The sequence below is a fragment of the Agelaius tricolor genome, unplaced genomic scaffold (assembly GCF_023055355.1).
Source record: "Agelaius tricolor isolate 1412-34295 unplaced genomic scaffold, bAgeTri1.0.p SCAF_5, whole genome shotgun sequence".
Classification (NCBI taxonomy): domain Eukaryota; kingdom Metazoa; phylum Chordata; class Aves; order Passeriformes; family Icteridae; genus Agelaius; species Agelaius tricolor.
The window spans coordinates 44,351,215-44,629,631 of record NW_027269265.1 but is presented as its reverse complement, the minus strand read 5'-3'; the positions used below and the strand labels follow the sequence as shown (position 1 = coordinate 44,629,631).

At 40.3% G+C, this 278,417-nt stretch overlaps 3 protein-coding genes across 10 annotated transcripts; all 3 read left to right on the top strand.

Moving 5' to 3' along the window:
- Nucleotides 1-34,835: 34,835 nt before the first annotated feature.
- On the top strand, nt 34,836-165,461 carry LRP5 (LDL receptor related protein 5). The gene is made up of 23 exons (XM_071427633.1): nt 34,836-34,992; nt 65,803-66,199; nt 80,090-80,287; nt 83,820-84,016; nt 85,702-85,833; nt 100,568-100,964; nt 101,450-101,621; nt 132,604-132,820; nt 134,282-134,571; nt 136,557-136,783; nt 137,100-137,284; nt 137,716-138,039; nt 138,844-139,046; nt 139,345-139,556; nt 141,411-141,601; nt 144,496-144,705; nt 146,831-146,956; nt 149,879-150,115; nt 150,658-150,768; nt 153,415-153,651; nt 154,909-155,048; nt 157,918-158,015; nt 158,525-165,461. Exons 1-23 carry the CDS (start codon nt 34,902-34,904, stop codon nt 158,784-158,786), a joined length of 4,854 nt encoding a protein of 1,617 aa, XP_071283734.1. The 5' UTR covers nt 34,836-34,901; the 3' UTR covers nt 158,787-165,461.
- A 17,854-nt stretch (nt 165,462-183,315) lies between these two features.
- On the top strand, nt 183,316-234,144 carry PPP6R3 (protein phosphatase 6 regulatory subunit 3). 8 transcript variants are annotated; one of them, XM_071427627.1, is made up of 25 exons: nt 183,341-183,472; nt 197,120-197,291; nt 204,972-205,204; nt 206,198-206,384; nt 207,198-207,335; nt 207,866-207,931; nt 208,792-208,904; nt 209,373-209,486; nt 210,159-210,288; nt 211,363-211,515; nt 213,400-213,549; nt 214,036-214,100; nt 216,584-216,699; nt 217,083-217,168; nt 218,371-218,457; nt 220,049-220,146; nt 222,092-222,146; nt 222,813-222,943; nt 223,576-223,694; nt 225,021-225,174; nt 226,248-226,354; nt 227,282-227,432; nt 230,238-230,255; nt 230,580-230,702; nt 232,673-234,144. In XM_071427627.1, the coding sequence occupies exons 3-25, from the start codon at nt 204,978-204,980 to the stop codon at nt 232,722-232,724; spliced, it is 2,640 nt and encodes an 879-aa protein (XP_071283728.1). In that variant the 5' UTR covers nt 183,341-183,472; nt 197,120-197,291; nt 204,972-204,977; the 3' UTR covers nt 232,725-234,144. The 8 variants fall into 8 exon arrangements, 6 of the variants coding, with proteins under 6 accessions (XP_071283727.1, XP_071283728.1, XP_071283730.1 ...); XM_071427626.1 differs by lacking the exon at nt 197,120-197,291 and having other exon boundaries at nt 183,316-183,472; XR_011679288.1 differs by lacking the exons at nt 183,341-183,472; nt 197,120-197,291 and adding an exon at nt 231,763-231,884.
- A 25,630-nt stretch (nt 234,145-259,774) lies between these two features.
- GAL (galanin and GMAP prepropeptide) lies at nt 259,775-267,523 on the top strand. Its single transcript, XM_071427632.1, has 6 exons — nt 259,775-259,914; nt 260,048-260,128; nt 260,765-260,819; nt 261,844-261,930; nt 265,047-265,124; nt 267,213-267,523. The coding sequence occupies exons 2-6, from the start codon at nt 260,048-260,050 to the stop codon at nt 267,263-267,265; spliced, it is 354 nt and encodes a 117-aa protein (XP_071283733.1). The 5' UTR covers nt 259,775-259,914; the 3' UTR covers nt 267,266-267,523.
- The last annotated feature ends 10,894 nt before the right edge of the window (nt 267,524-278,417 follow it).

Here is a 278,417-nt window from a genome sequence, read left to right as displayed (position 1 = left end):
TCAACTTTGCTGTGTTGTGTCTAGCTACTTGTAAGCCTTGAAGAAGGAGAGCAGTGGGACAGTGGAAGGTGGGGTGCATGTGCAGTTTTCTAAAGGGCTCTTCTGTAGTGGTGACTTGATCTACAAATCTAAAGCTATTAGGATTTCTTCCCTTCTGGCTCTTTGCTGCTGCTGATCTCCAGCTCAAACATCCACTTGGTTGTTTCTACCTCCACACTGTTGTTTCTCTCTGGGTTAAAATCATCCTCCTGGAATGGCTTCCCTTGTTTTGCTTTTGAGGCCCATCTACTGCATTTCATGGTGTACTGTTGAAGTACTTAATAGTATCTTAAGGGAGAAAAATGCAACATCGTTGGAAGCTTGCTTGTAGAATTCACAATATAACCATAGATAGGGTCCTGCAGGTTATCTCGAACACATCTGCCAAGAACAACATTCTGCTGCTGTGAAGCATATCTGATCCAAATTGGGATTCAACCTACTGTATGGCCTAAAACAGGAACATCCTGGAATTAAATTTAGATTAGATTAATTCTAAATGCCACCTCCCTTTTGTTTAATTACCTGTACAAGAAGGACGTTGCTCTAGACAGTAGAGAAGAAAGGAAATAATGGAGTATTAAAACATTTAAAGGAATAGTAGGAAAGAAGAACTTTGCAATTGCAAATATGGGTTTGCAGTATGCCATGTAGTGTCCAGAGAATTAAAGAGCATTTGCAGAACTCTTTAGCAGGACCTTAAAAACAGCTTTTGCATGTAGTTGGAAAATGCTCAGGAAGGTCTGGAAATGGAGGTATCATGGAGCTGGTTTCTCTGGATTTGTCTGGTGGCTGCTTATTTTTGGCATCAAAAAAGGAAACCTGAGCCCTTCTCTGCTGAAGCATTTCTGAGGGCTTTTTCCACTGTGGGCTCTCTGGTATGCAGTAAAGGCAAGTGTCCTTAGTACAGCTGGGTGAGAGTTAATTTTCCTTTAAGTAACTGGTACAGTGCCAACATTTGGATTTAGTATGACAAAAACATTGACAATACTCTTGATATTTTAGTTGTTGCAAGCCAGGGGCTGCTTGGTACTCAGTTGCCAGCTGGGATTAAGCTGTGACAGCAAGTTCAGATTGCGACATCTCCCTGATCAGGGCAACTCCAGCTGCCTCCTTTCCATGGCCTCTGAGTCTCATGAAACTTAATTTCCTTTGTTGTGCTTGGCTGAAGTTGGCCCGTGGGTTCAAAAGCAAATGCTTTCATCTTGCACGAAGTATGGGCTCGTAAGATTGTGTTTTTCTAGAAGAAAACAGGCTGAAGAACAGCAGAGCCTAGAGCTGTATTGATTCCTGTCTGCTGGAAGGACTAGGTAGCTCAGGGTTAGGGATTACTTTGACTTTTTGGGCGTGCTGGATAGCTGGTTATAGTAGGGAAAGCTGCTTTTTGCTCTACAGCTTTTGGGGTCGATGTCCTTGTAGTCTCACGTCCTCGGATCTTGCCTTTCTGTGCTGCTGCTGGGCTGGGTGATGTGTTTAGAAGCAGCCCTGCCTTGGCTGAGAAATGCCAGCAGGTTGTGCTGCGGGGCTCCACAAGAGCTTGTCGTTCAGCCTCCCTCTGGCAGGGAAACCCCAAAAGAGCTGGGAAAAAGTCTCTGCCTGATCCGGGGCTTCCTGGTTAGCCCTGGGTGATGTTCAGCTTGTGCTTTGGCTGGAGTTGTGTTTGTATTACGATGTTTGAAGGAGAGGTTCAGCAGGCATGCAGAACTTGCCCAGCATCCTGCTGGTCCAAATTAAATGGGCTAAAGCTGTTTGGACTGGATTATACCATCTGTTTGAAAAAGCAAACAGCTTGTCTTCACAAAAAGTGGCTAAATTATTTTAACTCTTTCAAGCCGGGACAGGTGAAACCAATTACACTGTTTTTGAGGGTCATGGACTTATGCAACTTGTTCCTATTCTTTACTGCAGATCATATAGCCAAAGCTTGTAAGGGTGAATACTGTTACATCTTCCACGTAACTCTTCTAACATTGAGGAAAGGAAAAGAAAGGAGGAGGTATTTATTCATCTGGAAAAAGCTCACATTTAGAAGTGACTATCATGGTTAGTTAAAACAAAAACAACAATCAAGATTTAACCACATTCTTAAGTTTAAATTAATCTCTGCTCTCAAATGTTGAGATAACAGTCACTGCTGCAGATTACAAAGTGGGAATTTTCAAAAGTACCTATGTTGTGATTTCTCACAAGTGCTGCACCCACTGTAGGCATTTTCCTGAGCAACTTTGCTCATCCTTGGTCACTGCAGTTAAACTGAACTCAGCAGCTGACTCATGACCAACATGGGCTGTACCGTGGGGCACAAGTTCCCCTGCAAAACTAAAACCTTTTACTGCAGTAGAGGAGTAGGGATGTGCACAGTGGCTGCCAGCTTGTCCTGCACCCTTGTGGCAGTGACAAGACTATCCTTAGTCTGGTGTGGTGCCTTGTGTGATCCAGGTGATGCCAGGGAGCAGATGAGCAGGGAGCAGAAAAGAGAGTTTGCTCAGGGAGGAAGCTTTGCTGATGTTGGTGCACAGGCAGTACTGTTAGGGAGCAGCTGAAATCCTTGCTGATAACTTTTATCAGAACTAGGTGAAGCTTGTTATGTCAGGAGGTGCTAATATGGTTGTTCAAGGGACAGGGGTAAATGGAAGCAACTTTGGATGAACTGAGGACTTCTGATCAGCTCAGCTATGGGCACTTGCTGCTGGTAGAAGACAGCTCTGGGCTGATTCCTCCAGCATGCATCCTGGTGAATATTCCCACCAGTGAGAGAGCAGCAGCAGTGCTGGGTGAGCTACAGCCAGTGCCTACAAGCTCCAGGCAAAAAGCTGTCTGATCTGCAGGAAAAAAGCCAGCTGTCCTATCTCATTCTCCTGATTGCTGGGTCAAAGTGTACTACAGAGATGTTGTAAGAGCTCAAGGCAAGTTGTTTTCAGCTTTTTTTCCCCCAATTTATTGACTTATACATATTCCTACATATCTTCAGTATTTAGACTGAAGTAGTATTGGGCTAAAGATCTTCAGAACACCATGAGCTTCCCTGCTAATGGCACCCTGGAGTGGGTCAATTTTCAATGGAGCTTTCCTTAGCTGGAATTTAAGTCCTCAGCATCTCACAGAGGGTCAGGCAGATTCCTGTGGTCCAAAACTGCCTTGGGAATTTTTGTGGAAAGTTTTATACTTTTCATCCTACTTCAGTCTGCAAGGAGAAGTAGAGAGACTCTTCTGCAGGAAAGAGCAATCTCCTACACCAGCAGTTTGTGACATGCAGTGAGCACCCATTTGGAAAGAAATGAACACAGCCTCCATGGCTCTCCCAAATCACACAGTCCTGGGGCCTGTTTATAGCCAAACATAAAACTTTTTCAAAAGATGATCTCACCTGTTGAAAATCACATCCATGTGAATCAGAGCAGGAAGGGAGGCAGTGGCTGAAAGGGATGGAGGGCTCCATGTGGGCAGCAGATGCACGTGGCTTGCAGGAGGACAACCCATGTGGTTTTTTCCAGCTGTGAGCCGTGGTTCTGCCATCAGTGTGTGTGAGGCTTGGTAGAGTGTACTTTTTGTTGAATGTTTGCAGTTTTGTTTGACAGCGGGAAATGCTGGAAAATGTTAGTGAGAGCTGTCAAAGCCTGTAATCATCTCTCAAGGGGAAGAGTAGCACCCCTACAGGAGTTTAAATCTGTACAGACCTTATGTAGCATAGGAAAAATCCTGTCAATGAAAGGATGACCTGAGAACTCTTCTGTGGAGAAGTAATGAATGATGTGAGCTGGAGAGATCTGTGTGCATGCTAAAGGTGAAGGAAGATCAGATCAGGCATTTCCATGAAGAACAGTCCTTCCATAACTGGACTATTATTCTTCATGCTTCTGGGTGTACATGATTGCTGGTCAGATAAAAGCAAAATATACCTTTGAATGCATTTGTACAGAACTGTCTGCAGAGGGAATTAAAAGCCAGAACGGAAACATTCCTTGAGGTACGTAATATTTGTGCTCAAGTCTTGTGCTCAAGATATTTGTGCCTCCCCATTGAGTTGCTGGCTGACAACACTGGGCTGAGTAGATCCAGAGTCACAGAGCCATTTCTGGCCCCAGGACTGGGCAAAGGTTTGCTACATCACCATGTCCTTCTCTTAACTTAGCTTTATTCTGATGCCTGTCAGTAAGGAGAGAGCCCTGCAGCAGTGAGGTGGGGTTGCCTCGTGTCCCCACTATGGTGTGTGGATGCCCATTGTGTCTGCTCTTTCCCACCCTCCATGTGTGTGTTCATGTGGGCATGTCTTGGTCTAGGAATTGTCCCACAACAGCTTTGAAGTATATATTCTTCACCTATTGCCAACAGAGATTTCATGGCTCTTTTCAAAGGATAGTGCAAGATCTCTCCTGCTTTAAAAAAATGTATAGTCTGAGATGTCTCCCCCACATCTCTGAATCTGGCTCCAGCCCTGAGCTGTGAGGTTTCATATTCCTTCATGTCTTGTCATTTCCTGCCAAAAATGACCAGCAAGGTGCCAGAGGGAGGCTAATTCTTATTCTGAGATTTATTACACTACAAATTCTTTAGCACTGCTAATTAAGTCTAAGCTCCACTTATCAAATGGCCATGTACCTTTTTGCAGGACTGCCATGTGGTATCTGTTCTCTCTCCATGGCTTTCCTGGGCATTCCAGTGGGTTGAGGAGGCCATAATGTGGATGAAACTAATAATAAACCTGCACTAGAAGCAGCTGCATTGTGGAGGAACTTTAAACCCCAAAGCAAAGCAGACAGGGACAGTTTTAACTGCAACGTGCTCTTTAATTGAAACCTGGGCTGGAGCTGACCTGCCTGCCTTGTGATACTGTGTGGGCTGGGTGGGGATGCAGCTTGTGTTGTTAACCTACTGCTACAATATTTACACAGATAAATTTAGCATTTGACATTGAGAAAATGATTTTCTGCACAACCTTTCAGCTTGGGCCACCTATGTACTCTGGGAGAGAGGAGATTGCATGAGTGCTTTTGCATGGGTCCTTTTGCAAGTTTCCCATGCTCCTGACAGGTAAACTGGGTAGGAGTCAGCAGTGCCTCTGGGGATGGTGCATTTTAAATCACTTTACCTTGTCTTTTGCTCATCCCCCAGCTAGAACAGCCTTGTTGAAGGATTTTTTCCAGTGCAGGTCCATCTGGTTGGGTGCTTATGTAGGCATCACAAGAGACCCTTACCATTAGCAGCTGATTTTGAATTGCACTGCTGGAGCTCAGCAAGGGTGTGGGACAGAGAGAATGACCTGTGCTGCAAGCTGAGGTGGGGCTGAGGTGCCAAGGCAGGTCAGTGGAAGGCTGAGATGGACAAGTTTGTGTTTTTGGGGGTTTTTTTGCAAGGTTTCCAATGTCCTGCCCAATACATTTTATCTACAGCTGTCACTTACTGGGAAGTGCTGCAGCATCACCTTTTTGAGCCAGCAAACCTCAGAGAGAAAGGGTGTCTTCAGAAAAAGGCCCTGCCAGTAAGGTCTGTGGGCTGATTTGCTGAAGCAGCTCAGGCAAATGAAGACTGGGTGCTGATTTCATTGGGACCTCCTGAGGTGCCTCCTCATTCATTGGATCTGGACCACAAGCTAAAGCAGGAGGTTTCTGAAGCACAGCTGCTGCTCAGCCCCCAGCAGGGGTGAGCAGTAGCTGCCCTACCCAAGCACAGCTGGTTTGTGTTACTGGGGCCTGATAACAACTTCCTCTTCCCTATGTGTGTGCTGGTGGCCTGGCACTGGTGGGAGGAACAGAGCTGCTGGCTGTCCTTGGCACTGCTTTCTGGGGATCTGTGTGCAGGCAGCAGAAGGGTAGTCACTGGTATTTTAGCTTGGGTCACTGGTATTTTTCCTTTGGTGTCAGGGGAGGCTTCCTCTGTTGACTCAGAAGAGATGGGGCCAGGAGAACTGAAAATAAGGTGATGGGTGGCTGTTCTTTCTCTGTGGCTCTCCTAGCTTTATTCACCAGAATCAGGGAGGGCAGAAAAAGGGAGTGTTCAGGAAGCTGTGTGGAACAAGCTGTGTCCAAGTAGTGAACAGAAGGAAGAGGAGACAGGTCCTCAAAGTTTTGTGTCAAACCCCCCATCTGCTGAATTTTGGCTGCCTGCTCAGGAAGAGCAGTCCTTGCCTGGACAGGCTGATGAAGAGCACCAGGTTCCCTTGCTTGTGAGACTGGCTGGAGATGTGGGCCTGGACAGCTGGCAAAGCAGCAGCTGTGGGATTGGTGAGAGCATGGAGGGGTGAGTGGCTGTACCTTGTTCCTCCCAGATACAGGTGTCTGAAAATGAGCAATGTGAATTCCAGTGACAAGAGCCAGCCTTGCTGCTCATGCTCTGAAACCCCTTACTGGTGGGGCCTGTCCTCCATCCTTCTGTGGCTGTCACACAAAGCCCAGAGGTATTTTACATCTGGGGACAAAGGAGTAAGAGATGCTTCCTTAATGTTGCACTTCCCAGATTAGCTGGCACAGAATTGTGCTACAAAGCATTTACCCTTCAAGTACATAAAAAGAAGAAAAGCTGACCAGCCCCTCCCATACAATATGGGGTTTATAATTTGATGTTTAATTATTTAAAATATTTTAGCCATGCTCCCCATTGCATTAGGCTGGAAGCATACATAAATTGAGATGTTGCATGGCTTAAAGGGCTCATCACCTGTATAGGCTAGACAGCTTTGGGGTACAACAGAGAGGGAATGTGGAGAAGTGGCAGCTGACTTAGGGAGGCACAGGGGGAGAGTGGTGAAGTCAAGAGAAGTGACTGGGCCCCTCATGTCCATTTTCCTGCTTCCCACCCCATCCCTGACAATACAGCCTCTCCTTTTTAACACAAGAAGGATCTGTGGTAAGGGGGAAAGGAACCAGAAGTTGTCCTGCTTCAGAGGTAGTGTCAGTCTGGCATTGCAGCTTTCCACAAGGCACTGGCTCCCTGTCAGAGATGTCAACCCCAAACAAAGCTGTTCAGGATGTTTGCTCAGTGTGCTGTGCCACAGCAGTCTGTGTTGGCTGTAAAGCTCAACAGACCACTCAGGGTGGCTTGGAAGAGAAGCAAACTGCCTGCCAGGAAACACACCTTTATTTATTTAAACCTTTATTTATTGCCAGGCCAGGAGAAAATGTGTACAAGTTTTGCTTTGTAAGAAACAATGGATACCTCACATTGCAGGAGGGAAAACATGGTACCAAGGCTCAGTATGCCTCGAAAGGACAAGAGATGGTCTGCTGAGTAAAAGGACCTAAAACCCGTGGATTTTCATAAAGATGTTTCTAACCTTTCCAGGAGTGGGGGCAGCCATTGCAAAACCAGGGGACTTTGTGGTCTGATATGCCCTCTCCTTCTGCTAGCAGGATAAGAGCCTTGTGTTGAACCTGTGCCTTCATGCTGCTGCTCTGTCAGCTGCAGGCCCTTTTTGGAGCTGTCACCTCATCAGGTGTTTGTTCCCAGGTGTTGCTGCCTCATCTGCAGTGCCCTGATTCAGCTGGTTTTGCTGCTCTAGTCTGTACTGAATTAACAGCAGGATTTTTTGGAGGTAGGTGGTGATTGCTTTTCTAGTTTTTCAAACCAAAATCAGGAACAATTCTTCCAGCATCATCTTCCCCTCTTCAGGAGTTGGATGCAATATTTCCTTCAAATCACCTTTCTTTGACCTCAAGAACAGGCTTGGAAAAATAGAGACTCCTTTCTAGCATTCAAGGGTCATGACCTCTATCACCATTGCTGCTATTGAGTGGTTATTGCCTAAGACACTCATCTCTGGATTTGTTCCTGGATTTTAAGTAGCAGATTCTGGGTAAGTTAGCTCAGTAGGCATTGATGTGATTCAGCTAATTTGAGATGTGTTTTTACTGGAAAACTAACGAGTGCATGTGTGAGCCAACTTTAAGGTTCCCTTTTCTTGGTGAAGTGAGTGATTGCTCAAGACAAGGTGACAGAATATTTATTTTAACTTTTAAATCATAGCAACAGTTGCATTTTCCCCCGCCTACTCCTGTCTTAAAACTAAAAAACAGCTGAACCAAACTTTCCAAAAAGTTTTCTGGCAGAAACAGGAAGGGCAAAATTCCACCTGAAAAGGTTGAAATTGCTTATAACTGAAAAGAGCCACTTGGGAATAGAAGTGAGAGCTGTCCATATGCGCTTCTCTTCTAATATTAACAGTAATGAGAGACCTAGGTGGTCAAGGAGCATTTTATAGGTGCTTCAGCTTACCTGAGAAGATGCCAAAAATCTGTCACGTTGACAGGCCTTGTCAGTATAAGAGAGCACAACAGCTCTTCAGAAATGGAGAAAAAATGTTTTCTGATGAAAATTGAATTAAGTAAAAGGAACTGTAATTATTGCAGCTGGAATATGGCCTGGCCAGTAAGATTTTTAAAACTTTGCTTGCTGTGAGCTCTGTCAAAAGTGGTCTATTCTCTACTTTGCATTTCACACAGGAAAGAAACCTCTGAGAGCAAAGATTAGCTGGCACTGTGCAAAGGTACAGAGTTCAACCTGGGAAGGGAATCATCAAGTAAAATTCAAATGCCACCTTTGGCAGTGCAAGGTATTTTATTGGCAGCTGTTTATTCAAGTGTTGACTCAGCCTAGCTTTTGAGATCTAACAAGATTGAGACCCCTAAGGGCTTATGGCCATGGGCATTAATAAGGCAATCTAATTAAGAGATAATTAAGTCACATTTATTAAATTCCTAATTAAGCAGCCAACTGTAAATTTGTTAAGTAAGGAATGCTCAGTTGGGATTATTCCCTTTCCACACCCTAGCAAAAGGTTAAAATGGAGGGAAAAGAACTCCAAAAAAAAAATCCTCCCCCTTCTGAAATGTGATTTATAGTTTAGGTGTGGTGCTTGTGGAGGAAGCAAAGACTACACATCTCTGCCCTGCTGAAGTAGAAGAGCATTTCCAGAAAGATTCCCTCCTCCTAGCAGTGATAGCACAGTGGGAATGGATGTATCTGCATAGGTGCTGCTCCTTGGGAAGAAGAGAAATGCAAATCTGAAGATGGGATCTCTGTTTGCCTCCCTGGGTGTTGGGTTAAGCTCAGCTCTACTGTGAACTCATGGCCTCAAGTCTTAACTAAGACCACAACCAGTCCTGAACTTCTCTAGGATATGGTATCTGATGAGGAAAAAAAAAAGATGAAGAGAAATAAAAGATTTTTCTATTCCCGCTTCACAGAGAGAAAAATAGGATATAAGAAGAACTGATGACATACCTAAGATGACTTAGGGAGACCATAATTGAACACTCAACTAAAGGCCTCTGAGCAACCTCCCTTAAACAGCAGGTGCTGCCTCTGTACTGCAAGGCCTGGCTTATCCTCTATATGTGACAGTTCTCTGCTCTAACTTTCCACTCACTTCAGCTCTTCTCTCCAGGAATTCCAAGCAGGCCGGTTTTTCTCTGCTTAAACTCAACGACAACAAAAAAAGCCAGCTAAATGGGTATTTACAGACTTGGGAATCCAGAAGAAAAATGTGCCAGTATTATCTCAGGTCTTTTGTTTGCTGGTGCAGAGAAGAGGATGACGGGAGAGGACTCCAGCAGTGCCCATGAACCTTGCACAGAGCTGGCGAGGGCGCAGTGATTGCGCCGGGTTTGGCCACACCTTGGGGAGTGGATGCGAGGCAGCAGCGTTTGGCCCCGGGCTCTGGGGCAGACTTCTAGGTGGAGCCTCATAATCTTCCTTTCCTGCTCCTCCTAGCTACTGACAGCAGTCCTGGGAGCTCTTCTGGGTTACTGATTCACCTCCTGAACTGTGCTGCTTTCCTGAAGGCTCTTTTGGACCATAGCACTAAGATAAATGTCTTGTCACAAGGTTTAGCTCCCTCTCTCTAGTTTATATTTGAAGGGATGGACACACTCATAGCTGTAGACAGCTGGTGTGTTTGGACTGAATATAGGCATCTCTGAGATGTAGTTTCTCTTGTTTTTCTGTCTGGTTCAGTCTCCTCAGTTTTCCAGAAGATGCTGGAAATGACAAAAATGCTGATGGACTTACAGGAATGGTTAATAGTGTAGGGCACTGGCACATGCCCAGGTTTACCAACTGCTAAACTGTGGCTCAGTTTAACTGCCAAACTGGCAGTAAATTCCAGTTTCAAGCTATTTAAACACCTGGCCTGAGAGTTGTTTCTTTCAGCAGTCAGAGTGAGGAATATGAGATTTCCAGATCAAATGAGGATTATTTTCCTTTCTTGCACACACCATAGCTGAAGATCATATCCCAGGCTGGCATTGATCAAAATAGTGACTGAAGGATAAAAGTGTTAGGCATTTAAGCACGCAGCAATAACCAGTTTATGAATGGTTTTGTCCCTTCTGCCTTTCCTGGTGCCTCTGTCCTTGCCTCCTACTGTGCTGTCATTCCTCAGTCTATAACAGGACCTATAGCTGTAATGATATTTTCAGGCAGAGCTGAGTCTGCTTCTTGCTGTCCTGAGTCCAATAAACTATAGTCATCAAGTTTCAGGCTTGCCTAATTTTGAGAGGCCCCTTGCTTCTCACAGCTGGGGTTTAGGGACAGCAGTAACCTCAAGGTGCTCCAGGGCTCTCAAACCCCTAACAGCCCATAGCAGAGAGCCAGTGCTGTGGATGGGCTTGTGTAAAGCAGGTTGAGCTCACAAATGTAGGGGTTTGGATAGTTTCCAGGTAGTTTTATAATTTTTCAGTGTCTTTTGCCCTTCACCATTACAGATAATACAGGCCAAAGAGAACTGGCCATGCTGCTTTTCTTCACCTTCCCCAGCTTGGGCAGTCCCAAAGAAGATCTAGGTTACAGGGTGAGTGGTGAAGATGATGGTTCAACTCAATGACTTTAAAGGTCTTTTCCAAATGGAACAATTCTATCACTTAATGATTAAATCCTGAGGATGGAGCAGAAGCACCATGGTGTGGACACAGTTTATGCTGCTTCATCAGCTGCATCTAGTCCAGCTCTGGATTCACCTTCAGACCTTCTCTAAGGAAAGCAGGTCTGGTCAGATAGCTTGGGTGAGGGACAGAACACGGAATTAGGGACTGAGACAACAAGGTAGATGAAGGCAGACAAGGAGGATGTGTTCTTCTGTCCTGTCCTTTTCCCCTTTCAAGTAGCTGGACCATCACTCAGAGCAGTATTTTCCTGGCAAAACTGACAGATCATTTTGCTCTCCTCTGTTGAGCTAGGTCCATGGTTTTCTAGGAAGGGATGGTCTTGGGCAGCAGGCAGGGCTGTCTTTGAAACACCAGGAACGCTACCCAACACTGAAGCCTTCTTTCATATGAACTTGAATTTGCTGATGTGAACTTGCAGAAGCTGAGGGATTCTTGTCACTTTTGTAGATTTATACTCACAAACACACACTAAGAACACATTCTGCCCCACCCTTCCTTTTTGTTTTCTTTCTGTAAGCTTTGCTTTCTCCATATGAATTCTGGTTTCTAATAATACTCTTTCTGGTTATTAAGACTCCTTTTCTCTACACCCTTCCTCCTGCCTCTTTCATAGCCTAAGCCAAAAATATTTGTCTACCACAAGTGATCAATGCCAGATTTGTTGTGTGGGCAGGATTAACAGTGAGGGATAACAAAATAGAGGCAAATTGATGCTTCACTAAAAATAGACCTGCTGCAGAAGGTAGAAACTGTTTCCTCATGTTGAAGCTAAAGGATAATTAATAGAGCAATTGGGACAAATTTGGGAAATGATTCTTGGTGAACCACATCCTTCCTGCACTCGGTAGAGGAGGCAGAGGATGACACAGATTTGAAGCAAGCCCAGCAGCGCTGAGAGGGTCGGTGTTGGCAGCCATTAATAACTAAAGATGCCTGTTGTTTGCCTTTGCTCTAAGTGGCTAGAGCACTGCTGACCACGACAGTGCTGGCAATTTTTGGCATCCTCCTTTCTGGATGAGCCAGCATCTATGTGGATCTCAGCCTCAAGTGGAGATGGCAGAGTGTGCAGAGAGGGACTGTGACAAAGTTTCTTTCTTGTTTGCATGCTTGTCTGTTTTACATTCTGGATCAAGCCCTGAGACTTAATCCAGCTATTGAATTGCACAAAATTTAATCTCTTGTCCTGTAAATCATGTTCTCTCCTGTAAACCATCTGACCAAAATGATGTTTTCATCCTTTTATTACAACAGGTTATGGCAGCCAATTCCCAAGGCAGCACCTGTTATTTAATTATAGCTAATAGATTATTACCTGCAAGCACCACTGTTGCCATCATCTGGAAGAAACCTGGGCCAGAAATGAGACATGTCTGATGTTGGGAAACTGGAGGTGGCTGGAGGACAGGGAGAATGTCCACATAAGTCTGGTGCTTTTTTCCTTGAAGGCAATTTGCAGTGAGAGCAAGAGAGAAATGATGATATAAAAAGTCCTAGGATGAAGTTAAAAATGTGCACTCATTTGCTAATCAGGTTACTGCATCAGGATATGGCATCTGGGCCCCCAAAATAGGACCAACCTGCTGGAGTGGGTCCAGAGGAGGGCCACAAAAATGACCAGAGGGCTGGAGCACCTCTCCTGTGAGGGAAGGCTGAGAGACTTGGGGTTGTTGAGCCTGGAGAAGAGAAGGCTCCAGGGAGACCTTATTGAGGCCTTTCAATATTTAAAGGGGGCTTATAAGAGAGATGGGGACAGACTGTTTAGTAAGGCCTGTTGCAATAGGACAAGGAGTAGTGCTTTTAAGATAAATGAGAGGGTAGGTTTAAATTAGATATTAGGAAAAAATTCTTTAAAGGTGGTGAGACACTGGAGGAGGTTGCTCAAAGAAGGCCTGTTCAAGGCCAGGCTGGATGTGGCTTTGAGCAACCTGGTGTAGTGGAAGGTGTCCCTGTACATGACAGAGGTGCTCAATCTAGATGATTAAGGCCCACCCAAACCATTCTAAGATATTAGTATGTGATAACTTGTGTTTATTATATCCTTGTCAGTGGTAATGGCAAGCCCTCTATTTTGAAAAGTAGGTTCATCTAAACTATTGTCATATCACCCCTAATCTTCCATTTAACAGCTTAGAGGAAAGCTGGATCCCGCTGGAGCTGGTAGGTGAACTAATCACTACTTGAATAATTGATTTCCTATAATTCCAGTGGTGCCCACTGGTGATGAATTAGGCAGAGGACTTGTAACAAGGGTAGTAGTTGAGTGTCTGTAAATGCAGTGGCTCTCCTGGGTGGGCAGAAGCAAGGAGCACAGGTTGTGCCCTGAGCAGGGAGGAGGCCAGCAGGACTCAGCTGTGACACTGCCCCAGGATCTGTTTTGCCAAACAAACATGATGTGAGCTGGCCAGCCTAGCACATGTGCTAGACAGATGATCAGCCTACACACAACCCTCAACCAGCAGCAAAGCAATATTTCTTGCCTGGTGGGCATGAAACAGGGGAGGTGAAGGACTTTTAATTCAGAAAGTATCACAGTGAACACTGGACATATATTACTGGAAAAAGAATTGTATCAGTTCTGCTCTTATCAGAGCAGCTTATCATCATTAGTGCAGATTTCCCTCCTCTGCTACTGCTGACTGTTTATCAAATGGGGTATAGCAGCTCTTTTGAACATTCTCACAAGGCTTTAGAAATGCCTTGTGATAAAATGTAACATTTTCTAAGGGCAGCTCTGATTCCCCTTGTGTGTTGCCTCATCTATACTTCTCATTTTAAGTCTTTGCTAATTTCAATCTTGGCATCTTGAATCCATGGGAGTCCTAGACATGTAGGCTGGAAAAGACATGATAAATCATGCAATTCTGCCTATGAGCAGAGGTGGGATCAACAAATGTGGACCACCCTGTAGACCTTATCAAGACATCTTGACAATGATTTGTTTACACCTGTTCCTGAAGATCCAATATGAAGAGGATTCTGCATCTGTTTCTACTATAATGCTTAACTAACTTTACAATTACTTAAATTATTAATTAAAATTAAGAAATTGTATTGAAATGATTAAGTCCTGCTTTTTATAAATGTAGCCTTTTATATTCTTCTTCAGGCAGAGAACAACTTGAACAATGTAATTTAGTTTTAAAAGTTTGTAGTTAAAGTGTTTTACCATATAGTCCTAATTTTCTTCCTATGAGGCAAAACAAGTGTGTTGGTTTGAACTTTTTTCTTGGTCATAATTCCTCAGCTATCGATATTGTTCGTTTTCCTTTAACTAGGTCACATTTTGAGTGAGAGAGACTTGAGAGAGGTTAAAACTCTGCTAAGGTAGAGATCCATAATTGTAGAAAGACCCTTTAATACCAACTCACACAAAACAGTGGTAGGTGTCTCATATGTCCAGTAATAAATAGGGAAAATTTAAAAATTGGGATATGCTTCCTCCATAAGGCACACTCAGCTTTCAGCAATCAGTGGTTTAGAAACTTCCTGAACTGGAGGTTGCATTTCTGTCACCACATTTAATAGACCCTGATGGGCTAATTCAATTGACTGGAAAAGAGATTAGACAAATTTTATGGTTAATCTTCAAAGCATCTGGTGACACTGAGTTCCTCAATTTACGTGCTATCCACACGAAAAACATATTTCCCACAGCTTGTCTCAGATGTGTTTGCCTGGCAGCTTAACCACTGCTCCCACCCCTTTTATTCCCCATCAGCTCTTGCATTCTGAGAAATAGCAAGTGTCCTCCATATCATGCATGTTTGCATAGACCTGTGGCAGCAGTGGCTTTTTTCTAGAAACAACAGTATATGACTGCTGAAATCCTAGAATAAAATGGGCCTTCTCTAGAGAAACTATGACAATTGGTCAGCACTCCTGGCTCTCATCTCACAAGGTATGCAACCAAAAGTTTGCTTTGGTGTTGTCCACTTCTGCTTGGAGCTGTTCTGAATCTTTCTTTGTTGTAACAGAAGCAGCAGCCTGTCTTCACTAAGGGCCTAAACAGACTCATTTCATCTGTGGCAGGGAATGAGAGCACACTCGTGGACAGTGACTGCACATTCCTGTCACATGGGCCATGAACCTGGAGAAGTTATTACCACCTCTACCTCTTTCATTCATTTTGTTTCATAGTTCTACAAGAGAAAGTAAATATTAAATGCTGGTCCCTGGCCAAATTAGTCTGCCAGTTCTTCACCTTAATATTCCATCCAGCTAAACAAAGATGATCACCTAAGGATCAAAGCTTTCATCTGAAAATTTAAGGATGAGTAGATGTGCTGGGAAATATGACCCATAACATATTAAAACAATAAAATTGGAAATGTTTGATTTCTTCAGAGCTTAAAGAGGAGGTAATGCAAAAATTTGGTTTTTAGTAGTGCATTGTAAATCACTTAAATCCTTCTTTGCAGGGTCTCACAGCAGCCAGTGACTCCTTGGCATATGGGCTGCTGGGCTCCAGCATGTGGCTGGGAGTTGGATGATGATCTGTCTCAGCCATGGTGTCCCTGTGCTATGGTGTGTCACCAGAGGAAGATGGAGGGAAATTTTCTTGGTGGATCTCCTTTGGGCTCTCCTGCTTGTCAGCAAACTTTCCAAGCCACTGCTGGAAAAGGGATTGCCCCTGCATGCTGCTCCAAGCATGGAGGGGTTCTGCTGCAGGTATTGTGTGTGTGTATTTGGACATTTCAAGTTCTAAAACTAGATGACCTAAAACTCTTCCAGCTCCACAAAGTCCTCAGCAAAGGTTACCGTAATCTCTTGCCTCTCTTTCAAGCATGACCTGAAGTAATGGCTTTGGGTGTGACCATATAACCTCTAGCACTTCTTAAAAGGGAGTTTTTGCATGTCAACAAAGCAGCATGGCTGCTGGTGAGAGAAATGTAACCTCTTCTCTTTTCCCTTTTTCCTCCTGATAATAGTGGGCCTTTCCTGTTCTTTATGTGTGTTTTATCATTCACTCTTGCATGTATTTAATACATGCACTTTTCCAAAACAGCAGAATGGCAAGACCTGGGCCAAGTGTTAGCAGGGGTGGCTCTGCAGGATTGTGGCTGGACTGAAGTGACCTGCAGGTTTAACACTGCTCTGGAAGACTGAAGCATTACAGTGTTCTGTGCCAGGACAAGTCCTGCTTCATGGACTGCTTTTGGAAAAGCACAGTAAATCCATGTTATGGAGTTTTATGAGGTTTTAGGAAAGAGGTTGCCCATTTTTTAATGCTTGAGGGTAATGAAAGATCAAAAAGATCAAGGGGCATCTTATGATTACAGTTTGAAATCGCCAAAGCTGTTGTTTTTTTCCCCTCATCTTTACTTTCCTTGACCTAAAACTTCTTGACCTTGATCTAAAACTTCTTTCCTGCACAGAAGTGTCCCACACACTTTCCTCCCAAAGAGATCCACCCTGATTGTTCTGCTTCAGTAATGTTACAGGTCTGATTCAGTAAAAAAAGGAATTGCTGTACAGATGTGTCTATAGATAACATGAAAATGTTTTCCTTCTCTTCCTTTTCCTACTAATTCTCCCTAGCTTACTCAGGAAAATTGTGAGGAATCTTCCAGAGAGTGCAGCTGGGTGCTGGAGCTGGTAAGTGTAGAAATCATACAGTGGCCCTGCATCTATACTAAAGGGTAATAAAGTTGTGTGTAAGACAGGAAATCCTAGACCAAATATTGGCAACCACATCCTATGTAGATTTTGCCGAGATTGGCTTTGATTGCCAACTGGTGGCCAGAAGCTGTCTGTGATTCAGTTCTTCCCTAAGGCCACCCACCTGGTGGCTCAGAGGCACTGGAGCAGCCACACTGGTTGTGGCCACAGCAATGCTCCAGCCAAAGGTCAAGTGAGCATCTCCTGCCAGCACAGAATGGGCCGATTCCTTCTTTTCGGTAGATTTGTATTAGGTAAGAAATTAGGAACGCTGTGTGTGCTGTGGCACTAAAGAGTCAGGTGTATTGATCTACCTCTTTCTGCTGGAAGAGTGCAGATATCAGGGTTTGCCAGTAGTTTCTGAAAATCTGTTGTGAGGGTGGGTAGGAGTAAGCGTTTCCAAACCACCCCTCTGGGGACTTCTGCTAACAGACTCATCAATTCACTGTAGTCAATTGGCCAAGGACCCCACTGGGAGGTGGCATTTGAGATGGTGGTGGATGTGGCTGGGATTCTCCTGCTTAACAAAAATAAAGCTGCAGGCATGAGCTCTAGAGAGTCCCATGAAGGCTGGTGTTTGCTACTAATGGCCTCCAGGTACTCTGGTGAGATGGAGCTTCCTGGGATATCTGAGTGATTTTCAGATCACCTGGAGCAAGGAGGAGGTGGCAGGGGAGTGATCTCTCTGTAGTACCTGATCTATCATGCTGCCTCTGTAGCAAAGTAGCTGGACTGAGAAGGAGAGCCAGGTAGGAGTTAAAGAGCAGGAAACCTTGCTTTTTGGCAGTCAGGCTGACAGAAGACTTTCCTTTCTAAGGCTCCAGAATTCCAGTGTTATAGAAATTGTTGCCTGAAGATAGCTTGAAGGAGGACAAGCCTTGTGATGGTAGTCTTAATACATCCTGGCTATTCAAGAAATAATGGTCTTCAGGGTCTGATGGGAGAAGAGGCTGCTTTTTGACCTTCCTCTGCTTGGCTTTGATTTCAGACTTTCCCTCGCTTGTTTGTATAACATTGGAGCAAACTTTGATAACTTAAATTGCTGACCTGGAGCTCAAACACTGGCAAAAAAGGTCAGGAAAGAAAGTACAGTGCTACTGCTTTCCCCTGGCTGGTGACCACTCCTTCTCCTTATCACTGAGGCCATTGGTAGCTCAGATTGCCCTTGTTCTTGTAACAAAGGTGCTGGGTAGGAGGAGAACTGAGCAGCAAAAGGCAGTCAAGACCTCAGTAGCAATTTGCAGGAGCATGTATTAAAGCTCAGGCCAGGCTCAGGGGTGAGCACAGCCTGCATAAGAATCCTTCTCTGCAAAAGCCTGCACAGAGTGTGCCAATATACATCCCTGTGCTCCCCTCACCATTTCCAGACTGCAGTCTGTGACTGGTGGAGTGGGACCCTGCTCATGGGAGGCTTCCACTACCCTCCATCACCGCCTCTCCTTGGCAGTGACTGAGAAGAGCTGGAGGGGAGGAAGAGGAGCAGAATGATGGTGTGGGTACCAGTCATCATCTGTGGAAAGATGCCCCATTGGGTATCCTAGGACCTGTCTGGAACCCCTGTGTGGCAGCTGAGGGCTGTGTGGGTCTCCATCTAGTTCACTCAGAGACCACTGTGTGGTCACTCAGAGCCACTTCATTACAACAGCACACATTGACAGGCACTGCTCGTGCCTGAGCTCATCCTGTACGTCTTGGCTATGTCAGTGGCTGGCATAAAATGGCTCTTTCCTCTTGTGAGTTGCAAGAGTTACAGATGACCACTCAGTGGGGTTTGTAGAGTTGTTCAGGTCCTTGCATGTTTGTCCTCAGGCTTTTCAGAGTGCAATCTACAAAAATCAATTTAATTGCTTTTGTGTGTGCAAAGGCCAAGTTCAAGACCTGGCTCTTTGCTGTCAAAACAAAGGGATAAAATGTTCTTTGGTTCACAGTACGGCCCCTACCCCTTTTCTTTGTATTGAAACCTAGGCTGAATTACCCAGACTGCTTCTCTTTGCAGAACTGGGCCTGAAATATCCCAGGTCCAGGCTTCCCCTCTGAATTTTGCCATACTTGTTTCTGGGAAAAGCTGTCAGAAAACAGAATGCAAAGTAAAAGGCAGGAGAGGGGAGGTGTTTACCACCTGCAAGTTTTTTAACAGGGGTCCACCTGCTGAGAAGGTCCAGTGCAGGTCAGAAGGATTCTTGTTGTGTCACAGTGATTTTCGTATCCCTACTTCAAACCACCCTCTGCAGTCTTTTTCAGAGAAGGGAAAATGTCCTACTCTGCTCCACAGAAGCTACTTATAGCAATGTTCATGGTGCTGGAGAGCTGTCAGCTTCGCTAAGTGGTGAGGCAGGGGGGAAGCAGATACTTGAGATAAGAATAGTAAGTGAAATCTTAAATTTGACAGGCTTGTCAAGGAGGAAATTACAGCTTGGAGGAGGAAAAGTGGTTGTGTTTTGAATTTTCTGTAGTAAATATAAAGTCTGGGGGTTTTGGCGGTGAGGAGGCAGTTCCACCAGGAATGTGTAAAGCTTTGTTTTGGACATGCCTGCCACAGCTGTTTTTCATTATAAGAGAGCAAGAGGAGGACTTGGTGACAAGGAAACCTTGTTTACTATGGTAGAGCTGGTGTAGAAGATGCAGAAAAGTAGGTGGAGATGAATTTGGAGGGAGCCTGGAGGACACTGGAAATCTCTTAAGTCCAGGTGGCAACTGAATGAATTTGGCATAAGGTTACCCTTTCTTCCTCATCTCCACTGAAATAACAACTTGCTGACCTCACCTGGCAGTAACTGCAGTGCAGTTCCCAGCTGTGCCAGGGGCTGGGCACTTGTTTTTCATGGGCTGTGTTTAAGAATGTGATGCTTGCTTTTAAAATTTTATTCTAAATTCTGCTCTCAGGCCAGCTTGAACTTGTGCTGTGGAAGAAGTGCTAGTATTTATGGCTGCTTTGCTGGGTTTCCATGAAGATTTCTGCCAGAGGGAGTGGAGGGTAAAAGGGCAGGTGGGATGTGCAGGAGAGCTTGTGAGTCTGATCTAGAAACGTGCCAGCACACAGGCACACACTATCACCTGCTGCTCACAGGAGGCAGAGGTGTGAATCAATGTCTGCAGGGCCAGGCAAGAGGCTGCAGTCAAAGCATGAGCAGGGCAGCCACATCTCAGCCCCTCCTGCTGGGCTCTGCACTGCTCTGCGTAAGCTGTGCTGCTCATTCCCTGCTCTTCCATGTGGAGTATCAGCTTCTCTTTCTGCAGGATGTGTTCATGTGAACTGAATGCAATTTGCAATGAAAACAGAACAGAGATTCACCTTCATCCTCTTCTTTCCTCCCTCCAGAGTACTGAGAGGGTTTGGTCCTGTACCAGTAATATCAGTAATGAGTTTGGCAAAGGGAAGGTCTGGGGCACCAGAAATAACAGTATTGCAGTCACAGGATGCTCTGGTCTCACTTCTGAGGAAAACTCTCAGTGCATTCTCCTAATGTTGGAACAAAGCTGCCCAGCAGGACTGACACTAAGACATTCTCTAACTGTGCTGAGCATTTCCTCCTGGATGGGACCTCTTGGATGAGCTCCTGTGCAGCTGCTTCACTGGATTTCAGTAGTGACCCAGATGTGAGCCATCCTCACCTCAGCAGGCCTGGGCTGCTTTGGCTGTTGGAAGGACCTTCCCCAGGGGAAAAGGGGACACTTCCCTGTGCCCAAGTGGAGTGGGGTCAGCTATCCTGATGTTGCAAATGCAAAGCAGCTGGCTCACATTTCTCAAGTGTGACCCCCAGGACAAATCTGTCCATACTTAGTGCACTCAGATGTTTAAGATACATTAATCTTTATTTTGATGCTTCTCTGACTGCCAGTCTAATTTAAATACCTGCTCTCAAGAAGTGGATGCTGAAGCACTTCTGAACTTTGCTTGTTTAACTCGTAGCTAGTGGCTTGTAAGAGATTTAGCTTGTACCTGCTTGGGTGGGTGTCAGAATGAATCTGCTCTCCTATGGATCAGCTGGAGCCTTCATTGCCTAGTAAGAGAGAAGACCTGATTTGAAAAGTGGACATGGGAGTCCAGGAAAGGGTCTTGACCACTAGGATTCTCTGGTGTCTAAGAAGAGTTTAGGTCCTGCCTCTCCCTTCCTCTTTATGGGAATACAAGGCAGCTATTTCTATGAACTTGTGCAAATTTGGTATCTTTGAGCCCTCACTTCTTCTGTCAAGAATGACAAAGAGTTTTAAAATATTTCAGGAGGGAAAAGAAAATTATGGGTAGCAGACAGGCACAGGTTGAGCCCTGTCATGTAAATTGAACATACAGTTCTGTTTCTGAGCACTTATGGCCATTTGAGAGGGCCATGATGTTCCTAGGATTCTTTGGGTAAGATATCAGGATATTCCACTTTTCCTAATTGTCCTTCTATTTAGACAGAAGGGGAGAATGACTTTTGCCACTTCTTAAAGTGATACTCTTAGCAATGATAATATCCCAACATACAGGGGTACCATGTTATTGAAAGTTCTTTGCTCCCACCTCTTCCAGAGTGGATTGTGCCCACCATTTCTAAGCTCTGCCAAAATCCCTTTGGATACTAATTGTTGCAGAGTAAATAAAGGAGAGTTCCTAGTGCAGACAGCAGGGAAATAAGGTCAGAGCCAAAAGCTGTTCTGCTCCCTGTGGGCACACTGGTGTGATAATGGGGAGCAGGGTAGCCAGTGGATAAGCCAGGTCAGTGCCAGAAAACCAGCCTGATGACCCCCTCTCCTACCAGGGTCTGGTGTTGGATCCTTGTGGTGCTATCATGGTGTCAAGAGCCTGGGTCAGGGGAGCCATGGAGCCAAAGTAAATATTTTAGCAAAGGCTGATGAGCACAGACTGCCTCTGTAACATCACAGGCTTCTCAGAAATTTGAGTGCTAAGACCTTTAGCTTTTTTCATTTCTGCCATAACAAAAAAGTTTGCTCAGGTGACCTCTTTCTTTCCTCTCTCTTTTCCCTCATCCCTTTTCTTTCAATCTTTCTTTTTTTTCCCCTTAGCTCCCAAATCATCATTATTGATTACTTACAAGGGCTAAAAATAAAGGTGAGAAATGGGAACAAGTTTTCTTGTTTCCTTTACTTTTTACATTCAGTTTCACTTTGGGCTGGAGCACAAGGTAAGCAAGGGCTTTGTGTCCTTGCCCTTGCAGTCAGTGCAGAGGATATGCCAGCCACGGTGGCAGAGGGGAAGGTGGTGATAAAGCACAGCTCAAGTGAGCCTGGATGTTGCTTCTCTAGATCTCTCTTGCTTTTGGCTCCTCAGTCTGCAAGACTTGCAAAGAAGAGTAGGTCTGGGCTCTGCTTCCCAGCCAGCTGAAATGCCACAGGATGTGGCTTCTCGTCTTTGCCTCTCTACTCCTTTGGGAACAAAACCTTCATGTTCCAAGTACAGGCACTTCAGAGAGGAGGCACAGGCAGATTTCCCCATGCTTGCCTCTCTGTTTTCCCCCTTTGACAAAGCAGCACTGCACTGGGTTCTTTCCACAGCTTCTTGCTTAAGTTAACTGCCACAGATTTACCCATCACTTGCCTTCTTTCCTTCTTTTCATTAAAAATTATTCACAGACTAAGACATACCTTTTAGTTCAAACCCCAGGAGTCCTTGTATTTTATAGTAAGTAGACACATGGTCATATTTCAGCCTGCAGTTTTTAGGGGTCTGGAAACAAACATTTGGCTTTTCTCACTGCCAAGCTGCTTAATAACCTGTTATAGCCTACACCTACTAATGCTCTCAGACATTTTGACCCTTTATAGATGCTTTTTTCCCTGGCAGGCCTTCTTGAGTTGATTTTTAAAATTTTTTATTTTAGGCTTAGCAGATAAAGAGTGCAAGGTCTTTTTTTGCAAGTAGCCACTTGAAACTTTCCACTTCAGCTTGTTATTGTGCAATTGCTAAGAATCTTATTTCCTGTTGTGTTTTTCTCTTTATTGCCATTTGGTTTTGGGTCCTTCCTGAGTTATGGTGTCTTCTCACAATAGCAGCAGACGTCAGCATGGCTTTTCTAGTGGCACAGGCTGTATAGAACAAAGCAGTATTGCCCACTGTGCCCATTCCTATGAGCTGGCAGTGCATCATGAAATTCCTTTAGTGCACAAAAGGTAAAGACAGGCTGATTTTCATGAGAGGAACTGATGGAACCTCTGTGTAGCTGTTGTGCAGTGGGCTTTACTGGTAAAATTGAGTGCATTTCAGAGATTGCAGCAAGATAATTCCTACCCTTTTATGGGTGGGCAAACCAAAGCATATATAAAAGTTATTCAGCAGATCAGGTGCTGAACTGAGAATACAACCAGAAAAGAACTCCCCAGCCTCTCAGACCTGTGGCTTCTCCTTTCCCTGAGTGGAGAGGATTCATGCACAAGCATAATTAAAAATGCCAAAAAACTATGCCTTGACTAGGCTATTTCACAGCAACTAATGTTGACATCTGTTGATTTCTTTCCAAGGCTCACACAGCAAATTGAGAGAAAATAGAAAGGATTGGAATGTAATATTATTTCTCATCTAAACCCCAGGCCCCCATCTTACTGTGTTTTGATGCCTGTGCTTGAGCAGGGAGGGTAGGTTATTCTTTTCCCCTTTACAGCAGCTAATACTGTTCTCACCTCTCCTCTCAGCCCTCCTTCCTTTAGGCTGCCAGTACTGCTGAACACTGCAGCTACTGATGCAGTTTTTGCAATGAATACCCCAGTTCCTCTGTAATATTTTCATCCAGACCATATTTTTCCTTGTTTATTTTTGCCAAGGTCATATGAAACACTGTTAAAGCCCTCAGCAGAGTCAGGCTTTTTGTGCTTGCCTGGTCTCTCTACAAGGTCTTTGTCATAGAAAGAAACACACTTCATTGGATCTGTTCATGTCAGATGAGGGTGGTATTTTAACCACCTCCCAAATACTGGGTAGATGCTCCCACATGGTTTGTCAGTTTTGTTTTCTCTGAGTTGAAGTTTAACAAAGCAACCCATAATTCTGACTCCTCCCTTTCCCCTTTTCTAAGATGGTCATTGTCTTTACAATTCTTCTGGAAGCATCCTGGTCCTGCACAAGCTGTCAGGTGCCGTGTCTGATGGCTCTGAGGGCTTTTCTAAATTCTTCTGGATTTAATCCAACTAAAAGTTATATAGCTTATCTATTTTGATAAATATGATCTTTATTAACTCTAACCTGAGGTTAAATATTACTGATATTGCTGGTATTAATTTTGTTGACTGCCTGATCTGTAGTGGTTTTTTAATAGACACTGAAGCAAAAGAAACAACATTAAACACTTGGTTGCTTAGTAGTTTAATAAGAGCTTGCAATGCCTCTGAATAGATCTGTTTATCACTTGTTTTCCTTTTACTAATATTTTACAAATGCAAGCTTTAACATGTTTTTTTTCTCTGTTAGTTGTATGTTACTTTCTGCCATGGTCTCTCAGATTTTCATCTCTGTACATCTGTACCATCATTGCTTGTAATTTTTACTGCTTTTTCCAGAATCTACATGCTTCCTCTCTGTGGAGGAGGTCGCTGAAGAACCATAAGATTTAGTCTCTTTGTCCATGCCATTTATGCATTATGGAAGTTTGTGATTTAGATGTGCTTTGTTTAAGGACTGGAGGCTCCTATGAACTTTTTACCTCACAGGAGCTGAATAGTTTTCATTTGATTTTGTATTCAACAACTTATTTTGCTCTTCCCACTTTTTCTTGTCCTAAGACTCTGAGACTTTATAGTTTCCTCCTTCTCTGCCAATTTCCTTCCTTGCTTTTCTGTTTCACTGCATTTCACTACTGTCAGCATCAAATACTCCTCTCAGTGATTTCAGAGATTTTGCATCTACAGTATTTCTTCTTGTATATGGCTGAACAACCTGTGGAGCAGCCTGTGCTCTTGTGTCAGCTCATTCCTTGCTTCCCCTGATTACAACAGGTAACCACTGTCATGTTTCAGTTTGGCTAAAGTTTCATAATTTGGTTTCTAAATTGTTTTCTTATGGCCTGAATTCACCCCAACCTCCTCTGCCCTCTCTGTCAGATCTTATTCCAATTTGCCAGCCACACTGAGGAGTTAAAATGCTTGTTTTACAAAATCCCTCAGGGAAGAGGGCAGCAAAGAAAACTCACAAATGGTGGATGTGTGTGTGGTGGAGGGTTGTGAAAATCAGTATAGCAAAGTTAGCTTCAAGGCTAGCCTATTTCTGAAGTGAAGTCAGTAAATTGAAGACAGAGCTGATAGAAGTTTCTTCTGAAGACCCCATTTTGCCCTTGAGTGAAAAGGATGAAGACATTGACTCAGTCACATCCTCCTTGCCAGCAGAGTGTTTTGCAGCATTGGCTGAAACAATTGTTTTCATCTCATAGAAGTCCAACAAGTAATGAAACTTTAATCCTTCTGTTTCCTAAGCAGAACATCATGTGTTCTTTATTTTAATTGGATTGAGGCCATGCTGATACTTCATTAGTACAACTATGAGCCTTACATAAATTCTTGTGCGTAAGTTCTGATCTCCTGAATGGTATTTCAGCTTCATGTTCCTGTGCCTGTGTGTGCCTACTGTATTGTTCTGTCAAAAATCCTACCTAATGTGTGTTTGTGTTAGGCAAATACTGTATTTTTGACATGTACTTTTATTATCAGATGAAGATGGGTGGAGGAAAACCATAAGGTCCAGAATGTTCCCAGTATCTGATCATAGAATTATTTGGGTTGAATAGGACTTTTTAAAGATGATAAAGTGCAATGCTCCTGCATTGAGAAGGGGCATCTTCATTGACATCAGGTTGTTTTGAGCCCTAAAAGGATCTGTTTGTTCCGTGATCTTCCCAGGCACAGAGGTGAGGCTGACAGTTCAGAAGGATCTCCCTTTCTACCTTTTTTTAAGATGGGTGCAATGTTTCCCTTTTTCACCTGGGACTTCAAGTGACTGCCATGACTTTTCAAATACCATGGGGAGGGGCTTGACAACCACATCCACCAGGTCCCCTTGGGACTTTGGGATGCATCTTGTCAGGCCCATAGACTTAGGCATGTTTCAGCTGGTTCTTCAGGTGGTCTCAAACCTGATCCTCTCTCACAGTGCAAGGGACTTTGCTCCCTCAGTCCCTGCCTTGCCTCACTCAAGAGGTGTGGGAAGAGTGATGAGGCAAAAAATGGAGCACCTTGTCTGTTGTTCCCAGTTTGCCAGTCATGTTCATCAGACATAGCACATTATTTTGACTCTTTTCTGGCAGATATACCTGTGGAAGCCCTTCTTAGTATTCTTTGGGTACCTTCCCAAGTTCAGCTCCATCCACACCTTGGCTTTGCTGACCCCATCTCTGAAATAAACAGGGCAGGAGACTTTTTCTCCTTTTAATACCTTTATTAAAAGTGATCAGCTCAAGATAGGGAAATTCGATGGATCTGCAGTCTCCGTTGCCTCTCCCAGAGTGACTCGGAGGAGCAGGATATGCCCAGATTTGTCTACAAGGACAGAGCTGGGGGTCCAGTCCTTGCAAGAACTTTGGTCCATGACATCAATCCCGATTCTCCCTCCCTTTCCACCTCCATGTCTTGGTTTAAGATGGTTTCTGTGCTCAGGGCGAGGGGCAACAATGGTTTTCAGCATTTCTGCAGGCTCAGCATTCTGTTCCTCATGTCTAGGCATCACCCTAATTTCTTAATTCTGCATTGGCTCGTTGTTTTTAGGGTTTTTTTCAGTAAGTTTGACACTTCCCATGGCATGCTGGTCCTGAAGTTATTTTGCATCTTCTGATGGCCCCCCCTCCCACGTCTTGTCCCTTCCCCTCACTGTCTGGGCAGAAGAGCCATTGCCTTAGCCCTAGCCAGGGCCTTTATTGATACAAAAAGAACCATTAACTTCAACGACTTATGATGATCCTAACAAACAGGTAGCACTTTAGCAGCAACACTGGCCTGACTAGTTTTTGTAACCTTGTTCTCACAAAAAAATTGGCAGTAATAAAAAAATTATTACAAGCTGCATCCGAAGCAGCGAGGGAGGGAGTGATTGTGCCTCTCTGCTCTGCTCTGCTGTGGTGAGACCCCAGCTGCAGCCGTGTCCAGCTCTGGGCTCCCCAGGACGGACAGGACAGCAGCCTGATAGAGCGACGCCAGGGATGGAGCACCTGTCCTATGAGGAAAGGCTGAGACAATTGGGGTTTTTCAACCTGGAGAAGAGAAGGCTCTGAACTGACCTAATTCTGGTATTCCAGTACCTGAGGGGAGCCTACAGGAAAGATGGAGAGGGATTTTTATGAGAGCACATAGTAACAGGACAAGGGGGAATGGCTCCAAACTAAAAGAGAGTAGGCTTAGTTTAGATACTAGGAAAAAAAATTACTGTGAGGGTGGTGAGGCACTGGAACAGGTTGTCCAGAGGAGCTGTGGATGCCCCATCCCTGTCAGTGTTCAAGGGCAGGCTGGACAGGGCTCTGAGCAACCTGGTCTGGTGGAAGGTGTTCTTGCCCATAGCAATGGGGGTGGTAGTAACTCTTCTTTAAGGTCCCTTCCAACCCACATCATCCTATGATTCTGTATACTTTCAGTTGTTAGAAACTGCTGACCAGGTACTGTTCAAGAGAATGTTAAATGCAATGAATTTTCATGTGTATTGACATCTAGGAGCACATAGATCTTGTAGGAAACTTTATCAGGTTATTTTTTCCCCTCTAGCCTGCAACTTTCCCCCACAGGTCACTTTTCTCTTTTTTTTTTTCCCTTAACTTCTACTTTTGCCTGGTTTGGCAGGCACCAGGAGGATGCAGTGTAATCCCAGGAAAAACTGCTCTCAGTGCTGTCAGGGAGCAGATGGCAGGTAGAACTGATGTAACTGCATTCAAGGCTGGTTTCGACACCCACCATTTTAATATCTAAGTAGTCATGGCACTGAGCCATATCATAAGGACCTTTCCCACTGCATACAGTGGAAAGATTTCTATCTTGCTGGGACAGAGCAAGTCTTGCCTGGCATCTTAACCACCCACAAAAATTAGTCAGATGGTAACTAGTTGAGTATGGCTTTACCCCTACTTTACAAGATTTTTTGTGCTTCAAGAAGTAAAAGAGCAGCTTTCAAAAGTAAAAGAAACTTCCAATGCTGAAAATGTCAAAAAGCCTACCTCAGTCCATGACCTTGTCAATAATCTATTTCAGGGAGCACATCACCACCAGGTTGTTCTGATACTCTTTCTACATCTTCTAGTCCTACTTGGTTGATGACTTTAATGGTGGAAGTGAGCTTTGTCACTGAAGGTATGACTGAGTGTGACAGTCATGCATTCCTGTCATGCACTGCTATTTTACATGTGTGGATCAACCTCAGCTGGTTGGGGTGTAAAGTGAGACAGAACCTGGCAGATATATGAATACAAATTGTGTTTATTCTTCCTTCAAAAAAACTCTTGTTGCTCTCCTCAGTACCCAGATACTTGCTTAGTGCAGATATGTTTGGAGCAGTGCAGGGGCATGCAAATATGCTACCCCAAATGGCATAAATTTTCCATGACCCATTCAGCATCTGTTCTTGTATTCTCAAGGTTTTGCCTGATGCCCACTGCATTTGGAGAAAGCTCCTCGTGCTACCCTTTTTCCTGTGCTGTGGTGAGACTCCACCTGGGGTACTGCCTCCAGCTCTGGGCTCCCAGGCACAGGAGAGGCTGTTGGACCTGCTGGAGTGGCTCCAGAGGAGGGCTGCAAAAATTACTAAAGGGCTGAAGCACCTCTGGTGTGAGGAAAGGCTGAGAGAATTGGAGTTGTTCAACCTGGAGAAGAAAGACTGTGGGGACCTTGTTATAGTCTTTGTATGTTATTAAAGGGGTCTTCTAAGACAGATGGGGCCAGACTGTTTAGCAAGGCCTGTTGCAATAGGACAAGGGGTAAAGGTTTTAAGCTAACAGAGGATAGATTCTGACTAGTTATAAGCATCCTGATTTCAGCTGGCATAGAGTTCATTTTCTTCCTAGTAGCTGGTACAGTGCTGTGTTTTGGATTTATTATGAGAACAGTGTGATTCCACTGATATTTTAGTTACTGTTAAATAGTGTGACTCTAACCCAAGGACTTGCTGGTTTCCCATGCTCTTCCAGTGAGGAAGTGCACAAGAAAGGAGGGAGCATGGCCAGGACAGCTGATCCAAACTGGCTGTCAAAGGGATGTTTCATATCTTAGAATGTCAGGCTCAGTATAGAAACTGGGAGAAGTTGGCCTGGAGCCACCAATCACTGCTGGAGGATGGGCTGGGCATTGGTCAGCAGGTGATGAGCAGTAGTATTGTGCTTCACCTGTGTTTCTTGGGGTTTACTCCTCTCCTTTTCATTGCTATTATTAGTGTTGTTACTGTTATTATAATTGTTATTATTGTTATGTTTTGTTTTAATTCACTTATTAAACTGTTCTTATCTCAGTCCATGAGTTTTGTTTGTTTTCTGATTCTCTTCCCCACAGGGTGGTGGGAGGGAATGAGTTAGCAGCTGCATGATACTGGTCTCAGGTTGGGGTTAAACCACCACACTATAAGAAAGAAATGTTTTATATTGAGAGTAATAAAACATTGGGACAGAGAGGTGGTAGATACCCAATCCCTGGAACATTCAAGGTCAGGTTGTACAGGGCTCTGAGCAGCCTGGTTTACTTGAAGGTATCCCTGATTGTTGCAGAGGTATTGGACCTAGATAATTTTAAAAAGATCCCTTCCAACCCAAACAATTCTATGATTAATTTAGGGGTTTTTTTGGTGTTTCTTCAATATTTATCTGTGATGACTTCTTTAATTTTTGCTATTGCTTTTGCTACAGAAATATTGATGTTGCTTGTAATAAAAGATAGTCCTTCACAACTTTGCCTTTACAGGGCAAAGAAGAGGACTCCTACTGTGGGACACTGAAGATGGTCATCTTCTCTCTCCCCTGCAATCAATTTCCATGTCCCTCACAATATTTCCTCTTTCTGATACAGAACTTTGATGACTAATAGTTAATTTTGCAAGCAGCCTCACAAATGTTGCTGTCATAGAGGTTTTAAAAAAACTTTAGCTCATACAGTGCAGGGAAATGCAGTGACTGCTGTTCTGGTAGCTGTAGCAGGGAGTGTAGTTGTAACCAGAAAAACATTCAGAGTCCAAGAATCACCACCAAAAAAACCCACTGAACTATTTTTATGTTTTCAGAACTTTTTATGGTGACATGTTCCTCAGGCAGTGTCAGGCCCTCTGTTCCTGACATTGCCAGCCAGCAGGAGGTTTTGGGAACAGGCTCTTTACACTCACTGTCTCACTTAAATGTTCTTTAAGTTAGATAGCAATGGGGCCTCTATCAGACTTTTTTTTAATATTAGTTTTCCTCTTGCAAACCTATGTGAGCCATCTTTCTCCTTAAACTCACATTTGCCAGGAAGCCTCTGTCCTGTAGCACTCTGCTCCCTTGGCTTGCAGTGTCTTCTGATTTCCCTGTGTTTGAGTTACTGGCATGTGTGTCCCATTTATCACTCTTGGAGCAGAAACTGCTGGCAGATGGGCCCTGGGTATTGCAGAAAATCTCAAGCAGTGGCAAATGCTAAGAGATTGCCATTCTCTGTCTTGTTCTTTCCATGGTCCCACATAAGTTTACTTGCAGCACTGTCTTCCCTTAAAAAAAATGCCATAACTATTTGAAAAAAAAAACTTTTTTTTTTTTTTTTTTGGTTGATCTCCCAGTCCTGTTTGTGACTCCTTAACTGACCTTGCTGGGGTCACCACACTGGAAACACTGGGGATGCAATTCAGGTGTGGCACTGGAGCCCTCTCTGTGCAGGAAAGTTTTCCAGCTTACATGCACTATAAGGTAAGATAATAATGTGCCTAATGCTCTCCAGTTACAGCTATAATGCACCTGTGCTCTTTCACATGGCTGCCTGAAAAATGTAGTTTTTTTCAATATTTAACCTTTCACTGTGGATCCTAAGATTTTCAAGCTTTTTCAATCCTAAAGATTTTCCAACAAGCATAAAAAAGTTCTGTATAGAGATTTTAAATGCTATAAAGTTTGACTTCCTTTTCATAATTTCTTTTAGGACTGCCTTACAAGGGCCTTACAATGCACAGGCTGAAAGAGCATTGATTTTAATCTGTCTGCATGGCACACTGTGGTGGTTTAACTGTTAGTTCATGTCAGAGTTGATCTGGAGAGGGGGAAGAAAACTCACACAAAGTTAGGTTGCTGAAATATTTCAGGGAATAATTAGTTTGAAAAAATTAGGCTACCACAAATTGGTAGCCAATTGAAAAAATTGTCCTACCACAGTGCCAAGGAAACTGCATGATACAAACAAAGTTATAATTTTTCTTACTGTCATTTTCTTTATGGATAAGAAGTTGGTGATGGTGACACTTTCCATCCCTTTCAGTCAACTTAATGAGTGGCAGTGCAGTGATTTAGGTTTAAATGTAAATTATTATTTGGCACCTAAAAACCCACCCTTTCCAACACCTAAATGCCCCAAGCAGGTTCAGAACCAAACCCAGTCCTTACCAAGACTACTTCAGATTTCTGCTCAGGAGGGGTAATCTTAACTACAGCTGAATGCATACATATGTTTTTCTCAATGTGTCTATTTTTTGGAGAAGATGAGGGAACCTGTATCCAGATAATACTTTCTGCTATAATTTCTGACTTGTTCTAGATTACCTGTAAACTTTTCTCTTCTGATACAGGGTGATATAGAATAGAGGTCACTACACACAATTTCTAACTGGAAGCTGGGAGTGAAAGGGTGAAGGAGTGTATTTGAGACGTGGGTAGAGGAAAATTATTTTGTCATATGGCCTTGGAAGTAAAGAAGAAAAATATTTTGATGATGTCTTTGTATTTTACTGATCACTTTACCTTTCACTTGCAAAGCATGAAAGAGCAGCCTCAGTCTATCTGAGTTAATCTTGACTAAACTGCACTGCCCCAGAGGAATAAAGATGTGTGTCTTGGTACTGATATTCACCATGAAATAAACCTGGGTGTCAGTTGTAAAACAGTAGATTCACTTTAGGGCCTTCTGCAGTTGTCATTAAATGTTAGCTCCACAGGAGCTCAGACAGCTCTGGCAGCTGGGCGAGGAGGATACTGTAAACTGGGGTAGGAAGAAGAAATCCAGGAGGAGTAAACATGCAGAAACATCTGGAGCATTTCAGTCAAACCAAGTTTCCCAGCTGTGGTGGGATGGCTACATTATCCTGGTGCTTAGACACAGCTCTTTGTTTTCCCTCCTTTGTCTCTGTGTGTCCTTCTTTTCCCCACCAGGAATGGCAATGGAATAATGCAGGAACTGACCTGCATTTACACCTTGGCAGGGGAGGGCTGGGCTCCCAGTCTGGATTTCCTCCCTTTCCTGCTTCCTACAATTGGGCTCCAAACTTGCTGCAGTTGCTGTCAAACTGTAAACAGAAATTATGAAAGTTAGGAAAACTATTCCCTCTGCTCCTTTTATTGTAGGAAGAGAAACCAAGGAAATGTTAGACTGTGACTTGCCCTGAATCACACAAGAAATATTAGATTAAATGGGGCATTGGCTTTTTTGTTTTTGCATTCTTGGACTCTGTGAGATGCAGCAGTATGAAAAGAGATCCCTCTTTCTTCAATTAAAATAAAGGATAGAATTATGCTTGTGCTAACCTGATACGTGTTTTTTGTTTGTTTATTTTCACACTGGTTTTTAATTTCTTGCAAAAATATGTACATTAGACATTTTGGGAATGTCACAGTTTTGCCTCCCCTAGTTTTGCTTGAAGGATTTTTGCAGGGCTGGAAAACAGATGGAAGACAGCTTGCTCAGCTCATGACTTCAGATTTGCACAACTTTAGCTTCCTCCAAATTCCTCTTACAATATATTATCTAAATTTAAGATGGCATCTTCTGAGTTGGAGAAAGACTGTGTCCCTGGCTGCTACTGCATTTGCCATCACTTTAGATTAGTGTTTTTAATGTTTTTTTAGCAGATGTGTTGTGGTCAAAGCCCTAAAGGTGTGTTCTGGTAAGATTCTCTTCCCCAGTTGCCTGCCTCCATGGCCTGATCTCTCTTCTCATTTTGTTTTAGACTGTGAGTCAGTCTATTACCCAATCTGTTCACATGCTGCTATCTCTCCCTTTTGGTATAAACTGCTGCCATTCCTAGCTTGACCATGCAGTTCGACAGGGTCAGATAGGGGGGTAATCAACTCTTGGATGGAGCAGGGATAGCAGCAGGATATTACATCCTAGTATGGGACCTCAGGACCCAAGTTACCAAGTGCTGGGAGCAACTGCAGGCTGAAAGAGAACTTGCTGCTGCCCTCCAGGAGCCTGTGGGCAGACTCACCCCCTCCACATGGCTTGGCAGTGGCATTGGAACAATGGATAGGTCATCTCAGCAGCTGATCCCTGATCTTGTAAGGGCCAGGGCCAGGAAGGGCAGGGATCCCTATTGCTCTGGTGCTGTTGAGGCCATCACAGGACAGCCTGGCTCTCCCTCCAGGCACACAAACCAGTTTTGTATATGGACCCCAAGCTGATTAGGGTTTGGGATGGGAACCCCACTGTTCCCCACTGCCTGCTTCATGTGTCCTTTCTCTGCCTCTAACTTCAGTTAACTGCACTTACTGTGATGCCAGGACTGCTGGGTAATTTCCACAATGCAGGAGATTAGACCCATCGAAAGTAAAGTCCAATCACTGTCTTCAACAAAGAAATCTTTCTTCCAGTTACTTGTCTGGTCTTGGGCAATTTCTTTAAGCAGATGCAAAACAAAACCCTCATTCAGTTGGTGTTCACACAAAGTTTTTCCATTAATGATTTATAGAAGCCTAGATTTGGGTTCCAGTTTATTACAGATCTACCACCAAAGACCAACTTCTGCTTTTCCTGCCTTTAAGGAAGTTGAGATTTTCTAGGTTTTAAATGCCACCTAAACTGAGCCCTCTTTAAAATACATGTTCTCTATATGTTAAACCAGAAGCAAGAGAGAGAATACAACCTTTTCTTCCCCCTTTATAGGTGATCTTTAATGTCAGCAATATAAGTCTTTTGTAACCCCGTGAATTTTAAAAGTGCTTTCTGAGCTAAGTTGAATATTGTTGACTTTAGAAACAAACCAAATCAAAACACTCGGGCTTTTCCCTTGCAAGGGAGGTCTGCAATGGAGTAACCAACAGGACTTTAACTAATTCTTGAATATTTGATCCTGGTATTTGGGTTGGGTGGGGGTCCATGGGACACCAAGAACAAATCTCAGCTGCTGCTCTAGCACCTACAGCAAGGCAGATAAATTAGTGTGTGGCAACGGGTCAACCTGGAAGTCCCTAATCTCTGAAATGTAATGAAACGATTAAAATGTGACATCCATTTGCTAAGTGCTTGCTTGTGATTTATGGCTCCTGCTCTGACACTTGCAAAAACTGTTTAAAGGGGATGCTGGGCGGACTCTTGTGATTTCCACCTCTATACAAGGCCATCCAGCAATCCTTTTTCTTATTGTCAAATCAGTGTCAGCACAAGGACACTGATGCCCAAAAATGGACACTTAAATGAAAATTCTGGACTTATGCCGTTTGGTTTTATCCCTGTGAGAGAGACGGGGGCAGTATCTGGCCTGTGAAAGGTGCGGGATGTCTCAGTGTGAGCCGGGTGCTTCTCAGCCCTCTGCACCTGGCCCCGGCACAAACCAAGCCCCATGTCACAGTGCAGTTTCTGCCTCTTTCCTGGTGGTAATGTGTTTATAGGAGCAGGTGGCACGCTTAACAGGGAGAGGGGGAAAGGCAACAAAAGACTATTGTAGAATGCGTTTTTCTTTGAAAACTAGTGTTTTGTGACTTAATAAAATGTTTGTTTTGGTGGGAGGAGAAAGGCAAGAACGAACCTCCATTCGGGAAGAAAACAACCACTCTTTCCTGGAGACAGAAAAAGGGGCGGGCGTCCCCGCTGTTAACTTCCAAATCCACCAGCGAAAGGTTGCTTTTTGCACACGCAGCGAGCCATCTTCTCCAGCCTTCCCGGCTGGCTCTGGAGTGATTGCTGCCGCAGGAAGGAGTTAACAAGATAAAGCAGCAAGCCCCGGAGCCGCACCTCCTCCCCGCGCGGTCAGGTGTTCCCACGCGTGGGACGCGCCGCGGCGGGACGGTGCGCCCCCGCCCGCTCCCGGGATGCGGTGCGAGCCGGGATCCTCCATCCCAGCCCCCTCCCTGCCGCCGGCCTGAGGAGGAGGAGGAGGAGGAGGGTCGGCTCCAGCGCCTCCCCCCTTCCCCGCCTCCCTCCTCGCCGAGCGCAGCGCCCCGAGCATGGAGCCTGCCTGAGACGCTCCGTGCGCTCCGGCAGCTGCTGCGGCGGCACAACATGGAGGCGGCGGCGGCCGCGCCGCTCCCGCTGCTGCTGCTGCGGCTCCTCGCCGCCTCGGTGCTGCGCTGCGAGCCGGGCTCGGCCGGGGGTAAGCTCCTCGGGGCGTCGCGGGGCCCGGGCGGGCGGGGAGGCGAGCGCCGCTGTCCCTTTTGTTGTCGGACTTGGGCAAACTTTCCCCCGCGCTCCGCCGGGAGTGCGGCGGGGAGGGGCGGGAGCGGGGCCAGGCTCCCGCGGAGGCGCAGGACGCGCACATGGACGAGACGGGCCGGGAGGAGGACGGGAGGCTGCCTCCGCCGGCTCCCCCCCAAAACTCTTGCTCCTCGCCTCGCTTTCCTGCAGAAAGGGTGCGCAGGAAAAGGAGGCCTCTCCTCTCTGTTCCCTCGGGACATATCCCGCTTGGGGGCGAGGCGGTTTTCCCTCAGGGGTGGCTCAGGTAAACGCGCACAGTTGCAAAAAGAGAGACAAAAGTCGCCCACCCCCCTCGCCCCCCCCACTCCCGTCCTTCCGCGGTCCCGGGCAGGGATTTCTGTGGAGTTTGGAGGGGTCGGTGTCGGGTGTCGCTCAAACTCTTGGCCGGGCCGGGAAGGGGGTGGGGGGAAGGCGAGTTTGTTGTGCGTGCCCTGTATTTCCCCCCTCGCCCCGGCTCCTCCCGGTGTGAGGCTGCGGGCGGGCGAGGGTCCGGCCCGGCCCGGCCCGGCCCCGCGGGCGATGCCGGAGCTGCTGTCCGGATGCCCCGTCCCGGGCACGGAGCCTGCCCTCCGCTTTCCCGTGGCCGTCCCGTTTCTAAGTGAGTGTGCCGATCCTTCTAAATCACAAATAGACAGAGGGGGTGCAGTGTCTGCAGCATCCGTGGGGAGCGGGACGGTGTCCGTTCCTCCTGCGTGCGGCTTCGCTCCTGACTTTGTCTCGCCCGAGACGGGGAGTTCGGGCTGCATATGCAAGACTTCTGAGTTTTTGCTGCTGCATGTGGTCTGCCTGGATACATCACCCCGGTGCTTGAGCAAGCCGAAGCTTGGTTGTTGCGATTTCCTGGTAGTTTAGAAAACTCGGCAGTGTGGCCAAGGCTGTCAGAACATCACCTCAGGGCCTCTTTTTATTAGGCCACCCACCTTTTCAAACCTCCTGTAATTATTAGAACTGTCATTTAGAGCAAGAGAGCAGACCATATTCTGCTGGCATTATCATTCTGTATTTTTAATTGGAGCTCTGTGTGGGTGTGTATTATGTATTGCTTATTCTGTCTGGATTATATCAAAAAGATACCCTTCATATCGCAGGGTCCACCTTCTCCATACACGCTGCCACAGTCTTTTGAAAATGTTTCTGAAAACCTGAAATGTGATTTGTTCCTTTCTGAACACTTATGTTTGTGTATAGATGTTCACTTTCCTGTTTGACTGATTGAAGCTAATGTAGCTTTTGGGGGGTGGAGGGTGGAAACTGACTTCTAGGGTTCTTACATGAAGGCTCCTTAAAGGATTTCCTTACATTTACTTAACAGGCTCTAATAGAAAAATCTCTTTTTAAAAAAGAGATAACTTTGCATTTGGAATTCTTAAGAAAGTAAGAGTTCATGACAAAACTAAGGAATAAGTTCTAACTTGGAGTTTGGTTTTCTTTCACCTCGTTTGAGAGACTGATTAATTTAATATAGAGTATGTTTGATATGAGCAGTCATCTTCCTTAACATGCATGGAAGAACTGGGCTACAAATGCACAGTTTTTAATAATTAGTCAAGGAGTCTTAGTTACAGATCTTAATGACATTGCCTTTGTTCTGCCTACTTATTAGGAAGGTTTTGTTGTGTTGATCCGGACAGTACTTTTAAGGACAGTTCATCTGTCCTTTTAGAAGGAGCATGGATGTACTATGAGAGGCTCTCCATGGATTTAATTCCCTCTCTGAGAATCCCTACTCTGTAAGGAGATGCCTGACTTTTAGCTATTAAAAGTATTTTGATGTGCTTATCTTACAAATATGTAAATGCATCTCTGCATGATTGGGGATCTGCTGGGAGCTTCTGCAGCGCCACAGCTTCACTGAAGTTTGGCATGTTGTAATAGATCTTGAATACTTTGGCTGTGAAATAATTTTGTTCTAGAGGTCTGAGTTCTTGCTCTGTATGTGGTGGTGTCAGGAGTGGTTTTATTTATGTGGCTTGAAATAATGATAAACCTGTTTCAGATATGGCTTGTACTTGACTCATTTCACTGTGAAAAGACAAAATGATCGTTGCATTTGGTCCTTCCTTGAAGGGAAGAATTTCTTGCTCATGCAAAGTATTTAATGCTTTTTCATTTTTGTGAAAATACCATAAGTTATGGATTCTTACTATTGCACAGTGGGTATTTCATGTGGGGGTCTTAAAATGTCCAAGTAAGTTGAGCTAATTCTTGCTTAAGAGCTATCTCAAGCCAAAATTATTTTTACTTAAACTCAAAAATGCTTGCTTAAGTGTGTCTTGTCATGCACATGAATTTCCCCAAATAGTGAGATTGTATCTTAGTTTTCTTTAATGTAACAACTATTTGCCTGATACCGACAAACACAGGATACAGAAAGGTGAGGAGAGAAGTGTGACACAGGGAAGTGTGGTGGTTACAAATACTTGAAACTAGGGATGCAGGACAAAATAAAAAATGCATTTGAGCACAACCAACCCTAAAATGACTTTTAATCCATACTGTTTACATGAGATAACCTATAGCTAGTGAAACCTGTTGCTGTGGTTAAATGTAGAAGGTAGCAGGAAAAATCACTTACTAATTTTATGACAGGGAAATGTGCTGTGTAGGAGTCCTCAAGTGCATTTCAGTGCCATTTCAGTCAGTCTGTCATTGATTTAGGGGGCTAGTTACTATTTTCCTAATAACTCTTGCTAGCGTGATGTGAGGGTCTGTCACAAATTATGGTCATAAATCCTCTTGAAATAGTGAGGAAATAATGAAAGTTCAGGCTGACTGTGAAGTTCAGGTTCATGCTTTCAAAGCACTGAGTCTTCTTTCTCCAGGGAAAGTTAAATAGGTTTAACTGTCTTTAGGTATGGTATGTGAACTACTTTGTTACTATTTCATTTTAAATTAAATTATTTAGATTTATTTTAAAGCACACAGAGATGCTTTAAAATCACTCCTACTATAGATGCCTGAAATAGGTAGATCAGCATGACACACAAGGTCAGTACTTAGAGGAGCATGAATGTATTTCATTAATACCCCAGTGTAAGTTCCACCCTTCCCTCTTGCTGCTTTAGCTTAAGAATTTTTACTTTAGTTGTTTATAATGTAGTTGTTGGTAAAACAGGCTATGGGTTTTGTTCCAGCTGTAAATTTTCTCAGTCCTGCATGTTTCTGGAATAAGGCAAGCCAAGGTAACTTTTTAGCAAACAGAGATTGTTTCTGGGAACTTGTTATCCTTTAGTGTTCGGGTAGGATTTGGCAGCGTAACAAGAAATAAAGGTTACAAAACCTCTCCTGGAATATAGACACACCTGACTTACTATATAAGACTGTCTACTGTAACTCTGCTTCTAGTTAAAAATTAACCAGCCCTGTACATTTCAAAGCATTTCTCTCTCTTTTTTGTCAAAACAGAAGTAAATTGCACTTGGTGAATTTCAATTGGTGGTGCTCAGAAACAGCTATAATAACAAGGTTTAGTTTCATGTTTTATCAGTATTTCTTGTGAGCTTACTGCATTGTATGAAAGCAGCCTGACATCTTGAGACTAAGGGCAATAATTAGGTTTAAATTCCTTCTTAGGCTGAAGAGAAATAAAGCTACCTACAATACCATCTTTCTAAGAAATCCTATTATTTTTTTCCTTATGTGTGTAACCTAAAGGCTATTAAACAGTCAAAATGTTTGGCTTTTATAAGTTCAGAAGTTCTCTTGGGAGCTGGCTGGAAAAAACCCCACAGCACTGAGAACCCTTGAAAGACATGGATGTCATTTTCTGCTCAAGACCTCTATGGGCAGCTCAAATAAGTACCAACCTGAGCTTCAGGGGAGGAATGACAGTAGAACAGTTATCCCCACAAGTTTGTGTGGCACGGGCCAGCAACAATGCAGCTCTAGTGTGTGCAGTGGAAAACAGCATTTTCCTTAGATTTTGAGGCATGTGGATTGTTCTTTTGTTTTGGTATTCTTTCTGACAGGACATGTCTAACAGCACTGCAAGCTCACTTAGGACAGGAGCAAAGAATTAAGATGATGGCTAGGCATGCTGGCTAGGCAAACCCATGTGCTGTTTGGACACTGAAGTCTTTCTGAAGGAGGCAAAGATGTGCCATCTCCTCATAGCTCACATCTGGGACTTCTAAACTGGAAAAAGTAGTTCTGGTGAGTCCTGCTCCTTAAGTTAGGCTATGGAAAAGCTCATGATAGAGTCAAAGGATATTTTTAGCAATTCTTGAGATTTTGTGTGGTAAAACAGTTGTGGTGAGAACAGGAAAGAAAATGGGAACTATGTCCCACAAAGTATTGTTCAGTACAGTTGTTTGTTTGGAGCTTATGGGCCAACAATTCTTCTGGTTTCTTCTCTCTCAGAAAAATTGGAATGTGGAACTTAGCAGTGTCTCATCTTTGTGGTTTCTGTTTACTAAAGATTGAAACTATCTGTTAAGCCACCCAATTTGACTGAGAAGCTCCAAAGAGTGTAAGGAATGGGTGATGGGCTGGTAAGGATGTTGAGGGTCTATGTAATAAACAAGATTTTTAATTTTGCTCTTCTTTCCTTTATTCTTGCTTGACTCACACTTCGGCTGCCAGCACAGACAGATGTAAGGTGTCATTTTGTATTGATGTTAAATCCATGGGTAACTTTTGCAAGGATGCCAATAAATTGACACATGCTTGATTTAAATTGGTGTATTTGCTCTAGATGATAAAAGTGTTAAAGCAATTGAAACTGCTTTCAAACCAATAAATAATTTGTGGTGTGTTAGATTAACTTAATGGAAATAGCCTACTGGGAAAAGAGCTTTCTTGACTGTAAATCAGCTACAGAATTGTCTTCATTTCACAGTATGAAGGCTTTTTGCTATTGCAATAAACAGCACTGACAGCAGATGAAGTAGTAAGTTCTTGGTGAGATTGTCAGTGGTCTGAGAAGCTCAAATGTTGGCATGTGTGTTTAAAATGGGCCTGGTCAATAATAAAATAATTGTTGAATTCTGTTTGGCACTTTTACTTTTTGAAATGCTGTATGTATTTTTGGCTAATCCTGAATGATCTGTGGGGATGGCATCTGTTATTTATCATTATACATAAGGAAACTGAGCTTCCCCACTTAAAGTTCACTTACTTTAAACAGTAACAAAAGTTGTCTTTGTGGCAGGCAGAATTTTTGAACTCTGGTCTTCCTGTTGAGACTATAGATGTAAACCAGGTAATTGTTCAATAAATCAAGTGTGGTGTTCCTGAGCTGTCATGAAAGGTGATGCAACTGGAGAAATGAAGTTGTACGTGTGTTAGGGTGTAACTCTCCCCTCTATTATGGAAAGTAGAAAGATGGGAAGTGTATTTCTGATTTTTATTTGGTTACACAAAGGTCCTGATTTTCAAGTTTTTCTCATGAATTCTTGTTGAAGGGCCTGTGGTGTTCTGTGAAAGTGCAGTGTTTTTAATTTGGTAGTTCTGTCCTTACAGGGACCTGTTGGCTTGAGTTTTGTCTGAGAGGGAGAGAAATGACTGAGTTATTTATCTTGACACCTCTTCATGTGGCTTAGAATTTGATAACATTTTGTAATGGTGATTCCAGAGGTTCTCTCTCACCCTTTCTTTAAATGCCATGACTGTACATTTTGTTTGTATCACCATGTTGCATTAAATGTGATGCTTTATACATTTTTCAATACAGGTTTTTGGAAGTGACTTGTTGCACATTATTGCTAAGATGATAAATTAACCCTGGGGGATTCTTGATCCTCAGCCTTCAAGAATTAGACTGGAGGTAGGAGAGGGCAGTCAGTAGAGACAGAAGCCTGACCCCCCTTTCTGTGGTGTTTTCAAGAGTAAAGCAAGGCCAGAGAGTGTGAGTGTTGTCTGCTTTGTGTTTCTGCACCTCTGGGCAGATGAGAAGTAGCAGTGGATTGAATGAACCTGCCAGTGAACTTTGGGCTTTGGGAATCAAATACTGTTACTATAATGTGATTTTGCAGATGTTCTTTTTCTTTTCTGCTGTTCAGGGCTGGTTTTAACTAAATTTTAAAAAAAAGGAGTAGAGAATCTGGGAAGACTCAGACGATGAAAGTGTACAGTGCTGCTATAATCTATCAGTTGTTGATACATCATTTGAGAACTTCTCTGGAATTCTGTATGTATTTATGGCTTAAGCCATATACTCCAGGAGTTGAATTAGGCACAGATTATGCTTACCAGCAGTAATACACTTAAATTCTGGTCAATAACTTCAGCATGCCTTCTGTGGAAATTGTGATTTCAGTTTCACGGATGCTTTTTCCATTCCTTGTACTATTTTTCGTTAATTTTGTACAAAGACATTATTTTCTGTTCTTCCAGATTGAACTTGTGCTAGCTGGGCTTAAGAAGGGGAAAAATATTTAGAACACAAGAAATCTAATTAAATGGTGTGATTTGGTTGATTTTTTTTCTTTGTTATTACACAACATCATGCTGTGGTGATCTTTGCCTGTCTTTGCCTAGCATATGGCTATCAAGAAAGTCAAGTTGCTTCCTTTTGGCCTTGCTGTAGGAGATGAAATTCTTTTTTAGTGGACTTTCTACGATCAGAAACTGATGAGAATTACCTTGTTTGTCCACAGTATGTGCTCCTGAAGCAAACAGCTGGGTTGTGCATGGGCTGGGTGAAGATTTCATAGGGATCCCACCATGACACATCTCTGAGGACTTTCTGGCTTATGCCACCTGTACCTTGATTTCTTGTAGTTGGGATTTTTTTCCTTGTTTCTCAGACTTCCTAAATAACACATCCTTTAAATCTGTTCCTTGAGGTAAGACTGAAGGGTATTTTTTGTGACATTGAGTGAGTGGTCTGCCAGCTGCCTTATTGTTCTGAGGTTTTGCTGTTCCTTGCACCCAGTGGGCTGCTTGGGGACTTTGTCATGTTGTTTTCCTTCAGCCCATCATTTCTAGGGTGTTGTGAAAGCTGTGGCATGTTCCTGTGTAACCAGACTTTGTCTGCAGAGGCTGTTGAGTGTTGAAATCTGTGTGTCAAGTTTAAGAAAGTCTTCTAAGCTGATTTCTCTAGTTTTAGTTCCAGAAGTGGAGCAGAAATGATACTCAAGGCAATGTGAAAGGTCTTATGTCTTTACTGTAATTACTATTGTTCAAGGTTTATTTTCAAATAACTAATAAGGGACAGTTTCTACAAGTTTTTTGTGCAGATACAAAAATAAGATTTTTGGGGCAAAAAGTGATTGCTTTAGAAGGACAATTGCAAAGCCATGGTATTTGGAAATGTTTCTGCTGCATATTTGTTTTCACAATACTGTTTTTAGTTCTGTGGTGGTTTGACCTTGTCTGGATGCCAGGTGTTCACCAATGCTGCTCTGTCTCTCCCCTTTTTGACTGGACAGGGGAGAGAAAGTTTAACAAAAGGCTCACGGGTGGAGGTAAAGACAGGCAGAGATCACTCACCAATTACTGTCATGGGCAAAACAAACTCAGCTTGGGGAAATTAGTTCAATTTATTGCCCATCAAATCAGAGTAGGATAATGAGAAGTAAAACAAAATCTTAAAAATACCTATCCCCCACTCCTCCTTTCCTCCCTGGCTTATTTAATTTTATTCCTGATTTTTTCCCTCCTCCCTGCCAGCAGTGCAGGGGGACAGGGGAAGGGGCTGCAGTCAGTTCACCACATGTTGTTATCTACACAATAACTTGTTTTTCCTTGTTGATTTCCCTGGGGACACTCCCACCATCACCCATGGACCTTGGCCAGCAGTGGGTCCATGCTGGAGCTGCCTGGCATTCGCTCCATGGGACATGGGGGCAAACTTCCAGCAGCTTCTCACAGAAAGCACCCCTGTAGCCCCTTCTACCACCAAAACATTGCCACACCAACCCAGTACAGGCTCAGTCACTTAGACCAGAGTCTTGCTGATGCCAGGAAAATATATTCTGAAACAGAGCTATCTTTTTATCTGTGTTACATTTCATTATAGAGGAAGAGAAAAAGAGAGAGTTGAGAGAGTTTGCCTCTTGGATAACAAGCTGTCTCTGGTGATGACAGTGAATGACCCAAAGAAGAAAAGGAATGGGAGGTTATGAGATTTATTCTCTGTAGTATAACTAGGCAATGTCTATATAACATACTTGGTATTCTTTCTTAGCACTTGAAGCTACTACAAAAGTCAGTATGCTGTTTCTTGAACTTCTCAAAGCAGCAGAACTTAAAAACCAAACCCCTAATCCTTTGTTTTATAGAAGGTGTCACCTTGGGACACTGAATCATAAATTACCCAGTGTTAGGTGTGTATTGGTCCCTACTTACATTGTGCATATTGTTCCAAGAGCTTTGGAGGCTTTGTGTAACTAGTTATTTCAAATAAAGGGTCACTGACGTATTGTGTCCCTTTTAAGGAATTTTACTCATGGCCACCAAGTTTCCTATTTTCTCTTCCTATTTTCTTTTGCTTTTGTTTTCAGTTGTTGAAAACTTTCTGGTTTTAGAAGAAGCTCAGAGAAGAGTTGTCTGCCTTATAGGAATGAATTTCGACATTAAAAATATATATAAATGATACAAATAGTTTTACTTTTGCTTTAGATTTTTTCCCTGATTGCTTCCCCTGCTTAAAATTCAGCAACCTGAAGTATGAGGTGTTAAAGCATCTGGGTTTTTTTCCAAAGGGAAAATGTTTTAACCTCAGAAATCTGTATTGCTGACTTACCTGGATGTGTCTATCTCAAAAGATATAAAAGCAAATTAAACTGCTGAGTTATTTATGCTCCCAAGTGAGAGCTAAGAGGATGAAAATGCACATGGGTGGCATTTTCCATTTAGAAAGTCTGCCCAGATGTGGATGATTAAAAAAAACTCTATACATTATCTGCATCTTCAAAAGCTGAATAAAAGAAATAGGTAGTCAGGGGGAATTTTGTTCTGTCTGGGTTTTAACAGTGTGTTTTTTACTGTCTGAATGTGGTAGACCATTACTTATGTTCTAAATCTCCAGTTTGCAGGTGTTCAGTGATAGAAAGGGCATACTCAGTTACACATCTGGACTTACTTAGGCGAGCTACATAGTGAGAGTAGGGAGAGTGTGGCTAATGCAGGCACAATTATTGTGAAGCCTCAATATATTGGAATCGAATCACTTGCAGTCCTTCCCAGCCCCTAAAAATGAATTTGGATTTTCATCTCATCTGACCTATCTTCAACAGCCCTCCCATCCTGAGCCACAAAACCCTCGACTCAGTGTCAGCTGTGGCTTTGGAACCTGCACAGGAGGAGAAGGTTTTCTGTGATGCTGTTGAAAAGGTGCATTTTTCAATGGCAAAAGCACCTTTTTGTTCCTTCTGTTAGTCTCCTTATGGCTACTAACAGAAGGAACCATCCTCCAAAGAGTGAGGAAATATTCCTTGAGGCTTTTTGAATGGAGTAACTGAATTCTTAAGGGTTCTCCTAACTTAGTTTCTGTGAACATTGTAGCTAATGGTGAAATTTGGAGAAATGCACAGAGACCAGCAGAAATGTGAGTGTTGGATATACTTGCAGTGAATAAACCATGATCTGCAGGTGTTCAGTGAGAGTCACAGACAGCTCAAGTGAGCTCTGTAGCTTGTGTGTAGCTACCAGACCATTCAGTTCTCCTGGAGCAGAGACAGAGTTGCTCCTAGTTCAGAAAAATGCTGACCTAAGCAGAAGTAATCTTCTGCGAGGTCCTGGCTAGTTTATGGTGAATTGTTTACACAGGGAAGGGTGTGAGACTCTGGGGGGACAGGGTGGTGGTGGTAGGGAGGTTTTCCTCTATGTGTGAGCATGTATGCAATAAGTATCTATGTTCTCACATGCTTACACATCTGGTTAACCAGTTTCTCCTGCTTTCATTCTAATGGCTGTGTTATTGAATAACCTTCTGTTTCTGAAAAAAAATCTCCATAAGTCAGAAAACCACAACCATACTTTTTGTGTAAACTTGAATGCCTGATATTAGCTGTTGATACAGAATTTTACAGAGGAGAGTTTCACAGTTGGCAAGTATGGGACTGGAATTCAGTTTTGGTGGTGTTACCAAAGCATGCCTTGAAGTCTCTGAACTCTCAGCATTTTGAGAACAGGTGACAGTGATACAGAAATATTCTCTGAGTGCATCTTGGAGTGGTTTACGCAAGAAGCACCTCAGAGCCATCTTCTCCTGTGCATTTGGTTTTTAAATAACCATCTAGGAGTGAACCTGCTTTGTTTGACTCCATTGCATTGTTCTCCTAATGGCTGTTGTTCCATTAGAACGGAATGAAGCCTCAAACTAACAGGATGATAGGTACGGTATTCCTTAAAAGGCAGGGCAGTGATTATTTATTAATCAAAATTTTATGCCTGATCAGTGTTCTGCACCTAAATATTTGACCTTGCATAACTACTTCCCTTCCCTTTTGCAGTCTTTACAATTTCTGCATGCAGTATCACTTTCCTATATTGGTAGTATTTCTTCTTAACTTGAAAGCTCTTCTAGGCAGAGACCTTGTATATTGCTTTTAAAACTTTCACCTGCTTTCTTTGTGTTGTTCCCCCCTCTCCCCCAACTGTGTGAAGAACCAAGGCTGCTTAAGGCTGAAATATCTGTAGGTGGGCAATCTTTATTATCCAGTGGTCAAGAGAGCTCTTGGGAACTTGTTAGGTTACTTCCATAAGTAGGATGATGAGGCAGTATCATTGAATGAAAGGCAGAAAACCAAACCCTAAGCAAAACAAAAAAGCAGCCCCAAACCACCCTTCTATTTCTGGCAGTTTGGAAAAGCTGCCTGCTCTCCCTTTAGCATGTGGCTCCACTAACACTGTCTGCCCATGACAGAATTGGTAAAACTGGAGAAGCTGTAGCTGAGTGTGTGTTTGAGGATTGCTGCTTTTCACTCAGTCTAGGGCACAATGGAGAGAAGATGAGCATGTGGAAATACTTTGCTTGTGACCTCCATTGATGTTATATCTCAACTTGCATGGTCCAAATTAAGGTTTTCATTGTTACCTGCAAAAGATGTAAGTGATCTAGGATTCATTTTACTTGGGTGTTAATCACCTTGACACATCTGGTCCTTCACCATCCTGTGACAGTAATTAGTTCATGGAAAAGAACTCTGGTTGCTGATTCCCAGGTTGTGGAACTCCTGGCATGTGGAGATGGAGCACATCTGGTGCTGGTCCTCAGAGGCAGAACACAGCCAGCCCAGAGCTTATTGCATGTGGGGAATGATGCAAGTGACTTGTTTTCTCTGAACAATGGCTATGGGATCTTTGTGAGTGTTGGCCTCTTGCCTGTTGGGTGTTTTGGTTTTGTTGCTTTTTTTTTTTTTCCTCAGGAAGTCTGTGTGCAATGAGGGAGGATGTGGAGTGCTGTAAGGTCTTGATACAGCTGACTTGGTCCTCCAAGCAGTCTTTGCTTCTTGACAATGGTGCTCTTATATATGCAAAATGTCTGCTTCTGCCACTGTAGAAAACACTTGGTAGAGACAGGTACAGGGGTCCTGTCTTTTGTGCTTTCTGACTCTTGGGTTTCTATGCAGTCAGTGTTGCAGTGTTGCCATAGCAAAAGGTTTTCTTTCTAAAGGAGATGTACTCAAGTGTTCAACTTTGAGGAACTTACTTGGGGCCTGTAGGAATCTCCTTCCTTGTACAGATGATAAGGCTTTTGTAGGGTAACAAAACTCACTTTGTTTGAGGTAGAATATGAATTCAAAATCTAACAGCTATTCCACAATTACTTCCCCTGGGGTGCTCGTATTTTGGAATGGTTTCCCCTCCAAGATTAGTTCTGGAATACTTTATTATGGTCTTATATTCGTCTTGGTCTTGGAACTCATTTCACACTGTGTGGATTGAGAGTGTGTTACAGGCTCGTGTTACTGAATCTCAGCATCTGCTGGTCACATCTTGATGGGAACTGTTTCATTATCATGGTTGTTTATAACATGTCACATTTCCATTCACGTGTTGATAGCCTCTTAGGACCCTTTTGTCCACAAATGGTGGTTTGTGATGGGGGAAGCCTTCCAAGAATCTGTGGGAGCACTGGGTCACATGGCAGGAGTGTCCTTCAGACACATTTGGCCCTTGATTGGCAATGAGGCAGAGGTGGGTGGGAGGACTTGTTTGAATGGACAAGAGGAAAAATGTTCATTTGCTTGGGAAGCCACGGTGTAGGACAGGTACACTCAACTTGCGTGTACTAGTATGGGGTAGGAATTTGTTTGGTTACTTGTAAATTCTGCTGTTCTATTTTTTAATTACTGTTAAATTCTCCAGGTGTTCAGATCCCCGACCATTAGTTGTGAGGAAGCTGCTTTACATATTCTTTCCTGCTTATTTTGAATCTGTAGCAGCAGGTTTGTTTAGTTTTTTGTTTTGTGGGTTGGTGGTTTTTGGGGTTTATTTTTGGGTTGGGTGTTTTTTGGTTTTTTTTTTTTTGTTTTTGTTTTTTGGGGTTTTTTTGTTTTTGTTTTGGTTTTTGGGTTTTTTTTACTCATTTAAATTTTATGAATAAAATCTGTTGGAAACTAAAATGACTTCAGGTGTCTCTCTGCTGATGCACAAGTGCCATTGCTGTTGCAAACCACTGTGTTGGCAGGAAGTGATGAGTGGGTCAGTAAAGATTCACAGCATTGAGGGACGATGTTCCATTGCTAATGAAAAGCTTTTGCTTGTTTTCTCAAGTCTTGGGCATCAACTGGAGATTGTGAGGAGGTTGCAGGGATAAAAATATAACTTGTCAGCTGCTGTGCTCTGAATTACAGCTGCATGCAGTGCTTTCTCCTGTGCAACTTGTCTTCTGCTATATTGTGAGGCAGAAGCAGTACACCAAATTCTACAAAAACCTCTGATTTTCTCCAGGAACTAATACTGATTTTTTTTTTCTTCTTAATTCGAAGTGTTTTATATGCAAGAATAGAGCAGTCAAGCACAGTGGGAAATGTTTAAATGTTATGTGCACACACTTAAAACTGCAAAAAGAAATTTTAGCACCAGTTTGTTATTCTAAAGTCTGAATTAATGTTGGCTGTTTATAAAAGGGAATGGACTTCACAGGGTTATTTTCGTATTTAATCTTCAGCAGGACACTGGGAACAGATTACTGTGAGTATTTGAGTAACTTGTGTTTGTTCAGTGTGCTTGGCAACATTTCTTTTAATGAAAGTTTAGCTTTTAAGCGATTCAAATTCAATTCCAAAACTTTGGCCTTCACCAGGAAGGTAAGATGACTGGGAAGAAAAATCAGTGTGGGGTTTTTTTGCTTGGTTGGTTTTTTTTGTTCGGGTTTTTTTGGGGGGGATTTTTTTTGCAGTTATTGATGTGTACGATGTCAGTTGTAAGATCTCTCTTGTGTATGTGGCCAGAAGTGTCTGTGTTTTATTATCTTTATTCAGAAAGACTTTGAAACATGGAATGTTAATTTATTCAAAGCCTTGTCATAAACATTGCTTAATCCTGAGAGGAGAATTTTTGCTGGGATGATCCCAAAACACTGACAAATAGATGAGTGTACAGCAGATAGGCAGGCAGAGAATGCTTTCTCCCATGTTTGGCTGAGCATGTGCCGAGTGGATGGTCACACTCTGCTGGATCCTACAGATCTCCCAACTTCATCTCCACCTGTTGCACTGGCCAAGCAGTAATGGTTTCAAAATTCTTCCCAGTGTCTGAAATGGCACAAAACTTCCTAGTTTTGACAGCTGCAAGTTCATGTAAAAAAAAAAAAAAAAAGATTTCCTGAAACTTGTCTATTGGCTACTTCAAAGCACATCTCTCTATATCTTTGTCAGATTGGCACTACCAGAAAAGACCTGAATTTGATTTATTTGCAGTTTATTCTTTAGGTTTTACTTAATTTTTTTACTCTTCCCCAGAGGCTTATTTGACACAGAACTCAACAACTGATTCCCTTACTGCTTCTAAATCCTGGAGAATGGTTGTGTGGGGTTTTTTCCCCCTCTAATACAATATATGGCACAGATCATGCAAGTGAAGTTCCAACAATGGAATGCCGTTCAGTGAAGTTACCAATTTTATATATTTTAGAGCCTACTGGGAACTTTTGGTAACTGATGGTGTTACACAAAGCCAGAATGAGCTTTTTGGCAACACCTGGTGTAGATAAGGACAAGGCTGTGTTTCAAATGGAGTGTTTTGCCCAGTGGTTTCAGTTGAAGCAGCATTCTGCTTCAGTTCTGTGCTCCTTCTAGTGACAGCACAAAAATGTGTGGCCATGTAGTAAACGAGGCCTGAAAGTAACCTGCTTGGTTATCTCCTGTTTTGTGGGATACCTTATTCTTACTCATTGTTTTAATTATCATTTTACTGTTTTAACTTCCTTCTGTTCTTCCAACACCAATCTCCCCCCTCCGTCAAACACATTATTAATAAATCCCTGCATCAGAGAGGAGAAAGAGGGAGACTGATCAATGACATAGGCTAAAATGGGACTTAAATCAAATTTTCTCTAGTCTAATAAAACTGTGATACTGAAAGATCAAGGATTTGATGGGTCTAACATATCCAGCTTTGAAGGAAGGATGATGCCACATGTTTCTATGCAATTCATATGTTGCACAGCCTGTGACGTTGGGGATGTTGGGGGTTCTTTTCTAAATAAAAAAAAAAAAAATCTAAGCTCTGTGTGTTATTTTTGCAAGTCTTTAATTGTTTGTGCTGCACCTCATTAGTGACAAGAATAGCATATTGGAAAATCTTCTGAGCAATAAAGAAACGGAGCATGTGTTCGCATTTATAGTGTGATGTGATGTGAAGGAGGGTTAATTGTATGGATTAACTGTTCTCTGGAGTAGATAGATGTTTCCTCCTTTGATGTTGTGGTGTCCTTGGACAATTAATGCATGAGCTGAAATTTTTGGTTTGAAAATTTCGGCTCAAGTAGCCTTTAGAAATGTTTGGTGTCATTTGATGTCAAGTCTTATTATCGCATTAGCATATATATATATGTGTGTGTGTGTGTGTGTGTGTATGTGTGTGTATATCTATATAAAAATGTCCTCTGCACTGTGAGGTTTTATAAAGGAAACAACTTAATGCTATAATCAGTGGAAAACATTCTTGAGGGGTTTTAGATGCCCTAACTTCCTCCAAGTAAAACTTAAGAAAGCTGATGTTTCTCACATGTTGATAACAACATTGGGGAAATAAAGCATCTTCTCATTACAGAGCTTCTTGATGCACAACAGTGAATTGGTGATAATGACTTGTAGTTACTGGCCCCTGGGTGGCTTTTATAAAGTAAGTTGTTGTTTTAATCTCCTTGCTGCAGAGATGATAACATGTATTGCACAGTACTGCTCTACATTGCAAGTACTGGTCACAGCAAAGGAGACACAAACTTCTGAATTGTCCTCAAAAGTGAGTTACTTCCTTCACCCACGTGAAGTCTGTTGATATCAAGTGTGACCCATGATAATTAATAGAAGACTGACATAAGTAGAGAGTTCTGGATTTTAGAGAGTTCTCCCTTTTTAAAGGAGAAAAAGTTTTAATTTTCATTTGCATCTTAGTTCATCTCTGTACCTGATAAGCTTGATAAAAGACTTTCCTATTTCCACTTGGTGCTACTATTGTTGCAATATTACAGTATTTTCTGTAAGGACAAGGTGATGGCTGCCTTAACTCTGAGCAATCATTTAGTTACAGGAGCTGCCTAAGTTTAGTATAGAAGCAAAGGGCTTTTGTCAACTGTGCTTCGAGTTAGTGTTTGTTTGGTGTGGCTTGGGGTGGTGTTGTTGGTAGGTGCTTTTTTTGAGGAGAAAGCAGTTTTTCATAACAAGTGAATGCTTTTGTGGTCTAGTTCACATCTAGTTTTTAGAGAAGGTAAGTTTTTCCTCTAGTTTAACAATACTCTGGCTGTTCAGCCTTCTCTTTCAGACAGTTCATCAAAGGTTAATTGAATATGTTGTCTGCATTCACCTTTCTTGCATTTTACAAATGAAATTTAAGGTGTCTTCTGTTTGCTTTTGAAACTATTCACATAAGTCTTACATTTGGGGCATAATATATTTTCAAACAAATGTTCCATCTTCATCAGTATGTAGGAAAATAAGTCCTTCCCTTTGCATGTAAATCTGTGGGTTAAATTTGGTTTATAAACCCCTATTGTATTATAAGAGGGCAGATGTTTGTTTTGTGTTTAGTCATTGTCATTCATACCTGGAGGGAGTTACTTAAATGCAAATGCTCATTTCTTGCATACATTTCGTGTTTGTTAACAAACAGTCTGCTGTGCAGTCTTGGTTATAAAAAGTTAAAATGCAGTTGGTACTTGACAGTGTGCTGGTGCCTGACATTTCTGGATTGGAAACATGATTTTAGGCTGTGGGTCACACATAGCTTTTTGTATTAATAGTTGTATTTTGTGGTGTTTTTAATAAGTAAAAGGATATGCATTTGTCTAATAGGGAGGATGGGATCCAAGACATTTTAACTCCAAAACAGTCTGCAACAGCTGGACATAGAAGAGATGCAAAACTGGTTGTAATAAGCTCACTGTACTAAAAGGCTTTCATCAGACAGAGGACAAATGGCACTGCTCCTTAGTCCAGCTGTGAGTGTGTTCAGTGCTGGGCAGAGCATTGCAGTGGTGAGTGTGTTACTTGCGCTCTGCCTCCCAGTCTGCTGTCTGAAGGACTGCAGTATTTGCTAGTTTTTCTCAACTGTTGTGTGTGGTTGAAATAGTTGTTTGGAATACCATTCTCTGAAATGCCCTGGATGTTTTCAAGAGAGAAACGTTCCTGCTGTGAAAGTCCTGGGTCATGTCTTCACTGCTGAAACAGGTGTTGTTACTACACTGATACTGCAATCTTGATGGGAAATTCCTGATAGAGTCAGTGCAATTCTGTGCAGCTTATGAAATCTTGGGTGAGGAGTGAGATAATGCTGCTGACTTTCTACTTGATGTAAAATTTCCAGTTCTCCTCAGGCACCTTTACATTAAAATAGCTATCTCAATGGAAAATTTGCATCTTCCTCTTTAGCAATGAAGGCACAGCCAAGCAGTGCAAATGAAGGGTGGAGAAAGGCAATACGGTGCATGAAACAGAATGGTCAGATCACTCATGGCCATACATTGCTGGAGTTAGTTTTGTTATAGAATAAACAAATGCATTTTGTTCTGCCCTCCATGATACTGCTTCCTTGTGTAATGCTAACAGGCTTTTGCCCTTCCTTCTACAGAAATCCTGTTGCTGTTTATCAGAAATTCTGTTTCTTATTTGCAGTACACCTTGTCTAGCTGCAAAGGAATTGGAGATTTGGGGTGGCTGAGATCATTCCTAAACCATTCATCGTAGTAAAATCTATGCCTTTTTTACAAAAAGGATTGCAAGGTAGCTTGAGGTATGAGAAAATATAAGTTACTCTGCCTGGAAGAAAACCATGGGCTATAGTTCTACTGTGGTCCTGATCACACTGGGCTCTTGCCTTGGATCTGCTGTGGACTGCATGACCCTTAATCCTGGTCCTCTCTGGGTTTCTTTTCATTCTTTGCCTTGTGTTTCTAGACAGCAGGTTTGTCAGCTGTGACAGTCCTTCCCAGTGTGTCCACATGGAGTCCTTCAGGGTGCAAATAACAATTCTGGCTTGTAGGTGTCTCCCTAGTATGAATGACCACAGTTCATGTTGTGTAAAATTTCTTACTGCCTTTTTTCCCCAACCTTGTTTCTCTGCATGGACAAATTTTACTTTCCTCTGATCCCCCCTTTCCCCCCTTTATAATGAATTTCAGGTTTTATTAGACATTCATTTCCTTTCTTGTTTGGAGAAGGCAGATATGTGTTGGGTTAAAACAATAATTGGGCTTGGCTGTTTATACAGGTGGGGAAATCATGTAGAAGGAAAAGGAAGAATTAAGTCTTGAAATGACCTGGGAAGAAAACCGTGATTTTTTTTCCTTTTTATTTCTTAGCTCTTTTGCAGTTAACCTGCTGTCAAAGCTGAGGTGCACCACCATGCTTTTCTAGTACCTCTCCTACTTTGTGTTTCTGTAATATGAGACCATTCAACAACATTGTGGCAGCTTCCCTTGCCTATGCAGTGCAGACAGTTAATTTCTTATGCCACTAAGATGTTATTGAGACTCGCATGAAAATTTCAAGAGACAAATAAGGCTAACTTCAAAAATAGGTTATAATTTGTTGTAGCTCTACATGGAAATATTTAAAAATCTTTAGCTTGGGAGGTTGTTCATGGCTAGGTTTATGCCTAAAGCATAGCAGACGTGTGCATACCAATGTATTCTTTTTTTATAAGCACAAAACCTCTTCTAAAGCTCCTTCCCCTGAGCACTGTATGGACAAGACACAGCAGCACAAGAGAAGGTGCTCTGCAGGTCTGTCTGCTAGATTCTGTCTGCAGCTGAGCTGGGCAAAGAAGTTGCCTTATTGCTTTTTATAAAAATCTATATGCCTTTTGAAACTGAGATCCTTTTGACAGGATCAGCTCAAGGAAAGCAACTGTGTGTGCAGTCAAATGGGCAGATTTCAGGGCACCAAAACATCTGTGGTGAGGTGGGAGCCTGGGGGATGGGGAGTAACATGCCACTGGAGAGGGGCAGGAGTGGATGGCCAATTCCATCAGACAGCAGAACAAAACCCTTCTGACCCAGCCCAATGCAAAGGGCGTATTTAAATCAAGATCCCTCCTAACACAGTGTAGCTGCAGTTTGATTTGCACAGTTTCTGCTTTTTTGCAGTTTTACAGCTTTCTCTTTGAGCACCATGCCAGCATTTCTTTAATATTGTTTTTAGTCTCTTTTTTGGCTTCCTCATCCTTGATTATACATCACAGTATCAATAGTTGCATGTCACACAATTCTGCAGACACCAAGGAGAGTGACCAGTTGATAACCTTAAGATGATACAGAGCAGTACTTAGATGTAAAAACAACAAAACAAAAATGTTAAACAGCTCCTGTGTAACTTACCTTTTAAAGCCCCAAATTTCCATTGCCTCTCAGGTTTTCTTAATTTTTAAATAATTATCTAGACTCAAAACCTTTTCCAAAATCCAAATGAAGCATCCTGGAGCTGAACTCTAAAACGTGTTTCCTGTCTTGCTCATACAAACGACGAGTCTATAAATTTAGGTACAGAACTAATGCAATCTGCTTTCTTTTGAATATTATCAACACTTCTCCAAATGTGGAGACTCTTTTATTCTGGAGGATTTGAGCTGACAACTGTATTTTCTGGAAATGTCCTTAAATTCTACACTGTGGAGAGACAAATAACATAGATGATTATTTTATGTTTCTTCAACTAAGCTACCAGAAGATCTTTTTTTGTAGTTCCATCAGTACAAACACTTCACAAAGCTTGCATGACAAATGCTGACCTTAAAAAGATAAAAGGAGCCATAAGGAATTGATTTGGTTGCATCAATGTTCTTGGCTAAAGCAGAGTCATCTTCTGCAAGGAGTGATCTGCAAAGCTTGGAACAGGTTGTTCTGTTTATTTGCTGCCTTTGAGGTGGTCAGTTAGGTATTACCAGTGATATAAGTACAAGCACAAGGTTACAGATTTCATTGTCTGAAATAACCTTTTCCACCTCATCCTCTTTTTTTCCTCCTTCCTAACAAGCTCTTACAAAGCCTAAATCTTGAATATTTAACTGGAACGTAGTCTGCACAAAAAACAGAAGTTGTGTCTACAACTTGGCACTAAAAACTTCTCTTAACTTTACACCCTCTAAAGCTCAGTATCATGTAGCAGGTTCCATATAACAAGGTGGTTTTATTTGGGAATATTCTTAACTGTTAGAAGAAAACCATGACAAATTGTGGAACCTACATTTGAGACTTGACTGCATTTTTGTTCCAATGAGTAACATTTGTCAGCAGCTGAATCCAGCACATGCTATTTCTGAGTCTCTTTTTCTGCAATTTGCAAATACAGTACATATTGTACCTTTGGTGGAAATAGAAATAAAATATCTTTTTTTTTCAGCTTTCTAAAGATTTGTGTTTTTTGGAGTTAACACAACATCTGGAACTGGAACTAAAAATTGGAAACAATTCAGATCAGAAACAAGCATACCTTTGTCAAGCCTGTATTTGTTTAAGTCCTGGATAAAATTTGCAAGCCAAATTTTCCAAATTATGTAGAACCACTATTTTATCCATTAAAAGTTTGGAACCCTCATCACTGTGTAATCTACTATTATTGGCCAGACAGCTGTCTGCCAAACCAAGGAGGAATACCGAAAAAGAAAAAACAACAGAAAAGGACCTTGCTCCCATTGACATCCAGAATCTAAAAAGGGGACACTGCAGGGTTTTTTTCCATTCATGGATTGACCTGAACTGTTGTTCCCAGAAAAAGTCATGTTTAGATGTTCAAGGAAGTCACCCTCTTGTCTGCATTCTTCTAAACCAGTTTATGCAGAAGTAGGACAAATCTTCAGTTTCCTCTGCAGTTTTAAAATTGTGGAGCATATCATGGGGGTGGGGGGAAATCCACGCCTATTGCATTTAGAATAACAACAGGAAAATTGTTGCCATGTACTCTGCATCACAGAATGTGAAACATCCGAGTATATTTTTTTCCTGTCACATCCCCCAACCCTATTTTTAAGCACTGCCTTCGGCACTTACCCATTTTGGCAAAGCCCAACAGCAGTATCGTGTAAGAGACTACTTCAGTGCCACTTCTGCTTATTCTAAAATCAGAAAATACCAGAAATCTCAATGGACAGGCTGTATCCCACTTTTGTGGGTACAAGCAGAGTGCCATATCAATTCTCACACAGAAAACTGTTGTGAGTCCTGTGTGGAATATGGTGAACATTGTTATGGAATTGGGAGCTATTGTTGGTGAAGCTAATGGTATTAGGCAAAATGCAGGTTTGTACTTTAAAGAATCCTTAATCAAAATGTGAAACCTCACTGACAGAACAGTGACCCTGCTGTTGAAGTGAATGTGCCTGTGATAAGAATCTCTCTTTCTATGGTGATATCTTGTTAGTGATCTGCTGAGTGATTTGCCTCAGAACGTGGTTGTCAGACTTCTGAACTGAGCTTCTGGCAGAGGTAGAGCCACTGTTTCATGAGAAACAGTATAAAGCAATACTTCTCTTCCTTAAGTGCGAGTAATTTGTCATTAAATTGGTATGGTTACCCATACCATTAGTTTTCTTGGCCCAGGGTTATAAACTGTAAATGCTTACAGCATCTTCCACTCTTAGGGGCCTCAGCACACAGAGCATAGCTTTGTACAGCTGGAGGAGTGAACATCCAGGGCAGTAGTCTGTGATGGCTCTGCAGACGTTGCTTGGTACATCTTGAAATAGCAGGTGGTGTGTGGGAACTGTGACAGCCTTCCTTGTGTCACACTGTTCTTAATTTAACCCTGAGGAGGGCTGGAGGCTGGCTGTGGTGCCAGTGGATCACCGTGTGTGTGCGATGGGTTTCTGCTTCCCCCTTCCTCTGTTTCGACACCATGTTGGACTCAAACATCCCAATGCAAACCTGTGAAGTGCTGCTGCCTACCTGTTCTTAGAGAAGGGAAGTTTTCACCTTTCCTGTAGAGTTTACTGTCTTCATTTAGAGTGGGATTTTTGGTGTACCTTGGGCCCTTTGACCGTCATCATTGAAGTTTGATGGAAATTGTCAGTTTAAACTCCCTTGGATTTCAGTGCAGGTTCCAATCTCCAGCCAGCACCAAACTCAGAAGCTGACTTGTAAGATTGGAGAAGGCTTAGTTTAGCAGCCATTTTCAAAGTACCAGTTTCCAGGGCTTGTTGGTGGTATCTGTCTGAAGCCAATTCCCTAATCCCCAGGAGATGGTATATTTGTATTTAAGCTGTCATGTGCGTTGTGGTTCTTGAATAGCAAATTGCAGCAGAAGCCTCAGAAGAACAAACAAGTGGTTGTGAACAGCATGCTGCTTTTGGGAAAATCTCATGTATATTTTAACCTCTGTTAAAAGCTCAGGTGAGAACTTTCCTGAGGTCAGGAAGATGTGGGGGTTCTGACTGCAGAGATTTTATCTGCTTAACATTAGCTAGTCGGGATTGCATGAGGCTGCAATCCTCAAAACTGTTTGGCTGAACACCAGTTGTGCATTGCACAGAGAGAGATTGCCAAGAACCCGTTTTGTAATAATGTTTAGAAATTTCCTCTAACAATACAGACCAAATAAAAATTGCTTTATGATCTAGTGAATCATATTCTTCTCTAAATGTTTAAAGTGCTTGCAAGTCTTATCTGATGAGTATCTCATTGTAAGTTGATGTGTCCCCAAATCACAGCTGATATTTTAGGTTTTGTTTAGTTTTTCAGTGGATCTTTAAATATGTTCTGTATGCTGCTTGGTGGTCCTTGTAGTGTTGTCAGCTCACATGGGCTTGGCTGTCGTCCTTTCCAGCTGCTAAAGCTGTGCTAGAAGATGAAATATGCTGTCCTATGTAACCAATGTCAGTATTTGCTACAGCAGTACTAAGGGCAGACTAAGAGAGCCATTGCCTGGTGCACCAGGAGAGGCATTTGTGTGGTGTGCTCAATGGGTGGTCTTGGGAAAAGAGAGAGAGTTTGAGAAACCCTCCTTCAAAATGATGTGTCCACATCATAAAAGTGGTCTTGAACACATGTAGCTTGCTTCCAGGATCTGCAGAGATGCAAGTGCACTGAATTGCGCACACTAAATCCACTAACTTGGCTTTTTTGACATGTGAGTTTTTTTTACTTGAAGTAGGTGATATAACAGGACAGAAGAATAATTAATAAATTCAGAGCATGTTGTTGGATATTTTAAAAATATTTAATTGCCACCCAGCTAAGAAGAACAAATCCTAAATTTCATAATTTGTGTAGAACACCTTTGATGGACTTCTTCAGAGCATGCCCTTCAGGGACATACTTTGGCATCTCTTGACCAAGGGAAATGAACTAATTTCGGCCAGTGGAAATGAAATGGTATATAATCAGTGCTATATTTTGTTGTTACTGCTAACATTATTATTTAAAAATTAGGCTGCCAAACAAAACCAGTGGTCTGAAGTAACTCTCATCCTCCTAAAACCCTGTCATTATTGTGTGTGTGGGAACCCTATGCAATGTGAAAAATATAACAAGATCTTCAAAGACTTGCTGTTTGTTTATTTAAAAAATAAAACAAAAGTAGCTCAAAGTTTATTTAACAATATTTTAACATTACTATTTGATAAAGCTACTAAATTCATCTCTTTTGGGAGGGCAACAGAAAGAGTAATGTGAGTTACTAGGAAGTTCAGAACTATTTTGTGTAAAACCTGGCATAAACACAATCAATCCCAGACCCCCTTAATAAAGATTTTCGGGGAAGCAGTATAGGGAGTGCAGTCCACTGAGCTACTTTTAATTTTATTTAAAATTTTTTTTTTAAATTAGTTTTTGATTTAAAGACACATAAAAGAAACTGCTTTCTTAAGGCAGGAATTAACTGTACAAAAACAATACCTAAGGAATGGTTATCCAACTGCTGTTAAAATTCACCTTTTGCAAGCAATTTTGTGGCTTCTGTAGTGTGCTCCAGTATCTTCAGAGCATGTTCCTCTCTGCATTGTGTCTGCATTCTCTTCCCCATCAATGAAAGCCACAAAAGCCTAACCTGATCTAGTTCCTTCAGTGTGTCCTTTCTCCACTGGCAGGGAAAAACTGAACTTCAGCCTATTGTAAAAGTGTTTGCTGTTGGTCTGTTTTACTATATTTTTATCTCACAGCTTTCCCAGCTCCTCTTCTTGATGAGAACAAGCTTCATATGTTTTCTAAACCCACTTAAACCTTTTTTATATACTTTCTGTGGACCCTTTCCAGCTTGCTGCTGCTAAACCACATGTTCTTTAAACTTGCGTAATTTATTTACATAACCCACTTCCAAATATGTTTGTGACTAAAGCCATGTAACTTCTTGTAGGTACATTAGTGAATGAACAGCCCTGCTTCTGCCTTAGCCTCATAGCAAACAGATGAGCACTGAGATCCTGTCTGTCTTGTGGTATTCAAGATAATACTTGGCATATATAAACAAAACTTGTACCAAATATGTTTTATAATATGGGATATTAGCATGGACTGGATTACTGTGCACTGTTGTATGCCTGGTGTGACCATGTGAATAATTTAAAATACAGGCTGGTAAAGAGGAAAGTACTGGCTGTACACAACGTGTGTAAATGTGTGATATTCTTAGTGGTCTCATCCTGAGTTTCAGACCTTGATCCTGAGTAAAATCAGATAAAATGGAAATGAATCCTCATTACTTGATAACCAGAACACCTCATGGCTTGGAAAGCAAAATTCCTGTCAAATGGATTGAACAGGAAGGGTTAGAAGAATGGGATGTAATTTGGAGAGGGAGTGTATTTTCATCTTCAAGTAGTGCTATAAAGCAGCCATCACTGAGAGGATCAGCTCACAGAGAGAAGTCTTAGTCATTCAGGAATGAAAAGCTGAGTGCATCACTAAGCCTTTTGTTGGAATATCTTCAAGTGCCTTACTTTAGCATGAGTGGCTTCACTGCAGCCCTTTGAGATAATTAATAGCAGAAGGAAGGGTATGTTTGTAGCAGAAGGAATGAGTTTTACAAATTGTTGGACTGAAATTCCTGTTCAAGTTCTTTGCTAAAGGGGAAGAAATGTGTGGGAGTGAAACCAAAGAGTTTTTTTTAGTCTTGTGCCCTAAAACTGCTACCACCTACCTCTGTGTTAGAACAAGAATATTCTTTAATTTAGTTACTACACTGGGAATTCACTTTATTTTCAATAATGTGTTTTGAGGATGACAGCCATAGCCCTGTGTTCTTCAGAGGACTCTACCTGGCAAGCTGAAACTTGGGTTGAGTATGTGCAGTTAGGACAGGAAGATCAACACTCAGTCTTATCTTCTGATGTTGATGATTTCCCAGCACAGGAAGGACATTGACCTGCTGCAGAGTCCAGAGGAGGGCACCAAGATGATTAGAGGGATGGAGGACCACTCCTACAAGGACAGGCAGTGAGAATTGGGGTTGTTCAACATGGAGAAAAGAAGGTATTGAATTGACCTAGCTGTACCTGAAGGGGCCTACAAGCAGGATGGAGAGAGACTTTTTGTGAGAACATGTAGTGATGGAATAAAGAGGAATGGCTTCAAACTGAAAGAGAGCGGGCTTAGATTGGATATTAAGCAGGAATTTCTTTACTGTGAGGGTGGTGAGACCTGGAGCAGGTTGCCCAGAGAAGCTGTGGGTGCCCCATCCCTGTGTTCAAGGCCAGGCTGGATGAGGCTTTGAGAGACCTATTCAAAGGTCACCCTGCCCATGGCAGGGGGAGTTGAAAATAGCTGATCTTTAAGGTCCCTTCCAACCCAGACCATTCTGTGATTCTATGACATCCAAGGTCTAAGCCTCCATATGCTCCAGAGAGTTAGAGCTGGACAAGAGGGATCACTTTCTGTTGTAGAAGTGGTTTCTCCAATTAATTTATGGCTTAGGACCCTACTTACACAATCTTGTTTCTGCACAGCAGCTATTTTTAAGTGTAGAGAGCTGATGCACGCTAATTCCATATCCTGCCTAAGAGTTTCCATAACGTGGTGCAGCCTTGGGTGCAAAAGTTTTGACATGTTTGTTTTCTACCATCTTGCATGCCTGTGGTAGGGGTGTGTGGGGTTTTTTTGCTCTTTGGTAATAAATGTTTTTGTGGTTTGGGACATTGACTGCTGCAAGAATTATGTTATTCTCTCTGTCCAGCCATACAGATGGCTTAACCACAGAGATCTCCATTGCAATTGTCCTGTTAAGGTTTGAAATAATATTTAAAATATAAGTTGGTGCACATGCTGTAATTTTGGATGGCTATTTTCGCTTGTATGCTTATTAAAATGAGACCCTTGTTTTGTGTTGTGTGCCAGGTTCCCAAGATCCTCAGTTGCTTTTCTTAAAATCACAGTTAAACCTTTCCATGAACTTCAGCCTAGTTAACCAGTTTAAGAGCTGGTAAGTTAGGCTTTTCTCCTGTGCTATACATAGGATTTGTGTTTGTTCTGTGCTTCTGGTGCTTTCAAGGGTAGAAATGATGCATGTGCCTCAGTATTCTCATGTCTTCCTATTTTGGCTTTAAGGGGAAGGGGACAAAATGTGGGCATGTCAACAAGTATGAAGCAGTAGTATAAATAAACTTTTTAAAGCTGTTGCTCAACTTCTCTTGGAAGTGTTGCAGCTTTGCAAAAAACCAACAACTGATGACAAATACACTGTTGATTATCATTCATGATCATCTTAGTCTTAATATGTATGTTGAGCCCTGTCAAACTGGTTTTTAGAAAGCTATTACTGAAACTAATAGTAAAGACCACGTAGTGCATTTTTTAGTTGTTTGTTCCATATCAGTTTACTGATGCTAACAGGTACCCCTGAAGCACTTAGTAAAATTCAAATGCTCTAAAAGGGCACAATTAAAACAATGGAAGTTGATGACTGAATTCAGAAACTGATACTGTTTGTGGTGGTGAACGAAATAAATTATACAAAAGCGTACAAATCCTCCAGCCTTAAGTTATGTCTGCACAAAACAACTTTCCTGATGCAGGTGAAACAGTTAAAATTTAGTAAATGGCCACAGACAAGGAATGAGCATTTGAAGGATCAAAGGCAAAGCTGGAAATTGAACCCTTGCTTGATTCCTACCCTGCCTGATGAGGAGTGTTTCCTTTTCTGCAGTTAATGGACTGATGAGAAGCTCTGTTTTCACACAGTTGTACAATAGGCTTCTCTGTAGATAGCTCACTGCATTGTCAAGTCAAGGGTGTTTTCTACTTAGCAGAAAACCACAGGAAAATTGGTGGGTTTTTGCACAGAAATAATATGTCTTTCTAGAATGAAGTGGTTTTGATCAAGTACTGCACGATCCAAGTAAGATTGTAGAATTGCTGCAAGAAGAAATTCTGTAACTTTGTGTAGTTCAGGCTCTTATCTCTTTAGAGTTTATTTGAAAAATTGTTATATTTCAGGGTTTTTTTTGTTTTGTCCAAAGACTGTGAACTGCAGCTATGTACAGACATTTTAAATATTTCCTATTATGGAAAAAAATATGAACTGTTCTAATTTTACTGAAAAAGAATACTTTTTTTGTGACTACATTAAAATGTCGTTTCAATTGGGTGGTAATAGACTGGATATAAACAGTTTATCCTCCACATTCAGCATGCATCCTTTCACTGTTTATTCTTCTATTTTTGCAGAAGAGAAATGGTGTTTCCCTTTTCAAGCAATTTGCAGTTGTCAAGAGTATTGCTGATCAAAATAGAGCGTAACACTCAGTGTTCCTTTGAGTCTCTTAACCTTCTAAACATGGAGTACCTTCTCAAGGAAGGGATAATTCCTCCTGTGAAACAAATAAGCTCATTAGAAGGTTAATGGTAGTCAGTTACTGCTGCTTTTTTTGGGTCTCCCCCATCCCTCAGAAACTCCTGTTAACTTGCTTTCCAGTTTGCTTTGCCTTGTCAAGAGTTGTGCAGTAAAGAATTAAATGCATCAAGGGTAAGGGTGTTCTGTGGACCATCAAGCCTAGTTCAGGACTGAGAAGGTAGCATGATTTAGAAGGAGATTGGTCTCCATATTCTTGAAATGAAGTTTTGATTCTCCCTTCATGTGGGATTCAAAATAAACTTGTACCATCTATGGGTGGGATGATCTTGAATCTCTAGCATGGTTTATTGATGGCACAGCAAATCAAGTGTTTTGTCAGTGCCATTTTTTTATGCTTTTTGAGCTTTGTTTCTCATTCTCATGCCTTAAAAACTCTGTTGGTTGTCATTTTGTAGAGTATGAATATATCTTTTGAATTGCTAAATTGTTGAGTTTAGTAATTTTATGAAATGAAATGCTATGTGTCTGTCTTTTTAGAAACACATTTGATGTCTTAGCTGCCTCTTTCAGATTTACTGGGAAAGTTGAGAATTTGAAAAGTTCTGTGAACTTTTCTTGGGACATCTTGGAAATTATATTTCCAAGCTGCAAAGTTACTAGAAGCTGCAGTGTTACTAGAACTAACTTTGCCTGCTCATGAGCCATCACATTCTGATCTGAAGTGATAAATACAAGACAGTGAAAGCAGAGCATTTAAGTACTTTTCTGGCTTTTGCTTTATTTTTTTTATTTATATGAGGGACAATGGCTTTCTTCAGCAGCATGTCAGGCAAGAATTACTGTAGAGAAACAAATCACTAGTTTTTGTGGGAGTTTTTGTATTTTTTTTGTTTGTTTGCTTGTTTGTTTATTTTTCCAACCAGTATTGCTCTAAAAGGGCTCTGTAACCATTTAAAAAATAAAATGAATTTTTAAAATATTAAATATAATAAAAATATAAATAATAATATATTTAATAAAATTTATTAAAATAGGCTAGTGGGGAGGAGCAGGGAAGTGAATATAGTTTTCAGAATCAGAGTTCTGCCTTCTCTTTTTGTCTTTCCCAAGGGAAGTGGGCTACTTACTTGTTCTTTAAGGGGCTCAAGCCTGGCCATTTTCAATAATCAATCAGTTTACAGGAGTGTATAGTGCAGTGAAATTCTGAGACAGTTGCAAGCAGGGCAGTGTGATTTCCCTGCTGGGTGCTCATGGCCAACACAATGTGGCTGCACCTCAATCAGGACATCTCTGAAGGACAGAAGTGACAGAGAACACAGCAGTTAATGCCTTATCTGCCTGCTGCTGCCCCACTGAGTACATCAGCGGGGAAGAAATCTGTTGAAAGGGATGGGGAGCTGGGATAATGTTGATACTGATTGGATTAGACATTTTTCATGTCTGATCTTTAGTTAAGAAGCTGTTGAGTTCCTCTGCTGTTGATTGGACTTGATATTTCAGGTTCGTTTTTCCTTTGTAGTAACATTAATAATGCCTTTAGCATGGAAATGTCTGGATGAAAATCCATCTATTCAGATTCCTCTAAAAATGTTTTTGGGACAATATTTAAAAAAAAAAACTCTACATAGGCTTTCTACAGCTTTGATATTTGACTGGATGTGGGGCTGGTTTTGTGAGGCAGTGTGCATAACTTGAGAAGGTGTCTGCCCCAAAGAATTTGTGACTTAGAGCCTCTAACATGAAACTCCCCAAGTGCTCAAATGGTTTGATGCACTTAAAACAGATGTGGCTATGGGGAACCAATGAGCTGCAGAGAAGAAAACAAGCACTTGGTACTTCAGACTTTTCTTGTCTGTTTGTAATAACTAACCTGTTGGATTTTCCTGATACTATTCCTAGTGTTTTTAAAGATGATTGGGAGAACGACTTGGCAAGCCAGCAAAATTAAATAGGAGGAATACTGAGACATCATTTCTTAACAAGTAATTCTTCTCAAGCTGTATAAACTTTCTTGAGTTAAATATTGTAGAGAAAAAAGATACTATATCTTCAGTAAAACATTAATGATAACAATTGGCTCTCCTTGCTGTCCAAGATGCTCACTGGAACCACCAGGTGATGTAAATTAAATCAGCATACTCTTCTTTCAAAAGGAAAATAAAACAATCACTTTCCTGGCTTAGGAGGGAAAAAAAAGACCATTGAGAATAATAGTAAAAACTCTGAATTTTTATGCATGTTTTTGAGTTTATCTGAAGTTGAGTTGTATATTCTGACTGCAGTCCTTGGCCTGCACATAAATACGTTAGCTGTTGTCAGGATGTGCAGAGGCACACACTCATGTAGCCAGAGCCAGAATTCATGAGACTGGCAATAGCATCTGACAGGGCTGCCAGCATTGCAGACCTGCAATTCAGACACTGTCATCTTTTTTAAAAAGTGCAGGAGAAATTGAATCTGAAAGAGAATATCAAGAAGTAACTCTAACACATTACATACAGTAACATGAATTTAAAACTGAAGGTATTTATATGACAGGCCTGAACCACAGGAGATATAATATATGCTGCTCTATTCTGTGTGTTGTTACTTGAGTAGCAAGTGATTGAACCTGTGCTGACTGTGCATTGGAGGCAGCATGTTGGATGCAGGGGTTGCCTGTGAAGCTGGGAGGAAGCAGGTGACTGGTGTAGAGCTCCAGCAGCCACTGCTTGAGTTAGAAAAATTGGGGTGAGATTGGGGAAGCTGGGAAACGTTTGTCCTTTTGCTCTTGCTGCTTCTTTCTAACAGCAGTCTTCACAAACACCCCCAAGCCATGCCATAGTCTGCCTTCAAACTCTGTCTTCAATTTCTCTTGCTGTGGTGCAGGAGAGAAGACAGGAGTTCTGAAACTCTGTCACAGTTTTTGCTGTTTGGGAGGGCGCTTGGTAGGAGCGTTTCATGGTGGTGTGTTTAGTGCTGTTGGCTTTCAGCCTGCTGCTAAAGGCCTCAGAGCTTGCTTTCTGTGTGTTGTTACTAATTCAACTGGTTGAACCAAGCTTTTAAACCATGAACACTTAATTTGTTCTAATTTGTCTGTTGTTAGAACAACAGACAGAAGATGTTGTTGAAGGTATCGTTGAAAGGTCTTGATGTGAACTCCTAACTATGTGGAAGATGCTTCTCACACCCCCTAGATAAAGAATTGGACCTGTTCTTCCATCTCTCTTTGACACCCCTGTCTGACATAGGGAAGGAGGAGGTTTTTAGATACGGTGGCACTTCCGTACTCCCTGCCCTGCCGGTCTGGGAGAAGAAATCCTCCAGCGCCACATCCATAGCCAGCTCTCAAACATCTGTAGGTGCCTGCAATGCTAACGTGTTTCCATGTTTTCCCTCTGTAGCGTCTCCCTTTCTGCTGTTTGCCAACCGGCGGGACGTCCGGCTGGTGGATGCCGGGGGCACGAAGCTGGAGTCCACCGTGGTGGTCAGCGGCCTAGAGGATGCTGCTGCCGTCGACTTCCAGTATTCACAAGGCATCGTTTTCTGGACAGATGTGAGTGAAGAAGCCATCAAGCAAACTTACATTAACCAAACTGGGAATGTGGTGCAGAATGTCATCATTTCTGGTCTGGTTTCTCCGGACGGCCTGGCGTGTGATTGGATTGGGAAAAAGCTTTATTGGACGGATTCAGAGACCAATAGGATAGAAGTAGCTAATCTCAATGGAACATCTAGAAAAGTCCTCTTCTGGCAAGACCTTGATCAGCCCAGGGCAATAGCTTTGGATCCGGCTCATGGGTAAATATCAATTTGGCTTAAATGCTTAAATGGATACTGTGGTGATTTATGTTGAGTTTTTACTTCTGAAAAGAAAAGGAACACATAGCCTTTTGTTTCACTTAACTTCTTCCTGAGGTATTTTTCTCAAGATCTGTAACTGAACATATGTTTGAGCTTAAATATTTTGTGGCAGGAGATGGCAGCCCAGACCTTGAGCCAAAAAGAAAAATACAGCTGGTTCTTAGGTGCCAAGCCAAATATTCAACCAGTATAATTACCTGGCTTATCCCATTGCACTTTGGAAAAGTAATTAATTTTCCAAGCATTTTATTGTTATTATTTTCTCAGTGATCTTGTTTAGTAAGTTAACTTTGATTTTATATGTGATGTCTATTTAATGTAGACAGCAACATGTGCAAGTCTGCATGCATTGAAACAGGAATTCTCACTTGCTGTGCTCTGGTAAGAAAATCAGGATATTTTTAAGTGATGATGTTAAATAATAATGTTTGTGCCAGCAAGGGAAAGAATCCACGTGAAACTGTGGATTCTCAATGCTATGAAAAAGACCATGTTGAGAAGTAGTAAGAGTGCAGGCTGCATGTCTCAGTTCTTAAAAATACTTGTGTATGTGCATGGTTCCTCCCTCTTCAGTCTTCCCCAGGGTTTCACATGTGCTGTTTGCTCTCCCTGTGCACAAGCAGTGCTGGTGTCCTTTGGGCCTGGCATTTATTGCAGTGATGACTGAAGATTTGCTGTGCTAGATGGACCCTCATAAAATGAGGAAAGAGAACTCAAGTGCAAGAACTCAATTTCTCTTGTGTGCAGGGATCCATACAAGTGGGCTGGTTTGCCACTGATCTGCTGCCATTTTCACAATACTTTTTCAGAGACCACTTTTATCTTCCTCTAGGGTCTACATAGGTAGGTTTCTCATCTGTAGGAAAATCAGGTATTAACTGATATATATTTTCACTGAGTCTGTCCTCAGACAATGATGCTGAGTTAATGCAAGGGCTTAGTATAAACCATAAAAATAAAGTATTTGGTGGTTTATCCTGCTCTGGAAGATGGACAGTTTCTTGAGAACCTACCTGCTTCAAGTGTGTGAGCAGTGAAGATGGAAACTAGGCATCAGAGGGCAGCTGAAGATCACAGGTCAGCACCTTCCATGCCACACACTGGAACTGTGGTTGTTTTTGCCGTGTTTCCTGCGTAAGATTTTCCAGATGAATGTGAGGTGTTACAGGTACATTTATGATTAATACATAAAGGGCATACAAAGGCTAAATGAAACTGTGTGTACCCAAAGAAACAAAATCCTCAGTTTTGTTGACAGGTCAAATGCTGGAGCTGCCTGTATCCTTCAGATAATGGCTGGAAAGGTACAGCCATTACCAGTGGAAGGGAAAGTGGAGTGACTTTGTTGGGCCAAAGGACTTTTCCAGAGGGGCCCCTATCCTCCTAATCCTGCCTTCCTTACAGATGCCTTTAGGTGAAAGGAATTCTCCCCACAGCAAATTGTTGTATAGAGGGGTTTTAAATAAATTAACAGGAGTCCTCTTGTACCCTTACAGCAAGTAATCTATGCAGAATTAATTAAGATTGATAAATTAGATATTGAGTTCAGTAGTGTATTTAAAGAGAGGATATGATGTTAAATTGAGTATTTCATGGTGAGGTGGATTACAGAGAGTGGTATGGCACTTTGCATGAAATACCAGTGCCAAGTTTACTTCTCCTAAGTGGATGCAGTTCCTTGCCTTTGGACTGATTCTTTAAGTGTTGAATCAAAGACAGGTTTGCCTGAAAAACTAGTATATTGAACTTAAAAGAAAATTTAAAAAATCAGGCATCATATATATTTGTGGAATAAAACATGCAGGTTTGCTTTTACAACCACTTCATTTCACCTGGTAGCTCTGAAATATTTCCTAGGTGCATCTGTGAAATAGTGATCATGACATTTGATTTTGGCACAGCAGGCTCTGGGGTTGAGCTCACATGTGTTCCATTTTCCAGGTATTCTCTGGGGAAGACAAGTGGGTGACAGTAGGAGAAAAGAACCATTTAGTATTTTATTTGTTAGAGTTTTTATTTGTCTTTTTGTTAAAAGTTCTCAAAATCAGGTGGCTAATACTGTTCCTACAACTGTCAGAACAGTATTAGATCAGAGCACCTGAGTAAGTTTGTGGGGTTTTTTCCTGGATCATGACATGTGATGCAGGGTTGTTAAAACTGGTTGAAGCAATCTGTCAGTGGTTAGTCATTTGCTTTCATTTTGGAAGAATTTCCATTCTGTAGATGTGATTTTATCCTTTTAGCAGTTTCTGCTTGAGAAGTGGGGTGGGAAGCTTAGAAAATGAGGAAGAAAACTTCATTAGTCAACTTTGGTTTCCAGAGGCAAAATGGGACAAATTAGCAGTTTGCAAATGCTTAGCTGATACTATTAGTACCCAAACATGGGTTTGTCTAGAATGCTCCAAGTCAAACAAATCTAATCTCTCTTGAGATAATAACATTTTGTTGGGCAGAATGGTGACATCTTCTCTTGTCTTTTAGCCTTAGTAAGGCTGTTGTGCAGAGGTGGATGGAGGACTGTGTGTTGGGGTGTTTGCAGTGGGGTGTTAGCCCAGAGTGGTGTTTGCCTAATAAGTAGATTTTATTCCATTTTGAGTGTGATTCTTCAAGACGTAGACTAGTTTGAGAGAATAGAGAAGAACATATTGAAAATACAGTCATCATCTCTCAGGAACACCAGAAGTGTAATGGCCAAGCCTTAGGAGAGGGATGGGAGAGGGGCTAAGTTGACTTCTGGAGTTTCCTTTTGAAACCTGTTTTTCTGTGATTTCCAATTGACATTCAGGAGTATGATTTTTCAGATGTTCTGATGAGCTTTCTAAGTAGTAAGTCAGATGTTGTGGTGATTTTTAAAGAGAGCTGCATCTTTTGCACATTCAGCCTATCTTCCTTTTTTAAAGTGATTATCTCATGGTTTTACTGAGAGAGATTCCTCTCCCCTAACAATCATTCAGTGCATTCCTAAAATTTCATTTTTAAGGCACTCTGTGGGACACTTAAATCTTATCTGTGGGTCTCTCTTCTTCCCAGAGCTAGTGAAAATCATTCATTGTACAGGGTCTTCTGATACTCTGAAAGAGTATCATAATTCACAAGAGTTGGCTTAATATGTAATGTCATTCTTTCCCATACACATTGAAATTTCCTTGCTGAACTCACTGTATATTCTAGGAATTAAAGGAAGCAGACTATGTGGCAATCCTGTTACTCTTCCCTGACATGAAGGATAAACTAAGAAGACAGAGGACAGTACAAAACATTTTTCTATAAATTTGCTGATGCTTTGTTTTGAACATTTAGATCCCAGTCCTGCTGTAGGGTGTGTTAATCTGAATTTATATAATGGAGGACATTAGGCTAAATTCTTGGTATTGTTTGTAGAACATTAGCATTTATGTAAATTCTTGATAGGTAGACCACTGGTGGGGGATTCAGTAGTGTTGGTGTTATTAACTTTGAGTTTGATGCTGCTGCATAAGTATGTACATGTTTTCAGGATAACAGCTTCTAACAAATCTGAATTTATTGTATGTAAAGATTTTACTCAAGCCCAGCTAAAAGAGGTAGCTCAAATTCCCTGCAATGCCATGCAAAAAACTTAAGTGTCATGAACATTGTCTGAAGAAGGAGGAATGTATTTGAGAAACAAATTTTTATCATGTGTCATGGCAAGCAAACTTCACTTTCCTGAAAAGAAGTCTTCAAAAGCGTGCATGAATGAGTAGCCAAAACAAATTAATTAATTCTCAGTCCAGTAGTGAAGGTCTTAGATCAGAACACCCTAGAATGTGTGTTGACAAGGGTCATTAAATCTATGACATAAAAATCTCAGTGTTTGCTACCTTTTCCATTTTACACAGGGCTCTGAATCTGAGGGTCTGAGGCATATCCATAATCCTCATATCTGATTTTTACTAAGTGCTTAATGAAGAAGTTCGTTCACATTATGAAAGTCTACAATGTGCTAGAGATATTTACTTTGGTTAATATAAATCTTGAATTTGTTATTACTTGTGTGATGACTTCTGAATTGCCTTTGGAGTGAGCTTACTGTCCAGGTCCAGGCTGTATTTTCTGTAGCTTGCCTTGCTCAGCAGACAGTAATGCTTAAGAAATTTCTGCCCCCACTGTTTGCTGAAAGCAAAAAGAATTAAATGAAACATCTGTGAAATGTTTGTGAAATCATTATTTTAGGGAAAGATAAAAATTGCTTGCCTCAAGAAAAGGTGTGCTGTCTTGTGGGTTTTTTGGTGTGGGTATAACCACAGTCATCACTTGGTGTAGTCACTGGGGTTGTTGAATTTGCCATACCTGAGCTGGCCTGCTGACCCTGGTGGGATCTGTAGGAATGGTGCTTGTGAAAGAGGAGAATAGGGACCTTTGAACTGGTTTGACTGAAGAAAAGCTGCAAACTGCTGTCTACATTTCCTCCCTCATTTTAATTCTTAAAAAGTCTTCCATGGCATGGTGTGAGGCTGTTGGGCAGAGTCAGTGCTGGTGCCAGTGGACTACGCCAGAAGCTGCCTTCATTTATGGAGCAATCTTCTCCTTTTGGAAGAGCAAAGCTTCGGGGGAAGGAAATAAGATACAAATTAGAATGCAGCAATAAGAAAAAAATTACTGAGTACTAAAAATAAATCATCTCTTTTGGCATTCTGCAGAATGGCTATTAGTTCAGAGATTAAAACAAGCCTAATCATGTCTGAACAGCATTAAGGGATTGTATGCCATAGCCTGGCTTAGCCATTGCCTCAGGTTGCTCATGGCAAATTAGCCAAAATCTGCAAGCAGTGGCTGTCATTGACCTAAAGTATATTTGGCACCAAAGAAAGGATTAGATGGTAAATGCACCAAATGGGATACTAAAAAATGGATATAGAAGGAACAGCTATCACCATTAGAAAGCTTTCAGTTCAGAGTCTAAAACTAAAAGCCTCAGACATGCCTAGTTGTTAATCCAGTATTTTCTCAGTGTCACAGCAAGTCCAGGAACAAGACCTGGAGCTGGTCTAACTCACAACTGTGTTTATGTCAGCACTTCAAACTGCACTGGTGTTTGCTGATGGTTCAGCAGGACCTTGGTCCCACACAGCAGCGTGGCAGGTACTAAAGGTTAAGCATGTTGGCCTGCTGGGTTGGAATTATTGGGATCTGTATGAGCTGCAGTCGACTGAGGCTTCTGATACAAATAAGGGTGAATGATGACATCTTTTAAGCAGTGTATATTCTGGTCTTAATCTCCTTTGGAATAGTTGAGAGGAGAGGGAATACTGAAGAAAAACTTGTGACTGTTGCAAGTGGTGGAGAAGAAAAGCATCAACATCCTCTGAGTAAAGAAAGCTGTGCTTTTTAGAAACCCTAACTTGTGGTTGCTTGGTTAAAATGCAGAAGATGCCCGGGTTTTGAGTGAAACGTGCTTATTGCTGCCTGAAAGCTAGAGATTACTTTATATCCTGTGTGCTTCTAGTTAGTAATTAATTGCAAGTATAAAATTATTTTGAAGCTTTTGGTTAGTTTTTTGAAACTCTGTAATATATGAGTAGCATGATTATTATCTTAAAATGAAAGAAAAGTACTCAACTGTAAAATTGGTTCACAGTCATATCCAGTATCTTGGTATGGCAATAATTTCTGGGACTTGGAAAGCTTTTGATATGTGTCTCCAAATAGCTGCAAATAGTCTCATGCATAAGAAACTTGAGGTTTTTGTGGGAATTGTTATTTACTCTAATTTTCAGATGATTGTCCTTGATGGTGACAGCCTTGCTTTAAATAGTTCATTAGTCTCTTCTGCTTATTTCTCCCCTTTCCTGCTCATAGATATGACTATTGTTCAAAGATCTTTTGCTTCATTTGAGAGCAGACCTCCCTGTTCAGAGATGATGGAAAAAAAGTAATTTACTTCTCTCCTACTCCCCAAAATTGCATGGGAAAGAGGTGGAAATGTGTAGACTTCCTTAAAAACCCCACTGAACTCCCTCCCTTATTTGCACTCTTCTTTTGCTGCAGTTTCTGTGACTCCTCCTATCCTGAGTCCTGGACACTGATACTTCTTTGCCCTGTACACATTTAGTCTTATTACGTTTGGGAATTGTATTCTTCTCTTCTAAATTTCTACACCATTTCTTGAGGGAACAGAAGGAACAACAGGATGGCTTTAGTTGTCACAGTGCCAGGGTGTGTTGCAGTGGTTTCTTGGGTGAAGTCAGGAATGCACTGGCACCAGAGAGGTGATGGAAGCTCTTTGATGAGATGATGTCATTGGGTGCATTTTATAGCTGCATAATGTGGAGATCATGGCATATAAAACATGTTGGTCTGGATGCACCGGCACTATTCTGTCATGAATGAGTTGCTTTGGTTTAACTCAAAACATGTTTCTAATTTTTTTTTTTTTCATGTAAAATTAAGCATTAGTATGAGCTGAAGTAAGAATTTTTCCACTCAATCTGCTGAGGGTGTTCTCAGGGTTTGTTTATTACTGTGTTTGAAATTACAAGGGTGCAAATGAACATGCTTAAGTTCCCTGCCTTGACAAATTCCTGTCTTTAGTTGGTGTGTATCTTTCCCTAAACATTGAGTTAAAGTGTATCAGCACAGAGAAACATAAAATGCCTTGGTTTGAGCTGAACATTTGAGCAGTTGTGAGATGGGTGGGTTAGAGAGCCACTAGCACCTGACTTACACAGTTGGATTACTGTGGTTCAGTACATTTGCTGCAACCCATCTTCCATTAAGTCAGTCTAATGTGTAGATATAATTTTTTTTTACTGTCCTAATAGGTTTTAATTCAGTGTTTCCTTATGAAGAGAGAAAGAAATCTAGGTTTAACTTCAGGTACATGTAGTTGAGTAATGACTGGGTCTAGCTCACAAGCTGATGGAGAGTTCAGCAGTTCATTCTGCACTTTTTCATGTGAGGATACTGAATTTTGAGTGTCTGCAATGTGTCTTAAAATGGGTTGAATGTATTGAGATTTGGACTATTTTTCCCATTCCTAAAGTAAATCACATTTTGTGAAAGAAGGGGACCTGGGCTCAGTGGACTGCCTGTGAGACAGCCCTTGCTGTCAAGAAAGCCAAGAGCACTCCTGGGCTTCATCAGGAGTGCTGCCATCAGATCAGGAACCTCCCTCTCTACTCAGGGCTGGTGAAAGGACCCTTGAGGTGCTGTGCCCAGTTCTGGCTCCTCAGCGGGAGAGAGACATGGACACGCTGCTGTGAGCTGATCAGAGCGCCCCAGAGATCATGAAGGACACCTTGCCAGTGTGTGTTTTCAAAGAATAAATCAGAATAAAAGACATGGTAGGAAAACTGTAGTGGGGAAGGCTGGTTCTCAAGGGTTTTGTTTGCTTTGTACACATTTTTTGAATATAATGTGATTAGTTGTAATGATTACCTGCTATGGCATATTTTTGGGTTTGATGTAATGATTTTGTCGAGGACATCCAGGTCTCAAAATTCAGTGCTTGAAAAAAAGAAAAGAAAACAAAAAGGTAATTTCAAAAAAAAAAAAAAGTAATTTGCAGCTTAATGCTATGTGAGGTAGACATTCTTTTCTTCTGTAAACAGTTGGGGATATTTAATTTCACAGTGGAGTTTTTGTAGCTTTAAAGGTGGGATGGGGGAAGTAAGTTTTAAATGTGCAGGAATCTAAACTTCATAGCAATTTCCTGTAAACTCCTGTTTTATGCCATGGGCTTGTATAAGTTCAAGAGCATTGTTGAAATTGGAGAAGTTTGTACTGATTTATATCATTTGTGCAACTGGCCCCTTTTGTGTAAGCAGGTTATGTAAGGTTTGGCAGCTGTACTGCATTTTGGGAGATGGAAAAAGTGTTTGGGCAACGTTGGCTGCTTTTTATTATGTCTGTGATACCTTCCAGCTCAGATGGCTGATTGGCTGCTCTTGGAGGGCACAGCCCCGATTTCTAATCTTTGTAAAAATGATGACAAGAGACATGAAGCACTGGGAAATAAGAAATAACCTGCAGCTTTAAGACTGAGGGGAAATATGGTCTTCATTCTGGTTTTTCTCCTGCACCTGGAATTTTAAAATGAGTTAAGCAGGGGAAAGAAAACAAACCAACCAACCAAACAAAAAAATCACCCAAAAACAAAGCCAACAAAAAACCCCACTGGGGTGCAGTTTGCCAACTTCAAAATCTGTTTGTTTTTGCAGGGTGGTTTTCAGTCCCATTCTTCTGATAGGAGGGAAGCACCATTTAAGCCCTGAATTCAATGTGGTAGTTTATATGCCAAAACCCAGGGCCTTTTTGGCTGCAGTTGAATTGCATTTAATTAAGTTCTGACTAGAAAGCTTGATTGTGAAGCTTGAAGCTTACATATAGAGCTTACATGTTTGTAATATATGTAACATGTTACATGTATGTGCTTACATAGAGCAGTAACTGAATTTTATGTACTCTCTTGGGTCTGGTGCTTCTCTCTACTGGACTGGATGGACTCTTGGTGGCTGTGTGTTCATAAGAAACTGTACATTTACACCATGGTTTTGATGGAGCTTTGGCTTCTGCTCTGCTTTGTTCCAGCTCCTTTCTTTGGTGTAGCAAAGTGGTGCAGCAGATCAGTTTAGGGACAGAATTGGTGCAAGTGCTGTGAAATTATCATTTGATGTTAGTCTCTTTTCGCCCTGCCTCTCCTTCCTTTCTGCCTTGGAAGTCTGGAGTTAAGGTTTAAAGCCAGTGAGGGGGGGGAGAAACTTAATCATCTCTGAAGAAGTAAATAAAGTAACTCATAAGTCTGTCCAAGGTCTGCTTTTTGTTTAGCACCTTCTGTAGTGCAGCTTGGTTACTTTTTTTAAAAGGGTATTGATTTGCAATAGCTGCTTAGCAGTGAATTTTGCTCACAAGGGCTTTTTTTTCTCTCATTAGCTCTTTAGGAATTCATGTTTTCATTTTCTTTGACAGCCTCAGTGCTGTTAGACTTTTGTTGACCTGTTGCCATGCAAGGAGGATATAAAACTCCTCAGATGCCAGTCCTAAAATGTGATCGATCTAATGTGTACAAAGATACTGGATTTGATATTTTTAGTTTCTTACAATTGTTATGGCGTGCCCTGGCCCAGGGCTATTTAAAACTCTGGAATTTACATTTGAAAACACCACCACCACCAAGAAAATCAACCAAACAAACAAAAAAACCCCAAAAAACCAAAAAACTACCCAAATGCTTGCCTTAGGCTCTTCATTGTTATTCAGCGTGCATCTTTTCAGCTGGCTTCAAAAACTGGGAGGTGTAATAGCACAGGTAGTGCCAGACTGAGATCCTTTGCTTAGTCTACTTATTTTTCTGAAATGTTATTTGGGGTAAATACTGGGTTTCTTTTTTAAATGGTGAAATGAGAATGATAGGGATTGTTAATATACTGGACACCTGGAAAATAGATTCTATTTGAGAAGCAAAAAACCCCAGTCCTGAACCATCATTTGTCCCAGAAACATTGATGATGTCTTGACTGTTTGAAGGTGATTGTTTTTTATTGAGGTCAATAAGAGATGTGGACTCTTGAGCATTCTTTAACAAATAAATTCAGGAAAGCTTTCCCCCAGAAATAATGTGTTAGTTATTACTCCAGGCTCCTGAATTAAGGTTAATTTAAATCAGGATGAATCAAAATCAGTTCCGACGTATAAACTGTCAAAGCATGCAGATTGATCCCTTCTCTGAGATGCCACTTGGAGCTTTTTGGCATATTCTTCCCCTGCCCATAAAGCTCCAACCAAAAGTGTCTGCTTTTGTGTAAGAATTGATCCTGTAGACTGGAGGCATTTGGAAGATGGAAGCTGTAAGGCCTAATTATTATTCAGGACATTACTAAAATCTTTAATTTCCCCGCTGTTTTTCCTGTATTCCTCTTTCTCTGATGAACCAGCTATTGCAAGCAGATTTCAATGCTTTTGACAGGAGACTAATACTTTTAATCAGATCCATGGGTTATTTCAAGGATACTTAGCCTTTGTCTTTTTCTTCATCACAAATCATACCCAGGAAGCTTTCCCCCACCCCAAAAATTTCTCTTATTACTGTTCTAGTTAAGTTTGCTGGTTTAGCTAAGCTTGTGTCATTCTTTCCATAATAACCATGGATGTTTCTTTTCTTTAGGATTTATAACTTGTGCAAAAAAAATTCTGTCTTCAGGTTACTCTGTATTCCAGCCAGAACACTGTATTTTTACCTTCGTTTGAACTAGCTTTGTCACTCAAAATAGAGGAGGGCAAAAAAAGGAAACCTTGACATTTTGTGCATTCTTGAAAATCCCTTACAGGCATGCAGTTAGAACATGACATTTATGGCTTGTTATAGTCTCATGTCCAGTGCTGTGTTGTGCCTTGTGCTGCCAAAAAAAAGTCAAAAGAGCCTAGATGTTAGGCTAGAGAAAGGTGGAAGAGGAGGGATGGAAAGGGCTGCCCTAGCTAATTGCAGACTCAAAGGAGAGTAACTTGCCATGGGGGAGGTGATGAGAAATGCCTCTTGCTCTGGGCAAGCTTCACTGGCTGGTTGCTGCCGTTCTTTGCTCCTTCTGTTTAAGCACCACTGCTGCAGAAACATTGGTAAGATTGATTATTTGCTAAGGTAACTGAAAGGTTTTGAGTTTTCTCATTTTTTTCCTTGTAGAATGCTAATGTCAACACCAGGGGTGGGCACCAAGGAAGAAGTGCTTCATTTGGCAGTGGTATGGTTTTAAAGGGGCTCACTTAGACCACAGAAGATCAGTCCTGCTGTAGGAACAGCTTCTTACATTGATTGTGCTGAGAGATCCCCAAACCAGAGCAAATTTCCTAGAATTCATGGCAATTCAGCACCTGCAGCCTGATGAAAGGATGGAAACCTCTTTGAAAAAGATGCAAAAATTGTATTTGCCTTACCATGGCTTGGTGTGTGCTCCTGTGATGGACCATGGGATTCTGTGGAGCACATAGAGGGAAGGAAACCTTTACCTCTTTAGGTGTTCAGTATACTCTGAAAAGTTCACTGAGAAGATCAGTGAACTTTTGAGGGGTTGCAGAGACAGCCTGTTGTCAGGACAAGGTGGTGACAGGGTGTGTTGCTTTAGAAAAGTCCACCTGAGAGAGAAGTGCTTTGAAGGAAGGCTGCCTGCATTCCAGATTGTTCTCCATGTTGTCCAAGTGCATCTTCATCCTGCTGACCCTTCCTTTGTGGTGCAGCTACTTTGCTAATACCACACAGTATTAAACCTTTGAGTAACATTGAGCTTGGTGCCTGCTAGTGAGCTGAAATGTAGAGATGCAATTTTCCTGTGACAAGTTTGTGTGTGAATTTGAAAGTACTAGTTTTGTACAGCGGTCTCTGTGAGGCCACAGGTAAACACACATCACCTATGAAATTAAATGACACTATTTTTTGGGAAGAGGCTCTTGAGTTGGAGCTCCTTTAATATCATAGAAAAGCCATGAGGGCCCTTTGGTTTACAGATTTTTTTTTTTCCTTCATCTGAATGCATTGAGAGTGCAGGCTGAAATTTTAATGCAAGGCCTGAGGACAGGAATTTTGTTCCATGATAATTTAGGGGATCTGTTTTCATTCTTTTAACCTGCTTTGAGGGTTTAATAGGACTTTACTAGTTTTGTCTCCTTTAGTTTTTCTTTTAGGTAACTTTCATGGGATTTTTCATTTTGGTCTAAGCTCCTTTTTAGTCTGCGCTTACACATTTCAATAGCCACGTGATATGGCCCAAAATCACTTCTAATAGCCACATTTTTCTTCATTCAACAGTCTATCTTTTGTCTGTCTTTATTCCTGTAGAGTTGGATGCAGGTGGTGCAAGGAGAGCAGGATCAGATGAGCTGGATCAGACAACTGATTTGACCTGACCAAAAATGAGTATTTGGCCGTATCAGTTTCACAATGTGATTCAGCAGCTGGTTGTGCAGACAGGTTTTTTAAGTCTGCTTTTCTCTGTCTTTAGTTGTTTGTCAATAGCTGCTTCCCCACACAGTCCGAGTTGCCACAAATTACAGCCTGACTTGTTAAGGAAAACCAAAATGAGTGGCAATTTACATGCATAGGTTGTCCTCTGAACTGGGGCAGCTCTCAGCTACTGCTGCTGCTTTTTCAGGAGCTGTCAGTCTGTCCTGGTTGCTGGAGCTGAGGAAGCTTTGGGAAGGCATCTGGGGACATGACTGTGCCTCGGCCACTCTAATGTGAGCTATCTCAGAGACCTGCGGAGTCTCCTCCATGGAAGCCTTTTATTTCACCTAGAAAACTTGTTTGACCTCACACTCAGGTGTATGTGTATTGTGATACAAGTGATCAATGTCCATCTGTCTGTCTATTTCTGCATGGTTATTATATTATTATATTCCCCTCTTTAGTGGGGTAAACCGCTCATTATTATATATGCTGCTGTGTAGGTGCTGTGACTGCCCTGGAACTGGAGATCTGCCTAAATTGGGGTGGAGGATGGACATGGAGATCAGAGCATTTTAAGGTTAAGTGTGTTGTGAGGGACATTTGCTGGTGATAGAACTGCCTGTTCCTCCTTTGCTGAATGGATGGCCCAGCTGCAGGTAAAGCAGCTCTTGAGCCTCTGCAGTTTGCAGGGGGGAGAGCAAGATCCCCCTGCAGAGGAACATGACAGCAATTACAAATGTAATCATCCCTGAAGTGTGGACAGGATTCTCTCTCATAAAATAAAGCATAAAGTGTTTTCACAATCCACATTCATTTACTTCCTTAGTGGCTCCTACTGTGATTGCACAGTGAGTGCTGTCTTCTCAGGAGAGCTAAGAGAGATAAGCCAGGTTATGAAACATCTGGCCAAGCATTGTGCAGGACTGAATAGATGTCTCTTTACCATGCTTTTCTGGAGCTCCAGTGTTAGGAGGACTTAGCTGAGATGCAGCTCAGTGCTCTTGCCCAGCTGGTGCCCATCTGGAGCTCCTGTTGATCTAATACTGCGCAGGGAACCTGGGGAGGTGATGGGTCCAGTGCACAGATCCCTGGTTATGTTTGAGAGCTCCCTCAGGGCAAAGGCTTCCTCACACAGAGCCATGGCCCAAAAGGCTGTCATGGCATTGGGAAGGCAGTGTGTTTCTCTGAGCCCCCTGAGGCAGCTGTGTTGTGTTTGCATGTGGAACTTGCAGGCTGCATATGTGGTGCTGGGTAATGTTTACCAGCTGTGAACTGGCTGTCCTCTTCTCACCAGACCATTTCTCTTGTAACTGTACAATCTCAGCTTTTTATGCAGATGTTGTGTGATTTGCCATACTTTGATCTGGTCCTTTCCAATTGGTATGTGCTGTTAATCTATTGTGAGTCTATTCAGGCTACTTACATTACCCATAGGTGGAGTGATAGGGAAACTGGGACATGGATGGGAATGGGGAAAAAAAACCTCCAAAAATTTAATGTCTTTCTAAGTCTTTATGGATTTGTGATTTATTTTTTGACAGAAACAAATTTCAGGACACTTGATTTTATTCTTTTTTTTTCTGTATGGATTTGCAAAAGGAGATGAAGCTGTGGTCATTGCAATATAGGATATTAACTTGTAGTAACTGACCACACAAGGATGATACTCAGTTGTAAATGCTTATAACAATCAGGTAATGCTGAGCATTGGTAAATACACAGAGGCAAAACTTGTGAGATGGTTTCATGAAGGACTTACTTTGTGCCCTGTGGGCCTGGGGTTTGATTTGCTTTAATAAGTGTGTAAAAGTTTTGGGAGTAAACACTGGTGTCTATACCCTGCTGTATGTAATGTACCATTGTACCATTACAGGCTTTGCAAAGAGCTGCTGTCCCTGCATGTCCTGTGGCCTCACTGTGTGTGTCTCTTTCAGATACATGTACTGGACTGACTGGGGTGAGACGCCCCGAATAGAGCGGGCAGGAATGGACAGCAGCATGCGCAAGATCATTGTTGATTCCGACATTTACTGGCCAAACGGACTCACGATAGATCTCGACGAGCAGAAACTTTACTGGGCTGATGCAAAACTGAGTTTCATTCATAGGGCAAATCTGGATGGTTCCTTTAGGTAAGCTCCCTTTGGTCTATAATAAGGTGTAAGTAATTTCTCACTTTCTGTGTTCATTTTGAAATGAGACTTTTTTTCCCCAGTAATCTCGAATAATGCAAATACCTACCTATTTTTTTTAAAATGCAGTTCTTAATAGCCTTGCAAAAAATAACCTCACATACTATAAAACTGGTTTTAAGAGTAAGAGTGTTTGTATCAGTATTTCACTATAGACTGTTCACAGCCTTCTTGTACAGCAGGATTCTTCTTTTTTAGGCTCTTACTTGTCTTGAAAATAGTTGGAGATGCTTATTCTTGACCCTAGACAATATAACATTTACCTTGTGACTGGGATTTTACAGTATTGTTTTGGGTTTTTTTTACCAACAAGAAATACACATTGAGACGTGCTGGTCCATGGCCCCATCCAGAGATGTCCTTTATGTCATGGCTATTAATTAAGCAATTTTTGCATTGTTTCAAACAACAAGCAGTTAGGAAGCAGATTTCCTAAAGTTTGCTGGAAAGCACAGGGTGGAATTTTTTTGATGGCTGCTGTCCAAGTGTGCTGTTAAGTTTTGGCTTCTGTAGACATGGAGAAATGACACTTCAGGCAGGGCAGACTTAGGCATTTGAGATTGCATCTTCAATTCTGTGCAGTGCTCAGTGGGCAGGGTATGTTGGTTCTGAAGGGTGAGTGTCACATGCAGTAAAATGTCCTGCCAGAGTAATCTCTGCACTGTCATCTGGCTTTGGTCTTCAGGTAGTTTTAAATGACATTTTCATGATTTCGTAACATTTTAAATGCCTGTGTCAATAAAATTGTTTTGCCTTGGTGAAAAGTTGGAGGAGCTCTATTTTACGCATTTCTGTGTAACAGAATAATATGCCTTCCCCACAAAAATTTTCCATGGTGTTTTTCATTTTTTTTTACTGAGTTGCATTCTATGCCTGATTTTCACAGTCATAAAAGAGCAATAGCAATATTGACATCCTTTATAAAACACTCTCAAGTTCCTTTGAGAGCACTGTGTAAGAGCTGGATAATGGTGGCATTGTAGTAAGTGACAAGTATTGACTGACAGTCCAGAGTGGAGACAGGGAAAAGCCCTTTGTGGAAGGCAGGGGTAGCTCCAGCTCTGGCTGAAGGTTCCTAGACAGGAGGAAAGATTTTCATATGATTTAGCATAAGTATGTTTCTCTGATCTGGGGGCAAGTGGCAGAGTTTGAGGTTTCCAGGCTGTTTCTGGGGTTTTCATGCACATACGAATTGTACAGACTTCACTTGCATGTGTGTGTAAATGTTGAAGTTGTAATTGGCAAGTAAAATCTATTCTGCTCATTTTAAGGTAGAGAAAAGCCACCTGAAAGGGAGCAAGACTTTGAATGCACTAATTCCAGCAATCTATCCAAATTACTTTGTGATAGATCAATGCCCCACCTCCCAAACAGATTTCTGTTGGACCATAAATCAAATAGTGTTTTAGGAAATAATAATGTATTTTGCATTAAGAAAAAATTGGTTCTCTTTCATATTTTACTCAGGTGCTAGAGCATGTAAATGCACACTTGAGGTCAGAATAGCCCTGTACAGGGTGCATTCTGGAGGTTCCTGATGTCTGACTGCATGTGAACTGTTAGGTATTGTCCAGCATAATAACTCTGAAAGTGTTATGGATATTGATAAAATGCCATGAAGATTGATCTTAATCATAACTCCTTTTAAATGAAATTTTTATTTATTCCCTTTTCTTTTCCACTGATCAGTGCTGAAACAGATGTCTGTGAAGCTGGGACTCTTGGATTCTGGTGTTAAGGTGCATTTTAGTAAGGGCTCAAACTAGATGGTAACTTCTGAAGTTGTTTCTGTTCCTTAAACATGGGGCAACTTTCACTCATCCATGACAGTAAAGAAATCTGTGATGTTTCAAATGCTTCCACCCCTCCCATCCCAGAATCCATTCAGGATTACCTCAAAATCTAAATAAAAAGGAAATTTGCATTCCATGTGGTGGATTAATGTTACTGGAGCAATCTGCCTCCTAGCAAGCTTCAATTTGCATCCACATTTTCTGGAACTATTTCAAGGGATGTAATTACAGGAGAAAGGGAGACTTGATATCTAAGAATGATGGAAATAGGGGCAATACATAGTGGAAAGCAGCTGTTATGATATTAGGATACAGCCACTGCTGTTACTAGTGAAGAGGAAAGAGCAGTGGTGAGACTGGAAAGAGAAAGTGAAATTAGTATTTGTATTTATTCTGTTGTGTTTTATGGTAAGAAGTAGTGGTAATTAGAGAGAATTTTTAGAGTAGTTTCAATTTTATCTCAAGAAGAGAAATATTATTAATAATTTTGTTTTCTCATGTATATGCTGGTACTTTTGTCCACGTCTCAGTCTGTTTTAAACTTGTCCATGTCTGAATATATATCAAGAATTTTTGGGGTGTTTTTTATTCCCTTCTACCCTGGAAAATGCAGATAATTACCTGTGCTGCTGAAAATGAAACAGAGTCCTTTCCCTGCCAAATGTTAGCTGGTTTTTGTTTATCTTTAAACATCTTCAGTGGAAAAAAAAAGAATGCAGATTTAATAGAGGTATAAGAAAATTAAGTTCCTTATTTTCCTTCAGAATGACACTGAGACTTCAGCTTTCTCAAAGTCATATGATGAAAAATTTTGAATAATGCTTTGCTGTGTCACAACACTGGTTTGAAAGGTGTGTGCATACCTTTGTGTATACATAAAATGGTTTGTGAAAACTGAGTACGGGTAGGTTTGACCGAGGAATTGTCAAGCATCTTTTCTCTGACTTAATAAATATCTTCAAAACTACTATATCTAAATTTATTGCGACTGGTATAAATTTTGGGATCCTGTGAAAACATGTTAGAAATGTCATGTGTTTTGTGGCTTCCAGTTCAGCTAATTCTTGGAGGTGTGGCTGTATGTCATTGAAAAACCACCTCAAATGTTTCAGATTTGTATTAATTATAAATATTTAGTTTTAGGAAAAATATAACTGACCTTTGCTCTACATTAAAAATTAATCTGAAAAATACTTCCTTCTGCTGCAAATTTAAGAAGGGGGTCATTTAATGAGACTCATAGGTCATTTCTGCCTTTTTCTCCTAGAAGAAAAGACTGAGTGAAAACTGAAGTTCTGGGCAAAGATGTCATACTGCTATAATCAGAGGAGCACTCTTTGGGCATAAGTTTCCTTGGAAAGTCACTTGTGTTTGGGTATTTGCGCAGCTCCTGAAGTTAAGGAACTTAAGGGGTCAGTGTAGAGCCTGAATCAGATACTTTGATGTTCTGAAACCCAATATATTTGTGTCCTTATTGCTATGAAGGGGTAAAACTTTATTTGACATTTTTCAGACTGCTTGTCACTTTTATCACCAGGTGAATCTCTTGATTCACCCTGTGAATTTGTTGAAAGACGACAGTTCCTATGTGAATTTCTACAGAGCCAAATTTTTTCATGTGTGTGTGGTAACAAGTGGAAGCAATCCATTTTTTAATCCTTACTTTTTCTCCCAAAAAGGCAAAAAGTTGTTGAGGGTAGCCTCACTCACCCCTTTGCCCTGACGCTGTCTGGGGACACTCTGTACTGGACGGACTGGCAGACGCGCTCCATCCACGCCTGCAACAAACGGACGGGAGAGAAGAGGAGGGAGATCCTGTCTGCCCTCTACTCACCCATGGACATCCAGGTCCTGAGCCCCGACCGACAGCCCTACTGTACGTCCTGCTTGCCCCCAAACCCCTGCTTGGCTGCTGCCTCTCTGGCAGGGAAAATGTCAATCAGCAAAGTGGTCAGTGTGGAGTTTCAAAGTTCTGCACGCTTGGCAAGGGGTTGGTTGCTAAAGGTAGAAGTGCTTGAATCCTGTGCCTTGCTTTGAGTATTCCGACCCTAATTGGTGTGAACTCACTCGCTGCCCCAGTTGGTAGCAAAATCCAGTGCAGTATTCAGTGACTTGTTTTGGTTTGGAATATTTGAACAAGGATGATACCAACTTACCTGACATTTTTTTAATGCCATTGCTTTAAAGACATCTGTAAGAAATGCTTATTATTACCTTTTTTAATAAGTAAAATTGCCACAAATTATATAATGTTCATGTTGTACTTATAAGTGCCATTTTTGCAGTCCAAACTTGATCATGGTTATCTTCAGTACATATCAAATAGTTTGTGCACATCTTAGCATGGAAGGGTTTTAGTTTTGAGCTTTCATGTAGACACACATGTGCCTCTATTTTTCTATACATTCTCTGGTGCTACTTCAAAGGAAGTAGAGTATTGAAAATTGAGTAGAGCTGCATGTATTTTGTATGTTCACGTGATTCCATGTGGCAGCTGGTTTTGGAGGTTTTGAGTTTTTTTAGGATTGTGAGAATGGGACTTAAAATCAGTGTTGTGAAATGTATAGAATTGAGTAGCTCTGGGAAGAATCAAGTCTTGTCCAGAGGAAATACTCTTGCCATTTGGACTGGCTTCTTTCTGTATGCCAGCTGTAAAATCTGCTTCCCTCAAGATAATATTTGTTATTCCAATCAAGTTAATAGGATGTGAGTAAACAGGCCTGAAAGTAAGCAAAAGGAGTTTGGAGATCATCCTGGGGATGGAACATGTGCAAGTTTTCCTTGAGGTTGCTGGGTATGCACAGCACCCTGGTCTATCTCACAGCTCCAGATAAGAGTTTGTCCGTGCTGAATTCTTGTCATTGCTTTTAGCTCCAGGAATGTCCCAGCCTTGGGTCATAGTATTTGAGTCAGTCACAAAGAAAATAGAGCACGCAGAGAAAGAGCATATGCTGAAAATAGCTCAGATGCCATTGATTGACTTCATTAAGATCAGGCTTGGATTCCTTCCGTGCCTTTTTTTTTTTTTTTTTGGTCTGTGAGTGTCAGTGGAAGTAACAAAAGTCAAATTAGCCAGACATTTTGTGCTTTTATATTAGATTCAATCAGATGGTGATTGAAACTACAGTTTTGCAGAAATCTTGAAAAAGCTGCAAGTATTTTTTATAAGGGGCAATATTTATCCATAATTACCTATTAATATGGTTTCATGTCTTGCTGCCATTTTTTTCCCCATTAAAGGAGGAAGGAGTGGTCAGTTGTCATATGTCCATCCTTGTCCTGTACATGCAACAGTAGGAATTTGTAATGTAGGAATTGTACAATTCTTGTTTTCTTTCATGGAACTGATTGTCCCATCAGTTGCATACATCTCAATTTAGGTGCCCCTAGAGTTAAGATGCTGGGGAGGGGGGAAATCAAGCATTTCATATTGTGATTGCTCTGTTTTTTAGCACTAAAGCTTAGGCCAGTCATTTGGGATCTGTAATTTCTTCCTCAAGGAGAAAACAGAGCTTATGGGCTTCTAGAAAACTTAGACTAAATCTCCTTTGTTTCTTGAAGTTCACACTCCATGTGAAGAAAACAACGGTGGTTGCTCCCATCTGTGCCTGCTGTCTCCAAGGGACCCCTTCTACAGCTGTGCCTGTCCCACTGGTGTGCAGCTGGAAGATGATGGCAGGACGTGCAAAGCAGGTAGGAACTTGGCTTTTTTCTACAGTCACAGTATTGGTGTGCCTTGGATTCACTGCTTCAGAGCTGATCCTTGAAGAATTGAGTTGAGAGGAGCTGCCTGATAAACTGAAATGTCATTTTGCATACAGACCTCCCACTAAGATACCAAAGACAGTGGTTTTTATGAACTAAAGTAATCCCTTGTAGTATAAATCAGAGAATTTTGCCTGTGTTTAGGGTTGACAGTTCTCTGTAGGAATGAAGTAGTATGTGGAACTCATTGCTGAAGGATTTTATTAGAAGTAATTAATGTAGGAGATCTTTCCATTTGGACAGTGGAGAAACTTCTGCTCCCTCCCATTCATCCTCCAGAACAGGTCTGTGATAAAGCAGTGGTGGCTGAGTTGTTAACTGAGAAAATACTGTTCTAGGTGATGGCCCTGAGAAGTAGGAGAGGGTTGTGTATCACCAATAAAAGTTGTTTAGAGAATAACAGCTGGAGTATACCTTTTAATTAGACAGTGTAACTAGATGCATATTTTGTATCCACAGGTTGAATGAGCCTTGTGGTATACTTTGAAAATCTTGGTTTTTTCACTGATTGATAAGTCTTTTTTAAAGATGCATCTTAGAAAAGCAGGCAACTAACACTGATACGGTGAGAGAACACTAGGAGGGAAGGTTTTGGAGAGTGTTCTGCTGACTCTGCTGCCTGTCTCCAGTGTGCTTTTGAGTCTAGTCAAATAATATAATCATTTTCTGATGTGGCTTGATTCCTCTGTGTACTAGAGCATGCATAAGATGCCTTTCTTTTGTGAACCAGAAGCACAGTTTAAACACTGAATCTCCAGGGTTTAAGGGCCGGTTTTATTAGCTCATCCTACTCTATTTGAAAGGCTTATAAGGTAGTTTTGCAGCTGCTAAGAGACTTTTCCCTTTACTCCTTCCAGCTTTGGAAAGTTTCCCTTTCACAGCTTTTAAAAACCCCTCACTGAAAGCTCAGGACAACCTTTTAGACGTTCATATTGACCTCATGTTTCTGGCAGTGGGAATGAAGGTCAGCCTGCTTTTGGCATTTTGGCAGATAGCACAAGCAGGACCAACTGCTTATACTGTGCTTTCACCTTTCCGTTGTCAGGCCAGACAGTCTGCCAAGGGTTTTCTGTCAAAGGAGGGCAAAAAAGTGGGATGAGAACAGGAAATCTGGTTTTGCATAAGAATGTAGCTTTTTCGTTCAGTTTTATGGATTATTTCTTTCCCAAGCTCCACATCTTTTGTTGCCCTGTCTGCCTTATGCCAACATCCATGTGCTTCTCTTTCCCATCTTGCTAATTAACTCCTTGGTTGCAAGGAGCTGACTTTTTGTTCTCCACACGAGCCCTTTGTAGTGGTGTTGTAGCAGGAGCTGCAGACCCACGGGTGTTGACCACATCTTCACTTTGTTCCTCTTGGCTTGGGCAGAGGTGCAAAAGTGCAGAGTCACTTGGGCATATGAGCTGCTTTGATTTCAGGCTGCTAAGTGGATCTCACAAAAGCTGCTGGGGGTTTATCTGCAGAAGGGAAAAGCGTTCTGTTCTCAAAATCCCTGTCCACATGAGGAGTTTACTGGTGCAAATGTAACTATAGAATGTTATTTCTGTATATATCTGTCAGAAAGAATTCTTGAGCAGAAAAGCCCTGGGGTTCTTAGGTGATTTTAGCTCTCTTGAATATTGAAGTAAACGTACATTGGTAATGTTCAGATGAGAGCACTCTGTAGCTCTTTACAAATGGTAAAGGGCCTAGGTAATTAACAAAAAGTATGAATTCAAGGACAGGCTGTACCAGTATTTGTCTTGTTGAGTTACATCTGTATATAATGAAACTCTGAAACTGGATTTTTATGCTTTGACTAAACTAATCATTGATATGCTGGAACCTTAAGTATTGTGCCTGTGTTGAAATATAGTTCATTTTCCTGTTGTTTTATACTTTTGGTGTTCGTTCTTGCTTTCTCTCTGGTTCTAAAGAGTTGCTCTGAATAAATTTTTAAAAATTGCCTTTACAGTAAATATCCATCACTAATAATGGATGATAGATAGATACACTCAATGCCAGTTGCTATGTTCTCCTCTGGGAACGTGTCTGTCTTTTGTGGAGGTAAATAGGTAAATTTATTGTTTTGCAGACCCGTGGTGCTAGGTCTGTTTTCCTCTGTTGGCTTGAAAATGTTCTGCACTACCTTGGAGTTCCCATATCAACAAGCAAGGGAGTTATAACTTTGGAAAGTAAATCAGATGCTCCTGACCACATACTCCTAGCAAAGTGAACATTCAAGCTCTGGTCTTTGAAATTACTTAGGAGGTTGTGTTGGACCACCATGGTCTTGTTGGATGTGTCAAATACATGGTTTTTGATGGGTGTCTGAACCTAATCTTGCTGGCATAGAAGGTAATGAAGTCACAGTTTGTAAAGGCTGTCAGAGTCTGATGGTTCTGGTTGTGCTTGTGGAGAGTGGCCTAGTCAGTAGGAGCTGGTAACACCTTGTAACTTTCAAGAATAACAGACTAGTGAAATTTCATGTCTCCAAATGGAGCTTCAGTTCTCAGACTAGGTATATGTCTTGATCTGTGTTTTGTTTGGTTGTTTGTTTGTTTTGTTAATTTGTTTGAAAGCCTTTCCTAAGCTAACTTGAGCAGTTGCCTGAATATTTGAGAAAGGAACCAAAATTTGGTTGCAGGCATTTAGAAGGGTTGTGTAATTCTACCAGCAAATAGGCCAGTTAAAAGCAGAGCAAAAGACGGGAAGTTTCACAAGCCTGGGGACCTTCTTTTAGTAATTTTGCTGATTTAGGACCATCCTGAATTTTTTCTTGCTTTCATTGCTTAAGGATCACATTTATTTTCTTTATGAACAGAATTATTTTGATTGATGAGTCTTCTGTTTGCGTGCAATGTCTCCTTTCAATAAGCTGTTCTTTCTCCTCTCCTGGGGTTCCCTTCCTAGGATTTAGTGAGTTCTGTGGGTCAGTGGTAGTTTGTAGTGTTGTGAGAAAGACAGATGTATTGATGGCTGTCTTGTCTCCAGCACTAAATTATTTGCTCCATTTTTACCTGGAAGATACTTCAGGTGATACCTGCCACCTCTTTTGAGCAGATAGACTTTCCTCATGCTTCTCATTGTGCACAGCAAATGACATCAATTTATCTGTTTATCACTCCAGCTCTGGTGCACCTTTGGTGTAACTTGTACCACTTGAAGTGAATGTTTCCAGATAAAATGGAGCTGGATCTTTGCACCCTATTCTGCCTTTGTGGAGCAGGTTTGTTTTCCTTTGCTGGGCAAAGCTGCAGTCTCAGGATATTGGATTTTTTCCCTCTGCTTTTTCCTTCCTTCTGTGGCTTGACCATGTGGTTCAGGTCAGTCACATTCAGGGAAGTTCAGATGTTTTTTGTGTATCTTGCCAGTTGTGATTAAACCCTGATCCCAGTCTCCTGTACAGCAGCTATGTGTCTGCATCCTTCCAAGACTGAGCTGGTTTTTGTAAACAGCATTCAGCAGCATGTTTCACTTATGTTTCTGGGAAATATATAATTTCTTTCTGCTGTGTTCAGTATCACTGGCATACAGCTATCACTGCAGGCCTTCTAAAGGAATGCCAAAACCCTCATCTTTTTTCTAAGTGGATATATTTCCTGTAAGCAGTCACTTGACTTCCTGAATTTCCTCTGCCTGTCAGTGTTGCATTCCCAAAGGTTCTTATTCTCATTGCACATAATTTTCTGATATCATAGTACCAAGTTAGTCAAAGTACGTGAACTAGAAGTAGTTGGATAGCATTTTAAAACCTATTATCCAGGGCTGATACCTGCAAAATATTTTCAATATTCCACACCTCACTCTCAAAAGTCTTTACTAGCTTGGCTCTCTGGCTATGAAGCTGTAATAGGTAGGATAAACTGGGACTTCAGCTAATGTTCTTTTTTATTCTATTTTTTTAACTTCATCAAGGACACTCAGAGCTACACAATGTCAGAATTAGTCCAGATTCATGCAGCTTCTGGAAGCTTCTGGACCCCTAGTTTTAAAAAAAAATATTTTTCAGGATTTTGTTTTATTTCTCATTAAATATGTAGTGCTTGCTGCAGTATATAGATAAAATATTTCAGTAAATCCTACAGAATTTTACTTTACTCATTATCCAAATTCATTGCAGCAATTTCACATGGCCTGAATATCATTAATTCTTGATCCATTTTACATATTTAAATTCCTCTCTAACCAAATTTAAATCTCTATTAAGAGGAATCCTTTTTTACTTGCTTCCACATAAAAACACAAACCAAAACAAGTCAAGCCTTTCTGTGACACTGGAATCTCTTTCTTGGAGATTTAATTTTACTCTGATTTATTGCTTTTCCATTTGTGTTGGGAAAGGTCACGATTCTGTTGCCTTTCTTGTGTTTGAAAGCAATGTGAGAGGCCTCTTGGTAAGAAGGCATAAGGGAGGTTGAGGTGTAGATGTATCTGCATGCCATGCAAAGAGTAGATGACAAATGCAACATCCAAGTTTGCCACAGTTTTGGAGGAATGCTTTTGATATTTTGCACAAAGAATTTTGCACAAAGAAGCGATGCCTGGAAGAAAGGGCAATGCTAAGTAAAGTATGTTCCTTTAATACCCTGGGCATTGGCTCAGTATAGATCTAAGCCAGGGCATGTCTGGATGATGTTCTTGATCACAGGGTTTAGTTTTAGGTGGTCCTGCAAAGAGCAAGGAGTTGGACTCAATAGTTAAGAAATACAACTTGAGATATTCTGTGATTCTAAGTAGACCAAGCAAAACTGTCTCCAGGAAGGGCTATAAAAGCATAAATGATCCTTTGCCATAGCTGAAGACAAAGAATTTGGCTGCAAAAGCAACCATATCCAAATGGTACTTCAGCTTCTGTTCACACTGATGTTTTTACTGAACTCAGAAAAAGTGAATGTCCATGTGCTGGGGCACAGATTTGTGAGCTGATGCTACCAGTGCAATGCTTGGTAATGAATTGCTCCTATAAGGGGCCTTTCCTAAAAGCTGTACAAAAAATATATTAGGGATAAATACCCACAATTGCATCAATTCTTGCTAGTGGCTTGCCTTAATGCTGAGGTAGTTGGCAGGTTTCACAGTGAGACAGGTACCTGAATTCACAATTATCTTAGTGGCTTCTTTACCACAGCAAATCTACCCTTATAGAAAAAGGGGTTTGCACTGCTTGAGATGTGGAAATTAAACTCTTGCTATGCATGAGCATGAGCATTCCTTAAAGCCAGCATGAGAACTGCTGCTGTATATTGAGCTTTAAGCATAATGTGAGTCAAATCAAAAAGGCCCCCACAGTATTTTCCAGTTTGATAACTGTAAAAGAAAATACTTGCTTCAGGTGTTTGAAGTCAGCTACCCTTTTCTTTCCTGGATCCTGTTGTTGAGGCAGTTGATCAGGGTTGGCTGCCATTCCCCGTGTCTTATTTCTCTTTGCCATTCTGCACGTTGTGAAATAGAAAACTGTTTTTGGAACCTGCTGGCTAATACTGCATAATATGTACAGTGGTTTTTTAATGTGCAGAAGACAGAAGAATATTGAAGGAAGAAATGCTAAGGCACTTTCTTCTCATCTCCTGTGCATTTCTGGTGCACATCATATGTTTTAAAAGTTTTGTCTGCGGTTCCTTGGTGAGCAATCAGGAATTTATTACAGCAACTAAGCCTCCAAGCAAGACAAGCTGGCAGACAAATACCTTCATGATGAAGTACTTACTTCATGCCATTTAACCACCAGAGAAGGTTTCTTTGCCAGCATGTCTTCTTGATTAATAAGAGGAACACTATGGATTAATCCAGACTTTCTGATGAAGTAGATCTACCATTAATTTGAGAGAAATAGCCTTTTTTAAGAAAGAGAAGGGTCGGGGAGGTACTTAGGATAACTGCTGTAGAATCAGTTCTTTCAAATACCTGATAAAACTCCTGCTGACATTGTGTGAGTAACTGTCTGGAGTATTCTAGCACTTAAAAGATGCTGGAAGAGAAACCTCGTGTATCAGTAGATAAATTTTGATTGCATTCTATCATTGGTTTGGAGCTGTATTGGGAAGCAGCACTCATGTCCTAATTTTTTTGTCATGAGATACAAAGGCAAAAAGAAAACTGTATTTTACCTTATTGCCTAGACTGGTTATCTGTCTCTCCCTGTTGACAACTCTGTGATTGAAATGCAGCTGTGGAAAACCATTGGCTTTTGGTTGAAGGTGCTTTGATTTCTTAGGTGTCTTCTGCCCTGTGCCTGGTGTTTGACTACTGTAGGGAAACATTATCCAGAAGATGGATGACTTTTTCTTCACTCCTTCTCTCCCTATTGCGCTCCCAAAGGTGTATTGTAATTCCTGTGCTTATCCAGGAATTGTTGAAATTGCAAGTTTGTAATTAAAAACTGTTCAGTAATGGGTTCCTGAGAGTTTGGGAAATATAGAGGGAAATCTACCTCTTCTCATTCCACTCCATTTAGTGAGTGAGTTTTTTCCCTTTCATTCATGTGTAGATCTTTGTTTTGAGTCTGTTTTCCCTCCCCTTGCTTTATTTAGTGTGTTATGTTGATGAGTTTATTTGATTTATATTAAAAGATTACATTCTTTTCTATTCATAGCAACTTTTATGTTTCTGAATGGGGACCACTTTGTGTAGCAACAAAATGAAATAGCCTCATATGGAAATGGCCTTATTTATAATTTCACTGGATAAAGGCCATTAGAAACATGCCATAAGGAACAAACCTGGAGAGAGTGAGGAGCATTCTTGAAGGTCTGCCACATCATCTTCTAGTTCTGTTGTTGGTGGTTTTCCTGGGCTATGGTGAATGAAACTTTCTTTTCAAGCTTTGCTGGTGCATGTTTCAAATTGATGACTACTCTCCAGGACTCTGAAACACTGTCTAGTTAAAACTTATTTTTGTGGTTAGGGGATTTTTTGTTTTGGTTTTGGTCTTGTTTTTTTTATTTTTTTTTCTTTTTGGTGTGTGCCTATAAAGGAAATAGCGAACCTCTCCCTTTTCAGCTCTGTTGAGTCTCTGGATTGAATCTGGTTTTATGCTGCAAAAGAACCACACCCTGGGTCTGCACTGAAAGGGTTTATATGTAAACTTTGTTATCTTGCATTCTCTTTGTGCTGGGAACATACACAGGCAAAGTCACCAAGACCCAGTGATAACTGCCTAAGCTGCTGTGGCTTGACTGCTTCTTCCAGCACTGGGTGGCTGTCTCTGTTTTACTGCATCAATGTGAGATTGAGACTCTCCCTAGATTTGCAAACCCTAATTTGCAGCTGTTTGTATCTTTTTTGTCTGTTTTGTTTTGCTGTTTTGCTTTTTCCTTGATTGTGTCAGTTTAGAATTGAATTTTCTGGGCCTCCATCAGCCTTGGCACATAGTAAATAATGCTTAAATTTCAAAGCATTGCACAGTTTTCAGTCTCAGAGGGCTCGTGGGGTGTAAATATTTATTTCTGTTTGTGTGAAGGATGACAACAGTGCAAAGAAAATTAATCTGTTCAAAGTCTCTTGCTGAATGGGAAACATCTGCAATTAGAAGTCAATAGAAGTGGGATTGTAGAAAACCTACTGTATTTTTGTTCATTTTTAAAATATATTAATTATGTATATTGTTGGGTTGTAATGAATTTTTGATTCTTGTCTCTGTGCATTTGAGGTGTTTCTGCCAAAGCTCTGTTCAACAGAAACTAGGTGGTAAAATGGATGTCAGTTCCAAAGTCAGTGATTCCCTGCTCTGAGCCAGTGGAATTGTGTATCTCCAGCAGAGAGCAGGTACACATAAACTTTAAAACCTTGCTTTGTGAGGAAACACCACAATCCAGAGCCTACCCTTTTTCTAGCAGTAGGGATTTTTGGCAGACTTTTTCTTGGCCCGTCCTTCTTCCTATGGCTTGCAGTGAGCTGTTATTAAGAACTCTGTGCCCAGGGATGTTAATTTTTCTTTTGTTAATAAAGAGTAGAAGCTGGGAGTGTGATATCCATAAGGTAACAGATTTACCACTTAACATTTCCAACTTTCTCTTCTCTATTTTTAAAGCACACAGAGAATATACAGACCCCAGGGCAGAGTAAGACTTAGTTGTTTAAGTGCTTTGAGTTCTTTGGATGAAAGCTGAGTGTAATGGCAGCTTCTTTGCTTGGTACAGCAGTAGCCAGATGGCTGTGCTGACCTTTGATTCTGGGGCTAATACCAATGCATTTATGACTTATATTAATGCTGTTTTGAGTAAATCTTCCTAAGAGTTGTCTACTCCTCTGTCAGTAACTTCTCAAACCTTTGTGCTCACAAGTATAGTACTGGGCATGTAAAACTGAATGTGTGTCACAGAAACTCCATTCTAAACTAGAACAGGGTAACTGTGATTTCTGTCTTGCAACAGCTTTTCCTGGAAGGAACATTACTTTTGTCCTAGTCAGCTGCTTTGTGCTAATGATCTTATCAGCTGTGCAGTTTAACTAATATTCCATTTGTGGGATTTCATTTTGGTGGCTGTGTGAATGTGTCAAAACTCTGATTTGTAGGTGTTTTTCCTGGTTCAGGCAAAGTTAGAAGTCTGCTGCTATGATAGTGGAAGAAACAGGAGACAATAGCTTTTCCCTGTACCATGCAGACAGAAATGATGTAATTTATGAGTTACGTAAGTGCTCTGGTATTTCCGTTCTTTGTCACAATTGTTAGTTTTCCTTATGCTTACTTACCTTTCAATTAAATCAAGTCCTGTCTGAATGTGGCCACTCAAAACATTCTTTCAAAGAAACCTTTCCTGTTTCTATTTTGCTGGTTGCACACTCCCACTGCATGCAGTCCTTGGTTTTAAATTGCATGTGCAATGTCCAGTTGGAGAGGACCTGGGCAGCCTTTCCCAGCCCACCCCTGTCACACAGTAAGAAGAAGCAGTCCTGTCTTCCTCTCAGAATGAAAGATAAATAAAAGCCTGGACTGGAATGCACAGTGCTGTTCATGTTGCAACTGGCTCTAGTAAGGTAACCACGGAGAAGGTATAAAAAGATTTTCCATTTATTTCTAGGTATTGCTAAAGTTTCTTTCAACTCCTTAAATATTACTGTTTTCTGAGGAGGTTGAGGAGCAAGAAGGGGATTTTACAGAGTTTTGTTGATTTATATCCAGTCAGTTTCATTACATCATTTTTCTTTTGGTGTGAAGAGTGGCTAGTGTTAAACCCTTGTGCAAGGTGTCGTAGTTGTTTTGAATATTGAAAAGATTATTAAACATCATGGCAGTGTTACCAGTATTCATATGCTCCATGTTTTCTCCCAAAACCATACTCTGGCCCCCTTTTGCCATACACTGGAAGTTTGCTAGATAATTCACTGTATTGCAGCAACCAACAAAATCCCTTGCTGTTTTGATAAATCTATTTTGTTTATCAAGAGTGCTGAGGTAGCTGTGCTCAATCAGCTTGTAAGGGAGTTGCCTGCAGTCAAAGTACTTCTAACACACTCTTTTCAGAAAGCACTTAGCATTTTGTTCTTTGGAGCAGAGCTAAAACCTTTCCTGTTTTTAGAGTGTATCTGATTTTTCTCCCCACAAGTCTAGAGATTTCCAGAGTTGTTTGTAATGAGACTGAGTCTGTACATGCAGGTGCATGCTCATGCATATACATAAAACTGGGGGATGAGTCCTACAATAGGTCATTGTTCTAGCCTAATTAGCAGACAGACAAATGGGAAAGGAATAGCGTGGCCTTTTCTGGCAAAGATTAACAGAGGCAGCCACTGCAGTCCACATGTTTAGGTTGGGTGAATAAATTGGAGCATTTGTTACTGTGTTATAGATGTCTTGTTACTTGTCAAACGTGAAGTGGGCCAAGGGAAGAATAAAAAAGGGTCTTGTCAAGCTGGTGAGATGGCCTGTTTTGCTGCTGTCAGCTCTGATTGCAGTTAGTTTTGCAAATAGAATACAGTTGCCATTTCCAGCAGTGAAGCATGAATTTTTAATATAAGGGGCACAAACCAACTAAATCAAAGCAAGAGTGATATCCTAGCATAGATATTCAAAATACCGATTTCTGTGTATGGGAGGAAAGCACCTTGTGTAAGTGCCAAAAAATAACGTCTCCTAACCTGTTTCTGTAGGGTTTATTAATTGCAAATAGAGTTTAGAGTCTTCTTATTTGTTTTTTGGGGTTTTTTTTGTAAACTCAGATGTTGTTCTGATGCCCCATCCCTGGAAGAGTTCAAGGCCAGGTTGGGTGGGATTCTGAGCAACCTGATCCTAGTGGGTGGCATCCCTGCCTCTGACAGAGGGGTTGGAGGTAGATGATCTTCAAGGTCCCTTCCAACCCAAACCTTTCTGTGATTGTATGTCAACCAGAACAGCTCATCAGCTCTTATGGTAGTTAGATCTACTAAACATTTCTCTTGAAGGTCTGCAGAAAGCTTGAGCTGAATAGAGAAAAATAAGCAGTTCAAAATTTAAACCAGTTGAAAAAGTAAAACAATTCGAGTATGGGTATTTTAAAATGTTTTCTGAATGGAAGATTTAGATTGATCTAGTTCCTCCTGGTTTTCTCTTTATGGTTTGCATAGAGAACTTCTCATAAACTTCTGCTGAAGTGTTTGGTTGCTGCAATTGTGATGTTGGAATAACTTGCATTTCCCCCTCCAAAAAGGCTTTTGTTCATTCTGTGGTGTTATAAATGATCATGTTGTAACAGTTAGCAGTTCTGTTGGGAATCTCTTGATCGTGTGGTTAGAGAAGTGACTGCAGTGAGAGAGGTTCTGAAGATGAAGTTAATTAAATGTATGTTACAGCACTTTAGCACTAGGTAAATAGCTGGCTGTAATGTGTTAAGCAGATTCTAGGGTATCTGGGATAACACTGGGCAAGTCACAGCACAACACTTCTGCAGCCTTGAAAACATTCCTACCAACATCAATAATCAAAATACCTCCATGATACAGATAAAACTAATGAGCCAGACAAGCGTGTTTGTCCAGGTTTTTAGAGAGAACCAGTGTCAAGTTCTCACCTCTTGGTGTTGTGCTCAGAGCCTGCTGCCAGCTCTTTCTCTCTAGCAGAAATTTGTTAATGGAGTCAAATACAGTTATAACCAACTGTAATTTTAAACTGTGTTGTAATAAAAGACAGGATTTTTTGCACCTATCAAAAATTACCTCTGATAACAATCTATTACAGGCTTTCAAGTGGGGGTGTAACTTCGTGATACATGCTGTGGTAACATTTTCTCTGTTCTTGTGTATTTTATTGTTCAAGGATGTAGGTGCATGTCTGTCAAGAGTCTTTTTGTGTAATATTTCACTTCATTTTAAGCATCCCTACAGAATTAACCAGGTAGTTCATTCCCCTTATTATTTCTTTTCCCCCACAAGCCTCAGTTAAAGGTATGTTAGAAAATAGAAGAAATTACCAAGAGATATCTCATTCAACTACCAACAAAATGTCTCAGTTGTCAGCTGAAGATTTTCTTTTTGTTCGCTAGATCAGTACGGAGAAGTTTTCTTCTTCCTGTTTATTTTTAGCCGTATATGTCCATGGGACAGAACTGAGGTTGGGACTGTATCTGCAGTAGTGTTTGCTTGGAGAGAAAGTCACAGCAGCTGGACATGTCCGAAACAAATTGTTTCTCTTGATTTGCAAGAAGATTCTAGTCATGTAGTTGATTCAAGGTGGCTGGGCTGTCCTGTTCCTGGTCAAAATAATACTTTGAGTGCAAATAAGTACATGGTCTTTTGCAGAGGTGAACCTATCACAGAGCTGGAGATAAATCTGAGTCTTAATTATTGCTGCTGTGAGGAAGTGAAGGCTGTTTTGGTACCACTTGTGAGTTTTAGGGGGTGTTAACTGTGTCTTTCAGCCTGTTGTCTAGTCAGCATTTCTAGACACAATCTGTGCCTTAGACTGATGGTTGCTTCCTCTGAACTTGTTTACAGTGAACCAAGGTGACCCTGCAATCCCTTGTGTGAAGAGGCAAAACATATGCATTTGATTCTTATCTGTTTGTTCCCATGCAATGAGGCTTGTAATGTTGGTTATCCTAGAAATACATGTAATATTGGTAATTGCTGTGTTATCACTTGCTAGGCATGTATTTGATGGTCCTCTGCTTCACAGTACTTGTAACTTCAGTATTAAGGTTATGATTGCAGACACATTGATATAGTAGAAATTCAAAGGTTAAGGTGGATATAAACTTGAGTGTATGAACAGCTGCCATGCTGTTCCTTGAGTATTAGCCACCTCTCTTGGACCCCTCTTCCCTCTAGGGCATGTTCCCAGGAGATTGTTTCAAGAAGATGCCTGAAGAGATCAGTTATCTCTTCAGGACCTTACTCAGGACCCCGTTTCTTTGCAAGATCCTGTGCTGCACCATGTCATGGTCACTGCAGCCAAGGCTGCCCCCCACATTCACATCCCAGCCAGTTCTTTGTTGTTAGTTAGTACAAGGTCCAGCAGCACATCTTTCCTCAGTGGCCTCTCCACCACCTGTGTTAGAAAGTTGACATCAGTGCTCTGCAGGAGCCTCGTGCTCTGTGTGTGCTCAGCTCACCCAGCAGAGATGGGAATGGCTGGAGCCACCCATAAGAACCAGGGTGTGTGACTGTGAAGTCTTTTACAGTTGTCTGTAAAAGACTTCATCCACTTGCTCCCCTTGATCTGGTGTCCTGTAACAAACACCCCCAGCAGCGTCACCCTGCCTGCTCTGCTCTTTAATCCTAACCCAGAAATTCTTGACTCGCTCATCATCCTCCCCGAGACAGAGGGCCATGTGTTCCAGGTGTTCTCTTAAATAAAGAGCAACTCCAACATCTCAACTGGTTTTTAAATGTATAATTGAAAACCCTTCTGTGTCTGTACAACACTTAGATGACCAGATACATCACCCTTTCCATGTTGAGTTCTGAGGCATGAATTTTTACTTAACTTGCACTAAACAGTTTTTTTTTTGACTCCCATAATGAAATATTTCAGAAGTCTAGAAGCTAGACATAAAACTTTGTTACATGAGGTATTTGGCTCTGCTGTGGTTGCTGTGTTTCTCTTGCTTTGCTGTCATGAATGCATGGGCTTTCATTCCTCCCTTTTCTCCAGGGGGTTTTTCAGCTTTGAGTTGTTGTTCCTCTCTTCTGCCTAAGCCTTCCCTCAAAGTGATGCTGTCCTTACCAGACCCTGTCAGCTGATGCTGACTGGGAGAAGCATTCTTGCTGGAGCCCCTCACTGTGCCAGCACAGGTGTTTGTGGAGCTCTGCAGGTCTGGTTGTTAACTCGGGCTGATGGCTTCATTTCTACTGAGTTAGTTTTTGTTTGGACCAGCTCTTTGGCGTGGTTTGCAGCACACAGCCATGGTACAAGGCCATGCTGTGCTTGCATGTGAGGCTGGGTGATACAGAAGTGAGAACAAGCAGCCCGTGCCAAGGAGGAGAGCAGCACTGCTTCATCCAAGAGTTATGATGGCTTGAGGTAGTTTGAGGTGCTTAAATGATATTAAAATACTGCTCTTTTAGATCCTTTCTGTCATTATGCACTTGTGCCCTGAGCACTATTTCTTTTCAGAGCTTCTGAGATGATATGTGGAGGCTAAACTCTGATTTCCAAACTCAAATCCAGCACCCATAGTGAATGTAAATTTGGTTGTGTTGTACAATAGAGTCAACTTCTGTGTCTTCAGAACTACATAAGCATTTCTAGGTGTGAAATATTTCAGAAGAATGTTCTCATGAGCATTTGAATTTCTGTTATTCTTAGATATTGTCCCCATGATGGCCATTTTCATTCAACCTCAGCTGTTGGGGGAAACTGGAAATTGCCACCTCCTAGTGGTGTTTGCTGGTCTGGATGAAATACAACAAATGATTTTTATTTAGGTTTCCAGTTTTGGAGTATTGCTAAACAATAAAATTTCCATGTCAGTTTTCAAAATACCCAGCATAAACTTGCTAACAAAGCAGGAAAAACCTCACATACTTCTCTTTTTGTACTGAAGCATGCATGGGTGTATGTGGGGAAACTTTATTAAGCAACTGCACATTTGCTGTCTGTCTCCTTTTTTGCATTAATAAAAGAAGCTGCCACTTCTTTTATTATAATAAAAGAAGATGCCATTTGTCCTTGAAATGTACTCCAAGTTGTTGTCTGGCACCCTTTCCACAAGCAGGAAAACTTTTCAGTGGGGAGAAAGAATGGGGGAGAGAAAAGAGCAACAACCCTATTGCCTTAGAATTGTTTTGCGTCATCTGTGGCCAAATGATAAATACTTGCTGTGGTTGTGACTTGTTTTCTTGTTGGACTGTCTGAAGTGAACCATTAATGGAATTTGTTTACAAAATACTCCAGTCTTCTATTAGCCCCTGTCATTTACTGCATAGGGCATGTGTGAAAACTTGTCTAGTGCACTGATAGAGCTAGTGAGACATTTGGCTGAGCAAGTCTCTATAATGTGATGAAATATTTGGACCTGCAGCCACCAAATTCTATTTTTTTTAGATTCTAGAGACAGATTGCTATGGTCTGTATTAGTTTAGAAGGCTGGGAGAAGTTGCCATGTAAAATACAAGCAAGTCTATATTTTCATGAAAGCTTGATGTCCTTATTTAAGGAAATCTCTTCTTGTTGCAGCGACAGTAGCAGTTCAGAGCCTGCTGTGCTCCAGTGAAATCTTCACATCAGTAGCTATGCAAATGATGCCATGAATGCTTTTCTCCTCAGGTGCTGAGGAAGTCTTGCTGCTCGCCAGAAGAACTGACTTGAGGAGGATTTCCCTGGACATGCCGGATTTCACGGACATTATTCTGCAGATAGACAACATCAGACATGCAATTGCCATTGACTATGACCCTGTGGAAGGCTACATCTACTGGACTGATGATGATGTCCGGGCAATTCGTCGGGCCTACCTCGATGGCACTGGAGCCCAGACTCTGGTGACCACGGAGATCAACCATCCAGATGGGATTGCTGTGGACTGGGTGGCCAGGAACCTGTACTGGACTGATACTGGCACAGACCGCATCGAGGTGACGCGGCTGAATGGGACATCCAGGAAGATTCTTATCTCAGAAAACCTGGATGAGCCTCGAGCCATAGTGCTCAATCCTGTAATGGGGTAAGTCTGGTGTTTAGTGAGAGCCCTGTGGTTGGTCTTGGGATCCAGCTCACAGTCTCCTGAAAGTGAAAACGTGCAGATTGCAGGATGATGACTGTGCCGCTTGCCAGATATTCAGGAAATGACTGGTTTTCCCTTGATTCATCCCTTTAATAACTGTGTACTTAAAAGGTGGCTTCTAAATATAGTGTTCCTCAATGAACGTATACATTGGGTGTTTGGTTGAATTTTCTGTTCTCTGCACCTTCAGTGTTATCCTAACTATGAAGGAATTGGGCCACTGCATAGTCTCAGTAGTTTAATTTATTTACTGCTCAAACTTTATATTGTCTTCACTGATTACTGTTTAAGCTGGATTGTTTGCTGCTGCTGGGGAAGCAAAAAGCAAATTCTTTCAAAAGTGACACAGACCTTAACTCTTGTCTTGCTGTTGCACGCATTAATTGTTTCCTTTTTTTTTTATTTTTTTTTAAATTTATTTACAGCTACATGTATTGGACAGACTGGGGTGAAAGTCCAAAGATAGAATGTGCTTATTTGGATGGCTCAGAAAGGCGAGTTCTGGTGAATACTTCTCTTGGGTGGCCTAATGGCTTGGCACTGGACCTTGAGAAAAACAAGCTTTATTGGGGAGATGCAAAAACAGATAAAATTGAGGTGAGTAACAGAGCCATACTTGGGTGCATTTGTAGAAAACAAGTGCAGTTCTCATACGCAGCTTTGTCTTGGGTACATTTACCCATTTTTGGAGGAGTCTGCTGTTTCATTAATATTAAAATTGTACTTAGCATGACAACACATATTTGAGAAGAAAGGAAGTACATTCATGTGGTTGAGAAAATTTCTGCAAGAAATGGTATGTTTGTTATGCCTACATTGCTCCAAGTGTAATTTAATTGCTTGAAATCTCAGGTTTTACCTGAGGCTTTTGCAACAAATTGAGACACTCAGGTAAAATTTGTTTAAAAGATGTTTTGGCTTGTCTATGGTGCTTGGAACTGCTATCTAAAATTGCTGGATGCAAAAGACAGTGCAAGGTTTGTGTACAGGAGCCAGTGGGTATGGAGGCCCTGGAAAGCCATATTTCAGGATTTTAATGATTATGTGATGTCCAGATTTGTGGACAAGAGGTAAATTTTAATGTACCTACTGCTTTGAAAACAATATAGGCAGTCTGTGCCTGAATTTGAGGAGGGCAATTTCTACCTTGGTCATAACCTGTGAAATCAACTGAGTTTTAATGTTGTTTGGGGTAGTAGCATATGCACCATTTTTTGATAAACAATTTAGATAAATAGACTTTGAGGAATGACTGCTTTCTAAAGATTTTTCCAACAGGAAGAGAGGAAACTAGACTGTCTGCTAGCTCCAGAAATTTAACTCAGTGTTTGGCAGTAGCTAATACTGGGTTTGATGACTACCAGAGAGATCCTGTCTCCCCTTACCTTTCAGCTTGCAGGACAGGGAACACTCCAGATGCCACCTTTCATAGCTGGGGCTGCCTTGTGTTTCATGGGGTTAAGCAATCTGTTCAGCCTGTCTTACTTCACTGTCAGGCAGCAAATGCAGCAATCCTGTTTGGTTTGACATCAAAGTCTAGGAAAACCAGAGAAACCAATGTAAGGGCTTTTTATTCACTCTGTTTTTCTTTCATGCTACTCTACTGGCCCTAATACACATGAAACCTCACTGTATGTCATTTGAGGTGGGGCATTTCCAGTTTCACTTGCTGCTGCAGTCATTCAGCAAAAACTCATTTTCCCTTGATTGTGTTTTGTTGCCAAGAACATGCCATTTTAGTAGCAGCCACTGCTACTATTTAATTTATTTACTGCTCAAACTTTATATTGGTTTCACTGATTACTGTTTAAGCTGGCTTGTTTGCTGCTGCAAACAGTGATTTGTTCTGTATATATGTATCTTGCATCCACAGCATGTCAGAAACAAAAATCAGCTGACTTCAAGTCAAGGATACATATTTATATTTTATACTGTAGTTGACCCAGCTGGTTATTGGGATTTCTCTTTTTTCCCAATAGACACCTAAAACTAACTTGAAGCATGTTACTGGATAAATTTGGTTTCTGTTATCACCTAACACCAGCATAAAAGGGATGGTAGATAGTAAGCTCTAACTTATTTTGTCATTAGGTCATTAGGTAGCAAAAGAAAAAAAAAAGCTGATGATGTTTTGGGTGCTTTACTCTTGCTACACTTCAGGGAAGGAGTTCTTGCTTCAACTTAAATGATGTTCAGATTAATGCTGAGTGCTCCTGAAGAAGGAAGTCTTCAACCCAATATTTTGCCCCTACACAGTTCAGAAAGTTGCACTCTGTATCTGCATTGTACTGCAGAAAGCAAAGAAGGTGCTGCCTTGTCCGTGCTGAAGATGGGATCCCAAATTGCTGTTAGATGGTAATTGAGAATTGCTTTCATCACATGGCATGCCTTCAACTGCTTTCTACATAGAGCAAAACAAGAGAGTGAATATAGCTTGTGCATATCAGTGTGTGTCTCTGCTTGGCATTCTGCTCTGGCTTCTGGTATTCTAGATCTGCAGGGAGTCATCTTACTCTCACTGGGAAGGCCTGTTTGAATGTAGAGTTCTTAAACAGTGAATGAACTTTGTACAGCTTGGAAATTTGATAGGCTGGAGGCATCTGTCCTGTTTTTCCTGGATCTCAGGTCTGAAATGCCCTGTGAAGGTCCCTGGGTGGGTGGGTTGGTTTTAGGGGTGGTTTTGTTCAGTTCTGGTAACACACTGTGACATTACTTTTGGGTGCACTCTCCCTCAGTTGGAAAATAATCTCTGCAGAGCTGTTGAGGGTACACCAAGCATCACCCAGTACCAGGAGACTGTGTTTTATTTGTGCATGGAGAACCTCACAGGGTGAAAACAGCAGTTACCCTTTCCTGTCAAAGCCCTTTGCTAACCTTCCCATCTGCAGCATTCAACTGCCACACAAAGGGCCCAGTCACTTTGCAAGCAGTTTGCATCCTGGAGAAACCACTTGGCAAGGCTTATCAAAATTTTGTGTGACAGGAGCCTACAGGGCTTTCGCTGCAAATTTGGCACCCTGTGGTAACACTGTTCCCAGGTTTTATTTTTTTAAATTACTTTGACAAAGAGTATGGCAAATAGAAAATAGATAGCAAATTTTGAGTCGTGTCTGTCAAAATCATGTGTTTGTCCACACAGCTTCAGCTACAAGTGAAGGGCATGGATTAATCCAACTGAACTTTGGATTTTACTGACAGAGAAAAGTTACTTTCCAGGAACAAACAGCAGATTAATAAGGATTACAGGATTCCAGCAGAGAGAGAAGCAAAGGCCCACGTGTATAGTTTCCTAATTCTTCTTTTAAAAAATTTAAGGCAAGCCAGGTTTTCCCATGTATTATTTCTTCAGTATTTGCTTAAAGTGCCTAAGGTATAGTTGCATAATGAGCAATTATGAAATTTTCAGCTGCCTGTCATTATGCATGCATTTTAGTTGAGCTTGTGCAATATTCTTGGAATAAGCATTCAGCAGACTGTCCCTTCTGGCAGCTTCCCCTCGTTACCCTCTTCCCTTTCCCCTCTGTTGACAAATGTCCTTCGTTTGCTTTTTTTTTGTGGGAGATCCATAATCACATAACTATGACATACCCAATAACATATCACATACACTAAGGCTGTACAAGTTTATAGGGTGCTTTAAGTGTAAGTCAGCACTAGATGATGATCATGGAGCTCACTGGAATTTCTTTCCCAGGTGCAGTTGTGTGGGCTGCCCTTGAGTTTTCAGGAAACAAGCTTTATAATTAGTGTGTTGTTGATCACATTCTGCTTAAATAATGTAAAAGGCTATTTGGAACAATTTGCAACTTAAATATAGGAGTGGGATTTGTAGAAGTCAGTTGTACTGGGAGAAAAAATAATAATTAAACTAACTTAAAGTTGCTTTTTCTAAACAAGTCCAAGTATACTTCACATATTACACTTAATTTTCCAGTTATTTGACCTAAAAGATGCAGTATTTAGTTTATACATGAAACATTTTCTCATAACTGATTCATTTTTCAGCAAAGGATTTAAAAAAAACTATGCAGTGTAATAAACTACTTGGAAGATATTCTGTACCGGTTTACGGAAACAGGCAAATCTTACAGGGAGAACAACTAATTTAAACTTATTGCCACATGCTAATTAGCTGTAAAAATCTCAAAGCATTGTTTTTCTATAAATATAAATGCATTTCAGAAGACCTAGTTTATACTTATATTAATGTAAATAATTCCCACAGTGCATAATTCTATTAATATATGAGAACAGAAAAGTTAAGTAGATCTAGAAATAAGGAATGCAGAATCCCCTCAATTGAAAGAAGAGAGCTACAATTTTAGATCAGTCTGAATAGGCAGGTGGGTTAATACAATTATTTTGATTTATAATGGTGAGGGAGCCTTAATTTCAGTGGGGTTTTTGAAACTTTTCAGAGACATTAATTTCAATTTAAAACTGTAGCAAAGAAATTTTATGAATTGAAGCTTACGCTGTGGTCCTTAGATGAATGAGATATATATCTCCTATACTTTTTACTACATCCTGTATTTTTTACTTCTGATAAATTGGTAAATTACATGCTTTCCAGCTGCAAGTGCTACATATGTGAAGTGATCTGCAGCACATGATGTTGACATACAATGTGTTAATGTTGAATTACACATGTCAGAATTGGGCTGGCAAACCTCGTGCTCATCCCTGCAGTTCACAGAGCTCTGTTCAGCTCTGTATTCCTGCAGCTCCTTTGGATGCTGCCACTTCTGGTTTTTCTGTTTGCAGTGCACTGCTCTTCTGACTGGCATTAAGCTCTGCTGTTGGAGGAGTGACATGTGTGCACGTGTGTGGCTGTTGGGTATGTTTTTTTTGTTGGGGATTGTCTGTGTGGTTTGTTAGCATTATATACCTCTGTGTTTTTATTAATCTGAAGTAGCTGTCAGGCCTCTGTATTGCTCTGCCTTTAGCTTGAGGAACCAGCAAGCATGAATGCTGCTGTAGCTGGATGGGGATTTTTTTGTTTTGCCTGAAGGGAGCTGCTCAGCAAACTTCTGAGTCACATGAGAGCTCTGTTTGTAGCAGTGTCCAAATACCTGCTGTATAACCAACTATCTTTTAAGCTTCTGGAGGGGTATAGTCTGTACTGGTGAGCTTGACACCAGATTTAGACCAGGAGCCACATAGCCATTGTAGAAAGGATAGGAGGAGTCATTTGGAGGGAGGACTACCTTAAAATGTTGTTACAGGGTTCTTTTTTTACTGAAAGAGTGATAAAGTACTGGAATTGTCTGCCCGAGGAGGTGGTAGAGTCACCATCTCTGGATGTGTTTAAAAAAAGACTGGATGTGGCACTTGGTGCCATGGGTTAGTTGAGGTGTTAGGGCATGGGATGGACTCTATGATGTTGAAGGTCTTTTCCAACCTAGTGATTCTATGAATTCTGTGACAGTTTGATAACACTGATGATCAGTTATGTTTGCTTTTCCCAGAGGGACTATGCTTGGATGGAACACAGACTTTCAGGGAGGGAAGAGAGCTGTATCTTTGATTAAAACAAATTCTATTTCTACAAAATTATGTACAGCCTCACAGGGGTGTGCACTTGTAGGAAGAAGAAGGAAACCTGGCAGCCATGGGAAGAGGATCTTTATTCTCTCTTGTTTAAGAATACCCACTCTCTCATCTGTCTGTTGGCTGTGTTCTGCTTGCAGATTTGGGGTCAGGAGTAAGCACCTCAGTTCTGACTCCCAGGGATGTCTCAACTTCCTCTGCAATGAAGAATTTTCTGCTCATGTGCATTTGGAATGATCTTGACTAATTTGCTTTCATAGAAATGATGTTGGAGTTTGTCCAGCCTTATAGACACCAGTCTGTAGTGTGGAACAGAGTGTTGAGATGACACACAATGATCTGTAATGCTCAGCAGGTCAGACTGGTGAGTGACTTCAGATCTTAATGGCTTTTAGTGAATTGAAACTCTTCTGAGTCTGTTACATGTTTCTAAACCCTGAACTATGCTTCAGGATTTCCTAATGTGATACGACCTCTTTCTGGAGCACAGAAGTAAAGCCAGCCTCTATCTGCCAACAAACAATGCACATATCCTCTTCAGGAGCACAGAGCCTTCCAGCTCCACTCTTCTGATGATGGCCTGGACTCAATTAGTCTGGTCTTTATCACCTTTTGGCTGAAATGCAGCAGCCCAGTAGACAGGGTGTGGGGGCTTCAGTCCTCAAGGTATGTACCATGTCTCCTTGGCAGCATGAGGTGCCATGAGCACATTCTTAATTCTTTAAGCTGACATTTCCCAGATAACTAACTACAAATCAAATTCAAGATGCCAGTTCTTTTCTTCACAACCTAGGCCATACATATGGAAAAGGCAGCTACGTGTCTGAAGTGAAGACTGTTGTCTGGGCTACTGTTGAGCATAAATGGGTTTTCCATGATAAAGGCAAATCTTTTCTGTAGTAAAGAGAATTTTTCTTAGAGGTTGTGCTGAGATGCTGGATTAGCCTTCTCTCTTTCCCCCTTCCCCAATTTTCAGGAACTGAAAAACATCAAGGAGTTCTGTTTCTGTGTTCCAAGCACAAGGTTCATATTAGTTGACCTTGCCTTCAGCATCATAAATAACCAGAAATTCTCATCTGTAAAGAAGTAGAGCAAAACCAGCCTTGCAGCAAAACCCCATTGTGTAGAAGCAGTTGCAGCAGGGACTTGTCCCACCTAGATGATACAGGAGATAATGTGGCCTGTGTTAGTCATGTCACTTAATGCACTAGTAGAAAACTCTTAAATAATGTTTGGGTTGAATGAGATCCCTCCATAGGATGGTTTTGATCAGACATTCTCTTAAACTTTTATATGCCCCGCTTGATACTGTATCAAATAGCTTCAAAGTGAAAAAAATACACAGTTTAAATACCCCTTGGAGTCTTTCCACACTCAAATTTCTACCAGTATGAACTTACATTAATCTATAACAATTTGTGATTTATTAGAGCTACTGTTTTATTGCCATAAAACCCTCTAAATCTTGTGTAATTGTCCAGGAACCCTTTTGTTTTGTACTATTCTTTTAAAGGGACAACTTAAAAAAGAAGCGACTGACAGGCAGCTTCTAAATTTGGTCTTTGTGGAGTGCTCAGAAATTACTTCTGTATGTGCAGCTTTTGCCATATTTATCAAGAGGAAATCCTGAGGATGTATTAAACTACAAAGTTGAAGAATTATTTGAGTTGTACATGTTTGGGGCTCTCCTTTCTCCCTGAAGAATTATTTTAGGCTATCTGATTCCAAATCACCCTTTTCCTCTTGCTAGGGAGAGAATTCTGCTTTACTTCCACTGCTGGGATCAGCTTCCTGTATTTAAAAGAGGGATTTTGTGTGTAGCAGTACAAAGGCTTCTGTACCTATGAAGTGTGGAAATGAGCCCCCCTTTAAAAGAGCCTGATGTATATTCTAGCACAGAACAAGTATGTGTTTTTCCAGTTGCTGAGAAAAAGTTGGCTCCTATGGGAGTTGGAGTAACTTTGAGTTTGTCAGACTAGCAGGTAGGATAGTTGAGAGAGGTTTTAACTTGGTAACCTTCTTGAAGTTTCTGGCTATATTGCCAATAGCTATGAGTGATTTCCTTTAAATACTGCCACCTTTTATGGTTTCATTTTCCTACTTTCTTCTGTATTTTCCCAAGAAAAATGCTGAATTTGCCATAGAGCTTACCTCTAACCTAGAGGGAAGGTGGTTTTTGCTGCCCAGGAGTTGTGATCTCATGAATAATGTCTTATACCAGTTTTGGAAGAGACTTGTTTCTCTGATGTTTTGGAGATAGTTGTGCCAAAATGCCATAGTTTGGGAATTAACTTTTCACTGGGAAAAAATTCTTTCCCCTGCTCTAGTTTGAGCCCTTTCTTGGTGTTTAGCAACCTTAGGTGTAAACTTCCTAAATGAAGAGTACAGAAATATTTTTGCCGCAAACACAAATTCCAGCCTCCTATTTCAGCTTTGTTGGGTCCTTTTTTTAAGGCCATCTGCATTAGTGATGGTATTTCACAACACCACAGAACATCATATTGGAATGTTCCAGGTGGATTGTCTTGAGCAACGCTGGGAGGGCAGGTGATGGTACCACAGGTGCCTGTCAGCACAAATTTCTGCAGTTTTTGCTTGTGAAACACATGAAATGTGGATGCTGTAAAAAACAGGAAACTTGGTGTGCTGGGCTGGCCTGGTGAGGTTCCCATGCTGCTGAGGAGCTCCCACTACAAATAAAGGTGTGGAACTTGCTTTTCATGCCACATCTTATTAGTGAAATTTTGAAAGCTGTCAGTGCCATTTTTAGACTCATATCATCCAGGGCTAACAAGAGAGAAATCTAACAGACACACATGACAGCCACCAGCAGCCTACCCTGGTTCTCCCAAGGTTGTCTGCAGTGGTGGGAAATTTTTCTGATAAATGTCAGTAGTGTGGATGAGACCAAAGGTTTTTGTGTCTATTTATCCTTTCTAAAAATTCTTCAGTGCACTGATGGGATAGCAGTCACTCAAAGGAAGACTTCCTTTGCTTGGCTTGATTGACCAGAGTCATTCTGTGGGAAAGGATGCTAACTTATTCTAAACTGGAGGTGACCCTGGCCTTTTTGTGAGCAATGAAGACATAATAGAGGCCCAGTTAGGGTTCAGCGGAACCCCCACAGCCATCTGCACACTTCATTGGCAGAAGTGGCTTTCACTTGAACTTGCATTTGACAAGTGTTTTCTGTCTCTTTCTCATTCAGAAGGGTCCTTCAAAGCCAAGTAATTGAAATGCTTTCACCCCTCACTCCTTTTTCTCCTTCCCCCAGACTTGCTTAAATTGCAGGGCAACTGGCATTCAGTGTTAAATGAGTAAAAATGCATCCACTTCCAAAGCTCCCACCTTCTTTCCTTTCCCATAAGGAAGTTTCTAAATAAAAACCCACCCTCTTTTCTACATTCTCCAGCACCACCTTCATAAAGGAAGAGTTGGGAGAAAAAAATGTTTCTGTTGCAAGACATGTACCGTTTTTCTCCCTCCCTCCTTTTTTTTTTTCCCCTGTGGGTTTGTTGTTTTTTGTTTTTTTTTTCCTCATCAGGCTGGACTTTTTGAAATGAAACACAAATCAGGTCTCTGGAATAAAAGGTTGTGAGTATGCCTTGTGGCATTTGGAATGAGGCTATTCACTGCCTGAATGACTATAAATAGAAAGCAAGGAGCTGCATATTTCTCAGTTCAGACTCCCTGCAAAGAAGCGCCCTTCCCAGTTAAAGGGTGACTTTTTGAAAGAAGCCTTGTTCCTTGAGCTGAATTGAATTGCTCCAGGAATTCTTCTCCTTGCAGCTTGCATAAAAGGCGTTAATCTCTAATTTATTTCTCCTTTTAAAAGGCAGCGTACTCCATCATAAATGTATATTCTTAGCCATGTTGCCAGATATGCCTGTCATGTCTGTACAGAGTTGCATGTAAAAAAATTCTGAGTGCAGAACATTGTTCTGGGCAATTTTTGTGCCTGAAAGCCTTCTTTTTGGCTCTGGGCCAGCTGTCGGCTCCCTTTTTATCTGGTATTCATTCTTTAGTGAGAAGGCTAAATTAGCAGCACTCAGGTTTTTGTGGCTTTTTTTTTTTTTAAGGGATCGAGGAACAGAATGGGAATTGTGATTGATTTTTATAATAAAAGATTTGATTCTCCCCACACACTTGTGATGTTGCCGATGGTAAGAGCTCCAATGGGTTACTGTTGCAGTTCTGCAGACAATTTGTTTGGCTGATTTGGCTGTTCAAAAATGCTGATAAATCTCCCGTGTTGTGCAGTTATGTAAATGTAGTGCAATCATTTTTCTTCTGCCTCCCCTTTTCAGAAGGACTGTAGTATTGAAGAAAGACACATAGTAGATGGCAGGAAAATGTTTGACAGGTTTGTGAGTTGGCAGTGTTAAAGATCCTAGCGCTCAAGCTGTTGGATTGGCTTTTTTTCTCTTTTTCACCCCTTTTTCCCCCCCTCTTTTTTTTTTCTTTTTCTCCTCTCCTTTTTTCTTCCACCCTTTCCCCCTTTTTTTTTTCTCCTAACACAGTGGTGTTTTGTGTGGTGTTATTTTGAAAGCTGCTTCTTATTTTCTCCTCAGACCTTTTGTTTCACATTTTTTTCTACTTTGAAAAACTAGCAAGGGCAGCCTTTTTCATAGTCTTCTTTTCCCTGTTCATAGTTTTTAAAGAATGGGCCTATAGATTCTTTGCATTGCTCTTTCCATTACTTATGGAAACCTAGCTGTGTGAGTGGTTTTTCTCTTCCTTTGTTTAACAGAGGAATTAAAAGGTTGACAAATACCTTGTTTTTTTAAAGCCCAGCCTGTGCATGGTTTCCAGTGGTTTTTGCATTAGTGCTAATGTAAAAATGAGAGGAACAGCAGACAGGAAATAAGGGGAGCAGTATGTCAGTGCTGTTCACATTTCTGGTAGAAGAGAGGAAAAACAGAAAAAGAAATGTGCTCTTCAGCAAGACCAGGAAAGTTTTTAAGCAGTTGCCAATCAGACTGAGGAGATAAGAGATTCTATCATATTTAATTTCTTTGAAGTTTTCTAAAGTGTAAATTTCTTAGCTTGAAACAGATGGTCAATGTCAATTGATTTTTTTCATAGCTGGACAAATGAATAACAAACTTTGCAGAGAAATACAGTCAAGTTGGTATATTCCTTCTCTTGATTCCAGCTATTAGGACATCTTGATCCTTGGCATTTCATTATAGTCATTTTACCTTTATAAATCCCCTTGAGCAGAGCTCTTAGTTTAGAAAGACAAGTGATTGGTCAGGTTTTATTTTGCCAGTTATTCATCTAAGTTGCCTTTGAGTTCTTCACTTGACTTAAAGTTACTTTCCAGATAAAAAAGACATGCATTTTTTCCTAGATCAGATATTACACTGTTTTATTTTTAATTATGTTGCCCACTAGTTCATGGTTATATGAAATTTTGGATCATGTGTTTTTAAATTTATTGGTAAGATTATTTTATGTGTTAAAAAGTAAAGCATCATGATTTGTAAAATGGGTGGCAAGGACAGAGTGCATTTTTCTCCTAGTTATGGATCTAGTTTTCTTCCTTGTTAAAATCTCGAACTTTTTTGACAAATTTAAGGCAAGAAGAAACTTTCCAGGAAGGACATCATTAGAACCTAGGTAGTCACTTCTAATGTAAAACTGGCCACCTTTTTGTCAAATATATTAATATTTTAGTCTTATTTTGAAAACCCCAATGCTGTCACCTAGCAGGTGAAGCACTGGAGAGGCCCTAGTCACAAAAGCTGTGTCCTTGGAGAGAAATCAGGTGAGATCTGTCTCTAGGAAAGTAGAAGTGGCTTTTGTTCCTCCTCCCTACCAGGCTGGTTCCAGCAGTGTGGCTGTGGGCCCAGCTACCCTGCTGCCACCTTCCATTCCTGTAGCCTGTCCATCTGTTAAAGGCCCCAGCAGTTAACACAGTTCTGCATGGGCAAAATCCCCACTCAAACCCCATGCCTCTTGAGAACATCTCAGAATGGATCTTTGTTTTATCAGATAATCAGAAGCCTCAATTTCACCAGTGTTTGTGATGAAAGATCTGGTTTGGTTTCAGGTCTTGCTTCCCATAGCAGTTAGAAGGGTTTTACAAATTGTGCTCCAACCATGTGGATGGTCAGTCCTCTAATTCACCTTCTGGTCCTCTCTGCTCTCATATGTGAATGTTTCTTAACCCAGAAACCATGGCTGTTTGTCTCAACCAAATTCTCTGCTACCTGTGAACAATAAAAGTGATGTAATTGCCTTTTCCCGTGAGGTAAGATATACATAAAAATAAAAATGTTTCTTTTATTTTAACAGTGTTTTTACTGAATCCATTTGTGTTCCTTTGGTTTTGTCTTTGCTTTACTTTTCTTCAGTCTGAAGGTAGCAGTATTGTTATCTCTCATGGCTCCAGCTGTGTCCTTTAGGAGTCAGAAGGTTTCTGTGTCTTTTGTGTAACCAAGACGACCTATTCACCACCACGACCTGGCCACATCTGGAGGCAGGACACTGTTGTCTGAGGTGATACAGAAAATCCTTTCTTAAGGGATGTTTGATGTGCCTTGTATGTGTATGCAGCCTCAGAAGGATCTGGGGTCAGGAAGGAATATTCCCTGTCATTTGCGGTCCTGCCTGATGAATGGTCCTGTTCCTGCTAGCACGGTGTAGAAGTGGGAGCTGTGCCTCTGTGTGGCAGTGTAGGTGTCATCACTTTACCTGTGGTATGTAGTGCCACTAGAGGGACCTCAGTGCGGAGCAGTGGATGAATTTACCTGGACCCCATGTTCTTAAATGGTTTTGAGATGGACATCTGTGAACCATTGGATGAATTGGTGATTTGGCAGGTGTCAGGTTTTTTTGCTGGAAGGGAAAGCAGTTGTGTTTCTTTTTTGAAAAGCAGTTCTGTGGTTTGCACTGATAAATGGTCTTGTCATGAGGCAGCATAGGATAATCTACGTATACCTTGTTCTAACTTTCTGTTATAACCCTTTCTGAACACTTGAGTTTCTGGTGCAGGTTCATCCTCACTGGCAATAATAGAACTACCCAACTCTGTTGTCAGACCAGAATATTAATGGATGGCATATTATTAAATCAAATCAGTAAAAATGCTTTAAAGAGAAGCTGCAACCAGCAGCTGAATGTAGAGCCAGTACTCCCTGCATGTAGCAACATGAACCAGGAGCTGGACTGAAAGCACAAAAATGTGTATTTGATAAAATGCAAGTGAAATGTTTGTCATGAGCATTAAAAAGAGAATTGTTTGGGTTTGTTTGCACAGCTACCACAAAAATAACGTCAACTTAAGCAAATTTTCAACACCCAGCTTGTCACTGCCTGGACAGCTTGTGTAGAAACCACTGCAGCTGGGAAATCTCGTGCCTGTGAATTTATGGTTAGATTGGAAGTTACTCTCAAATGCTGTGCTGTGCTTTGGAAATTTCTGCTAGTCCAAACTAGAAAAAAAGTACAAGAAATGTACATTGCCTTGCAGAATTACTACTTAAAAACGGAAAGACCAGCCTAAGGTGTGACATTACCTTAGTGATTCAGAAATGTTGGGCACAGAAGAATGAGCAATTAATGCCAGATTCCCTGGGGAATCTTGGAGGTGACAGAGGTCAGAAACAGAACTTGATGAAGATTCTCCCAGAGGAGTAATTACAAGACTCCTGGGTTTGGGGTTTGGTTTTGTTGGTTTTTTTCTTACAGGCTGGTTGTGTTTAGTAGAGGTTTAATAAGGTCCAGGCTTGGATTTGTTCCCCTAGGAAGGGACTGTATTTTGCAGCAACTTTGTAGAGCATCTTGTGAGGCAGTGAAACATAAGTACTTCCCATTTAGAGAAGGACTAAAGTTCTCACCACCCAGTTCTACAAAGTAGAAGAGTTCTTGTGAAGGGCAGTGATGTTCCCTGCTTGACTTCGCAGTTTATTAAATTGAGACATTAAGTGAACTGCTGGGAGATGGTCAGATTTGGGTCTCGGGGCAGGTTAGGAGTGTGGAAGAAGTCATGTCCCTCAGCCCGTGCAAGGGCCAGGAAGGGCATTTGCTCAGAGCACTTGTGTTATCCTGAGAGCACCATCACTCCTCCTTCCTTCAGTGGAGATGTTCCTCTGCTGGTGGGTGTTTCTGGCAGAGCTGCGCTGGGGAAATCTTCCAGCATAAAGTAGATCCCCAGGGGACAAAAGTAGGTGGTACTTGTACTGACTTGCTGCAAGACCTTTGGCTGAGTGTTTCAGCATCTTGTGCCCCTGCAGTGGAAGAAGGTTAGTGTTTTCCAGCTTGTTAAAGCCTTACTAATTTAAGGTTTATGAAATGCTACATAACTGCAAACTTACTGTTGCCAGCAGATGAGATTTAAGGCGTCTTTGCAGAGTGCCACAGCCTCTCCTTTGGGCTCTACTCTTTCTTCTGTATGGTTTGACTTATGTTTTTAATGTTCTGATCTTGTGAATCCACCTTAGAGGATCCAGCAGCAGACCAAATGTCAAAATTCTTCTCAGTAGAAGCATTTGCCTTTTGCTTCTTGCATGGCCCTACAGGCAAGAAAAGCAGCATTGTGTTCTCCTTGTCTTTGACATTGTGCAGTCATGCCATTATGGAATGTGGGTCTGTGGGCTTTGTATGGTGCTTATGCATGAGCAGGGTTTCGTTTTGGTGTGAACCTAACACCCTTGGGACAGTTCTGCCCTGTCTGTCACCTGTTTGCTCCCAGTGTGGAGACAGTTCACAGGGAGGGGGAATCCCATGTGTTCCACAGAACCAGTGCACCTGATGTCATCCCTGTGTGGTCAAGAGCTTCTCATCCATGGTTTTTGTTGTCTTCTACTTCTGAGATCTACAAGACAGCTGTCCTTTTTTTTCTTCCCTTCATTTTCATGGTTATCAGTTACCTGTTGATTTTGCTACAATGTATGAAAATCAGTGCTGGCTGTCACCATTTTTAAGAAGACAGTAAAGGTCATATCAGTCTGTGCCGTCATTATCTATTTCCTGGCTTTTGAAAGTTTGGATTTGTGACTGCAATAAAGCACCCAGTAGCACAGGACAGCTTTGTCAGTGCAAAATTCAAGTTGGTTTTGTTGGTGGATATCCCATCTTGACAAAGGAGTTGAAAACACATAACAAATGATTCTGAAAAGAATGAAAGATTGCCAGTGAGTTTTGGGAAGGGGAAGATGGCTGAGGTCAAAGCTAATTTGCTGCTATAGATTGATAATAAAACACAAATCATTTAGTGATGGAGCAGCAGACAGACTTCTTAAACATGTCTTATCTCCAAAGTGGAGTGGGATACTTGTGCTATGAGTTAATTTCTTTTTCTCCAGATTAAACTTGGTACAAATGCACATTTTTCTGTGCCAAAACAAGCCTTTTTACAGGAAGATGAGGAGGCCCTTTGCATCTGTACACTGTTGGCATCTGACAGGTTTGTGTCAGCACATGAGACTCCAACAGTTTGTTCCAGTAACATCTGGGTCCTTGCTCATCTTTGAGTTCTTGAGTCACAAATCCATTGGTGAATCAACTTGAGAACCACTGTCTTTTTCAGCCTTGGTGAATTAAAGTAAATTGGCTCGAGCTTTTCCATTAGAGACCCCAGCAAAGAGTGAAATGAAATTCATTTCAATAAGTTCTCAGATATCTTCTGCTTTGGAGAGGTGAGCACTAGACAAGCCAGAAGCATCTCGCTTGTCAACTTCTCACCCTGGTATCTTTCCAAATAAGTGGGTTAAAGTTTTCACCCTAGCTTTTTGCAATTACTTTTGTGTCCATGTTGCAGCTCCTTTTGACAGCTCCTTAGAGAAGCAATGGAGTAGGCAGTGCCAGCTGTTCACAGTCAGGGGGTAAAAAAGAGTCTCATGTGTTGAATATGGAGTTGGAACTCCAACTCAGGCATTAAGATACAGGCAGTGGAAGGTCATGGGAAGTCTCCTATCTATGATCAAACCAGCTTTCAGCTTCCTTTTTGAGGGGAATTTTCTCTAAATATCTAATAGTCTACTACATAACAGCTGCATAGTCCAAGCATTTCCAAAACTTGAAATATTTTTTGTGTGGAAATGGCCAATTCTTTTCTAAAAAGAATTGGGGTTGGATGTACTGAACAAATTCACCGCAGGTAGTCTTTGAGTAAATTAGTTTATTTTTTACTCAAAATTGACATGAAATTGGCAAATATAAATACTGTGATCCAAGTCAGGAAACTGTGTTATCCTTAATATAAACAAACAAACCAACCTTCCCTATATCCAGAGAAACTTCTCAGACGATAAGCCATCAAGTCTAAATACAGTCCCAGATTTAAACAGGAAACTGATATTTTTGTAGTCACAGTGGCTGCCTCCTCCCATGTCCTCGTGCTCAAAACTCCCAAACATTTCCAATAGATGTGTAGAATGCTTGTTAAAAATGCTGTTCTTTTAAGTCAACTTGGTATCTAGGGGTAAATTTTCATAATTTTGGTCTGTTTTGATGCTCTGTCTTGCTTTCAGCCATGTTTAATAAAACCAGGGGAAGAGGTTCTCCATGAGTCTGTACCTCTACTGACACACAGGGTTCTCTGTGCATCCCTGTGACCCATCCTTGCTACTAGTGAGCTGGGGACTCAGGCTCAGACATGGCCTTGAGCCATTTTCTCTAGCAGGTAAAATATGTTTTCTGTGTTCAGCTGAAGCAGTGCCAGGCACACAGGTCTGGGGGGTGTCTGTCTGTCCTTACCCTGTGCTCCAGAGAGGCGCTGTGCCACTTCACCACGGTCACTTGGGTGGTGGGAGAATGATTCAGATGAATCCTGTCACCCAACAGTGCTCTGAGGTTTTGTTCAGGTGGTGTTTGCAGTCCCTAAATAAAGGAGCAATTGCAGGAGCTTCCTCAGTGAGTGATTAGAATGTGCTGCTCACTGGGCAGAGGAAAAGGCTTTCTCACACACCCATGAGAGCAGGGCACAGTTCTGGCACCCAGGGGCATCCAGGTTCTCCATGTGTTGTCCATGAGCCTCTTCCTCCCATAGTTCTGCAGTGTATCTGACTGTGGGTGCTGAGAGGTTGTAAAAGTGCCTTTTCTACCAGATCTGGAGTGTTGTCACACCATTGCTCTCTCTCCCCTCTACTTTCACCCTCATAACTTCTTTCCACCAGAATATTTTAAGTAACTAAACTGGTAAAAACTTAGCATTGAATAAATATGAAGAGATAAAGCTATACCCCAAGCAGATCTGCTCTGAAAAGGAAGTTCTAGAGAGTCCACAAAGTATTCTGAAAAGGTCTTCTCCCCTTGTAAATGGTGTAATTTTAAAAGATTCTCATGTCAAAAGTAAATGGTTAAATGACACTAAGAGGAATTAGTGAAGCTGAAATGATAAAAGCCCCTGCAGCTGGGAAGCAAAACTCAGTTTAGCAAGACAGATTTATTTTCCAGGCTTTTGTACAGTGAGACCTGGTACACAGTTATGCTTAAATTTACATGGCAATAAGCTGTGTCAGAAACTTCATTTAGTGGTGAGTTTGTTTTTATTTTCCAGAACAGTTATCTCTATTTTGGGTACTAAGTAATTGACCCTGGTGACTTGCACTGAGCTATCATTTTTCTATACTGTGGAGATGCAGTTTCATTTTTGCCTCTGGCATAAATGCCTAATTTCAAGATTAAATAATTGCAATAATTTGTACGTTGATTTTGAGCTTCTGAAGGGAGGAAATAGTAGTGCTGCAGTTTTGTGGTCTCAGCATTCAGAATAAGGAGTAACAGGAGCCATACATAGTCGCTTGGTTAAATATTTTGTATTCCTTTTAAAAACATGTTCAGCCGGCCTTTCCCTTCAACTTTATCCTTTCTACCCTCTTATCCACCGTCTGTCAAGGATGTAAAACTTACATCCTTATTTTTGGTAGTTCCTGTGTGGTTTTTTAAAAATGTGTGCGTGGCAGTGTCAATCTGGAGGCAGCAGTGGCTCCTGTGACTTCACTAATGCTGCATTAACCACAGCTCCATGTGAGCTAGAGCAGTGTGTGGTGCTGTCCTGAACGTTTTCTTGCATGCCAGCGTGGGGATAACTGATAGCTTTCTGTACAAAGTGTTTGGATCCGTGGATGGAAAGAACTGAGAGAGAGGCTAAGCACTGTAGTTTGTGACTGGAAAATTGACCTCTAGTTAGCCTCCCCCTTCTTCTAAGTATACACTGTGTTTTGTTTGATAGTGGAAATCTAATCCTTTGGGAAGCACAAATTCCTATAACAGCTCTGATATGTATAAATAAACCCATATTCCTGATTACAAACAACATCAAAGCAATCACAGTATGGATTAAAATACACAACCCACCCTCCTCCATACTAATATGCAGCAATGCAGAGTTCAAATGAAGCCATTAGCAGTATCTCCAAGTATTTGGCAAAAGCAACCGCACTTGTGTAGCTACGGGCGATGAAAGTCCCTACTACAAAAAGGGAGGGACAGGGGGAGTAGCCTGCATTGATCTAATTAGTCAATGGAGCACAAAGAATGTAAAATCTCATTATATATCACCAGGAAAATTTGGCTTGAGAAGTAAAGAATATGAAACTGATTTGTCCATGGGTGGGTTATTTGTGTCTTTGAATCTTCCAACAGGAAACAGGATTTCTGAGAACATCTTAGAAACACGCACATGCACATACATGCACACACAGAGAAATATATACATATATATATATATCTGTGTGTATATCCGTATGGATACATAGGCACAGACATAGAGCCAGATCCTGAAACTTCTCAGCCCTTACCCAAGGTATGTTTTCATGAGACAGTTCCTGATAGGGAGAAATTGAAGATTTTTTTTCTTTTTTTTTTCTTTTTTTTTTTTTTAATTTGTATTGCTGATGCCAGTCCCAGCCTGAAAGCACAGTGTGTAGGTGTTCCAGTGTTACTATACCCAGACCTGGGGTTTGTCCCATTGCCCCAGGCAGTGCAGCTCTCATGCATGTAACAGATCTTCTTCCTAAAAATCTACTTAAAAATGGGGACTTAAAATGGCTTTTTGTAGCTTGTTTTTTGCCTTATCGTTGAAGCCTTTCAGGGATTTGTGTTACATTTTTGGAATTTCTCTGAAACCCAGAGTAACTTAAAACATTTATATTTCAATTTAGGCCAAGTTTCTGTCCCAGTCAGTGTCTCCCAAGAGCTGAAGATACAAGTTAAGTGCCAAATAAAAATGACAACACATCCCCCACCACCACCAAAAATTTTTTAAATGGCAAAAACAACCCCAAAACCCCTCAAGCCTAGTACAATACACAAGCAGCCACCCACAAAGCCCCAAAGCTAAATAGCTAAATAGACAAAACAAAAGAGGAGAGGAAGAGACAAGCACTGAAATGAAGAGACTAGTTCAGTCTTGCAGGTGGCCAGTAGCAGGAACAAAGGAAGAAGTCATCCTACTTCTTCCTCACAGAGTAAAACAGAAGGTTTATGAGTCTCCAGAAGTTTGTAGAATCAGGAAGGATGGCATTTGGAGAAAATGAGTGTTAACACTGCAGGTGCAATTAGTGATTTGACTCTTGATTGCTTATTTTTTAATAAATATTTAATGTTGGCTGTGTTCCAGCTGCATTCTGCTCTGCCCCAGCCAGACTAGTAGGCTCATTTTTGTTGGCCACTTTTGCATCTGTCCACCCTGGTTCTGCTTTGATCCTTTCCCTTGAGCTCTGCTGTGACAAAAGCTCCCTACCTAACTCATCTTCTCCTCTGGTTGAGGTTGTAATGTGGGTTGTGGTCATATCAGCAGTGACTTGATGAAGAGGAGAAAGATCCTGTGACCCTCAGCAGTCAGGGTGAGCACAGTCAGATCCCACAGTTCTGACTGGGTGCTGCGTGGAGTCAACTGGCAAAAAGATCGTCCTTTCTCCCCAAAACAAGCAGCACATATCTGCTGGTCCCTCTCAGACACTGCAAACCCTCCAGGGCCCATCCTGAGCTATTTCTGAGCAGTGAACACATGTGCCATGTTCAAATAGAGTCTAAAACCAGCAAAACTTTATGTTGAAGTCCAGATCTGCACAAAGAAAAAATGTTCATCTCCACTGCTGACAGTGGCATTGAACTACCCAGGGGTTGTTGATGCTTCACAGCTGCTTGGAGAATTCTCTGCTTGGTGGGGAAGGACACAGAGCAGCTCCAGTGCAAGGTATTTTCTCTTTTCTGGAACTAAATCTCTGGTTGCCATTGCCCTGTGCCTGTCCACAGAACATTTGTTTCTGAGCATACAAGTCTGTTTCCTCTTTCCAAAAGTCAGGTGATTGGAATTAACTCTCAGAGTTGAAAGAGTGCTGGTTTTTCAGTCTGTGTCAGAGTAGAAGTCTGTTAGGTGGTTTTTGGTTTGCAGCTCCCCATTGCCATTGGTCTGTCAGCAATGGTGAAGGTACTGGGAGTGCCTCAGTGGGAGATACTGCACAAGGGAAACTGATGAATTGGTATGTAGAAATTAATTATTTTCACCATGTTATAAATATATAAAAATAAAACATGAGCAGACTGAAAAACAGATGTGCAGGTGGACATCCAAGGACCAGGTTTTTGATGAGACAAGTCTCATCCCTGAAACAGACCCTTTCATTCTGTGCTTTCCATAAAGCCAGGAGTGCTGTGCAAGGTGTAAGATTAAAAGGATACCTGGAGCTAAAGCAGGAATGCTGAGCCCTTTTTGGAATAGGACTAGAATGCTTCACAAGTGTGGGGTTCTGCCATTTGAACCAAAGTCTAAACCTAACTTCAGAAAAGAAGTTGAATATTTGTGTCCATTTGCAAGCCTGTAAACTTGGTGGCATTTATAATGAAAATAAAAACCATTGGCAATTACTGAGGTTGCTAAATGAGAAATTACTTAAATACAATGCAGGGTTGGCAGAGGGCTGTGGTAAAGGGTAGAGGGGGTTTCTCCACAACCCAATCATGTTTTAGCTGGTACTGGGAGCTTAATACCTAGACCCCTGCAGGTGCCACGTTTTCAAGACCTTGACCTCTGCCGTTGTTCTCTGGAGCTTGACTTGACCCTTGAGTAAGAGGCTGGAGGGAATGGTTTATACTCATGAACTATGAATGCAGCACAGTGTCTCATTCTGAGTATCTGCTGTGCTCTTGCAGCAGACTTCTTAAATGAAAAGGCAGAAGGTAGCTAAAATAGGCTGTCTAGCCTTTTTATGAGCTGCTTTGTTTTAAAGTTGGCTGTAGGAGTGAGTGGAATATTAGCTGTGGTATGTTGAGGTAGACTGCATCTTGACCACACCACTGAAAAAGTGTGCTCGAATACTTAATACAGTTTGCGAAGAGAAGACAGTGACTGCAACACCAAAATCAGATGTTGCACTTCCTTTTTTTTGTTGTTTGTTCCATTGCAGAAAAGGACCTCTTAGAGGAGCAGAACTTCTGCATTGCTCATGTGTGTACTCGTAGAGGAGGTGTGTGAGCCTGCAGACAGTGGGGGAAACAAGGAGTGCCATGGGCAGGGCACTGGGAGCCACTGAAACCATGGCTTTGGTTAGGGAGGGCTCCCCTGCCCCCCAGTCGTGTGCTTTTTCAAGAATTCAAATGACAAGGCAGCTAAGTCATTTGCTTTCATTAACCACAAGCTCTAGGAAGAACAAATTTAAAGTATGCAAGTGCTTTCCTAAAATTAATATAAAATAAGAGGAGGGTAATAATGTATCTGAGGAATATTTGTTAACTAGTAGTCTCTTCTCCTGATATTTCAAAAGCTGGGTCTGATACCCATGTCTCAAACTATGATCACAAGAGTTTCCTGAACCCATGTAGTACTGAGTGAGAGAAATACATTTGTTTTTCTCTTTGGTAACAGTTTGTTGTTGTCAAGTATTTTTTTTCATTACTGTGTCAAAATGACTTTTAGATGCAGGACATTCTTGGTGTGAAGTTCCGTGCTAGTCTGACATGTGGCATGCAGGTTTGCCCAACTACAATTCCTCCGATTTTTCTAATGTGTTAACAGTGAGGTTTTTTAATTGAATGAAACCACATAGATATGACAAAATGTCTTCTGTAATCTGTGATGATACTGCAGATGCTTTTCCTCTTCCACTAATAAATATTTTGTCAAGTGTATGGAAAGGTGTGGGGCTATGAAGAGAAACAAAATTTCAGAGTGTGTTGTCACCTATTTTTACTTCAGAATATGCTTACAAAGACTATCTAGAAAGATGCAGCTTTAGGCTACCTGTGGGAGACTTTACTCCTGTGGAGTAGTAATTACCTCTAGATAGCAAAACCAGACAGAAATTTTACATTGTTAACTATTCATAAGCTTTAAACAACACTTGGAACTATATCTGAAATCTAAGTTTACCCTGTAAGTCTAAGTTGTGAAGTTTAACCTGGAAAAGAAATTAGAAGTTCTGTAATTTGCTACGGTGCAGCTTTTTTTCCATAATCTAATTATATCAATCTTAACCAAAAAAAAAAAAGGCCTTTTTTTCCCTCTTATGGTTATGTTTGAGACTTACTAACATAATTGTGCCAAAACCAGGGTTGAAGTTTCTTGTTTTATAACAGCGTTGCTGTTTTCAGAGCTGGCAGATTGTCTGTTCACAATGGATTCCATATGTGCTGGAGTCCACAACGTGAAGGGATTTACAGAGTACAAGTTGGAGTGCAACTGGTGGAGGTGGGAAGCCCTCATCTCCTTGTTTTTTAGTTTAAAAGGGCTTTATTAAACAGCAGTCACACAGAGTCCCAGCATGGTTGATGCAGGAGGGGATCTCTGGAGGTCATGTCCAGCCCCCACACTCAAGCAGGGGCACCTAGAACTGGTTGCCCAGAGCAGGTAACTTGTGAGTATCTCCAAGGATGGAGACTCCACAGCCTTCCTGGCCAGCCTGTGCTGTGGCTTGGTCAGTCTCACAGTGAAAAAGTATTTCCTAATGTTCAGAGGGTATCACCTGGGTTTGAGTCTGAGTTTGTTGCTGCTGGTGCTGTCACTGGGTACTGCTGACAAGTGGTGTGGCTCTGCATTTTTGACTCCTTCCCTGCAGGTATTTACATGCATTCATGAGATTTCCCCCTGAGCCTTCCCCAGGTTAAACAGACACATCTCCTTCAGCTTTTTTTTTTCATAAGAAAGATGTTAATCACCTTTGTAGCCTTTTGCTGTACTCACACCAGCACATCCCCATATTTTTGTGCTCGGAGCGTGGAACTGGACACAGTACTGCAGGCTGTGGTACAGGCTGTGGAGATTGTCATTGACCTTACCACAGAAAAGGCTAAATGAAAATGTAGTGTTCTGTGGGTCAGGTTCTGCATGAATGCTGTGTCCAAGGGTAATCAAGCTACCTGCATTCATAAAATGTAGTGTGCATTACACCCACAAAAATAAATGAATGAATGACCAATAGATGTAGTTCTTTACCATATTTCTATCATTTTAAGCAGTTTACACCTTTCAGTTGTTTTGGAAGTCTGAAACTGGAATGCAGGAGAAGAATGTGCTGTTCTTGTGTTTCAGAGTGGCTCAGTCTTAGGTTGCTTTGCTTCACCTGGACTTTATTCACACAGCACTATAGCTGAGAGAGGACAGGACAAGTTTCAGGTTTTAGTTCAAATTCTTAGTCTGTCTGGCTGTACAAGCCACAGAAAGGCATGTGCTGGCAGAGGAGGAAATGAGAGCAAGCTGCAAAGTTTGATGTGTAGGAGAGGTTCTTGAACTGTCTCTTCCAGTGGCTGAAAATGATCATGAAGTTGCTGGGCTATTGTGTAATAAATTTATAATCTCAGCTGTGTTAAGAGAGGCAAACGAACATTTTAAAACTTTCCTGCTGGCTTCAGTTTTCTCAAGTGGAGCCAAGCATTCACCTGGGGAAAAGAAGATTTAATACTTTTTTTAGATACCTGTGGAACAACACTGACTTTTGTAGCTTTTAATCAAAAGCAAGAGGAGAATCAAATTTAAGAGCTTTTTCCTAGGCATATCAAATAGTGTTGCACTGGTAGCAATGAGATCCAGGAGAAACAGTTTCTTGTATTCACATAAGCCTTGAGAAGCAAGTAAAGAGAGCTGGAAGTCTTCATATGCATTTCTAGAGGTACTAACTTGAGAAGAAATAATACTGTTCGAATTACCATGCTTCAGTTTTTCTTGGCTGAAAAAATCCCAAGATTCCTTTTTCTTTTTACACAAAAGTATTTTCAGGAAATATTCTTTGATTATGTAACTGTTTTCACAGAAACAGCTTTAAACTAATTTTCCAGTAGAATATGATTTCTAATATTGGGTATCTGGCTCCTGAGGAGACTTCTGTGAATACCCTTGCAACATCTTTCATTTCTGCCATTGACTTCTTCTAAGCTGAGAATAGACTTGTCTCTAGTTCCTTAAGAAATGAGAAAAAAGTTTGCATTGCCTTCCTTCTGTGTTACTGAGATGAACTGCTTTTTTTTGTTTGTTTGTTTTGTTTTGTTTAAACCTTAGTTCAGAATTTCAGGAATTTCATGCAGAATTTTATTTTTTTGTGTGTGTTCTTATAGGCAGCTTACCAGTGATTCCTTAAAGCTTTTTTGTTGTCAGAAGGTCCATCAGTTTTAAATAAAGCTTGAGTATGTGTTTCTGATTAATTGAAAACTTTCTGTACAAGTATTGGCAAGTAGACTGATAGCACGACTGCAAATAGTTTTGTTTAATTTTGTATACGTGATTTTATACAGCTTTAAAAAAAAATCAGCAGTGTTATGCCATAGATAAAGATAATGACATGAACAAGTGCATCGTAGGGTGATGTCTTTTTGTTCCAACCCTCAACATTCTATGGTTTTGAGTTGCTTTAACAGATGGAAGTTCCATGCAGGCTGGATGCTGTTGTGCTCAGAGCTGCATATGGATTTCATATTTGGTGGAGTTCCTTCAAAGACTGGAGTATTGGACAGCATTGGCTTGGCCTTTTCACCTCTTATTTCTCTATCTCTTGAAAGTATTATGAACCAGAAATGTCATGTCCAGTCTAGAAGCAAACTCTGTCTGCTGTTAATGTGAGTTTTGGGTTGGCATGAATAATTTCAAGCTTTCTCTCCTCTTACACTTGAGAGTTGTATTGTTTGAGGAGATGTTTGTAAGACCCTGGCAAGGAGCAGTGGGTGTAGCTGGTGATCTCCTGTGATCCCTCTCTTTCCTTTAAGAGCCTGAGTACTGCTAAAATCATATTTGACCCCAGGCGCCTTGAGGATTCCAATCTGGAGATTCTTCTCCTCCTGATTAGTATCAGAAGATAGGAAATACTTTCCTCAGATGATCATTTCTAGCCTTTCTTTCTAAGTGAGCTTTGCTTCTAGCTCCTTTCAGGACTTCCTATTGAATTACTGAGTTAGAACTTTAAAAGGGCATGTGTGCTGATGCCAAAGTCCATCTGGTCCTAGTTTCTAACTCCAACAGTGACCCAAACCAGGTATCTACAGAAGAAGAGAAGCTGGGTGTGCATATGCTATTTACCTGAATAGCTCTCTCGTATTTCAATTATTTTTAAGCTCGGGGGCTTTCCCTTGACGTGGCAGGGCAACAATTGATCCATATAGTTTGGGTGCTTGGGAGATACGAGTTGAGTCGCCAGCATTTCTGCCTTTGCCCTTTATTAAAATACACTGTTGGAGGAGTGTGTTTGTGGCTCACATGAAATGCTTTATTTATAAAATATATTTTATACTCCATCATTCTTGCTCTAGCCTGAGCTGCCACGGGAGCAGCTGCTTGTCTGCTACAGAAAGAACTCATTTAGAAATAAACATCCTTGAAAAAACAATCCAAAACAGTGAAAATGTTACAGTTTTCAGTTACTGGTGTTTCATTGTCCCTCTCTTGTAAGTTCAGTCTCCTGTAGTAGCAGGTTTTCAGTTGTGCTGCCCTTCAGAGAGGGAAGTACTGCCATTAATTAATTCTTTTTTAAATGCAGATTTCCCATCCCCACCTCTTTAAAACTGAATCCTGGTTTTCTGCTGATAGGTTGTTAAATGAGGATAAAAGCTTCCATTCTTCCAGGTGTAGTGCCATAGATGGACATACCAGCTAATCTAGGGTCTATTGTTTAACCTTTGCCTTCCTTGTGGTCACTTAGGGCATAAGGGATCATTCCTGTGCTCTTCGAAGCACTGTAGGTGCTAGCACGGTGTGAAGAGCTACAAGTGACTTCAGATAATTGCACTGTGGTGAGGCTGAGAAAAAGAATATGTTATGATTCTCCAGGGCAGTGCTAAGAAGTTGAGTTCTGAGCAAGAGGTCCCACTGTGCTGGACAAAACACCAGCAGCTGAATCTCAGTTTGCTGTGGACAGAGGCTGACTGCAAGAGAACCCTGCATTGTAAGGGCTCGGGAGGGGGGCATGACTCGACCAGTGTTTCTCAATCAATTGTGCAGGAACCTCTCATTGGCTGTGACATAAAAGATTATTTTTGAAAAAACCACTAAAATCCACCTATTTTGGGGTAAGGAAACAAAAAGAATTAAAATAGCAGTAGTGCATACTACATTTATCTTTGTATTTCGTTGCAAGTTAATGTTAAGCATGGTATCATTGGACAGGAGACAGGTTTTTCTTTGGAAAGATTGACCAGTATTGGTGCCACTTTCTATGTCAGGATCTATTGTTTCTGCTATTTTTGGCATCCTTTTGACTTTTTAAGAAATTCCAGTTGGCTGCTGAAATTGCTGATTGGTTTTTTGGACTCAAAAGTTTACCACAACTCTTTTTTCATATCAAGCTCATTGTGTTTCTTTTCATGCCTTTCCTCCATGTTGTACATGTACATTATAGATGTCCTTGCAGTCCCGATATCACCATCACAAAAACAACTTGGTAGATATTTACATGATGTGCTATTTCCACAGACTTCTAGTGGTCTATTGAGTTGAGAAAATGTTTGAATATGGAAAGATAATGTTACTGGATTATTCTAGTCCCTTGAAGAAATGGGAAATCAGGAGAGAAAAATTAAGATACATGAGTTTTAAAAATACTCCTGTGAAAAGTTTAAATTCTTCTTCACCTTTCCCAGACTGGTTATCTAGAAGGTGGAAAGGCATATTGTTTTCATAATGGGTGTTAGCTAAATTTCAGAGTTGTTGCATGCCCCTTTAAGCTCACAGTGGTCAGAATTCGAGAATGAAAAACTATTTATTGAAGGTAAAATTTCCCTCAGGTGTGTTAAATAAGCAGCTACCTAAAAATAAAACTGGAATACTAATTCAGTAGTTTTTGCGTGCTTTAGGGGCTAGCACCAGTTGCCATAAATTATTTTTGTGTTTAACTTTTTCCCCTTTTAAGTAGTTTTTAAGTATGCAATTGTGTTCCTGCCTATTAGAGGTAAGTTACAGAATTGACCAGCTGCACCCTTAATCCTCTGCTATCCTCTAAGCAGAAAAAAGTTCTGGAAATGTCAGGCTGATGTAATTCATGGAGAACATTAGCTACTCTTAGAAGAGGCTTATAAAACATAAGCAGGTTCAAAATCACAGTCTTATTAACTAACACAGCCTTTCCAACAAGAAGATCATCCATCTATCAGTGTCTGCTAGAGCCTATTTCATGTGCTCGTATTTTGGAAAGTCTGTCTGAAAATGCAACACTCTCTGTGGAGCTAAAAAATGTTGTGAAGTCCTAAGGGAACACTAGGTGTGATGGTGATTTCTTATGGAAAAATATGAACAGATCACCACTGCAAATAAATAACTGCTTCACATAGTGGTAATATAAGCACAAGGATAACAATATGTTTTGTTTATATTATTCCCAGAGAAAAGGGGAGGTCACTATAAAGTACCACTTTTTATTCTGTAGATTTATATTCTGTTCCATTTGTCCTCTTTGTAGGTGGTTGGGTTGGTTTGTGGGTTATTAACAAGTCACTTTTTTATCCCAAAGCATTGATGAAAGGTGGCTGTGTTTCAGCTGTTGGAAATATTAATGAATGGCTTACACTCAGCTGAATATAGACTGTGGTATAGACTGCTCACAGCTGCTTCACTCTTCTCTTTTTGGGGCAGGCTTCTTTACCTATAGGAGTTTTCTGTGTCGTTCCATTTTTCTTTGTCTTTTTCTTTCCCTGCTGAATTTCCTGTTTTCCTTTCTATGCTACCTTCCTGATCTGTCTCACAAGTTCTTTCTTGAGCTAGAGAAAGCTGGGTATGTTCACTGAAGGTGCCACTCCAGAGTCTGCTGGTGAAAGCCTTAGAAGCCATTCAGAGAAGGGTGGAGGTTGGAAGGGACCTGGAGCTCAGCTGGCCCAAGCCCTGCTCAGGCAGGGTCACCTGGAGGTGGCTGCTTGGGGCCATGACCAGATCACTTGGGATTTGCTCCAATGGTGGAGATTCCACAGTCTCCTTGAGTAACCTGTTCCAGTTCTCAGGCACCCTCACAGCAAAAGTGCAGCTTTCCACAAGATGTGCAAGACTCACAGAGCTACAAGCCCACCACATGAGTCTCCTGAATATGCCAGTCATGTCACTTTACTGTTGCCAAGCTGCTGTGTCTGCTCACACAGTGATTTAGCTCAGCCCAAGAATTGATTTCCATTTGACTGCATCTTTGTCTTTAGCAATCAAATAAGTTTTGTTTTATCTTAGTGACTGAAATAGAGGGGTATGGTCTTAGAGGTCTCTTTGTTTTTCTGTCAAAAGATGTCCTGTGTCTATGCTGAATAGCTGGTTTTTTCATAGATGCACCTGAAATACAGCTTGACTACATGAATCCATGCTGATGTGTAGAATTTAATTGCATTGTTTTACTTTAATCTTCTTCAAAGAGCCAAGAGCTTTTGAGTGTTATATTTAGAAATATTTGTAAAATCATTTTGCATACATTGCAGCAGCATCTAAAAAAAAATCACACCTTACCACCTTCTTGTGTTTTTTGTGTAATTCAGTTCATTAAGGCGTTTGATGTTGATTTCACTTTGCCCACAACAGATTTTAGCTGAGCTTGGCAAGGCCTCATTAGGACATTTGTCATTGAAGTCTTGAGACTAATCAGGGGCTTTCAGTGTGTGACGCTGTTCAAGGGGAGCTTTCAGTGTTTCATGTGTAAAGCACAACACATTTAGTGTTTCATTTATCCTTTGAGATCCATTTATCACTTACAGAGAGGGAAAGAAAACCCTGAGTAGAGTAAAGCCTATTCTAGTCAATTTGTGCTAAATTATAAGGATTGCACCTTAAAGTCTTCCCTTTTGTCTGCAGTCAGCAGATCTTAGTTGTCAGATATTAAAAGATCAGTTAATATGGTATTTTATTATCTTTTCTTGTCTTTCCTCCATGTTGTACATGTACATTGTAAAGGTTCTTGCAGTCCCAATATCACCAGCAGAAGAACAACATGGTAAATATTTACATGATGTGCTATTTCCACAGGCTTCTAGTGGTCTGTTGAGTTGAGAAGATATTTGAATTTGGAAAGGAGAGGGTAAAGATCTTACAGGATTATTCTAGTCCCTTTGAAGAAATGGGAAGTGCTGATTTAATAACAGGAGTTGTGCTTTTTGCCATATTATGGGGCCTGTTTGTAGATTTTTACTTTGAATTCTCGTGATTTCATTTGATATGCTAGAGTGGAGCTGGATCTCTGGGAAGGTGGATGGCAGCAAAATTTGAAGTAAAGGCTGTGTACATGTACCTGTATTGACCTGCATGTGACACCTCCCTGTTCAAGCTTTGCCCTGGCTCCTACTATGATACCATCTCAGGGAGAGGGCATTTCCTGCTTTTTGCCATAAACTAACTACCACTTAGAGGGCTCGATTGCTCTCAGCACAGAAAAATCCTCCAAGTCAGAGCTGCCCTTTCTGCGTCCAAGGGAAGCCTGCTTGCCTTTGTTGGTGTTCTGTCTGTAGTATTGGGGAGGAATGTTTGGGAGAGGGAGACAGCAAACATTTAGTCCATTATTTTCTTAACCAAAATACAAGCTATTAAACATTTTATTGCTGTCTGATTCCATATTTTGGACCTCCTTTCCCAAATATGTTGAACAGTGTGTAATTTGGGAGTGCTGCAGTAAGGTCTCTCTTCTGTTCCCCAGGCTGAGCAACACGAACTCCCTCAGCCTTTCTTCACAGCAGAAGTCTTGCAGCCTCCTGGTGATTTTTGTGGCCCTCCTCTGAACTGGCTCTCAGTCTCTCTCGTACTAGGACCCCAGAGCTGGCTACTGGCACTCCAGGTGGGGCGTCCCCAGAGCGGAGTAGAGGAGGACAATCACCTCTCTCCACTTCTGGCCACCCTGCTTTGGATCCAGCCCAGGATATGAGTGACTTTCCAGGCCAGGAGCACACATGGCTGGCCTATGGAGATGTTTTACACCCACATCTTCAGCAGGGCTGCTTTCAATCCCATCATATCCCAGCCTGTGTCAATACCAGGGTTTGCCCTGACCCAGGTGCAGCATCTTGCACTTGGCCTGGTTGAACCTCATGAGATTCCTGAAGTTCTGCAGCTTGGTGTTGTCTGCAACATCCACAGATGTGCATGGGTTTCAATACATGTGTCTGCATCCTTGGATTCAGTCTTCCCTTGTACATTTCAGTCAGCAGCTCTAGTGTTTGAATTATACTTCTACTGTCCATTTCTGTAAAGGTAGATGGAAATGTGGAAGCTTCATCCTCATCCTGCTGCTGCACTGTTGTAAGGGAAATGCTGTCCTAAGTGTGGCATCAGTTTGGCTCCAGCACCTGAGTATGTGTGACGAACTTTTGAACCTGCAGTATTGCCTGTGGGACTGATAGTGTTCTAAATAAGTGAGCTTTTGGGGTTTGCCTGGACATGATGTAATGACATAATTGCAGAACCATTTGCCTTTTAACCACCGATACAGTTTTTTAGTTTTTTTTTTTTCTTTTTAATGTACTCTATTTAGCTTAACAGAATAAAAAGAGGCTAATCTTCAGTCTCTGCTACTCCATCAAGTAAGTTGATGGGCAGATACAAAGCTCCCTTGAAACTTCATTTGCAGGAATGCCAGTGTTATTTTTAACTGTCTCCAGCAGGAGGCTTTTTGTCTGGAAGGAGTCCAGGGGTGTACATTGTAGCCTCTGTTCAAATTCACCGCTGTTAAAGGGATGATTTTTGTGCAGGGCACAGGTGGGTACAGTCATATCAGTGGCTGGCTGTTCACCTCTGCTGTTTGGCTGGTGGCAGCTGGAAAATCCAGTGCATGTCCCTCGCATGGGTTGGCCTTGGCTGGATGCCGGGTGCCCACCAAAGCAGCTCTGGCACTCCACTCCCCAGCAGGACAGGGGAGAGAAAATGCAAGGAAAGGCTTGTGGATCAAGATAAGGACAGGGAGAGATCACTCAGCAGTTAAAGGCAGTTATTTGTGATAGGCAAAACAGGCTCAGCTTGGGGAAATTACTTTCATTTATGGCCAATCAAATCAAAATGCATACTGTTTTCACAAATGTGTAGAGTATTGTAAGGTTTTAAAGTGGAGATTTTGTTCTTAAATGTATTTGAATTTAAAATAAACTTACTGAAATGCATGCATGAACGTACTGAAATCCACATGCTAGTTTAGAAAGATGTGATAATTGTCATTGGTCATGTTAAAAAAATTAATTTTAGATGCTTCTGCTGTTTATTGTATATGAACAGAGCCTTACAACTCTAGTAAAATTGTGCTAAAAGTGATGGTTGATTTTGACTGCCAGAATTTAGGCATTTAATGATTTCATATTACACTACAATAGAGTTACACGTATTTGTAACAAAAAATAATTATTGCTCAAACAGAAATTTAAAAGTTAGATCGTTAAATCACAAGAAAATAGAAGCACTGCATGGAGAAGGGAGCATAATCACCTACAAGGTACAGCTTTAATATGAGTCTTAATAAACAATTTCCAAATAACAGCAAAGAGGAGATTATTTAAAATCTCAATCACAGAAAATCTCAATCATGGAAAGGACATGCTGGGAATATCAAGAGCTACTTGCATAGCAGTAGCTGTTCAAAACACAATTGATATTGCTGTTTTAATTGTATCCACATTAGAGAATATTATTTTTTCCTTTTTTTTTATGGGCATCCCACAGGTCATAAACGTTGACGGAACAATGAGGAAAACCCTCTTAGAAGACAAGCTTCCACACATATTTGGGTTCACACTGCTGGGAGACTACATCTACTGGACTGACTGGCAGAGAAGAAGCATTGAAAGAGTTCACAAGATAAAGGCCAGCAGAGACATCATTATTGATCAGCTGCCAGATTTAATGGGCCTTAAGGCAACGAGTGTCACCAAGGCCTTTGGTAAGCACGGGCAACATAGCATGGGTCTGTAGGAGTCTTAATATGGCCTTGCTTTCATTAAGCAGCTGTTGATCACTTGTAATGAGAATAACTGTGATCTGATGGGTTTGAAAGGAAAATGACACCTATTGTTTCTAAAGTTGGTGAAATACAGTGTTGAAAAAGAAGTTGCTTCCAGTTTTTAGTGACATAAATCTTCCAGAGCTTTCACTACACTCTTTCAATTTTTATGAGGATTTTATTGCTCTGTGCTACAGGAATCATTCTCAGAGAAATGCTCTATTTCCTGCTGGTCTTTCCTTCCAGAGTAAAGTCCCATGATGTTAGCAGAATGCTTTTCACTGTTGAGTGGTATAGGCACAGCCAGTCACCATTACCACACTGCCCCAAAGCATGTGGCACTTAAATATTAACTCCTAACATCTCAGTTGTACCTAAATCTTAACAACTAAAACTTGCCCTTAGCAAAGTATCAGCAGCTGGATCTCCATGTCCTTCCATTGCATCTCTGAAAGGTGCAGCCAGTGTTTGAGGTCCTCTGCTGAAACTGTGCAGCAAGTGTCACAGGACCTCCTGGCTTCACTGCACCACAGATTTTCCAGCTACCAGGAACGCTGGAATTTGGGCATAGCAATAAACAGATTCATTAGTCAGCTGTTAAAATTACTGAGAAGAGTCACAATGGAGAAATGGCATCAGTCTGAAAAACGTATGCCCTAAAATAGGGAAAATGAAAAGAGCCCTGGTTGAGACTGATCTTTGAGAATTTCTTTTGTGTGCGTGGTGATATACTTAAAATACCTAAATCCTTGGTTCCAGCAGATGGAGAGAGGCACTCATGTATGTGTTGGTCCTTACTTTCCCCTACACATTCCATCCCCATCACATGAAAAAATAAGTGTGAGATGGTGGTGATCTTGTTGGAACTGCTTCTGCTAATGGCTCTTCTCAGCTTTTAATTAAATAGGTGGGAAAGAACTGCGATTATCCGGCTCTTTTCTCGCCCTTTTGTATCACTGAACATTTCTAAAAGCTGGTGGTTTCAAAGAGATACAAAGATGGAGTACTTGGTGAAAAGTAGCTAATTAATTATCTGTCTTCAGTGAACGAATTTAAACTTTGGGAGGCAAGAAAGATCTGTTTGGTATTTGTACAATAGGAGGGATAGGTCCAGCTTTGTAATCCTGGGTAGACAGGAAGGATCCACTTGGAGTGCCTTTTTTTTTTTTTTTTTTTTTTTTTTTAAGAATTCCCTGCTGACAACTCATAGTGTTAACCTATTTTGGAAAATTATACCGTGTTTTTGCTCAACCTCCTGTGCTCCCCTTTCCCTTTTACCTTCACAATGCACTAAAATGTGTTTTGTTTTAGTTGTTGGGGTTTTTTGGTTTTTTTAAGGAACTAATTCAATGCACTAATACCTGTTCTGGTTTGTTGTTTTGTTTATTTATTTTTTCAAAGGAACTAATTCATGCGCAGAGAACAATGGAGGCTGCAGCCATCTGTGTTTCTTTACACCCCAGGAGGCCAGGTGTGCCTGTCCCATCGGCCTTGAGCTGTTGAGTGACATGAAGACTTGCATCATTCCTGAAGCCTTCTTAGTTTTCACAAGCAGAGCAGCAATTCATAGGATTTCCCTTGAAACCAATAATAATGATGTTGCTATTCCTCTTACTGGAGTCAAGGAAGCATCTGCTCTGGATTTTGATGTCTCTGATAACAGAATCTATTGGACTGATGTTAGTTTGAAGGTATTACTGACGTGTGAATTCCTTGAATATAAAGCCACAGAGCAATTACTTTGATCTTACAAAGGTCTCTGTTACATGATCTGTCCTGCAGTTGCCAGTGTTGTCATTGAATTGCATCCAAGGGAGACCCTTGGAGATGAAGACAGTTGCGTTGCTGAATGCACAGTAGGGTGACAGGCATCTTCCTGCTTCAAATAAAAATCCAGAGTGGTGTCTGCTCGTACCAAATGCCTCAATCTTGGATGCTGGATGTGTTGCATCCATATATATATCTGCTGTAGAAAAGCTGATTTTATGTCAGAGTAGAGTAATTTAAACATTGAGCTCAGCAGCCCCCTGCGTTTTCTGTCCTCTTCCAGTTTTGACTTGGAAGACAATTGTATTCAGTATTAACATTTGAAAGTGAACTTTGGATTCTTTGCTGTTAGTCTGTGGCTTCAGTTTGGCACAGAAAAAGCCAGGGAACTTGTCCAGTCTCCTCCACACTGTGCTAAGGGCCCACCTGCCCCCAGTTCTATCTCAATGTGTTCCCCAGAACACATTTCCTGTGATGTTTGGTTCACATCCAGGTGCGTGCTAAACTCAGGGTTCTGCTCTTCATCAGTGTTACTTTTGAAGTGAACTAAGTATTTGGTAGAAAATAACAGATTCACTTCACTGGAACTTAATTATTCTATTTAGACTCTTAATAGGTTTTCCAAGAGCAATCAGAGTTTCCTTGCCATTGTGCCCAAAGCTCACTTTTGGAGCCTGCAGGGCTTGGGCAGTTTCCTTAGCCTCTCTGTGAGGACTAATGAGGGCTGTGCTTCAGAGTTAGCAGTGCTGCCTGTGCTGTGGATAGCGTTCCTTCAGGAAGAGTGCCAGTGTAATAAATTAGTGCAGTGTAGACACAGTTACTAAATAAATCTCACACAAGCACGTGGAGAGCAGGAGTTATGGACACTTAACCACTTGCACTGGAAAGCACATCACTTCAGCTGCATCAGAGAGTAGATCTCAGTCTGTGCAGAACTGGAAAACATTTTACTTGTTTGTTGCCTCCCAAATTTTCCAGCTACTCTATTTGCATATACATACCAGGTATCTTCCAGCACCTCTGGGTTGTCATTCCCCTTGTCCCCCACATCTAGCTGCTCAGGAGTAGGTATTGTAACTTCAGAGCTCACAGTGATCTCTGTGAGCTCGGTCCCCACCACTTCCCTGGTCCCTGCATGCCTCTGGTTATAGGAGGACACATTTTCAAAGACTACCCTATGGGATTTCAGGGTTTGACATTTACCTTTAAAAGTGTAAAATGTCTCTGACCCTTACACATCCATGTACCAAATTATTAAGAAATCAATAGCCGAAATATTGGCAGGCATGTAGACTCATTGCTCAGTGTTGATAAGCAAGGGTGTGGGTATTTGGTCCTGGAAGTTACTATTTCCCTGGGGATTGTTTCTGTGCTGTTAGCAGTGACTTATTTATATGTGTGCAGTCCTTGCCCTATGACTTATTCTGATGAGTGTGCATAACTAAAATGTAGATGGGATCAGTAGATGTGCTCTGATGTAGACGTGCTCCAGGTGACTGATTATGAGAAACAATTTAATTTAGATGCCACTGAGATGTGTTTCTGAGACTTAAAACATTACAGGGAATTAAATAATTTTTTAAAAGCAGCTTCTTGTGTGCAAATAGAAGAGAGGGAGAGGTGTCAAGGAAGAATCTGCAGCGACATACTTCTTTCTGGAAATCATGTCCTTTTCAGATGTCTTGGTCTGGCCATCAGAAACCACTAGCTTTCTGAAAATTCAGGTGTTTTTCTCCTGAGAATTTCTATGTCTTTTTTGACAACAGAAATTAGTTGTTTAAAAAGTAACAATGTCTGGGGTTTTTTGTACTAATTTCTTTTTGTACACCAAACTTCATGATCATTATTCCTTTTTATTTCACTGGGGTATCCATAAGCACTGTAACATTTTTACACCATTGTTTTCCAGACCATAAGCCGAGCTTTCATGAATGGGAGCTCTGTTGAGCATGTGATTGAGTTTGGGCTAGATTATCCTGAGGGAATGGCTGTGGACTGGATGGGCAAGAACCTCTACTGGGCAGATACTGGAACCAATCGCATCGAAGTCGCCCGCCTGGACGGGCAGTACAGGCAGGTGCTTGTGTGGAAGGACCTGGACAACCCAAGGTCTCTGGCTCTTGATCCCACCAAAGGGTAAGGGACTCTGTTGTTTTTCAAAGCTTTGTGTGGGTGTTCTTGTATGTAGCAAGTTATTTGGCACAGCTCTGTTTCTTCAGAGTCTTTGAAAAGGCAGTAAACCTTCCACCATTCTATGGGTTACAATGAAAAAGTAATAATTGTCAAAAATGCTATTCTGCCATCATGTTAAAAAAAGGAGTATTGTGATGCTGCACATAACCATGTGGGGTTTTTTGGTTTTTTTTTTCAAGTGCTGCAAAGAAATTTAGAAAGGCAAAGCATGCAGCTATACCTGGCTGATGTCCTGTTTTTGTTGCACTTCTCATTGCAGATACATGTACTGGACTGAGTGGGGAGGCAAGCCCAGGATCGTCCGAGCCTACATGGATGGGACAAACAGCATCACTTTGGTGGACAAAGTGGGGCGTGCCAATGACCTCACTATTGATTATGTGGACCAAAGGCTCTACTGGACTGACTTAGACACAAGCATGATTGAGTCATCAAATATGCTGGGTAATCTAATGTTAAATTACACCAGACAGTACAGAAATATGCACTGGTCATAGTAAAGTAATTGAATAATAGGAAATTTGAGCAATGTAACTAATAGTAAATCTCTGTGAGGAAATGGAGAGTTAAGTGTTAGAGAAATTTTAAAAAACCTTCATAAATTAATAACCATATCATGATTTATAATGGTAGTGAGATGTCATTTCTCTCTGTTGGTGTGACACTGTCTGTGTTGTACCAAAGCAGAGATGGCCTCTGAGTTCTCAAAATGTTACCTCTTGAGCAGATACTACTTAATAAAGAATCCCATGATGCTGATTTGGAAAATCAGGTTTTATTTTAAAAAGAAGAAGAATCTTTTTCTGCATGCCAGTCACACTCTTCATTTTATGCCATGGGAATTTTCCTTTAGTGGGTTATCCTTGTTTTTGCAGGACAAGAACGAGAAATCATAGCAGATGATCTACCTCATCCATTTGGATTAACCCAGTACAGTGACTACATCTACTGGACAGACTGGAATCTTCACAGCATAGAAAGAGCAGACAAGACCAGTGGGAAGAACAGGACCCTTATTCAGGGCCATCTGGATTTTGTGATGGATATATTGGTCTTCCATTCTTCTCGTCAGGACGGCTTAAATGATTGTGTGCAGAATAATGGCCATTGTGGTCACTTGTGCCTTGCCATCCCAAATGGATTTAGGTGTGGCTGTGCTGCTCATTACACCTTGGATCCCAACAGCAGGAACTGCAGTTGTAAGCCTTTCTGTTTGCTATTGTGTTCTTCAGTGCTTATGGCTCCCAGGTGCTAAAGGAAAGGGGTCCCAAGTGTGTTTCAAAGGTTCTGGTTTTAAAAGTGACCTTTGAATAGGAGGACAGAGTATGGAATTTTATATCCATTTTTGTGACATGTGCTAGTTATGGAGATTTGTATTTCAAGTCTTAGAAATGACAGTGCTGTCAAGTCTGGTCTTTCTTGTTTTACCAGAAGTGCTTTCTAGGTGATTCAGCTGTGTGAGTGAAGCTTTCCCACTCCTTACCTAAGTGTGTAGGTGGTGGAAAAGAAATTATCAAGACAAAATGTCTTTTTCTCTTACATGCTTGATAAAGTCAGCTAAAATAACACCCAGTAAAGCAGTCTAACTCCTAAGTAGTCTGCCCAACTTGCAGTGCACTTAAAATACATATAAGTTTGTTTTCTCCCTGCATGTGATATTATGAGCCTGCCAGTTGACTGGTTGTCCAATAGGAACTTAAATTTCCAGTAGAAATGACAAATGAATAGAAAATGGGTGCATAGTAGCATATAAGGCATTTTTAACTGAATGAAAGAGTGAATTTTTGAAAGGCAGGTCTTGCAGATTTAACCTGATCTCCTTCTATAACTATAGAAAGAAACATTTCAACTTTACAGCAAAAGTCTCCAGTTATGGGTTATTTAATTTTCATTGTGAATATTAGTGTCTCTTTGTGACTTTATTCTAAATACTCTGTTTCTTCTGTGGAGATATATTTTTGGGAATTGTGCTTTCTCATGCATTCTGTTTTGGCTTGTTTCAGCCCCTGCCAGTTTCCTGCTATTTAGCCAGAAGTCTGCCATCAGCAGGATGATACCTGATGATCAGCAGAGCCCAGATATCATCCTACCTATGCATGGACTGAGGAATGTCAAGGCTATTGATTACGATCCCTTAGATAAATTGATCTACTGGGTGGATGGACGCCAGAATATTATAAAAAGAGCCAAAGATGATGGTACACAGGCAAGTGTACATCTTGTATATAGTTTGTTTCAGTCTTTTTGTGTGCTTTACCTTATGCTTGACCCTCCTCTTCTATCTACCATACCAAGGGATCATCACTGTCAACTGCTCTTGTCAGCACTTACTCATGGATATTCTCTTTATATATGAGAATTATATATGAGAAGGTTTTTAGGGTTGTGGTTTTAGGGGTTTCTAAACCATCAGGCGGGTAAACCATGCTTTCTGTGCAATCAGTGTTCTTCAGTCAATCATCAGAGCGATGGCTGGAAATCATTGTCCATGTGTTGTCTTGCAGCCTTTCACTGTAATGAGTACCCCAAACCAAAGCCAGAACCCAGAGAAGCAGCCCCACGACCTCAGCATTGATATCTACAGCCACACCTTGTACTGGACCTGCGAGGCCACGAATTCCGTCAACGTGCACCGGCTGAGCGGCGAATCCATTGGGATGGTGCTGCGGGGCGAGCACGACAGGCCCAGGGCCATCGTGGTGAACGCGGAGCGGGGGTGAGCTCCCTCCTGCCCCTCTGTGCCTGGGAATCTTGTGCTGCATCTGTCTGTTTCTGCAAAGAAAGTTTCGAATTTTGCTCGGGGTGTAGGTGACTGCTTACCTGGTTCTGGGCTCTAAAGATATCCAGCTTTCTCTTCCTGTTCTCTCCTTTGCCTCTGTTCTCAGAGCCATGGGTGAGGCACTAACCCAGGGGGTGACAGCAAAGTAAAACCACCTTGTACTGTTCTCTCTGTGGATGCACAGCCCTGCCACCTGATAGCAAAAACAAGAGAGTCTGTATCACCTCAGAATCTGGGTCATAAATGTTTAGTCATCATAAAACAAATGTTTCCAGGGGTAAAGAAAGGAGCCTCGAATTTTATACAACTATTCCTGCTAATGTAGCAGTATAAAGCTTAAACACTTGAACCCCATATGTTCTATACATTCTTAACTTAGTTCTGATGTAATGTGTATCTTAAAAACATCTGAAATGAAGTGAAGCAGGTGGGATGCACTAGAGTGATTTCCCACAGGAGGAAAATAGGTTGTTTTGCTGCAAAGTAGCTTTGGTTAGATTCAAGAGACACTCTCTCTGCTTCTGGTAATTAGTAGCTTCCTTCTTAGATGTCAAAGGTAGATGGTGCTTCACTGTTCTCTTGAATAAGTGAGATGCTTAAATCCCAGTTTACTGCTAAATGGTTTACCATGTGCTTGACAGATGTTGAATGATAATATTTCAAAAATGTGTGGATACAGTAGTATCCAGAGACTGTCTGGAGTGTTTATAGGACTGGTGTTTTATACCACTGTACTCTGCACTGTTCAAAAGTTGTTGTGGGGAGAGGGGGATTAGAGGAAAGATTCTAATCTTATTGGGACTAAGTCACTTGGATATAGTTTGTATTTATAAAAGCTTATCTGCTTTCCCCATTAAAATGGGAGTTTGGGTTTGTTGATCTCTAAAACTCTCAACTTTTCTGGTCAGGTTTTCAAGTGATTGAACGCTAAATCCGTTTCTGAATTAAAGGAGGAAAAATGAGGAAGACAGTGTGTTAAACACTGTGACTGTCTGGGAGAGCTGAATGAGTGATCTGCAACGGCTTCTGCCATGATTACAGAAATTCCTTCCTCCACCTCTCCCTTGGGTGCATGTTCTGATTGCTGCCTCCCCTCCTTGTTCCATAAGGAAAGGCTGTGCAGAAATTCAGCCCATGCTGTTGGAGAGTTTGCCCATGTTACTCACCACTGAAAAAATAATGGACTTTTCCTTTAAAGAGGTCTCAGTTCATCGTGGGGGTGCACAAACCCTTTTTTCTCTATCCATGAGGATGACAGAGACTGCTTTTGTTTGCAACTGAACTGGCTTAGACAGATATAAAGAATTCATGGAACTAAGATGTCAGGAACATCTGTAATCTTTTCTCAAGTTAAGTAGGAAATTTTACTTGCTGAGAAGGAAAGGTAACCTAGAAGGAAAGGTAACCTAGAAGGAGAGGAGGTGGTGGTTAATGGGATTTTTTGTCAGAAAGAACTTCTGGACTTTGATTTGTAAGTGGGGACAGCTTTACCCAGGGAGAGTTGCAGAAGGTCTGTGTGGGTCTCTTACAACCCTGAACTCCATGTAGGAGCAGTGCTGCTGGTGCAGCAGTGCTGAGGCACTTTATGGCATGGAGTTAAATCCTACTAATTTCAGGCTAAGTGTGTCAGTTATCAGATGTTTGGTTCTGGATCTTTGCACCTGGGAGCAGCCACCACAGCCATGCCTGTGAAACCATTCCCACTTAGAAGGTGGGTTACAAGACCCTGTGTGCAGAGGGGAATTCCCTGTCCCTGGAGCTCACAGTGAGTGGTGCTGTCTCTGTTCTCAGGTACATGTACTTCACCAACATGCAGGAAAGAGCCCCCAAGATTGAGCGTGCAGCCCTGGATGGCACAGAGAGAGAAGTGCTTTTCACAACTGGCTTGATCCGACCTGTCGCCCTGGTGGTTGACAACAAGCTTGGAAAGCTTTTCTGGGTGGATGCAGATCTGAAGCGCATTGAGAGCTGTGACCTGTCAGGTATGTGCTCTGAAGTGAAACATTTGCAGCACACTGGTAGCATGTCCAGGACATCATTCCCTCTTTGATGCTGAGCCTGGTGACTTTCATCTCTACCGCTGCCAGTTCTGTGTAGGCAGTCACAGACAACAATTGCTGGTGGGCTCCCATCTTTGATCTAATTAGAATAGACGTGATTGTAATGATTGACACCCTTCAAGATGGCCATTTGACTTTTGATGTGTTCTGAAAGCGTTGTTAGTCATGGAACCCCTAAATAACCTCCTCTGTGCCCCTTTTTTTTTTCTTAGTGGTTTGAAAGGTTGGCATACTTTTCAATTTTTCTTTCTCTGGAGCTTACAGCTTAATAAATCAAGGTAGCTTGAAAAAACAGAGGAAAGGGCAATGGTTTTTTTTTTTTTTTCTGGGTGATAAGACAGCTCATCTGAAACAACAATGTTGCAACACGGTGGAGAGATGCCAATTCATCACAGTTTCCCCATATTAGTAATATAAAGCATTACTCCATATACAAAGCAATAACACCTCATGGATCTTAGCACAATTCATCACTGACTTTTTTAGAAGCCCTTGATAGTGCTGAAGAAGTGGAGAAATTTGCTCTGGTGAGCAGTATAAAACAGGGGATATAGTGGCCCGACTCTCTGACTCATGACTTGTTCTCTCATCATCATCCTTGTATCAAGAAGTGAAGCCCATAAAGGAAGTGCAGAGAGAAGGGAACAAGTGGGAAGGAATAGCAGCTGGGCTGTTGTAGTGATTGGTACATGCCATGGAGAATCGAGTCTCCAATTTTGGTGACTCTTCTTGCTGTGTGGTCACATCCTTCCCTTGTGTTGCAGTGAAGCAATGAACTAAAACAGCAGAAGATTGCTCACCTTTTTACAAGGATTGTTTGCTTTTGAGCACCTAAAACTGACTCAAGGTCAGACTCTTCCAAAGTGGAGAGGAAAGCAATGAAGCTGCAGATGGGAAGGTAGAGCAGCCCATGTCTTTCATCAGTTACCAGGCTGAACAGGGGGGAGTATTGTCAAACTGCCTGAGCAGCCACAAAATGCTCAGTCCAGGATAGGCATCAGAGAACCTACAAAAATTTGTAGGAGAAAAGAAGATAAGAGGAAGAGAATACTTTGACCTATGAAACAAACCACATTTGAGAAGAAAATGAGCAAAATACTTTTGAAAAAATATTTTTGAGAAAATAGTTTTCTGAGCAAAATGGACATGTGTTAGGAAAAGGTTTTTAGCATAAACTAAGGCTGCTGAATAAATGGGACCAAAATTGTGTATAGCATCATTCATGCCAGTTAAACTGGTCTAGATACCCTTATTCCATTATAGACTTGTAGAGGTGACATGGTTATGGAGATTCCTGAAGTTTGCGCTGTACCCTGATTAAAACAGCATCCTGCTAAATCAGGGAATAGCCTCAGATGTCCAGTGCTTAACTTTCAGAGAGGGCTGAAAGAACTATAAACCCATCTAACAGTTTTCTTTACAAGGTTCTTGAATTTTTCTAATTTGGAGTTAGACCAAAAGTTAGATCATTCCCCTTGTCCTGTCACTATCTGCCCATACAAAAAGTCGGGCTCCCTCTTTTTTAGAAGCTCCCTTTCAGTGTCATGGAAGGTTCCTTTGAGATCTCGCCAGAACTTTCTCTTCTCCAGGCTGAACAAGCTCAGCTCTCTCAGCCTGTTCACATAGGAGAGGTGCTTCAGCCCTCTGGTCATCTTCATGCTCTCCTCTGGAGCTGTTCTAGCAGCAAAACTAATAGAACCTGCTCATGCTTGGCTGAGCTCTGCATAATTTATGCAGCAAATCAGTTGAATTCAGTTCTCATTGCACTTTTATTATGTGGATTCTATAATCTCTTTTTTGTAGATACTAAAAACTTACATTTTTTTATATACAAGCAGACATAAGGTCATAGTTCCAAAATTAATTATGAGAGCAGAAGCAGCACCAAGTTATGATTTTGTTTTAAATTTTAATTTTTTAAATCAAGTATATCCAGTTACACAGGCATACACAGGGTCAGAATGGTTTCAGTGAATTAATAGAATAATTTGGGATGTCTTCACCCTAGAAAAGAATAATAAAAGCAATAACTAAATGACTCCAAGTGTAGAGCAGTATGGAGTAGAAGACTGCGTAAGAAGATGCAAGTAATTAAAGTGAAAACTGATAATAAATGCATTTTTACTTGACCTCTTTTTTACTCACTGGCTTAAAGCAGATTTTCACACATTTTTATAAAGCATAGAGCCTGAGCATTTGACAGTGTTCCTGTTTAGGAGCATATTGAGTCATTTAAAGTTTGGGTTTTCTGGTGGGTTACTAAATTAAAAAGTTGGTTTTTTTAAAGAGCTTTTCTTTTTTGATCATATATCTGTGGTTAGGCTGGGACAAGGTTTGGGACAAGGTTTGGTACTTGCGTCTTGCTTTGCATGATGAAAATGTTCTATTTGAGTAACAGCAGTGAAACTGAAGTGGTTGTATTTCGCTCTCACTTATATATTCCAGAAAAAGTGTACAGCTCCATGTGTGAGTGTACTGTAAAACCTTAGGCCCAAGGGCTGAGTCTGTATCAGCTTATGGGAGTGCTCAGAGCTGCACACTACAGAGATGTCAGTGTGGGGCTGAGCATGGCTGGCTGACCAGCCAGGCTGTGCAGGGATGAGCTGGGTTTCTGCTTGCCCTCCAGATGTGGAACGGGTAGCTTCTATCTGAGATGACACTGAACAAGCAGAAACAGATGAAGTCAATGACCTTGTAGCTCACTGTCTCCGAGGTTGGGTTTGGTTTTAGCTGGGACGTTGCTTTGTGATGTTTTTTGAAGGAATAACTTAGAAGTTGACTGGTGTAAAACTAGTGTTTGTTTTTGTTGGTCTCAGGTGCCAACCGTGTGACCCTGGAGGACTCCAACATTCTTCAGCCCATGGGACTCACTGTGCTGGGGAATCACCTGTATTGGATTGATCGTCAGCAGCAGATGATTGAGAGAGTGGAGAAAGTGAATGGCTACAAAAGGACTAGAATTCAAGGCAGGATTGCTCACCTGACAGGCATTCATGCTGTGGAAGAGCTGGATATGGAAGAATTCTGTGAGTTTCAGTATCTGATGTCTTGGTCATTGTATCTCAAAGTCCTCATCCCGCTGGATGTTGTAATAATGTTGCCCATGGGCTTCAAATAAGCCGTGGATGCTTTCAACTTGACCAGTCAGGGTTGCAGGAGAGGAGGAGAAACAAATTTCTCCTTCTTGTGGAGGGGACTATTGCTGTCCAGCTAGAAAATGTGGTATCATGGCACTGAGTTACCTGCTTGTGCAAGCTCACATGACACTGAATTCAGTCTAAAAGCTATTTAAAATTCTGGTTGTTAATTTTCTAAGTACACTCAAGTTATAGGTATTGGAAAAAACTCTGACAAGAACCAAAAGGGTTGTACTTGCCTTGTCTCTAGGTGCTTCAGACTCCCATGTAAAGGTATGTCTGATTTTGCTCAGCACAGTGGATGATGTAAAATCTTGCAGTGAGGGAGGCAAAATGGGGAGGAAGCTCCTACAGTGAGTTGTACTGTGGATGTGGAATTTGTCTCCCAACAGAGGTGGAGCATTTTAGGTGCTCACATCTGAAAGGGGTCATGCATGCAGGATGTTCTTTTTCTGGAGTAGTGGTCCAAATTACGATGGTTTGGTGGAGAGTGCAGAAACCTTTTCAAGCAGTCACTCCTCAAAATTACAACCTACAGCTCCTCCTGCTTAACAGGATTGTAAAAGAGAATACAAAATCACAAACAAAATGTGGGAGACAGAGGTCTCTGTTGCCTGTGATGAGTGGTCTTATATAGGGAGGATACATTGCTGTATAATGCTTTAATTCTCAGGAGAAATTATTAAACTCACAACAAACACTCTATGTGTCACATACATTAGTGTCTGGGATGGCTGGAAGTATTTTTGAACTTGTGTATGTGGGTAAGTTGTTACAAATCAGGTAACATAAGCATTTAAACTGTAGTATATGCTATGGGGTAATCATGACCTAGAGGTTCTTTCTTTCTTTCACAATACCCAGCTCTTCTTCTGCGCCACTTCACACATTTCACATATATTGGTATATTTCAAAGGTAATACTGACTGAAGCAAAAAGATTTTTTTTCTTTAATTCTCAACAGTGTTAAAAAAGAGGTTTGCTTTTTCCCCATGTGTTTATTTAAAATAGGGAAAAGGAATCCTCTTTTGCAGCTGAAAAATTTTCTACATAGGTGATTTCTGTTACAACAGGGGAGTAAATATACATAGGCACATGCAGGTATATAATGCATGCACCTCTGTGAGGAACTCATGCCTGAAACACTGTATAAAGGAATTAATTTCTTAAAGGTAGAAAGCAGGTTGCTGAGAAGCCTGGACAGTTGAAAAACAACTTTGGTAGAGAAATTATGATATCTATACAATTTCTTCCCCATCTAAATTCTTGGTGCTGAGCAGTAGGAAAGAATGCACTGTTCAGCAGCATCACAAATAACAGAAGCTGTAGCCCCACAGATTGCTGCAGCAGATGCTCAGCTATCAGCCTGAATAAGCAGGCAAGAGACTGTCTCTCTTCTGACTCCTTTGGGCTGGGGTCATCACATAGTGATCTCCCATCTCGGTGCCTGTTTCTTATCCACCTAATGTTCATTAGAAAATTGTTCTTTTAGGACCTCTCAGGGTAATTGATGAGGAGCACAAACGCATACTTTCCTGTCTTTAAACAAAGACATATATTGTTTCTTGATGCCTACCCTAGAAATGCAGGGGGGGATCTAGGTAAGATGTAAATGCAGCCTTCCCAAATCTGGCTTTTCAGTTCTCTTCACCTCAGCTCCCAAATTCTTTTTAAAAGTTCTTGAAAAGTCTCCATATGATAGAATTATAGAATGGTTTGGATTGGAAGAGACCTTTTGAAGGTCATCCAGTTCTGACTCCCTGCAAGGGGCTGGGACATCTTCAACTTAATCAGGTTGCTCTGTTACTATGACTGGGAGAAATTTTGTCCTTATGAAGTATTAAATCAGCTTTCAAGCATTGAACTGAAAAATCCTGCATGTATCTTCCTAATAATTTGTAGTGAAATCTTGGTTACTCAGACAGAAGTGGTTTGTGAGTAGTTTTTTTGCCCTATTGAGGAATAATTATAATTTCTTTTATGCTATATAATATTATTTTGTGTGTTTCACCAGCTGTGCATCCATGCTCCCGTGACAATGGTGGGTGTTCACACATCTGCATTGCCAAAGGGGATGGAACTCCAAGATGTTCATGCCCTGAGCACCTTGTGCTTCTGCAGAATCTCTTAACATGTGGAGGTGAGTTATGTTTAACAGCACTGCTAATCAATTTGTATCAAAAATGTGGTGGCTGATGTTGCATTCCAATCCAAAATGTGGATTTACAGTTTTTCTGTATATCTTGTGCTGCATCATGTGTTAAATTAGTCTTTGGTAGTTCTACCAGATGTTTTCTGCTTGAGGTTTTGGGCACATGTGACTTCTCATTCTGAGCAGAATATTTTTATTTGACCTTAAAAGACTTGCATCTTCTACTGAGATTTTTATAATTGTATGATGTGACAGGTTTGTGCTTTTAACAAGTGTTTATAAGATGATGTTACAGTGCATCAACCTGTGATGGCCTAGCAGCAGAAATCATGCCTATGTTTCCCAGAGTACGAGACTCCAGTCTTTGAAAATAATTTGGCCTTATAATGTGAAACACTGTACTGGCTACTTATCAAATGTAGGCTCTATTGAGATTCTTTTTAATTAAGGTAGGTCTCCTCTTTCCACATGGTAGACTTTTCCTTTAGCCTTCCTTTTTGCCATCCTAGTTTTTTTTTAAACTAGGATGCTTTTTTAAAGCATTACACTTGCAGAAGAGATTCAAAAGAAAACATTGTTTCTTTTTGGGAGGCATTATATCTTAACTTGTTTGGTTCTGTTGGTCCTTTTGACTTCTCATGTATTTATTTTGCTGTGGATTTCATTTTCTGGCTGAACTCTGAACTCCCATGGGACAGTCATTTCCATGATAAACTGTTTTCTTTCCCATGACCACAACAAGTTATGTGGCTTTAGAGTAGTGGTGGTTACATGGGGAGGGCAGGGTGGATCAATCTAATTATACTTCTTGCTGTAGTGTTGTTGCACAACATGGGCAGTGAGTGAGTCTCACATTCCACTCCTCTGGGGCTTCAACTATAAATCTAAAAATTCAGGGGCCTCCATTTCAGTGTCTTTTTTTTTTTATTCTAATCTTTCACTAAGCCTGCAACAGTTTTTAACCCATCTTATCTGGCCTAGTAACAGCCACTACCCAGTGTTTCAAAATAGCTTAGTTGGCTGGAGAGCATTTGTCCATGTTCTGGACCTCCTTACAAATGCTTTTGTCAAGTTTTTTAATGCAAGCTTGTTCTTGCCAAGTGCAACCACAGTGCAACATTAAATGTGCCTTTAAATGCAGAAGTAGTGATCTGTCTGTTGACTTATATAAACAGCACACTTGCATCAAAATATAATTCACCTTAATGTGTGTGTCTGGCATCTTTATCTTATCTACAGCTGTCAGGTCACTGGCTACATTTGTAATTCTCATATTCCTCCTCCAAATAATCAAAAATGAGGAACTTTAAAAAAATAATACGTTTTTCAAAACCCAAGCACATTTTGATTTTTGTTTGCATTTTGTTTTTCAAGCTCTTGATTTTGCTTTTGTCTCATTCGTGAATTTTTTCTCCCTAATGAAGAAAGGACAGCAGCACTTTAAAAACTGCATGTAATTCTAGAATTTTTAGCACCACCCTCAGGAGAAAAAAATACTCATACAGCTAAGAAACTTTCCTTATGCTGGGCTCTTTGTGAAGTTCCTGAGCCTGAATCTTAAGAAAAGCCCACTGGGCTTCCAGAGGAGTGTTACCCTCAGTGCCAGAGCACACCTCTAGCTTGGTCATATTGTTGTTATAGGTGTAGGGTATGATGTGGTTCTCTCTTAATCCAAGTGGTGAATATCTACTCAGAGCATTACTGGGCAACAGCAGCTGTGGGGAGGAGTGGCTGCCTCTGCTAAATGATGTCATTATGTCACAGGGGTTTGATCCAGCAACTTTTCAAATTTGTGGAAATGTATGTGATTGCTGCAGGGCTGTTTTGAGATGGCCCCACTTTTTGACTGTAACTAATTGCTACTGACAACAACTGAGTGGATTTTCATTGATAACAGTAGTGGAAAATTGTGTGCTAACTTGTTCTATGTAAGAATTTGGAGCATTTTTTGCAATAGATCCTTGACCTGGATTGTGTTTGTCTCCTGACATTCTGAGGAAAGCAGCTGTGGATGCCTTATAAGAGCATAATTGTTGCATCTCTATATGGGGTTGTAGCTGCTGTCTAATGCTGTCAGTGCCTCACTGCAACTTGAACAACAGTATGGATGTGAAAAGGAGTCATACCAGAGTCTTGGGGTCCATGAAAAGTCAAACTTGAAGGAAGTCCCAGCACAAGTTAAAGTGGTCTGTGTCTGTAGTGAGAGAATATAAGATCAGGGCAGGTCTGCAGTGCTTCTTACACTGCTCTCTGAACCTTCACTGACCTGCAGCCTGGAGACTTTCAAGCAACAGAGCTTAGCCTAATGTTTACTAGTCCTATAAAGATATTTTTTTTCTCCATTCATATTTTTCAATTCATAACTGACTCAGAAATTTTTTTGAAAAAACCCTGGAAAAATAATGAAACAGATACTGTAGAAGTTACATGTTGTATGTTTTAGATGTATTCATTGCCAATTAACTCGATGTGTCAGGTTTTTTAATGAAGAATTGGTCCAGCCTAATATAATTGCAGGGATTAGAATTGTTTAGAATCTGGTTTGCAATCAGAAATTGAGTATTCTTTTGTATTTATGTATATGACAGTGTCTTCCAAAAGGCAACTGTTAGAGACAAAGCAAGTATTTGTAGAGTAAGTATTTGTAGCTCCTGTCCTTAGTTCAGTGCTTGACTGCTAAAGCAAACTTCTTCTATTAGCATGCATCCAATTTTTGTTATGAGGTAAAATTGGTAAAATTTCATTCCTTATGCAGAATCATGTTTTCCTCTAAGCTGGAATCTTAATGTAGGCACAGAAGAACTCTAGGGAAAGAATAAGTTCTTTTCTTGATAAACTCTATCATGCTTTTACTCTGGTGAAAGGGATAAGGTTGAGGATACAAATCTGATCTGTTTTCTCTTTCTCCAGAACCTCCAACTTGCTCCCCAGACCAGTTTACCTGTGCAACTGGAGAGATTGACTGTATCCCGATGGCATGGAGGTGTGATGGGTTTCCTGAGTGTGATGACCAGAGTGATGAAGACAGCTGCCCCATATGCTCTGCATCCCAGTTCCAGTGTGAGAAGGGACAGTGCATTGATGCACACTTGCGGTGTAATGGAGAAATCGACTGTCAAGATAAATCTGATGAAGCAGATTGTGATAGTAAGATCAGTTTTCCTGAACTCATGGTTCCAACACAAGCATCCCTTTGGGATTCTAGCTGTTCTTGAAATGTGTAGATACAAGTCCTTTTTGTTAAGTCAGAAGTTCCTGAATACAGATAAGAAATATAGCAAGTACTTAGCAAGGATATATTATACATAATATGTCTATTATGTAAACATAATATAGGTATGGAGTACATAACTACACATTACTATATTTTGCTAACATGTCAGGTGATCAACCACACTTTATTAGGTAATGTAAGAGATTCTTGCTGATTTGATCTTAGTTTTGCCCCAGCAGGACTGATTTGACAAAGGATTGGGAGTTACTGGGGCCAGAATTTTATTTTAGCTCCACTGAGTAAGAGGTGTAGCAGCAAGCGGGGAGAACCAGAGATGCACAGGCTTGCAGTTTACCCGCAGCAGTGTTCTGGCACCTACATGATCATAATATGAAACTCACTTGTTTCAGTTTTCTCAAGAGGCTCAAATGCTCCTGTGCTGTCAGTACCTGATTTTCCCTTTCTTTCCATGCAGCAATTTGTCTGCCCAACCAGTTCCGCTGTGCGAGCGGGCAGTGCATCCTCCTGAAGCAGCAGTGCGACTCCTTTCCCGACTGCATCGATGGCTCTGACGAGCTCATGTGTGGTGAGATGGCTTTTCTTGACATGCAGCTGCTGTGTTTGGGCATGTTCTGCACCCCTGAGCAGAGCCCTGGGCTTTGCAGAGCAATATTCTTTCAGGGAAGAACAGTGCAGAAGGGCCTTCAGAACTATCCTTAGGGAAACCTGATTTGACTGTGCTCAGTACCTTGGAACTTGCAGAGCTGCTGCTAAACCCAGAGTGGCTTTTAAAAATGTGCAGCCCTATCCACTGCAATAACAGGGCCAAGCTGGAGGCTAATTATGTGGAGGAGCTAACATGCAATGAGCAAGTGTCCTCAAGAGACCACAAACTGGTCTCTTACAGTGCAGGTGTGAAAAAAAATATATGGAGAGATGTTGATTTTTCTGGAAAAAATAGAACTGAATTCTCATGGCAGTAGGTATATGGAAGTTACAGACATGCTGATAGCAGCTGTTGTGTTAGTCCTTAGAGAGTCTGTTACTTTGCAGTCCAAAGTGAACAGTAAAATAGACTTACTTTTGCTCTTCTTGCAATTTCTGTTGTTTTGTTGTTGGGGTGACTAGAGCATGAAATATTCAGGCAATGGGGCAGATGGAAGGAGCGTTTAGAATCACACAAGTGGTTTAGTAAAATAGTTGAAACAAAGCATTTTAGAATAAAAGCAAATAGATGTGCTGCTCTGTCTGTAGCTCATTCTGAACAAATAGCTTGCACTGGGTTTGTGTAGAGTAATGCTGCACTTACATTGCCTATAGGACCAGCCTTAGTGGATTGTGAAGTTTTTAATATCTTAGATTTGTCATGTTTTGAAGCACCAGTTGTCAGAAGCTGTGCCACTGCTGGGATGAGAGGAGAGTTCACCAGTTTTGGTCCAAGGTAGCCTTGTTTCTTCCTTCCATCTTCATGGTGGATACTGCAAGGAAAAGTTTATTCATGAGTAAGAATGGTGAAAGGAGCCCTAGTTGTGAATAGAAAAAAAGGCTAAAAGAATGGAGACAGAAATTGTTGGAAATTTCAGACTGAACATGCTTCTCCCACATCTTCTGTTTATGTCTTTAGCTTTCATCCAGTTCCTCCAGCTTCCTGGATAATATAAGGCCACTTCTTCTTCTTCTTTTTTTTTTTTGTCCTTCAGTTTCTTTATGTGCTTGGCAAACTTTCTTGCTGCCAAGTTAATGCAGCTGTTTCCTGTTTGCACTTTGGGTCTAGTCCTGCAATTAGGTCTTAACTGGTTTAAATGTGTCTTTATGTAGACATAGGATTGTCTCCTCTGGACCTCTTTGTGGAACAGAGCATTCTGTGGTTTCCCACTTGACTGAGGGAAAGAACTCAAGTAGGGAATAAAAATGATTGCTACCTTTTAGATAAGGATCTTGCATTCAAAAGAAGCTAGGTTTAACCAAAATGAGAATTATGTGTTTTAAAATAGCTAATTTGGGAATATGTTTTAATTTTGGCTTTGCTTTTTTTTTTTGGTATCATGGCTGAACTAATCTGACTATTTGAAAATTAGGATCTTAGCTGACATTAAAGTTGTCATGCACTAGTAAGCGTGAAAAAAGATAAAGAGTTTAAGACAGAAATAAGTTCTGGATGCTGAGCTGTTAAGAGTGTATTCCTAGATCTTTGTATTTCCTTATCTTCCTTCTCCAGTTTTCAGTTGTTTTTCATTCCCTTCCACTGAGATGGAAACCAGAACCACTGGAGAAAAATTTTATGAAGTGAAAGCCTGAATCTTATATGAACCCTTTCACTTACAACTTCAACAAGGGGGAAGGGGTCTATAGTTAGAACAGAGCATGTAAAGTTTGGACAAGTTTATTTTGATTTCTTGACTTTTTGAATATATCTATTAGTGTCTGTTAAAGAATAAAATTATAAATGTGTGAGTCACATGGAAAAAATTGCTTTTCCTGAAGACCATTGCATATGTGAAAAACAGGGAGGTGTCAGGTTTATCTGGCAAGAATTTTGAATGTGTTACCCATAATCAGGGAGAGATGTGAGGTGTAGATCATCTCAAATACTGCAGCACCTTTTATTATTTAACATTCAGCTACATAAGGGGAAAAAATAATGAATAGAAAGTATTTGAGATACTTTGGATTGTGTTTTCCTTCCAATTTATAAGGTAGGGTTTCTTTGAAAGCAAGTAATATTTTAGGAAGGAAAAGTATTCTGTTTTAAGAGCTGTGTTGGCTAGGAAGACATCCACTGCTTAGTATATATGGTACCTTCCCTACTGGTAAATTTTCTTGATTTTTCATGTTATTGCTAGCCCAAATGGCTTTTGAGAGGGCAATCCTCTCTGATTAAGGACTTAATATTTATGAGTATCCTCCATCTTTGACCCATTGACTTTGGAGGGCAGGGAAGAAAAGGGAACTTTCTCTACCTTTGTTCTATCGTGATAAGTAATCCTGTTACAAGATAAATTGCTCAACAAAAAGAAGAGTACTTTGCTCCTACTGCTTTATGGAGGGGAAGAGGAAGCATGAAGTCTTGTGTACTGAATCAGAGTATCTGGAGTCACGGATGCCTGAGTGTGATGCAGATGCTTTTAAAGGCTGCATGCTGCCTGATTTGCTGCATGAGCTCCAGGACAGCAGCACGTACCCTGCTCCATGTTTAATGACCACGTTTCATTTCCTTCTCGTCTCTTTCCAGAAAAATCGAAGCCAGCCTCAGACGAGTCGCAGCCACACAGCAGTGCCATTGGCCCTGTCATTGGGATAATCCTGTCCCTGTTTGTCATGGGGGGAATGTACTTTGTGTGCCAGCGGGTGGTGTGCCAGCGCTACGCCGGGCCCAACAGCCCCTTCCCGCACGAGTATGTCAGCGGGACCCCCCACGTCCCTCTCAATTTCATCGCTCCAGGAAGTTCTCAACATGGCACTTTCACTGGTAAGGGTGCTTGCATCCAATCAGCACCATTCCATTGTCTGGGTTTCGAGTTTTACACACGATAAAGGCTGCTGGGTGTGGAGTTTTCAAAGAGCAGAAATTAGATGTTGGTCTGCTCGGTGGTTTTGGGATGAATCTGTCATTTGAATCAAATATGTAAAATCTATTAGCTTTTCTTGCACTTTAATGGCTATGGTCAGCTATTCCTGCTTAAATTATGTTACCATGGTTATCAAGAGGGTTTTGTGGTAGGAGATAAAATTAGAGGATGAAATAATTTCAGGTGAAATCTTTGCAGGGATGTTTTAAATTGGACTTCACACTAAAGCTTTTCTAATTAAAGCAAGTAGTGGTTTTCATCTGTACTTCTGTAGGTGCTAAACCAAGCTGTCATTCTGATTCTCATCCATATTTGTTAGCTTTTTCTAATCCATATTATTGTGACAAATTACAACAGCTGAAAATCTTATTATTTATGCTAATTCTAAAGAAAAGACAGGTTTCTAATACCATGGCATTTCCAAGAAGGATATATAATCATGAATGATGATTACAAATACTTACTCTGCTTGTAATAAATATTTCCTGCATTTGAAAAAAAAATTTCTGAAAACTTCCCAGACTTAACTCTTACATTAGCACTGAATAGTCTGACAGGAAGAAGCTGAAAATTAATTGTCTGAGTTAAGAGTATATTGAAGTAAAACAGATTGGAGAATGACGTCTTCCATTTTCCTCTAACTCAGGTTTCCTTCCTTTTGTCTCTGCTGATTTTCAAATTTCGCTGTGATTATTTTTAACAAAAATATTTGAGTTTTGCAGTTTTTCATTTACTTGCAATTGAATTTTTTGCAATGGAAATGGAAACTTTGGAGGTCTCAAGCTTGTTTTTTTGGGGGGCCTTGTATAATGGGGTTTGTTTTGCAACTACCTAAGTTTGTTTAATTGGAAAATTTCTTCTTTAATTTGGGTGAGCAGTTTGGATGAGCTGTTCTGAAGATTCCTTTCTCAGCAGTGTGATGGTAGGTTGTGAGTTCAGTGCTGCAGTGAGGCAGTAGATGTGAGGGTGAAATGTTTTCTTTACAAAAAGTGTCTGTTCCTTGTAATCCTGAAGTTTTTACATAAAGCACTCTTCCCAAGGTGTGACAACCATTATCATTGCATGGGTTTGCAAAGCTAGGGATTTGGTTTCTGTTTGGCATTGACAGATAACACTGTGGTTTATCTAACCTTGTCTTCCTCTCTGTTTCAATGCAGGCATCTCTTGTGGAAAGTCCATGATTAGCTCCATGAGTCTCATGGGAGGAAGCAGTGGTGCCCCATTGTACGACAGAAACCATGTTACTGGAGCATCTTCAAGCAGCTCATCCAGCACTAAAGCCACTTTCTATCCACAGGTATGTCTGGGAAATATACCAGTGAGTTGGGTATCTTCTGCTTCTGAAGAAAGGAAAGGTGAAATTTTGTGCTTACTAAGTAGATGTTAATAACTGTTAACAACTCTTGGGTGTTACTGTTTATGATATGCAGGCCCATTTTGACACTCACTGAACTTCACAAAAGGGCTTTTTTGTAGTCCATCAGGATTATATAGTGCTCTGTGATATCCAAAATGTTTTGTTATCAGAGTGGTACTCAGCTGATTTGTCCCTGGATACTTCTGTTTTTCCCTTGGAGATGCCACCTCCTTTGTTAACTCTGGTGGCCATGGCCCAATGACATTTTGCACTGCCTAATACTGCAGGCACACATGGAATAATAAGGCAAGCAAAAATGAAAGAGGACTGGAATACAAACATGTATGAAATAAACTTGACTTGCTGTTTAGATCAAGTGTCGATTGTTGATTCAGAAAACCAAGTGCATGCACTGGGGGAAAACACTGGTACAGCAGGGTGAGGCAGAGGTTACTTTTCATTTTTTCAGGTATAATTTAGCTCCATTTCTGACTTTTGAGTGTTAGAAGTGACAGAATTTTTGTCCTCATATCACAGTTTCACAAATTCCGACATGTATATTCTGAATGGAAAGAGTCCTCTCTGAATATGTAAGAGAGACATACAAAGGTTCCTGTTTGCCAGCATATTTTGTCATGAGTTTTTTTCCATTGTGCTTCTGAGAAATACATCCATTGGATTTTAGGTACACACAAGAAGCTGCCAGAGTTGATCTGCCAGCTGTGGAGGGGATTTTTGTGTAGTATTAAATCAAGAGCCCACACACTGTGTGGGTATACCTGCATTTATGTGTAGACGTAAGCTGTTATGCTCTGTGTGGGCATTTTATTGGTGGCATTTTGGCCAGTTCCAAAGGTACTTTCTCTCCCTTTAAGAAGGGCAAAATGAAAAAGAGAGGCTTGTGAGCTTATCTGTTGGTAAGGTAAAATTGGGTACATACTTCTTGCATTGTGAAGCCATCAAGAAGCAGAGAGAAGTCAGGAACTCAGCAGCCCTCTTAATTTAGCTTGTCTCATGCATCGCCAGTGTCTCTGTAATGTGCTGAACAATTTCATGCTAGACCTGATTGATGTGTCAGTACCATGCTAAAAAGGATGAACTGAAAAAACACTTACTTAAGTAAAGCTTGAAAGAGAAAAGAAGCCCAAGAGCTGATCTGCCTGTGTGATTCTATGGGATCTGTGTTGGCCAAAAGATCAACTCTCCCGTTTGACTTCTGGCCGAAGTTAATCTGACTGTTGCTGGGAATCTTTTTCCACACTTTGCTGTGTCAGCCAGGGCCTGCAGGGATGATACCACCATTTCCTTCATGAAAGGCATGCTGGGTTCTTAGAGGGAAGCTATTGCAAGGGCTTTGTTACACTGAGGTACTGCTTAATCCAAATGTTTTGATGAGTTCTGTGTGGTAGCTAATTACCCAGCTTTATGATAATAATCAAAAGGACAGATCTGAGCATCTTAATTTTCTTGGCTTTTTTGGTTTGTTTAACACATCTTAGTGGTACTGAGAGGTGCTCCAGTGAATAGAGACTGGGAAAGAATCAGTGTCAATGAAGTTATGCCAGTTTACATACCTGAGAACCTGGCTACAGGCGTCCTGGCTGACACTGTTCGCTGTATTTAGTCTCAACATGAAGTGCTACTGATGCAGCTCAGGGTGTCAATAGGAGTGAATCCACAAGTAGCATGCAGTGTTCCTCTAGGGAGGAAGATTTCTGAAAGATGGCCTTAGGGTAGTTACTCATCACACCCCAGCTGGCAAAGCTTGTCTCCCTTCACATGAATCTGGGGGCAGGGCTTGTCAGTGTAAGTGACAGTGAGCTCAGCTCAAAGGTCAGAAATCACTTTGCTGGATGCTGCACAGTGAAGACTCAAACAATGATCTCCACTCAGTGATTTTAGAGTGTTTTTGTGGGAGAGGAGCAGAGGCAGAGGAAGGATGGTCAATGGGGCAGGCCATGAGTTGGCCAAATGCCCAGGACAGGCAGTGTACAAGATGTGCACATCAGTAGCAAGGCTCAATCAACAGCAATGATGTAATTTTCCACACTGGAAAAGATAAAGTGCTCTTCTTAGGTTTAGGCCAATGCCCTAATGGCTGTGTCAGAGGTTCAACTTCCTGATGGTGGAAGAATCCTAAATAATTTTGAAGCCTGCTAAACTTTTTCTTGTGTGAAGGCTACCAGTAACCTATGAGAGTGTGAGCACTCATAGCTGAGCCATATGTGTGTGTATGCTGTCTATATGCACACATAGACAGACTATAAATATTTTTTAGGTCATAGGCTTTTTGCATTGTGAACTCTGCCAAAATGATATGTTTACAGAACAAGAGTGTAAATGAAGTGTTCAGGGAGGGATGGAGTTTTATTAGTTATAGTAGAGGAACTTGGCTTCCTAACCCCACTATTGACTGGGGACATTTTAGGGTCTGGGAGTGGAACATATTTTATTTCCAATAGCATCTGCTGAGGATGCTATCAGTCCTTATGTCCAAAGAAGTGCACTCAGATTCAGCCAAACTGGGTCTCATTTCTAGCTTTATTCCAGCCTTCCAGCATAGTAACAGATGTGGCAAGGAAGAAAATTCCCTGTACTGAGAACTTTGAAGGCCTGCACAGTACGTAAGTCCAAAGTCTTGTAATGAACATCTGTGATCTTTAAAAATGCATTAACACATCCGAGCAGCTAGGAGAGCAAACTAGAATAAGGATGAATGACAGGGTGAAGGCATCAATACTATTTTCAATCTAAATAAAACTGTATAATTAACCCAAAATTTCACACTTCTTTTTCCTGTTGTTTCTAGATTTTGAACCCTCCACCTTCCCCAGCTACCGATCGCTCCTTATACAATGCAGAGATGTTTTATTCCTCAAACATTCCTTCAAACACAAGATCTTACAGGTACAGTTCAGATAAAAAGGTTTGCTAAATCTTCTGTTTATCTGCCTTTAGTTCTGAATCTTTTTCAGACTTCATTTAAAAATCTTTTCCTCTCTTAATAAATGACCATTCAAATTATTTACATTATATTGCTATGTAACAGTCCCTGAGCATCCCTGTTGGTGTTTTCTGCTCATTCTCTTATCTTAAAACTCATTCATGAATAAATTTATTTGTTAGTGACTGGGTTAAGTGGTCATAGTGGTCTCTTCTGGTAGGTTAGGGGCTGGAAGAATGTGCTGCTGGCTGGGGGTAGTTGTGTCATTCAAAATTGAAGAACAATTGAAAACCAAGAAGTTCAGGTACTTCTTGTTGGATTTCTCTAAGAGTCTGAATTATGGCTCACATAGTATTAATGAGCAGGCATCTTGACTGAACACACAGAGCTGTTCAATCTCTTTATTTCTTCCTTCTTTTCTCCCCAGATTGCTACTAATGCGTGTGCTTTTTTCTTCTTTGGTTTCCTGCAGACCGTACCTGATACGAGGGATAGCTCCACCCACAACCCCGTGCAGCACAGATGTCTGTGACAGTGACTATACCACGAGTCGATGGAAGGCCAACAAATACTACATAGATTTAAATTCAGACTCAGATCCTTACCCCCCTCCTCCCACACCTCGCAGTCAGTACATGTCGGCAGAAGAAAGTTGCCCTCCATCTCCTGCCACGGAACGAAGCTATTTTCACCTCTACCCCCCTCCACCCTCTCCTTGTACAGACTCTTCATGACCTCAACAGAAGGAACTTTTCCTGTAAATATTTTAAAATATGAACAGATTTAAAATATATATTTTATGATTTAAAAATAAATCTGGGTGGGAATTAAACAAAACTAAATGTGAATAAAAATGGGTGGGAGGGGTGGGGCTGTGAAAAATTGTACAGAGGAAGAATATTTATAAAATTGATTTTTTTAACTTAATTTCCATTCTTTTGTGCCATATTTGCCTTTTTGAAGTCATGTAAATGACTCAGTCTCCAAAGGATTTGGGGAGGGAATGTTGAAACTTTCTGCATTTTTAAGCCACCTTTTTACATGCAAAAAGTGTATGTAGTTCTTTTGTTAATGTGAGACAAGAAAACTAAGTGGCTTGTGCGAGGGAGGTCATTTAAAGAAAGATGCAGGCTTATTCCTAGAGAAAAAAACCCATTTAAATACAATTGTTCGTATCATCCCTGCCCCACCACTGGAAGAAAACGTGGAGAATCACAACCCTTAGATGCTCCTGTTTGCAAGGGAGCTTAATGCTTCCCAGAAGAACTTGAGTGCCAAGACCTGAATTTCAAACCTCCCTCTCCATCTGCTTAGCATTGAACTGAAAGAACACTTCTCTTGGCCAAACCTTCCAGGTTAACTAAACCCACAAGCATCACGTCCTACCTCATGGCAGTGGCCCTCTGCACATGGCCAATTCTGTAACTGATTCAGGCTAAATAACAACAGTCCAAAAAAACTTGGTTTAGGCCCAACAAGTTCCCTGCCAGACTGGGTGAATGGTAGCAGAAGCAGTTGTACTGACCTGTGGGTGACAGCAAGGGTCAAGTTCCAAGTGGTATTTAAGCTAAGAGAAAGGCCCAACAAACTGCAGATTTGCTCAGACTCGCCATTTTAATAGGGATGCAACCAAGCTCCTTCATCCTTCCCTATGAAGCTTTGGTGACTGTCTGGGAAGAAGTTGTAATGGTCAGCTGCTTCTTAAAACACAGTGCAAGTTTTCTTTTTCTCAAAAGTCCTGTAATCACCGTGCCAGGTTTCTGAGGTATTCACCCGTGTTGACTTGATCAGAGAATTGCTTCATCTCTTAATATTCATTTTCCAAAGTGGAACAAAATGGTCACTTGTATTCAAATGAGGAAAGTTGTTTGGGTTTCAACTGATGTTTGTAGAAAAATGGTATCTGCATAGCTCAAATCAAAAATCAGTTTAGCCATCTCATAAAAATTTGCCACATTATTCATATTTAGAAATAGGTAGAAAAAAGAACAGAAGAAGGAGAAAAGACAAATATTTCTTTTCTATTCATGTTGATATAAAAATGATTAACTTGTACAAACTGCTCAGGACATCAAGATCAACAAAGTGCTTGTTTCCATTCCTACAAAAAAATTAGAGAATGGGGGAGCTAGAATTAGTCTCTTTCAAATTCAGAAGACAAATTTTTGTTTTAATTGCTCTTTCTCTGTAGCAAAAGGGATTGGGTTTTTTATGGCACTTTATAAATTCAGCACTGGTGATGATAATGTGAGTGCCTGCTTGGGACATCTGAGGGAAGTCCTGAATATGCAAACTTGCACCTGTTTCTGCAGCTGCTCAGTAACAGATGTGTTGGGCCTTTAACAGCTTCAATATTGATGGCAACAATGGACAGTTTTTTCTTGTTTGAACTAAAATTGTACTTGGCTTTGGGTCTTTTTAGCAAGTTATTTGAGAGTACATCAGAGGAACCCTACAGCTCCAGGAGAGAGGTCTTTGTTGTGGTGGTGGAAGGGCTAGGACCACAGTGTTCTGATCCCCTTCATGCTTTCAGATTTATTAGTCCAGATCTGTTCTTCCTGTCTGCATAGTTTAAGAATAGGATTTGTGCTGTCACTGGTGTGTTACTAAAACTCCTAAAGTAGCTTTTACTACCTTCGTGTCTAAATTTTTGCTTGAGAGATTAAGCACAAAGAGGATGATTTTTCATAGAGAAGAGTACAGAAATGGAGTTGAAGAATGAGTTCTTTCCTCATCCCCTATCAGCATTAGCAATTCTGTACTATGCTGTGATGGGCAAGGTCATAATTTGTTACTCTTGGTCTGACTTAGCCAATCTCTGAACTGATGGTTTGGTGAAAGCAAGCAATTCTCATGTGATCATGTTTCAACTCACTAAATTAGGAATATACATCCCCAGGATATTTTATGTGCCACATGAGTTGTATAAAAGAGTATTTGTTCTGCATTACAGCAGTTGGTAGTCCAATTTCATATCATACATAATTTTCTGCTTGATAACTATTCACTATTTATAATTAATTCATTAGTTGTTTCATGTCATAGTTCTAGCTTAGAGATATACCACATTAATTTTCCTCTATTCCTGTGATTACAGAGGAATGGATGCAGAATTACTCAATTTTTTTTCATTAAACCACTGATCTTTTTTAAGAGCCATAACTATAAGAATCCTAACCACTTCATCTGAAGATTTGTATCCTATTAGAAACATTGGAATTGAGTCCAAGAAAATTAGCATTTTTACTGAGAGCTGAACTATCTAAAAAGTCACATTCTTTTCGAGCTTAGGTCTTAAAAAGGAAGGAAGCATTTGCTGGATTGGGTGAATTAAGTGTACATTTTTATTTTAGTTGAACATTCATAGCCACTTGCTGTTGATATTTGCTGAGGAGTTGCCTTCTCTGAGGCACTTGAGTTTTGGTGATGAAAATCAATACACTGCTGCATATTACTGACACTAAAAGCCTTTTCCAAAAAAAATTTGTATACAAATTTAGCGTCTTAGCATTTAAATACTAAATACTATTTTTGATTCCTGTGGACTATATACTTTAAAAGGAATACTGCACTCCAGGTGTTAGAAAAGACCAGGAAGAAAATCTGAGCAATAGGAATTACTTTTTTCCAGAATATCCCCACTGTGTTCTTAGTAGTTTCCATCCTGTGAACTTTCAGGCTAAAACATAGAAAATAGGTGCTATTTTCTTCTAGATAAGGATGGGAGGAGGATGCAGGGAATTAGAGAGTGCATATGAGAAATTCTGGCAGTTCAGGGTTGAATAGGAAATATGGAGGGGAAAGTTGCCTTTTGATGAGGCTTAAGCATTGTTTTAATAACTCAGAAGTTTTCTGTGAGAAAGCTGACTGAAGTATTTTAAGAGTTCTACCCTAGGAACCTGCAGAGGGGTGCATGTGGTTCAGCTACCTGTGTGAGCTTATGAGTACTTGAATCAGTGTTTTCAACCACTACTTTCCAAGCCCATTGTGACTGCATATTAGCACTTGAAACAACTCAGGATGTAATAAGGAATGGTGTCTGGAGAGCAGCCAGTAATGGGCAGATGATATGGCTGATTCTGTGTTAGATGTAAAGGACAGATGGCCCAGCAGAGAGCACCTTACCTGTCCTGCAGTGCTGCCATGACAGCAGCCACTTGGGTCTTCCCTCCTGTAGAATTTGTCCCATCTGCAGGGCAGGTGTAGCAGCAGTGTGAGGCTGTAAGGTAAACTGACAAGTAATAATCTTTGACAGTCAAGGATTCCTTCATTTCAAGGAACAGTTTTTGAAATTATAGCTTGACTTGAGCTATACTGGTCTATAGCCACTGCACCTTTAAATTTTAATAACTAGAGATAGTGAATTTGTTCTGGATGAGTCTGAGGAAACTTCATGAGTACTATCCCAGCTGCCTTACTTAGATTTCTTACTCAGATTTCTTCTGTCTGGACAGATAACTAGAGTGCACTTAGGCTAAGATTAGGCTAAATCCATATGTATGACAAATAATAATTTCTTCAGGATAGTATTGTAGTACAAAATGCTCTGTGTCTAAAAATGAGATTATGCCATTAGCATATTCTAAAGCATATATTCTAAAGCATATTCTAAAGAGGAAGGCAGAAATGAGTGGGAAACAAAAATCTTTTGGAAAAAGAGAATTGATTTTCAGTAATAACCCTTCATTTCTGTGGTTTGCAAAGGTACAGGCACTTTCCTAAAAGTTCTGATTCTTTTCAAAGTAACAACAAAATTCCCTCTTCCCTCAATACCTGTTTTACAGACCTAGGATGGGCTTTCTGGAAATCTCCAGGCTTGTTTACCCTAGATCTGTTTTCCACCTGGTATCTAGAACGTCATGTGCAAGGTCCAGGGCTCATGATGTTCTCTCTGTTTTTATGACAACTGGTGCCTTTGGATTCTGGGGCTTTTGCCATTCTGATGCTGTGTGCACAGCAGTGGAAAAGGATTTGGAAGCAGGAGCACTCAAGTAAGAGCTGGTAACTGTGGGCTGATGTCACTCCTTGGTGGCCTGCAGGGTCAGATCACTTTGCTGGGGAGTTCTCTTGTGCTGCCCTTCCTCAGAGCCTCTCCAGCATGTTGTGCTACTTCACAAGTGTGCTCAGTTAAACATCACAAAAGTTGTGTCCCGTTGGCCTCAAGCATTTTTGGAAGCAGATCTCTTCTGTAATTTTGTTGGGGTTTATGTTGAGTCAGTCTAACTGAGCTTACAATTGTACTAGAAATTATATCCATTAATGTTGGGAAATGAAAACAGAAGGCAAGCATGTTCCAAATAATTAGTACCATGCCTGGCACAGAGCCCTGAACTGGAAGCAGCATATTTGCTGTTACAGTGCTGAAGGAGATTTTATAAAGGTCCATGCTTGGATAGAGCCTTAGACAAGCCACAGTCAAAGGTAACTGTTTCCAGCTCAGTCATTTGGTGGTTGTTGTGTGTTGGGACTCAATTATGAATTATAAGTAGAATCCTCCTTGTCAGTTTGCCTTGTCTGTAAGAGATTCATGGAAGGCTGAATCCTACACTCAGAGAGGGGTCTGCTGTTTCTGCTGCTGTTCCCTTAGGTACTGCAACACTTTCTGTTCATCACTGTATATAAAAATCCATTTCTACAGAAGTTGTAAGTTTAGCTAAGCAGCTTAAGGTATTTACTACACATTAAAAGAAATATTTCATCAGCATAGATATTTTCAATTCTGTTAGGTCTTCTGCCTCTCCTTCCTGAGAACCTTACTCTAGATTTTCTAAAGGGTGATTTTCTTTCATTTGTTTATTTTGAGGTTGGCCAGCTATGCTGTGGGCTTTTTCACATGAAATCATACTCCCTGTAAGGAAATAAAGGAAAAATTTATTTTAAGTCAATGTTAAGCCTGCTGATAGGAATGATGGAAACCAGTCTGATATATCTTCTGCATTCCACAACAAAATCCTTCAAAATGCCGTGTCCTGACATGCTGACAGTGCTCCCAACCACCTGTGACAAGCTGCAACATCCTGGCTGTTCCCAGCATGAACCACAGTCCTTGTGCAGCCCACCTCTGGAGCCAGGGCTAGGTCCTCACCAGCCAACACAGAATCCTGGTGGAGAGAAGATCACAATGACAGTTCCTAAACGGGTCGGTTTATATCGACAAAATGCATGCAGAGAATGTGCTTAGAAGGACTTGTCAGAGGAGAAAAGCAAGTTTGACAGCTCCGGTGACAGACTAATTCAGCGCCATTGACACCTCTGAAAAGCGAGTGCTGCCACTGATGCACCTTTCTGTAAATAAGAATGGGGCCGCTCTGGTGACAGCATTCCTGGGCTGGCTGCTTGACAAAGGGAGTCACATTCCCGTTTGATTTGTACAGAGATCCTGCAGCCTGTAAATAGTTGTACATGGAATTCATCGGCCTGTGGAGGTAAAAACAAGTGTTGAAAGCAGGAGGACAGCTGTAGAAATTTGGGGGTATCATAAACACAACTCTAACCCAGACTGCTTTCCTACTCACCTACTTGTATGGCAATTGCTGCTATTGTAAATGTACAGGAATATACAAAGAGTACCAAGAATTTTTATATAACCCACACATAATCTTTTTATATTTATATTAAATTGTGTATTCTGCAAACAGCCTAATAATTACAGCTTTATATGTGTATCATTTTGTAGCATTTCTTACCTCAAAAGACAACCAAACCCAATACTTCAGTGCCTTGTGTATTTTAAACAGATTAACATATAAACTGGGGGGAAAAATGTAGATTGTACTCTGCTGGTTTTAACAAACCTTTGTATTACTGTTAGGGTTCTCTTCAGTTAAAATACATACAGTCACAAGTGGGACTAACTGAAAGCTTACCATTTTGGAAGTTTTTTTCGAGCATGCATGTTTTGAATTTGTAATACATTGGAGTTTCTCTCAAATGCATTCTTTCAAGTTAAAGTTAACTTTGATTTATATATTAATATCTATTTCAACAGACATCCCAATACCTGTCAAAAATACATAGCATTTTTTTTTTAAATGCCAGTAACTGATATTTACATGTTTGGGGATTAAATTAATGCTGTTTTCAGCATGTCACAATTTTCGTTGGTGCCATAAAATCTTTCTTGTGTTATGAAAAGTCTTTATCAATTATTTTTCCAAGCATGGCCTTCTAACACACAAATGACTTGGTAATACTGTTGTGAAAAAATCTTTGAGGCTGTCATCACTTCAGACCATTGTACATTAACAATTTTCTGGTCATGAAATTGCAATGTTTCTTTATGTTAACAAAACCAAAGGCTTGTTTGAAGTAACTGGTATTTTGTATAAATATTTGTACAGATAACAGACTCCGCTTTTGTACTATCGATTATGTGGATTTTGTTTTATAATAAATGCTTTAAAAAGAAATGCTTAGCAGCCATTTTATGAGCAAAGCTGTTTCAGCACCTACAGTAGAGACAACCAGTCAGTATCACAACTGTTTTAGAGACTATTTAAGATAAGGACAGTGCTGTCTCCTTGATTTTAATTTTAAAATGTGCAACAACAGTGAGAGCTGGAAAGCAAATCACCTTTAGAATTAGAGTTGTTAGCTACAGAACTTACCACAAGTTTGTCAGCAACATGATGTTACAAAAATTGTTACACTATGTAGGAACAATCTCAATTGTTCTGACTAGGCCAGATCTGATCTGTGTTTCTTTTTTAATTTTAATATATCTGTTAAATGGATGCTATAGGATGTCAAAGTAAAATTTTAAATAGTGACTTCTTTTTTTTTTTTATGGGGAACATACTTGAAAACTATGTCTTGATTTGTGCAGTCAATATTGGTGGTCTCAGATTTTGAGATTTAAACTAGAAGTCAAAATGATTTTTAGTGGAGATACCCCTTCCTCTGCATGCTCAGATGGGACTCAGACTGAAGTGTGCCTGAGCAGTCATCAGCAGTCATGGTGAAGTCCAGTTCTGTTCCTTCTGATTTTTCCAGGCTAGAGAAAAAAATAGAGCATACACTTTCAGAGACCTGCTTGTTTCCTACAAATTTCTTCCAGGTTTTGCATTATACTGAACCAGAAAATGTCGAAAGATTTTTCCTCTTAGTCACATTATCATTGCTAATAATGCTTAATAGAAATGGAGCCTGGAGCAGCCATATGATGACAGCCTACACCTAGTGATTTATACCATCACTGATTGGGATGGATTTGTAGCTTGAAGGAAAATGACAATTCTGAACTTCTGGTGCTCTGCTCAGCCTGGAACAGGCCTTCCATCATCCTTTTGTGTCAGAAAAGTTGGACCAAATTACCCAGAAGTACAGAAAGATTTTTAGGGTTTCATATGGCATGAAGCACAACAGCCCCACTCTTCTTTCTGGAACTCCTGGCTGGAGCTAGGCTTTCTCTCCTGTAAGATGCACAAGGTCCTCTTGGAGTGGACTCTGTCTGACACTGGCTGGTTGCAGGGAGGTGTCTGATACACACAATAATACAGATTTCTGCACAGCATACAGACTCCTCCCATGCCTTAATCCCAGATGTTTCTTGAAACCAGAGGACACAGTATTTTCTTTTTGCTCCAGAAAAGCTTGCTCACCTGTCTGGATGGTGAGCTTATATTCCCACCTTACACTCCCACACCTTACAGATTTCTTAATGTTGTAATTGAGAAATAAAGCTCTGATACATCATTTGTATCAGAGCAGAATCTGAATACATTCAGAATGTATCTGAACAGAATCTGAATACAGGGCTGTACCTATGGTCACAGGGAAGAGTGCCTAATTCCAAATCCACCTAAACTTTTACGAAATTACCCCAGCTGTTACTGTCTGTGGTGGGGCAGAGCAAAGTGTTTGGCTGATTTTGTGCAGCATCATTGAGGACTGAACTGAATAACTGTGTCTGGATGTGCCAGGAAGTGGCTAAAGTGGTTGAAATACATTCTGCCACAGCATGGGTGGCTCACAGCTGCACTCAAGAACAGCCTGGTCCTGACCTATTCAGCTCCATGGGTCTCCTTCCATGCTTTATGCCAGCCTCAAAGCTTCCGTACACATGGTGGTTGCTCCAAAAGACAAACATCATAAGTAACTAATTCCCTTCCTTTCTCCTCCTTTCTCCAAGCTTTTATTGCTGAGCTGCCATTGTGTCAAATGGAATATATCCCTTTGGTCAGTGTGGGGGATGTCCCCTCCCAAGATCCTGGCCACCACCCAGCCTAGTGGTGAGGAGTTACTGCTGGAGACAGCACTGGTGCTGTGGGAGCACTGCTCAGGAGCAGCCAAAACACCAGGGTGTTACCAACAATGCAAAGCACAGCACCATGAGAGCTGGCCTGGGAGCATGAGCTCCATGCCAGGCAGACCCAACACAGTGAGCCAGCTGTGCCCACACGCTGCCAAAAACCCACATAGACTTATGGGGAGGAGTTCATGTGATATGTCCTAAAAAGCTTTAGATGCTTTTCACCCACCTGTGCTCTAAGGGGCTTAATGCAGGGTGCCCTTTGAGTGAAAGGCTAGGGAATGGTGGGGCAGCCTTTGAGGCCATGGGTGGTGCTGCAGAGAGCAGGGAAGGCAGTGCATGCTGCGTGGTTTCTGCAGGAGCAGCACTGCAGCAGCACTGCTGCCCACATCCCTGCTGACAGCACACAACCTTCCTCTGAGGAGGGCAGGTGGTGGCTGGAATCTGCTCAGAAGGCACAGATAGAAATAGGGTTGGTGTGCACAGGAGCCAATGCTGTCGTGGTTTAAGGCATCAAAAAAAGGCACTTGTCTATAATTAAGACTGGAGACAAAGGTAGCATCTGAGAAATGGAGGCTTGATGAGCCAGGCTAATTGCTGGACTCTGAGTATATTGAAGAAATGAAGGGAGGATTGTAACTGCAAGAGGTATTGCCAGATCAGCTGGTTAAGATCACAGCTTCAGTGAAGATTAGGACAAGGAATTTACTTGAGTCTGCCCAGTTTATGTTTTGATGGATTCTTCACAGAACACAACAGCTGGAAGAGGCATAGCAAGGGCAGGATAAGGTCTTGAATTTCCTCGTGCAATTAGAGACTAGTCTCTTGTCTGTAATTAACATGAATAGTAAATAGGCTTGAAGCTGGAGTGGCTTTTGGAATAGAAAAATGTCAACAGTTTACATATATTCTAGACAGTCTGCAAAGACAGGATCTGGGCTTGCCCTAATTGGGGTTAATGCCTTCTGTTACAGTTTCCCAAAGGCAAAGCTACTTTGGCAATAAATCTGATTTAAGGGCTAGCAACAATTTTGACAATCTATTACTTGGGGAGCAATGTTTGTTACTGAACTTTGCATGGCCTAGAGGGGTATAAGAAAGATTCGTGAGAACAGGGACAATGTTTTCCATTGTATTTTAATTTGGATTACCAGGCTATTGTTACAGGTTTAATTAGGACTTAATTCTTAGGCAATTTCTCTCATAGCTATCTGAATTCCTTCTAGGTTGTAAGGATACAGATTTAGTGCTTATGCTCATTTTACTGTTGTCATTGTACACAGGCAGTCACTAAAAATGAGAACAGAATTTGGGCATCAGGCTTCTAAGGTTTGTAAATTCCAATGCTATACATTCAATAGCCTGCAGCATTTGGAAGGGTCGATATCCTTAGCTTCTTTTTCCTGTTGTAGGTGGTTGTACCAAAAGCCAGGTGCTGGGAACAACAGAGTGGCAAGTGTTCAGTAGCTGGATTCCCTGGATCCAGACTAGACAGAAATGCTCAGGTCGGGGGGAGCTCATGAGCTGAGTGCTGTCCTGATTTAGGAATGGTACTCTCCAAGTCAGTGCCCCCACCAAGACAGCAACAATAGTGTAACAAAAGTGTAAAAAAGCGAACAAAGAGGGGGTGATTTACATGCACAATGCTCGCCTATGATGGTGGAAGGCTTCCCTCTGCCTGCCACACTTTTCCCTAACTGGAAAAGAAACCCTTTCTTCTCAGAAGTAAGGGAAAAACAGAAAAAAGGGAAAAAGGTTCCCTTCCCATTCAGTTCCCATTCCTTCTTGTTAGTGCCTGATATGCTACAGGAGCCAATAAACTGGAGCCCAGGTGTTTTACATTTCTCAACGTGAATATTAAGCTTAGCCCTTACAGGAAGGTTAATAAGTAGGTAGGCATGTATGTGAGTATTTAATGGATTTTAGTCCTCATTCTTACCCCTTTCCTCTGCAGTTTTGGCTGCTCTGTCCATGAAACACTGAAGTCTAAAGTTAGAGGCAAGGTAAGCAAGTGGTGAGAGCACCTGTTTGTTACACCGGGTTCCTGGGGAACGATGTTACCTGGGGGATGAATGCTGTGTGTGAACAAACTCAGGAAGAATTAAACAGGCTTCAGGGAAGTTCCAAGTTTAAGAATCTAAAACGTAGAAAGCTGACTGCTGTATATGTACAGGATGAAGCAGCACACTTCAATTGAAAGCTGAATGAGAACACACTTGTCTTTACTTGTAAACTTCTTTGGAGGATCAGAGCTGAAAAATCAGGAATTGGTGATGAATGAGATTGAGGAATATGTGCATCCTGTCCTAAACTGGGCCCTGTGAGAGGCACTTTGTTTTGTCTCATTTTATAAGTTGGTATCTTGTTTCCATCTAGAACTGAGGGTAGGTTTTTGAACTGAGCACTTGAAGAGTCTAGTTTATTTCCAGATCCTGCTGGATTTCTAGAGATGCAGCCAACAAGGAATCATTTAGAATCCCATCTTCAGTCTTGTTTGAGAAGAACTTCTCAAAGGTTAGGCTTTGTAAAGACAGTAGCAGGTGTAGGGACAAAATCTTCTCAGTCTTACAACAGAGGATTGGATTTTATTGCCATGAGTGCATTTAAGGTTGAATTTTGCTAAGAGTTGTTTTTTTTTTTTTTTCTGGCTAGAGAAAAGTAATTGACAGTCATTTTTAAAGGAATTTTCACTTCCTTCATATGTTCTGTGTCATTTGAGGTTGTTTAAAGCACTTTAAATTACAGTATATGTTGAAGGTGGATTAGTGTTTTCAAATTTATTTATTTATTTTAATTGGAGTGGGATGTTCCACCCTCACATTTTTATATCAACCACTTCTGGTTTTTGGAACCTGTCAAATTATATGCAGCCTCCCCAGTGCCCAATACAGGGGGACAATCACTGCCCTAATCCTCCTGGCCACATCTGACATTTATGGGGAGACATCCATGTTAAAATATACATTAATACTTCAGAGCTTAGTACTGAGCAAAGCCACAAGGTGGCACAGTCATCTGCTCTGAACAGTTGCTCACCAAACTTAATTTCCCAAAGTTAACGCGGCTCCAGAGCTTCCCTTTTGGGGGAGAAAAAAAAGAAAATAACGTCCTTATAGCACTTGTTTGCAGAAACAGCTGCATTTTTCAAGGGCATAGCAAAGATTTAGCAAAACCAGGAAAAAGCAGAGCAGTAAAGGGAATCATCAGCATATCTGTCATTTTTTCATCTTGTCTGCCATGGGGTAAGTGCAGACACTTGGAGCTACTTCTGTTTGCTGACTGAGTGTTGTTTGACAGTAGGTGGAAATAATTTCTCTCATGTACATTGTTTTGTCTTTGTCCTGGTTTAGGGCAAGTTTGGGAGAGAACAAGAAATAACTTGTCTCTAATAAAAAATATGCCAGTGCCCAACCTGTGCACAGACATCCTGGTCCTTTGGGCTGGAAGAGCCAGTCTTTTGCTGTTTACTTCTGAAAGGAAAGACACCCAGCAATGATGCATCTCTGCTTGGTGTTAAAAAGTTCTGACAACTGATCCTTTTGGTGTTGTTGAAAATAGTTATTTGTCTATACACATATATACACACATTTTCTTCCCTGTCCCTCACTTCTGTACTGTCCCTCTTTGGAGGTTATGTATATAAAATTGCTATGTGTGTTATATCTCTATCTAGATAGATATTTACAATTTCTACATATGCTTAGATATGAGTGCTTGGGAAGCCTGAGGAATTAACTATCCTTGACTCTGTTGAATTGAAATCAAGCCCTGTATATATGCCAAGCCAGATACTCATGTAGAAAATGTACATTTATTCCCCTGTTCATCACTTCTGTACTGTCCCTTCTTTGAACTTTGCTCCATGCCACAGCCTTAAATGGCTGTGCTGAGCCTCCTGTCCTTGGTGAAGCCTTTGTTCAGGGGGCAGATGAAACCTCAGGGACACAAGAATGATTCCCTAGGGTCCCAAGGCTGCTGCAGGGGCTGGCAGAGCTGGAAAGAGCCAGACTCAGGGCTAGGTGCTTGCAAATAAGGTGTCCAAGCAAAGCCTGCTCCAAACTGTGCTATTGATCAGTGGCAGAAGTCCAGAGTTTAATTCAACAAGAATGAGATCAAACTTCTAGAACTGCTTTGCTTTTCCTGTCCAGAGGGCAGAGATTGACTTTGGGTGGCCTTTCTCTCTGTAGTTGATGAAATACCTGAAGACTTCCTCCTCCTTGCATGGAGATCAGAAGTTTGAAATGTCTGTGGACTCACACCCTGTACATGAGGCATATGGGATTGCAGCAGCTGATGACCTAAATGAGAACATGTGAGTAGTTAGAACTCAGTGTCTACTCCTGGCCCCTGCTGTGAATTCCTTCTGTACATTGTGTGGGCTTGCACCACTGAACTTCACCAAATGTCTAAAATGCTGCAGCAGTGTGTCAGCATGGGCATGTTATATTATCAGTCCCTGCCACAGGCTGAGGTGCCTGAGCACCTTCATCTGGTCTGCTGCAAGGGGAAGCACTCACTTCCCCTCCTCTAGGACCACCACTAGCAAGAAGAAGTGGGACTGCCCCAGGAGAATGGATCTGTTTTCTGACAGCTTGAAGTTAAGATGAAAAAATTAGTGAAAGGGCATCTCCACTGCATTATTTTTTCCCCAATCACTGTGCATCTTCCCCTGCCCTGCCAGAGTCTGACAGAGCAATTACATTCTTGATCAAAACATGCCACCTGCTGTTTGTCAGAAGGGAGACATGTATAGTCAATAAAGCCAATGCATAAACTGCCAAACTGGAAATGTATTTGCATTGCAAAACCAGTCAAAAGTCCTGGGTGCCACAGGTTAGAGCCTGATCTTGGCCACCATACAAAAACCACCTGGCAACCCTGCACTCTTAGAATCATAGAATCATTAAGGTTGAAAATGATCTACAAGTGATAGACTTTAACCATTAGCATAGGACTACTGTGTTCACCACTAAACCTTATCCCAAATTGCTGCATCCACATGCCTTCTTGGCCTCTTCCAGGGATGGTGATTCCAGCCCTTGCCTGGGCAGCTTGTTCCAATGCCTGACAACTCTTTCAGTGAAGATATTTTTCCCAACATTCAGTCTAAACCTTCCCTGTTGCAACTTGAAGCAGTTTCCTCTTGTTCTGTCACTTGTTACTTGACAAGACATCAACTCCCACCTTGTGACAACCTCTCTAGACTGATAAGATCCTCCTGAGCCTCCTTTCTCCAGGCTGATCATCCCCATCCCCCTCAGTGCTCCTCAGAAGATTTTTGCTCCAGACCCTTCTCCAGCTTTGTCACCCTTCTCTGGACTCACTCCAGTGCCTCAATGTCTTTCTTGCAGTGAGGGGCCCAAAACTGAACTCAGGATTCCAAGTGTGACCTCACCAGTGTCGAGTACAGATCCTTTCCCTAGTCCTGCTAACCACACTGTTTCTGATGGCCAAGGATGCCATTGGCCTTCTTGGCCACCTGGGCACTGCTGGCTCATGTAGTTCCCCAGATCCTCCTTCCAACCTTTCTCTAGATGGGCATTCCAGTTGTTGACTGCAGTCAGCTGGGAGCCCCCAGTTCACCAGGACAGCTGACAAATGGTTGGAAGTGGCTTGGCAAACTCTTCCAGCAGCTCCCTCAGTGCCCTTGGGTGGATCCTATCAGGGCCTATAGCCTTGTGTATGTCTAGATGTGTAGCAGGTCACTGAGCTGTTCTCCTGAATTATGAGGGCTTCATTCTGCTCCCCATCTCTGCCTTCCAGCTTAGGGAGCTGGGTACCTGGAGAACAACTGATCTTGTTATTAAAGACTGAGGCAAAGGAGGCATTAAGTGGCACAGCCTTTTCCACATCCTTTGTCACTGTTGATCTGCAAATCTGCAAATGCTGTGGGCCAGCAAGGCCAGAGCCTGGACAACCTTGCAGATTACTGCCTTCCATCCAAAGCCAAAGCACACAATTGGCCCTGCCTAAAAAAGCCACAGTGCAAGCAACACCCCTGCTGCCTCGAGCTGAAACTTCCTAACACAGGGCAAGGAAGGAAGGGTCTAGCCAGGACAGCAAAACTGCTGTTGAAGCAGATTACAGGGCAACACCCAATATCTGCTTCATAAGAGCAGTGATAACAGAGGAGGGCCCTGGGAGGAACCACTGCCTCTGTGAAAGGGAAAATTCCCAGTGGAGACACCATAACATGCTTTAACTTTTGGTCAGCCCTGAAGTGGTTGGATGGCTGTGAGAAGGAGATGAGGTGTCCTGAGACTTTTCAGCTGGTTCCTGGGCCTGGATGCTTTTGGGATGCTGTTGAGTTGACTTTCTGTAGCACAGAGGCAGAACTGCAGCCCTCTTTGATGTTGTGTATGCAGTTCTGCCCCAGCACTGCCTCCTCAATTGTCTGCCTGTTGCTGCAGAGCAGTCCCCACGGTCCTAAAGGAGTCTGCAGGACAGCCACAGGTCCTGAAAGGGACCATATGCTCTGCAGAGAGGGAGGGAGGGAAGAAGGGGTTAAAGGACAGAGGGAGGGACGGCTACATTAGCAGATGTCCAGGGCTGAAAAGTAGGTCACCTATTTCTGCCTCGGGGGGGTGATTGAAAATCGACACTACATCAATGCACAAACAAAGCCGAGTAATACAGCAAGGAATGAGCCTTAGAAGCCTGACAGAAATCCTCCAAGTACATACACACACAGCTCTTCTAACACACCATACAGAGCTATCAATTGAGACTAATTTTAAAAATATATTTTTACACACATAAACGTATATACACGAGAGGAGGGACTAATGAAAAAAATTGAATGAAAAACCAAATAAAAGCAGAATTTACTATTTACTATCCATGTGCAAGGCTTGGACAGATGTTCCAGGTTTTTCTTAGCAGCCTTATGCACATTATTTAGGCCTAGACTCTCAAGGCTAAGTACTAGCTCCGATTGATGCCTTTGTGAGTCCTTGTAAGACAGACACTTGCAAACACTTCTGAGCTTGTGGTCCTCAGTGTGCCTGTGTCTCTCTTAGCATGAAAAGTTTCCACGGCATAACTGAAGCAGGTCAGGTGGTCTCTGCAAGGCCCTCCCTTCCTCAGATGTTGAAATTACAGGAACAGTTAATTGCAATCACCTACACTTTTCAGGAACCTAATCCCATGCTGTGAGGGCAAAAAGGTCAGGACAGATGGGATGAGAAGGAGATGAGATACAAGAAATTAGGTGGGTTTCTCCAGTCAGGTCAGGGTAGAGTCATTAAGTATTTATATTCTCTAATTTAGAAAAAAAAAAATAATCTGATGGACATAAAATCAGCCCTAGCACATAATGATCACTCCTGACACCAAGGATAAAAGCTATTGGACTCACTGAAACACAAAAGATCTTTCAGGTAGTAAAAAACCAATGGACTCTTATTATTTTATATAATTTGTTCAGAAAACAGAATATTTCTGAACTTTTATAGATTTTTAAATGCCTTAATGGGAAACTTCTGAAATACTTTAAATGCTGCAGAAAACATATGGGTGGGGGCTTATCTGTTTGGGGTATCACAGCTACCAGGCACTCTTCAGAGCTCTCTGGTGTGGGATAGTCTAAGCATAGTTTAAAAACTCTTATTCACTGATGTCCTATTTCTTTCACACCAACAGTGAAATAACTTTTTGGAAAGAATCTGTCAGATGGAATCCTCAAACACAGTGGATTAAATCAGCTATCTAAAATCCAGACTTGGAGGGGGACTCAGGGAGTGTTACACATTTGCTAGCCAAGTCCTTGGTGAGATCAATTGAGTTTGAAGATATTTCTTCTCAAACAGGGGCTGAAGAACTACCTTTGCATTCTGGCATCTGTCTTGACCCATCCTAAGGCTAGTTCAGGCTCTGTTCAGCCTGGATATGGCATCCGTAGTGTGCCTGTGCCACGTTCCTAATTTAAAAAGGTTTAAAAAAGATTGTCAAGTGGGTCATGAGGTCTCTGAAAGGCATTTCCTATCTTAGAGATGGGAACTACCTGCAGAGGTAATTGCACTTACTCTGACTTTTTAGGAGCCTAATCCCTTTGACAGGCACTCTTCATCTTTGCATACATATTCCACACCAAGAGGGCAGCAGGTCAGGACAGATACAAAGAGAATGGGGCTGAGATAAAGAAAGCATCTTAATTTTCCTTGAAGTACTGTGAAGGTTATTTTTCCACCTTGTTTTTTTTTTTTTTGCTCATTTAGTCATTGTAGTTCTCAAAAGATGGGTCAGCTGATCATAGTGGTCCTTCCCAGCCCTGAGACAGGGAAACATCTTCCTTTGTTGCTTCCTACCCAATGGAACAATGGGTTAAAACTAGTTTGGCTCTGTATTTCAAGGTTGCAGTACTTAAACTATGTACAAGTTTTCATCTTGACCAGTTTGGGGGAATGGTACACCCTTTTTCATGGTGGAGTTGAAGGGGAAGAAAGAAAAGAGAAAGGAAAAGCTTAAAGCAAAAATAGCCTGCAACTGCTGCTTATGACACGCACCTGATTAGATGACTGTGTTCACAAGTTTGCCTGGGTAATCAATCCAGCCTGTTTCTATCATCTCCTTTGCTCCCCCTGCTACTATTTCACAGAAACTCAGCAGTTACTAGGCAGCTGTATCATGGCTGGTTGGGAAATGACACAATATATGCACTTTGCACGTTTGAAAAGCACCTTAATTTCCCTAGGAGAAGTGCCATGAAGGTAATTTCTCTAACTTGTTTTTCCTCTGTGCTAGTTTAATCAGCTTAGCTATTAAAAGATAACATGGGCTTAGGACTATCATTAGACCAGAGTGGTCATGTGGTTATGCTGGTAATTAGTGCTGTTGCTGAACAGTGTGACATTTTTTTAATAGGTAACTACATAATAAAAGCAGTACCTAGTGCACATCTAATGAAGCAAGAGAAAAAGGAACACTCTTTCTCCTGGGATCTGTATTTCAAGTACTTGTCTAGCAGCTTTCTTCTCTCTTTTCTCCTCTGTCATATTAGTATCTCTATCAAAAGCATTTAAGTGCTTGAAAAGGGATTAAGACACTGCAGTCTAAAATTGCAGCCCTGCAATCCTCCTGCCTAGCTGCACTGTAAGCTTTAAGGTATCAAAAAATCTCTGGGAGCACCCTGAGAGGGTCAGACAGGTGACATCTGAATCGTGGTGCAGAAGCTCTGGATCATTTGGCCTGAGTCCCCAGGAGTTCAGTTTGGTCAGGATGGTCAGCATCCCAAATCCTTGCCCTACTTCCAGGATACTGGACTCTTTACAGTTCAAGAGTCCTTAGGTATGTTTTCTTTTGAAGCACAGCCAGAGGGAAAAGAAATGGAGATGGGTGCTCCTTTTATACAACAGTGTTAATGAGACTGTGATATAGCTCCCTTTGCCATGGCAATTTCAACCTGCACTCCCAAATGTACCCATAATCACCAGATTACAAACTCTCCTGGGGTGGGAAGGTGCTGCCAGGCTCCTGTCAGGTCAGTTAGGAGCAGAGAAGGATGAGCAGTGCTGTACACCAAGTCATCCAAGACAATTTCTCTGCACCTGCACTGGGTGCTGCATGTGTATGTTGTTTAATGGATATTAAATTAAATTCTGCTCACCTTTATGCCTAGACTTGGGTTTCAGCCTCAGATGCTTGTTGGAAACTATACATTACTTATTCTGCTTACAGTACATACTCTGTTTTATTACTAGGCCATAATTTGGTTCTGATGTTAATAACTGATGTATCCAGGTCTTCCCCTCTTCCCCATGATTCCTAAGTGTTACGTTTCAATGGGAGATAACCTCCAATCCTTTTATCTGGACAAAATAACCAAAAGGCTCAAGGGAAAGCATCCTGCATATATGTGGGGACAGTGGTAGCACCAGGACCTAATGTTTAGGTTTGATCATTAGGCTTCCATTTCTTCACCCATTTTCCCATGTAATAAGGTTTATGGAGTTTCCAACAAATTATGTCAAATTGCCTTTTGACCATGCCCTCACCAATCACTGTTTCCTCTGCTCTTTTAGAAAATGGATGGGAAGAAATCGGTGCTTTGCCCATACTGCTGGCACATCTTGCCAGCCTTCAGCATCCTCCTAGTAAAAGAGAGGCTCCATGCCAAGAGGGATGGTTGGTTATTCAGGACAGCTTTCCTGTGCAGCCACCCAGCAGGCTGCCATTCCTGCATGCTGGGCCCACACTGTGCACTTTGCTGGCAGGTCAGCAAAGTTAACAGGTTCTGTCTGCTTTTTGCTCCCAGGTGATATGCCATTGATTGTTAGTGCTGGGCAGGTGGGAGAAGAGGATGACCAACACTGACATATGAAGTCTCATGGAGATGGAAGGGGGATGGCCAAAGCTCTCAAGTGAAAACAAAATGGGTTGGTGCCAAAACCTCCCTCCATGCCTATGTTCTTTCCAGCAGGGCCACAGGCATAGTGTGTAGGTCCAGCCCTACAGCCCAGCAGCTTTGCCTTAGAAACACTAATAGGATCAATGCTTGAAATGAGATTAGAAAACTGAACTTGAACATTTTGTTTCAACTAAATGGATCAACTTGTGAGTCTGGTGCAGCCAAACATCCATGTTCACCCTCAGGAGCATAACCATGAAGTTATTGTTCAGAAATGCCCCTTCTCTCTTCTTAAAGCTACTTAGTTTTCGCAATTTTAATAAGATGTTGAGCTAAACATTAAATCATTAAAATTCTTTAATAGGCTTTATTCTCTCCTGAACTAGAGGATGAACAATGGATTTTGTAAGGGCTATGTTTAAACCAGAGGAGTTTCTGGTTTGGCTGACCTTACTCTACAAATATTCTTTCAGTGTTAACAGAGATGGGGACTCTTGTGCAAGGCGCCCAATTGTCCCTCTTTTTCTGTGTCTGTTTCCTACATGTAACTTATCGGTGGTCAGAAGAGTGAACCTCAACCAGATTAAAAGAGGTTAAGTTATGACTTCATTTTATGCCTGAGCTGACTGAACAGCCAGATATCACCACTGGGGAGGTTCAGCTCCAGACCTGTGCGCAGGTGTTCCCACTGCCTTGCAGGCACTGGTGCTTCCCTGTGCCTGTGGGAAACCCAAGTCTGTAAGCTGGGTAAACTGGAAACAAAAAAGCCCTCATAGGGTCCCTCAGCTGCCCTGGGGGGACAAAGGGAAGACAACATGTTGGTAGGGACAGGACTATGGTTGTCTTGGCAGAGCTGAAGCAGAAACACACCTCATGTGCTCATGGTCTGACATTATGGTAAGAGCAGCAGAAGCTAATGGTGAAATGCTGCTGAAAGTCTTCAGTCCTGCCTGCCCTCCTCTGCTGTCACATCCAGCAATTGCAGAGCCACAGGACAAGCTGGCTTGGCAGGCTATGCCACTCCTGGGAAGACAAGTTTGTTCTCCAAGGTGTGGCAGAGCTGCTGAATGACAGCAAGCCCTAAGAAATGCTTTCCCTGGCACCTGCAGGGAGCTCACCAGAGCCCACCAGCTCCTGGAGGGAGCACAGCTATGGCTGAGGGTTTAAAGGTGGACACTGAGGAACACACATTCAGCATCCTTTGATGGGGTGACAGTGACTGAGCAGGCTGATTATTTGTTATTTTTTTATTTGCCTATCACTTTATGCTGAGGAAGTGGCTTCCTCGAGGGAGTAGAGGAATTAATCAGAAGTGCTGTCTCTCAAAGCGCCACGGGCAGCAGCCATCACCAAGTTAAGATACTGACACTTGAAACCCTAGCCTAGTGATTTAGTAAAACACCATCAAGCTTCAGGTCCATTGCCTAAAAGTTAGAGTTCCCCTGTCAGCAATAAAATACTAGAGTCACCTGAAGCAGGCTAGGTTTTTGTTTGTGATTTGCCTGTAATCACAGGCACAGGAATGGTGTGGAGATCATCAGATTTGCACATAACTCCCAGGGATCAAGGACTGGGCTTTCACTCTTTTGCCTCTGGTTCAGCTTACTGTGTGATGTTGGGCAAGACTCATAACTCCCCACTTCCCCAGCTGTTCAGTAGTGTTTTGAGATTCTCTTTGTAGACATTAAGTGTTTCTACCTTGAGGTACTAGTGCCCTAGCATTAGCAACTTATATGGGTAATGGCAGTTCCACCTGGACAGTTGTAGTTTCAAAAAATAATTACACAAAATCAAGATTTAGAAATATATTGATAGGAAATCTCTAAGATAAAAACAGGGCCTATGAAGTTCCAAACTTTTCTGGAATTGTGATGGTGGTTATAGGACCCTTGAAAATCAGATATGTGCCAGTGCAAATATTATCCTGCTTCTTCTGAGTTGAGATGCATCCCTATTTGCCAGGGCACATTTGCTCACAATATAGGATGTGCCCACAGCAGCACAGTTTAACACTTAGTTATCTGTGAGAACATGCTTAATATTTACAGGAACTGTACTAGGTACCTAACTATTTTACTGTTGTAGCTGTTCTACACCAAGCTATTAATCCCTCTCCAGATACCAATTTGGTACTTGTTATATTATATATATGTGTATATATATTTTTTAATAATCTTATTGTCCTTTTAACAACTCACCTGCTTTTCCTGGGGATGCTATTTAACATGGTACACTCATCCATCCATCGTTTAGACCCATTCTTTCCTGTTAAGTCTCTACTCACAATTTCCTACGTATTTCCTACACACTGTCATTGACAGCACAAGTAGAACTGCCTCTACACACTTTAAATTGTGAAATCTCCATTTGTTGTAGGTAGTGGTGGTACTCTCTGCTGGAACATCCAAGTGGCATGACATAAAGAAAACCACTCCACAAAAAAAACCAGACACAGTGAAAGGAAAGAAAACAAAAAGAAGACAGCCAAAATACATGTGGAACAAATACAGTCTAGAGAGCTTTCTGGACTGACCATCAGCTGAAATGATGAATAAAGAAAGAATGTCCTATTTCATGATGATTGTTTTGAGGATAATCCTTTTTTTTGTACACTTTACTAAATAAATGTGCTTGCATGAACAAGAAAGCAAAAACCAGGCTGTACACTCAGAGACCTAACTGTGTAACACTGTGCAGTAGATATCAGCAAATACATTTCATGCTGCTGAGTTTTTACCATGTGTCTGTGACACATTAAGATCACATGTATCCATAACTGCTGCAGCTCCACTGACTTATTCAGGCAGAATGAGACGATCATGTGTCTGTGCTGGCAGCCAACAATATCCTATTAACAGAAACAACCCACCAGGCTCACAGCTTGGGGAGGGCTTCTATTCACAGGGCTTGTGTAAAACAGGGATGTTTTACTGAGCAGTAATATACTGATATACTGAAGGGGGGCAAGCACAAGCACAGCCCTTAGGAGGATAAATGCACGCTGCAACTCAGTCTTCGGGAGAAGCAGTAATGCCTGCAGAGAGGACAGGAGCCAAAGCTTGGTCAACTGGTAGGAAAGACACAGAAACACAAAGAAAGCTGACATTGTGGCCAGCTTTTTGTGCAATAAGCATTATGAAACCAAGCACCTGAGCAGCTGGCAAGAGTTTCCTGGACAAAGCACAAAGGCCAGGCCACACTAGCCTGTTTGCAGCTATTGTAAATCCGGTAGCTACCTTTTCCTTAGAAGCAAGTGTCTTAACCTATCTTTCTGTATTTAGAGAAACCCCAAGCAGCCTATATCCTGTTCTGAAATTCTTGAACAGAATTGTGAAGGAGAAGATGTGGAGTCCCTCTCATCTGACAAGGACACAGGCAGAAAGGTAAGCAAATGCTGTAAATCATTTACACTGCTATTATACTGTCCCTTTGTCCAAACCCCAAGATGTTTGATGTAGAGACACGCTCCCATTAGCACCTTATTCTTGTTTGAGCCCATTTCTAGCTTGGCTCACTGAAAAAGGTGCTGCTTTCTGCAGCAGCACCCTCAATATTTGTCTTTTTGTAACATCACTAGCTTTGTCTTAATGGGAGCAGACCTGCTGATTGTTTTCCAGTAGGATGGAAGTACAGCTGTACTGAGCTTAACTTTGTCAGATGAGCATGTGAGAGATGTGAAGATACATTATTCACAGTGGAGTTGCTTTATCCTAGACTGCTGATTTAAAGAAATATCTTGTTTTCCTCTCCCTTTGGTACATGAAATCAACACAGTGCTACCCTTCAGTTTTCATGTCCTCTACATGAGAGGCCTTTAAGAACTACCCTACTGCTAAACTATCATTTGAGTTCTGTTGTTTCTTTCTCCAGTGTAACTAAATAAATTAGTGAGTCCTTGCTTTAAGTAGCCCATGCCCTCTTAACAAGAAACCAGTCAAAACCACACTGAAACTTGACAAAACCCCATCAAAACCAAGTAAAAGCCCACCAAAACCAGACAAAACCTGTGGACACCAGGCAAGGCAGGTACCTGATGGTGACCTGCTGCCCACAGGCAATGTGCTGCTGGCCACAGCTGGGTGGTGTCCAACAGGGACAGGAATGTCATCCTGACAGTGACATTCTGAAAACAGGGAGGCTGCCCTGAGGGACCGAGGGGCTCGAGCCAGAGGGGTCACCACCTTTTTGGGCAGATGTGATTCGGGAGGCTTTGTGAGGGAAGGCCAAAAGCATCCTGGCCAGCCAGACTTTGCTCATGCCTTTAAGACACAGGGTGCACAACATGCACCGTGGGTGTCCTGTGCCACTTGTGGGGCACAAGGTGCCTGCCTATTCACGTGTGTGCCACCTGAGCTTTCCAGCAGGGGCCCTTGCCCGCCGTGCTCAGCCGAGCAGGCCTGCAGAGCAGCAGCCACAGGTGGCAGACAGGGAGGTTTGCCAAGGCTGAGGCACAGCACCCGCCCTGGATCTCACACACGTTCACTCCGGAGCGCTTTGGGCTGTATCAGGAATTGTGTGGCCATAGGACCAGGGCAGTAATTGTCCCCCTGAACTGGGCACTGGTGAGGCCACACCTTGAGTGATGTGTCCAGTTCTGGACCCCTCAATGCAGGAAAGACACTGAGGTGCTGGAGTGAATCCAGAGAAGGGCAATGGAGAAGGGTCTGGAGCACAACTCCTGTGAGGAGCAGCTGAGGGAGCTGGGGCTATTCAGCCTGGGGAAAAGGAGGCTCAGGGGTGACCTTATCACTCTCTACAACTGCCTGAGAGGAGGCTGGAGCCAGGTGGGGGTTGGCCTCTTCTCCCAGCCAGCAAGCAGGATAGGAGGGAATGGCCTGAAGTTGCACCAGAGGAGTTTTAGATTGGATACTAGGAAAAATGTCTTCACTTTAGAAATTGTCATGAATTAAGAACAGGCTTCCCAAGAAGCGGTGCAATCAACATCCCTGAAAGTATTCAAAAGGCAGGTGGAATCTAGGGACATGGTTTAGTGATAAGCAAGGCGGTGTTGCTGGTTGACGCCTGGACTTGATCACCTTAAAGTAGGTCACTTCTAACCTTAACGATCCTATGGTTTTATAAAACACACTCTGCCGCATCTTAGGCGGCGTTGGAGGCCTGACGGGCACGGGCATCTGCAGGAACAGGAGAGTCCCACTGGTGCCGCAGGCGGGCGTTCCGACACCGAGGGAGGCCCCGGGCCCCCCCGCGGCCCCTCGCGCGCCGCCGCCCTGTTGTCAGGCAGTTTGGCGCCCGCGCGCGCCCTGGGGGCGTGGCCCCGCGCGCTGGCCAATGGCGAGGCGCGGCGGGTGAAGCTGCGGGACGGACGCCACCGCTGGCTCCCGCCCCCCCTCGCTGCGGCCTCCGAGCACTTCGGCTCCGGATTGGACAGAAAGGGTTTATTTTTAAAAGGAATCTGCTTTCTCTATTGGCCTAAGGAGACGCCTGTCAGCGTGACGTTGCCTTGTTGCTAGGCTGGGAAGGTGGGAATCGAGGCGCACCCGCCCCATGCGCTGATTGGCCAACCGGAAGCCGATAGCCCGCCGCCATCTGCGTCCCACCCTGTCGCAGTCGCGCAGCCGGGCGACTGACATTGGCCAGATGACCAATGAGAGGCCGAGCTCCGCACAGCGCCCAATAGGAAGGGACGATCCGGGGAGAAGGGCAGTGCCGGGACGGGGTGATTGGCAGGTGGGCGGAGGCAGAGGAGGGCTCGCCGGAGCTGCCATGTCCGCCATCTTGAAGCGTCGGTGATGGTGGCTAGCGGAGGTTTTCCCGCCTGAGCGGAGGCACCCGGGGCCTGTGGCGGGGGACGCGCTGCCGAGGTACGGCCGGGACGGCGCCGTGATCTCCGCCCCGCCGCTTCCACGAGAGCAGCGCTCCGGCGGCGGCTTCTCCGCGGCGGCGCGGGCCTGGCGGCCGCTCACGGCCGTGCGGGGGCTCCGGGCGCTGCTCGGGCGGCTCCGGGCCGGGGCCGCCGGGGACGGCGGTGCGCGGCCTCCCGCAGCCGCAGCGCGGGGCCCGGGGCGGGCGGGGCGCGGGGGCCGGGGCGCGGCGGGGAGGCCGGGCGGTGCGGCGGAGCCCTCCCTGCCTGCCCCGCTTGTGCTCCGGGCTGCCGCGCGGGGCTCTCGCTGGGGCTGCTCTGGGGCTGCTCAGCAAGGCGGCTTCTCGGAACTGTAATGGTTTGGGAACGTAGCAGTGTTTGGGTGAGATTTAACTGCTGTTAAATGCGTTTGGCAAAATCTCGCTTAGAACCTGCCAGTTTTTCTGGTTTTGTTATTTGTTGGTTGCTAAGAACTCTACAAAGTGTAAGAGGGAATTAAGTGTTTTAGTCTACTTAGTGTCATACGAGACTGTCTTGTATGACATAAGTGCAATTGAGGCTAAAGATCATTTCTGTCAGCATAAATTGTTGTTTAAGTCAGAACAGTGGGATACTTTGAATGGGTGTGTTGCTATTTTAAAAAAGTGTTCTGAGTGGAGAGAACTTAGGAGTAGGTGGATAGCTTTTGAAAGGAATCTTTTGAGATGTTGACAACTTAAAATTGAAAGATTGTGTTACTTAGTGGTGGTGCTGTTACTTAGGTTTTGAATGTCCTTCAGTGGAATGAGTCTAAGTGTACTCTTAACAGTGCAGTGCGTTTTTGGATTGCACAAATACCTGTATGTTTGTTTTTTTTCTGGGATGCTGAAAGATGGGAAGTCTCTCAGTGTTCCAGAAAGATTGCTAAAGTTATTTGAATTTGAATGGTCTATTTCCAGTGCAACAGACATTCAAATAAGACTCTGATTACTTAGTTCTGTGTTATTTATGTTTTCCGTAGCAAGACATGGATTAACTGAAGCTTGCAAGAGTTTATTATACAAGTAGAAAATAACACTGCAGAATTACCTTTCAGTATGTAAGTTGTTAATGAGACACCATGCAAAAGTGATATCCAGTTTACATGTTTTTCTTGACAGTTTGTATTCTGAAGTACATGTTTAGGTTCACTTAAATTACTTGTTTTGTCCATCTATGATATTATTTGAACATTAGGGATTCTTCTTATTTGCTTTCTGTTTGAAATGCAGAATGTATAGGCATTGAATCCTGTACTGTCTGGAGTTACTAAAGGAATTAATTTTCTAAAACTACTTGGAAATACTGTTTTGGCCAGAAGAACTGTTGATGAGGTCTGTTTACAGTGACCAAGGAAAACATTGAGTGGAGTGAAAGGTGTAGTTTAGAAATTCCAGAAAAGCAACCTGTTTAACAGGAATAACTTTAAATAGGGTAGTGCATTACAGCTTCTTTACAAGCCAGTTAGATTTATTTGTAAAGTGCTGTAAGCGTCACAGCTTTGGATTTTTAAAAAATACAGTTCAAGTAGCTGCTATTCCCTCATGGAATTAAAGATACTGAGTACTTCATGTGTCTCTTCACAATACTGCCTGCAAACTGCTCGCTTCTGCTGAGTTGCTGAAGTGAGTAAAAGTGACTTTTTCCTTTGGAATGCTTCTGTCTTGCTCTTAAGGGAGGTGATGCTATAGCCTGTGTACCACTCAGAGAATTGGATAGTGTTCCAAGAGTGGAATTCAAGTGAATTAGTAGATGGAACCTGAATTTAGCAGTATTAGAGCAGAAATTTGTCTATGTAGCTTTAGTATTGACAGATGTTTAGAGAGTGAACTCTGTTGTTATGGCTCAACATCTTTGCTTATTTACTCAGCTTAAGCTTGACATGCGTGTACTGTGAAATGCTAAAGAGCTGGCTCAAAACCAACCAGTCAGGACGTTGGGACAGTCAGAAGGAGAAGTGTGTTGGAATAGTGTCTGGTCCCCTCTCCTTTCTGTCCATTAATGTCCTGTTTTGTCCAAGTGCTTAAAAAGCCTTGAAGTATGTACTTAACTCCACAGTTAAAGATGGAAGCTAAAAAATGGGTTATTATGGTTGCAAAGAGAGTGTTTCAGCATAGTACACAGCATCTCTGTAGGTGGGAGACTTTTGTATTCACTTTTCTAGGGTAACTGAGGTAATTTATGGCCTTGGAAACTATGGTGGAAAGCATGGCTTTTGTGCTTGGCCAGAAGAGGTGCTGGTATGAGCATAGGGATCTCTTTCTGTGGTAGGGTAGGATGGCTTCAGCACCTTGTGTGCCCTCTAGATTGGTCTTTTGTAGTAGCACCTACACCTGTGGTCCCTAAGCTTGCTGTGTCCTCCACTGTCTCATATGCCAGGTTTAGGAATACTGTGTTAGCTCAGGTTAGGATCTCACACCCAGATTCTAGAAGACCACATGTCTGGTTGGGTTGTCCTAAAAGCAAGATGTAGAGCCATTGTTTTTGGCAAAACTTTTCACAATAATAAAACAAGTATGAGTAAATGGGAAATAAGATGTTGCTTGTGTCTTCTTATTTTGGTAAATTGGAGGAAGAGAGCAAAGAACTTGAGAAACTAGTGATCCTGGTATTTTTGGGGTGGGAAGCAAGTCTGAAAGATCAAGGAGAAGATGCACAGAGAACATGAACATCATGCTGAAAGCTCTGCATAGCATGTTTAATTGTTTCTGTAACATGTCAGGGTGCCAGCATGTGTTTTAGAAACCATATGCTACTAAGCAACTGAAGTAAAATATTTTTCTACTCTTGGATATTATATGTAGCTTTATAGCTAGTTTGGGACACTTCTCAGGAAGTGGAATAGACTGACTTGAAAAGATTTGGAGGACATGTGGTTTAAGCTTGCCTGTTTATGGAATAGCTCTTCACATAATATTGGCAAAAATTTTGTTGGTATGAAGTACAAGACTTTTTGTGACCCTTGATTATTCAATAGCTTACATAACATGCCAAGAAGCATGTTTGAAATGGTATATGGTGATTTGGAATAGGTGAAAAAGTTCCTACCTCACCCTTTGACTTTTTTTTTTCTTCTTGTTGTTCATACAGTCATCCCTTAATTCTATTAAATGGATGTATCTTTTCCTCCTAAACTTGAAATGCTCAGTGTCAAATCTGTGGGATATGTTGCATGCCAGCTGTGGAAAAGAGTAGCAAAAGCACCTTAGCATACAACCTTAGGGACCAGTGAAGCTGTAACACTCCACTGGAGGGGAGATTTATGTTGTTAGGCCTGGAGGCAGAATGGCAGAGAAGAGTGCCTGGGAAATGCAAAGTGGGGATTTGATTAACGAAGGGAAGGAGAGTAAAAAAGGAGATTAAAAAAATGTATGTGTGCACAAACAGAAATTGCCCAGTGGTGAGATTTGAGGATGGATTCGTTTCCTTGAAAGGTTCTTAAAATTTTATCCGATTTCATTTTGATAGAGATGGCTCCAAACATTTATGCAGTTTAAGTTGTGTGTCTGTGAGGAGGTGGAGTACTGGCCTGGTGGTCTCTTCCCTGTGTCCACTGGCCCTTCTTGAAAATGAGCACAGGAACACCATAGGCCAACTCTTGTTACCTGTGCCAAAAGATGCTTTTAGACATGGAGAAATCTCTAAAGCCCTTTTAGGATGCCCAGGCCTGTCCTAGATGAGGCTTAAGAGATGGCCATGTGATTTCCAGTTTGGTAATAAAGCACAGTTGGGATGGAGGATGAAAACTTCAAATTTTTTAGTAAAAAATAGTTTCTGAGTTAAGTATGTTCTAGAATAGCTATTTCAGTACTCAAAGCATTCTGATTAATTACAGAAGTGAATCACAGGCTTCCCACCCCTGTTACACAGTGGGAGAGTTTCCTTCTTGAGTGACCATTGACAGGATTTCTAACTGGATACCAGTATATAAAATAAGATTTTGTTGTACAAATTTAACTTCTGCTGTGGGTGTTTGAAGGGAATCCCATTATTTCCTAAACTATTCTGTAAATGTACATGATGCTCCTTTAGAAGGGCAAAGCCCAAGACTAATCCTCAGTTGTGTTGCACATTTCTCTCTTGTGGGAGTAACCTAATTGATAGATTAAAAGCTTCAAATAGTGCTTTATGCAGTGGCTGTAGGCAATGCTAGTGCAGGTGTGATTGCATTTTCCAGTGTATTGTTTGAGCCTTTGTTAGAGCAGAAAACGAGGATTCTCAAGGCTTGCCTTGCTACAAGTTGATATTATTTGTGTTCTGTTTGCATTATGAAAGGAGTGTAAGCCACTGCCTCCGCAGGGTGGATTTCTGCATCTTTGTAGCAGAGTGCTTATACAACTAGTGATTCTTATAGAAATGGTGAAAATAAAATGCTATTTGCTTTTTTTATAAGTGTAGTGGAAACCAAGTCTTGTGTTTCCAATATACTTAGTATAGTATAGGGGGGGAAAAAAGGGTTTTGTGTGGGTTTTTTTTGTATGTGGTTTTTGGTTTTTTTTGTTTTGTTGTTTTTGGTGTTTTTTTTTTTTCCAATTACTCTTAAGTTTCATTAAGGCAAAAATCATAGGTTAGGTATTGGTGAAAAAACTCATTCTTTCTGTGATTTGCAGAGGTAGAGCTCTCCATATTCTGTTCTTGCTTACCATGTACCTACTGCTCGGCCCAGTTATCAATCTTAAGAGTTCAGCTGTAAACTCTAAAGTTTACAGTTTAGAGTAAAGTCTGGTTTGAACTGCAGAATTTGAATTCAGATTATTTCTTCTGCTACTGTCTTTACAGACTTGCTGGATGTCCATGTAACTGAAAGCTAAGTCTTCTAGAAAATAATAGGTAGTAGGTTACATTTGACAACTTCAGCTGTTGTCACCAAACTTCTTGGAAAAGGATGGAAAGTTTAGAGACAGCTAAAACAAAGCTGTGGTGGTGGCAGGAACAGACCCACTTTTTTAGTAAGGGGGTTCCCACCAGGAATTTAAGGTCCATGTCAGTGTTGGTCTAGATGGAAGTGCGCCTAGAAGTTGCAGCAGCTCAGGGTTTTTGCTCCCATTGGCCATATTTGTCTTTTTCTGTTCTTCCTGGCTCTTACAAAGGAGGAGTTTGTCACTGCTGGTGGCAGCTCTGAGGGGTGATGACATGTAGGAGTCTTTCCTGTCGGTGAGGGACAGCTGTAGAAGGTACAGTGAGCTGGCCATGAAGGTACATGAGCTGGCCATGAAGTATCAGTTCTTCCTTTTGGCTGTGACAAGCAAACATCCATCAAAGGATCCTTCTCTGTGTGTACTTGATGGTGGGCTCTTTGTTACAGCTTTAATCCAAATCCAAATAGCAGAAAATTGTTCACTGAACTCTGTTTAGTGAAATCTGTTTGATAAAAGAGATGGTAAAGGTAACATTAATGAGAGATCTGCATGTCTTAATGATCAACATAAAAAACTAAATGTGTCTTTTCAGACTGCTTGCCTGTACTCTAAGGGCTGATGCTCTCTTTTAGAGTCACAATATGAAAGTTTATACATTTTTCTGATACGAGTAATATGTGATTGAAGACTGAACTTCTCAACCCATTAATGCTTGATTACTTTAGTTACTTAGTAGTTGTACCAGGTGCAGTTGTCTTAGTACAAATTCAGTCATAGATTGGCACATACTTTTTTCCCTTGTGTCTGCCTCATCCAGCATGCCCTCCTGCTGTACTTAAATATAACTTATTTTGAGAACAAAAACCAAAGAACTTTAACATAGCTTAACTGAGTACCAGCTACACTTGGCTTTGATGCTCTGCTTCAAAAATGCAAATTTATAATTTGCAAAAATGCAAGTTATAACTATAAATTAATCCCTAATGCCTTGGTTACTGACTAGGGAATTTAGTTTCCCAGATTGGAATTGGAGAGATAGGATATTGAAGATAGACAGGAATAATTCAGAATCTTTTATGTATGAAAGTGTCTGTGGAAAAAAGATTCTGAGTCTGAAAAACCCATGGGATTTATGTATTTACTTATTTATATCTTTTTTTTTTTTAAATAGGAAACAGCTGCAGATGTTTTTCACTATGGGAAACTGGATGCCTTTTAGGGCATAACAGAAAGCAATGATGCTGATACTTGTACAAGATTTTTGTTCTTTAAAATGCACTGGTCCAGTCTTCCCCTCTTCTAGATTTGGGAATTCTGAAGTTTAACTTATACTCCTAGCTGTAAGGCTGGAAATTAGAATGCAGTGGGGTTGGGGTTTTTTCCCTCCCTTATTGAAGTTGTAGCCCCATGCAGCCAGGAATGAAATTATTTACAGAGACAATAAAAATTTGTGATGTGGTGCTGGTCTCATCCTCATTAGAAGAAGGCTTTATAGGTTATCCAAATGTGTAATTAAAAAAAAAAAATATTGTAGGTAGTGAACATTGAGTGAAACCACCTAAGAGGTCTTGTTACAGACTTCAAGGCATTTCAAACTAAGTTAATTTCTGTGCCACTTGGTGTAGCAGTAACTTTACTTTTTGGAATGGTAATAAGACTGTCTTGACAAAAGTCGGTGTGGAACCCTAAATGTTACTGAAAAGAATAGAAGACTTACATTCAGGTCTTAAGTAAATTGATTTCTAAGTCTTTGGCTCAGCAAGGTATTTTTCTTAAGGGCTTTATCATGTAATGCTGTAATAAATACCATTTTAAATTCTGAGCTTGCATTTTAAATAGCTTGGTTTCTTTGAAACTTTATGCTTTAAATCCCTTGAGTAGGCGTAGGGCAGAGAAGTATCACTGTAGTTTTGTGTAACTATAACCTATCAGTGCTGTTTTCAGTCTTGCTTTGGGATTAGTTTTAACAGTGTGTGTTCAGTACTTCTTAGCAAAGTAACACTTGGTGAGAGTTGAGGCACTTCTTGCAGCAGGAGAAAACTGTTGGCAGATAGATTGGTGGTTAAGAGAAAGAACTTGTAGGAAGGAATGGATGCTGCAAGTACTGTGGTGAGTTACTGTGTGTTGGCCCTCTCTTGAAAGGGCACAAAGAAAATGAAAGAGAAAGCAGCAGTTGAAGGAAGGGTCATTTCAGAAGGACACTGTGTCCCTTAACTGTGACATATTGCTTGAATGGGTGTTTTAAACTCTGTTTGCAAGTACATACTAGTGCCCTTATGGCATTGCTCAGCTGATGATCACTTCAGTGTAAAAATTTAGACTAGTCACCCTTTGGAAACAGTATTATTAACAACTGCTGCTAAATCTTTGAGACAGACTTGCCCCATAGTTGCCACTTGCAACTGCAATAGAATTCTGAAAGGCACTCAAATCTGCTCCTCTCATGTGTTTGAGTCTTAATTCAAGAAGCATTGAAATAGAATTTAAAAAATATTACTTTGAAAATCACAGAGAAAATAGTAGGTTTGGATCTTTTTTTAATGGAAATTGAGGTTTTTTTTCATTAAACTAGGGTGAGTGTTGCACTTGCAAGAAGGTGTCTTATTCTGTTAGGCAGTCTTGATTTTTGTACTGTTGTCCAACAAAACAGAAGAGTTCCATGGGGAAGGCATTGCTTCTGTTCAGTTGAGACACCAGAGATACCTGTGCCTAAAAAATGTGTGATTGCTCTGTGTGTGTGTGATTTGTAAAAGGACAGTGTAGCAAAACTCAGCTTCTGGAGTCTCCAAAATAGAAATTGCCTGTGGGAGTGGGAAATGGGAAAGAAAGATGGCATTAGCTTAATAGCCATTTCAAGCTTCACTGGGAAGGCTTTTTGCACTGAAGTTTCATGACTTTGGTGGGTTTCTAATTTCTTTTCTGAAACATATTTTTGCATGTACCTAAATAAAAATGATGGTAATTTATTAAACTTACGTAGGTGAGAATTGGTGAAATCTTCCCATTCAAAGGATTATTTTCTTAGTTTTCTAATATGAGTCTCAGAAAAGTCAAGCTGGTCATGCTTTTTTAAAGCTTGTTGTTTAAGTGACAACAGTTACTGGACAGTTGTCTTTCTAGCACTCTGTATTACAGAAGGAGGATATTGAGTCACTATTCAGCTGTCTTAGTCTTTGAGTGATAAGATAATCTGACTGTTCAGCATCAAGTTGACATTGACATTTCATATGTGTTAGAATATTTTTCTTTTTCTGAGGACTTACCTTCATCCTCAGGATGTCTGCAGAGGTCTTGTGTAGGCTGCTTTCCCTGAATATATAGAGGATGTTCTGTGAAGGAAAGTAGTGTTCTTGTTTGGTTAAAAGATCAAATAAAGCTGTAAGATTGGCACCAGGCTGGGGGAGATTCCAGGTGGCACTAAAGTATTTTGGTGAATGCAGATACCAAAATCTAGAGAAGTGAATATGCTAAAGTAGCATCACTCCCCTTGTATTTAGATGCTGCTTCTGTGTTTTATTTCTCTTGCTTGGCATTGGAAGAATTTTTCTACTAGAAAAGTTTCTTCATTGGAAGAACTTTCTACTAGAAAAGTTCTACTTGGAAGAACTTTTCTACAATCCTAGGGATTGTATTGTTAAACTTGAAAATGCTGCTGTTGTAGAAAAAAGTATAGATGGGGCTTAAGCTCTTTGGGAAATCAAGTCAATTTAGTAGTCTTTGCCCATGAGCAAATCAAAATAAAAGATGTTTTAACTTGTTTAAATTAAAGATTAAAAGAAGAAATATCTTCAGCTTTTCTGTTCATGATGTTGGATTTGAACTTGAAGAATGTTAGGGATTCTGACTTTCATTCTGAAAAGCAAAATATGCTTATGATACTGTCATTAAGGGAATATTTAGCTTCTGTGTGCATTTAGGGTGGCTTGAATAGTTCTGTCAGTTTTTTCAGGATATGGTAGCATTTCTTGATATCCTAATTAAAAGAACTTGCGAACTTGCAGCTGTCAAAACTTACTTTAATGACTGTGTATAATGCTTAGTATGAGGAAAACCAGGGAGGTTCTCTTGTCCACAGCCTTTAACTAGTGCAGTTCATGTAACTTACAATGAAAATTCAGGTTACCTGAACAGCAGGTCCCAGAAATCTTGAATGAAAGTGAAGAATTAAGCAAGAAGTTAAAAAATGCTTTGGATTTAATTTTGAAGTTGCTGTCTTCATGTGAGAGTTCGCTCCAGTTGTGGCAGCGGCTGTAGCTGACTGGAGCTTCAGGGGATAAAACATTGGTGTGCTCCTAGAAGCTGCTGACTTCCATTTCTGGACTGCAAATGGTCTTTAAGTATTCTTTTTAACAGGACTGGGATTTTGCATGAAAAAAATAAAGCAAATAATAGACGTGAATGCACTGTTTATACAGAAAGTACACTGGCGTCCTGGTTAGAAGTTGCTGAAGTAGCTTTCTTTTACCTCCATGTATTTTTGATGTGCCTCAAAATCTGATTTATGTCCAACTTTCAAGGTCTAATCCACAAGGGGAATAGGAGGATGAACTTGAAAAAAAAATCCAAACTCATGCTGTCTTTGAACTAATACAGTGAATAAAATAAAACACATGCTTGTAAAAGAAACCTCTGGTAAAATTCATGCCTTGCAACTTAAGGCTGTGTCTTTAGTTACAGTAGTTGTTTCTAAAATGTTCAAACAAAAAAGTTAAGTTTACTGCTAAAGCGGTGAGTCAGTGTTACTGGGTTTTTTTGCATTTCCAGAGTAGCAGTACAGGAATTCAGGACTCATTTATGCTTGCAAATTATCAGCTGGTTGAGACAACAGTAGAACTGATGCTGAGTTCTCCAAATTCAGTATCACCCATCTTATTTATTGGATTCAGGAGAGCTTTTACTCTGTCACCCTGAGCAGACTTGAGGTGCTACAATATAGGGCAAAGATGGAAGAGTCAGATCCTGTTTGCACTCTCCCTAGTGGTGTGTTCCCTCTTCCTTGGCTGCACTGGCACTGGTGATTGATAGACATTTTGAGTTGTTCCATCCCATGGACATGGCAGAAAAACTCTTCTCCCTACTTCTTCCCGCATTGGCCACTTTTGGAGTAGGTTTTTTCATTTGGAAATGTCTTGGCAGTGTTTTCATCACTGTTGGAGAGCCAACAGAGGGTGACTGCACAGCAAGGGGTAGAACAAAGCTGCTTTGCATAAGCTCTTTTAGCATCCTGAAGCACTCCTTTGAGACACCATGAGGAATTTCAGTCCTTATCCTCATTCTGAGTGTGGATGGTGACATTTCAGCATAGAAATGTATCCTCTAAGCAAGCTCTTAGGAACTGATAGCCAAAGCATTCAAATTTTAAGCCCTGACCTAAGTGAGATGCTTAGTAATGTTTAAAAATTGCCCTAGTTGTCATGAAGATTTTTCTGTAAACTTAATTAGTTCATAGATGAGACTAGTTCAGATGCACCTATGTCTTGGCCCTTCAGCTCTCACCACTACCAAATTGATGGTTGTGGACAACACTTTCAGGTCAAGTTTCTTTGAGAACCATGTGTCCAAGGGGTTACTTAAAAGTTTTTGGGAAGAGATGTTCCAGATTGTGTGGTAACACATGAGTGTTCTAAGGAGGAGTGCACATTACTTTGATTTTTCTCACCTGACATTTGGAGAGGTGTGATAGGGGGCAATGCTGAGTCTTCAATTACAATTTCACAGCGCTCTGCTGAAATGTTACATTAAACAGTTTTGTGTTGCTAGCCTGTAATTTCACTGAGGGATCTTTCTGGGTCGATAAGGCAGTGGAAGAAGGGAAAAGATTCTACTGTTTTGTGCTTCAGCTGCTTTTCACATGTGTTGCATTAAAGTTCTTGGACATTTTTTGGCCTAGAGAGGTGATAGAGCTAAACCATCCCATGTCCTGTGCTTCCCGTTATTAATTGTAGTCCAGGCCCTTACATTTGGGAAGAGGTGCTGGTGTTCTGCTAGTGGTTTTGTCAAGCTTATGTAACAACTTCATTTCAAATATATGAAGTTATATAAGTTAATGCATGCAGAGAATTACTGTAAGAGCAGCACTATTCAGGAGCTTGCAGTTCTTGTGCTTTTTTACCAGGATGCACAAATGTTACATTGGTTTCTATTAGTAGAGGCACTTGTTTCATTTCAGTCTTTGGGCCAATAGAGATGCATGGGAATAGTTTAACAAACAGACATGGCCCAGTTCATGCAGCATTAATAAAATTAGTTTGGTCATCTTCATGGCAACTGGTCACATAGGGGTTAACTTCTCTTATCTAAAAATGTGTGAATAAAGTTAGGCAGTACTTAAAACAGATTTTGCCATGCTACTGCATTTCATGTGAAGATGGATCCTACCCTGGGTAGTTGTGCCTTGCTTTATTTTCTGGGTATATCACATAAAACATGAACATGGGTGTGGTCCTGGTTGTGATGAGTCCTCATAGTTCTGTATTTGAATGTAATCCATCTGTATACATGCCAATACCTCCATCCTGCCTTTGCATGTTACCTCAGGTCTAAGGTTTTAACCTTCCATCATTGGATACTTCTTCATGACAGAGCTGTATTAACTTGGCTGAACTATTGCTGAATGTAAGCCATCTGGATGTAGGAAAGTCAGATTTAAATAAACTTGAACCTCATCCAGTCAAGTGATTGTTTTTAAAATTGTTTTATGAAAGAACTCCTGTGGGTTTTTGGGGGTGGGAGTTTGTCCCTTTTTTCATAATGCAGTATCTAATCTGTCTTGCAGAGAGGAACAGTCAGAGTTAATAAACCATATGTACCAGTAAGTGTAAGTCAGTCTTTAGACCAACCTCTACACTCTTGTAGATTCTGAGGTGGACTGAAAAAGTCCTGATTGACCAGAGCAGGGTTCTGGTGGCACACTCTTTACAGGGTATGCTATAATACACACACTCCAAGTATCTTGCTAATTTTGATCACACTGGTGTCTCTAATTTACTATGTAATCCTACTGTATTGAATTCAGAAGCCAAGGGTATTTAGACACTGAAGTCTTCAAACAGAAAGCAGAGTAGAGAAATAACAAAGGTATCCTTGTAAGGGGAGTAATACTAGTGGTTTCCATTTGGATAGTTCCACTAGCAGTTGAAATCTGTGGATCTTAAGAACGTGTAAACTCTTCTGAAAGTGCATTAAGCTAAGCAGGCTTCTTACTTTGTGAAGTGATGTTCTCTCCTGTTTTGGAGCTCTGCTTTGGAACATAGGTACACTTTTAAAATGCAGAAACAATAACCTAGAAAACTTCAGTGAAGTGAACTGAGTCCAGAACATTTGTTTACTTTTTCTGCTCTAGTTCATCACTTGACTCACAGGGTATTGGCAGGTCTATCAGGCATGGAGACCTGAAGGTCTGCAGGTGAAAAAACACATTTAAAAGACCTATAAGAGAATTATGGTCAGTGTATTACACTGAACTTCAGTTCATGTGTATGTTGGTTGCTAAAATAACCTGAGAAATAATTTTAAGGTACTTTCCAACCCAAGGTATTCTTTGAATCTATGATCTTTAGGTTGACACAGACCATCTGTAAAATCAGCTGCAAAGATGAAAAGCCAGCTTTGGAGACACAGCTCCTTAACTTTAACATGGAAGGTGTAAAATGAAATCCTTCTTCTCTTTGGCAGAATACTTGAAATGCTATTGAGGTGAATAGTTTGGGTTTTTTAGCTGAAGATGCCAAATACTGGGAAGTCACTGACATGAGTTAAACATGCCATTAATTTTGCTACCCTTCTTAGTTGCTAGTACTTTATTTTCCATAAACAGTATTACCCATGTTCCCAAAAGAAACCAAAGTATTGCGTTCCTTGAAACCTGTGTTAAAAAGCAAAATCAAAAAGCCCCTCAAAGTTCTGGAGGGTGAATTTTTGCTTTAGAAATTCTTCCTGCAACTACTACAAACAGCTAATTGGAAAGAAAAATAAATTTGTAGGGTGCTTTTTCTTGCCTGTGTGGTGTTGACTAGAGCACAGACAGGTAAGTGTCAGTCTGAGGCCAGTTAAGGATACCTATTAGAACTTGTTAATTCTTCCAGTGTAAAGCAAAGTAATATTAAACTATCAAAAGTAGAGATTTTCATAATGATGACTGAATGCTGTCTTAATTCAGCTTGTTACTTTGGAAGCCTGAATGTGGTCTGTGTTGGTTTTTTTTGAAGTTGGCCTGTTTTCAAATTGAAACTAGCTGAATTCTTTATAGACTTGTGCCAACATAACAGGCATTCTTAATGCTTCTTAGGTTGTTTCTGTGCAGGTTTGTGGATAAATGACATTAATATAAGGGAATAGTTAGGAAGATAGGAAAAATTTACTGCAGAAAGCTCCACTAATGAGTATTTGAGATCTTCCAGATCTGAAGATGTTACTTTATGGGAAAATGCTAATAGTTTTTTTTTAGTTTGGATTTATGTTAGATTTCAGTGAATTGCAGCTTCATTTCAGTGAGAGAAAGAAGTTTCTTCCTTTGACTCCCAAAAATGGAGGGAAATGTTAAAACTGGTTTAAAAGTAAATAGGTATTTCAGAAGACATGCTGCTTTTCATTTTATTTTCAGTGTATGTTCTGCTGAACTGACACTTTTCTTCCTAGCAAGTTGTTTCTTTCCTCTGTTCATGTGTTATATTTGTTGCAAAACAGTCCTTAGTATTTATGCAGTTGTCAAGCTCTTGAATAGAACCTATTAACAATATTAAATTATACAATTTTTTTTTTTGTCGTTGTAGGAAGAAATCTGCTTCATCTAATTCAATGCTAATTCAGTCCTGCTAATCTGCTAGTACTGTAGATTGAAAGATTTTTTTGCTGTTGCCAGGATACCCTGTAATGGGCAAGAAGCCTGAGAGAATACAAAACATTCTGATTTTTTAACTTTTAAAAACTTTTGTGTTTTAACAGGTAAGAAACTATTAAACTTCACATACAGCAGTAGATTTAGCTTCTGCATCTCTAAAGCCTTATGCTAAAGCATTCTGAAACCACTTAAAATTTAAGGTTTTCCTGTCCTTGATGTCCCCTAAAATCACCTGATTTTATAGGTTCACATTTATCACTTTCTAAGCTGCAGTTCCTTCTTCGGTTCAGACTTTGTGGCCCTGCCTTCCCATTTCTTGCAGCTTTTTTCTGACTTCTTTCTAGCTGGTTGATTCTAACTTTGTCTTTTTACCTACCCTGCTCTTGCACTATCTTTTTTCACCCTGCTTTGGGGGAGAAATCAATCAGGGGTGTTCCAGATACACAGTTGTGGATATTCTGTTTGTTTTACCGTGTTTTGCTTTTGTGCCAGGAAGTGTGTCTGCTGCCCAACCTTTTTGAAGGAGGTTCAAAGCAAATGTGTTCATGAACTGACATACAGTAGATATGAATGATGCTTATAGATTATTATACTGAAGTAATACTGTCTTCTGCAACTGAATTTTTTGGTACTAACCTTCATGTTTCGGTGCAGAAGTGTCTTCTGGGTAGCTATGCATTGTTGAGCTTGCACTTTATATTTTATGGAATCATGTGCATTTCTTAGTGCAGTAATATCTTTATTTTCATTTTGACGCTAATTGGAAGAATTTGGAATAGGAAAAATCTAATTGAATTGTGACCAATGGATATTTTAAATTTGTAGTTGTCAGTTGATGTGAAATTACTAGAAAATTATTCATCTTCTCTGCTTGGGCAGGAGAGATTAGTGTCTTAATTTGTAATTATTGCAGGTAATTAAGATCTTTATTTATTAACACTTAGTTACATGTGGTTTGAGATAGTGTAGGAATCGATGAGGATATAGTTGTTGCTTGGTATGAAATTACTCTTGTAAATTCATTGCAGACTGTAGATTTCACCTGATTTTTGTACTTCTGTTGAACAGTTATGACCTCTTCAGTTTTGGGGGATTGGTGTCTTAGAGTAAACTTGAAGTAGTTTGGATTTATTTACACACTTCATATCAAAGCTATAGATTATTGGGGCATTCAGTCATAAGGGGGGGTGTATATGCACATCTCTGTGTATATATATATATATATATATATATAATGAATTATATAAAAAATGATAGGATGACAGAGTAGTTAGGGTTGGAAGGAACCTCTGGAGATCATCTAGTTCACCCTCCTGCCAAGGCAGGGTCACCTAGAGCAGGTGACACAGGAGCATAATCAGGTGGGGTTTGGTTGTCTCCAGACCTCCCTGGGCAGCCTGTTCCAGTGCTCTGTCACCCTCAGTGTAAAGTTCTTCCTTGTGTTGAGGTGGAATTTCTTGTCATTTAGTGTGTGGCCATTGCTCCTTATCCTGTTGCTGGGCACCATGGAAAAGAGTCCAGCACCATCATCTGGGCACCCAGCTTAGATATTTGTATGCAAGAATGAGATGCCCTCTCAGTCTTGTCTTCTGTGGACTGAAGAGGCCCAGCTCTCACAGTCTCTCCTCATAAGTGATGCACCAGACCTCAAGTCCATCACTGTGGCCTCTGCTGGACCCCTCTCCAGTAGCTCCTTTTCTTGAACCGTGGAGACTGGATTGGCCATAGCACTCCTCTCCAGTTGTGGCCTCCCTAGGGCTGACTAGAGGGGCGGGATCAGCTCCCTCCACCTGCTGGCCGCACTTCCTGATGCACCCCGGGATACCATTGTCCCTCCTGGCCACAAGGGTACACTGCTGACTCATCTACACACGTGTTTTTATAGTTCTCATCTAGATAGGTGTGCAGCTGGGATTGATAAAGAAGGGTAAAAGTGATTTCACTTCACTTCTTAACTGTTCTGTAGCAATAGTAGGCTCCTCCTTCTCATGTCTGATGGGGGAATGGAAGTCCCTGCTTAATAAGTTGCCTCAGCAGGAGGTGGCACATTGTTCAAGAGCATGTTAGGAGATAACTCTCTTCATTCAGTTTTCTGGCGTGTTTTTCTCACAGTCAGGGAAATACTGCCACATCCCATGTCCTGCATTTCTCTCAAGAGGATGTAGTCACCCTGGGAAGGTACAGTAGTGGTTAGCAGAGGAGCATACCTGCTGTGAATGAGTGTACTGTCTGGGAGGAATCCTGTCACAACATCAGGAGGCCACTGTGGCAGCAGTGTATGTGGCCAGCTGTGGCTGTCCTGGGAGCTGGGGAGGCTGTGGCCTGAGAGATGTGCTCATGTGGGAGGAGGAGGCTTAGGTAGACTGAGGTCCCCTTTTCAGGGATCACTCCCCTGTTCCTGCTGCTCCTTGGGCACAGGGACTGCCCTCGGCCTCCCCTCTTGTGCCCAAGCTTCAGCCTCCTCTTTGTCCTGTGTCTGGGCTCCCCTGCATGAGACAGGGGCGGCAGGAAGGTCAGAGGTCCTTGGTAACCTCCCACTGTGCATCCCCTATGCCCAGCAGTGGCTGAGAAGAGGGTGAAGCATCCAGAAATCTTGCTGTAAGGAATGAAATGCAGCCAGCCTGCACGAGTCTCCCAGCCTTCCTGAAGGAATTGTTGGTTGGTTTTGTTTCCTTTTTAGTATCTCTTCTACTTTGTTACACCCATGGACTAGGAAGGAGTGTGCAGGGTATAAGAAATATGTATTAAACTGTTGAGATAGAGGTGTTTCTATTTTCTCTTCTGTTTAATTCCTATTAATTTCAAACCCTTTATTTCAAATCCTATTTATTTCAAATCCTTTCTCCACAGAGTTTCTTTGAAACTTTACTAGCTTATAAGTAATGAAGTATTTCTTTTCCACTAGGTCTCGGGTTTGTGACATAAATAGGCTGTTCTGACACTGAAGAAACAACTGTGTGTAATTTTGTATTCACTTGAAACTTGTATTCTCTGTCAAATTGATCTTGCATTTTGTTTAAGAAATGTAGCAATTGTACCATGAAAGTTTATTACTGCTTTTATTTTTTTTTTTTTGTGATTGCTGGGTGTAATTGCAAAGTACTGTAATTAAATCGAGGGATTTTGAACACCAGCTTACATCTTTCTAGCTAATAGTACTCAGTAAAGCTCACTGCTCTGATTGAAAAGAAATTTATTCCAAATAGGTTAGGGCAGGCAGTTGTAGACAGCAAGTTTACGATGGGTGCTGCTCTGCTGAGCACAACAGGCAGTTTAAAAAGTCGGATGTAGAGTGTCTTCTGTCATTTTTGTTCACTGGTAATTCTCTTCAGCTCTAAATTTTTTTCAGAGGTGCATTCATGCTTAGTTTTGTTTTGAACAGATGGTTCACTTTCAGTGTCAAAATAAGCACTTTATAAAGGCTAGGACAGTGTCTTATTACAGTGTCCATTGACTGGAGAAAGGGACCCCCTGCCCTAAACTGGAATCTCACTAAACATGCCAGATAGTAACTAGGTGAGGTTATGTGGAACTGGCAGAGGGGCATGCTTGGCATTTGAAATAAATTTCTTAATGTGTTTAAAGGTCTTAGAAGATAATCTACCAAAATTTTTCATGATAAAAGCTTAATAAATTATCTTCATTAGTGCTTTATCCTTCCTTAAACTTATCTACCTATTTGGTTTTTAGGATCAAGGGATTCTTTGCATTGGAAATGCTTTTATCATTAGAAAGTGCAAGACCATCCTAAAATCAAGGACTCCTTTGATGGTTGCTCTCCTTGCATCCAACAACTAGGTTGGCTTTTGCTAGTTGCTGCACAGAAATTATAAATTCTGTTTTGCTGAAGTAGGCTGCATCACTTAAGATGTGTTTCAGTTGTGGAAATGTTTGTTAGTGCAAAAGTAACTAATTTTCCATCTGTGTACTTGAACTCTATAGTAAGAAAATATAGTAGTGCACAAAGAGAAGTGACAGATTCTGAGGTTTTTTATAATGCAGTAATTTTTACAACTCTACATGTAGCATTTCTTAGAATTTCACATACTACAGAATCTTCAGCTTGACACTGAAAGTTTCTCTTGCTTGAAAAATGAAACTGGTCATTGCAGTGTGGAATTCCTACCTGATGCTCTGTGTACATGCCTTTGACATCTATGTAGTTACCAGGTAAAGAGCATTCAGCTGGCTACTGAAATCCTTCTAGTTGTCCTTCTGCACTAGTCTAGATGCCCATGTCTGCTTGGAGCTGCCAATACTCACTTTTATATGGAAATCTGAGGTACTCAGTTGGAAGGAACTCGGTGTAAAACACTCTTCTCATGTATGTTTAACCTAGGTATGATGCTTAAAAGTTCAACTGAAAGGAACAGCTTACTTCAGTTTTCTTATTTACTGAAAAGACTTCTGGGTGCCTTCAAGACTTGTTAGTCTGTTTTGTAAAAGGTTCAGTATAGGAGACGTTGTCCAAAATTAAACAGTATGCTTCTCTGACTGGAATTCACATCTTAGTCTGGTAGCTTGAAAATACCAATGTGTCTGCTCAGGAAAGGTGTGTGACAGCTGCCATCACTTGAAGCTGCAGAGAGACTTTGTGATACAACTGTTACCAACTTTTTTTGATAGAAATGCCACTTAAGCACTTAACTTTCAAAATGAGCCACTGATCAGTTACTGTTAAAAATACTTGTGTGGTTTTCTTTCCCTGTAACAGACAGAAGATTTAATTTTACTTCTTGGTCTGAAAGGATTATTTCTAAGCATTATTTCTTCCATTTAGCACATAATAAAAGTGAGAATTTCAGTGACCTGTATGCCAGCAGTTGAAAGCAGGCTTTCTTTGCTTCATTGAACTTTTTTTCTTTTCAGATTTAAGTCAAGTCTTTATTACGTGGAATGCTATTTGGCATTCATTCAGAGAAGAATCTGTTAACAATATTAATTAAGAAAACAAAGCAATATTTTTATGGATATTAGATGTTACTCAGAATCTTGAATTGTTGTAAATTGAACTTGCTGATCAAGTTCATGTAAACTTTTATAACTACTGTTTAATGAACTGGATGTCAGTCTTGCTTACTGGAAGCTTTCAGAGATTATAGAAAACTAACATGTTACAGCAGACAGTCAAATACGTACAGCATCTTTACCAACACACTTTGTCTTTCTATGTGTGAGTTTTTAATGTCATCTTGGATTATTTTGCTTCTTGCAGCTTCTAATCTTGAGCATGTCTCGTATTTGGAAGTCTTTTGTATTTTGCATTAAGTCCGAATGTCTTTTTCTGCTCTGGCTGAAAGTGAAGTAACATTGGGAGTAATACAAGCCATTTGATCCATTGAGTTTTTTATAAATTTGCAGGTAGTGAAGTTTTGGAAGGAGCACAGTTGTGAGTTTTGGACAGAAGGCCTAATGCCAACTCTGTTAATGGTGCTGAAATTTGAAAAAGCATGGTCATGATTCAGAATTAGTAGATTTTGGGAGGGAGGGTAGAACAGTAGGCTTTGAGAAAAATAGCAATCACATGTTTTGATTTTAAAACTTCCAATCAAAACTATGCTAGGCTGATTCTAGATTACTGTCAGTAATAATGCCTGAGAAAATTCTCTTCTCTTCAGGGTTCCTTGACTTTCCTTTGGCACAGTTTATGTTGTTTATTTTTCCTTATTTCAAAGGACCTGGGCTCCTGTTGAGAAGTGATGGAATAATCTGTGGCCGGCACCTGACATATTGAGGGAGCAGCCCCTAAAGGAGCTTGCCTGGGAAACAGTTTGTGAAATAACGCAGTAACATGTTTGCAGTAGTATGCCTCTTTTTTTGTTATTGCTCTTTTCCATTGTTGAATTTCTCTTGAAATAACTGAGAAATACACTGAAGCTACTGAAATGAGTGTTAATCACCACAGAGGTATTCACACCTCAAATTAGCATTGATAGTGGGTACTTATGAGCATGGTACTTTCACTAATTGGGGTAATAGGAGGGATTTGATCTACTTTCTAGTGGTTTAAAAATCCCAATCAAAAAGTACCCTCTGGCTTTAATAACGCACTGTTTTCACTTCCTTACAGTAAGTTTGTATGTAGCTTGCATTACCCACAAGCTAGTGTTTTTCACAACTGTATAAGTTGATTTAAACTAATTTGTAAGATCAGGTATGTTAAAACCTGCTTGAAAGTTTACTAATACTTCTAGTACAAAATAGGGTTTTTCTGCTTCCTAATCATTTAATACTTGCATGTGATGTTAGATTAGTACCAGTTCTGCAGTCAGATAAATCTGTACATTGCCTGATTGGTTTTGTTTCAACCCCGTGTCTTTATAAACAGAAAGCTGTGTTATCTAGGGCCAGTTACGAATGTTACAACTTCTGAAAAAAGGTCAAGCAGACTAAGGTAATTGGTATGTAGAGGTTAAAGCAACAGTTAAAACCCTCAAAGCAATTAAAATGTCTCCATTGTGACTATACCAAGCTTTATAATATTTAGACTGGATACTGGAAGTCTTGCTAGTGGAAAGATTGTACACACAAAGGTTTTGCTAGATCCTTGAGGTTGTTTCTGTTTCCAAACTGCTCAATTACTAAGTTTGACACAATGCTGTTCTAAGTAGCTGTAGTGTGCATGCTGAATCAATTTCAACTTGGAAGTAGGTACTTAACTGCTGTCTCTTTGTTGCAAAAGAATTGGGTATTTCTATTCTATATTTATGTGGTGTTTTGAGTGTATGACAACAGGATAGTTGGATTATTGCCTTTAAGCTTGCTCCTGTATACAGCCTACAGTTTACAGAAGTGTCCTTGCCAAAATAATACTGTTCACTGAAATTCCCTGCCTTAACTACATGTCCTCACAGCTGATATTGCTAATGCACAGCAGTAACTAGTGTATTGATTTAATCTTTCACATTTGGAAAATATTTACTAAAGGAGCAAAAGGAGTCTCTTTCTTTAAGTGTGCTGCTCAAAACTGCTGCTTTCAATTGTAAGGAAAGGAAAGTCTTTCCTTCTGTGTTCTAGTATCTCTTTTCAGTCCAAATAAAACCTGCATTCATATAAGCCCAGTTAGTACTGTGTCAGAGGTCAAATGTCATGTAAAAGCCCTGTTTTCAGGGCTGAAGGGAAATGAAGTGTTTGTATGAAGCTTAATGAGAGGTGAAAGCAAGAATTTAGTGGATATATTGTAGACTGAAATACTATTCTCTGATAGCACAGTTGTCTCAGTAGCAACTGTTCAAAAGGTGTCGTGGAGAAACAGAATTAATATAGAGGTGCCAAAGGATTTTATAGGAAAAAGTGAAGTTGTTCATTCTTATAGCACTGTTACAGCCTCTTAAGAGTGTTTCAGTGGCTGGGGCCACTGCCCTTGACATGTTTGTGTAACACACCTTGACCTTTGATATTCCTCCTCTGTCAAGTTTGTGGAGGCAGGGACAATTAGTGTAGTGTTGAAATTAGCTCCTGCACTCTGAATTGTGCTCCCTGAAAGCTAAAATTCTTCTAATTCCTCTAGCTTTATAGATGTCTTCTTCAGTGGTGGGGGTGGTATTTCAGTGCAGTTTTTCTCTGTCTTTTTCATCTTCACCCAGCTCGATTAATTGCTGAGCTAATAGTTCTGAATCTCTGACTCAATGCATAGATTAAAAACAAGGAAAAGCAAATTTCATACCTTTTTCTTTAATGCAAATTGGCATGTTCCTTTCATGTAAGTAAAACCCTGCCTAACTCTTATCTTTGGATATTAGAATAATGGCTACTGCTGATATACTGCTGTTCTTCTTACACAGACCAGCATGTTTTGGAAATTTGATCTCCATTCGTCATCGCACATAGATACACTTCTAGAGAGAGAAGATGTAACACTGAAGGAACTGATGGATGAAGAGGATGTTCTACAGGAGTGCAAGGCTCAGAATCGCAAACTTATAGAGTTTCTGCTGAAGTCAGAATGTTTGGAAGACTTAGTTTCATTTATTATTGAAGAGCCACCTCAAGACATGGATGAAAAAATTCGATATAAGTAGGAAAACTTTTGGGGCTGGGGGAGATTTGGAAAGTAGAAAGAGGACTAAATAAAACTAGTTAATTTGATAGTGTGAATCCCTGTGTGCTGGTGTATAGTACAGTATTAAGTATGTTTTCAAGAGGCTTCACAGAACTTCTAAGTAAATAATTCTAATATATGCACAGTTTTCAAATGGAAGCCTCTTACTCACAAATGCTTCCAAAACCAGTTCATGTCCAAAGGAGTTGCTAAAAAAAGGTCCAACCAGGACTCACATTAAGTTTCCTGTAGTTGTGTTTAAGAAAATAGTTGAATGAAAAACCCTTTTTGGGTAGTATAACTGTATGGTTAGCTTTGTTTTGTTTATCTGTAAGATGTTTGAAGATGCCTCTTAGAAGATTTGTGATAATCCTTGGAACAATGTCCTTAGGGTCCCAATGCTGATGTTTTCCTTTCCAGAGTATGGCCATGACTTCTGGCTTGCTGAGAAGGTTCAAGCTCAAAATCCATCTAACAATTTGTAGAAAAACCCTTCTACTGCTTTTGGCCTATTTTAGTGTCTGTAGAGCAAGGTGCTTTTTTTCTTAAAATAGTGTGTTAAAATAATGTGAAATAAATTACACTGTTAGTTGCAGAACTTCACCATTTCTGAAAAACCAAGTCTCCTGTAAATGTTTCTAGTAGAGTTGGAAATTGAAGCAATAAGAAGTCAGTACTTGAAGAGATGGATTTAACAATAGATCTTGAAATGAAAGCTTGCTCTTCGCTTTTTCAGCTTCCCTACTGGTGTTCTATTGCTACTGAAGATTGAAGTAGTGCCCTTCTTAAATGAAAACAGATCTTATAGGCTGAATGTGCAGTTCTATTAGTTTGTGTTAGTTTGCTACTTTAGTATAGACCAAGCCTGCTTGAAAATTTAGTCAGATGCATTACCAGGTTCTGAATGCAGAGCTGCAGGTATGAGAGTTCCGAAGTATGAGTGATGGATAATTTTTTTCTTTTCCCCAGATACCCAAACATATCATGTGAGCTGCTTACATCAGATGTCTCACAGATTAATGATAGGTTGGGAGAAGAAGAATCCTTACTCCTGAAACTGTACAGCTTCCTCTTAAATGAATCTCCTCTAAACCCTCTACTGGCCAGTTTCTTCAGCAAGGTGTTAAGTATTCTTATCAGCAGAAAACCAGAACAGGTAACTATTTGCAAACTCACCAGTTTTACAAGTGCTCTGATAAAGCTGTGGTACTCAGCAATTCTGCTTTAAGATACACAATTGAGGGATAGCAGCAGAGTCAAAAGAGGGCATTCAGGTTCCACCCTAGCTGAATACACTTTTTCATGATGCACATGATTAAAAAATACACTTGGATGAGTAGGATGTATTTGATTCAGATTTGCCTGAGCTATTTATGCAATCAGTGTGTGAGTGCCTACCTTTTGGCTTAGATCAGTGTTTTATATGATCATATTTGCATTTATTGCTGTTAAAAGCAAAACTAAATGACTTGAATCTGTGATAGTGATTCTGACTTGGTGTGAAGAATTTTTTAGAACAAGGAGAGAAACATTTGGACTCCTTGTTGAGAAATGCTCTTGTACTCAGTGTATGTGGTTCAATACTGCAAACATCTGCAATGATTTGACTCTCAAACCTGAGGTACTGTTTGTATTAAGGGTTTTGCTCTGTTGAGCTTTGCCCATTAAGCAGAGGTGAGACTGATTCATATCAAAAAGAAAACCTGACTCTGCTTTGGATTATAAGTAGGTTATGGTCAGCAAGTTGGGTTTGAGAGGAGACCCAGGACATGCTGCATGTAGTATGGATCTGCCCTGTGCCTGGGTTTTATTTTATCTTGTCTTGTACTGCAGGCTTTAAGTGGCAGAGGTGTTTAAGAAGTTCTCATCTATTTTGTCAGTTTGATAGGAGAGTGAAATGAAAAGTGATTGGTGTAATTTATCATGTAAAATATATGAAGCAAATATAAGCTTGCTTTTTCATTTCCAGATTGTAGATTTTTTAAAGAGGAAGCATGATTTTGTAGACCTCATTATTAAGCACATAGGGACCTCTGCTATCATGGACTTGTTGCTCAGGCTACTGACTTGCATAGAACCTCCACAGCCCCGGCAAGAAGTGCTAAATGTGAGTAAAATATCGCAGAACTTTTGTCTGACGTGTGTGAACTCAAAGCTGGCTTAACTTCTCCTGGCTTTGCTAAGTTTATTTCTTGAATATGCTGAAATTAGATGATGTGTGGAGTTTTGTTTGTTTGTTCTTGGTTTTGGTGTTTTTGTTTGTTTGAGCTGCCAATATTTTTCCAGTAAAACCCCATTGCTGCAGGGGACAACTTAGAACTTGAGTGGCTGGTCTGTTCCCCAGTCTTTGGTTTCTAACTTACAGCTGACAGATGCAATTTTTAAATTGTTTTGAACCTTACCAAACACGCTTTGGCATCAAAGTTTGTTGACATTAACCTTAGATTTTCTTTTTTACTGTGGCTAAGAAATGCTGATTTTACTTTTTCTTTTTTCTGAATTACTGTTAGTCCTTATTTAGAAGTATTGACATTATGACTTGTGGCAGTTGTCAAAAGGCTACTTTCACTTTCATGAGTTCATTTAACTAATTCACTTGGGAGAAATTCTTATTAACATCCACAAACATTTTTACAGTGGCTGAATGAGGAGAGGATTATCCAGCGGCTCGTGGAGATCGTACACCCATCTCAAGATGAAGATGTAAGTGCTGCTGCTGCCTTGGACAGAGGCTAGATAGAGTTAGAGAATAAAGTGGGTGTTTATTAAAGGCCTTGCACAGATACAGCTTGGGCAGTGCAGGAGCCTTGCAGAGGCTACACCCAAGATGGACAGGAGTTTTCTCAGACAGATCTAAGTTTGGTCTTTTTGCATATCAGAGGTTAATTGTCCAATTATAGCTTCAGGTAATGAAATCACATTGCCCTGGTTTTCTTCTCCCCCCAGTTCATTTTTGTTTATACTTCTCAGGCCTGAGGCTGTGATGGTGACCTTGGTTCTCAGGCCTGGAAGGATTTTGTCTGACCATACTGTGAAGAGAGCTTACTAACACTCTATATGAAGTTCAGTTATACACTAATGCAGTACAGGATCTGAAAAATATGAAAGCTAAAACTTAAGGCATCACTGGCACCCCCCTGGGTCTATTTGTTCAGCTGTACAACATTATGTTAGAACTTTTAGTTTTACTGTTTTCTGCTTGCTTTTTTCAGTAAGCTGATTTCTGTATTAAGTGTGGTTATTTGAGGAAGGTTATGTGGTTTTGTCCACCTCCCTGCCTCCTTTTTGAGATCCATATCAAGGCCTTAGGCATACTTGAAGTTGTTGGAAGATTGAGCTCTCATGTTTTGCCACCTTAATGTTGGAAATAGATTCTTGCCTCATGCTTCAAGATTTTTGGTTTTGTTTTGTTAAGGGTCAATTAGGACATAAAGCTAACTGCCTGAATGTTTTGTGGGTAGGAGAGCTCTTGTTCATGTTGAAATTTTCACCTTTTTAAACTGAAGAATTAGAGTCCAGCATGTTGTTACTCTTGTAGTTCAAAGTGCTGTTTTCTGTTTCAGAGGCATTCAAATGCATCACAGTCACTCTGTGAAATTATTCGTCTAAGCAGAGACCAGATGCTACAAGTACAGAACAGTTCAGAACCAGATCCACTGCTTGCAAGTTTAGAGAAGTAAGTTGGTTTGAATTTTTGATTTTATTCTCACTTTGTAAGAAACTAGTTTTTAACTTTTGACCTCGAAAGCCTTCAGAAATGGCAAGCTCATTTCAGGTTAATTTTCTTGACTACCTGTCTTTTGTTTGTCTAATGAAAAATAACATGGCAAGTAAGCAGAGGACACCTGGAGGATTTTCTAGTGGGGAGTGTAGAAGAGAAGTTGTCTAATTAAGTTATTTTCTGTGCTGCCCAATTGAATGGTATCTTATGTGTGGAGGTCAGCTTGATACTGTGCAGACTAAATATGGGAAACTTCAGCTTTGTTCTGCTGCTTGTTTTTAGTTAATCTAACTGTATGTTTCTGCCAGAAAAGATTCTCCTGTATTTAATTTTCCCTTTTTTTATGTGGGCAAATGGGAGTTATTTCTGCTAAGAGCTGTATCCTGAAGTGCTTTCATCTGTTACCAATGCTTTTCTTTTCAGACAAGAAATCATAGAGCAGCTTCTGTCTAATATTTTTCATAAAGAAAAAAACGAATCTGCAATTGTCAGTGCAATCCAAATCCTATTGACCTTACTTGAGACAAGACGACAGACGTAAGTGTTATTATTTCACTTGGTTTATGCCTGCAATAGCAAGTGCCTTCCTTGTGCTTGTGACCAAACCACTTCTGTGACCTGTTGTAGCTGAAGGAGTAAAAATGCAAATCAGGTGATTGTGGTTGGCATTACTACACTTTCACCAAATGACTGGTCTTTCTGCAGCTTTTTCTAGTGTGAGTACCAATAGGCAGATCAGATTAAATACATTTCATCACTTGGTTTCTGGATACAGGGAATCGAGTAAATAGGTATAGTGCAGTGACTGAATATTGACTTTTCAAAAGTTACTTGTAGTATTATTGCAACTTAATTTGGAGAAAACTGCTGAACAGATCTCTCTGGTACATTCAACTTACGTTGTTTCAGATAGACAAATGAAACTCTTTATCTGCTTCAATAAAACAAATTAAAATATGATTTTTAATCTCAAAACTATTTTGGGGGATTTCAAGCACAATAAACCTAGAAATACCAGGGCTAGTGTTTGAGAAAATCTCTTGTTCAACCATTATGTCACACTTAATTTTTATGTGTGTGTAACCCTAGGTTTTTACATTTTTTACCTCTTTGTTATTTTCACATCCTTTCAGAACTGTTACATACCTCAGAGATGTTTTACACCTAGTTTTGGTACTAATTATCAAATTTTGTTTATGTGCATTTTAGATTTGAAGGTCATATAGAGATCTGTCCTCCAGGCATGAGCAATTCCACATATTCTGTCAACAAAAGTGTTTTAGAAGCCATAAAAGCACGACTTTCATCCTTCCATGAGCTCCTACTTGAGCCTCCAAAAGTAAGTGAAATCTTGTGTTAACAAATTAATTGAAGCAAAACTTAACCATGTGTCTGTTTTAGGCAGATTATAATAAACAAAACCCTGTCAACTTTCAGGCAAGCACCCAGGCTACTTCCTAGCCTGTTGTGAGCTTTGGCTCAGGCCAGCAGTAATAATGAACAGCAATGCTTTGTGCTTTTCCAGCACAAACTTGGTTTAATTAGCAAAGTAACCTTGGAGCAGTTACTTCTTCCTAAAAGCAGCAAAAAGAGATTTGCTGTATATTTTGTACTTGAAAATGCAGTCTGGATAGGAAATATGGACTATAGATGCTGCAGTTGTTTGGAACTTTGGAATGGCCCACATTAGGCTCATGCAATTCTCTTGACTTACCCAGGACCTGAGTAGATTAGGTCCATGTCATATCTCTGCACCCTAGGCATGTTAAATTCCTTGGGCTTTTTAACTGATTTAAGCAATTTAACTCTGTCATGCTCTTGCCAAAGATAAAAAGAATGTATAAATAGGGGGTTTACCTGTGATCCATTTGTATTTTCTACTCACATTTTCACTAGCAGAATTTCAGTTGGAGCACTGCGCCCTGAACTGGGTGCTGCAGATTTTAACAGGGAAATGAACGTGAAATTGTTTTTAAATATATGAAGCTAGGGTTGCTGAGGCATTATAATGTATTTATACTGTCCACCTAGCTGTTCTGTGTACATTGTAGTAATGTAGAATTTAGCTAGACTTAAGTGAGAATTATTTCTGAGGAACTATCTTGTAATTCCTGTCAAGGTTGAGTAGACTTCATCTACGTTGAGGACCTGTCTGTAGTTAGCAATCATTTTTTTACTGAGTTGTAGCTTTCCTGTGACTGGTTTCATGTGTTTCCTGTCTGTGGAATTAAAATAAGCTACAGTATTTGGAATTAAAAATAGGAGGTTTTTGCAGGATGAAAGTAAGACAGTTGCTTAAGGACTAAATGCATCTATTTTTAAGCACTGCTCAGCTATTGTATGTAGAAATGATAAGCTGAATTTCTAAAAGGTATTTGAAGGGATTTATGTATTAAACTTTTTTCTTTTTCAGAAAAGCGTCATGAAGACAACCTGGGGTGTACTGGATCCACCTGTAGGAAACACACGTTTAAATGTGATTAGATTAATATCTAGCCTTTTACAGACAAATACAAGCAGTGTGAATCAGGAGCTTATAGAACTTAACAGCATAGGAGTCATACTGGTAAGAACTTTATGCTGTCTTCATTTTTATGGATTGCTGTTAAGATCTTGTCTGCTTTTTCTGACTCTGTAGATAATTTTCCAGTCTAACTTATTTTCCAGCCTAACTTTTCAGCACCTTTGTATTGTGATGTCTGTTGCTTGGTTTAAGAACTTTTAATACTGGATTTTACTGTTAATCTGTCTGAGGGAAGTATTTCCTTCTGACCACTTGAATGGTTCTTACTTGCTGCACCTTCATAAATACATGAAGTGGTTTTCTTCAGAAGTTTATTTTCAACTGGATGTTCTTGAGTTTTCAGCCATGTTCAAGGCTTCATTGCTATTTTCATTTTTTCCCTAAGTTGTTCCCTCAAAGCCTCTTTTTGTCACTTAATATATGGCCTACAAAATGGTATCTCAGCAGTCCTGTAAAGGAACAGTTCTGCTTGGTAGCTTGTACTCCTTCAGACGTCAAAGCAAGGTGGTGTACACCAAACTCAGTTACCTAACTCATTGCTTTTTGCTGATGTGAACATGTACTTTTGAGTACTTCCTACCTCATACTTCCACTATAGCAGATGTATTCTTTGTGTTTTGTGTTTCAGTTCACCCAGATGTTGGTTGATTTAAAAATAACTTAAATAATGTAGAACTTAAGCTAGTTACTGAATACCAATATGTAAACTTGTAAGTTGGAAGTTGCAAGCCTAAAGTGTAAATACCTTCTCTTCCCTGATTTTAGTCCAAAACCCCTTTTTCCTGTGACTGATTATTACAGTGTGATTCAAATGTTTTCATCTCAAATTTTCTTCACAATTGGGTTTGTGGACAGGTACTAACTTTTACACAAATAGCTGACTTCACTGTAGCTGCAGTTTTTCCTAGATCCATTGTCTAAGGGAGCATACACACTATGAATGCTTGCATGTTCTTGTAAATAGATTATTTTGTGAATTGTATTCAGTGAGGTTTGAACACACTTTCCTGTTGCAGGTTTTACAGAAGGAAAAAAGTTATTGTAGCCATGGAAACCTCAGTTGCTTCATGCTGTTTGCTGAAACAGCACATGTTTTACTGGGCAGACTTGACTTAAGAAAAGTTATGGGTGAATGTCATTAGGACTGAAGAGAGATTGAAGACCTTTAGCTGCACTTTGAATGAGACTAAAATTGTTCAATACTGTTCCAATCACTGCACATATTTCCAGAACTCACTACATTTTACCAGTGACACCAATCATTTGAATTTTGCCGTGAGTAGCCTAAAATAGCTAGGCTTGACGAAAATCTTACTTGTGTTTAAGAGAAAAAAATGCGGAGGAGCCAGAACTTGACTAAATGGATGCTGGTTTTTGCATTTCAACCTTAGTATTTGTCTTGTACTTTGCTAATAATCTTAAACTGTTTCTAGATGAGGTGGTGGATGATGATGGGTTTGAAACAGGTAGATGCAATTTCATAAGGAATCTCACTGAAGTGAGGGGCACATTTATAAAAGGGTATTGTAGGTACTAGGAAGTTAAGTGAACTCAAAAAAATCAAGGACTTCTAAGGTCATAAATAACACTTCTGGGCTGCAGCTGGCAGAAGGAATGTAAGTAGGGAGCATTATTTCTCCCTGTCTTCATAGTCTGAAAGTGCATTACTTGTGACCCCTGCCATAAATCCAGTTAGTTGCATTCTTGTTCTGATCCAGTATAGTATTCTTTGCATTCAAAAAATGGCAAGCACAAAAGTTACTGGTTTTGTGGGTCACAAACCTTTTCTTGTACAATAATACTTAGTGTAAAACTTAAAAGATTTCTTCCAATGTAGACATTCAAGTGATTAGGTGGGTGAGACTGTTGGTTATCTTTAATGAAAAGGTCTTGGTTTGTGTAAACCTTGGTGAATTTGTTTTTCAGGACATGTTTTTTAAGTATACGTGGAATAACTTTTTGCATACTCAAGTAGAAATCTGTATTGCATTGATTCTTGCAAGTCCTCTTGAAAACACGGAAAATGGCACAATTACAGATCAGGATTCCAGTGGGGACAATCTCTTACTGAAGCATGTAAGTTGTGTTTTGCAAGTCTCCTGAATTTTCCTGTTTTCATGCAGTTAATTTTACATAAAATACATCCCTTTCTACTTAATGTATAGAATGAACAAAAGTCTTTCTGGTTTTATTTAAAATGTTAGTTCACGGTATTAAACCTGAAACTGCCAATAGAGAAGATTTTTGTTTTGTTGCTCCAAAGTGAGCATGGTGAAGAGCTGCAAGTATTCATTTTCCCTGAAGTTCTTCCTATTTTTAAGGCTTAAAATCACTATTTCAGTAGCTTTATGCTACTACAACAACTCAGCACTTAGAGGAGTAGAATTAATAGGGGTTTATCTTTTAGGTTTCTGGTTGTGATCTGACTGCTGGAGTTTCAACCCTTTAATGAAAGTATATATCCTGAATGTGAAATTAATAGTATTGCAGACTTCAGTATCAACTGTAAAATGCATGGTGTTACATTTTACTGCTACTAAGCATATTTTGCTTTTTTGACAGCTCTTCCTTAAGTGCCAATTAATAGAAAGAATACTTGAAGCATGGGAGATGAATGAGAAGAAACAGTGAGTAATTAGTTTCCTCATTTCCTGCAATTGTCTAAATAAGACTGGAGTTGTGAAATGAACATATAACCAATTCAGAAGTGATCTAGCTAGTCTAAAATAATTTGTATGTTAATATTTGAGTTAAACCTTTCTCTTGTACTTTTTGGTAGCATTGTAATTATTTTTCCTGTGGCCATTTGGGAGCACAAGAGTTGTCATTCTTGCCATGTATAAGATATTACTATGATCTCTAAAGTTTACCCATGTTTGAGTAAAAAAATAAACATACTCTAAGTGTTGAGGGGACAGGAGGTACTTTCCCCCAGTAAGCAGTTGGGAATTACTTGTGAACACATCAAAGCATATCACATCTGGGAAGCATCAGACTCCTAAATAGTAAAAGTGAATTCCTCAGCAATAGAATACCTTCTAAAATTATGTGTTTGAAATGATGTAAGCTTCAAGTAGCTAATATAGTATATTAGAAACTGGTTTTGTAGCAGGAAAAAAAAAATCCTCAGTTGTCACCTGAGGTGGTAAAATGTTCTCATGAAGGCCGAATAATTTTAGCTCTGGAGGTACTGAACAGTAAATGTTAGTTCTGACCTGTCAAAATATTGAATTGACTAACTGGGGTAGTGCTGCTGGTTTGATGGAGTGTTGAGACTGTTCCACTCGTGAAAACATTCATATCTGAAGTGAATCAGATAGTAAATATATAGCTAATGTAACTGACCTGGAAATAAGGATGGTGAAGAGGGGGATAATAGAAAAAGGAATGTGCTAAATTTAACTGTAAAAGACATGCTCTCCTAAGTGTCTTCCATTTTATATCAATTCTCCTGAGATTATAGAGAATTGCCAACTTCACTGGCAATTAGATTCTCATAGGAGAGAAATATGAAAAGTTTTCTCTGTAATTCCAACCCAAAACTTAATTTTTACTTAGGTAAGACTGTTCGTGATCCAGTGCTTACCATATAAATGATTTAATTAAATATTTAGTCTCAGGTTTGAGAATACTAATGAAGAAAATAGTGTTTCAAACCTAAGGTAGTGATTTTATCTGGAAACAAGCTTATAATTAATTCATCCTTTATCCAGTTTTGCTGAGGTGTGGCTCCAGCTGTAAAAGATAAAGCTTTGAGGGTACTTTTAGCTTAGCTGTTTCAGGAAATGGGTATTTTTTTAGTCCATTTGTATTCTGTCACTTAATGGTATTTCAAGCAGCTCTAGAAGCTTAAGGGTGACTGCTTTCTGCTGGTAAAATTCTGACATAGTAAAAGTGGTTTGGTTTGCTGGGATGAATAAGCATTTGCTCACAAAAGATACAGTTGTATTCCAGAATTTCTGGCTAGGCAATATCAAGTCTGTCTAGTTTGTCAAATAAAAGTGCTCTGTGTAATATCCTGTATTAGAAACTATAATCTTTGCTGTTATCATGTGCTGCTTATTTTGAATGTGCTTGTTACCTAAGCAAGCTGTAAACACTGTAGTATTTTATTCGTGATATCTTGCATAGACATAACATAATTTCAGTTACCTCATATGTTAGATGATGATAGTGGAAAATAAAATCATGTGATCTGTGTTTGCATAACATAAGGTATTTCATGAGCTGCTGTCACTTTACAAAGATTTTGGTCATGGGAGGTTTGTCTAGCTGGGTGAGGGGGTCTTTCTTGGTTTTTGTTTGAAACACAAAATCATAAATTGATGCAGCAAAAGTTTGGTTGGCTTGCTGCCAAATGCTAGAGAATCAGTTCAAGCTGGATCTCTTATGATTGCTATTTGTTCAGATTTAGAATGGTTCCAACTGGCAGTAGGTGTTCAGAGCACTACTCTAACATCTGGTAATTCCTGTTTGTGCAGAGCAGTTCTGTGTGAAATATTTAAATGGCTTTGTAATTTTAGCTTTGGTAGGCATGCAAATGTTGTTCCTAAATTTCAGGAAAGCAATGACCCTAACTTAAATGGGTATGCCAAGAAGCCCTGAAATACTTAAGAATGCTTTAGTATTCTTTAGTATTAGCTTTTCCCCTTTTGATCATAGGCTGAAAGCTCTGAGGGTATATTTGCTGGTTTTGGGTTTTGCAAAATACTCTCAGCAACAGGAATTTCCTAAAAACTCTGAATCAGCTGCTAATTCTGTCACTATTTTGCTAATGCATTTAGATTATTTTGTGTGCATTTTGCTTTCTACACACACACACACACACACACACACACACACACACACACACAAAAGCAGTACAAACACTTGTACATGCTTCTTGGTACTTCATGTGCTTGTTAACTCTCCTAAACTGGCTCAGTGAAGTCAAACCAGTTGATCCCTTAAATTCTTAAATATTTTTGTGAACCTGTGGTTTTAGGATGCAAGTCTAACTTAAGAACCCCAGTTTATTGTCTTGTGTACCATCTTGACTCTGGCAGTGTTCTACAACACACGATATCGGAGTTGCTGTGAGTGCAGCACATGAACTCTTGGTCTCTTGCAGGGCTGAAGGAGGAAGAAGACATGGCTACATGGGTCACCTGACAAGGATAGCAAACTGCATTGTGCACAGCACAGATAAGGGGCCAAACAGCACACTAGTCCAGCAGCTCATCAAAGGTATTCATTCATGGTCCTGACTTTATCTTCAGGGCTTTCATTATCAAGTGCTGAGGATATGAAGCAAACTTGAATTAGAAGGCAGCTGTTGGAGTAAATAAGAAAAGAACTGGATTACTTCTGAAGTATTGCATTTAAAGCAGTCATCCTTAAACAAATGCTTAAGTATTTTCATTTCAAACAGTGTTAAAGCTCCCTGAAATAGATGCAGAGAGGTACTGACCTGCTTGATTTGGACTTGTTTGCTAGATGGAGTTACATTTATGGATTTAGGAGGACGTATATGTTCTGCTTTGGTAGAGCAGAAAAAAATACTTGAAAATCAAGTGATGCTTCATTGTTGATAGTTTCTAATTGGTTTGGTGTTTTGTTTCCTGTGCTAGAACTTCCAGAGGAGGTGAGAGAGCGATGGGAAACATTCTGCACAAATTCTTTAGGAGAAACCAACAAGAGGAATACAGTGGATCTGGTAAGTAGTGATGGGTAAGATATGAAAATTACTGCTGCTTTACTTGGACAGTTTCTTTTTGTCGTCAGCACTATCAGTCTTCCAGTATCTAGTGTACTTTTAAGGAGTCCTTCTAGTTGCTGAGTTATGGAACTGATAATTCTTTAGTTTACTTTTCAACTAAAGCCATATCATTAATATTTGTGCAGGCATAATGGAGATGATCAGCTTGTAATAGCTAACTGGCTCATTACCTAGTGTAGCTAATGCCAGGCAATCTGCAAGGAGGAGGATTTCTTTACCTCTTCAAGGTCATGTCCTTGAAAACTCCAGTGTGCTTGAGAGTATGAACTAAAAGTGCAGGAGCTGGTGTTGATTGCTTTCTCTAGGATGTAAATGACCCAGTACAAGTTTAACAGAACACTGCTACTTGCACTCCACTGCCTGTGTGACTGACCTTGCTTAAGTAACTTTGCTCACTGTTGTGCACCTGCCACATTTCTTCTGCATGCAGTTGTAGCGATTACACTTTTGGAAAAACACTGAACTCACGTAGCAGAGGTTTGTGTAATCATGTTAAAAATAGTCTAAGAGCAATCACTTGGAGACTTTAATAAGCAGAGGCAGTTTCCGATGTCATCAGATGAATTTGTGAATTTTATTTTACGTGACTTCTCCAGGAATGTGTGCTTTGCATGTGGCTTCATTTTTAATTCTGCTAGTCTTCTGTTATTTGGACTATAATTAATTGTTGAATTCGCTGTTTCAGCATAAATATTAACTGGAGCAAGGTGTTAACAGGTGTCAGTAGAAGCAATAGGAAATTCATCTGAAACTGTGCAACTTGTGAACAGGACTAAAAGATGTACATAAGGCATTTTTTCTTGAGCCTGTGAATGCAAAGAAGTGTGTAGGGCTTGCAGATGAATGTTATTTTTCCTCTTGGTAGAAACTATGTCTTGGTCAAGACCAAAAGAAGGATCATGTCAAGAGGAAGAATTTTAGGCTTATGAAAAATGGCACTAATTGGCTCTTTAGATACATAACCATGTGCTTGGAGGTACTTGATGTACTTGGAAGTACAGTAAAACTTAATCAAAAACTTACCTCCAAACTCCGCAGTTTTCAACAGGATAGAAAGACAAAGCATTAAAACAATTTCTTTTATCTGAAACAAACAGGTGCATTATCTACTCTGCCAATGACCCAATTTATTTATCTAGGTTACTACCTGCCACATCCATTCTTCCAGTGATGATGAAATAGACTTTAAAGAAACTGGGTTCTCACAGGATTCTTCTTTGCAGCAGGTGAGTTGAATTCTTTTAACAGCTTAAGTTGGTCTTTCTGTAAAAGTAAATTAAGTAATTTTTTAAAAAGCAGTGGAACTTTTATTTTCTCTCACAAGCAAATATAAATCTAGAAAGTTTAAATTAAAACCTAGACATGTGTGCATGCACACAACTGTGTCTTACCAGACTCAAAAGCATCTCTTTGAATTCTTTTGCTGGTAGTGAAAGAGTGGGAGCCTTGTGGCATAAGATTGCCAATAGATCACTTAGATGGAATCAGATGCTTTAGATGCATTATTTGTTGGGGTTACTAACCAAAATCTTTCAGATCACACTAACAGCTGTGTAGTAACTACCTAATCTAATATTGGCTTTGGTGTTTTATGCATTTTCTATTGTTTTTATAATAAGTAATTGCTTGTCTAAGTTTGAATTGTGGGTGGTGGCTCAATCTTAAAGAATCTGATGCATTTTTATCTGATTAAGTGCTTTTGTACCTATAAGGTGCACCTGTACAAAAACTTGATAAGTTGGGTGCTATCTTTAGCAGCTTTAGTGAGAAAGTAAGATCTTCTAATGTCTCTGTGCTTTTCATGCATCCCCTTAGTGACCTGCTGTGCCTAGGCAATCCCAGCAGTTCCAGGTAGTTAATCTGGAGAAATGCAGATGGTCCAGTGCTGCTTCTTTCAAGTTTGTCTTGCTGTATACCTCCTCCTTTTATATATATTTTCTTTTTCCTTCAATTTTCATAATGCCTTAATCTAAACTTGGGGTTTTTTGATCGTTCTTTTGTTTTCTTTCCATATTCACTGTTCGACTTTACCACCATACTGTGTCCCCTCAGCTACCTGGGCAAGACACCAAGAGTTGACATGACACCTTTATTTCCTAGAATATCTTGGCATTGGCTGACTTTACACATGGAAATAACATTATTAAAAGTCCCTAGAGGATGTGTAGTAATTTATAATTTAATGATAGTCCTGGGAAATAAGAGACAAAAGCTATTGTTAGGGACAGGTGATGCCCACATGTACCTTAGTGTATATACTGATCTGCTGGCAGTTGACACTCATCTTTATTTAAAAAACCAGCACAGTTGTGTCAGCGACACTGCACTGAAATGTAAAATGTTCAGTGGTTTCATTCTTCTAATATTTAATAGATGCTGCTGGTGTGTGTGCCTGAGACTGATTTTGCTAGTGATACCTGCATAATAACTATGCAACTATGCTTTAATATCTATATATAGTTCATTTTTCTGGTTCTTACTATTAATAACTTCATGTTATTTTGAGCAAAGACAGCTTTTTCTTTTATATAGTGTTGTTTCTCTGTTTCTTTGGGGTGCATTTGGAAAGGTGCTGGTTAATGTTAACAGATGTAACTTCTTTACTGAAAGCTGTTAGATTGGCTTTCAAATCAGTAAATGTGAGTAGGGTTGTAGTTGGTGCTATGTTTCAAAATTCAGAGGTTAAGACAAATCTTTTTCCTGTCCTTTTATGTTTAGTTTAGATAGACTTTTATTTCTTTGAAGCAAAATGGGCAAATAGATTTTAGAGTATTAGTAGAATCATTATATCACTGTCGTTGGTCCTGGGGTTGCCAGGCCTTTTCTGATTATCAGATGCAACAAATGACGTCCAATTTTATTGACCAGTTTGGCTTCAACGATGAGAAGTTTGCTGATCAAGATGACATTGGCAAGTGAGTATAACACTACACTGAATTTGGCTATAGTCTTGTGACTTTCTTTCTGACTGTGTTTTTGGCTGTGGTTTTCCTGGTGATAAGTACAAGCATTTACTGATGTGAAGCAGTTGCCAATCAGTCCTGTCTTTTTTGTGCCATCTGTGTGCATTGATAGAAGCCTCCTTGGAGAGAGGGAAGCAGCAGCTTCTCTTCTTTTTCTAATCTTCTGGTTGTGCCAGTGTTGAGAACACTGTGCTTGTGAACAAAAAACTGAATTATAACTCTGGTTTTTAACAGACAGCTATGGCTGTCTATTGACCTAACATTGTTTGGGTCACTTTCACTTTCTGTCTGTCTCAAAGTGGGTTTTTTCCCCTACTGATGACCCGATGAATAGCTCTACTTGTGAGTTTTCCTGGAAAGGATGACAGGAACAGCATGTCTCTGAGTGTATTTTTCTGTAGAGGAGAGTAAGGAAGGGCATTGTAAATCTACCTTTGTTTATAAGGTCAAGGCAGTTAAGATTCATTTCTACAAATAGTGTTAGTGAAAGATGAGGAAAGAAGAACAGTCTTGGTCAGGTTAAAAAAACCCCAAACTAAACAAAATCCAGCACACAACAGAAAACACCCCTCAGAAAAGCTGGTATCTTTCTTTGTAAGTAAATTGATGCATTAAAGGGAAAAGGGGAGAATAGGGGTTGTTGCAGGTGGTAAATTTTATTATTGTTTTTATAAGATTTCATGATTTGGGATGCCAGAACATGCAGGTAGGAATAAAAAGCATTACTTCAAGATGGTTTTTAGAAGGGTGTTTTTATAATAATCTCAGTGCTCTACTATAAGACGTGTTTAGTAAGTGATGTCTGACTGAAGCTTGTGTCTTCCATCCAAGAAACATTGCTGCTTTTTTACACCACAGAACCTGCTGAGATTAGAGATTAAGATATGATAGATGAAGTAACACAGTAAGATGAAGTAAGCTCCTTAACTTTGTTAGAAGTAAGTGGATTTTGGGAAGGATAGGAATTGGAATTCCTTTAAGTTCGTGCCTTTGGAAGTCCGTTCTCTTGGTAGAAAGAAGATGACTACTTAGTTAAAGAGGTCTCAAGACTTGTGACAGGTACACTGATGATGTAGGAGTTGAATTAAGTTGAGGTGAAGTTACTTTGAAGTTATGCCTTCTGTGCAAGAATCAATCACACTCTAAGGTACCTGCATAGCATCATGCAGTAATACAGTCACACTCACAACTTAGGTTCCTTTAGACCACTTTTCTTTTTCCTTACTTGGGAATGCAATGAATATTAGAGGAGGAGTCATGTGTGCTCTGCTGAATGCACTCATGGCTAGATGAAGAACATATGAACTCTTCTGATACGTAAAGATGTGTCAAGCCTAATATATAGTGTTATGTTTGGGAAAATATTTCACTGATTGGTTAAAAAAATATTTGTGGGGTTCTTTTGTTAGGAAACAGAACTTGATAATATTTTTCATTTTACTCCTTCCTGTTGAAAGAATCCTTTGATAGAAGGATGAATTCAGTTAAAATATATAAGAACTGCAGATGCAGATATTTGCAGGATTTTGAAGTATATCATGGTAGAGCATAGTCAAGTTAGGCATTCTTTAGGTCTAGGTTTTCTCCAGTGCATAGCTATACAGTATTTGAGATTTGGGTATATAATATCAGTTATGCTTGTTTAGACTTGTTGCATACACCTAACTGTAGATGGCAATGTTCTGTGTTCTTGTTAAAAATGTTTAACAGTTAAAAAAAAAAATCACAGGAATGCCAGGTCTCCTTGGTGTGTAATTTTGAGTATTTTGTGTTGGAGACTGTCTTTTATCTTCTATTTTTGGATTATTTGAATTTAAGAAACCAAACAGAAATTAAATGTCTTCATGTCACAATAGAAAGTCCTGTTTTACTGAGTACATTTCTTTTTTTCTTGTAGTGTTTCTTTTGATCGGGTTTCAGACATCAACTTTACCCTCAATACAAATGAAAGTGTAAGTATGTGTTCCAGTATTATCAGAAAAATTACTGTCTTTTAAGCTTTGGCATGACCTCAAAGTTTTGGCAATGATTATATTTATTCCTTTTATGTGGAAATCACTGGAAAATAATTACCCTGCTTTATTCTCATATCATGAGATTTGCTAAGTGGAAGACACTGTTGTTCTTTCTGATCAGTATTAAGCAGAATTGCTTCTAATTTGTATAACTGGGTTTAAGATTGGGCTTAGATCTGATTTGTGCATATTGTGCACTTGTGTTTTATGAGTAGAAGCTATTTAAATCTTTAGTGAGATTGTAGTGATAGGAAAGAGTCTCTGAACCTCAGTATTATTTGTTGGTTGAGCTAAAATGACCCCCCACTACAGAAAATAAAGCTGGAGTACTTTGTGCTCTGGTTGTCTGGAAAGTTCTTTGGGGTCACTCCCACATCCCATTTTTAAACATGATGGAAGCTCCTAAGTGTTCTTTAGTCCACTCAGCTTGTTACTAGCCAAGTAAAACAAGCAGCACTGTATATTTTCTTGACAAGCTTTAAATTAAGACATTCTGGTTTTCTGCTGCTTTTAGAGAAATGCTTTAGATTCTCTTCAAGATAGTCATGCATTTTCAAGATGTTTACTAATGTAATATGGATTTTATACTTTGGCTGTATTTAGGGCAATATAGCCTTGTTTGAGGCATGCTGTAAGGAGCGGATACAGCAGTTTGATGATGGTGGCTCTGATGAAGAAGACATTTGGGAAGAAAAACATATTGCATTTGCACCGGAGTCCCAGAGGCGTTCCAGGTGAGAAGGGTGTTTCTCAGTCAGACAGCAGTGTAGTGAGCCTGCAGTAATACACCTGTCCTCTGGTTCAGTCTGTTTGTTAGTGCAGACTGTCCAGCATAACTAGGTATTTCCATTCTGTGGAGAAATGAGTGGGCATGTGGTGCTAGTGATTTGTTTTCCAGCCATAATTTGCAGAAGGTGCACTTTGGCTTTCATAACTTGTTGATTTTGGTTTTTTTCCCCTGCTGTATATTCATTCTTTCCTTCTGCTTTTAAACTGGCTGTCCTTGCTTTGGACAAGGCAGCCCAGCTCCACCCCTCTATTAGACCTTGCTGTCCTCACTACAGTACCAGTATGGCTGTGAACAAAGGAAAATGCATTGAGTGGAAGGAGCATCTAGGCCCCAAAACTCAGGGCTGTGAAGCCTCCCTCAATATCTACTGAAAGCCTCTTCATGTGATCAAGTGAAAAATCTTAAACCTTGTTTCTTTGAGAGAGGAATGAGGGGAATACTAAGAGCTAAAAATTATACCTCAAGTAATCTTTCAGAAATAATTGTAATTTAGTCTAGCCTGCAACTCTGCAGTATTTCATTGTGCCCAGGATGTTACAGTAAACCAGAATGTAAACTCTCTCTCTGTATTTGTAGCTCGGGCAGTACAGACAGTGAAGAAAGTACAGATTCTGAAGAAGAGGATGGAACTAAACAAGACTTGTTCGAGTCCCACACCAATACAGAGGACAAAATGGAAGTAGACTTAAGTGAACGTATGTAGTTTTTTCTGGTGCTTTGGGTTGTAGGAAATTGTTAGATCTAGCAGCCTGATTTTGTAGGAGTTTCCTTGTTGACTGCTTTTATTCCAACTGTCTTAGTGTTTCCCACTTGCCACAGGGCATGCACATATTGAGAAATTTGAATTCCTTACATGTCTTAAATTACTTACTCTTTAAAATTCATATTTCTACTCTTCAAGAGTTAAAAAGGAGGAGTAGTCAGAAAGGGGAGGATTAAATGCACGGTTATTAATATTGAGTGCCTACAAAAACCTGATATGTTACTATCCAAACCCAAAAGATGGTATTTTTACTGGAAGCCTTTCAGACCAGCTTTTTGTCTAACAATGTTCTTTTAAAAGACTTCCCCTCTGAAGATCAGTGAACTTGCATTGTTCTGGTTTCAAATGTGAGTGAAAGATACACATCAGGAGACTCTTATGTGGAATCTTAACTGATGTAATAGGTTGAAAAGTTTTCACATTCAAGTCAGACTAAACTGGCTTTTGTTAAACTGGCAATGTCTGTAGGTAAAAGCCCTGTGTTTATCTAGACTGTAAGGAATTAAATTAGAAGGAAAAGTTAAGGGTTTTCTTTTCTTTTGTCAGATTGGTGTCGTTGGCATCTGTGTGTCAAACAAGTTTTGATCCATGTGGGTCTCCTCCCATATCTGCCTGGGTTGGAATTTCTAATTGCTAGTCAGAGCTTCCTTTTCAGCCTGTTTTTTTGTATGTAAGTGTTAATGAAAAACATGTTTCCCTTGGGTAGGTGAAGTTTTTTGAATTGACCTATCCTAAATTAGATGCTATTCACAGTTGCTCCCAAATTTACAATATCAATAAATATTTTAAGTTGTAAAAAGCCTTAAATTTTTCTGAAATTTAGCAGTGGTCTTAGTGCATGAGAAATTATTTGAAGAAATTGAACAAGGGATAAAAACTTTTGTGGTTTTCATTATTATAGAAATTAGTTTGAAAAATGGTAACAAATATTGAGGTTAATTTAAAGGATAAAGCAGGATTGTACTTGTGATTGAATATGTTTTATTAGTTTTGTTTTCAGATAAACTTTTTTTTTTTAGCAGAGTACTCTGAATTACTGATCTTAAAATTCTGCCTTACTAGCAGAATTTTCCTTTTAGGGAATACATTAATTTTTTAACAGGATGTACAGGATTTTTCTGCATGTGCTTTCAAGTCTATAGTTATGAATCTTGCTTCTCTTTATGAAATGTACATAGAGGGAGTCAGTGTTAGGCATTTGTGCACTCGTGTTCTTTAAAGAAATTTGTTCCTAATGACCCTGGTGATGGTTTTTCAGCACCTAACTGGTCAGCGAACTTTGATGTACCCATGGAGACTGCACATGGTGCCAGTCTGGATTCTGTTGGCTCTGCTGTATGGAGTACTGAAGCACCTGTGCCAGCTAAAGAAACTGGCTGGGCTTCCTTTTCTGACTTCACATCCTCTTTGAGGTAAGAATGTCAGTTATTCAGGGTGAGTTTGGTTTTCTTGCTGTGTCCCTCTCTGCACAAGCCTGTGTTGCTGGTGTATGTAAAGTGTTTGAAGAGTGTTGTGTGTTCCAGCAGCATGTGTCTGTGTGATCTCCCTTCCCGGGTTGGGTGGGTACTAGTGTTTTGGGTTTTTTAAATTTCATGTTGTTATGCAGCTGTGATAAATAGGTCAGGTAGTTCTGCATGATTTTGAGAACACACAAGATAATGCTGTTCTTTTTCTGGATTGAACTCTACACTCTACTGAAGTCTTGCATATGTACCTAATTAAATAGATGTAAATTTTGAGTTGCCAAATATTGGCAGTCAGGAACTAATTCCTTCTCATATTGGAAGACTTTGCTTTTATACATTTGGCTTATGACTTTCTGTCTGGACATCAAAACAGCTCAGATATAAAAGTATGATTTTTTTTCCCAACATAAAATTGTGTTGTTTCATGATTGAGGCAGATAAATTGATAATCAAATTAAGGGCCTAGAAAATGAAGACTTGAAGTTGCCACATTACTGGATAGAAGATACATTCTGTAAATGATGACACGTTTTTTCAGTGGCCAAATCTTGTCATCTGAGTTCCTTAAAAATGAAAAATTTGTATAGCTGTACTGTATATAAAATTAAGTAGTGAAATCACTTTTGTAGTGGTTCATGACTGCACTGGCAGTTTCAACAGGGAATTATCAAATTGGAAAAATGCATTTAGCAAAACAGTTAAAAATATTTGGAAACACTGCAAGGAGCTGGTGATTACCTGTATGCCTCAGTTACCAGGGACATGTCCACTAGTTGTAATGTAACAAAATCAAGTGAAAATGAGATTACCATCTAACACCCTCAGCTCAGTTCTGGTGCATTTTGCATTACTAAACTTCTATTTAGCATGTCTTTCCAGCACTCTTAGAACAAACTTGCTTAATTCAGTTTCAGTATAGTTCTAGGCCTTACAGCTTTCATAGAGAACTAATACTGTTTTAAGAACACTTCATTTTGCTACTCAGAAATGTTTCTGAAGTTTTTTTGTTTTATTTGAAGCTCAAAAGACTCCTTAAGAAGCAATTCTCCTGTGGAAATGGAAACAAACACAGATCCAGGTGATCCATTGAGTGCAAATGCAACTACTCATACAACACAGCTAGAGAGTAAGTAAGCTGCACTGCATTTCCAAATGCAAATGGCTTGATCATAGGAGTTGCACATAAGAAAAATCTCCATGGACTTCCAAATTTTAGGTTTAGACTCCTCTCTGGCTCTGCTGCTGTTCTGATGGTTATTAAAAGTGACTTTTCAAAGAATTTATAAACTATTTAAAATAGTTTCCAATTTAAAACAAGAGCTGGTGTTACTGTTCCCGCTAAAAAGTTTGCGCATCATGAACAGAAAAGCATTACAAAGAAACAAAGTTTGTAAGTTTGTTCTGTTAGAGAATCTTCTCACTTGTGTCAGCATTTGGCTGAGCTGATGCCCAAAAAGAATGGTAGCTTCCAGTCTTGATCTGTGTGGCAATAGGCCAGTGTGTTCAAATTTCTCCTTCCTGCTCATTCCTTTCTAAAGCCACCTTCACTGTGCATGCCCTAATTGTTTGTCCTACATGTATGAACTGGTAAAAGGACAAAAATATTTTGATGAGCTTTTTTTATATCTATTATTACCAGAGGGAGCAAGAAGTGCAGGTGAGAAGTCCAGACACACTGAACATCCCAAAGATTTGTCAGTACTCAGAAGCTTAAAGTCAAATTTGTGCTGTGTAGACTTGTCATGAATTTGACTGTACAGAAAAATAATTGGTCACCATAATCCTACTAAGGCCTTGTTTAGGCAAAACTGTTGCAGTAACCACTGTCAGTCAAAATTAAAAAAGCCAGAGAATGTGGCTTTTCCTTAAACCCTCTGTAAGTAATACTCATGTTCTCTCTGCTGCACTTGCAGAAAGGTGACATGCTCTGTAAGGAAGAATTCAATATGCAAAGCTGCAAAAATACCATTCTTGATATATTGGCTTATGTGCTTGCACATGAGATAGAAACATAACCAGCCATATGCTAAATTGCTTCTATTTCTACTTGCAGCCCCAGGAAGTGTTGCTATGGAGGCCAGCTCAGATGGAGAGGATGATGTGGAAAATGCAGACAAGGTAACCGAGACAGTCATGAATGGCAGCATGAAGGAGACACTGAGCCTAACTGTAGATGCTAAAACTGAAACTGCTGTTTTCAAAAGGTAAGAATGCCTGTTTATTGTCTTCCCACCATGTTGATGGAACACTGTATCATCAAAGAGACTTTAAGTGATAATTTACTTATCAAGCCGTAGTTTCAGTGCAAGGTTATTAGCAGAAGACTGACTCAGTTTGTCCCTGATGCACATTATTGTGCATTTTTCATGTACAGTTCTTCTAACGTTGCACATCAAAACTAAGCTTTTAAAATTTTGCACAGAATTCTTAGATTTGGATTGGAATTCCATTCTTCTCATCCAGGAGGATGGAAGCAGAAGTTGAAGGCCAGTCAGGCACTGCTTTTGAGTGTAGCTCATCAGACACTTGGGGAGATCACTGTTGGTGGTATGCACAATGGTGTTAAATCTCTGGACTACAGGTGGCACATGGAATTCTAGAATAACTGGGAGAACAACTTCTTAATTTTGCTGTCTTCTGATACAAAGATTCAGGAATAAGTGTCTTGCAACATGGTCAAATTGAATATTATATCAACACTGTGATCCTTTTATGAGAATAAAGCACATTTCAGTGTTGTCTACTCCATGCCATCTACTAAGATATTGTGAGCTCAGATTTAATGATCAAGTGCTTTTTGTTTAGTATTATGTGCTTTTGTTTAATCTTTATGTAGGGAAACAGAGGCTACAAACAATATGACATGCCAAAATTTTGCTTTTATTGAAACTGACACATTCTGGCTCCACCCTGATGTTGACAAATTGGAACACACTGCTAGAGCATTTTGACATGCAACCCTCTTCTCGTTCTTCTAGAACAACTTTCTAGTATCTGTTTCTATTCTAGCTTTAAATACTAAAAAGAAATTGTCAGTATGTCTTGGAAATTGCTTAAAAAAGCCAACCCCGAGTCAATTCCAGTATAAGAAACTTTTCCAGTGTTACTCTTTGCACTGCCTATAGTTTAAATTAATTTACTTCATTAGAAGTAGGAGATAATTCCTGAACTATCCAAAATGAACAGACCTTGAAAACCAAGCAGCTTTCCACCACTCTTTATTCCATCCTTTTGGTTATCTGAGTGACTTAACTTCTGATGGTTTTTCAGCACAGAGGAGAGGAAATTTGTGACTGCATGGTGCTTCTAAATCAAATGGCACTGATACAGGAGTGAACCACAGCACTTTAGAGAGGTGTTGGGACTCCGTGCAGATTGATGTCACATGAAGCCATCCATAGTGCATTGCTGATGTAGTAAATGATGTGTCTGCTCTCCAGTTTGTTGTCTTTTGCACAATGCTTTTACATGGTCTTCACTCTTAGATGTTCACAAGTTTGGTTTAGTTATCCATTGTGTCTTTAAACTTCTCCTTAAACTAGTTTAGCTCACATGCACTTTCAGGTTGTGTGACTTGTGATACTGGTGCAAAAACTGACATGAGGAGGCAGCATCTGGTGACAGTTCCTGCCTCCCTTCATGGAATTACCTGCTAGAACTGTAGTTAAAAGGACCTGGAGGTGCAAAGGGATGCAATATCATAGAATTGCCCCAGTCAGAAGAGACCTTGAACGTTTATCTGGTCCAATCTTTTATGGGAAACGGAGCCCAGATGAGATTACCAGGCACTCTGGCCTATTGTATATTGAAAACTTCTTGGATCTTGATTTGGAAGGGAAATGTCAAAGGAAGATACAAGGGGGCTCAAAGATGAGGCCTTAAATGTCAGGACTGTTCTACTCTGATAGACATGTGCAGCTTCATAGTGAGTCAATCCTCAAGTGGCATTTTTTTAAACCAGCTTGCTGGGAAAAGGTATCTAAAGTAAGGGATAGTTAGAGTAGTGAGGGAAAGTCCTACTCTGGCCTGTTTGCCTTTCAAAGTGGATGCTTCCAGACTTCAGCTTTATCTAGGCTTCTGTCAATAGAAAATTGATGGTGTTGAAGTCAACATTGAGGGGATTTATAAGCGCCATAGTTAATTTGTGGAAAGCTGCAAAGGACAAAAATGTGATTTCTGAACTTAGTTCAGAGTGGAGAGCAAGTAGGAAGAATGCCAGCAGAGACTGCCTCTTTAAAAAATAAAAAAACCTAGGACATCACTTTCAATGGTGATGGTGACAAGTATTTTATTTGGAAGGAATGCGAAGAGTATCAAGGCAACTGAGATGGGGAGATTAGATGGGGAAAACTTGATGAGAGATTGCAATGCAAAAGACAGTATTTTTGCAGGCTCTGCAGGATAGAAGGAGAAAAGAGAAGGATTCATTGAAATTTAAAGGATCCATGGAAAGGAGAACTGTGAGAATAGGAAGAAAACCAGCAGAGGAGATTGGCACTTCTTGAATAAATAGATTTGTTGCTACAGAGGTATAAGATTGATGTTTGTCTACTTCAGAGCTTCTTTATAACTATCTCTTGCAGGTATATATGCTCAAATTTGTATTTTAGTTTGCTCATAATGGTGTGATTGAGGTGGAAGAGTGTGGAATAGAGAGGCAGAAAAGTTTGGGTTTAGAGGCAAACCAGAAGATTTGTTCACTAATGACTTTTGAGGCTGCCTGGTTACATGGTACTGTCTTACATAGTGTGAGTGTAGAGCTTTTTCACTGAACTTTGTTTTTGTCTACAAGAGGAAGTTTGTGAAGTAGATTGGGCTGCAGTGTTTGTACCCCATAAACCATACATGGTATTCACTGTGGAGTTACTAGGGAGTTTATTATGTAAGACAGTGATGAGTTAATGATTTTGCTGCTATATTTCATGGACAGACTTTATTAATGCCGGTTTCTGAGGGAATCTTGAATTTCTTTTATACTTTCTTCCATTTTTGCATTCTTCTGGCTTCAGAGTGTTGAAATCCTATCGGTATGTATAGTAAAGGCTCGTGATTGTTATCATTTCAGGCATTACATACATTCCTTTTTTCCTTTCTGATCTTATTTGCAATCACTGTGTTTCCTGCCCTTTTATCCAGTCAAGTTTTAATGGATGTAAGCACCAGTGCATCCTTAGGTGTTTGTGAAGTCTAGAGCCATGTGCTTGATCTTCATATTGCAATCATAACTTAAAATCCATTTGCATGTGAAATATGGACCCGTCTCAGTTTTCTCCTGTTGCCTGAAATTCCCTATAAATAAACATCAAATACATTAAATAACAACTTGCTTTTGTTTTGTTTTGTTTTTTAAGTGAGGAAGGAAAATTGACTACCTCGCAGGATCCTTCTTGTAAATATGTAGTAGAAGAGAATACAGAGGTTGCAGAAGAGGTCCCTTCAGGTCTTCAGCCTACTAACAGCAGTCCAGAACAGAGGTAACTGTATTCAAGGATGCTTTCAATTCTCTAAATAGCAGTTTGTGTGCTTTTCTAACAGGATTGATTTAAAGAGATTGAATTTAGCTCGGTCTAAAAATGTGTTTGCTTTTATTTTACTAAATTCTCTCAAGTTGGATTTTCAGTTGTTTCTAAGACTCGAGTCATCAAAGGTGTATTTTTCTTGCAGGGAGTTGTAAATATCCCCATTCTGTTCTGTGACAATGTTACCAAGTTAGAATAGTGAATTGATTCGCAGAACTTTACTGTGTGTTCTCATTGTACTCTAGATAGATTAAAAAGATGTAAATGTGTTTGACAAATTTAGATTCTGTTTTTAAGACTTATTTATGAGCCAGTGTTTAACTAGCTCCTTTCTTCTAACTTCCTGCTCTGCATAAATCTCAAACTTGATCAAGAAGGGGATTCCAATTAGAAAAAAACAACCCTGTATACTTAAAGTGGGAGACCCAAAAACTCTTTCACATCTCCTAGAGATGCTGTCTTTATCAAGACAACAATATTTTTTTAATGTTGATAGGTATTATATTGTAGGGAAAAAGTCCTTGGGTGCTAGGTTATCTTTTGAGTAAAGATGCTTGTCTGAACAGGCAGAGGGTTCTCAGAGCTAGCAGTTTGCTAGATAGCCTTTAAGTTGTGTGAAATCTCAAGGAACTCCTCTCACTGAATCCTGCTGGCTTCAGCAAAGCTCAGAACTTTCTCTAAAGGTGGCTGTTGCAGTAGATCCTCCTAAGCACAGGATTAATACCAAGATAAGCCTAATGGTGCTTTTGGGGCTCCATGTATGTATGACTAGTGGAAGGAGTCCCCTAGGTAGGTCTCTGGCTGGTGGCTAGCAGGAGTAATCTCTGCTAGGAGCCCTGTTCTGTCATAGACTTTTTTCCTGGACAGTTAATAAGTGAGTGATGGTTGTGCAGACTGTCACACTTCCTGTCCATGCAGCATTTGTTTCTTACCTTCCAAGTTTCTCTAAAAAGTGTTTGCTTTTGTCTAGTGCTGTCTGTCTTTTCTCTAATGTTTACATATGTTTTTTAAAAAGTGTTTTTAGAGCTTAGCAGCCAAAGACTTAGCTAGGGGGCTTCTGCTGGTCATGTGCATGTAGAGCACGGACCCCAGAGTGGCTTCTCTGTGATGTCCACCATCAGAGAACAGGAGTTACAGGTAACTTTCCTCATCTGTAGTTTCAAGCAATATTTGCATTCTTTTAGAGAATCTTCAGCTGTATTCCACAGACTTGCATTGAATGGAAGTGGAGATTTTTTTTGCCTCTGTTGCTTGCATATTTTTGATGTCCTCATGCATTGGTTTGATCTCTTTGTGCCAGTCCAGAGCAACTGAGCCCATGTTTACACTAAACTTTTATCTAGAAATGTATATACTATTACTATTTTCACTCTTGTAGATTTGCTTTCCATTTTTCTCCATACTTCATGAACATTTCATCCTAATGGATTGACATTCAAAGTATTTGTGAAAGGCTCTTTGTAGATTAGATTAATAACTAAAGCAATTTTTAAAGATGCTGTTGTTTTCTCCTGTTGTGTCTTAGCTGCTGGCTTTCCAGTGCAACCTTAAATACTCCTGGTATCACATTTTGCCTCAGAATAAGATTTGGATAAGTATCAGAAATGTGCTCCTTATTAGTAATTCTGAATACCACATCTCCGGAGATCACTTATTAGATCAGTTAATGAAGACCACACATTCTTCAGTGGTGTGCTCAGTTAATTGAGTGCTATGCCTAATTAGGAAATAAGGACTTCAGAAATGCTGGACTGCAGAAGATAATTGGGATGAGCATGTTCTTAGCACATGTTTCCTTCCTTCACTTCATGGGTTTTGCCACACAGGATCCAGGGTTCTTAGTGTTTGGCTTGGTTTTTATTGCACCTACTTGAATTTGCTTTGACCTTTTTTGTATGCTTACATCTCTTTTTTTGGCCTCTTAGGACTGATCAACACACCCATTTAGGAGAGGCATCTGTTAATGGCCCTGTATGATATGTGATGTCTACGGCCTTGGCTGAAGAGAAAGAACTGATGTCCAGGTGTTTGAGTATTTCTTGAGGATATCATCTAGACCCTGTTGAAGCCAGTCACTGCTGCACTAATTTCGCAAGGAATCAGGACCAGCAACATTTATATTCTAGATTTTAAGACATTGTACAGAAATTCATAAGTGTAAAAATATTGCACATTGAGAAATACCAATAATTTTTGCGTATGTTTATATTGTATTGTTCTAAATAACAGGGGGCCTGTGAAATAAGATCCTGCTACCCATGTAATGATGACAGTAGTGTTACTATAGTTAAAATGGCTGTAAGAATAGTTTTATAAAAAAGTGAATACAAAAATCTAATGTATTTGAGACATAACTATTTGACGATTAGTGTGACCAAAGTATTTAGCAGTTTTCTTACATTTTTCACCTTGTAAAAAAGAAAAAGAAAATTCATGTTTTTTCTGAAACTGAAATGCCCTATAAATGTTATTTTGGTTGGTTTAGCTTACAAAAGTGATTTAAATAAGAATTTTTTGGTGTTCAACATTTTACAACAGGTTTTTTAATTGGTAATTGTTTTCTGTATTGTTCTAAACAGATCAAAAAATGTAAGTCTATTGGTAGAGATTTTAAGTATTTATTGCAACAGCTTAGTTGACAAATTGATGTTACTGTAAAGCCATATGTTCTGTTGAGTCTAGTTTGCTTGAAACAATACCTTCCAGGTGAAACACTAGAATATTTGGAGTGCACATGGCTTGTTGTGTTTAAGTGGTTCACCTGCCTTTAAACAGTTCACCAAGATTTAGTTTAATACCAAGCATTATACAATGGAACATTTCAGAACAATCTGCGTATTTAAACGCCATAATCCTTTTAGACAAGTCAAGTAAAAGAAATGCTCATGCTGCTAATGTAATTACAGTACCTGCATTTTAAAAGTAAATAGTGTTTTTAATACAAATTTTGGCAGCAGAGCATGTTAATTGGTAATTTCACTGTACTGATCTGTGTGAGGCTTTCATTTGTATGTTCTGAACCAGTTTTTTCACAGCTGGTTTGTGTATATATATAGTGATTATGGAAACTAATTCTGTGTAATTTATAATTTTCTATGTCAGTGTAAAATTCCAACAGCCTTCTCAAACAAACAGAAGCAATATACTGTATATTGCCACATTGTCTGGTGAAAGGGTTAAAATACTCCTGCACTTTCAGACGCAAAACCATTTTTGTTTCTGTAATAGTCATATTCATTTATTTTTTACATCATTTGTTTTCCTGACCAGTATTTAAAGCCAAAAGGATATTCTAAACAATGGCCAATGATTTCTTTTAGAAGGCGTCCCAAACAACGTGCCTAAACATTACATTGCATACAGAAATAAAAAACCCACATGTATGTCACTGCCCTTATTGCTTTCTCTTTTGCATTTTTGGCAAGGTTCAGTACACTTGTCCTGAGAAGTTTTTGCCAAGTGATCAGTTGTGTGAAAATGAAGGGGTAAAACCACAATATCATAAGTGGAATTGGTAACTATAACAAACTTTTATTTGTACTTTATAAATGATGGAATCCAGTCAGTTTCTAAGTTTTCTTTATCAGTTCAGAATTACTTTCAGATCAGCTTGACCAAAACCATTTTGTGCATTAGCTTTAAGGTTGGCAGCTGTCCTCTTGTCACTTTGATCTGTCACTGAACAAGCAGCTTTGGAAACAAAACTGCTCATTTTGACACATGAATTGGAGTCAAGTACAAGTTCCAAATTCAGGCAAACAGCCAGTTGGTTTGCATAAGTTTGATGCTTGTTAAGGAGAAAAACTTGTGTCCTTTCCAGTGGAACTGTTTGTCCCTTGCTAAAAAGTTGATTTATTTAGCTCTGTAGCCATGAAAACTGGAGAACACAGTAAATGAAATTGCATCTGGGCCCTGTTGCCTTCATTTCAGCAGTCTTGTACTTGTCCTTCTGTTCACAAGCTGTCATATCAGTCCACTGTTCTGAGGACGTGTAGGGTCTGTTTTATCCACTCACTCTATTACTTGCACAAGGAATCCAGAACTTGAAAGCATTGTAGGTATGTTTGGGATGGGGAGGGAGGGTCTGTGGGAGGGTGTAAACACACCTCTTCTGCCATCCTTCATCAACACTGCTGCTGATCTGCTGCTCACATAGCCTTACAAAGGGTTTGAATGTACTGCAAGAATCCTGAATGGCTGTTACCCAGCCTGTTTAATCAGATTGGACTTGCATGCAATGGAATTTGAGTCTTCTTGAAGAAAAGGTATTTTAATGCATTTGCAGCATGGACTGAAGTCTAATACCTTTGTACAGGTTTGAATTCCTACAGTGTTTTTAGCAGCAGCTAGGATGAAATAAGCTTGCTTTGAAAGGCTTGTCCACTGCCACATTCCACAGTGCTTTTTGAAATGGCTAAAGGCTCAGTCACTTGAAACTGAGGAATAATGATGTTGGTTGATGTCAATGGGCAGTGGATTTACCCCTTAGGATTTCTCTGGAAAAGGATTTTTACTCAAGCAAGAGTATGTTTCAAAAGTGGCTAGACCAGTAATATCAGTAGTAGCTCATTGCCTCTTCCCATCTGGCAGACTGGATGAATCATGCCTTCTTGACCAGTGAAACCATTATTTTTAAGTGTAAGCCCTGAGTTAGTTTTATAGCAAGATTGTTCCATTTAAGTAAAAGCATAAGTCATCATCTTGACTAACATTACTATTAATTCACCAAAAAGATAACAGGACAGTAGAAACAATCTCATTATGTTGTTGTACGTGGAATCCCGTGTGACCATGCTCTTGAGTGAAGTCTACATTTTTGCACCTATTAAACCTTGTATCTACCTCTTGGAAACAATGACTTCTTTGTTGTCATCTGCATACTTCTGTGGAAACTTACAGTGACATTCATTCTTTGTGTGAAATCCATTGAGGAGACTTGTGAGGAAGATGAATCAGATTCTTACTGTCATTCATTATAAGCTTACTTTTCTGTTTAAATTTTAAAGCATTAATTTCCTTGGAGATTTTGTTTTCTGGCATATGTCTCATACAGTTATATCAGGAAGTACTTACTGTATATAACTGGCTCTATTAATAGACTTAATCACCTCTGACTGTTTCAGAATAAATAGTGCTTTCTCTAGTGTAGTGTAAGTGCTTTGAGTTTCATTATGAAAGTGTCTGTATTGTTTTCCAAACCAGGATGGAAAATGGCTGTTATTGTGGCAGCAAAATGTCCTTTATTGGTAAAGGTTTTAACATCTGTATTTTAGCTTCTGCATCTTACTTGCTAGCAAGGTAAGGATTTGACATCTTCCTGTTCCATTATTGTTTGAGTATGTAAGGTTACAGCATGAAAGGAGATTAAGTTAATAAAATGAAAATAAAAAATATTCTTACTGTAAAGATAGATGCATTTTTCTGTCTCCTTTAGGTAGGACAGTTCATGACATTTTTTGGACTTGTTCAGACCAGGTTCTGTTACTTGTTTCAAATTGTGATTTGCCCTGTGTTTAGTCTTGGTTAATGACTTGGATGTAATCACACTTCTAGTGATATCCAAGGGAAATCTGTGTACTTCTTGCTCTGTTGCCACAAGCTAAAGCACTGAGACCCAAATTTACCTTGTGTTTTTGTCTTCTCTAAGTCACTAAGTACCGTACAAAATGAGGGGGGATTCCCTTAGCTTTCTGGCCATAGCTTAAATACTGTAATTCTGATTCTTGGGCCTCTTTCTGGAATTGAGTTATGTATGGTGTGGGTGCTTTCCCGTGATTTGTGTTTTCTGTGTTTTAAATCATGATTCTGAAGACTGATCTTGCCATACAGCCATCCAGAGTAAGAAGGCTACACCTTGCCTAGCTGTGGTTGTGTAGATTTTGTTGCTCATGTCCCATGAGAGAGAATGCTTGCCCATTTGCACAGGGGAAGTTTATCTGGTTGTCTCACTACTTTGATCTGTAGATGATATTTAGGTAGATGGGTGTTTGGTTCTCAAGGATGTAATAGACATCATTTTTTCTGATGGAATCCGGACCTGTTAGGAATCAGTTAGGTCTGCTTTTAAACTCCACTGTGTGCCACACTTATGTCTTTCTTACTTGGGAATGGTTCTTCTATTGTCCTTATCTACACCAATTATCTGTCAAAGGTTGTCACAGTTTTACCTTGGGTAATGTACTAGCCTGGCTCTTTTGCAAGAGCACTGAAGCCTGGCTGCAGATAATGCAAATAAAACCTGCTTTTCCTTACTCCAAACAATTGAATGTTTGGGAAATCGCACAGCTGTTTTTTCAAATGAAAGAAAAAAAATGTTGACTGTCTTTCACTGCTTCTCATATCAGACGAGATTGCTAAAATAAGCTAAGACTGCTAAAACTCAAGTGACCTTGTTTCTGTTGCTGGGAATTCTCCAAAGCACCTTTCCTCCTATATCTTCAATGAAACACTTGTTAATGCTCTACTTGTTAAGCTGGGCTGTTTTTCTTTAGTTACTGCTAAACTTAAAATTCTGAGATGTGCTTTCAGATGAGAAGGGCTCTGCTTTGGAGTGAGCCATGGAGGACTGTCCATATTAACAGACAAGGTAGCAACAAGGAACTGTGAGATATTTGTGGGACTGTGGGGCCTTATTGTTTCTCTTTAGTCCCTTCAGAATAAAATAGCTTGAAAAGATAAAAGGGCTGACAAAATGTGCCACTTTTCTTTTTAATGCTAGTACTTTGCTTGTCTAGTTTGATCTACTTCAAAGACAAATCTCTGAACTTGGAAAGTGGTGGGTAATTTCCTGGTAAGTAAATTGTTTCAAGCTTTAGTTACACGATTCACATGGGATTCATACTTATTTTTAGGTACAAGCACTGAAGATAATTTTTAACTGAACTATTTAAATAAATCTCTCTAGATTCACACCTGTGTGCATGCACATCAGTGGGTAGGACACATTCTCTTAACATGGCTGGTGCAGTGCCCGTGGTGCATTTCCAGAGCGTGCAGAACTGTAGAATCCCAGGAAGAATGAAGAGGTACTTGTGCACAGGTTCCAGCCCATTCTAAAGCATTTCAGGCTTGTGTCTGCATGGGTAGACGCTGTCAGTGGTCTCTGGCCAGCCTGAAGGTATCTTGATGGGAGGAGGAACTGGTGCCTCTGGTGTCAGGCAAGCTTCAGCTTTTGTCAGATGATTTCTCTGATGCTCTCTTAGTCCAGCTACCTGATATATTTGAGCCTGTGGTAAGGCATATCCATCTGGGAGTCTCTTAAAATCTCAATGACAATCTAGAATGGAGTAACTCAGGAAAGGACTTGGATTGTAAAACTGAGTGCAGGGCAAGGGTTATGTTAACATGAGTTTGTATGTATGCATGCTTGGTACTCTTCCATCTGAGCTGTTCTCCAGTATCCTTTTTTGGTCATATGAGAAGGTATGGACTGTGTGTTAAATCACTAACCAGTTCCTTCAGTGAGAGGAGTAGATGATACTTCTGGGTACATTTTTGTGCCAAGTGTCTGAAAAGGAATCAAGAAAGAGATGGTGGTGTAGTGTGATACTTGTACAGAAACCAGATCATCTAGTCAGCCTAAAACATATATTTGAAGCCAGAAGTCTTTGTGTTCACAAGTGTGCAAAAAGGCTACAGGTAGGCAACACTCAAATGGAAAGGTAGGTAGTTGCTTTCAGGTATCAAGAGCTTTGATTGCAGGGGAAGGCTCTTTGAAGTCCTTAATCTCAGGCAAGGCCTCGTTTCATTTTTTGGTCATTGCAGCGCTTCAGTGAGCTAGAAGAAGATGAAATCTTTCTGGCTGGCTGTCTGCCTGTGGAATAATGGATTGCTCTAAACAAGAATCCTCAAATGGTCTTGGGTTCCTGGGAGAATTCTTTTTCATAGTTCATGACAGTGATGCCAGTGGCACGTTATGAAGGGAAAAGACTGAAGTTGTGAGTTGCAGTGGGAGAAGAAAATACACACTAATGAAATCCTCTGAATAAGTTGTGTAATGAAGTCAGAATTGATACTCATGGTGTGGCTGTGTGTTGTGTAGTGACATCTGGCCCTCTGGAATGTGAAGATTTGGAAATTTGAATGATTGCTGCTGCTAGAAAAAATCAGAATGTTTTGTGTTAACATCAGTTGTCTTGTGAAAATTCCTCTGTCTAAACCTGCTGAGAGAACTGTGAATTTATTCTTCATTTACTCATAAAAGATATGACTGATAATATGACATGTTTGAAAGAGTAACTAGTAAATTTTTAAGATTATTTTTGTGACTATCATAATGTCCAGCCATATGTGTCATCAAGGTATTCCAGAGGCACTTAGGTGACTGTAGGACTTTGTATGGCCTCTGGACTTTTGATTTGCTCTAGCTTTGACACAAAGCAGTATTTTGCTGCTTGAATACTGCTGTCTCTGACAATCTTCATTCTATGTTTTTATGAGAAAAAAGCTTTTTTTAACCTCAGAGCAAAAATTACTTGTTTAGAAACAGTCTATGGCCTTGATGTGTGCCACAAACCTCCAAGAATGTCTTAGAAACTCAAAAATAAGTATAAGCATTTCTGTTAGCTACAGCTTTTCTGTTGAGGAGAAATAAAGGTAATGAGGTTGCTAAGCTGACAGGCATTTATTCAGTGTTCAGTTTACTGAATGTGTCTGAGAGTCACTCTCTACTGCTGCCATAGCAGCTTCTGTGGTGGCTGAGGGTGGAATGGATGAAATCCTACACTAATAATATTTGAACCTTGAAACAAACTGCTCTTAGTCTAAGCAGCAAAGGAGGGAGCAGAAGCCATGTCAGTATTTCCCAATGCTTTTCACTAGAAGAGGTTTGTATCCTTTTTCTCCAAATGCTTTATCAGGATAATTTCTTATAGGAATAAAAGAAAAGGAACCAGTGCTAGAAATGTTTTGTTTTGTTTTGTTTTTTGGGGGTTTTTTTAACAGTCAAAGGATGAAAATAACAAACAGGCTGACAGATAAATGTTTGCAGGTTTTGAACTATTTACAGGAAGCTCTTCCTTACTTTCCATTAAAATCCTGGCAGTATTACATTTGTCATTCTCTTTTGCCTGATGTCTCATGGAAGATTTCACAGAACTATTTGGGGTTGTGGGAAGATAGAATGAACAGTTATGAGGACTGCAAAAATCACATTCTAGAGACATAGGTGTTCATGAAGTAAAAGTTCTTTCTTCATAGATTTTACAGGTTAAATAGATGTGATGGCTGCTAAGTAAAAGCTGAAAGGGGTAATTTAAAATATCTCTCGTACAAATCTTTGTAACAAAGACTAAAATTTCACTTCATTCTAGATCAGCTTGAACTCTGGGTCTGTCACATGCTCTGTGGAAAGCTCAGTTGACTTCATACAGCATAATTAAGATCACTGATGCTTAAATTCTTACTCTGTTTCTCCTTCCTGCCTCACTAACTTCTTGAGAAATAACAAAATGCTAGAAATCCAAATAGGATGTGTTTTTCCTCTATGGGAGATTGAAAATAAATAAAACTTACCAAAATTATACTTACTGAGATACTGAAATCAGGGAAGAATATGAAACAAACAGGAGAAGAAATTGAAGAAATCAAATGCTAAAAAAAGAAGAAAAAATTTTGAAGCAAAGTGAAATCAATAAAATGGAGTGGGATGACATAAAGTTCAGTGAGGTTTTGTACTGTTCAGTTTGCTTAGATAGTAATAGCCAATTCTTCAAAACCTTCTGAGCTGCACAGGCAAGTTGCCATACAATGAGAAGGGAAAACATGACTACTCATCCCACCCTTGGCATTTTTTCCCCCATGATGTATTTCTACACACATTATAAGGATTTAACAGATTCTAGATCAGTTTCTGTAATATATTTTACTACTGTCAGTATCTTTAAAGGAAGGCATTTGTTTAGTTCAAAGATCCAAACTTATTTGTAATAGGTTAGTACTGTTAAATAAAAATATGAATGCTTAAATGTTTCTGAGATCAAAGCTTTTGTTACTTTCATCAAGTTTTAGAGCTATTTACAAATTGAGATAATCAATAGTAGTGGTATGTTCTCCAATAGCTGTTAATGTGATATTGAAAGATGCAGCCATCCTTCCAAAACCAGGACAGGGAAAAAAAATGGCCCCTTTTCAAAATTTGAGCACACACAGTAAACAGCATGGTAAAACTCCTCAATTGCACATCACACTGCAATCACTAATATAAATCTGACTGTTGTGGCTGTGAAAGTATAAGGAAGAAAAAGATTTAATAATTTTGTCTTACAATAATTTAAAAAAAAATCTTAATGAAGTATACCAGAATAATCTTACTAACTCCATAATTAAAAGAAAACAAAAACTCAGCAGTCTTGGCTGTAGTACTGAAGTACTGCCAGGGAATTTATAATGCTCCCCGTATGTTGAAATTTAAATGGTCTGACAAGTCATTAAACTGAGATATGGTCAGAACTGGGCATTTCTGTATTGGTAAAAAATTTTCTGCAGAAAACATTTGAACAGTGAGCAGGATAACTTTTGGTGAATGATTGGCGTGTTGCTGGCATCAGCAAACATTATTAGTCAGTGTGAGGATAACATCTAAAACCTGGATTGCCTTTATTCATCTGTGAATACCTTGTTATATTTACTTAGTCTAAGAGAAGTGACTTCACTGATTTTTATGTGTGAGAAGGCAGCATTCCTGAGCTGCAAGAAGTACATCCTGAGTGATCCTCCAGAGGAACCTGTTTCTGCAATGGTTATCAGGAAAGCCTAGGGGAATATGTGTCATGTATAATGATGCAATTATATTAACTAAAACTGGGTGATACAGACAGTCCTTTCTGTAACTCAAACACTTTGAGCTTTCTCTCCCTAGAATGTTCTTTACTCCCATTCCCCCAAATAGATTGATTTCATGTTGGGGAAGGCAAGAGAAAGACCTTCATAATTATACTTTCAATTTTCCTGCTTCCTAGTCACCAGAACATTAGGTACAAATAAAATGTAAGTGATATTCTTTAGCACTGAGCAGCACTTACATAAGAAGCAGTGTGCTGCATTTCCTTCTCAGGTAGGTTAACTTGCCCCTTACTGCTCTACTTATCTGTTAGGCTGGTGGAGTAGAGTGTGAAATCCAAAGTAAGGGAAAGAACCTTAAAGGTTTCAAACTGAGAAGGGTAACAAGATGAATTAGTGACTAGAAAAATTTAAAGGAATTAAGTAACTATCTCATGACACCTCAAAGTAGCACCAGACAAAGCAAGTGCCTCTGACGCATATGAATTCTGATCAGTAATTAAAAAAAAATAATTTAAATCTATGTTTTGTTTCTATTGTTAGGATTAGCTTTGAAGGTCACAACCCCATTTTTAATACTGAATCTCACATTTGTGAAGCACAGCTTCCCTTTAACTTTCCATGTTTGCCAAAAAGATTGCATTTATCTGCTTATTTTCTAATTTTGTTCCTTATTACAACTTATGCTTACTAGTTATTAGCTTAGTCTCCTTAATGCCCCATAAAAATAGGACCTATTTTATGGTTTTCCACTCCTCTAGTACAAAGTAGTATTTGTCAACCAAAACCAGTTACTCTTTATTCTGCCCTTAACAGGCAGTACTGATGCCAGAGGAGTTTTGACCCTCTTGAAGGCAGATTACAGCAAATACATCACTGGATTAACCAATGAAGGGTATCCACCCAAACCCCCTGAAAACAAACATGAGAAACCTTTTCCTGTCATTGCAGTGTCTCCTTTGCTTACAGACTAAGTAGTTCCTCTTCATAATCAGTCTCAACATCACTTATTTTTGTGGTTGCATCATATTTGATCATGTGCACTCTCTTTGTCTTTTCAATCCTAGTAAACTTCTGTAACAGAGAGCATCTGGACTTGGGTCCTGAAGTCTTCAGTCATAAAACATTCTCACCTGTGCCCAGTCCCTCACAAGACCAGGAGTCCTGGCTGTGCTCCCTGGACAGTGTTTGTAAGTAACTGAGTTCACCATATTGGTGAGGAAGAGTGAACTGGTGTTTAGTGGTGCTGATGAACTCAAAAAACAAATGCTGAGTACTCTTGGGTATACATGGGTAAAACCTTGGGGTTTTTTATAGATATTTCACAGAGGTAGATTACTGATTTTGTGTGCCCAAGCAAACAGGATTACTGTTTCCTAAAATACAAGTACTGCTGTCGTTACAAAGGCTCTGGGAGCTTGCAAAGTTATCCAAGCTGACAAAAATAAAAAAAAAAAACTGCAGTCATTGGACTTGTCATGGCTTAACCCCAGCTAGCAACTAAATACCATGCAGCTGCTCACTCACATAGGTAAAAGTGAGCCATATGATAACTGTCCTCTGAGCTCACAAACAAGTTGCTTAAATAATTTTAAAAAGATATAATGAAGTTGATGTTGTCATCTGATAAAATGAAAGTTAATACCTGCAGTTCTAGATGTGATTTCAGATGTGTATTCTTGCTTCTTGTGGGATCTCTCAAAAACCCAACAAAATGAAACCATTTGTAGTTTACATAAGCAGAAACAATCCAAGAAATTGAACCTGATTCAAAACTGGATGTTTTGATATGCGTAAAGATTTACCTTTTTACAATTAAGTTATATTGCAAAACAAGATTCTTCTATGAAAGAATGTTGATCCTATCATCACATTAACCACAGAGCTGGGTCACAGTGATGCATATGAGTGTAATCATGTCAAATTCCAAATTTATGAGGATTTTTATGAGTACATCTGGAATGTAGTCTTAGAAAATGAAAAATTATGAAACAAGTTATGAGCTGATCATACTTTGAAATTGGTTAAAAAATAGAAATTGCAATCAACTAGGTAACATTCTGAATAATGGACATAGAACTGAAATCTGAAGTGGAAAAAGTCAGGTAAATTTTTGTAAAAAACAAGAAAAAGAGGGATCACTAGGGCTGTTCATAGAGCACATGTTCTCTTTACTTTCCTTGAGGTGCCTCTCTGTGTAAGTTGGGGTGGGTTGCTTTGCCTTTGCTGATCCTGGGGTGACAGGAGAGCTCTGCATCCTTACATGTGAGCCATAACATTGAACATCAACTAAACACAGATCAGTACATCCAAGCAGCTGGACAAAAGCAAACTAAGAACTGTACCAAACAGATTCATGCTATTATTCCTGTGCTGAATAAATGAAATATTTATTCAGCACAGGAAAAAAACCTCAGCTAGAGAATTGGAGAACACTTCTGTGTTTCTAGAAAAATGTACCCATTTGGACAGAGAACTTAGAAAGCTATGCAAACTGGAGATGTCTAGTAAATGTAACTCGTGAAAAACACTTGTATGAATTCTTGGATAATTTTGGTCTCTAAAAGTCCATTTTCAGCCCCCCGATTCTTGATAATTTAATATTTACTTTCTGGATAGACATGGCAAAAAATTATTGTTCTATTTACAGCTAAGAGTTACTGTGTGGTGCAAAAGGTTGTCTTCTTGATAATGATTGCTTGCTAATTTCCAAAGCAAATACAAAATGGATCTTTTGACTCATCCATTTTATCGGAAATACAGTGTGCAGTCTAAATTGAGAAAATGAATGTTCTGTTGCAAATAATCTATGTTCTGTTGAAGGGAGTATCAGACTATATGCAAAAGAAAGAAAATGCAGATTTGCTAATGTAACTGAAATCAAGCACTTATTTCAGAATAAATTACTTTAGGCTGAAGGCTTCATATCTTATTCTCTACTACATAGTTGTTTCTTTGAAAAAAGAAAATCAACTTTTTTGTCATCTATTGTAGTAAAAGAATCTCTGATTTAATATTGGAAAGAACACCAATGCAGGCAACAGACAAGTGATTTAAAACAGATGTGAAATTCCCTCTGTGTAGAAAATTATAGGCACTGGTGATGACATTAGATGCATATGACTAATCACAGTTAATGCTTGCTGTTGCCAATTAGCTTTATTAGCACAAGCAATTTGAGCACAGCATGACATTACTTTAATTACTGTAAGCAGCTTGTTCATTTATTGAGCAGTATGCATTTAGAAAAGGGTTATTCTATCTGCAAATTAATCATAACCCTCTTTGTCATTAGAATTTCAGGAACACTGAGGAAAAAGACTTTTCCATGCAAACAGAAAAAATAGGTGATGAAAGTCTGGCAGTCATTTTAGTATTTTACTACTATTCTACTTTTTATAAAAAGACAAAAGCTATTGTGTGATTTCTGTCTGAAAGCTGGACATGAGTGAGACAAAATTACTACCATTAGAGTTAAGACAAGACATTATGACCATTAGGTGGTAGCAATGCAAAAAAAATCTTTTAGAAGTGTACAGGAAAAATAAGGCTAAAGATATCTTGGACAGAAAAGCCCCAATCCAGACTCCAAGCAGCACAAGAAGCTTATTTTCTCCTTTTCATATCATATGAAGATACATTTGTTATCTGTGACATAGGTAAAAATTTGCATATCAGAATACAGTCTTCAGAGGGTGGAGGATGCATAATTTCAGCAGGATAATGCAAAGAGTCATTATGCAATTATGTTCTCAAAATTGCTGTAGCAAATAAAACAGAGCTGCATTATGAGCTGACTACATTGGCACCACCCCACCGGCTCACAAAACTATTGCAGAAATGAAATCATGATGTTGTGGAAGCAAGAATTCAAAATAAGATTTTTTTTTTTTGTAGTTTTTCCTAAAACTTTAGAATATCTTCTCAAATTTATATTTCTTAATTCAAAAAATAACAGATTCAAGAGATAGAACATACCTCTCCTATATTTTATGTCTGTAAACATTTGAACTTGGATCAGGTATCATATTCCCCATGTTTTACAATAACTATTTGCAATTTTTCTTTTAATCCTCCTGTCTCAAATCTTGATTTGGACAAGATAATCACTGTTCAAAAATTAATGTAGAGAGGTCTTAAAGAGAGTCCTTATCAGTTGCTGGCTTTTGTGCTGCTGTCATTCTGTTCATCCACAGGTCCTGCAGAAGCAGGACTGCTAGAGGAACTAAAAAATCTTGGGCTTGTGCTGTGTGGAAGAGGTTGCACTGAGATGTGCAAGTGTCAGGCTGGAGGGGGCTTTGAGCTCCATCTGATCTATTGGAAGGTGTCCATGCTCACACTAGGGGGGTTGGAGCAAGGTGCTCATTAAAGGTCCTTTCCAAACCATTCTGTGAGTTACAGGCTCATTCTACAGTGGTGTGAAGGAGCTCCTTAGGACCCACTGTTCCTTTTGCATCAATGTCAGCCCATTTTGGGTTACAAAGTGCAGGAAATCAGGTAGAAATGAAAGAGGGTTCAGTACTGGTGCCAAGGTTTGTTGACTTTTACATCCCAAGATATTATTTAAGAAGGTATTTCTCAATGTGTACCAACATTTTAATTTCCTAAGATTTAGAGCACCTGAAGGGGATCTGAATCTAAATCCTTCCTTATTCAATACAGAGTAAAGATGGACCTCTATGACAGGAATATGCCTGTGACAGAACAGGCAAAGTTTGAAAACATATATAGGTAATGGAAAAGCCCCCAAGCAAAAGAATAAATGAAAAATTACAGAAAGGGAAATATATCCAGCAAAAAAATGAAAGGTGTAGGGTAAGGGCAGTTTTAAGGGAAAGGCTGCCATACAGCTTGGAGGGAAGTCAAGACCATATAAGCTGCACAACATCTGCAGTCAAGTACCTGAGAGCTTCATACCTGACACCCACTGCAAGGCAAAAAGCTGCAGCTTGACTGCCTGCTGGGGCTGTGCTCAGCACTGGGCACACACTGGGAGAGGAGGAGCTCCTGTGGCTGGCTTCCCAAATGAGCTGTTCTCTGTGCCTGCACTCATCAACATCTCATAATACTCATTGCATGGATGCACCACAGATTTCTGTGTTGTGTTCAAAGGCCAGTCTGGGTAATTATAGCTCATCCCCATTTTCCTGTTTTCACTCAGATGTGGTTGTTGGTAGCCTAAGATGTACATGAAATTATGTGCTTTTATTCATGCACTGCATCACAGTGAATGTCATGGTTGGAAAAGCAACACCAGTGAATGCAATTTATTAACAGTATTTTTAGGGTTGGAAAAGACCCCTATGATGATCAGGTCCAGCTGTTCACTCAGCACCACTAAAGCAGGTCCCCAAGTGCCACCTTCGCATATTTTTTGAATGTTTCCAGGAGACGTGTTTCTACTACTTCCCTGGGTAGCTGTGGGTAAAAAACAAAGTTCAGTAAGAGGGCATTTTTATGTTGGCTGTGGTTCACCAGGGACAAACTGTCTGCACACCTTATGGGCAGAAACACAGAGGGAGCTTTGTGTACCATGACAAGGGAGATGTGGAACAGGGGATGGAGTGGCACTGAGGCGTTGTGGTCATGCTCTGTTGAAAACAATGCAGCAAATGGGAACTAAGCCACAGAAATGATCCCAACAGTAACTGAAACAGGAAAATACATATTCATTTTCTTGACCCTATATATGCTAATAACTAAAGACTTATTTGTCTTAAAAATCTCCTAAGGAGGGGAAAGTGAGGATGAATGGGAGATTGTTATGATGGATGTCATTCCAAAGTAAAATTTGGGGGAGGAACAGTAATCTTATGTTTTTTCCTTAAATCTGACTGTTGCAGTTTTAAATTGCATGAATTATGAATTCTTGATGAGTGTTATAAGGTAAAGCTACTTAGAGATGCTTCCTAAATAAGGTTGGATATAGTTTGGACTTTTTTAGTCCCATCTCAACTAAATGTGGAGCTGCAAAGAATATGCATCACAAATTTACAAAAACATCATATTTCATGCAAGTGGATGCAAAGGAGCTAATTAGAATTTACAAGTAATCAAATAATAAATTAAGGTATCCTAATACAGAGTTAGAACCTTAAATTTAGGAATTTTTCTTTTTAATCTATTTAAACATGGCTTAATAAGGAGGTTTGGAGGTTAACACCTCCCCATACTGCATTTTCTGTAAAGGTAAGGCTTATTTAAAAAGAACTGATGTATGACTTATTTAAAAAGAACTGATTGATGTATGACTGGGACAAGAGTTCTGCACCCCAAGGAGTGTAAATACAGTCTTCAGCCAAGGCCTGAAGCTTTGAGAGCAGTTTCATTGCCAGGGTGGGGTTGCAGAGTGGTGAGGGAGAACTTCAGAACAAACAGAAGGGAAACAAAAAGGCAAAGGAGGAAAACTCAATATGGAGAGTAGCCAATGAATCAGACTGAGCAATAAGGCAGTGTCCAGAAAACAGTGATCAGGATGCATGGAAGTGCAGAACAACAAATGTAATTCACATTGCTTACAGTGGGATTATTTTGCAAATGAGAGGGCTATTTTGCTATTTAGTATTTTCTGAATATTCTATGAATTAGTACTTTGTTTTAAAAATGCTGTCTTGAGAAAAGATTAATCTGCTTCTTAATAGCCTAGAATGACTCACAAGGCTTCATGGTTGACACCAATTGCATTTTAAAGGTCTTAGTTTACAAAAGTCTAATAAAAAATATTCTAGACCCTCTAAATATTGAAATGTCTTTCAAAGCATTAAAATTTCCCTAAATATCACATATATTTTTCAAATAGGAGTTAATGCAGGAATAAAATGCTAATAAAATAAGCAAGCTAACCCTAAATATATACAGAATGAGTAAATTTCATTTATATAAACCATGAATGTCATTTTCTAACTGTAGGCCACACAGTGAAAACTGACAGAAAAATGTGATGCTCTTTAAAGAAACCAAGAGGAAGATCTCTGTGGTGACAGAAATCATAGAAGAGACAATTATCTAGCTATTTCTAATATCTGTGGTTCATGTGAGAAAAAACCAGAACTGCCATTTCAAAGGGTAAGCTTTTTCTTAGTCTTCAAAAGTGATGGTAAATACATTTAAAAAGTATTATGCACACAGTATCTATAGGACCTTTGCAATAGAAGAAACTAGCTCTAATATGTGTTGTGCTCTTTTATGCACAATCTTTCAGCATTTTTTTTCACTAACTGACTTTTTCTTACCTGGGTTACAAGTGAAAAAGGAAAAGCACATTTTAACTAGCACAGCTTGAAATTTGGAACCACATTTATGAATGGAAAAAATAAAATGAATTTTTCAACTTAATGGTTAGGGGGTTTATTTTATTAACAAGCCAGTTTTCTTCATGTTGAAGTCTGTAACAGAAAAAGGATTAATCAGAAGTAACATTCTTCAGAATCACTTGGCAAAGGTATAGCTTATTTTTGCATTTTCAGTTCCCTTGCATGGTAAAGAATTAAGATAGGGAAAACATGTCCTTTTGATTGGTGTCTAATCAAAGACACTGTGCCATTTAACAGATGGGACAGTGATCCTTCCTCCATTCTGTTCTTCCTCTCAAAGCATTTATTTTTCCCAGTGGAAATCTGGAATGACCTAATTCAAAGCTGAGGCATCTTGGTTTATGTGAGAGGAGCAAAGGAAGAGGGGGTGTCTCATTTTCCCCCGTGGGAAGGTGAAGGGAAGTTTTCCAATCACTCAGAAGATGTCTGCTGCTAAATAAGGCAGAGAAAGCACTTGCTTTGTTTCCCCACAGCACACAGAGAAATCTTGCAGCCACTGATGCTTCAAGTTTAGCTCTTAAATACAAGCAGCAACTCTTTACCAGCTGTTTGCCTGTGGGACTCTAGATACCATTTTAATATTAACACAAAAACTTGAAAGAGTATAAGCTAAATTGTGACAACATTCTTTTCAAATTTATGACTTCATCTTATTTCTCCACATTCAGCTGAAGCCCAATTTCAGCTCAGTGTTGAATTCATGTGTGAGGATAAATGCCTGCTCACAAAACATGCAGAATGTACCTCCTGTCACAGCTGACTGCTGTACTGATCCTGCTGACAAGGGCCCAGAATAGCAGTTACCAACACAAAGTTTTGAAAGGAGCTACATCTACATGACATAAACAAGTTTGCTGACAAAGTCAGTGAGGAACCCAGAGCAGACAGGCTGCCACACCAATCATATACTAAAAATATTGATATATATTGAAAATATATTGGAGGGACTGGTCCCAGCTGGGCTTCTTGTACACTCCCAGGGAAGCAGAGAAAGCCTTGGTGCTGTCCAGGCTGTTCAGCAACAGCTGAAATGCTGGTGTGCTTTAAAACATATGAGTGCTGTGAAGAAAATTAAATCTATCCCAGCCCAAACCAGTGCACCTACAAAGGTAAAGACAGTGGAGCACGAAAGTCTTCCCCTTACAAACGAGCATGGTATTCTCATTTTCCATAAAGTAACTAGAGTTGGCATGTTGTTTTCATCACTGGCTAAGTAAATAATTTCCATGTCCACCCTGCAGGGTATTTGCATAAGAAATTGCTATTCAAGGTGGCATATTTGAAAGACAACAAGGCAGTGGAGTTCAGAAAAGGATACATCTCATCCTGAAGCACACAGTTATCTCGAGATGGATTTGCACTCTAAGTTCCAGTGTTGAAGCAGTCTCTTTAGTGGAGCTGACCAGCTCAGCACAGCTGACTAAAGGTAGGTGGGCAAAATGAATTTTACTCCTGTTTAAATGTCTTTTTCTGTAGCCTAAAGAGACGTTCACAAGTAAAAAGACAACTTTATCCCTTCTTACCCAGCCCAAATCCACCTTTCTTCAACTACCTGTTGTTCCTAATTCAAAATACCAGATACAACCTTTAAAATTCTCAGTATTTTAAAACCTTCTATTGGCAAAACACTCCTCTTGCCACAGAATATCATCTTGCACCTGAGTTGTCTGTCAAAATGTGTAGTTGTTCAATATTAGGGCTTTGATTATGAAACATTTCTTTATAACCTTCACCAGAATGTGTATTTGCTAACTTCCAAAGACTAGAAAAAGTCATTTTGGTTAGCCAAAGACAGAGGGAAAAGCAAAAGCCTGTTTTATGCATGTGTGCATATCTTGCCCAACAGCGGAGGCAAAGCTTTAGACCACCCATCTTCATTTATTTGTTAACACGTGGGTCATGCCAGACTCTGCAGCTACTGATATGAATTCTTTTTGCAATGATATATTAATGATACCCAGGACACAAATAAAAACCAACTGCAAAAAGAATAAGCATAATTATTCCTGGTTTTATCATGCTGGGAAAGTCTACATAGGTACAAATGTTCATTACAGAAACCTTTATGAAATTTCTGTAGATTTCTAATGAAGAACAGGTAAACTATTTTCACAATTCATAATACTTCTTGTTTTTTCAGTGTCTACAAAGCTTATTAGGTAAATATTATTAAATTATTCAAGAAAACTAGTAAGGTACCTGCCTGACAGGCATATTTCTGATTTTTTTTCTGTTTTATTTAATTTGCTTTATTCAGTTATATAGGGAAAATTGAGCCTGTAAATTTTCAGTAATAATTGAACTGCTGTGCTGAAAGAAGGAAAGAGATAAAGAAAAAATAAACACAAAGAAGTAATTTAAAGAAAAACTACTCTTTTTTTTACCTCAGCATTTGTACATTTAGAGAATTCAATTTTGAGGTGAATAATTAACTATTTGTAAAAAGGGAAGAAGTATAATCTTTCAGTGAAGATTAACTTATAAAGTCAGGCATTAGTGGCTGAAATTCTGAAGAACAAACCTTTAATCTCTATAAAGGCTTCTAGGTAATATAGGCAAGGGTGATTATTTTTTTTTTAAAAAAAAGAGGCATTTACATCATCAATCTTTAGAATCTAACCAAGACTCTCAATACAAGTTCTTAGCTGCTCATGTGCTCAGCAGAGAAAGAAATTGCTAACAAATACTCAGAATCCCTTTCTTGAGACCTCACTGATCCCTAATTTAGGCACTTCTACACCTGAACTGCAATAATGTCTTCATGAACCTATAAATAGGTTGAAATAGTAGTCCCAAAAGAGGTATGAAGCATTCTTATTTTAGGGGTTTTTTTGCAAATTAATATAATATCATTGACTAAGATGGTAATAATTTTGCTCTGAGTTGCAACATACAAAAGTATTCCAGTGGGGGTGACTTGGTAAGTAGTAAATTCAATATTTTTGCCTTATACATGTTTACATGTATAAGTAAAAGAAATTAAAAATTAACTGCTGGGTCAAACTCTGTAAAAACAATCCCAAAACCTTCTGATGTCCGTCTTACACTGTTAATAAAGAAGTGAAAGTTGATTTAAAATATACCCACAGAATAGTACTTCTAAACTTCACAATCCTGCTGAAGTAATGATTCAACCAAGTAATGATTTTCTGACTTGAAAAATAAAATAAATATTTCCTTCCCTCATGTAAAAACAAAATATCCCCAACTAACTCTTAGGAAACACAGAATGAAGACAACAACCAGAAATAAGGTAACGTGTTCCTCTGGTAAGTGTTTCACATTTATTCCTTTTTATCCATAAAAAAAAGACATTAAAGAATTAAATGGGTGTGGATGGGGAAAATAGAAAGAATAAAATGCAGGCTTTATCTGGATTTACTTGGTAATACATAATAAACTTGTGTGGTACTTCCAAAGATGGCAATCCAAAGGACTCAATTAGATATTGCTCTTGGTTTTTTTTTTTTCTTGAAGAGCTTGCAACTATTTTCTAGTAGTTAATAGAAATCTCCAACTTTCACTGAAAACAAATTAGTCATCTTCTTCTGGAAGTTCAAGTCCTTTGAAATAATATTGGAAAAGATTGTATATAGTAAACATATCTTTTCCTTGGATGGAAGTGGGAGGAAACACTCAATTTGAAGCCTGCAAATTCATGTGTGGCTACTAGCAGCAATAGATAGTTTTGAAAATGGCCTAGAATCAAGATGCTCATATATCACAGCAGTGCTGATTCACTAGGATAAAGCTCTAACATTGCTCCAATACCTCAGAAACTTTCCACTTTATAAATATGCAAAACTCAGAGCATACAGGCCAAGTAGCTCTGCAAGCAGCCAGATGAAGCCTCTCCTTGATCAAATATTGTGTTAGGTCCATCCACATCTAGGATATCCTGTGCTTTGTCTTTTGAGAGGATAGGTAGAATAAAATAAATTCCTTAGTTTGTCTTGCAAACCAGGCCTTTGAGTGGGGGCTTGTTACTTTTTTTTAGCTTATTTTCTTTTCTTGTGTGTACTGAGAAGTCTCCAAAGTGGTTTTTATTGGAGTGTTTTGGCCACAGTATCAACTACCTCTCTGAAATGCCTGTACACCAACACACAGCACAGGGAAAAACCAGGCAGAATCAGAGATCTGTGTGCACATTCTCTGCAGTTACAGAGACATGGTGGGATAGCTCACATGACTGGAATGCTGTCCTGGATGGCTGCATCCTTTTTAGGAAAGACAGGCCAGCAATGTGAGGTGCTGGAACTGCTCTTTATGTGAGAGAGCAGCTGGGATGTATCGAGCTCTGCCTCGGGCTGGGTGAGGAACCAGACAAGAGCTGGCAGGTAAGAAGGCAACACGAAAGGGACAACATGGGTGACACGAGTGGGTGTTTGTTACAGGCCACCCTGTCAGGAAGGGAAAGTCAATGAGGAATTCTCCAGTCAGCTGGAAGGAGCCTCACAGTCACAGGCTCTGGTGCTCATGGGGAACTTCAGCCACTCTGATCTCTGCTGGAGAAACAACTTGTGGGCAGGCAGGAGCCCAGGAGGCCCCTGCAGAGCACTGATGGTAAGGTTTTGACACAGGTGGTGGAGGAGCCATTGAGGAGAGGTGTGCTGCTAGACCTTGTACTGACAAACAAGGAAGGACTGGCTGGGGAATCACAGAATCATAAAATCATAGAATCACTAAGGATGGAAATGACCTCAAGGTTCAAGTCCAGCCATTAACCATGTCAATGTTGAGGTCAGCCTTGGCTACAGTGCCATGGACTACAGGATCCAGCATGGAGGAAGCCAGGCAATGAATAGGATCACAACCCTTGACTTCAGGAGAGATACCTTTGGCCTCCTCAAGGATTTACGTGGAGGAATCCCATGGGGTAGGGATCTAGAAGGTAAGGATGTCCAGGAGAGCTGGTTAACACTCAAGCATCACTTCCTCCAACCTCAAGACTGGAGCATCCCTGTGAATAAGAAATCACACAAAGCAAAGCAAGAGACCTGCGTGGATGAGCAAAGAGCTTCTGGTAAAACCCAAAAGGAAGAAGAAAGTTTACAAAATGCTGAAAAAGGGACGGGCTGTTTGCAAGGAATATAAGAACGTTGTCAGAGTATGCAAAGATGTGATGAGGAACTCTCAGATCCACTTGGAATTGGGAAAAGGGATGTCAAGGACAACAAGAAAGGTATTCCACCCCATTTTCTCTAACCTGTTTTCAAATTACACAGTGAGCCTATAAGATGGAATGGGTTATTTTTTAGCATAGCAGAAAAAGACTTACTGGGTGCACTTACAGAACGATAATGAAGGCTGTGTACTATCATCCTGCTAAGTCTATTTTGTGCTTTAACCAAATAAAAAACAGTAACAAACAAGATACAAAAGTGTATTTTGTAGCTGAATATCTTATGACGTACTGCCAGGTTTTTTTTTTACACTTCAATTAACTTAATATAAAAATACTTTTGGAAAATATTTTATGTAAATATCATTCTGTAGCTCCTTTTTTAATTACTGTGAACACATTTCATGTCTGAAATGCCTACTTGTGAGGCTTTTTGTATTATAAGGTTGCAACATACTTGCTAATGAAGCAGCTGGCATGGTATTCTGCTAAAAAATAAGAGCCATGAAAGCACTGACCTGCTTTCCTGTGGCTTCTCATTTTAGTACACATAATTTGGTAAAGCACTTATTGTCATTTAGCTCAGGTTGGAATGAACCTCAAAACATCATCCCTTGTTTAGCACCCGCACCACTTGACTTTAAAACCTCCATGATGGGGACTCCACTAAGGCCCTGGGACATTGATTGTTTTCACTGTAAAAAATTCCTCTCTTATATCAAAATGAAACCTCTCTGAGTACAGCTTGTGCCCTTTGCTTGTTGTCCTCTCTGTGTGTGTCCTTGTGAAGAGAGAGCATTCATGCTTTTTGTGGCTGCCTTTTGGGAGCTGGAAAACTATGATGAGATTCTCTTGAGCCTCCTCTTCTCCAGGGTGAAAAGAGCTAAGTCCACAGAACAGTTCTCCAGCTCTTTGATCACCTTTGTGGTCCTCCTTTGAGCCCTCTCCAATGTCTGTATGTCTTTTTTGAATGGTGCATACCAGGACTGGGCACAGTACTGCAGGTGTGGCCTGACAAGTGCTGACTAGACTGGGATGATCACAGCTCTGTCTCTGCCAGTTATGCTCCATGGATGCAGCCCAGGATCCAATCTGCCTTCCTTGCAGCAGCAGCCCACTCTGGGCTCATGTTATCTTGTCCACCAGGGTTTCCAGGTCCCTTTCAGCAAGGCTTCTCCTCAGACAGATGGATTCTAGCCTGTCCTGGGAACTTTGGTTATGCCATCCCAGAGGCACAGCCTTGCACTTATCTTTGTTAAACTTCATACTGTTCTTTCTATCCCACTCTTCCAGCCTGGCCAGCTCTCCCTGTAAGGTAATGTACAGGGTCTCTTTGTAACCCTTCTGACATGTTCAATGCACCACCCAGTTTGGTGCCACCCCCAGATTTGGTGAAGGTTTTGAGATTTTCAGTCCCATCATTCAGACCATTGAGGGGTATGTTAAACAGCATGCAGCCCTATAGGGATTGGGTAGGCAGGAATTCCTCTTGAGGTCCTGCAGGAGCAGAAATTCCCTCGTGTTTGGTAGGTGTGAGCTTCCCCCTGAAGCTGATGAAAGGAGGAGGAAGTCATCAGTGAGAGAGGAATTAAAAGGAAAACTAAGCCAAGAACCAGCCTCCTTCAGGTAAGCATCAGAATTCAGAGTTTGGTAAAGGAGCCTCTGCAGCTATACATCTTGAATCAGCCCTTTGAGCCAGGGGTTCCCACTTGGACTCAGGAGAGTCAGAGAAGCTGAGCCCTAATTCTAGCAGGAGCTGAGTGCCAAGCTCAGCCTTTACAGAGCTGAGATATTTAAAGCTGTGCTTGCTTCTGAGAGAGGCAGTGCCTCTGACCCATCCTTAGACAGGGAGGAGGCAAGAGCTCACCATGAGTATTTAATATGATTTGGCTTAATTTTTAAAATATTTTTTCTTGATCTTGAGCCTTCAGAAGACTCTGCTAAGTTATAATAAATCTCTCTATTCAGGGTGGAAACACTGATCTCAAAAATTTGAAATTGTTTCCAATGCAGAAAAGACAGCAATGTAAGCTACTGGTGTCACTGCATTTTAGTGATCACCTGGTAAATATTGAATAGGATTCAAATTAGGCATCTTGAAACTTCTGCAACCAATCATTCCTAGTTAGCTGGATGATGTCACTCCTCCAATAAAGCATTTTCTTTCTGTAATGTCATTGTTTCACTGAATTACTCATATATGGGAGACATTTTTTTCTGGTAATTTATCTCCCAAGCTTAGAATTCATTACAACTGCTCATATAATATTAGAGGTTTTGTGTACATGCCCGTGAAAGGTCTTAAACAATATATTTACACTTGATGTTGCCTGAGAAGTAGGAAAAAACTCACTCATTTTTTGCGCAGATGGACATCACTGTGACTGCAGTGGTTTCTAATATTTGATTTTAATATTCACTGGTGAGTTGGTGAAAACAAATCTATTAGACAACTTCAACACAGAAATAGCAGACATGCTTTTTCCTGCTTCATTCATTATCTCTCAGTAATCTCAACTGTGAAGGGAGTCAGACTCCAGACCCTTTGAAAATATAATGCAAAATCCACTTTTATTCAATGTTTTTCCTACTATACAAGATAGCCAGTTCTGGGTGGCTTATGTTTTTGCTAATTAAAATTTAAATGGTCCATCCTACCTCATCAATTGTATAAAAGAGACATTTTTATCATTAAAGACATGGTAGAATCCTTAGGATTTACTGATTGTTCTCAAAATTAAATCTCCCGTGACAAAAATGCAATAATTTTATTTCCCAAATCCAATGTTTCAATGCTGTCATTTATTTAATCCATATTATAATTTCCTTAAAAATTCAAAGCTTTTTGCCCTGGCTGCATACATTATTCTTCCCTGTTTTCCTTTGGATTATTTTTGAAATGCAGTCACAATCACATCTATGAAATTACATATACATCTTGCTGTGTGAGACAGCCAATCCTGTCTGTCATGTATCACTTCAGAGACACCAGAGACAGTTTTGTTATCAATACTTATTGTTCCATTGACTTGAGTGAATTTAGATGAGCTTCATTGTGAGTTTATCTGATGATGGACCTCTGGTGAGGATTAGGCATAACCCAACAGCTACTGCAAATTGCATTTAGCCTTTACAATTAGGCAGCCAATAAATAAATCACTGGAGGAATTGGTTCACTGAAGGGTCTCCTCAATGGAAACAAGCTGTGCAGTCACTGAGATGGCCATCAGTCAAGCTAAGCTAGGAAAGGCAGGCTTCAGACTAATGCTCATCTTTTTTTTCTCTGAGCAGTGAGAGTTAAAATTTCTGTGGAATAAAAAAAGACTAATGGCATTCTTGAGAAAGAAAATTGTGGGAATGAGAACATCAATTGTAGGAATGACTGATAAAATTATTTAATTGACGCTAACATAAAGATAGATTTAGACAAAAAAGTAAGATGGGCAAGTGATGGATTAAGCTTTTCAGTATACAAGAAGGCTTTTTTTTGCATCTGACTCTAGTGGAGATGAAGAGATCATTTCACTCAAATTTGACAGGAAGGTGCAAGTACTGTGGATGAAAAATCAGAATAAAAACTGCAGGTTCAAAAACATTTCAAATACCTTTTACAGGAGCATCAAAAATAAAATTAGTCAAAGCTCACAGAATTAACATATTTTTGTAACATTTATTGAATGCAAAATTGGACATCTCTTGATATAACTTCTGTGGGTTTTTTTCAAATAACGTAACAAAAAGAAAACATTTTGTGCACAAAGAAGCTTCATGTTCCAAAAATTACTTAGTGGAAGTTAACATCTGAAAGCTAAGGGATTTCAGTCAAAAATGCACTTTTGATAAGGTAAAGGACAGCATCACTTTGCAGAAATTATATTGCTTTTTCCCCCATATCTATCTAATTTGAATTGTGAGGATCATGCAATAGCTGAGAGAACACCTTCAGCAAATGATAAAAAGTACCAAATAAAATCTGCAAAGCTGAGCTTCCCATGTAGGTACATCAGCATTTAAGAATTGCATAAAATAAACTTCATCCCAGCAGTTTTTGCTCAGAGACCCAAAGACAAGGCTAGACTATTACAACCATACTGCATCCAACAAAAGAGGGCAGGAAATGGAAATAAAAGACACAGCTGCTGCTTCTAGCTTAAGTGGTAAACATTATGCTGCTTTAAAGTAAAAAGAAGTTTAAACTAGTGAATGATAAGTGTGTTGTTCAAAAGTTTGCAGGGGCTCTTTGGCAGTTTCTGGAAAAGGAGCTGTAAGTAGAATTTGTTCTGTGCAACGTCTGAGTGTGATGTTTTCTCATTGAAAGAGAAATGAATTTGAGGGACTTGCAGTGAATAAACTAATTTATTGTAGAGAAAGTACAATTTGGCAGGGGGGAAAATTGGAACCAATACAGGAATCTCTGCTTTGTAATTCAGTTTTGCACATCCCGATGCCAGCTGCAGCCACAACTAAGATGAGCGAACTGGTGAACCTCCACTGCTTGTAAATGCACGGACTGGAGCAGGTCTAGTCGCTGGAGAGAGCTGAATCCCTGGCTTTTACATTTAACCCCGAAAGAAATGCCGTCCCAGCCACAGAGCGGCAGGAGGGACAGACTCCAGCGCTCCTCTCCCGGTGCTGGACACCGGGCACCACTCAAAGGATGTCAGGGAGCCGGGGGTGAGCCCCGGGAGCGGCAGCGCTCGGCAGCAGAGCAGGGCAGAGCAGAGTGGCTCTCTCAGGCACCTTCTTCTCTCAGGCACCCTCCCGTGCACGGCTCTCTGAGCAGCGATGTGCACTCCCTGTCCCCCCTTGGGTCTCTGGCACTCCCCTGTCCCCCTTTGGCTCTCTGATAAGCGATGTGCACTCCCCTGTCCCCCTTTGGCTCTCTGAGCAGCGATGTGCACTCCCCTGTCCCCCCTTGGCTCTCTGAGCAGCGATGTGCACTCCCCTGTCCCCCCTTTGGCTCTCTGATAAGCGATGTGCACTCCCCTGTCCCCCCTTTGGCTCTCTGATAAGCGATGTGCACTCCCCTGTCCCCCCTTTGGCTCTCTGATAAGCGATGTGCACTCCCCTGTCTCCCCTTGGCTCTCTGAGCAGCGATGTGCACTCCCCTGTCCCCCCTTGGCTCTCTGATAAGCGATGTGCACTCCCCTGTCCCCCCTTTGGCTCTCTGAGCAGCGATGTGCACTCCCTGTCCCCCTTTGGCTCTCTGATAAGCGATGTGCACTCCCCTGTCCCCCCTTTGGCTCTCTGAGCAGCGATGTGCACTCCCCTGTCCCCCTTTGGGGCTCTGATAGGCGATGTGCACTCCCTGTCCCCCCTTGGCTCTCTGAGCAGCGATGTGCACTCCCCTGTCCCCCCTTTGGCTCTCTGAGCAGCGATGTGCACTCCCCTGTCCCCCTTTGGCTCTCTGATAAGCGATGTGCACTCCCCTGTCCCCCCTTGGCTCTCTGAGCAGCGATGTGCACTCCCCTGTCCCCCTTGGCTCTCTGATAGGCGATGTGCACTCCCCTGTCCCCCCTTGGCTCTCTGAGCAGCGATGTGCACTCCCCTGTCCCCCCTTTGGCTCTCTGATAAGCGATGTGCACTCCCCTGTCCCCCCTTTGGCTCTCTGATAAGCGATGTGCACTCCCCTGTCCCCCTTGGCCGCGGGCACAGGGCAGGCTGACAGCCCTCGCTGCAGCTCCCGGCTCCCCGCGTCGTGCTCCCAAGTGTCTCTAATTGGATTGCGGTAATTTCTGCCCTTCCTAGAGCGGCGGAGGAAGGGCCCGGGGGAGGCGGGGGGAGGCGGTGGGCGGCTCTCGGCTCCCGGCTCCCGGCGCGGCCGCTCCGCTGCCCATAAAGCGCGGCGGGAGCGCGGCGGGGCCGCGGCCATGCAGTGAGAGCCCGCCGTGGGACCAGCCCCGCTCCGGCCTCGCCACGGCAGCTCTGCGAGGGACAGACCCCCCAGCTCAAGGTACCCCCGGCCCTTCTCCCAGCGGGAACTGGGCTGCCCGGCCCTGGGAGCCGCTTCGCCCGCACCCCCTTCCCGCCCAGCCCGCGCAGCCCCGGGACGGGCAGCGCGTTTACCCCGCTGCGGTTTCTTGCAGATGCAGAGGTGCACCGGAGTCCTGTTCCTGTCTTTAATCCTTTGTGCCACCCTCTCGGAAACACTCGGGCTGGTTTTCTCAGTAAGTATCCGTGTCTCAGCGAGAGAGGAACCACCGCGAACCTCCCACGGATGAACACTGTTCTTACATGTAGGGGTTGTAAAGGATACAGCACCCAAAACCATTTCGGGCTATTAACAGTTTGCCTCTTATTTTTTCCCTTAGCTAAGAATTTCGAGATTTTGAATACTAGCACTCTTGTAAAAAAATACTATAATTAAGAATGTCTAGTTGCTAGACCAAAATGGAATGGGTGTCCCACCTGCCTCCGAAACGATAATGTACATATGGACTTCTTTTGTGAAGAGGCTGTCATGTAAACCCAAGCAATAAAAAGAAGCATTGCTGTTTGCTAAGGTGGCTATCAGGTGGCAATATAAACTACTAGTATAAAGTTGAAATTTTTGCCTCCAAAGTGTGATTTGCAGTCATCACTTATGTGGTGTGAAACAGTCAAACCACAAGGATGTCAACAGCAACACTATAGACTTAGGGAGGGGCAAGAGCTCACCATGAATATTTACTTCAATATGATTTGCTTTATCTTTTAAATATTTTTTTTTCTTGGTTTTGAGTCTTCAGAAGACTCTTTCTGCTAAGAGAATGTCCTTTTGAGTGTAGGTCCTGCAATAACATACTTGTGGTTTTTCCTTTAAGGCGAAAGACAAAAGGGGTTGGACTTTGAATAGTGCTGGTTATCTACTTGGGCCACGTAAGTGAGGCACTTCTTTTTTCATTATTTCAAAATGCAAAAATTGTGTTATTCACTTCTCTGAATACGGCAGTTTTGTCTAAGCCTGCAAGACTGAACAAATTCATTTGGGAGAACACTTGTTTAGATGTTTGTTACATGCCTGCCATAGAACTGAGTTGTCTTAGATGACAGCTGTTCTTTTCTAAAGAAGTGTGATGGAAGGCCTTATGTCCAGAAACACATCTGCTCACATTTGGTGCTTCTGAACTGTAATTTTCATATGACAAATACGTCACCACCAGAAGAGTTAAAAAATCTTACAGCATCATAGATGTCAAGGGTAGAATGACAAAATGTGTACCTCTCCATGTATTTCAGATTTCACCTCTAAATCTTTTTACAAACTTTCACTACTTGACTTTATAAGACTATTTTTTTTTTAATTAAAGCAAAATAAATTAAAACAGTAACTTGCAAACTCAAGACTATTAGCAGCTCACTATGTGTAAAATCAATATACAAGGTGTTCAAAATACAGGAGTACTGGTTTACAGGTGGTGATAACAAATTCAGGTTGTAAGAAAAGTAATGCAGAGCTAAGCTGTCTCAAATATTTCTCCTTTTACCCTTAATTCTTGTGAATGTGGCAAAATTCATCACCAGTGCTTCTATATTTTCAGTCTCAGTAACACACAAATACTACACATACTTACTCTGAAATTTTTCATTCTTTTTAGCTAACAATAAGGATACATTAAAAAAAGAAAAGAAGTTTAATGCATCTTAAATATATTAACTGGTTCTGTAAATGCCTGGAAGTATATTTGCCCAAAGCAGATCTAAGCAAATTGGAAAAAATACTGTGGGGAAATGATCTTGTCAAAGAGTTCTATTTTACATCTAAGACTGGATAATAGGAATCATCCTTTGTTGCAGGTCATATTCATCAGCTTTTACTGAGGTCACTTTGATAAGCAGCAGGTCATATTGATAAGCTTTTACTGTGTCAATTAACTCCTCTGATTTTTAATTTATTTATCAGATGCAGTAGATAACCACAGATCTTTTAATGACAAGCATGGTTTCACTGGTAAACGTGAAACACTGCCTGAAGAGGATATTAAAGCAGGTAATGAAAGTCTGGAAACAAGCATTTTTGATTTGTTTTTTATGTTAAGTAATTTATTTACTATTGAATTTACTACTGAAATTACTATTGAATTTATTGAATAATTTACTATTGAACTGACTACTTGGACACAAAACTATTTCTGCATTTCAACAGAAATCCTAATAAACATATGAAAGGAAGAAAAATGACATTTGGCCACTCAATGTAATCATTGTATGGTTATAGATTACAACATCTAAGTGATTAGGAAAATGTATCATAATTTTGTTGCTCTAAATGTGTAATAGGTCATATTGCTTTGAAAAAACTTTGGTTTTTTTCTCTTTTCATATGTTAAAGTAAGTATTTCAAATGCCACTCTAGCCACTCCAGATTCAGTTGGTCTTTGGCAAAGGAGAGAGTCTATAAAGGTGTCTTTTAGTAATGAAGGCTATAGAAAATACTAAGTCTCAGTATTTCCTATGATTGAGCAAGATGGCTTATCTTCATTAAAAGACTGAGAACCTGGTCACAACTGAAGTCAAAATGCTCAGATGTTGCATGTGTCAGAATTTAGTAAATTCAATGAAAAGGGTGCAGCCTTGTTCTGGATTTGTCATCCAAAGCTGGGCCTCTAAACTGCAAATATATGTCTGGACTCCCTTATGAAGAGAAGCTTTTAGGCTTTATTTTGAACGCCTATTTCAGGATAAGGTGCAGAAATTTCTAGAAAAACCTGTTTTATCTCCTGAGAAGAAACTAAACCTGCTGCCAACATCTCAAATGAGCTGGGATGAATCTCATCCTTAGGCTGATAAAAGTGATCACAGTCCTTACTGAGTGCATTTATCACTGCACTAACGGGGGCAAAACAGAGGTTTTGGAGCCTATTTTAAATAACACCTACACCAGTACAAATGTAGTTAACACTAAATAAGTTCATAAATAAAGGAAGTGCTTAATTACAATCTCATAGATGCATACTTCATAAAGAGCAGAGAAACATTAATACATTTCTTAATTGTTAACACTCTCTGAAGGACTGTCTGGCACAGTTACACAGTGGGGCTTTGGGGTTTGTGTGTAGTATTTTTTTGGTGCTGTGCTTTAGGTTTTTTTTGTTTTTTTTTTTGTTTTTTTTTTTTGTTTTTTTTTTTTTTTTTTTTTGTTTGGTTTTTTTTTGTTTTTTTTTTTTTTTTTTTTTTTGTTTGGTTTTTTTTTTTTAAGGGAAAGAATCCAATCCTGCTGCCTTAAATACCAGGGTTAAAACAATATATGGCTAGTCAAAACCAATGTAAAAGTAAAGGATTTGTAATCCAGTAGTAGAGATCACATTGCAACATTTTGCCATTTGTGCATATCCCAGGTCCCTTCCAGGAATATGAACTTATGGGTTTATGGAACTCTCTTCCTGGGTACTGTTAAACCTCAGCAATTGCAGATAAACCCAACCAAACTTGTCAGGATGAGACTTCAAAATTACACAGCTGCCTCTGCTATGAACTTCATTCTCTTCCCTCACCAAATGTTTCTTTGAAGCTGAAGTTTATTATAGAGTTCCTACCCAAAGGAGATCTAAATATGTCTCTCTCTATATAATGCATATGGTAATCAGTATATTATTTTAATTGAAAATGGAGGCTTTCTCCTGGTTATTTGTAAAAGACCCTTTAAATGGCAATATATGCACATATTATTTTATTAATGTGAAAGAGTTCCTGCAAAGGACTGTGCTCTCCTTGAAGGAATGCTGCAAAATTCATAAGCTCTCCATATAACCTAGAAAAATTTGTAAGCTGTATTAGGGACTGAACATTAGGTCCAGGAAAAAAGCCCACAACAAAAATACAACCATCTATGAGCATAATTAGTCAAATCTTCAAGTTACAAGATAATAATGGTTTGTTTACTGAAATCTGCAAGTGATCCACTATGCAGAGTTAAGGTAAATAGCAGAGCAATATGTAAGTACAATATTTCCAAGTCATGGAGGAAAAATATTTATCCAATAAATTTCACATGGATAAAAAAGTCTTGAAAAAATGTGACCAATATAATAATAACAAAAATTCATAACAGGTTAGGTGGGAATAAAAGCTAAGGAAAAATTCAAATAAAAGAGTATTATTAATAGAAATAGTAATAATGTCTTAGTGTGAGTTCAAAGACTGGAAGGCAAGATTTTTTAGGTGCAAGTTCATTAAATGCATTCTTAAATGCTTATTCTCCTTTCACCAGAAACCTTTGTGTCCCTTTCAGCTCTCATCAATGTTTTAAATTTATGCTACAGAGCTCAGTCTGCCTTCTGACCCATCTGATAATGTTTTCAGTGATGTAATAATGGACTGTTTGTTGGTTCTGGTACCCACATCTGTGTGCAGAGAGTTAAACATCTTGGGGAAATTACTTAACATTTGTTCTTAGTAGACAGCAGTTCTCCATCCTCCTAAAAATAGCAAGGTGTCTTCCTCCAACTCCTGGCTGATATTTTTTTCTCTCATTTACAGATGCAGAAAGTGCATCTTCTCAAAAGTGCAATAAGAAGCACCCATTAGGCCATTAAAACAGCATCCAAAAGCTATTTTCACAAGCTCTAAGACAAGTGTATTGGATTAGGTACCTATGTGAAAACAGCTTTCTGGACTTGTAGAAAAACACCCAGGCCTAGGTTTTGGGCCACAAATCACTGCTATGTAATTTGTCAGGCTACATGAATGAACTTTTAACTGTTCTGTAAGGCTGATGAATTTGTTTGCTAAATTTGAAATTTAACCCATTCCTGCAGGCTCAGGTGGAGACAAGAGAGAGAGCTGGGGACAGAGGATAATTCTCTTCTGCAACAGATCTCATAAGGCCTAGAGACCACAACCACTAAGGTGTCAAAGCAGCTGCTATGCAGCAATGGCCTACAAAGCTGGGTGATTTTCATTCTGAGAATTGTAGCCACCTGCCTTATAGGGGCTTTGCCCTTCCATGAAAGGAGGTTTTCCATCAAGGATTTTAAGGAAAAAGGAATTTCAGATAGTTTTGGTGTTTTTTTCCCCTCCCCAGAGTACTCATTAACTTAAGCACAGTATCTCATCTGATGTGTTTGAACCATGTTAAGTGTGAGTAACAGCCAGCTTGTTTCACAGGGAGCCTTGGGAGACCCCTGGCTGATGAAAACATTGTGCGCACAGTAATTGAATTTTTGACCTACTTGCATCTGAAAGGTTAGTGAGTACCTTTTATTCTCTCACAGTTTCTGGTAGGAAATTTACTGAGGAGGCAAGACTATGCCTAAGGTACACATCTGCTGCAGATTTGAGTGTGCAGGACTTGCAACAGCACCCGTGGCATCACTCTCACACACAGAGTGCAGGTGATCCTGAGAAATTGCAGCTCAGTGGAGATCAGATGTAGCAGAGTTCTGATACCATCCCATCACTTGTTAGTGCCAAAAGGAACACATCTCTCTTTTTGCACGTATTCTACAATAAAGTTGCAAGACAAAATTGCAACAACATTAAGCTGAATGTTGGCAAACAGCTCGGAACACTCTGAAGGAAAAGCTCTGTACAGCCTCATGGTTGTGATGAGAGCTGTAATGCTGAGCTTACAGCTGGTTCTGTAAGAATGGTAACTTTACTATGCAGTGAAGAAATTTATCTGCTTCTGAGTTTTCATTGGTTTTGCTTTAAAAAAAACCTAAACAAACACAATATTCAGCTTTTAGAAACCTCTTCAGCTCTTCTAAAACTGTCTATAAAATGCATTAAACCATTGTAGATAGTTGCTAAGAAACCAACAGGTAGAAAAAGGTTATTCTACTGCAAATGTTTGAGGATCTTTTCTGTCTCAAAAAGTAGACAATTCAATAAATCAGTAATTTCCATGTTCTTACTTTTGTATACAACAAATTATAAGCAACTTTGTGTCAAGTGTATGCTGTGAAACTGTATGTACATTTGTATTTTAATTTCATTATTAAAAGAGACTTTCAACAGATCAGTTCATTTTCTGCATATCTGAGATGCATTGTTCTCTGAATTACTTGTATCCACCCAAGGAAAATAATTCTCATTACTGAAAATGTGAACCCAGTGTTTATTGAATTGAATTTACATTTGAAAACAAAACCTCTGTATAGCTAGTCCTAAGGGCCTGAACTAATTCAAGCACATATTTAAAGTAGATTATTAGCATATGTATTTACTGTGGACAAAGTAGTGGTTTGTTTGTTGTACCACTTTGAAGAAAGAGCCCAAAACTCTCCTTTACTTGTTGTGTGAGCCTAGGAAGTAAAATCAATATTTGGACACAGCAAAAAGGGTGTAAAATAACCTCAGTCACACACCTTCTGCATAGGCTAAAAGCTGCTAAATCAGACAAAATAAAAAGCAACTCACAGAAATACAAATTCTTCCCTGCAACAAATGAGCTTAAAAGGCTCCCTTCTTAGGATGGTAATGACAAACAGTTGTTTTTATTCAGAAAAGGTGGTGGTATTTCCATGTCCTCACGAAAAACAAAAAATGAATCTGCAGATCTGGGTTTTGCAGGCATAGTTCTTGTAGTCTCAGGTTGGAACAGACACAGAATGTTGTCACATATTATCTCTTAACAATATTTATTGGAAAGGCTTAGTACAAACTCTTACACAAATCCAGAACTGTAAATCAAGCAGGTGAATACCATATTTTTTAATGATAGAAATCCTTCAACACATTTTCTTCAGTGAAACCTTACTGCATTAAATACTTTGGTTTAGAGATGTTCCTTGGTGGGGGAAGGGGGAAAAGCCTCACTCGTGGGATTCAGATTCAGGCAGTAGTCATTCAGATTAGATATACATTTTAATCTGCAAGGAAAAGGCAGTATTTTTACTGCTAAGAAGTACCTTGGTAATAACTAAAAGGGGCCTTCATCTTTTTCTCTTGGAAATTATTCCCTCCAGCTTTAAGCGCTTCTCATAAAGAGCAACACGTAGAATGGCAGCTGTAATTAGATAATATGAAGTCTCATGAGATGCTGGGATCCAGCAATATCAATTGACATAATAAAATCAATATAATTGTTGTTCTGTCACTGCTGTTTCTAAAATGTTGAAATTGTATCAGGAAGATATTATTGACATTCAAAAGGAAAAAAACTCAGTATTTTATAAATTAAAATACGACAACTTCAAAGATTTGTCTTTTAAAATTGGGAAAAATATTTCAAAAAATTATATTACTGAAACTGGATTTCATTACTTAATTGTTAAGATAAATATGCATATTTACATATGTGTTAATTACCTTTTTTTTCCTGTTTTTCAGAGGTGGGAGCACTTGACAAGCTACCTACACCAGAGGAAATGAACCAGTCTTGAAGAATGCATTTTTATTTTGTTGTAGTGTCGATTTAGACTGAATTCTAAACAAAAAACCAAAATGACCTGAAGTTAAGAAGTATGGTTTGCATTTATTTGATAAATGGTAAACAGCATTCTGCCCTCTGGTTAGTTTGTTGGATTATTTTTTGCTTTTTTTTTCCTTCCATCCCTCTCCTGCAATGTCATCGTGTATAATTTTGCTTTGGTAAAATTTTTCTGTAGGTAAATGATAAAATAAAAATAAAGAGCAATGAAGTTGTTTCATTTTAAAATTATGTACATACCAGCACACAATGCACAGAAAGTCTGGGATAAATTGTAAGATTACACTGCATCTCTACTCTGCAATATTAGAGCAGAATAAAACATATACACTATATATTGGGTACTTTAAATAACAGAAAAACAACTTCAGAGTGCTGCCATGCAGGATCATTTTAAGTCACATATCTGTCTATCCTTCTGTGCTTCAAGGAAACATTACTCCATGCTCTTATTTTCACAGATGTGACATAAAATCCTGTTCAAAATAAATTTTGTATTATTCACCTGTACTCCACTGGCCCATTGGCTGGAGCATACCTTGATGCAATGCAGATTAAGTGTTCTGTGCAGGTTTACACAAATCCTATGTGTAGGATTCCATGTTATTGAGACCTGGGGCTGCAATCTTAATGAAGAAAAGCTCCTGGCTGCTGCAAGATTAAAAATATACTTCATGAGATGCTTTATTCTGAGTCCAGCAAAGCACTTGGGCCCATGTTTAATCCATGCAAAATGGCTTTGATGTGCTGGATCAGGATGCTAGGCCTGCACACAATAAATGTCAGATCAAGACTGAGGAAAGGTTTGAGAGGTTACAGAACCTTAGAAAGGTTTTTCATACTCAGATGACTTTCAGCCTCTGCACAGTGCAATGAAATATCATCCTTTCAAAATGCTGACGTGCACTGGAGTGCACAGACTGACAGAAATTTTGCAGACCTTTATTATCTAATCTGTTTTTCACTGTTAGCACAGCAGAATTCTAAAAGCCAAGGCAGCAGTGTGTGCTTTGTACCCAGCCAGCCATGCCACCCTGTCACTCAGGCTGTGCTCCTCCTGTGATAATCACTCAGCCTCTGATCTCATGTCTGATGTTTCCACTTTCCAAAGTGTCAAAATACACTTCACACCAGATCCAGTCAGCTTCTGAGCAAACCCTTCGCACTATCTTTTACTGGATTTCTTCTTGTTTTTTCAGAGTAATGAAAGAAGTATACATTGCTAATGTACACACTGCTAGTTCAACAGTATTTGGCAAATTTATGGGCTTCCCAAAATGTGAAAAAAGAACGGAGTGAAATTTAACCCCTGTACATTAGTACAGCTCAGCAAGTCCAAACTCTCATTTCCACTAGTAATGTCCACACTTCTCACATAACCTTGAAATAACCTCACTGAAATCAAGAGGTTTTCTTTTCATTGACTTCCATGGGCTTTGGCTCATTGACTGCTAAAATCAGTCTATTTGAAGAACTCAGAAGGATCTATTTGAAGAACTCAGAAGGAATCCATCTCTGGCAAAGGAGCTGAATCTATGATCAAATAAAAGGAACTTCATTTTAGCATTGAATTTCTTTCCTTTTCAAAAAGGATAAGAAATTAGAAATAATGGGATATAATTAGAAGCAGTTATTTCTTTGATCCAAATAGTATACCTTCAGCTCCTTAGAGCTGGAGTCATACTGTTAGAATGGTTATTCAAAATTCTGACATTTGAGATTATTTGAAACAGTGGAAAACTCATAGGATCAGGAAGATTTACAGCACTGTTTAAACAGGGAGGCTCACAAGGTTTGACATTGTGCTGCACTGTTATATATTATATATATTATATATATTATAGAAACCAGATTATTATAAACTAATTACCAAAAGCAGTCTTCATACTTTCATTTAATAATTTCTGCATTCAAACACATATTGATAATATTCTGAAATAGACACAGGTAAAATTTTCACCTTGTTTTTTTCACCCTTGTAATGCCTCTTATCTTTGCAAATATGAAGGGGGGAAACCACAGTAAGGAGTTCTGGGTCAATTCTCCTGGATCAATTTCACAATTTCAGTAACATTATTATTTTATTAACACTCATTTTATTTAAAGTATGTCTTAAATCACTTCATCTCAAACATAATTTCTGCTAATATTTGGAAAAACATCTCCATAATGAACCTCTTGGATGAACACCTGATAAAAATGTCCAATGTCCTTTAATACACAATTTGAAAGCAATAAGTTTCAATGGGGCAAATGGACAATAAAAGAATGCTACATTTCAGTAGAAAATAAGAATTACAAAATCCCCTTTTCCATCTCATAGTGTCATTTCTTGCTTCTTTGCATATTTTCTATTCCATTGTTGTGTAGGATTAGCTCAAACTTATATTTACACTACAGACAAAAGCCAAATAAAAAAACCCAAAAGAGTAAACATTTCTTGTAATGTTTGCCAGTGATATGAAATTACCCTTCATGCAAATTTAACTCTGACAATGAACAGAAGGCTTGCATGATGCTGAATGACTGGACAATAAAATGGAAGATGAGATTAAATGCTGATGCAAGCAAATTATGTACGCAGAGAAAACCAACTCTAATTTTACATACGCATACTGATGCTCCAAATTATGTCTGGAAATATAACTCGGACTCATTGGACACAGCCCTCTAAAAACGTTCTTTTAAACCTCAACAGTGGATAGAAAATCAAAGGGAATAGTAGGAATCACAATGAAAATACACCATTCCCAATTTTGATACCAACAGCAGTTCTGGAGAACTTTTTCACTGCAGAGAAAAAAATCACTGTAGGGCTAGAAAAACCACAGGGAAAAGTGACAAATATTTTTACAGTGATTTTCATACACAGAGAAACCAAATAGGTGGGAGATGAAAATCTTAAATGTTGTGCTAAAAGTGCTTTTCTAGTTACCCAAGATATAATGATTAAATGGCAAATGATGATAAAATTATCAAGTAACACTTTTAAACTCCACACCCAGAAAAACCCAGAAGGCTTTTCCATACATCTCCTGATGAAATTGTGGCACAGGACTTTGTGGAAGCCATAGGTTCTGAAACAGTTATATTCATGGAAGAAAAGTCCTTCAAGGGCCAAATGTTTAATTAATTTTTTTTCAGACCAAATTAGGGACATGAGAGCACAGAGCTATAAAACAACCCTTAGAACCTGATCCAGGGATTAATTAAACATGACTCCTTCAGCTGCACAGCACTTGATGCCAGTTTACAAGAGAAACATGGAAATCACTAACATTTGGCTAAAAATTCTGGAGAAATACTGAATTATGAGCTCTACCTGTAACAAAAAACCCCTATAATTTTGTACAATGTTTCACCTACCTGCCTGGTAGTCTCATTAAAACTTATTTAAATGCAAATCAGTTCATCATAAAAGGGGGAATTTCTGGTGGCACAGCTGGCACAGAAGAGTCTATTCAGATTAGGAAGCCATCAGGGAGCTGACAAGATCCGTGTATTTTCCCACCTGTCTGCTCATGTAAAGGTCAGACTGCAACATTAGCATAGAAAAATTAGGTAGGACTCAGAGTACTGAGGATGTTTGATGGGACCTGATATTGGGGTTGCCAGAATTCTGCTTCCAGGTTTAATGTTACCAGGGTTCAAACCACAGCTCCTTTTGCCTGAGGTCAGAGAGAAGCTGGGTGTGAGTCCATTCACAAAGGATGCTGACATATCCTCAAGTGCTCTTTTGCATTTCCAAAGAGATGAGAAGACATGATATGAGATAGCATGTGAAGAAACACATTAATAACTCCCCAAAAAAGTGGCAAAAGTATTTTAAAATGATTTCAGGATATGTGACACAAAATGGAAGCAAGTTAGAGAAGTATTTTGCAGTTTGTCCAGAATGCAGATTACCTCAGGAGTTTTCTAAGTTTAAAAGGGTTAAAAGAAAGTTGGGACTCAAGTGTTATTAGCAGAACAATTGTTCACCAATTCACAGAGTACATTAATGGTGCAGTACTTCTGTCACTATTTTGTGGTTTATTACTTATTTTTAAATAAATGCAAATACTAATTCTGATACCTAATTGTATGAGGACTGAGTGTGACCCAACCATAGAAAACTACACCTCACTGATCCCTTTACTACCCAGACTCAGGAGCTGGGTGTACAAATAGCAAATTGTTAAGGTTTTTGTTACCTCTGAGCATTGGGCATTTGTCAATGCATGTGCCACACTCAGACTTGAGCTGTGGAAAAGCCAGAGCTGAACTGAAGATGAGAATTATTTTATCTCCTTGCTTGTAAAGGAGCAAAAACAGTTTAAAAAAACTTATTCCCCAAAAGTTTATCAAATTCCCTTGAGAATCTCCTTATGCATTTCTAATTTAATTGATCTCCACAGATTATTTTCTAATTAAGTATATATAAATCATACAGCCTTTCTGAGTGCTAGGAGACATGAGTCTCCTACAGAATGTCTGCCTGAGGAGAAATTATAAAATACCTGTTACCATTCAGATTGGATTTTTTTTAGTTTCTGAAATAAATGTTGCCTATGTATCACTCACCAACACAAATATAATTAATTCAGAATGTAATGCTTCTATAATCTCCCCTTCAACATGTTCATGAGATATTGCATTTCCTTGAGATTATTCTATTCCATTAAAAATCATTCTACTGGAAAATAATTGATCAGATTTATGCACATTATGGCTATTATTTACATTTATCAGTATCAAAGCTAGCATTTCTTGACTAAATCTAAAACTGATGCTTCAATTATTTACATCAATATAAGTTCCTATGTCATATCTTTAGGAGTATTCTTTGCTTACTATTTATTCAGATGACAGCACAGGGGAATTACACCCTGCTTCCCTAAGATCTTTCTGCAATTTGATTATGTTACCTGATTCTTCTTCAACTTCTGATCTAAAAGATAGTAGATTTAGGAATCATTAGCTTTCTGATGGTTTTCATATCTATTGTTCTCTGCAGCAATTAAAAGCAAAGTAATAAAGTATTCTAATTAAAGTATTGTCCAAAGGTTTCTGTGAGAATTTGATGCCTCTTTCCTGCAAATCAGAGTTTGAGGACACTTAGATTAACTGCTGCTAGGGCTCTCCATGGGCACTCTGGGCTCTGCAAATGAAGAGGGCAGTTCTGAAAAATGAAATTTGCATCTGCTCCCTGCTAGCAGAGCGTGGGTGCTGGCTCTGGATCCAGAGCAACATTTTAAATGAGGCATTTGGATTTCCTTCTTCAATTCAAGAAGAATGAACCCAGGCCCTAAGGCTTAGAGATCCAGTAGAAGCAGAGAGGAAAAATAACCATGTTTTTACAGCTAAATGTTACATTTTTGCACCATTTTTCAAAATACGGTTTTGCAAATTATCCCTGCCTGGTTTTCCTGCTGATTACCCACTTAGCCACTGTTTAAAAATAAACCTCATCAAATACAACATACAAGGGCTAAATCCTGACCTATGAAACTAACTGCAGTGGTACTGCTGACCTTGAAAGTACATTTATTTATATTAACTAAGGTTTGACTTCATCCAGTGCAGCAATGCTATTAAAATAAATTAATTTTAACAAATCTGAGATCTTCCATAAAAGGTGAAATTTCAGAAATAAAATTATAGTCACCCTTATTCCATCAACAATACTCCTCCTTTCCACCTGCTGCAAGGCACGTTGTTCATTAATTCCTACTGTCACTTTGTGCTATCAGAACCATCTACTGATTCTAGCCATTAAAGAAATTATACTCTATCTGTGCATTATTTATTTCATATCAGTGAAATTTTACTTAATTTCATGTCGTTCAAACTATATAACACTTTTTCCGCCAAAATATTTACATTTTTCTTTGCTGTCTAGTTCATTTTTATTTGAATTCCTTTTGCAGTGCACATTATATAGGGTATTTTATTGTTCACCAGAGCCCTCAACTATTTGTTTAATTAGGCATAATAATTTTGCATGTTAATAATTATTTTTATATTCTTCTCCCTGTTCTGCTATGTTTTAGCAGAAAATATAGTAATTATCAAAAATTAATATTTGTGACAATGTTTATGAACCAGATATTGCTGACCAGATAAAGGGAAGATGATGTAACTTGGTTTTTTTCCTTCTATCATTTGTAGTAGTTATTAAACATAGGCATTATTCTCCACTCCAGCCAGATAAAAAGGAGGTTTTCTTTTGTGGGGAAAAAAACCTAATATTTTTTACCACACTACCTTTTGTGAATTCATAGTGGAGTCACATCTGTTGACAGACTTGAGATATATTCTTCAGAAGAATTAAAGCAACAAAGGATTTTAATGCTTTATTTCCAAAAATGAGTTGAGAACTTTTTTTGGAGGTGTTAAGTTATTTTAAGATCTAGGAACACATTTGATTGGATCTATTAAACTGTTCAAGAAAGTCAAGTATTGAATTGCCAACAAGATTTGAAATTTTAATTAGTTATATGCAATATGAACCATTATTAAAGCAAGAACTTATGTGCTGTTAAAAATCAAACTTCATACACAACTTAATCTTAGGATGCCAAAATAAATGCCCTCTATAGGTGAAAGCATGGAGAACACTAATAACTTATGCTATCAAAGTTTTGTCTGTGTTACTATTGGTTTACCTATTTCCCAGCAAAAAATGTGACGTTATCCAGCAAATGAAATGAACTCACCAAAAACCTGCCAGGAAAGTGTCAAGGCAAGTCCAGAGCAAGGTGATTGCAGGTTCTGGGCTGGCCAGTCAGGGGTGGCTGTGCTGTGGCTCTGCCTGGGCCCCCACACTGACAGCAGGCTGGGTGAGGCACACAACACCTGAATTTCCTCTGAAATATTACAGGACTTTGTCACCACAAGGCTTAAAATTGTCCTAGGCACTTGCACTGCCTTCTGAAAACCTTACCCTTGTGCTACCCAGACTGGGAAAATTTTTGCAGAACTTTGAATTCCTGTTAGGATTAATAGTCCTAAAATAACATAAAAAGCTGAAATTATAGCCTGCAGCAGGAAGGACCTTCCTTTAGAAGAGGAAAGGTATGAATAAAAAGATGAACACTGAATGTACATTTAAGTTCTGAAAAGAGCCAGGAAACTCTGGTTTTGGTTATGGCACTTCCCTTCTGAGCTCCCATGTGCCAGCAAAATCACAAGCAGAGGGGACAGCTACACTGTGTTCCTGGGCTCACCTTCTGTTCAGCTGTGCCTTTTCTACCAAGCACTGACTTTGTTGACCATGAACATGAGAATAATTTTTCCCTTTGCTGTTACTAAACCAGAAGAGTTACTGTGCCCTGTCTCACAACCCTGTTGGACTTTTCTTCCTAAAGGTAAAAAAACACAACTTGCTTAACTTTGGTAAGGGTTTCCAGAAGAGAAGTTTCAGATATTTGAAGGATCAAGGTTTACAGCTTTCCTTTTTTTTTTTTTTCTTTATTCAATTTAAGATATGATGTAGAACATGTTAGGGTTGCTTGTTCTTAATGCTTAGGTTCTCCAGTTTTTTGCATGCAGGTGAAAGAAAAGATGCAGCAGAGAAGGTTGACAATTTAGAAGGCTGCAATGCACCCCAGCACTATTCTTCTGAGTGCAATAGATGGCTTAAATAGCCACAAGGTGGTAATAGTGCTCTTCATGGAAAAGCTCAGGCAAGCAGGGTTAACTCAATAGAGATGTCTGATTTGCTAAGAATGATAATTGCAAAGAGCCTTTGGAAATGAGGAAGTGAAAACTTCCAGCAGAACACTGTGTGCTGGCCAAGAGGAAAATGCCCTGGCTCAGTGATACCCACTGCCAGTAAAGTGTGATTTAAAAATGCTCCTGTGTGAGCACGACAAGCATTAAGAACATCATGGGAGTAAATCAGGAGAGAAATTCCACACGAGTCGTGCAGTGGCTGTCTGGGTAAATTGCCAAAGTTTTAGTGAGAAATAACAGGGAAAAAGCACTCATAAGTTTTGCATTAGAAGTAAGCTTTTAGCTTCTTCTGATTTGAGCTGAGGTATAGTTAGTTTTCTTCCCAGAGGCTGAGGCTGTGCTTTGAATTTCTGCTGAACACAAGGGTTGATAATATAGAGCTGGTTTTGTTATTGCTGAGCTTAAAAGTGATTAAAAGCACAAGAAAAAAATTCTATATATACAAAAAAAATACATATTTATGTATTTATTTATATACATCTGTTTTATGTAAGCCAAACCTATTGATTTAGAGAGTAATCAATTTGGATATTTGGGCTTATAGACAGTGTACATGTCCAAGGCATAAACCAAGTGTCTGATCATTCACATAAATCTATAGAAACATTGCTGATTTAGAACACTGTTCTAAAACATAGCTTATGTCTGTCGACTCCCTGGTGTTAAAGTTGCATGGAAAAAAATTTTCAGATGATGGATGTGTGCTATTTTCATGCAGAATAAAGACTGTGACACATGCAAAGTGACACTTCAGTTTCTAATCACACAGCTCAGCAATTATTATGTGGGCAAGCAATTTCATTACAAGGTTTTACTTACTCTAAGATGATACTTGAAGGGCATTATTGCAATGCAATCAAAAATTTATTTCACATAATTTCACAAGGGATCTGTAATTCTTCTTGTGTTCCACTTAAACCCTGCTAGCCATAGCAGACTTTACAGCACAGTGTTCTACACAGGCTGAAACAAAAGGAAAATTAGGAATTTAAATTTTACCATCACTTCTGGGCCCAGACTTTTAAAACATCCCATAAAGTAAAGTCAAGTCAAGGCACTATTCCCACAACTAGATACTACTGCCACTAAAAATTTTAGAATCAGGCCTTTTATCCTTGACCAAATGAAGAAGAAGGACTGCATCAATTGCCTGTGATGTTAGATTATTGAATCATGTGAGTAATAGTTCACTCATCCTCGGGCTGTCTAATCCATGGTCAGTGACTGCTCTTCATGCACCCTTCAGCAAAAAGGACTCAACTCACAAATTGCTGCCCATTTGTGAGGGAGTTCATTTCGTCTGAAGAAACAGACTTTGCAATGATGGGACTTTTATGCTTGTCATCTCTGTTAAAGGTAGCAAGTCAGTGGAAAAAAAAGTAAATCACACTACCTTGACCCAGAGCAATTTTCTTTTGTCTTGGTACAAAGAGATTCTCACTTAAGCATATAACAGGACAGCATTTAGTCTACTTTATCAAACGGGGTTTTCTTTTTTTCCTCCTCGTTAAAAAGACCTTGCATAAGCTGTTTCTCTTCAATCATATTTTTAAAAAAAGTTTTAATTACAATTTTTTAAACCTTTTTTTCCCTCTTGTGACTTCCCCGACCCATTGAAAGATCTTGGCTTTAACCACTCTAAGAAAGAGGTTTACAATACCTCTTTCTGTAGAAGAGGTAACAATGGCCTTCAAGCCTGTAAATGGAGAAACCGGACTGCCTGTGGGGTCTATATTTTCTGTCCAACACCTGAATTTGAACTCCATGACTAGTTCTGAGAACAAGGACCTCTCATTCTCAGGAGTGCCAGCTGCAGCAAGAATAAACAACGTTTAGGCAGGGCAAGGCAGAGGCAGACAGCACTGGGCAGTGAGCGTGCAGAATTGCACAGCACGGATTCACTCTCAGGGATGGTACAAACCAAAAACTCCTCAGCCCACCAAATTCAGTCCTTTGCTTTTACTAACAGTGAGCTTACACAATCCCTGTGCTTGTCAATAAGACAGAGCTGCCCACATGCTGAGAAATAAGAAATGTTTAGTATAAATAAGTTTTAAGTAGAATGAGCTACACAGATTTATAACACTGTTACCTTGCTTAACTTCACTTGCTCAGCAGGAGCACTGTGATTTGCTCAAACCTTAGGCTGCAAACTGTGAGGATATCTCTAGGTGTGAGGATATCACATCTAGATATGTTTTCAGCTGGAACAGAGTAAATTTTCTTACTAACTTTCCCACTATCTGATACAGTGCTGTGTTTTGGTTTTAGTATGAGAAGGAAATTGGCAGCACACTTACATTTTGGTTCTTGCTAAGTAATGTTTATCTTGAGTCCAGGGCTTTTTTAGTTTCCCATGCTCTACCAGCAAGCAGGTGCACCAGAAGGACAAACAAGAAGATAAGGGAGCTGTAACCATCAGCAGGAGCTGCAACTTGACAAGACAATAACAGGGTATGACCTGGCTGCATGAGCACAGAGCAAAAAAATCCAACAAGGTGTTAAAAGACCCCAGACCAAAAACTGCCATTCCACCAAGAGGGACAATGCAGAGTGCTTGAAGAGCAGAGGAAGGGGGGTACATGAGTTATAAGGGTATAATTGCTTTAATTATTTCTTTGTTCTGGGTCCCTCTGCAGAGGCATCCAACTTGAGCTGACCTGCTGCTGTACCATGCTGTCAAATTATTTATTCTTATAAATCCAGTGCCTGGGATTCTGCTCCTGGGGACCCAGGGTCAAATCCACAAAAGGAGGAAGTGCAAAAGGACTCAGGTCACAGCAGGTAAAGCTCTGTGGTGGTCTGTGTGCAACTGCTCAGGTAGAGGCTTCTCCTTTAACACAAATGTTATTCCTCACTGTGTCTGCACGTATTCAAATTAGGCTACCTGGAAAAGGTTAAATCAAAAAAATGAACTCTATGGAGTTCATTGAGGATGCAACATTTCTGACAGAGATTAAAGAGTAACCTTGGCTCTTTCCTTATAAAAGCATATTCTGTATAGGTAAATGCCACATCTTTCTTCTGTGCAGTGAATACATTGGTATTGTGCCACATTATGTTATTAGAGTTCTTATTGTCCTGAAATGCTCATCTCAGTAGAGATGCTGTGAAATAGCTAGTTCACAGAAACCAATTAAAAAAGTTGTATCTTCCTTTGTCATAACTCATCTGATGTTCCTTCTGTATCCATCACAGTAACATAATCAACCCCTTTTCAATCCAGCATTAAGGGTATTAAAAGAGAATTAACCTAAAGAGGAGTTCATGAGTGGATACTGAGGAAAGACCTGCCAGTTCTGTGTAATAATTAGGTCATCATTAGTGTGTGGGATGGATTTAAATGAGCTTAAATTTTTAATAAATTATCAAAGCTGTGACTGAAATGA

Bases quoted from the DNA above. Each gene is read 5' to 3' on its own strand.
- LRP5 (XM_071427633.1), top strand. From the start codon at position 34,902: ATGGAGGCGGCGGCGGCCGCGCCGCTCCCGCTGCTGCTGCTGCGGCTC. The intron at 80,288-83,819 runs GTAAGCTCCCTT...TCTCCCAAAAAG, and splicing joins AATCTGGATGGTTCCTTTAG to GCAAAAAGTTGTTGAGGGTA. The intron at 138,040-138,843 runs GTAAGCCTTTCT...GGCTTGTTTCAG, and splicing joins CAACAGCAGGAACTGCAGTT to CCCCTGCCAGTTTCCTGCTA.
- PPP6R3 (XM_071427626.1), top strand. From the start codon at position 204,978: ATGTTTTGGAAATTTGATCTCCATTCGTCATCGCACATAGATACACTT. The intron at 207,932-208,791 runs GTAAGTGCTGCT...TTTCTGTTTCAG, and splicing joins ACCCATCTCAAGATGAAGAT to AGGCATTCAAATGCATCACA. The intron at 216,700-217,082 runs GTATTCATTCAT...TTCCTGTGCTAG, and splicing joins AGTCCAGCAGCTCATCAAAG to AACTTCCAGAGGAGGTGAGA.
- GAL (XM_071427632.1), top strand. From the start codon at position 260,048: ATGCAGAGGTGCACCGGAGTCCTGTTCCTGTCTTTAATCCTTTGTGCC. The intron at 260,129-260,764 runs GTAAGTATCCGT...TTTTCCTTTAAG, and splicing joins CACTCGGGCTGGTTTTCTCA to GCGAAAGACAAAAGGGGTTG. The intron at 265,125-267,212 runs GTTAGTGAGTAC...CCTGTTTTTCAG, and splicing joins GACCTACTTGCATCTGAAAG to AGGTGGGAGCACTTGACAAG.